The sequence below is a fragment of the Pseudonaja textilis genome, chromosome 1, assembly GCF_049901715.1.
Source record: "Pseudonaja textilis isolate UNSWEBS1 chromosome 1, rPseTex1.2, whole genome shotgun sequence".
In the NCBI taxonomy this organism is placed as follows: Eukaryota; Metazoa; Chordata; class Lepidosauria; order Squamata; family Elapidae; genus Pseudonaja; species Pseudonaja textilis.
Window position 1 is genome coordinate 243,326,328 of NC_141990.1, and position 288,358 is coordinate 243,614,685.

A 288,358-nucleotide genomic window follows, 5' to 3' on the forward strand; every position below is an offset into this window, starting at 1 on the left:
TTTGGTTATGCCTTTCCATTGTAGAACTTCAAGTAAGCAAGAAAATGTTCTAGGGGTATCATGTTAGAATATGCCCATTAGTGACAATGAACAATATCTATACTAAGAAGAGCAGAAGACACCAGGATCCTGCAGAGGAATTTCTGTTTGCTGTACCAAGTTATTTAACTGATAGTAGAGTCTACGAGGATCTTTGTCAGGAAAAAAACTGCCTTGTTCAGTATTCTAGTTGCTATAAAGAACATGTGGCAGAACAAGTCAACTTTTTAAAAACACACACTCTCTCTCTCTCTTGGAAAAAATCAATAAATAAAAAATAAAATAAAAAATACAGAACATTTATAATTCAGGGTTGAAATGAGGGGTCTTTGGGTTTTTCTAAGATTGGATAATGTAAGAAAACAACCAAACTGGATAACATCATCAATGCTATTAAGAAGTGGGATTTGCTCTCATTTTATATTCTAGTGGCTTGCCCTGTCAGTATTGGTGGGAGTGATCTTTGAGATTCTTTGGTTGGGCTGGTTACTATTAGCTTGTTTGGCAGTTCCTTGATTGGGGTCTTATTTACTTCTTGATTGTTGGTCTGATATTAATCTTGGTGTTAATCTATGCTCCTCACAGGGTGGTTGTTGGTAGGGAGGTGTTTTGGTGGTTTTATTCCCATTTAGGCTTGTTGATTGAATCTTTTGCACAGGAGGTAGATGTTAGGTTTATGTGTCTAAAGATAAAAGTTTCCACTGTCCAGTTGTGTCTGACTCTAAGAGGCGATGCTCATCTCCATGTCTTAGCTGAGGGAGCCAGCATTGTCCAAAGACATTTCCATGCACATGTGACCAGCATTATTTACGTGACGGCACACAGAAAGATGTTGCCTTTCCATCAAAACGGTACCTTGCATTTGCATGCTTTCAAACTGCTAGGTGGGCAAGGACCGGAGCAAGTAACGGGAGCTGATCCCATCGTGCAGGGCTCAGGTCTTGAACACAGGCTGTCAGCTTTCAGGCTGACAAGCTCAGCATCTTTAACTGCTGAGTCATCACACTCCTTTTTATGTCTCTATTGATGCCCAATTTGTCAGAGTGCCAGGTTATCAGGAATCCTCTAGCACTTTTGGACTTGACTTGGTCTAGGATGGTCAGTTTCCAGTTGACAAAAAAATGTCTATCCATATGTGTGGAAACAAAGTTCTCATGATGTCTGAGAGTTGGACTAGCTGACCTACAAGGTCCCTTCCAACTCTGTTAATCTTTCACTGGTGTTCATTGGTGTGTTCTACCAGTCTTCATGCATGTTTGTCTTATGTATTGGCTGTTGCAGTCTTTACTCTGTATGTTGCATGCTGTATGTTGTACAATGTAGATGACTCCTATTTTTTGATTCTGGACCTCTTTTGGTTTACTTAGGACAGGTGTATCAAACTCAATTTCATTGAGGGCTACATCAGGGATGTGTTTGACCTTAGAGGGCCTGGGTGGATGTGGCCAGCTTGACATCAATTTTTGACTGCGACAGCCTCCAACAGCCCTCTGCCAGTGAAAATGTGCATGGTTACCCCCAGCTCCATTTTCAACCATGATGGCCTCCTGCAGCCCTCCGCCTGCCCCCCCGGCTCCATTTTCACTGGCAGAGGGCTGAAGGAGTTGAAAGTTTGCTGGCTGTTCAAAACAGAGCTTGGGAGGGCTGTATGTGGCCGTCACAAACTCTATTTTCACTGGCAGAGGGACCACGGGCTGGTCCTTTACTGTTTCCAGGGCAGCGCTGTGGGCCAAATCTAAGCTCTGGCCCCTGGGCCTTGAGTTTGACATCCTTGACTTAGGATGTTTTGGAGAGCTTTAACTGGTTTGTGTGCTATGCTGATTCCATCTGGTTGTAATAATCTATTGGTGGCTTCTGAGATGTTTTTGATGTAGGGCAATGTCCTTTTATTCACTGTGCTACATTGGGTGGAGTGTGCAGGCACTTTTTGATGAAGTTGTGTGGATATCCATTTTGCTGGAAAATGTTGTTTCCTACCTAACAAAATGGAGGGCACTGAGCGCTTCAACCAGTGAATCACAAGATGCTGGCTCTTAACCAAGATGACGAATGTGCTGTGTGGTATTATTGTGTGGACACCAAGACAGAAAACCTTACTATAAAATGGGAAGAGCTCCAGATGAATTTTGATTGCATTCATCATGGGCTGGGGATGTGGCAAAGGTTGCAACCTAAGGCTATGCCTTCTAAATATGACTAGCATATTTAGCATAGTATATGGCTAGGTGAATGTAAGAAAGAACCTTATGATGGTTAAATGACTTCAGAAGATACAGTAAATTAGAGGGCGAAAAGAGATCACAATTGGAAGGGGAAAAGGGCATCTTTTAAAATAGGAGATTCTAATGTCACAATTACACAAGATAGCTTGAGTTTGCATGAACCAAGACTTATCCATAGTAACTTTGATTTATTTAACCATTTTCCCGCCTTCTCGGGACACACACACAAACATTAAGCTAAACCCACGATTATGCCTAGTTTGCATACAAATGGTTGCCTAGTCTGTAGTGAAGAGGGACTCTGGTTCCATTTCCTCAAATCACGACACCACCACCCCCCTCCCGATTTTAGAACGAGGCTTCCTTTCACATCCGGCTATCAAATGGTTAAACGAGCTAAGTTCGCTGCCGAAAATCCCTAAGGAGCCTCTTCCTGTCTGGGGGAAATGACATCGATTTCACCCGGGGAGGAGAAAACACGCTATGTGGAATCGCACAACCGCAGCCGTTGCAACAAATTCAAAAGTGGAGGAGTTGCCGCGCTTAAAATTCTTCCTCTTTTTTTTCCTTTCTTTCTTTCTTTCCTTCTTTTTCTTTCTTTCTTTCTTTCTCTTTTTCTTTCTTTCAACCACCACACCCTGAGCAAACAAACTAATACCAACAAACTCTCGCCCAGCCTACTTTCCCAGTTAAGACATCCTCGTTATGGTTTGCTCCTGAATGAGGCGTTTTTCCTTCCCCGTCGACCCAGAGGTTTATATCGGGTTTCACTGAAACCCAGCGGGCCTTTTCTTTCTCTTTCCTCCTCCTCCTCCTGGTTGCTACGATCGATTCGAGGCAAATTCCACCTCTCGCCAGCGCGCAACTCCAAGGAGCTCCAGAAAGTTTGCATCAGCCAGCCTTCCTCCCTCAGGGCGCTGAAATCCTCGCTCTCCGCCGCCTGTAAATCCTCCTCCGCGCCCTCCCCACCCCACCCCCACCCCCACCCCCACCCCACCCGACGGGAGCCGCAGCTGGAGCGATCCCGGCTCAGCCGTGTAGCTTCGGCTCCGCCCTCGCGATTGTGCCTCGGCATGTGAGCAAGATCCCATTTCAAGAGGCTCCTCCGCTTTGCGCCTGCGACTAAGGTGGCTCGCGAGGACACCTCTCCCTCTCTCTCTCTCTCCCCCCTCCATCTCTAACTTTTCTCCTCCCCATGTGATCTGATTCCTTCCCCCCCTTTTCCCCTCGCTCCCTCCCTCCCTCTCTCCTCTCCTGGACTTTCCTATGAGGTCACCAGCTGCTTCCTGGCTCCGCCCCTCTGCATCCCCTGGCTGTTGCGGGCCGTGGCTCCGCCTCCCCTGTAGAGAGTCCGCTCCTCGCGTTCATTTCATTCCTCTTCTCATTCCGAACATTCTTAGCATCGCTCGCGCTGCACAAGCCCATTCGAAAGCCCAGCCCGCCCTGCCGCCACCGGTTTTTGGGGGCAGTAACTAATCACTTGAAGGGCTTCAATAATCCCGCAAGCCAACAAGCTGTAGAGCCCAAGACGCACACACACCGTGATTTTTTAAGGGGCAAAAAAAAAAAAACCATCAAAAAAAACCCCAAACCAAGCAACAAGCAAAAAAAAAAAAAATACACACGAAGGCTATAGACATTTTAAAAGCAAGCCAAAAGTCCCCGGGGGAAGCTGGAAGAAGTTTTGAAATTGATTTGCACACAAAAAAACAAAAAAACAAAAAAGAAAGGCTGGTGGTGTTTGCAAAGGTGGGGAGTGGAGTGGAGGTAAGTTTTGTGCGTGTGCGTGGAAGGGGCGAGTGGAGGCTGGAGGGGGCAGCTTTACGGTTCGCTTTGCTTTGTGTGGCAGGGAACGGTGGATGGCGGTGTCTTGGGTGGGGGGGAAGAGGTCCTCCGTTATTTACTTGGGAGAATCGTGTCGGTTGCGCCCCCCCTCTTTTCACGCCCCCCTCCCTTCCCGCTTCTCAGTCTCCGCAGGTGAACAGAAGGGAGAGGAGTTGGGGGGAGCGGGAAGCGAAAAATCAGGCAAAGTAGCCTTGGGAGACAGGGGAGGGGGAGGTAAAGCTGTTTCCAACGGAGTTTAGCCTGATTTGGGTATTTAGCCAGAGCTGCAACAGGCGGCCGTGCCGTTCCTCTCTCGCCCTCTGCGCCTTATTGCTGTTTGCTGCTTTAATTTAGTTGCCTGAGTCACTGCTTTGCAGCCTGGCTGGCGCGCGCGCACTCTCTCTCTCTCTCTCTCTCAAACACACACACACACTCCCGCGCGCGCGCGCGCACACACACACAAATCTTTGGCATTTTTCACATTTTTCGTCGAGAAGAAATAACTTGGGAGCAGATCAGGCCTTGCATAGTAAAACGAACCTATCCCTTGAGTCCCTCGTCCCTGCGCTGAGCTTTTATAAAAAGTGGCTGGATCGGAGATTTAGCTGCCTGTTTATAGAGCCTTGAGGTTTTGTTTAGTTTGGGGGGTTTTTTTCCCCTTGTTTTTCCCTTTTCTTTTTTTAGTTTCTCCTCCGCCTGCCCCCTCCCCCTTTTATCCCTCCTTTTAAAGATGAAAGAAGGAATGTTCTCTTTCGTTGCTTCTTTGCTTTCTCCAGAACTGCTGCTGCTGCTGCTTAATTGCACATTCAAGTGGAAAAATTTTCCGGAGTCAGCAGAAACATTGTATCCCCAAAAGACAACAAAGTCACAGTTCCAACAAAAACGAGGAGAGTGTCCCTGGAAAACTTCCTTCGGTAGGAGCCCAATGTTTATTTATTTTCCTCTAACCTTTTACAGGAACCTTGTGCATCCCCTCCCTACACGTTAATAGTGCTGCTGGCCAAAAGAGACTCTTTTGTTCCACAATTCACACTGTTAAAGAAAGGAAGTCCACTTACATGAGGGGGGCGAGAGGAAAATTAAGTTTATCTAAATCCAAAACAAAAAAATAGAAAGTGAGGCATAGTTCGAGAGCCAAACTCTTGTTTTTTTATTCCAATGTATTGGGGGAGATGGACAAACAAGAAATTTATACAATTCTGGATTGATTTTCTCTCTTTTTTTTAAAGCACCCAACATTATCATTGTATTAAAATATTTTGAAACTATGAAAAATCAGTGTCACCTGTGCTTCTTAGGAGAATAGTTAAGAGATTAGAAGTGGCTACCTGTATATGGCGATATGTCTACATATCAAATAGCCTTCAATAAATGCCTCAAAGTTGATGGGCACCTACTTTTCTTTATTTCTAAATGTAAGTGGCTTTATGTTTTAATTTGAGGTGTAAAAATCTCTGTCTTGCTATATACTTCTTATTTTTAAAAAATAGCATGGTGCTTTTAACTGCTTATGTGACTTCTGGCATGATGTATCTCTATTCTGATTTAAAATAGTCAATGAATAAAAGTAGCTCAGCCAAAACTCTTTATCAAGAACACTAAACATTCTAATCTGTAAATTGGTCAAGTTAAAGAAACATCCTTGGTTGTAGTTTTGCAAGAGAAATCTAGATAAGTATCAGTATTGAAAGCAGTTAAGTTAAAAAAAATCACCTTTAGCTAAACTTACAATGCCTTTTATCTGGATGTAAAATTGTATTCAAGGGCAGAAGCTGACAAAAGGAAAAGAGCATTATGTATAGTGCACTGGGAACACAAATTGTAAATAGAAATCTGGTCTTATTTCGTACAAGATTTGAAGAAATGTGCTCCTAAATTTGGAACGGTTGTCCTGGGGTACATAGTGCATTGCCATCTCTATAAATAGTTGGGGAATACCACTGCAAGGACATTAGATTGTACTGACAGTGTTAAAAAGATTCCAGATAATTCAGAGGCTGTTTTACACTGCCTTACTTCTGTATCTCTGTACAGACAGCAGCAGCTCCTGCATATTTTTCAAATGGAATGCTGAGAATTCATATTTCTCTTCAAAAGGTCAGGAGTACAAACTTAAGGCCTAGCTGAGTTTTTGAAATGATTCCTGTGTTGGAGGGGTACTCTTTTAGTATTTTCACAGCTCTCCACAATGCATTTTAGATTTCTTCATATTTTAATTCATGTTTGTGCCATGGTGATTTGTTCATAAAGTTAGCCATAACTTTGGAGTTCTAGTTGCATTAAATATTTTCAACACTTGTAGATGCATTGTTTAGGAAAACAGTTTGAGCCTTTGATTCCATATTCCCCCCCCCCCTTTTGCTAAATGAAAGTAATGGAATGATAATATCTGAATGTATGTGATGTTAATAATTATTGATGTTCAGTTCTGCTGAAAACATTTAAAGTTATCAAAAGCAACTGCAGAGTCTGTTAGATGTATGATTAATATTGTATTTAGGTCCATTAAAGTTATCACAAGAGACTAGAGTGAAGTATTGGTTTTGAAAGAAAGTTTGGTAAACAGTGGAAAAAAACAGTTTTAGCACAACTAAGAACTTGGCCCTTAGTGAATTCCAGCTGGAAGATTTTTAGTGTTGGAAGAATGTGGCTCTTTATGTGTGTTGGTTGAAAAGCCACTTTAATAATTTGAAAGTAACTTTCCCCCCCTTTTGCTTAGATGGTGAATAGATTTTTGAAAGAGGTAGCCTTTTATGGTAGTTCTCCATTGCTAATGAAAGTTAAGATTAGAAACATGAACACAGTAAGCCCTAACATGTTTGTAAAAAGTAAAAAAAAAACATTGCTAGAGTTCAACAATTAAATTATATTAAAAAACTTTTTTTTAAATGGATATATCTAGAGGCATTAAAACAAGAAGGGGTGGAATTAGTATTCTAGTTGTTAACATGAAAGTGTTATGTAGATTTGCCCAAAGGTATACTAGAACTAAATTGCAAAAACTTCTAAGCAATGGAAAGTTGAAGGAAAAAAATATAAATGTTTTTGTGTATGTGTATAATATAGTAATTGGGTAGCCATTATCCTACTATAATTCTGTATGATCTGTGCTTTTTGTGAAAATCATTATTTTATTTTAAAATGTTTTGGGCTTTTTGTGAAACTTGGTATGCCACTTGTGCATTTAAGTAAGGAATGGGTATCTTATATGGGTATTTTTAAGTTTTTAACCTAGCAGGTTTTCTGGCACAGTTATGAATTTCACACTGTTTATCTGAAATGGCTTGATGCCTTGTTTCCTAAAGCTGCTTCATTAGTTTAGGATTTAAATATTTGTTGCATCAAAGCCCTCATATTAACATGGGATGTGTGTTTATTTATGCTGTTATGCAATTAATTTTTTGCTGATTTGATTTTTAGGATTTTTATATTTTGAGAATTGTAATCTAGACAGCAATTCAAAAGTAAGAATGTAGCTAAACATACAATGTGGATATAATTGTAAGCAAGGTTTATGCTATATGTTTTTTTCTCATTATGGTTCTGCATAGAGATAGAGAGATATTTGAACAGAAAGTCATTCATGCCTCCAAGGTTTACTGTAGTGGACTTTTTTTTCAATTACCTAGTAAATACAAGAGAAGAACTCTAATATGGGTGTATTTCAATTGGAAATATGTTTGTGCTATGAAAATTATAACACTTTATATGGAAGCTGTTGCTTTTTGTGGCTGCATATTGTCTTCACTGCATTTCTATAGGATCATGTAGAAATCAGAAATGTAGACAAGCGACAGTTAAACATTTTCTATAAAAGTCTTATGGTATTGATAAGTGTCCCTTTGTAAATCTAATTCTATGTAATAACCAATTGATTCCCAAATCTGTAAATATCCTTTCAGATATCAAAGACACATCAAGTTAACTGATCACTGGAATCTTTTTGACCAGAGGGTATGTGTGGGGAGGGGAGATGGGAAATATGCATGTTCAGAAGCAAATCTGCTACATTAGTTGTGGATTTCTCCTTGGAAGTTCTTGCTTGAAGATGAGAACAGATTTTAATACAATACATGCAGACATTTTTTAAATTTTTCCTCAACAAGGGCAAAGTGATCTCAAGCCGATGTTTTATGATGATAAGAATTAGAATCAGAAACAAATGAGCCTTTTTTATTTTTAAGCTTCATAGTCACTTTGTAATCCTTGCATGCCAACTTGCTTGACTAACATTCTTATATCACAACAGCCATATCGCAACTTGTAGTGTTGGCATGTATCATCATGATTGGCTCGACCCCCTGGATTTATGATTGGGCTGATAGGATCCTATCTCATAATGCTGCTTGGAGTGGAAAGACTTAATTGGGGATTTCTAAAGTAGATCATATTGTGGTACACTATTACAAAATCCTGATTAGTGGTTATAGGAGGATTTTTAGATGATGAGTCTGTGCTGGAAAATAATCTTCAGTGTTAAACAGACGCTTTCCTGGGAATGCTTACTCACAAATAACTGTCTCTAGGATCATAGACTATATCAGAGTCCTTTTTCATAAGAAGCAGTTCCATACCCCAAGGAAACTTATAAATTCTCAAGTGGAATTTTATAGATATTGAGTATTTTATTGAAAGAAATTATTTTAAGCAATTTGAAACTTAAAATAATTGAATGGAATTATGTGATTATGTCCTGTACAGTGTATGTTATTTTGTAACCTATGCTCCTAAGCTGTTGAAATGTAAATCTCGACAACACTTGGGTAACCAGAATACTTGAGAGGAAAAGTTTGCACCTCAGTTTGGTATTAATTGAAGGAGCGGGGGTATTAAGTTAAGAATGGAAACCTATAAGTCTCCTAGCTTTAATGTAAAGAGCAGGTTTTACAGGAAAGGTAGGGAGAAGAATTTGAAAAAAAAAAGAGAGAAAAGGGTATTGTGAAAATCACTGACTTCCCTTTACTTTCAAATAATAGAAATTATAATAGGATGGTTTTAAAATAGCCTAATTCTTTATTATAGTTAGTCAAATAAAATCTAAGTGTGCTAATAGTGTTTTTGTTTTCTTTTGTTTCAGCAAAAGATACAAAGCAGCCCAAAGTTTTGGCAAATTGACAATTATTTCTTTTACCAAGACCATTAAAAAATACTATTAGTCAAATGAGACTAATTTCATTTCCATTGATCTCTAATATCATTGTGTTGTATTATTTTATCAGTACATAAACTGAAAGCTACTATTAACAATGGGAAATGTTAAATTATGTGAGAACATATTGAACTTACATTCTCTGAAGCTAACTCTTTAGTGCATTTGCTGCATTGCTTTATCCACATAATTTCTGAATTATCATAATTCAATGTAGTACTAGCTTTTGGGAGGAGTTCAAGATGGAATTTTAAATTAATATAAAGGCATCCTAAGGAAAACCCAAAGTGTTAATATATCCAGTTCAATAAGAATTTCATGTTAAAAATTATCTTATTGGCAGATCAGATGATAGTAGAGACCCTTTAATTATTTTAACTCATTTTTGTGTGCTGTATGTTCTCTCTTACCATCCAAAGATACTAAATTGAATTTATTTGAAAATATATGAGATCCAGCTCATAATGTCAAATTAATACTATAAAGGACTGTTAATAAACTTTTTTGTCATGAAGGCTTTTGAGCAGTTGATTTGCTGTCCTAAAAGGATGCTTTTAAGAACATCATGAAAACAAAACAAAAAAAGAATGAAAAGAATCTTACAATCCTTCATTGTAAATCAAATGTGAAGCTATGACTTCTACAGAAGGCCAGTTGTAAATAACTTTTCTCTATTACTTCTTTCCAACTTACCTTTAGGACGTTGGTTAAGACAGTAATTTATATTTTCTCTTAATTGTTCTCAAAGTTCTTGCAGAACACAATAATTATTTCCAATTTGCTAAACTGATACAATTTGTTCACAGGATTTATCAGCATTATATAAGATCAGAGCATTAATTTCTTTTGCAGTTGCAAATGAAAGCTTCCCTTCCCCCTCAAAAAAAGTGTTTTGTTCTTTGCTACAGTGCTGCACACAGTGTTGTTGAAATGCATAGAAAACCCCATTGAAACAAAATGACTTCATTGGAGTTGGCACGGTAAGAGCAGGCAGAATCCACCTCGGCCATGCTGAAATAAAGGAAGCCAAGTGTTTTAAATAGCCACTCCCCTTAGCCAGAATGTTTTGAGAGAAGCTTATTGTCTCCCTCTGAGCTCTAGCAGTTTGCCTGCCTCTGTTAACTCTCCCAAACCAGACAGCTCGCTTTTGAAAGTTGACATCTGGTTTACTCTTTGTTCACCTGTTTTTTTTTAAAAGATGCAAATAGATGTGCATGCAATTGCCTTAGAGGCGTTTTTTGTTTCTTTTCTATGTGGGGTGGGGTGGGGGAAAATGCCACGGAGGGTTCTGTCAAATAATGTTTCCAGTAGAATGCTATACACCCTGTTGTTACATTAGTATCAGACCAAAAAGAAAAAAAAGTTTTGGCACCATATGGCTGTTTTATGTTTCAGATAAGTTATCAGTGAATTTAGCTGGTCAATAGTAGTTTTATGCATTTCATGTTTGGATTTCCAAGAAGCTTGGCTAATCTAGATGAAAATATTCCTTGAATGCTACAGGAAAAAAAACAGGGTTATCTTTTCATTGAAATTATTTATTTGCTGAAATATAATGTAGTAACAGGCAAATTACTCGACAGTATATATTTCAATTGTTGAGCTAAGTTTGCAGAGTTATGGAACCCTTGACCTTTTTCTTATAGCAAATTCTGCCTATGGCTTAGCAGGTAACTGAATTAATTCAATGCTTGGACAAATTTGGGCCCTGTGGAGTGACCTGGAGTTCTTTTGACTCTTTTGACTCTTTTGTTGTTGTTTCTTCTTCTTCTTTTGGAAAAAAAAACCTTTATTGAAAGTTAACATATTAAAATATATACAAATGTATCTCTAAAAGTAAAGTATGTTGATACATTTCACCATCGTTTTCTTGAAAGTACAAAATCTTAGCTGTATTTATACATTTCAAATGTCCATCCACTTCAACAGATTCTCATTGACCATACAAGTATACAAAATATATTTTTTCTCTTTTTAACCTATATCTTTCATATTTTGCTGTCTATCCATTGGTACCAATTATTCCAAATTGTATAGTATTCCAAGTCCTCTTTGTTGTTCAATTCCATGGTGAGTTTCCATTTCTGTGCATTCAAAAATTTTACGAATTATTACCCCATCTGACGGTGTGGTCCAAGCTTGTGCTAGTGCAATTCTTGCCACCGTAATAATATGTATCATCAAATAATTAATCTTTTTAGGGTATTTGCCCTTAATAATCCCCAGGAGAAACAATTCAGTGTTTCTTCTTAAGTCTTAGAACTGATCTGATCATATTTTTCAAAGATTACACCAGAGGAACTATTTTTGAAATTGCATGGATTACTTAGAAAAAGAAGTACTGTAGATTCTAGATATTAAATTCATTACTGATGAATACATTCCAAACTTGGGAATTGGATATAAAATCAATATGGCTCCTTTTCAGCCCAGCAAAACAATTTAAAAAATGTTGTCATCTGTAAGTTATTGGTAAAATACTGAAAGCATATTTTTAAACTGGCCCAGGACCCACCTCCATGCAAACAACCTAAACATATAGTGTCTATATGTTTCTGTTTAATAGATCAAAACAATAAATATAATTCATAACACATTCTGAGAATTCTTATGACATAAAAACTTTTATGGATTCAATGTTAGAATATAACTGCAATAATTGAAAACAGTGCAGTGACGTGACTAATACTAACTTTAGAAACATTGCATTGATTATATCATTAATTTGATTTGTTTCTAGATTTCTGAAGATTTGAGAGATTTTAGAATAGGCACAGAATGCAATGGGATTTTTTTCTTTGCCTATTCTGTGTGTTTGGTGTAGAAAATATTGGTTCCAACAACCTTCCATTTTTGTAATTGAATGATTTAATCCTCTGTTGCCTTCTGACCCTTCCAAACAATCATAGTTCCTAGGATGTCTTACTTGATGCATTTTTGTTTAAGATTATACCCTGTACTCTTTTGTCTCTTTTCCATCCAACTTCCCTATACTACTTTCTTGAGGGTATTTTTCTATTGTTTTCTTCAGGGGTGGGATTCAACTGGTGTTACTACCGGTTTGGTGACTACGTTCTGCACGCGTGTGTAAAAAATACCTTACGCTGTGCCACCTCTTTGAAAAGCTTTTTTCCTGCTTTTTCAACCTCAGCTGTGCCGCGCAAAGCAGCTGAGGTTGAAAAAGCAGGAAATAAAGGACAGGTCTGGGTGGGCAGGTACGTCAAACAGCAGCAAACAGAGAACCGGATCTGTGTCTGCTGCTCCTCAGAGCTACTGGTTCTATAGAACCGGGTAGAACCGGTAGCATCCCACCCCTGGTTTTCTTCTTTTTTAGGGATGACTATTGTTTTCATATTTCAATTTTCCATAGTTGTGAATGTGCCCCTTTCAACTTCTTTTCTAAGCTTTTTCTTTTTTAATAAGTCACCTGTTGCTACCATTCTTGTTTTCAGAAGTGGTTGCTGGTTTCTAATCCAAACATTCGTTCTTTATGCAAATTAGATTGTTTAGTATGAGCTTTTCCTTTCTCATTTTATGAGTTGCATGGCAACATTTTCCAAATACTTAGTTTTATCTAAATAGTCCATTTAAGCCAGTCAGCTTAATATCTCTGTCCTTTCTAAGATCTTAATATCTTAGTATCTCTGTACCTAAGAAAAAGATACAAAACTTCTGAATCATCTTTAGATTATTAATCCTAGAAAGACATTTTTAGAGAGATAGCATGATTGAGAAAGTTAATATGATGAATATAAATCTTCTATTCAGTGCGCTGACTTTTTAGAATCACCTTACCATTATTTTCTCTTACTTTGAAAATGATCAGAATAATAATTGTTATGCAGCATTCAAGTATTGTCATCTCTGTCTCAATCCGGATCTCTGTTATCAGCTGCAGAGGGCTTCAGAAAAGCCTTGCTGGCCACAGAAGAAGTTCCTGAAGGCCTCTGACAGCAAAAAGGAGGCCTGGGTTGACACGCGCAAGTGAGGTTAGTCAGTGGATGACATCCCCCGAAAATAACAGCTGGTGCCTTTTTTTGGTGGCAAAAAAAAAAATATAAGACAGGGTCTTATTTTCGGGGAAATACTATATATTCACTACAAATTGCAGATAAAATCCATATATTGATTGCAAATATAGAAAACAGTGCAATGCTTTTAGTTTCCATCTTTTTAAAATGTGCCATCTGGAAGAAAGCTTAACTGTGTGTGTGTGTGCATGTGTCCAACAATAATGGAGGAGGCATGGTGGTGACAGAAAAGGATTAGTGGGACACCTTGGCATAATTCATCTGAACCTTGAGGACGCATTGGCATTTCGAATGGGGAGGGATAAAAAAAAATTGGATAGCATTTCAGACCATACATGGCCTTAAAAAAAGCTGACATGAACTGGCCGTAGGTAAAAGAACAGGCCAGTTTTCTTGCTAGAAATAACATTATTGCTATAAGTTGTTGTGTACACACATGTGCACATACAAACTATATTGGTATATTAATGAAATTCTGACAGTGCCACAATCTTACAACATTGGATGATGCACAGAAGAATGTCAACATAAAAGTAATTTCCTAGTGATCATAGAAATAATTAAATAATAAATAAGAAGGAGCAAGGGATCAAACGTATCTTCAGGGGAACAAATTCCATAGTGTCAAGGCTACTCTAGAAATTCCTGTCTTCATGCCATGTTCTTGAACATAATCTGTGTGAAGTAATCCAATGCTATGCTATATAGATTTTTATAGAAGATATAAATCACTTTGAACTGGGCATTTATTCTTTTTTTTTTCATCATCTGTAGATAGAGGACGCAGAACATAAGTAGAGCTACATATCTTAGTAGGTGAAATAGAGCTTTCCGAAAATGTGCCATGAACTGGCAACCTCTTTCAGAAATGAGATGATTCGGTCAGAAATCTATTTAATAAATGGATGAATAATGTGAGGAATAGAGGAGAGGCTATGACAGGAAGTGAAACATGCAGTCAAGAGAGGAAAAATAAGTTATTGCCAGAATGGCATCCCGGACCTTGAGACAGCGTACTTCAGAGATAAAATTTGAAGCTGCAAAAGAGAGAGTGTAACAGTTGAAACACATTGTTGAAAAGACTCTCTTAGCCTGCAGTACTTGAGACAAGAAGAAGCACAGACTTTGATATCTTCTCTAATGGAAGACCATTAAAAGTCACAGAGAAGAAGAGTGATTTTAACTAATCCTAAATATCTACTCGACTGGCTATGGTGACTGCTGTAAGACTTCTCTTAAGAGAAGGAAGAAGATCCAGTATAGCTAGTTGTTGTGAAGCAGTCCCTCCTGCTCCCAAGAAAAGATGATGAGTGGGAAAAACTAGGGATACTCTGAAAGTTAGCTATCCAAGCCAGTAGATATGTGGGATAGAAGTCAACTTCTCTCGTAACAACCTGGACTGAAACAATTTTTCAGGGTCTCTCAGACCTCTGATTATACTAATATTTATTATACACGAGTAGTCTATTTTTAAATGAGAAATTAACATGCAGACAAGTTAAGATTGGAAGATTCTGATCCATTTTCTCACTGGGGACATGTTTTGTCTCTTTTTAAGGTGGGGTAGATTGCACCTGTTGGTGGTTTTGGAAATAGCTGCTAAACTTCTTGTCATTGTGACAACCAGCTGTCATAGCAGGGCAGGTGCTGAGGGGGTGACAAAGATTTCCAGGTGCAGAATGAATGTGGTGGGAGGATCATTGTACAAGAAATAATCCAGTTTACATGTTAAGTCATTGGAGTTCTTGTTCTGCAGGCTAGGAGATATACAAGATAAGATTGTTAAAATGGGGAAAAAATGTGACCTTGTGACCTTCTGTATAAGTCTATGAGAAATTGGAACTTTGTAAGTTGCTTTGATACATCATGGAAGATGATGCTAATGTTCTAAAGCATCTTTGATAGCCAAAAACTCTTCAGTAAAAATACCATAATTTGGTATTTTTCTCCTGGTCGGTAGGTCATCGGTATTTGGGGAAAAAAGATATAGGGGAACAAGCTGTCATCAAACTCTGGAGCAGATTATGGAAACTAATCAGCAGCATTCTGAACCACAAAAGACAGTGTGGATCTGACTAACGAACAGTAGTAAAATAAATGCTTATTTGAATAGAAGAAAACCTTTTGGGGTTTTGGAATCCTACCTGTAAAGGATCCTTTTCTTGATGAGAGAGCAGTACAGTTGGCTGGAAAGGGATTCTCAGTTTATGTCCAGGATGTGAGGGGTCTGTAAATATTTTCACAGCCCTCTTTTTGACTTGTGCAGTATACAGGTCCTCGATGAAAGGCAGGTTGGTAGCAATTGTTTTTTCTGCAGTCCTAATTATCCTCTGAAGTCTGTGTCTGTCTGTTTGGGTTGCAGAACCAAACCAGACAGTTATAGAGGTGCAGATGACAGACTCCAAAATTCCTCTGTAGAACTGTTATCAGCAGCTCCTTGGGCAGTTTGAGCTTTCTCAGTTGGCGCAGAAAGAACCTTCTTTGTTGTGCCTTTTTTATGATGTTTTTGATGTTAAGTGTCCATTTTAGGTCTTGAGATATGATAGAACCTAGAAATTTGAAGGTCTCTACTGTTGATATTGTGTTGTCTAATATTGTAAGAGGTGGTAGTATGGGAGGGTTTCTCCTAAAGTCTACCACCATTTCTACAGTTTTGAGTGTGTTCAGTTCCAGATTGTTCTGGTCACACCACGAGGTAAAGAAAGAAAAAAAAATAGAAAAAAGTTCCAGTTTCCTTTGCAATGAATAATTATGATTACAAAATTACCTATTGCTCTGTGACAAATTTTTTTTACAAAAAAAAAAAAATTCAAAATCACAAATCATGTGCATATTTTTCATGCAAATAGTGTAGAAGGGGTCAAATAAATTAATCCTGTATTTCATTTGATCGTTCTCATAGTATTAGTTAAGTTAAGCTTCATTATAACTAACAACTGAAAAATGTGTATGCGTGTGTATATATGTATGTATGCATGTATGTGTATACAGTGTGCTTATCATACCTTAAGGCTTTGTATTTTATGGTTGTCACACACTTGACTGGCTATTGTTTGACCTATTTGGCTTTCTCAAATGTAACTTTCAGTAGCGTCACAAAATTCCAGGTGGTTTTGTGCCAGGTTGCACATTTTGCAGCTCCCTTGGTCAGATTGATTAAAATTATTACACAAAAGTGATGAGAAATTCCTTAGGTCTTTTGAGATGTATGATATGCATTGAACAATGAAATAACAAATCTGCCAAGATGCCCATTATGCTCGTCAAGCTTTGAAAGGCAGGTATTTGGTGTCAGGGAGTTGCTGCTGAGGCAGTGACTGTGTGTCTTAAAGTCTGATACTGGACTTGATGTTTCTGTCCCACCTGTTGGTATAAGGGTTGGTATTCAAACAGATAAAAATTCAACTGGTTGTGTAAACAGCTAGCTCAAGACCTCCTCCATTATCTGTGAAGATAGCTGTTTGCTCTCTAGTGCACAGTAAGACTATGAGAAAAAGACTCATGTACTCAGAGGATATTGGTTCTAAACTGAAACTAATTAACTTGCTGCAATCCTTGTACTAGTACTCCATTAATCTTAATACATATTGCTAAACATACTTAATCATACTTGGAGGAGAATTGTTTTTGATTCAGGAAGTTGCCAAAGTTAACCCAGTGATATCCTTTCGGACTGTTAACAGGACATCTGGGCTGCAATCCAAGCAAGACGTTGGAATTGATCCAGTAACAGTGGAATTGTTAGAAATTCTGGAGATGTTATTTACTCTAGAGATCTGAATATATGCTGCCTTGTCATGTCTTTTGTGAATAATGTTAAGGCAAATGTACTGCCAAAGATGCATAGTGAACATAGTATTTCCTTCCAATCTTTACCTTTCCAGATAGAAACAAGATTAGCTAAATAAATTTATTACAGAGAATTAGAAAGTTACACATATAAACAAGTTCTTGTCCCATGGCACCTTCCTCATCCGCTAGTTAACTTGGTTAAAACTAGAGCCCCTTTGAGTCTGGTGAGGAGGCTGCTCATTTCCTGGCCTTGAAGGTCCTTGTCGCCTGCCTCTTGTTGACTCAAAAGCTCTTGCTGATTGTGAGAATCAGAAAACTCTGCCATACAATTTCAACTCTTATATTCTATGTGAAATATTGGTGTGCAGCTTTAACTTATGGGAAATTGTTCTTGAAATTTTGGAAAAAGTATCTGATAATGAAAAGAAACATATCTTGTGCAGGCAATCAAAAAATGTCATAATCACATGTTCACATTTTATAGTCAGTGAATGAAATATTTCGGACTTGGCCTGTTTTTCTAAAATATAAAATTGCAACTACTGGATGTATCTGATCATGACCTAGATGCAGTTTAATGCTACCAAATATCAGACTGAAAACTGTGTGAAAACATAATTTCATAACTGTGTGTAATTCCTAGAACCGTCTGGTACTACAGTGCTCATAGTTTCCATGCAATTTTCCAGCTGATGACCCATAGTATAATTGAGAAAAATGGGTATTGAAGATCAGTCCATCTGGAGAATATCCTATTCTAGAAAACATTTACAATATATCACTGAAACACAGTTTGGTCACTATAAAGTTGTAGACTGTAGAAGAAAGATGGTGTTTTAGAGTTGCCCGGTGATTTGTGCATTACAGCAGTTGGCAACACCTAAGTGATTCGACTCATCTTGAAAAAGCTAACTTGGCTAACTGGTTAGTACTTGAATAGGAGCTTACCAGGAGATTTCAGAGATGTTGATTAGATTGACAAGTAAATAAATTAAATATCCCAGAATGCTATGAAAGAGACCATTCCTTTCAGGACTAACTTTTATCCTCTTGTGCTTGAAAGTCTATCTCTAGAAATAGCTATACTAATGTCTGCTCTAGTCATTTTAAAATATGGAAAGAAAGATATTTGACAGATACGTAGACAGCATGGTCATTTACCCACCCATATAATAACTGTGTTTTATGTAGATGGGCTGTGGATTGTATTGTGAAAGCCAGTGCCTATAGCAATAATGTGAGAAATGTACTCTCTTGAAAGTAAAGGTTAGGGTTACTGCGGTGTTAAATTCTATGGAATCTGTCCATCTATGAAAAACTCTAGATTTATTGTGAACTAAGCACAGCTAAAACAATTGTTTTACTGCAGTGGTGAGATTCTTATACTATTTCAAAGTCTTGGCTTGTTGATGTGTTAATTTTCTACTTATGAATTGTTTTTCTATCAACACAATGGAAGGACTGGAATTACATGGGTCAAGATTCAATCTGTTATGAAAAAACTGTCTTTATTTCCTTCCTTCCTTTGTCCTTCCCTCCCGCTCTCTTTTTTCTATATAATAAAATAATGGAAATAAAGGTTAGACTGCAAAGTTGGAAGATAAATCTAGTACTTTCACATTCGTTTTTACCAAAATGCATTTTGTTTGATATGCAGATCAATCTTTGATCTGATGCAACAGCACTACACTTCTAAGAATAATGGAATCATTTCAGGTAAAATTTGTCCTCACTTTAACTGCCATTCCTCTTCATGCTTGGAAAATATACTTCAAAGCACGATATGATTTTTATTCAAAAGTAAACCATGTTTCAGTGATGCTTCTTCCTTAGTAAGTCACATAAGGAGATACCACAATGCTTAATTTAGAAAGGTTCATAAATTTGAACTGAAGTATTCTAGCTTATGTGGATTTGAATTAGCCAAGAGGTACATTCTGGAACTGTTGCAGGTTCTCTACTTAACATTTTATTTTATGGAGTTGAACATGTAGAACTTGCAGACCAGCCTTGTGTATTAAGAGTCAGTTTCAGAACGTACATCTCTTTAGCTTCAGGAAAAAATTATTTTCTCTTTAGAAGTTACGACTGTAACATTTATTAGTATGTATTGTGCAATTTATTGTAAACCTCTTGGATTCACTTTTAAATGAAAAGACACAAAAACATTTGTAATAAATAAATTCTATGTCTGCCAAACGTTAAAATGTTAAATATTTGAATATTTGACTGGGTAAAATGTTAAATATTTGAATATTTGACTGGGTAAGCAGAATTGTGCCTGAAAGCCAGGCTATCCATATTCAATTCAAAGGCTTGAGTGTGTATGTGTGTAAAAGATGTGTTTATATTTATGTTCTAAATAAAACATGTTTATATTTTATTTACATCATTCTACATTGGTTCTAAATAAAACATGTTTATATTTTATTTACATCATTCTACATTGGGCATAAGTCAAATCTGTTATTGCCTGTATCTTTTTGCAGTGTTATTGCATTTCCTTTTTCAGAAATGAGAAGTCAGCAGTCTATCAGCTCTTGTTGAAGCATTTGCTTGAGGACTTCAGTATTAAAATATTGTCTGGGCTAATACTGTTAATATATAAATACAAGTTAGACAGATCACATTTTGGCATATATATTAGAGCTGCGTGTATATGAGCATTTTTAGGCCTCAATGAGCCTCTAAACCTGACTGGTGGATTGTCATGACATGTTTTGAAATATTAAGTAAAATCTGGCATGTGAGATTTTTGAGAACCAAATGAAAACGTTTTGTTAAAATGTAGCAGGCGGCTTTTAATGTTTCTTCTGCACTGAAGAAAATACAGTATTGTAGGCTATTTATTGCTAGGTATGAAGTACAGGTTGAAGAGCCTTCTATTCAGCCAGCTAGGCCTGAGGTAAACTCTATTTCACAAAGGGAATTTTGATTATGGTCTCTAGCTTTATAACACTGTGCAGGCTTTTTCAAGAGGCAAGTGGGAAAAGCTACCAAAAAAAAAAAAAAAAAAGAGGGGTGGGGGGGAAGCAAGCTGGATTGGAGCCACTAACGTCATCTAAGTAAATCTGCTCTAGGACTGAAGCCATAAAATGACTGCCAGCTTCAAACTGCACTTTGGCCTTTTCTTGTCAATGGTTACATTTTTTTTCCAGCATGCTGTCCTTTTGTAGTTTCTGTTTAAATGTGCTTGCAGTATTGTGTTCAATCTAAAAGTCCCAAGGTATCCCCTTTTTCTACCTTCCCAGCCTCCCTGTGTAACCGGCCCTGCTAATGGCTTCTGCCTTTGTTCTTAGAAATTTTCAGATCAAGTGGGGGACAGCATTTTTCTTCCCAAATGTTGAAGAAATTGGAAATTTTATATCTGCACTTAGGGCCTTCCACGTCTTCAAGAGTCTTAACAGAATGTTAATGTGTGGATGTTGTTTTTTGGCAGATTTTTGCGAAGCATAGAATTGAGTGGTCCGAAATTTTGGTGTTGTCACTTGGTCTTTGATTAAATCAGAATGGTATAAATATTGCAGATTGACATTAGCAAAAGAAATTTTGATTAAAAACATGGCTGTAGAGTTTATTTTCCCATTTAATTTCTGGGAAGGGGAGGTTCCATAAACACATTTGATACCTGTTACTTGTTTTTTGTTTTGAATGCTGCATGCATGTAGCAAAAACAGCATTATGTTTCAATTGCAAAGTCTGAATGATTAATTGCCAGTCCTTCTTAGGTCTCTGTATAAATCTTCAGAATGGTTTTAGATAATACAGTAATCGGAACAGATATATTGAAAAAGAAGCTGAAATCAAATGTAAATTGAAATGATAGGGTTTTCCCCATCCCAGCCATAACAGAGATTTGTTCTGCTTTTAAACTATGAATTAAGCCTCATTTAGGCTTGATGTCAGGTTTTTGAATCTTGTGATTAGGAGCATATTAAAACCAGTATCTTGTTCATGAATCATTAGATGACTCAGTTCCTGAAACCACTACAAGCTTCTCAGTTTTTGGCTACAACCAAAAGCAGGAAATTCAGTGCTGAATAACTTCCTTTCCTAGTGCTGGCTACATCAGGGTCAGTGGTTAGTAGATGCTGCTTTTGTAAGCAATAGGAAGACGTTTGTCTTAGGAACAAAGGCCTTCAGAGCTCCGTTTGCTGAAGCAGTTTATGATCTGTGGTCTTGATTTTGAATGTCTGAAGACTGAAATCTGCAAAAGTGAATCAGAACTATTATCTGGATTTTTCAAGAATAAAATGTAGTTTATTTCAAAAAGAGAACACTTTTTAACTCTTACTTTTTCCCCAAAAAAGTTTTTATTTTTTAAGAAAAAGCTTGGTAGGAAACAGGCTAAAAGACACAAAAGCACAAAGAGTAAAGAAAAACTTTAGGGGGAAAATGTGATTTGTCTTCCTCCCTATTACCCTTCCTTAAATAGCAAGTCTCAGCCTAGCCTTGGTTGTGTTTGCCTTAAATATCACCAAGGCCAGGATGAAGTTTGCTCTCTAATTCAGCCTTGAGTGCTACTAAATCCATTTCTGTAGGTGAACAACAGCCTGTACGGTGACTTGGGTCCAGCAAATGCAATTTTGTCCTGGGCCTAATATTTTTTCCTCATACATTCTGTACAAAACAGATTTATTTTATTGTATTAAGAGCTTTTCTTTTCTTTTTATTCCCTGCAGTAGGTTTCCAAACCTGAAATTTTCTGAGCCAAAACAAATTTGACATTACAATTGTTTTCAGATTGATTGGAGACATTTAGATGCTGTACCTTGTGTAGTGGCCTGATAGTTGCCTGACTACCATGAAGTAGTTGTAAAGCAATGTACCTGGGATGGGGTTGTTGTTGGGATTTAAAAGCAACATTTGCTATTAATGATACCCTGAGGCCAGTAGACATGCAACTATGTATATTTGTATATATGCTGTTAATTGGCTTTTGCCATTCTAAGTTCCAAAATGAAAGCTTTCAAATTACAATAGATTTATAGCATAAATACAAATAGATTTATTGTGAGGTAAATGGGTAGGTTCCGTTGCCCTTTCCTTCTTTTTGAGATTAGAAAAAAAATGTACATCTTGGGTTCTTGTAATCCTCAGTGTAGTAAGAATTTGTGATATGTTTTGCTGTGTGGCTCTCATGTCGCTACTTCCCCTCAGGTTTAATTCATGGAGCAGCAGGCATTCAAATTTGGAAAAATAGTAGAGGAATTCCTTCTGCTTGAAGCATTTTTGAAAGACAGGCCATTTTGACTATGAGTGTGCAAGAGAGTTCTCATGTAGTATGTTGCATCTGCCCTTGCTGATCCTCGTACTTTACTGTCCTTAATGATACTATGATTATTAATGATCATGCATTCCATAAATTCCACGAACTTTCCTACATTCCATGTCATCATCATTCATGTTGTTTTTGGAAGTTCTTCCAGGAAAAGCTTTTAAGAGGTTATTGTGTTTTGTACCCACAAAGGGGGAAAAGTGAAATCACAACTCTGAAAAGAGCACTTTGAGAGGAATGCAAGGTCAAAGGAAGGACATCATAAATGGCAGTCAGCAGAAATTCCGTCTTCAGGCATAACATGACCAGGAAGTTATTTCCAAGGTCATTAACAAGAGGAGTCAGAAATAGAGGCAGCAAGCCAAGCTGAAAACAGTGGCTTGGTAAAACTGCTGTGGACATTATTTCAGCACCTGTCTATTCCCTTTTGAAGGCTTCTGTGCCTTGCTTGTAGGTCTCCATACTTTTCAAGGATGATCAGGTTAAATATCTCTCTGCCAAATGTAACTCCCAGATAGATTATCTGTTCCCCGATCACATGTTCCTTCTTTCTGCCTTTGGGACCAACCTTTGAAATGCCCATGTCATGTTTATCTCCTGTCTATCCTGATCAAGACTATTCTTTGGGCTCAGCAGTAAGGTCAGAGCATTAGGGCATGCCATCTGACCTTTCTCTTGGAATTTAAATGTGCTGCCACAAATTGTAACTGCTATCACCACATTTCAGGGACAACACACTTTGCAGTTGGGTTTTGGAAAAAAAAAAAACATTTGCCACCAACTCCATATGGCCTCCTTGAGTTGGTCCCTATGGAGCCATCCCATCAATCTTTCTCTGCCTGCATTAATATTTAATACAGAAGAATGACCAGAAGAGAATATCTCTGCTCCTGAGAGGGACCAATGGATTGCAAACTGATGGTTCAAATTAATTTTTCCTACTATAAAACTTTGGATGTGCTCTTTCTCTCTCTATACGTATTCATATGAAAGAATGGATTTAGAAAACTCTAAATACATTCCTGGGATTCAGTTGAAGCTAAATGTTACATGTTGAAATAATTCATTAACCAAATTATTCTAAAATTGATTAAATCAATAGATTAAAATATTTGGAGATTAGCTTAAAACTTATTACTTCAGGGCTTCATGTTGGGGGATTAGTTTGAAATAAATTATTTGCTAAGAATTGATTTACATAACCATGCTTTTCATCTGATTCAACTAGATAAGTATACCCTTCTGGACTTATCTTTCCCCCTCCCCTTAGGTAGCACTTGGCAAATAACAGAAGTTCAGCCTTTATTCCCCTCCCCCCCCCCAACACTCAGGCACCTTAATGTACTCAGTCACAATAACAATCACTGTATTTTTTTCTGTGACACAAGTTGAACACCGATGATAATGCCTGAAAAGATGTACCCAAATCAGGCAAAAGAACAGCTGAACATCTGGCAGATAGCATATGGAACATGACCCTATTGGAGGGTATGAGTTGGAGGTCAGCTACTATTGATTTATCTTTCAAATTAGAAACATTTAGATTCTGAAAGCCAGCCTTTATTATGTAAATAGGAACTCATCTGAAAATTTTGGGGGGTAAGCGGAATGAGAAACACCTAAGATACTTGATTGGATCACTTGGTGCCATGGTTGCATTCCTTCCATCTAAGTTGGAAGGAAGCAAGAACTATAGAGATTTCAGTAAGGTATCTTTAATGCTAATCTGGGATAAATATAAAATCTTAAAAGCTATAAGGGGACTTTCCCACCCATATTTATAGTGAGAGTCTATTTGAATAATTTGAAACTTTTTCACATGTTCTTGTCACCTGGGCTACCATTTATTAGATTAGCTGCTAACTGACTTGTGGTACATCTCTTATTGTTTATGTGAGTATTTTTCAAACTTGGCAAGTGTAAGATGTATGGGCTTCAACTCCCAGAATTCCCCAGTTAGCTGGTGTATGCGCCTTTCTCAGTCTCCTCACAGTCGCTTATGATTCCAACTAGAAAATTTAAGTAGGTATACTTAATATGTGGTAAAAGCAGAAATTAAATTTGGAGTCTTTTAAAATATCTTCCTAAAAAATTAATGCAGGGATTAAGATTTTGAGCTGCCTGAAATTGATCTGCAGATGAACAGCTGTTATTTTTGTATGTTTCATAATGTGGTAAGAGTGAAACCTTTTTGCATACTATAAAAGATTGCATAGTAGTATTTAATTTTATTTCTTATTTTATTTCCTTTCAGAAGATTCCAGAACTGTTTACCACAGAACTAAATAAAACGGACTTCAATACAACCAAAAATTCTTTTAAACAAAATACAAGATGCATTCTTTTTGATCTTAAATGGCAAGCCTTGTTTTGGCACAGCTCTAATTATATGTATAGTCAAATAATATACAAAGAACCCTGTATTTTAGAGTGCATAATAGACAATATTATCCCAAAGAAGATATTATAAATCTCAGAAATATACTGCTAATTGACCAACAATGTGTTTCATTCTTTACTGACAATGCAAAGTTCTGTACAATTTGACATGTTTGAAATTTGTGCCTCCCAGTGATACATGCAAGACTTAACTTAGTAGAAGCAGCAAATTTGATGTCAGTTCAAGAGGCGACTTTTCACTATAATGTGGATTTCAGGTGGGAATTCGAAGCCTAAGGCATCAAGTTGTTAATTGTCTATAAACCCAGTCATCAGTGGCTAGTGATTGATTCATTAATTAAAATCAATTTAAATAGATTTGTAAGCTTTCTATAGCTGCTTATCTTATTAACAGGACCAAAGCAGTGTGGCCTTCAAATAGGTTTAGAGAAAATACAGCTAGCTTGAAGAAATGTTTCCTCACATTTACATAAATAGAGAAACTTTCTTTTTTTGTATATATATTTTAAAACTTGCATTGAGTTTTCCTCAAACCACAGTCCTTTTAATCTTTGTATGAATGCTTGTCAGGAGCATTCTCCTATGAGCTGCTCCGAGCATCCAGTAGTGGGAGGTGCTTCAGTCTCTGCATTACTAGGCTGAGCTTCAATTGAGGAACGCTCCTCCTCCTTCCACGTGACTCCTCCGTAGTGTTCCCCAGTTTTAGCTCAGACTCATGCTAAACAGGCAGTGTTTTAGCTTGCTCCTTGGCCGAACCACCACTTTGATCTAAAGATTCCTATTCTGATTCTCTCTCAGGTTTGATTCAGGTTTTTTTTCTCTCCACTTAGCCTCTGCGCAATTGTCTTTTGGGTCCATTTATACATCTTGGGGAAGCGCTGTTGCGCCCCCAAGGAGGGCAGTGGGAGGCTCCATAGCGGCTTCCCCATAGCCAGAAATAGTGCCTCTGCCTCTTTAAAAGCTGCTGCATTCCCTTTTGCCTTTCCAGCAGCCCCATTCTAGCGATTTGCATTTTGTTGCTGAGAGTCGTATCGCTGTTTTCCCTCCCCCTCCCCGAACGCCGATTTTAGCTTATTTTGGATATTCTCTCCCTTCTCTCCCCGTCTCCATTCTTGGAGTTTCGGTTTCATTTTCCCCGAAGGGAAGAGGCCGCTAAGCATTACCAGAGCTATCTACAGCAGGCCCTTTTTTTCTCATAATTTACTGTACTGTGGGTGAATTTTGACTCGAAACAGAAGGATTCCCTTAGATCCTCTGAGTCTTTTAACCTCTTTTCTCTAGCAATTATACTCGAGGTTACCTTATTCTCACTGAATCTTGTTGGCTTAATCCCCACAGCTTCCTCAACGGCACAGCAGCAGGCACCTAGGCCTCGTCTGCCTGTGCAAGTAGGCTGCTGTAGGCCCCATTTTTATTTCTACGGGCCTCAGGCATATCGAAATTTGGCTAATTGGTTGACTTTCTCTCAATTTGTGTTGCAACTATTCTGTGGCTCCTGCAGCACTAGTGCAACAATTATACCACTTTTACTGTAGTACCTTTCTCAATCATAACTCAATATTAGTATTAACTTACAATAGTAATACTAATAATTTTAATAATATCAACAATAATTATAATAATACTAATAATATATTCTGAACAGTATAATATTGTAATTCGTTAAATTATTATCACTGAGATACGACTCCTATATATGGTTATATACATATAGCCATAAAAAAGGGGGGGGGACGTTAAGTATCTATCAGGGCAACCATCTTGACTCAGATTGGACCCCAACCACCTCATATTGTTTTCCTGGCATATTAATACAATATATAATCTATAAGAATGGCAGATGGTAACACCTCCAAAGGCCCTTCATTGAAGGCAAAAGCAAAAACCCATCACTTGCGCAAGCAGGCTAAGGAGACCTCCAAAGCCCCCAAAGAGATGCCTTAAGGCACCACAAGGCCCTACAAAAAGAATTTGACAAGCGCCCCAGGGAAGTCCTCCCAGTGCCTGAGGATTTACCATCCTCCAGTCCGTCTACCTCTGCTCAACCCCCCCCTCCTCTAGATATTCCCCTTTCACCCAGGTGCAGTTTGCCCTCTCAAGGACAACATGCTCCGACTCCCAGAACGCCATCCAGAAGGGTGCCAGAAGCTACCTTCACCCCAACAGCCGCTGGCCTTCGCCAAGAGGGTTCCCTCATTGAGGAGGTTCCGGAGAGAATAAGGACCTGGATGGAGTTGGCCATCCACCAAGGGATCGCAGATGGACTTCAGCAAATAACCAGGCCCAGTCATTATCCGGTGGCTCCTGACCTTGAGTCTCAATCACTAAGATCCCTTCCCAGGTCGGACAACCACCAGATATACTCGCAAAGGGAGACCCCTTTTCAAGCCTGAGAGGAGGAGGAGGACGAGGGAGAAATGGCCCAGTTCACGGTGGCAGATGAACTCGAAATGGGGTCTATACAGGACAGCGAGCCCCTATCAGAGACAGACCCCCTGGAAAGGGAAATGTTGGAGGACGAGGGGCTTATCCCGGACCAACCCGCCTTCACGGGTTTATTCAGACCACACCTATTCAAATCACTGTTATTCAAGGCCAAGAACATCTCAGGCCTAGGTACCCAGTCACCAGGCGACACCCCTGCACCGTCAACTGAAGGTAATCTTTAACCAGCCTGTAGTTGAGGCCGAGGTTATACCGGTCCCACCCATTTTCTCTGATTTAGTGCAAAAGCAGCTGGCCTCTACAGCGATACACCTGGCCCCCTCTGGTCACGATAAAAAATTCTTTAATTTAGACTCAGGATTTTCAAAGTTACTGAGTACCCCGGAGGTAGATGAGCCCATAGTGGGCCTAGTGTCCTCCCTAACTGCGACTGAGGCACTAGAGGCTCTAAAGCCTGAGGAAAAGCGGGCCGAGTTAGCCCTGCACAGGGCTCACCAGTCAGACGCATGGGCCATCAGATCGGCTACGGCCACATCTTTTTTCACAAGGGCATCCCTTCGTTGGCTTCGCCAACTGCAGCAACACATCCCCTCGACTAACATCAGGGCACACCAGGACATCGTGAAGATTACAGCTGCTGCCGAGTTTTCCGCTGATGCCACTTACCACTCAGTCAAGTTTTCCTCTTGGGCAATCACATCACATGTCTCTGCCCGCCGCTTACTCTGGCTGAGACACTGGCGGGCAGATTTTAAAAATAAAGCAAAACTGGCCTCTTCCACCCTTGTGGGAGACAAGCTGTTTGGCCCCTCCCTGGACCCCTTACTTATGGAGACCCGCAGCAAGAAAAAGTTTCTTCCTTCCCTTTTGCCTAAATCAGATTTCGGAACCCCCCCAGCCCTTTCGGAGAGGCTCCTTTCGACCTTCCTATCAGGCTCCCTTCTTCCCCAGGTATCAGAGGCCCCCTCCCTTCAGACCAGGTCAGACCCAGGATAGAGCTGATTCGGGAGACAGAAGTAGAAGGAGCAGCCAATACAAGAGGCCTTTTTGAGGGACTGGAAGCCAGCCTTTCTGATGTCCAAGATAGGTCGGGGGAGACCCTTCCCATTGGCGGTCGCCTTAAGTTGTTTGCGAGTCAATGGGAGGCTTCTACCTCTGACGCTTGGGTTAGAGACACCATTAGATTTGGTCTTGCCCTTGAGTTTCACACCACTCCCCCAAATTTCTTTATGTCGTGTCCCCCCTCCAGCGACCTGTTCAAGCGTAATCTAATGGATTCTGCTATCCAACACCTCCTAAACATAAAAGCCATCCAACCAGTTCCGTATGACCAAAGAGGGTGGGGGTTTTACTCTCATCTCTTCATTGTTCCAAAACACGGGGGAGGGAGGTTGGAGAGCAATTTTGGATTTAAAAAGGCTTAACCGTTTTCTAATTTATGGTAAATTCAAAATGCATACCCTACAATCTATATTGATGGACATCAGACATGGGGATGTGCTCACGTCCATTGATCCGACGGAGGCTTATTTACATATCGCTATTTGGCCTTCCCATTTTAAGTTTCTAAGGTTCTGTTACAACAATCACCACTTTGAATACGTGGCCCTCCCCTTTGGACTAGCCTCTGCCCCCAGAACTTTTACCAAGGTCCTCGCAGCATTAACTGCCCATCTCAGGAATATCCCCATTCGTCTTCAGTGTTACCTGGATGACATTTTAATCCTGTCCCCCTCTAATCCTCAAGCAGTGAGGGACACCCAAGCCACCTTAGCCTCTCTCCAGGAGCATGGTTTTCTCATAAATTGGAAAAAGAGTCAATTATCTCCATCGACTTGAATAACTCATTTGGGGGCAGTTATCGACACATTGGAAGGCAAAGTCTATCTGTCCTCAGACAGACTACTTAGCATCCAAAAATCCGTTCGGGAGATTAGGCGCTCTAGAAGGGTGTCCTTACTATCTAAACTATCTAAGTTTAGATCTATCTAAACTATTAGGAAAAATGATATCATGCATCTCTATTATTCCCTGGGCCCGTCTTCACTCTAGATCCCTCCAGTGGCTCCTGCTTCCGTACCAGAGATCCAGCAGAAGCAATTCCAAACGCATGGTCAGGGTACCTCTCAAGGTCCTCATGTCCCTACTTTGGTGGGCCAAACCGGTCATCAACAAGGGCTGCCTCTTCAAGGAGCCTCAAAGAATTACTATCACCGCAGAGGCCAGCTTATTCGGATGGGGCACCCATCTTCAGTCATTCACATCCTAAGGCAGATGGTCCGCAATAGAACAGTCGTGCAGCATAAACTGGCTGGAGCTTCACACTGTTTTCCTTGCCCTCTGCAGCTTCCTTCCCCAGGTGCGAGGTCAACACATCCTCATCCCAACAGACAATGTGACAGCCAAAGCTCACATAAACAAACAAGGGGGCACACAATCCATACAATTGATGAGAGAAGCTGAGCGCCTGTGTCGCTGGGCGGAGAACAATTTTCTTACTATCAAGGCAGAGCACATTTCCGGCCTGTCAAACACACAAGCAGATTGGCTAAGCAGGGCTACCATAGACCAGTCAGAGTGGCACCTCCACCCGTCGCTGTTCAAGGAAGCAGCAAGGATATTTGGTCAACCAGTGGTGGACCTATTTGCCTCCCCTCTCAATGCTCAGCTCCTGAGATTTTTCTCAAGATACCCATCCCACGGGGCGGAGAATTACAACGCGCTCCACTGCCCATGGCCAAGCGGGCTCCTGTATGCATTCCCCCCAGTACCACTGGTGCCCAGGGTTATCCAGAAACTGTTACAGGAGAAAGCGGAATTACTTCTAGTGGCACCTCACTGGCCCAGGTGGCCGTGGTTTGCGGACCTTCGCAGCCTCTCGGTAGCTCCTCCTTGGAGGATTCCACCAGACAAGATCTCACTATCTCAGGGGCCACTCCAACACCCGGACCCTCAATGGCTTCAATTGACCATCTGGAGGTTGAGCGGGGCAGATTGAAGAGCAAGAAGCTCTCCACCAAAGTCATTAGCACTATTCTAGCTGCCAGGCGACCCTCAACCATCCATATTTACAATGCCACATGGTCCATTTTCTGCAGATGGTGTAGTAAATCTGAAATAGACCCTACTTCACCTTCTGTAGCACAGATCTTGGAATTTCTGCAGGAGGGACTTGATAAGGGACTATCCCCTAATACGCTGAAGAGGCAGGTAGCAGCGCTAACATCAGTTATTTCCTGCCAAGGTTTCAGCTCCCTCTCTCGTCACCCTCGCATACGCTCCTTCCTTAGAGGGGCTACCAATCTATGTCCCCCAGCAGTGCACCATTACCCCACTTCTTTCTCTCACCAAAGAACCGTTTGAACCATTGAGGGAGTCAAGTCTCCAATTTTTGACATATACGGTAGTTTTCCTGGTAGCCATCAACTCCGCTCATCGCATATCGGAAATCGCAGCCTTGTCTGTCAGACAAGACCTCTGCGTTTTTCATACCGATCGGGTGGTTCTCCATCCCGATCCCTCATTTATGCCCAAAGTCAACTCGGCCTTCCATAGAGCACAGGAGCTCATCCTTCCAAACTTCTGTCCCAGGCCTTCACAGGAGAGGGAAAGACAATGGCACAAGCTCGATGTTAGGCGTCCTCTGCAAATATACATCAAGCGCACTCAATCATTCAGAAAATTGGAAGCTTTATTTGTTTCCTTCCAGCTCAAGACACAGGGTCATAAGGTATCTCCATCCACCATAGGCCGTTGGATAAGAGCAATGATAGCTAGATCATATCAGGCATAAGCCCTACAAGTGCCTAGAGCAGGCTTGTCCAACCCGCGGCCCACGGGCCGCATGCGGCCCAGGTCGCCTCGTAATGTGGCCCAGTGCCCACCCCAACCATCGTGCCACAGCCAGCGAGAAGGAGGAGGAGAGGCAGGCGCGAGGCGGGGTGAGGCGAGCGCCAGGCCAAGCAGCAAGAGAAAAGGTGGGTGCCGTCAGAGCGCCACCTCCTGCTGTTACCACCGCCGCTTCTGCCCCTGCCACCGCTGCTGCTTCTGCCCCCGCCGCTGCTGCTGCCCCCGCCGCCGCCGCTTCTGCCCCGCCGCTTCTGCCCCCGCCGCCACCCCTGCCGCTTCTGCCCTGCCACTGCTGCTACTTCTGCCCCCACCTCAGCTGCTGCCCCGCTGCCGCCGCTTCTTCTCTCCCGCCGCCACCCCGCTGCTTCTGCCCCCGCCGCCACCGCTTCTTCTCCCGCCACCGCTGCTGCTTCTGCCCCTGCCGCCGCTGCCCCCACGGTGGGGGAAGAAGTGGCGGCGGTGGCGGGGGAAGAAGCGGCGGCAGGGGCAGAAGCAGCAGCGGCGGCGGGGAGAAGCGGTGGCAGCGCGGGGGCAGAAGCCCTCCCCGCCGCTGCTTCTGCCCCCACCGCTGCTGCTGCTGCTTCTGCCTTCCAGTCCTGCCTCATCCAGCCGGGCTATTTGCAGGAGGAGAGGTAGGCGTGAGGCAGGCGAGCTTTCTCCCCGCAAAATTTGGCCGGAAAATAAACTGTGATAAAAAACCGTGATAAAAATAAATAATTTTTAATAAATAATTAATAATAAATAATAAAAACATCTCACTAACTTTATTTCCAAATAAATTTAATATGTTAACTATGTTTTCTATGGTTTTTTGGGATGATCGGGTATCGTTACTGTTATTTTATTTTATGTGCGGCCCAAATCAAATTTTCATCTTCTAATGTGGCCCAGGGAAGGTGAAAGGTTGGACACCCCTGGCCTAGAGGCATCACTGCTCACTCAACTAGGAGTGCGGTGACCTCAGCGGCTTGGGCCACTCAGACACCAATAACCGAAATCTGCCGGGCAGCGACCTGGGCCTCCCCATCACCCTTCATTAGGCACTACAAAATTGATGTGTTGGCCTCCGCAGAGGCCGCATTTGGAAGACGGGTCCTGCAATGGGTTCTTAGGGACCCTGAGGAGATTCCGAACCAGACGGAGTCCCTCCCGTAGGACAGGCCAAGCTTTGGTATATCCCACTACTGGATGCTCTGAGCAGCTCATAGGAGAAGGGGCGTTGGTACTTACCTGATACTCCCGTTCTCTTTGAGCTGCGAAGAGCATCCAGCCCCACCCCTTTTTTTTCCCATCTGGTGGGCTTTTGTTTCGGCCAATGAACCTTTCTAGATAGTAAGGATGAGAGCGCTTATTCCTCTCGTCTTCGCAAAACTGGGGAACGCTGGGGAGGAGTCCCGTGGAGGAGGAGGAGCATTCCACAAATTAAACCCAGCCTTTAAAATGCAGAGACTGAAGTACCTCACACTACTGGATGTTCTTTGCAGCTCAAAGAGAACGGGCGTATCAGGTAAGTACCAACGCCCCCTTTCTGCCCTTATCAGATATATAAATCTTAGAGGTGATTTTTAAAAACTTTAAAAAAAAGTTTAGATATCTTTGAATCATGAAACTTTTAATACTGTACTGCTTCTTCATTCATCACAGCCATGTGGTGTAGCAGTGAGATTAACTGTATTCAGAGGTAGATGAGGTGCCTCTATTTTAAATGCATCTGTTGTAAAAAAAAATTCTCTAAACATAGACCAGCAAACTAAGGATAAGGTTTCTATTACAGGTAGTCCTCGATTTACAACAATTCATTTAGTGACCATTCAAAATTACAATAAAAAGTGAGTTATGATAAAAAGTGAGTTATGACTGTTTTTCACACCTATGACCATTGCAGTATCCCCATGTTCACATTGTCATAAGTCAAGGACTATCTGTATTTGCTTTTCTACTGATATTATTATAGCGCCTTCACAGTGCCCTTTAGGATATAGTGAAGGGGGCCACAGCTCTAACTGTTTTTAACCTATGGTTCAGTTACAGTACAGAACTGGCATAAAACAGCAATTTTGACAAATATAAACCCTTTAATGTTGTTCCTTTCTGAAGAGATAAATTGTTATGCAGAGTGTTCAAGCAAAACTGAAAGCTGAGATCAGAAGAAAAGGCAACCTAGTTACAAGTAGTTTACACCAATCCAGTTCACCAGATTAATAATGGTAGATCAATCATAGGATTAATAATGACAAGACCAGTCCTCTGAGTTACTGAAATGATGGACAGCTAGTTTTGGACAGTTGAATGGTTCAAAATTTGGATGTTGTGTAGCTTACTGCTACAGGAACTGCACTCTGGATGAACCTGTAATGTTTAAATACAGTGATTATATAACTACCAAAAGGAAGGCAAGGATTCTTGAGAAGGAAGTAAAATAAGAGTAGTTTTGGTAACATCATTGATCTGTGCATGTGTGAAAACAGGCTCCCAAACTCACTATCATAAGAACTGTGAAGCCTCTTTAATATTTTACACCAAGGATGCATTCATTTTTGTTACCCAGGAGTGAATTCCAGTGTACAGAAAACCCGTTCTTTTAACAAAATCCTCAGAAATGATCATTAATTAAGCTTGGTTCTTTACTTTTTTGTACACTATTGAGGCTACAGGTAGTCCTTGACTTATAATCACAACTGGGACTGGAATTTCCATTGTAAGTTGTAGTTATAAGTGGAGTCAGACTCAATTTTATAATAACATGGTAGTTTTTAAGTGAATTACAGGGTCATAAAGTGAATCCAGATTCCCCCTAGGTGTTTTTGTCATTTTTCTTTTGCCCCCCCTGCCCCAAAAGGTGGTAAATCGGGATCCTGTGACTGCAGGATGCTGTAACCGGTCATATATGCAAGTGGTTGCCAAGCACTCAATTTGCAATCATGGGACCAGAAGGTGATAAAACAGTTGTGAGTACAGGTCATCAGTCAATTTTTCCAAGATTGTAACTTTGAACTGTAGTTAAAGAAATGGTTGCAAATTGAAGATTACTTGTGTTGTAAGTGGGTATGCATCATTTAATTTTGTTGTGCTGTTCATGTAGGAATCCTTGAAATGGTGCCGCCTGATGGAGACTTTGATGGCATACCATTTCAGAAATGGTGCCTGTCCTCTTCTCAATGTTTGGTTGGCTCTGACCCTGCTGTCCTGTAAAAGGTTTTAAAGAATAGGTAGTCCTCGACTTACAACTGTTCATTTAGTGACCGTTTGAAGTTACAGCAGCACAGAAAAAAAGTAATTTATGATCATTTTTCACATTTACAACTGTTGCAACATCCCCATAGTCACGGGATCAAAACTTGGATGATTTGCATCTGGTTCGTATTTATGGTGGTTGCTGTGTTCAGGGGTCATGGGATCCCCTTTTGTAACTTTCTGACAAGCAAGTGAGGAAGCCAGATTCACTTAACCACGGTGTTACTAACTTAACAACTACAGCGATTCACTTAACAACTGTGGCAAGAAAGGTTGTAAAATGGGGCAAAATCCACTTAGTAAATATCTCAGAAATGGGAATTTTGGGCTCAATTGTGGTCAAAAGTCGAGGACTACCTGAATTGCTTTCAAAAGTGCTGGAGACAATAGGAATAGGTTTCCATTGCAGTAGATTGAATAAGCAATACTGATACTGTTGACTTTTAGTTTTATTTGTTTTGTGGGGTGGGTTGTATACCAAATAAATTCGGTTGGATGGTCATAAATATTCTATAAATGAATAAATTAATAAATAGTACTAAAAATTCTTAATTTAACTTCTGCAGTTGTACTTCATGCACTACGGGAAAATTATCAGGAATTACTGTACTATCAAATGCATCTAGAGGACAATAGTCTAAAGACAATTGCTGTAACACTCACTGAACTGTTTATGAATAGTCATGATAGAATCATGAATTCTGTGTAGAACACTGAGAACACTGTCTTTCATGGTTCTGGGACCTTATTTTAGGCCAGTTTCAAATTCTTGTCCGGGCTGCTAGACTTGTTCCTCAGAAAGAACCGGACAGGCATTTCTTTCCTATCAGGCTTATAAAAAAGTATGTTAAGGGAGACATTCTACATGTATATCTGTACCACATCTTTTGAATGTTTAGCTTTCTTCTGGGGTAAGAATTGCATAATTTGGAAAGTCCCTGTGAGGCATTTGCATCACATAATATCAATGAGGTTAGAAGGAGGTATATGCACCGTGAGGCCACAGGGACACGATTGGCAGTCAAGATAAGTCTCTTACTGTTGTTTCTCTCAGGGTGGACGGAACAGAAATCTGAAAACTAATTAAATAAAATGGGACTTTATTCACAAAAGTCATTTCAGACGCTTACCTCTGCTGGAGATCATGTTCCTGAGTTGCCAGTATAGGATTGTTCATCCTTCTTGCCATATTCACAATGCAACTTATATTGAGACATAAAAAAACACAGCAGCAAAACAATTATGCAAAACAAAAAAGTGTAGGTGCTTTTTGCATTTCGTTATGCTCACTACTGAATTTGGATACCATGTTCATGAATTTATTGCATTGGTCTCTTCACTAAACAGAGTCCTTACATCCAACTAAAACTTCCAATGTTTTTATGTCAGATCTTTGTCCTGCACCATTCCATACAGTACAATTCAGACAGAAACAGTTTCAATGAAGATTACAAGGACCCAGATTGTTGGGGGCATATGCTGTCTCTGTAAGCTGCTTAGAGAGGACTGTAAAACACTGAAGCGGTGTATAAGTCTAAATGCTATTGTTACAAACAAAAAGATTCTAGAAGTAAATGAAAAGATGCCTAAACTAACAGCAATTCAGAATAGGCTAGTTATTTGGTACTATTTAAGTTGGGGAAGAACATTTGCTTACTTGGATCCTCCCCCTTTTTTATTTTTCTAATATCAAGGATTAATATGGGAGCATCTCTTTTTGGCCAAATTTCCTCTAGTAGGTAGATCATGGTCTCCAAGGAATGGAGCTTTGAGGACAGGAAGATTGCTCCTTGCAAATGTTGACTTCATGCTTCCCTTTGGGAGCTGAGCTGTATTATGAGACCACCCTAATCCTCAGGCTTTTAAAGACCACCCCCACCCCCATTTGATACAATGAATGCTTTCAGTTTGATCTTCTATATGCTCTTTCAGAAATAAGCATGCGTTTAGATTTCAGTCTTGGAATGAAGAGGAAAGAATTGCAGTCAACTTTAACTTAAAAACTTTCCCATTTTTTTTTAAATGAAGATAAAATATCAGTAAGAAAATCTATTTTGGGCACCTGAAGACTTTTTGCATTTCTTCCTCCATAATAGTTAATGCAAAATCTGTTTAGTTTCATCATTAAACAAATTACAATTCCTTTGTACTTTTATTAAGGTGCTTTTTGTGTGTCTATGGGGTAAAAAGGGAAAACACATGACAGAGAGAGAGAGAGAGAAAAATCCTTCTTCCCTGTTCATGGTTCAAGCCTCTGAAACAGTAAACTCACCTAAGGAATCATATTTAGGCAAGCAGAAGCAGGCATTGGTGTGAAACTAAAGCAAGTAGTAACTTCAGCAGGTGCATTTACAACATATAGAAATCTGAGACACTGATTACTTTTTAACATGGATTTTGAGAAAAAAACTGGAAGTTGGCTCTAAAATTTAGATATTCCTTTCTTTTTGCTTGTCTTCTTAATGTAAATTCAACTTCTTCCCATTTGTCTAATCTGTTAAATCTGCTTTACAAAGTCTTAAGCAGATGGTGAGTTGATTCACAGACCTCAGATGTTCTGATGGAACTTGTAATCAATATTGGAGACTAACAGGACTATTACGTGCTTTTGGAAATATTAAAAATTTCACTCACCCATACTGTGTAGTTAGCCAAAAGGCTGGACTGTTTCCCATCTTAATCCAAGTTAGTTAGGCTTAACAGGAAATGATTTCAACGGAAGACAGTGCCTCCCCCCAGCAGATAAAAAGGGCTTATTTTCCTCTATGAGAAATCATGGTCTAATTATATGCACAAAGCATCATGGAAAGTTGGTTCCGGGTCAAAAAGTGCATTTTGAAATATGCTTGAATTCTGCCATTCAACTTGAAAGATTCAAAACTTGCTGCTTCCTCCAGTAAATGATGTAGTCTGTCACGCTGTTCTTTAAGTGAGTTGCCCAAAAGTTATTTTCCTTCCTTCCTTCCTTCCTATGCAAGTTACTTTTTATTTTATTTCAGAGCTGCAGTTGGGTTTAGAAATACAAAAAAGACAAAAACACATTGCTAACTATTTGATTTGTTTAGAAAAATCCTATATATGACAATTTGAAACAAATTAATCAACATTAATGGTTGATGCAATTCTTTTCCTCAGTGGATCTTCCAATCTTATATTGGTTATCCCTGAGTAGGTTGATGTCTGGAAGGAATACCGGAAAAAAAGGCTATTGCTCCTTTTACATAGGCTCCATGATTCAAACATAATAATGATTGTTCAGACCCACATATAAGCCACGTTGTTCATGATGCATACACAGCTTCCTATTGAGTGACACCTAACTATTATAAAATACTGCTTGAAATTTGCCTAGATCAAATATATTTCAGGTATCAACTTTTTGAGAATATCTCCTCTAGCTTTAAATTGTAAATAAAATTCAGAGAGAGTTGGGGTTTGGATTTAAAAACTAATCTCCACTGCCAGAGTCTTTTTGAATGTGTTGAATATAGAAATAGCATGTTGCAAGGAACATTTTCTGGGATTAGGCTTATGGATGCAAATAAACAATTATGTGATTCTTTTTATGAAAATAACCCTGGGAAATAAATGTTTTCCCCCAACTGTCTCCTCCTGGAATGTAAACCACATCAAAGGAAAAAAAAACTAACCCTTTGAAGAAACTTTTGGAATTAAAACTTCACTCCCTGGGCATTTGTGGAGCAAGGACATGGCATTTTTGTTGCTGACCCATTCTGTGCTTTGAATCAGCCATCTCTGTCTTGTAATATGCCGGTCAGTTGCTCTCAATCAAAGCATTTCTTCAGCTACGCAAGGATTCCCTACTAGCAATGTTTTGATCAAATGATGGTAGTTGAGGGAAGTTTTCAGAATTTGCAGCATTGTTAGTTCTCTGCACATAGATGCACAGAATTATTGTCTGAAATCCTTTTGCAGACTAGCCCTGTAGAGCAGGGGTCCCCAGTCCCTGGTCCGTGGACTGTCCCTGGGCTGCACAAATAAGTAAAGTCCCATCTGTGGGATGTAGGCAGCACATAAAACAATGCTTCCTCCAGTCCGTGGAAAAATCTGTGTCTACAGAACCGGTCCCTGGTGCCCAAAAGGTCGGGGGTCACTGCTGTAGAGGATAGCCAGCAGTCAAAAAAGCTGTTTTCTTATAAGACCTCATCCTGCCAGGTGCTTTAAATGCTACATCCTCATTTGGAGAGGATTCTGCTTCTGAGATCCACATACCCTCTTGGTTGCAAGTTTCTAAAATCTTATCTACTATTTTAATATCTGGTGATCTTTCTGTATTAGGAGTTCTGAAGGAAGAATATACTCTCTCTGTTTAACAATGGCAATCTGTTCCTTAAATTGGAAGCAAAACTATCACTGAGCAAACATGTAACTGAGAGAGAGAGAGAGATTGTGAAGATCACTGGTTAATTACATCTCATTTAGAAAAAGTTTTCTTATCCTATGCCTGACCCATTTTCTCTTTTTTTGTGCTCTGTCGCAGGGCTTGCTTAAACAAGCTATCTTTTCCTGAGCTGCTTTTCTCCATAACTAAGCTCTTTCCTGGAAAGTGCTAACTGCAAGTTAACAAGCTCATCTCTGTGACCTGAATTAGTTGATTAGAGCCCTCCCCACAGCTGGTGTTGCTACCTGAAACTGACCAGATCTCAGTCAGTTTCACACTGAAGGCTTTTGTTATCAGGTGTGTGAAATTTGGTCATAAATGCATGCATTTTTTTTTAAAAAAGTACCATTGTATCTGTGAGTGGTTGTTGAATGAAATAGCTGTTAAACAAGGAGTGATTGTAGATGTGTTTTAAGGTGATTTACTGAAGTCCTAGGTGATACATTGCATCGGAATATTCAGGAACTCAGTGTAGTACTATACCATTTTCCTTCAGGAACCAGTTCACCTTGGCCTTTTACAAACTGCTGTGTTTCTTTCAATGGACCACGAAGAAAATGCAAAAATAAGGCACCTAACCTAGTCAGTGGTACATGCCTGTCCCCACTTTTAGCTCATCAGTTAAGGGGGGAAAAAAAGAATGGCCTGCACAAAGACTAGGCGAAACAATTCCTCCACTGCATTGAAAAAAACTTGGCCATAAGTGCCCAGGAAAACTGAGGAGCTGGGAGGAAGAACTAAGCAAGAATTCTTGCTGGTGGAAAACAGTTTGCTTCAAGCTCTAGCTTTATCACTGCAAATCTTTCTCAAGTACAGCCATGTTGGAAGTTAATCAGAAATAGTATAAAAAGATAGAGCGAGATAGGACAACAATCCTGAATTAACACAAAATGTTTGACTAGCTGTAAGTTCCTGGAGAGTGATTTCAGGATTGAGGTATAACTGTACAATGTTCCTGTACAAATGCCTTCCATTCAGAAGGCTGGAATCTTGTATGAACAACTGGGCAATATTGGGAGGTAAAGAAGACGGAGAGAGAAGCCATCAAGATAAAAAGGGTAGCTCCAAGATGTACAAAACTATACAATCTTTCCCTGAGTGAATTTGTTACTTTTCCAGACCCATCAATAAAGCGATTGTTTCCTGTGTACTGTAATGCAAAGGGAGTAGGGTCATATGCATATAAATGCAGGTAATCCTTAACAACAGTTTGTCTAGGGACTGTTCAAAGTTACGTTATTGAAAAAAGTGACTTATGACCATTTTTCATACTTATGGCAGCATCCTCATGGTCATGTGATTTACATTCAGAGGCTTGACAGCTGGTTCATATTGATGACGGTTGCAATGTCCTGGGGTCATGTGATCACCTTTTGCAATCTTCTGATCAGCAAAGTCAATGGGGAAGCCAGATTAATTTAACAACCATGTTATTAACTGCCATGATTCATTTAACAAGCATGGCAAGAACAGATGTAAAATGGGGGCAAAACTCACTTAACAAATTTCTCACTTCGGGACATATATTCTGGGCTCAATTGTGGTCATAAGTCAAGGACTATCTGTATACTAACAGTGTCATCTTGATTTCCTCCCCTCCAAAATCCGGTCCCCTTCAGTGTATCACCCAACTCTTCTCCATTAATTTATTGATCTATCAAATTTGTTGGCCACCTATCTTACCATGTACTTTTCTTTGCACTTAACTGTAGTTTTAGTTCCCTGAAAGTTTGAAGGTAGCTCCTTGGATTCCTTGCTCTGTGTCAAGCTAGAAGTGCTGGAGACACATTCTTTTTGCACCTTTAAAAATAGCATGTTTGTACGACAGCTGTAAGACTTGGTCACTCAACTTGAAATAGTAATCTTAAGCAGAGGTATTACCAAGCCCTCAAATGAAAGCAGTGGGACGAAACTATTATTATCTATGCATGACTTCCTTCTATGGCGTAAGAAATTTAGATTTAATTGTGCTAATCCATTTTGAATCCTATGGAGCAAATTCATTCTTACTCTAATTTTCATGGCATATTCTAAGATGAGGTGTTATTGTAATGAGCCGACTGAGTCTAATATTTTGCTCCCATTTTACAGAGGAAAAACTAAGGCTAAGAATGACTGATTTGCTTGTAGCTTCAGAAGTGAGTGAGGTCAGGACAATGTTAGCACTTGTAGAATGAAAAAGGTGACTGAGGAGAAATATAAACCTGGTAGGTTGAACTACAATTCCTATCATTCCAACGCAGTCTGGTCAGTGATTCTGTCTGAAGTGAGAATGATGGGACTTGTAGTTTAACTTATGTGAAGAAGCCTGCTCTAAATCTCCCAGTGTGTTAGAACCAGAGTCTTAGTTAAGATGTAGATTGGTCCTCTGACTTGCTACGTACCCACTGTCATTCAGACAACTTTGCAAGTATTAATTATCATGTACTACCCAATACTTGCAAATAGTGCTTAGGGTCGTGTCCCCCACCACCACCACACACACACCATGTTAGCTCCTTCAGTTGATGTTTACAAATCTAGTATAGTGACATTTCACAATTTCAATTAATGGACCTTTTTCCCCAGTTGAATTTATACAGTAGGATTCTGGCTAAAAGGGAAAGACATTGTTGATAAATGGCTTTTAAATGAAATCCTGCATAACCCCACCGTTATGACTTCAGGGAATATTTTCAATTCCATGTCCATCTGCGTGCACACATTACGACCTGTACTTTGTCTTAGGAGAGCAAAAACATGTTGCAAATGTTGTGAAACAGATCAAGATTTAGAAAATTATAGTGAGTGCAATTAGTTAGCTCCTCCTTTATATAAACACATTTTAAAGAAAAAGGGAGGGGGAATTGCCATAGCTACAGTTCAGTGTTTGTATAAAAGGCAATTGGGTTTTCTAGTAACATTTCCATGATGCTTTTATAGAAAGGTCAGTAGTATGTAATTATGGGGTGGACTAGTGGCAGGTGCTGGGTAGAAGCAATTGCCACCCTACAAGTTAAATGTAATAATTATGCTGAGCAGCTACTTTGAAAAGTGTATACATTACTTGGACAAAAAATTAATGCAGTGCTTGTCACAACATCTAATTTAGTAATATGCATTAAGAATAAACCAGTGTTTTTAATTTTGCACAGAGATGGATATGCTGAGGTTATTCAAAGAGTATATTCAAATATTCTTGTATTGCATTTATAAGTTTATGAATGTAACATTTTGTTCAGTTGGATTGGCTACTATTCCTTTTAAAGGAAAATAGGCCTCCTTTTTACCTGAGCTACCTGAACAATTTCCTTCTAGAATAAAGAAGCAGTTAAGAACAAAATAAAAGAAGCAGTTTTTAAATATTGAATCAGAAAGAGCTTTTATTTTCGGAAAAAGTGAAACTGATTTAAAAACAGCTGAGGACCTCCCGGGCCCTTATTAGATTTTACATAGGCGTATCATTTGATAGTATCGCAGAAGTTCATTTAAAAAAATAAAAGTCAGGAGGAGTGAATCTATTTTATTTTTTATGAAATTATTGTAATAAAGACCAGGATTTATTGTTTGCTGATTTGCAGGTAACAACCAAAATAAGTAACTTGAGAAATCTGTAGTTAAGAAAGTGGGAGAAAAAACTAAGTGCAAATTTTCCTAGGTTTCAACTTGGAGTTGTGAGTAAATACTCACAGGATTGTGTAAGAAAGATTAGGTGGAGACTGGTTTTTTTTACATCTTGGGATGAAGAAACTGCACTTGCGTAGCTAATGGCCTTCCAGGGCTCTGTTTTTGCTGATAGAGGCACAGCGGGCCAGTCCTTTGCTGTTTCCAGGGTAGTCCTGCGTGCCAGATCTCAGCACCCCATGGGCACTGAGGCCTACTGGCCTTGAGTTTGACACCTCTGCTCTATGGGTTCTGTGTTATATTTAAATTCATTTTAAAAAGCTGCTAGATTAATCTAGCTAATATATGAGAGAAAAATGGAGACAAATTAGTTACAAGGTTAATTATTGTGGGAAGTGGGAAGATTCAAAATTTGAAGAATCAATATGTCTTGATTTAATTAAAAGATATTGGCAAAGATGGAATATACACATAATTTAATGGTATATTAGCTATTAAAAACTTTTGAAATAGTTGAAGAAATGGGTAAAGGTAAAGATGAAGCAGCAGTTGAATTTCTTTTAAATACAAAAATCTTGTTTTCCATTCCTCTAATTCTCCTGTTGTGAACCAATTTCCAGAAGTAGTTTAAACAACATAAAACAAGGTTAAAAAGCAGCAATCCATTCAAAATGTAAGTAGTAAGAGCTTAGCAATTAATGAAAACTATTTTAAAAATAACACTTAAAAAAATCTCCTGATATGTACCAGCTTTGCTTTTCCTGCTCTTTAGAAGAGAAATCATTCCACAGAACTGGCGATAATGTAAAAGTTGTATTTAGTAACAAACTGATTTAAATTTATAGAATACGGCATAACAAAGTTGGGAGGGACCTTGAAGGACTTCTAAGCCAACCTTCTGCTCAAGCAGAAGACCCTATTCCAGACAAATGGAGGTCCAGTCTCTTCTTAAAAACTTCTACTGTTGGAGCCTTCACAAACTTCTGGAGGCTGGCTGTTCCACTGATGCACTTCAATATATACAAGAAGCAATGATTAAGAAAAATATGGGAGAAAGATAAAATTAGAAATATAATGAATATGGGAAACAAATAATATGATGTCTAGAATTCTTACTATTTTTATTCATATGAAGTGCAGCTTAAGTCCATCCTTATTTAAATATGGTCTTTTAGATGTGAAAGAGGCAAAATATACCACAGTAATAGATTCATGGAAGATAAATATTAGTAAAAAGTTAATGTATTAAAATAAGAATTGGATAAAGGAGTTGGATAAAGTAGCAGAAAAAAACATTTGTAAAATAATACCATTTTTTGGGGGGGGAGGGGGGGAGAAGAGGAAATTGTCCAGTGATTTATTTTTTTAAAAGACACAATCCTATCATTTCTAAAAATGAGCAGGATGGAAAAAGAGTCTGCTTTGTACTGTTTGTTATTCACTAGAATCCTGCCTTGTTCCATATTATCTGCAGTCAGCCAGCAATTGCAGCTTTATTTTGGAACTGGAGAGATCTCCATTGTACAGTAGAAGTAGCATAAAGCAGTCCTGCTTTTCTTCTTGCTTCCTTCTCAAGAAACAATTTCTTTTTGATGAAAGAAAAAAACTGGGGAGGAAATAAGCTTGCTATCTGGGAGTTTGCGTTATTGACAAAATACAACCAACCAATGCTCCAACCAATAGCTAATTAATAATTAGGTAATACTAATGGTAGTTACAATGAAATATTATAAACATTATTCTACATAAATATAAATTCCTGGGATTGGTATAGATTATAATATAACATGCTGCATTTATATTTAACTCTTAGTGCCTTCATACATCTATACATAGATAAGGTAGTCCTTGACTTAAGACCATAATTGAGCCCCAAATTTTTGTTCAGACATTTGTTCAGTGAGTTTTGCCCCATTTTAAGACCTTTCTTGCCTCAGTGGTTAAGTGAATCACTGCAGTTGGTAAGTTAGTAACCCAGTTGTTGAGTGAATCTGGCTTGCCCATTGACTTTGTTCGTCAGAAGGTTGCAAAAGGGGATCATATGACTTTGATACACTGCAACCATCATACATATGAATCAGCTGCCAAATGTCTGATTTTGATCACACGATCATGGGGATGCTGCAACGGTTGTAACTGTGAAAAATGGTCATAAGTCACTTTTCTTGGTGTCATTGCAACTTTGTACAGTCACTTATAAATTCAAGAACTATCTGAATATACTTCATAAATCTATACACAGATATAAGTGTACGTGTGTGTGTGTGTATGTATGTATGTATATATGTGTGTATATATATATATATATATATATATATATATATATATATATATATATATATATATATATATATATATATGTCCTATTTTATGTGTATGACATAGACAAAATGTAAAATTATTCTTCTATCAAGGGTATTTTCGCATGAACTGCTGTACCACAAACATGAAGTGGTATTTAAATGCCTTGGAAGATTTTTGCACTGAAGTACTCTTCATTTCATTTGAGAAGGAAAGCCATCTATTCACACAATCAAATTAATGCTAACAGACAATTAATTTGGAACTCCTTATGTCTTGGGAGTGAGTGTGGTGTTATCAGTTAAGACACCAGGCTAGAAATCAGGAAACTGTAAGTTCTGGTCCTGCATTAGGCACAAAGCCAAATTGGTAACCTTGTGCCAGTCATTCTTTCTCAGTCCTAGGAATGGTGCAATGGAAAGCCACTTTTGAAAAACCTTGCCAAGAAAGCTGCAGGGACTGTCCAAGTAATTACCAAGAGTCAAGGCTGACTTGAAGACATGTACGTACTACTCAGTGTTTCAACTTAAATTTAGTGTAAGCTGTCTTTTCTCCACCTTTGGAGAAAAGACAGTAGACAATATCCTTCTGTCTTAGAGAATTAAGTGTGTTAGTGAGTTAAGTGAATCTGGCTTCTCACTGATTGCTTGTTGGAAGGCTGCAAAAGGCGATGACATGACCCCAAGACATTGCAACTGTCATAAAGACATGCCGGTTGCTAAGCATTCAAATCTTGATCATATGACCATGAGGATGTTGCAATGGTTGGAAGTGTGAAAAATGGTTATAAATTACACTTTTTTTCAGTCTAACCATTGTAACTTCAAACAGTCATTAAACAAATTGTTGTAAGTCAAGGACTTCTTACATTAATTAAACAAGGTGTACCTATGTACCAAAGAAACTCTGGGTGGTGACGAAAATAAAGCCACAATCGATAAAAAAAAACCTATACAGAATATCAAGGCTTCTATACAGTATAAAACTATACAGAATATCAAGGCTCCCACCGATTACCCCATGATGGTTCCTATCATCCTTCTGGCCCCAGTGCTGTTTTATTGCTGACTATCAGCCTAAACTACCTTGAATGATTCTCTTTAAAGCTGAAGAAGCTTTTTGGACAAGAAGTGAAACTTCTTCAAAGAAAAACAAGAAAATCCAGTTGCCTCTTGAAAAAGCACCTTTGGGATAACCATGACCTGGATGACTGAGAATCTCCATAGACATTTAGTAATTCTGTTTAAAGTAACATAATTTCTATTAGGAGAAATAAAGATTCAAAGACAGAAATATAAAAGCCATCACACTGAGTATTTTAAAATTCTGTTGCTATTTACCCTTTAATAAACCTGAACCTATTCTGAGTGTCAATGATTATAAAGTCTTAGAATATATATTAGAGAAGTTTTTTTGTGAATAGAAGAACAGAACAGAAACAGAATAAAGGAGAACAGAACAGAACAGAACAGAATAGAATAGAATAGAATTCTTTATTGGCCAAGTGTGATTGAACACACAAGGAATTTGTCTCTGGTGCATAAGGTCTCAGTGTACATACAGTACATACATACAGCATATATACAAACATAAGCTCTCAGTGTACATACAAACAACAAAATGATAAATCATAATCTTAAATCATAAGATACATCAGAAATCATAAGATACAAAATGATAAATCAAAAGATACCAACAGGAGAACGTAATAGGAAAGACGAGAAGGATAATAGCAATACAGCCCTACTGCATAGCTAAATATCCAGCATCGGCAAATTATATGCACAATAAGACATTCCTTTATCTCAAGATTCTTGACAAATAAGAGAACAAGTTTCTGGATAATATGCTCCTTGTCCTCTGGTACAGGAGAAATAGATAAATAGTATAAGGACTGAATAGGGAAAATGAAGTTTTCTTTCAGAAATTAGAGAAAACAGGAACCATTGCGATAGTAGGTAATATATGTAGCTCAAAGTTGATTTGTTGGATTTTTGATGTTCTGTGAGCTTATTTGTTTTCCTGCAGATATTTCATTACCAGGCTAGGTACCTTTATCAGCCAACTGCACACACTCATGCCCTGTTGATGTTTCCTAGCATAGTAACAAAGCCTTTTATCAGAAACAATCAAGCTTAACGATCATCCAGAACCCAACAGTGGGAAACAATGTGCTCCCAATCTGGATTGAGATAAGTGTGCTAACTCTTTACGTCATCCTTCATATGAAAATGGTAGTTACTGTATCTATACTTGATAGACTGTTGTATCTGTATGGGCACCCCAGGAGATTAAAAACCTGGAAAATCAAGAGTCCTTTATTCATTGGGAGAGCATCCATGTCTAGAAGCAGCTGTTCATTTCAGATGGTTGCTGCAACATCCACCCATCCTATCAATAGTGACATAAACCAGGAAGTAGAATAAATAACCTTCTTTATTAAACTTGGGTATGTGTATATAATATTCAGAAACAACATATTGTATTCTCCAATCCTTTACACTTACTGAATAGCCAAACCTAACCCAATATAATAAAGGTACTGGACCAGCTACTCAAACATCTTTAGCGGAAGAGTACAGATATCCAAGTTCATCCAATCCAATGAAAGAAATGGAGGATTCAACTGATAGTTTGCTCCAAGGAAGCCCGTTAAAAACTTCTTAATGGCTGCAGGAGGAAGTTTTCTAAGGATCAAAGCACAGCCCAGGGAGTGATAAAATGTTGTGAGTTCCATAGGAGTTTGAATCAATTGGGTGGGAGGGCAGATATACCCATCCTGGCAAATCCTTTGTCTTTATGATGTATTGACACAGAGACAAGCAAAGGCTTTTCATGCACAGATGGCTTGACAAAACAAAACACATTTCACTCTCTGCGCAGGTGAACTGGCTTTTCCACAGAAAAGAAGTGTTTACATGGTTATATATTTTCTTATCTACTCATCTGGATTCTTTCTTCTGAAGAGAAATGAATAAGCTGACATGCTTTGATTTTGCCTGTAAGAGTGCTAGCTAATTAAAGTGCATTAAAGCCACACATTAAATAAACTGGTGTGAAAGTGAAAGAACAACTTGCCTGCGCTTTAAGGAGATATAAGTTATGATTAAATTTGGAAAATTTAAAACCTGATATTTTTTTCAGACTTTCATAGCCTCTAGCCAATATTCCTGCTCTAATAGATATGAAAGAAAATTCTGTAGGATCTATTGTATTTATTTTTGTTATACCATTTATTTGTTCCTCAGTTTCAGTGCTCTTTTTCTTATATCGGCAATAATAATTCTCTGTGTTGGCTTTCATGTGTATATTAGGGAGAAGGCAATCTTATAAGTCAAACCTACCTGATGACATACACCCACAATAACTTCACCTCTTTATTATTGGAAGCCACACATTTTTTTTCTGGAGAAGCAACTTGTTCTAAGATTTTATTGCTTAAGTTATGAAAGCCGTATTTGTGGATGAAAGATTCTGCCAGATGATTAAATAAAATCTGCTTTACACAATGTTCAAATTTATGAAATCCTCATTACACAAGTGGTCTCAGATTGCTCTGTATCATTCCTTTTCTGCACCAACTAATCCATACTTGCACATCTCTTCAGCCTTTGTAAGGTGGCAGGGAAGAAATAGAATTTGATCCGGTAGTGATAGCCATTTTACTAGAGGAAGGATACAATTAAATAGATCCCACAGGGAATTAAATAAATGTGTAAAGGGTGAAGGTGAGATAAACATCTGAAGATAAGAAGCATCTAGTAGCCTCTTTTGCTGATGCCTTTTACTGAGATACACCTACTGATTGCTTTCAGTCTCTTGTCCACCATAACCTTTATTGTAGGTAGCAGTGATAGAATGTGCCAAAAATTATTGCTGCACAAAATTCACATACTTCAGTTATGCTCCTTTCTTGTGATCTTTTGACTGATTATGAGTAGCTGGATTTTATATTTTCTGCATTTGCAAAAGGCAGGTCAGTGTATATTACATTAAAGATATAAAACATTACTCTCCTCCCCTTTGTTTATAGAGACATATTTGTAACAAATTTCTAGTGGAGTCTCCTTTTGAAACTTAATAGTAGAAGAAAAAACTCACAGAAAATATGACAAATTTTACATTCAAGTAGCCTCCATTTAGCCACAACTGCAACTGGCAACTTAGTGGTTAAGTGAAGTCATTGCTAAATGAAATCACAATGATGAATAGTTGTTAAATGAGGCAATCACTAGATGAAGACTGCTTGTATACAGCTTCAGTTTTTGATGGTCGTCTTTCTAATATAGGGGTCTTACCCTCTCTATTTCACGGTCGCAGTATAATTTTTCTTTTGCTGATTTGTCAATAACACAGTAAATGACTCAGGTATTGATTCTGATTTAATGTTGATTAAACCAGGTTTAGTAAAAACAGTTAACTAAAGTAAGGCTAGTTTACTTTTTTTCTTTTGTGAGGCTAAAAGGAGATGTTCTCAAGCGTAAGAGTTATGTTTTAGAAGCAATTACATTTTAGCAAAGATTTCTAAAGCTTTGTCCAAATTCTTCAGGGGGGAAAGGAGGGAAGGGCAAGCGTGGACTGTCCCTGGCTAATTCCCATCATGCAAATCCATGTTTAACTGAGCCTGTGAACAAATGTGTCTAATGTGCATTCAGAGTATTTATTTAACACTCAGTTTAGTGGACTTTGAATACAATAGACAGATTTTCTGTTTGGATTTCACAGAGGTTTTGTCCATAATTGAGGTTTTACTGGGGATGCTGTCATTTACACCAATCATATAATTATGCAAATGATGTAAATTGATGCAAATTGAAATGTAATGGACTTCCTTCCCCCTGCATTCACCTCTGTTAAATCGAGGTTTCATTATATGGAAAAATATGCTGTCTATATGAAATGTATGAATGAACTCATTCTGAGTAGATGCTGGAATTGATATTTAGTAGAAAATCACGCTGAGGCTATTGGGATCAGGATAGTTCCTTGTATAGAACATAGGTCAGAATGACAGGTTCCTTTGAATACTGTGTGGAAGTTCCAGATGGTCCAGCTCCAGAAGAATAGCATCTTCTGAAATGTTGGATCCAGGAATATATAGAGTAGGTCTCAAGTAAGATCTTTTTCCTTTCACTTGTCAAGTAGTGTTTCTATTGTGTGGGTCAGATAACAGATAATCAGAGTTGGAAGGAACCTTGTAGGTCATCTAGTTCAACCCCCTGCCCAAGCGGGAGACCCTACACTATTTCAGACAAATGGCAGTCCAATCTCTTCTTGAAAGTCTCAAGTGATGGCGCTCCCACAACTTCCGAGGGCAAGTTGTTCCATTGGTTGATTGTTCTCACTGTCAGAAAGTTTCTCCTTATTTCTAGGTTAAATCACTCCTTGTTCAGTTTCCATCCATTATTCCTTGTCTGGCCTAAAGGCACTTTAGAAAATAGCTTGACCCCTTCCTCCCTGTGGGAGCCCCTCAAATATTGGAAGACTACTATCATGTCTCCCTTGTCCTTCTCTTCACTAGACTAGCCATGCCCAGTTCCTGTAACCGTTCTTCATGTGTTTAGTCTCCAGTCCACTAATCATCCTGGTTGCTCTTCTCTGTATTTTTTCTAGAGTCTCAACATCTTTTTTATAATGTGGTGAACAAATCTGGATGCAGTACTGTAGGTGTGGTCTTACTAAGGCTTTATAGAGTGGTATTAGTACTTCCCTTGATCTTGATTGTATCCCTCTGGTCTTTTAAGGCAGCATCCGCCAACCTTTTGGGCACGAGGGACTGGTTCTGTGGAAAAAGGTTTTTCTGTGGACTGGAGGGGGCATGGTTTCACATGCTGTTCACAGATGGGGCTTTGCTTGTTTGCACCACTCGGTTTCTGGCATGCTGCGTCCTGATGCCGATCCATGGACTGGGTTGGGGACCCTTGTTTTAAGAGACAACCCCTCCTTGTCTGAAGATGAACTTTCAACTCTGTTCAAGGACACGGTGGCTTTTAGTTGTTTCTACTTAGCTGTAAAAGTTGACAGATACTCCAGTCTTGTTTTTTTATTCCTGATTTACAATTAGGACCTAAGATGTTTAAATCACAGCTTTGAAGAAATAGCTCATTCAGGTGAGCTGACCTCGATAGATTTTTGAAAAACCTAACCAGAGTGGAGCTATTAGCAAATATCAGACTGTAGCTTCGATTGGGAAATAAAAAGAAAAACTTGAAAAAAATCAATCGCTACCATGTTGTTGCCAAGAAAAGTATATCTGTGCAGCCACCAAGAGTTTTGTTCCACTCCAATGAGTCGAGAACTTTTTAGAAGGAGTGAGAGGCTTAAGAAATTTACATGGGGGAAAGTTTAAATGTTTCAAATTGAAAAGTTATGATGGAGTGGGCAAAGCAGGCCACTTTCTAGGCATACTAAATGATCATGAAAAATAAAAAAGAAAACATACCCTTAATCGGTCTAGATGGGGAAAATGAAGCTTAAAAGATGGTATGATTTTGTAACTGGATCTCAGGAGAATAAGTAAAATTACAGGTGAATTTCCATTTTAAGCAGTAGAACAAGATATCAGATCATGTGGCTTTTCTATAGCAGAGAAACTGCATGTTATAAGGCCAAGTCTGAATTGAATAAATATACTTTTGGTTTCTAATTATTCCTGAAACAGATAAAGCTAGGTTTATTTTATATGGATTCTTAAAAGCATATTCTGTTTGTATTTCCAGAAGAAAGATGACTGGACATAACATGTCCTGTTTTTGAGTAAATGTGCATAGGATTTCTCTCAGCAGGCCTTGTTAAAGATCCTTTTGTACATTCTTTATGCATACATGTTGAAATGGGACGGTCAAGCAACATAGGGATATGCTATTCTCAGGAATAGCAGATGGCTGTATCCTACATGATTTTTATCTGTGTTATATTTTAAGTATAGACATTCTTAATTAAGTTAGTTTTAGAAAAAACTGTTACTAAAATATGCATTTCATATTCACATTTTGTATGAGGGAGGCCCGGAGGGTGTGTGGGGGGGGGAATTGCAAACTATGTGATTTTATCTGGGACATAGAGCAGTCTAAATTCTTTAAGACTTTTCTTTGTCATAAAATTCATTTCTAAGACCCATGATGGTGAACCTGTGGCACGCGTGCCAGAAGTGGCATGCAGAGCCACTTCTGCCGGCATGTGAAAGGTCACCTGGAAGCACCCCACTGTGCATGTGCACATGCGCGCTGCCTCCTGATAGCTGATTGTCGGGTATTTGGCACAGGGTGCGAGGAGTGCGTGGAAGATGCACACCCATGCACAGGGATGCACAGCACACATGGGTCTTGCATGCATGCTCAGATGCATGGTGCGCGGGGATCATACGTGCATATGCAGAGATGCACATTGCACGTGGGGGGTTGCGTGGGCATGCACAGGGGACATAGGGGGGCCCATTACACATTGCCTTCTGGGTGCTAATTTTTGGCACGGGTGTCAAAAAAGGTTAGCCATCACTATCCTAGATCATGCATCATACTGTGTTCAAGAAAGAGCTCTTGGAAGATGTATTGATGCTGTTTGGTTGAATAATTCTGATAAGTGGATTTGTATTAATATATTTCCTACATTCCTGAAATATTGCCCCCCCCCCATGCCAAATTAAGAAACGAAAGGCTATGCTGTTGGTTTTGTGAATGATTTGCAGGCAAGCAAGCAATAGATGTGAATAAACAGCTTATCTTGCCAGATGGCATACAATATTCAATCCAAATAGGCACTTAAAAAATAACAACAGAGAAATCAGATTAGTGTTTGACTTTGTCTGCAGATGGTATACGGTGGGGGAACAGAATTGAGGATTATGTGACATAATTTTCACTCCAAGGTAACCTGTCTGATAAGGCCATGGACATTATGACAGTGAAGCTCCTTTAACACTTAGTGGATAGAGGAATTGTTTGTTCTGTTGTATGCCTTTTTCCATTTCTTTTTCCCAGAAAATAGACTTATATTTCCGGCTTGTAATAAAGAAGAAATTGTTACTTTGTGAGTAAATTAAACCTATGGTTTAATTGGCCAGCTACAGTTGGAAGACGCAGTCTGAGAAAAGAGATGCCTTTGAAAATGAAGAAGTTAGATTTCTTCCTTTATGAGAAAGGGGAAAAACGTGTTTCTGTTTTGCTTTGTTTGAAAAACAACTTAGGAAAGAATAGTCAATGGTGTAGCAAAGTTATTTTTTTTAGCTCATCTGGGCAACATTAACACAACTGCTTGGCAGTTTAGAAAATTATGTGTAAAAATTAGGCTACATGCAGAAATAAACTTCCATTCTGGACACATCAGTTTACCTCTATGCCATGCTGTAATTCCCCAGCTCAGAACTGCTGATAGGGCTCATCTGCAGAATTGTTTCATGCTGTTCCTTGGATTGGTAAGTTAAATGGCTTTATAAGTTGGGACCCGCAACTCCGGTCAATAAGTGAAGCAATTGCTAAGTGAAAAGACAACTGAGTTCAGCTTTCCTTTGCTTTACAGACCTGCTAAAATCGTAAATGCAAGGGACTGGTTGTAAAGTTACTTTTTCATCATCATTGTAACTGGGATAGTCGCTAAATGAGCGAAGACTAGCTATAATTCCAAAATGCATCACTAGTACCCTATTGGCATAGATTATTTAGCTTAGAAGTCCCCAACTTTTGGGACCTGGGGTTGCTGAATTAGACCATGGTTGCAGTAGTGCATATGGCTTACCCATGCAATAGTTCAAATGACCAGATGGTGGTAAACGATCTAGTGAATCAGGCTAGTTCTATGTATGTCATGTAGCTGTTGAGGATTTCTGTCAATCGTTGTCTTGCTTTTTGTCTTTTCTTCTGAATTTGGAAGCACATTTGGGAGCAAAGTTCTGGTCTGCAGCTATCCAGCAAGCCACACCCACCCAGTCACGTGACCAGCAAGCCACGCCCTCAAATTAGGCCACACCCACACAAATTTTGAATCCCGCCCCTGGGTGGGGGGCATTGAGGATGAATTTGTAGCACCAAGGGGGCGGTGGACTGAAAAAGTTTGGGAACCACTTGCTCTAGAGGTTGGTGCTTTGCTCAGCAGCATGTCAGCTTCTTTTAAAGAATGTTTAAAAATGTAAATACCCTTTCAAAAGTTTTAAAAGCAAACTTTTAAAAGAAGAAGGGACCCAAAGGAGTACCAAGGGTGATGTTTCAAGGTACAGTAGCTTGTATTTAGATAGCTAAATGTGGGAGGAGGTGTATGCTAAATAGTTTTTCATAAAAGAATAATCATTTATAATAGAAAGATGCAGATTGTTAAGGCAACTAGTTATTTTTAAATTCAGTCTCTATACTTCATTTTAAGAGCCGACACTGGATTGATTCACTGTTTTGATCCCCTTCCAGAATCCTGCACTTTTTACGGTCGTTCAGGGCTCCTACCACATGCGATGATTCTCCTTTGGTAACAAATCTGTAGGATTATTCATGCAGGAAGCAAAGGGCAGTTTATATGTCTAAATGGATGAGTAAGCTGAAGTTCTACATGGTTTTCTTCTCTTAACTCATATGGTCATGATACGGAATAGATGTTTAAATAATTCAAAGACGCAAATTAAGAGATATGTGGTTTTAGCAAGTGGATCTTGCTGCTTTTAGTGGCAATCACCGAACAAAAATCTTGCACGGTCACCCCGCTGGGGCAAGTGTTAACGCTGTGAAAGGAGGGAGAGCTGGGTTTACATGTCAGGACATTACATATCAGCTCCCCCAAGGTTATGGCTGAATCATGTTAAAAGTTGGAGACCTTTTTTCTTGATGTTTCGTGTTTGCTGTTTGTTTCTTTCAGGAAAGATAATCCATGCCATTTTTGGTGAAAAACTCTGAAAGAGTTATAGAAGCTGATTATTGTAGATTAATTATGTTGTTTTTGAAGTGCAATTTTAAAATAATGGTTTATAGAAAGATGGTTATGAAAATAATCAAATAGGCTAGATATGCTAGATGTGTGTTTTGGTTCCTTAGGTATAAAGAAAGAAGTATTTGTCTGATCTGATCTCCTCTTCTCCCCAGAGATATATTATATAGGCCAGGGGTCGCCAACCTTTTGGACCTCACCAAACTCATAATTTTAGATCCCAGGTACCACTAACTGGTTCTGTGGGTGGCCTAATTTGTGGGTGTGGCTTGGTCATGTGACTATCTGGGCATGGCTTGTATGTAAATATTATAAATATTTATATAAATATTGGATTTTTTATTTTAAAAAAGAGCAACTTTTACCCAAAACCAGGCAAAGCAGGCAGATTGAGTTGCTCACAGAATCATTCAGTGAGCTATCTATCTGCCATCGGCTAGCTCAGTCTCTCAAATTTGCTTGCTGTGATTCTGCACTGAATTTGCTTGTAAGCAAACCTTCAGTCCTAAGGGAGGTTCGACTGTGCTGAGCCGAAGATCTAAAGACTAGCTAGAAAACAAGAAATCCAACCATTTCCTGCTTCCTAGCTAATCAAAATCTCCCAGCACAGCAGAACAGATGATGGTTGGAAAAAGGAAAAATAGCAATTTAGCGGGCAGGTTTACCAGGTAAGGAGTGAGTGGGAGGGGAGGGTTTCTGAGGGCCGTGTGGGTGGTGCAGCCTTGTGTTTCTGTGCAACCTGGATTAATTGCTTTGTGGGAATGCTCTGGGGGTGAGATTTCTCTGCGGCCCACCAAAAAATTTTCACGGCCCACCAGTGGGCCGCAGCCCACCGGTTGGCAACCGCTGATATAGACTACTACTTCCATGCTATGGTTTCTCTAGGTGAGAATAAACCTTTTGGGGTTTGAATGATTTAAAATTCTCCCTTGTAAGGCTGCGATGGCCTGGAGTGAGTGTTGCTCTTGTCCTAACTGCTTGGATTGAGTCTGTCTAAAAGGTTATAACTGCATTTTTATTATTATTTTACCTAATTGGGATTAGTGCAGAGTTTGCCAGAGAATGCAATTGTTACAGCAACTGTATAGTAAAGGTGAAGGGATTGGCAACTTGTTCTGATCCCATGTGTGTTGTCTACTGCTGTTCATTACACAGCTGCTTGTATGCCTCTACAAGCCTGTTGTTTTGCAGCAGTTATTTTGCAAAAAAAATCTGCAAAAGTTGCTAGTACACAGGACTGTATTTATCTGTTCAGTCATCTGCATTAAGGCCGCTCACTAATAGCCTGAAAGAACCACTTCTTTTCTTCTGTATCAGAGTTTCCTTGTTAGTCTTCTGCAGGCTGTTCTTGCTGCAGGCTAATTACAAACATTTCACAAGTGTTCATATGATGAAGTTACAGCCTGCATAATTGCAATGTATATTTCCTTACCATTTGCATGGGTAATTTATGGACAGCCTCTTCTTTGGAGTGGCACTAATTAGCATCTAAAAACAAAATATATTAATTGGACATGTCTCCTGACCCAGAGATCACCTATCTATGTATACGGTACAAGTGTTTTGCCCATATTTACAGAGATAAATGGAGGCACTATGTTGTATTAACTGAGAATGAAAGTACAAAATAATGTAATCATAACTATTTCCTCAAAGGTATCTACAAGCAAAGCATTACATAGACCGAAATAAGAGTCATGAAAAGATCCATGATGCTAATTCTTTGAGGCTTTACCAACTTGGCTGTGCCTGATGGGTCTTGAGTCTACATTTCTCAAGAACTTTAGATCAGCATGGGCAGTAAGAAGTTCTGATACTTCAGGAGGGTGTCCAATTAGGGAAGTCCACATTATACATTTGAGATTTCTCATTATTTTTCATTACAGTTTTTTTCCTGTGAAAAAAAGGAAAATATAAAACAAAACCACTGACCGTTATAGAAACGGCAGCACTGTAAATTCAGTACAAACCATTTTCAAATGTAGAGTTATGAAATTGCTTTATGAAGAAGATGCATAACATTCAGTTGTAAATAATTGCCTAGGACTGGATTGCACAAGCTGTAAGCACAAAAGAAATTTTAGAAAGGAGTGTAATATTAGCTTGTGGGCAAGTGTGAAACTTGTTTTTCAAGTTAATCCTGCATAGCTTTGCCATACTGAAGACTGTGATCATTCCAGAAAAAGCCTAATTGATTGCAGCATGTGGACTTGCTTCACTAGTAAAACAGACTTTCTGTCCTAGGATTCTCATTAGATCAGATTTATTTTGCCAGCGCAATTAATAGTTACACTAGCTGCAGTTACTTTACAAATATCTGTAAACTTGTCTCATGGTAGCTATTGGCTTTTCTATAATTCCTTAATAATTATGCATGTGTGCAGCAGCAAATGTTTCAGAAATTTATGAAGTTATTTTTCTTATGCAAATAAGGCAATATTTTAATCTAGTTAATTTATTAGGCAAAGGGGAGCCTTTATAATCTACAATGGCATACCTAGTTAAAAAAAGGCTGAGGTTTTGCTGATTTTTCCCAGTTTGCATTCATGTGCAAGTAATTTATTTCTACTGTCTGTATAAGCATAGTCTAGTTAATATTTTGTAAGAGCTTTAATCTTTATGTTGCTAATGAAGATGGGCGAGTTTTCAGCAATGTGTCTCTTTGAAACTACTAAATAGCTGAACCGAAATAGGCAGGCAGCTGATGGTTCATGGATGAACAAGTGTCTTTGGTACTAATGTGTCAACATAACAAGTGCTCTTCCAGTAGTGATGAATATTTCCTCAACCTCCTGGAAGTCCAGTTAATTTCCAGCTATGTTCTCATTCATTGCTGAGGATTACGGGAAGTCATGTAATCACTACTTCCATTTTAGCTTGTATTTGCTAGGCTACAATTGCTGATGTATATACTAAATCATACACGTACACATGCACAAACATAAACATTGTAATAATTTGATCTAGGGCAGAGTTTGCATTTTTATCAGCAACTTGAGGCTGGTTGAATCATAGTTGTGCCAGAGTTGTCTAAATATATCACTCCCTTGGAGATCAAGACCACACAATGTGCTGTGGAACATAAGGGAGAAAGTTTCCTTATTCTCAGATTGATTTGGAAAGAATTCTTGACATCTGTCTGCCTAGTGATTGTGATACTTTCTTGCCCTGAATTTTGCTTCTTAATGAAAACAACATGGTGACTTTTAATTTTTGTCATCAGCCCAACCCTGTGACTGCTGGGATTGAATTGGTCAGTCTGCCTTTCTTTGGTCTTATTGTTGGATTGCATCTGGTTGAAATAATCTGGAACTATTTGAGATTTCAGGATAAAACAGGTTGGATTGCTTTTGATGAGTTATGCCAGGGAATGGTTGAGTAAATAGACCCCTGTTAACTTGGGAGACTTTTTGACAACATTTGATACTCGGTTGTGCTTTAGTGATTTAGTTTGAATGAACTCTTTTTATCACATCATGGTAAATGATGGTGCCAGGAGGACTGTTGCATAATCATGGCCAGCCTATATGCTTTCTGACTTTATTAAAGTTCTGGGAGAACTTATCTAGAACTTTGAAGTGAAATGTATCTGAAATGCTCAATCAATCATATTTCTACCTTTTTACTAAACTCTGATAAAAGACTCAGTATTTCCTTCATTAATATTGCATTACTCAGGGATGAGCAAGGTGGAATTAAATCCAGTTCTCTTGGTCTGCTGAAACTGTTGGGTGCATGCAGTTTAATTTGTATTGAGAATATCAAGTTATTAGTCCAACGTTGTCCTTGATTCTGTTGTATGTCTGTCTGTCTAAATTTCTGGGGGACTATGATGGAAGCAAGGTTTACACATGCACAGTGACATTTTGTGCCTTACTTGAATTGATGGCTGTTCAGTAGTTTTCAAGCTGTTCTATGTTTTGGCCAATATATTCATCACACAGTTCACTTTCAAGGTAAGCAGTATCATGCAAAATGCAGAAAAAGAGTAAGAAGTAGCAAACAAAAGAAACTGAAGAGATGAAATAAGAGAAAAGAAAAAGGTATCCATCTGAACCAATCTCTTTTGTACCAGCCTGGTTCATTATGCCTCTTATGTCTTTCTGTCTTTGATAACCTTTCTTGGCTCCATATTAGTGATATGACAACCTTCTATGTTGTTTCTTTATGAGGTGTTCATCAACTCCAACCAACCCAATTTTCTTGATCGTCTTCTTCCTCTTAATCTATTCACTTCCACTTCCTCTATTCATTTTAATATATTTGATCTGTGTCACCTCAAACTACTTAGACTCTGAGGAAAAAGAAATAATATACTTTCTGGATAATGTAAAGCCAAGGAATGATTGGAAAGAAGAATCTGCTTCTATAATCATATAAAGCATGTAGTGCTGACTTTCACTTGACATGATTTTGACTATTTTAGTCCAATGTTGTCTACTTTGACTGGCAATTATTCCTTCAGGATTAAAGTGAAGGTTTTTCTGGACTGCCTGCAATTTTTTTAATGAGAGAAAAGTTGACTCTTGAACTTAATGCATCTTCAAGTAGTTAGTACTACTTTATCTGCAAGTTTAGTAGTGTGTACAATTGGTAACAATTAGTTGTGCTTATCTGAATTGAAGAAAAGGTTACCTGTCTAATAAGTATTTTATTTGGGTGGGAAATGCAGGAGAAAGGTCACCTAACTTTAGCTGAGAACACAGGGTAATCAACAAAGCTATTGTGGAAACTGAGGAACTGTCTTAGACCGCACAGAAATGAAAGGAAGTGGTCTGAGGAACCGCACAGAAATGAAAGGAAGTGGTCTGAGGAACCGCACAGAAATGAAAGGAAGTGGTTGAAAGCTGGTGAGCATTAGGCTTCATTGGATGTGGAAGCAAACACATTAGCTGAGTGGCCTCTTCGAAATCCAAATCCTCAGGTGATGGAAAATCTCAGCAGACAGAAAAGCTCTCTATTGTAGATGCACAGCTCCTACAGATGGCAGGAAGCAAGAAGAGAATGAAGTTAGCACGCTGATTGAACAAAAGCTAGAAGTTCTCATCCACACTGTGATGAGAGTCCAGGATGGGTATGACTCCTCCCTCATAGAGCTGAGTCTGCCGCTATATAAAAAGCCAGCCCCTAGCTGGCTCCCAGCTTTTGACTCAGCTTGGTTTCTAGAGAGCTAGTACATCTGGAAGCATTGTAAAGAGTTTAAAGCATGTTAGTTTATTCTACAGCAACAGCGATCTCTTCAAACAACCTAAAAAAAGAAAAGAAATGCTTCTGCACAGGTCCCAGGGCTCCGGTGGGGCTGTGCTTCGAGGAGAGTGGGGATCTGCTCTCTGGCAGCATTGAGGATTCAGCTCTGCCCATCGGAGGAATTGTGATCACAGGGAGAATTTGGCTGAGCTTCCCACGCAGTTTCTCAGCCACTGCAAGCGGTGCCTTCACAGCATGTTTTTTTTTTTTGAGCCGTCCCACAGCTAATCTTCAGAGCTCCCTTTGCCACTTTGCAGCTGTTCTGCCTGTGAACATTTGATCGCTCGGGGCCTGGTAAGAGCCTAAGGAGCGAGTGAGTAGACCAGGCCATCTGAGGGCTAGTGCACGTGGCGGGTGGCCATTTTGAGTGGCAGTCAGCCATTTTGTTTTTTGTGGAGTGGCCATTTCCAGGGCCTCACAGCTAACACAGCTCACCTGGCACACTCAATAGGCAGCACTTCTACAGGGGAAGCTCCCAGCACCCCTTGTGTCTGTCCTGTTTTGAGGATGGAAAGTGGAAGGGCCCAGTGGGACCTCTCTGGTTTGGAAGAAGCCCAGGGTTCACAAGCCCCAGGGAGAAAAAGAAAAAGAGGCCATTCTGCAAAGAGAGAAGCTGCAGCAAGGATCAGGGTCAAGGCTCTGGCCCCCCAAAAGACTTCCAAATCCGAACTCAGGGCTGAGAAGAGAAGGCATGCTGCTTTGGAAAAACAGTGTGAAGACACTGGAGCAGATGAGGAACCAGATCCAGCAGTCTTCTCAGTCAGGGGAAGTACAGGTTTGCCCAGGGGTTATGGCTAGGGCAGGGGAGGCTGAATCTAGTTCTGCTAGCCATCTCTTAGCTTGGTCTTCAGAGAGGGTGGAGGAGGAAGTTTTACCCCAGGATTTAAGCAGGTCTGGGCCCAACTTCAGACAGGCTACCTGGGGCTCAGGTCCCTCTTATCCCCCGGTCAGGTAATTCAAGGAGGCACTAGGCCTAGGCCTGAAGCTACTTATACTGCTGCAGGCCTGTGTCCAGTGGATCCCACAGGGGGGCAGATCTGATGATATCAGAGATACGGTCTCCGTGGCCATCAGGCAGGGCCTAGCTGAGGGGTTTCAGCAATTCCTCTGCCCTTTAGGGGGCGGTCAGTCTATGGTTCCTGGCTACTCCCAAGGGGTCCCCCCAGCTCAGAGAGGGTTTCCCAGACATCATCAATTCAGTTACCCTTTTACCCAATCTGGTTGGGGCAAAGATGAGGACAGGGATTACACCAACCCCTCTGAACACAGTCGATCCTCCATGTCAGAGGAAGAGAAGGGGGAGATAAGGGATCCAAATTTATCGGAGGAAGAGGGGCCTAGATCTGATCAAACCCCCACAGCAATGGTTTTTAAACCTCTGTTCAAACTGCTTCTGCACAAGGCACTGGTCACAGCCCAATTAAGTCCTGAGGAGGTGGCCCCAGAACCCCAAGTGGCTTCATCTAGCCACAGTGACACTCTTTTCTCAAACTCAGTGGTCCGCACAGAGGACTTCCATCCTTTCTGTTATTCCTGGATTTGGTCAAGGAGCAGTGTGCCTCCCATGGGGCAGGGCCTCGGCCTTCATCACATGACAAGCATTTTTACAACGTGGTCCCTTGACCAATGCTCTCCTGGTTCCAGCTGTGGATGCCCCAGTGGATGCCTCGTTCTCAACATTAGGCACACCCACTGAGCCAAAAAAGCAGAGGACAAACGCGTATCCACCAAGCAGCAGCTTGGGCAGTCTGGGCCTCCACAGCAGCCTAGTTCTTTTATGAGGGCATCTCTGAGATGGCCGCGCCAGCTATAAAATTGGCTTCCTACCACCAATTTTAGGTCACACCAAGACCTAAATAAAATCATTGTGGTGGCAGAATTCATGGTCGACGCTACACTGAATTCAGCCAAATTTGCATCTAAGGTCATTGCCTCATCGGTCATGGCTAGGAGGCTCCTTTGGCTGTGTGAGATTGGCAGTCTGATTCCCACAGAAAATAGAAGCTGGCATCCATTCCATGTGCCAGAGAAAAGTTGTTTGGTGACGCCCTGGAGCCATACTTGGTGGAAATCAGGGCCAAGAGAAAGGTTCTCTCTTAGGCAAGGAAGAAGTCAGAGTACTGTCCCACCCCATGCTACTGACCTTCTTCCTTCTGCACCAAGTCCTCCACTCATTTTTCCCAGGGCCAGAGAACATTCCCTCCTCATCAGGAACAGCATCCTGAGGTGGCAGGTAGACAGCAGCAGACTTCTGGTAAATGGCCCTTTTGAGGAGGAGGAGGTTCTTCTTTCCGGCACTCAAAGTGAATGCTCTTTCTCACCATCCATCGGACTCCTTGTTTGCCTTGTTTGCCTGCAGATGGGAGGGGTCAACATTGGCACCCACTCAGGATGATAAGGTTGGGCCTCCAACTGGAGTTCCTCTCCCCATCCCCAAGGTTTTTTGTCTCCTGCCCGATATCAAGGGATGGACTCTGATGGAATTGGCCATTCAACACCTCTTGGACATCAGAGCCATTCAGCTGGTTCCGGTGGACCAACAAAGGCTAGGTTTCTACTCTCACCTTTTTGTGATCCCAAAGGCCTTGGCGGGAGGGAGTGGTGAGCCATTCTCGACCTCAGAGTTTTGAACAGATTCATCCCTTACAGATGTTTTAAGATGCAGACCTTGCATTCAATTTTAGAGACCGTTCAGGAGGGCGATCTCCTCTCTTTGATAGACCTTATGGAGACATACCTCCATACACCTATCTGACCTCATCACTGCCAGTTTCTTCATTTTTGTTACTAGAACAAGGATTTCCAGTAGTGGGCCCTTCCCTTCAGGATTTCAGCGGCCCCTAGAGTCTTCACCAAGATCTTGGCGGCATGGGCAGCTTCACTCTGAGCGATTCCAATGAGGGTCCAGTGTTATCTGGACGACATCCTTATCCAGTTGACATCGCTGCCATCCGCCTATCGTGATGTCCACATCACACTGCAGTCCCTGCAAGACCTGTATTAGGTCTTTTTCCATTGAGCTGTCTCGAGCGTCCAGGTTGGGAGGAGCTCCAGTCTCGGCTCTTACAGGCTGAGCTTGAAATTGAGGAACGCCCCTCACCGTCACGTGGTCCTCGGGCGCTCCCCAGTTTTTTGCTCAGCCTCGTGGCAAACAGGCTGTTTTTCCCTTGCTCCGGTCGTTCAGCATTCTAGGCCTCTCCTTCTCATCGCTTTCTACTGGATCACCGCAGGCAGCGCAGGACTTCAGGTTTGAACTCCCCAGGGAGTGTTTTTAACTTCCGAACTGTTTCCTTAAGGGGAGAAAACGAGCGCTTGAGCGCTGCCCCCCACCGCTCGTTTGCCGCTAATCGCTCCGCGCGAGGCCGCTTCTGCTTCTGCCTACCTCCTTGCTTTAGCCGCCGTTCCCCCGAACGCCATCTAGCCCAGGGTACGCTTCCTGGTTCTCCCAAAGGGTCAATTTCTCTATTTTTCCCTGGGAGTTTACCGCCGCTGGGGCTGCCTCCGTACTTGCGGCCTCCATCTTGGGCCCCCTGTGGCATCCGCCATCTTGGGTGTGCCCTGGAACGGCCGCCATCTTGTGAGTGGCCGCATGGCCGTCCGCCATTACTAGAGGCCCTTTTACAGGCCGCAGCCTTAACTGATCATTAGGCAGCCTGGGACTCCCACGTCTCAGCCTGTCTTTCATTCTACCGACAGGCCTCCTGCAGAAATAGGGCCCGTTGGCCCTGCAGCCCTTTTCCCAGCAGGCGAAGTAGCAGCTCTGCCCCCCACCCCTTCCCGGTCCGTCCGGCAGGGTAGCTGCCTGGCGTTCACCTTCTGGCTGATTGGTCTCTGGGCTAGGCCCTGGTTCGTACCAAACCTCTATTTTAAACAGAAAAAATTTTTTGACTAAAAGGGGTGTGTGGAACGTGCGCTGGGATTCCCGGCCTCCATGTAGGCCGCATCCAGACCTGGTTTCAGCTTACATTATTCCTTCTACCTGCGGCCCCAGGGTCATTGGTTTTTATCTGAGGCCTACCAGTAGGCCGCATTGTTTCCCTGACTCCTGGGCAGATCCTGGGACTGCTCAAATACTTGCAATCCTGCCTAGGTCCTTCCCGGTTCGCCCGGCAGGGACAGCTTGGCGTTTATTCTGGCTGATTGGCCCCCGGCTAGCCCTACTTCCCAACACGTTGCAGAACAATTCTGTTGCCTTGACAAAAAGGGGTGCAATACGAGCACTGGGAGTTCCAGCCTCTGCTTAGGCTGTACCCAGACCCGTTAACCGCCTCGCATTAACCAGAAAATTTTTTCCTTTTTCTCTCTCCTCTCCAGATGGCAGACGACAATACCTCTCGTGGCACTTCTCTGAAGGCCAAGGCTAAATCCCACCACCTGCGCAAACAGGCACAGGAACCATCCAAAGCTTCCCAAAGGGATGCCCTCAGGCGACACAGGGCCCTCGAAAGGGAAATTGACAGACGCTCTCATGAGTCAAGCTCTGTGCCCCGGGACCCTTCCGCCCATCAACCTCCACCCATCCTCCTCTCCCCTCCTCTCCTGCTCTGCTTCTTCCCCTCAGCCTGGACAGGCCCCTGAGGTCACCTTGCCCACCACTGCTGTAGAACTGCGCCCGGAGGAGTCTCACCCACCCCCATGGCGGAAATACCCGAAAACCTAATGCAGGCTATGGAACTGGCCATCCGGCAAAGGGTAGCGCAACAGATGCAGCAGTTGGCCGGTCTGGCTCCTCGGCCTGCGGCCCCGAGGCCCTAGGATCAGCGGCCTCGCTTGGTCAGGCAACTCCCCAAGGGGACTTAACCTTACCTTTGGAGATGGAGGGGATGGAGGCCCAAGAACCCGGGACCCTTCCCTCTTTGGGGACGAACAGGACCTTGACATGGGGTCCCTCATAGGCAGCGAACTCTTTGGGAACAGGCCCCCTAGAGGGGACATGTCGGAGGACGAGGGCCTCTCTCCAGGCCAGCCCGCGTTTTTAGGGCTCTTTAAACCGCACCTATTTAGGTCCCTCCTGTTCAAAGCCAGGACTACCTCGGGCCTGAACCCCCTCCCCACCAGCGGCGGCAGGGGTTCCTCCCGACTCTCTCTTCTCTCAGCCCGTGGTGGAAACTGAGGTGATCCCTGTCCCGCCCATATTCTCAGACATGGTCTCTAGGCAGCTGGCCTCCTCGGGGCCCCCTCCCCCAACGCCCAGGACAAGCGGTTTTTAACCTGGAACCGCAGTTCTCCACCCTGCTCGATCCCCTCCCCGTGGACGAGCCCGTGGTAGGCCTGGCTTCCCGCTCTACTCCCAGCGACTCACTCGATGCTCTCCAGCCCGAGGACAAGTGAGCTGAACTGGCCCTGTGCCGCGCTCACCTCTCTGACGCCTGGGCAGTCAGGGCCTCCACTGCCGCGTCTTTTTCACCAGGTCTTCCATCAAGTGGCTCCAGCAGCTCAAGCAGCATGTTCCCGCAGCCAATCTCAGGGCGCACCAGGACATTGCCAAGATCCTGGCCGCGGCCGAAGTTTTGCAGACGCCACCTTCCAGGCGGCAAAGTTCTCCACCAGGGCCATTTCGTCCCAGGTTACCGCCCGCCGTCTACTCTGGCTCCGCCACTGGCAAGCGGACGTTAAAAACAAGACTAAGCTAGCATCAGCCCCCATCTCTGGGGGAAGTTATTTGGACCGGTTCTCGACCCATTCCTGGCCGAGACCCGGAACAAGCGCAAGTACCTCCCTTCCCTCTCTAGGAGGTCTGACTTCAGAGGTTCCTCTCCCTCTCCTCGCCAGGGTTCTTCCCATTCCTCCTCCTTTTCCAGATACTACCGATCCTCTCCCTACAGATCTCCCTACCGAGCGGAGCCGGATGGGTCCAGAGGTAACTCTTCCAGGAAGCCCTCCCGGGATCCGGGAGAGGTTATGCTCCGTCGTTCCCGATAATGCAGTCGTCCCCAGGCGCTTGCCTTAAAAAAAAAAAAGGAGAGAGGAAGGAGTGCGAGAAGGCCAATCTCTACTCCGACCTCTAACCCCTGCCTGCAACAGGCTCCTACCCCAGGAGCACTCTTGTCCCCCTCACCCTGCCCTGGGCGACTGGTCGGCAACACATCTACCCCATCCAATGCTAGCTGGGGCCCCTCCTTGCGCTCCCGGTCCTCACACAGATCTCTAGCCTTCACTACTACTTTTATCCCCAGACAAGGCAGCCTCGGCCAGCTGGGCCCTTGAGTAAAGTCGTCCGCCTCGCCATTGGGCGGAACCGAACCTGGCTCCCCGGGGCAGGCCGCTGTTCCGGGAACTCGCTACGTCCAGGCAATTGGTTCCCCGGGCCTTCCTGATCCTAGCAGAGGGGCCCCTCCTCCCCTCCTTCTCTGTCCCAGAGTTCTCCCAGGGAATTCCCAACACGGGTCGACCTTCCCAGTCTCTTGAATCACGGTTCCAGTGCACATCTGTTGGCCTCCTTGGCGGGACTGCCTTCTGGACAGCTCCGCCTCCTCTTTAGGCCCCTTGTTGAGACATTCCAACCTCCAGGGGTTCCTCCTGTTGGGCATGCCTTCCAGCGGGTCTTCAGGGTCCCAGGAGAGATTCTATACCAGACGGGGCCCCACCCGCAGGACTAGCCAAGCTTTGGTATGTCCCAACCTGGACGCCGAGACAGCTCAATGGAAAAGGGCGTTGGTTCTTACCTGATACGCTTCTTTTCATGGAGCTGTCGAGAGCGTCCAGCCCCACCCGTAGGCCGTCTGGTGGGAAACCTGGCTGTTCGACCGAGCAATCTAACATATTTCTTTTTCCTGAGTGTGATGAGAACAGGACCTTCCTTCTCGTCTGCGCAAAAACCTGGGGAGCGCCCGAGGACCACGTGACGGTGAGGGGCGTTCCTCAATTTCAAGCTCAGCCTGTAAGAGCCGAGACTGGAGCTCCTCCCAACCTGGACGCTCTCGACAGCTCCATGAAAAGAAGCGTATCAGGTAAGAACCAACGCCCCTTCTATCTTTGGAACGTGGGGAGAGCCTCAATGACTTCATAGTTCAGATTCAAGGTCAGCACACAGTTGCCTTGGGACTCCTGTCCAAGATTCTAGAGAAAATGGATTTCCTGCATTGGCATCGTCCCGTGGGCCCATCTCCATGCCCAGGCTCTTCAATGGTTCCTGCTCCCTTTTCAACGAGCAGGAACCAGCCACTCTTCCTCCAGGGTTCAGGTTTCACCACAGATCCTTCGTTCCCTCAGGTGGTGGCAATCCCCTGCAGTCTAGAAAGGGCATCCATTAATGGAACCAGACAGAGTACTGCTCACCACAGATGCCAGCCTCCAGGGCTGGGGGGTCCTTCTAGCTGGCAAGATAGTCCAGGGGCTCTGGTCTCAGGTAGACAGGGCCTGCCCCATAAATTGGCTACAGCTCAGGGCCATCTTCCTAGCCCTGAAGTATTTCCAGAACAGGGTGGCAGGTTGTCACGTGCTGGTCATGAACTGACAATGTGGCCTCAAAGGGACATGCCAACAAACGGGAAGGACCAGGTCTAGGGCCTTGATGAGGGAAGCAGAATGCCTGGGGCAGTGGGCGGAGAATTACCTTCTTTCCATCAGGCCAGACCACATTTTGGAGGTCGACAACACCCTGACACCTCTTCACCTCTCCTCAAAACACTCAGGAAGCAGATTCTTCACCAGGTTTCTGTCCCAGGGAGCAGAGGGGACCAACACTTTTTGGAGCAAATGGCCTCCAGGTCTTCTCTATGCCTTTCCCCCTCTTCTGATCATTCCAGCAGTCATTTGGAAGATGGTGGAGGAAAAGGTGGAGCTACTACTCCTGGCGCTCCATTGGCCCAGGAGACCCTGGTTCGCCAACCTGGTGAATCTGTCTAGCCCAGCCATGGAGGATTCCGGCCAACAGGATCTCCCTCCATCAAGGAGCATTACTCTACCTGGACCCTCAATGGTTTCACTTAACCGTTTGGCACTTGAGCAGCAATCTCTGAGGGACTCTGACCTCCCAGACAGGATGATAGAGACTATCCAGGCTTCCTGTAAACCTTCCACTGCTCGCATCTACAATGCTACCTGGAAGGTCTTCTGTACTTGGTGTTCCAAGGCAGCCTGAGACCCCTCTTCTGCGTCATCGGTTGCAGATATGTTAACCTTTCTTCAAGATGGGCTAAATCAGGGGTTAGCACCTAACACACTTTGCTATCAGGTTTTGTCATCAGTGTTGTCCTAGGAAAATTACTTATCCTTATCCCACCATCCGTCAGTCCGCAGGTTTCTGAAGGGGGCTTCCAACTCCACCCTCTGGTGGTTCATAGGTACCCCACATGGTACCTCCCTAAAGTGTTACAGGCCCTTACAGAACACCTGTTTGAACCCCTTAATTCAGTGTATCTTCAATTTATGACCCTCAAGGTGGGTTTTTTAGTGGCCATTACTTCAGCCAGGAGAGTGTCAGGACCTGTGCATGTTCCATAAGAACAGGGTGGTTTTGGGCCTGGATCCTATGTTTCTTGGTTTCATCGGGCACAAGACATTGTGTTGTCAGATTTTTGCCCCAAGCCTCACCATGACTTAGAGCGCAAATGGCATATGTTGGATATAAGGCAAGCTATCCGTATCTACATCAAACGTACTGCAACCTTTCAGAAATCTGAAGCACTGTTCGTCCCTTTCCAGCCCTCATCCTTGGGGAGTAAGACTTTCTCATCTACCATTGGTATATGGATTAGAACATGTATCTCCAAAGCCTACCAGACTTTGTCCCTGACAATGCCCAAGAACATTACAGCCCACTCCACTAGAAGTGCTGTTATTTCTGCCACTTAGAATAATCAAGTGTCACTTGAAGAAATCAGGGCAGCTACCTGGGCGTTCCCATCGCCATTTATATGGCACTATCGTCTGGACTCGTTTGCCTCAGCTGAGGCAGCATTTGGACTACGGGTGCTACAGAAGGTGGTGCCACAGTCAGAGTGAGAGGACCAGATGGTGGCCCTCCTGTGGACATGCAGGCTTTGGTATGTCCCATCATGGACTCTTATCACTGCGTGGATGAGAATGGGTGTTGATATAAATACCTGAGAATGCCCTTTCTATCTATGCTGCAAGAGGCATCTGGTCCTGGGGCGGGTGGGGGGGAGGTTATTTCATTGTCATGTTTTATCTTCCACCTTAAGTCTGTCACACAACTTTGCCTAAAAGCTGTGGAGCCAGCTAGCTGGGGGCAGGCTTTTTATATAGTGGCAGACTCAGCTCTATGACCTCAGAGGGAGGAGTCTTACCCATCCTGGACTCTCTTGCAGCGTAGATAGAAAAGACATTCTCAGGTAATTATACCAATGCCCAATCCAAGCATGTTCACCTGGGGAAAAAGGTGGCAGATTAATTGAACTCCTATCAGCCATGGTCTTGCTAGAAATCAGGTTTGTATCCCAAGGATTTCTCCCAATTTCCCTCACCACTACCAACATACTATGTGCTATAGGCTGGCTAAAGGTACACATTTCCTCAATAGGAGCAGTTATCCATGTTTTATTGAAATTTAAAACCCTGGTATCTAATGGGTATTACTAAAGGACACACCTACTAAAGAATAAGTACATGGAGACATATATGGTGCTTAGCTCAGATTTCTTTTTATTTTCCAAATTTTTTGTTTTATTTATATAACACGTAAAAATTCAATTTCAATTAAATAGTGTGTTGTCTGGGTACAATTACTTTTAGGAAATCATAATCAAAATGTTTACAATAATATTCATCACAATGATATTAATTCTATAATAATGATAATATTTTACTTGTCTACTTTAACAAATCTCCTTTATGACATTAGTCCTTTTTGTATCCCCATATTTCTAACTTCTTTTTTTATTATCTAACTATTGATAAAATATGTCCCATGTCAAGAAATATTCAGTTCCTTCTTTTTCCTTAATTGTCAGCATTAATCTGTCCATTTCTGCACATTCTAATATTTTTTTAATCACACTCTCATTTGCTTTTCCATTACTGTGCAACCAGATTTCTGTTTTCTCTTTCTTATGCGTGTTCTTCTGTAGCAATGATTTGTAAATATATGTGTAAACAGGTTGAATTTACATTATAGATAGTCCTCGACTTATGGCTATAATTGAGCCTGGTATTTTGGTCACAAGTCATGCTAATGATTAACATGATTGACCTAATTTTATGAATTTTTTTTGCAGCAGTCATTAAGCAAACCCATTGTCCGCCATGGGCATTTATTTTTGCTGGCCATTGGGAGCAAATGCTGGTTTTGTTGACAAAATATATTGTAAAACATGTGACCACAGGACAATTATAAATGCAGGCTAGTTTCTGAGCACACAAAATGCAATCACATGACTGTGTGCGGGGGGGGGGGAGCAGCCATTGAAACTTTGAATCTAAGTCATAAGTATCTTTTTGGGGGTTCATCATAAACTAGTAACAATTACTAAGTGATTGGTCATACTGTCTGTAATTATATACATGGGTTGCCTTATTGTATAGGAAATTTTTAATTCTGTTAATATTAAATCTTTTGTCCTGATCCTGTTTTTTTTTCCTAATGTGGCCTATATATAAATGCGCATACTCATATACACATATTTTTTTCAGAAAGCAATTCTTTTTATTAGTTTATAATATAAAGTACAAAAATACAAAAGCCAATAATAGGGGAGGAAAAAGGGAAGAGAAAAGTGTAGAGAAGAAAGGAAAAAGACAGAAAAGGCATTGACTTCAGACTCCCTTTGGTGCAGTAAAATAATGTAACAAAGAACCTTAACTTTTTACTTCTACATTATAGTATAAATAGTACATATATTTGTTGAGAGGAAATATTTGGAGCCCAGGTGACAATCAGAGGAGGCTGATAGTGTAGAGGTTTTTTTTTTTTACAGTTTTGATAGAGCTTTCTTGCTCTAATGTTGCTTGGCAGGTCAAGAATCATGTTAAATCTTCCTTTTGTAACATTAAATTAGATTCTGGAAACTGGATATTTGTGAGTATAGTAAGAACTAAAAAAAAACACTTATCCTGTGTCAATCTGCCTTTCTGTTTCGGTATTTGCAGTAACAACTTACTTGCATATTTTTATAATTTTATATATGACTTTTCCTGAATTTTGCATTTTCTGTGATTATTCATAGTGCAGCTATCACTTACCAAGCAGGCAAGCAAGCAAGCAAGCAATAAACAAACAAACAAACAAACTTCCCCTTTGAAAAAAATATAGAAACATGACTGTCACTTGATTATTGTTGGAATATCACAACTGTGCACTGGCCACTGTACAGAGCAAAGCAAACAATGTTTTGGTTTACTCCAAAGAAAATAAAATATGTAGAGGGAACAAGAGGCTTTTCCAATTTACATTTTATTATGTATAAAATATTAATGCAATGTTGAACAGGTAATTTATATCCTGCCGGTTGCCATTTTGGAATGTATTCTGAAACGGTCAGCAACAATGAAAAAAAACCAACTGTGATTGATAATCACATTTAGACTACCTCAATTGTAGATCTGGGATTAATCTTGTTGAAAATTGAAGGTCAGCAGTAAAGTCTGTGTAGTGTGTGCTTCAAAGGGAGCATTCAAGTGCTGTCTACTGTTATTATCCTTAAGAGGAATTTCAAAGTCTCCAGCCTAGGGTACCAAATAGAGGGATTACATTTAGAAGAACAAAGACATATGACTAAAGCAGCAGCTTGTTTATGTTACACAAAACCTCTTTTAATTGGCTTTTGTTGTTGTTGTTGCATTTCTCTTCTGTGAACACTGCAGAAAATTGGGTTGTATGATTTCTCATACATTAGTGAAGATTTTTGTATCTTTATAAAGTCACCGGTACCTTAAAGGTGGTTGGTTCAGAGTAATTTAAAAAGGTAGATTTCACCCAGTTTATTTTTTAGGGTTTATTATGACAAAGGAGACAAGTGCTTATGCAGTCAAATCTCTACTGAGCCTTACTTTTTCTCTCAATGTGTAATTCAGGTATCATATTGGGGTCTTAGAGGAATGATAATTCTTTGCTCTTTATTCAGGAATCTATTTCCCGTTCCTTGTCTGCGTTTATGAAATAAATGTGAAATATGGGCACTGTCCTTCTTAATGGTACATCTGATGTCCTCTGATAGTCCTGTGAATGAGAATGAGAGATAAAGTGAGTTCTGTTCAGGAATACCTTCTGCAACTGGATCCTGTACCTGCAGCAAGTCAGAAGCAGATCTATATTTGTCTCTTGATCTCCTGAATTTGTCTCTAAGGAACCTAGAGTGTGCTATTTCCTCTCTGCACTGAGTTAACGTTGCACGTGGAATTTCTATTTCTAGCCCTCTCATTACACATCTTCATGTGTCTTTCAAGTGGAGGAAGAAATTGGGGAAGCAGGAAGAAGATTTGATTGGTTTTGAAGTGATGCTGGTCATATCCTTGTGTAAGTCTACAACTTGTGCTTAGCTTGGATGGCTGCACAGTTGCACAAAAGAATGATACTGATACTGACCGCAGCTCCTGAGTGTATAGACATTCGACTTATGACCAGAATGGAGGCCCCACATTTCTGTTGATCAGTGAGATATTTGTTAAGTGAGTTTTGCTCCATTTTACAACTTTCCTTGCCACAGTTGTTAAGTGAATCACTTCAGTTGATAAGTTAGTAACCTGGTTATTAAGTGAATCTGGCCTCACTTTGCTTGTCAAAAGGTTGCAAAAGGCATGATGATCCCTTAGACTCTGCAACCATCATAAATGTGAACCAGTTTACCAAACATCTGAATTTTGATCACATGATCAAGCGGATGCTGCAAAGGTTGTAATTATGAAAAACAGTTAAAAAATGAACTGTTATAAGCTGAGGATTACCTGTATCTTACCTATAAGAATAGTGAGTGAAGGATAAGATTGAAACAGTACACATTCTGCTAATCAAATAATGCTCATGCCAGTAGTGTGTAAAATATACAGTATTAAAAATGTATAAACTAGCACTGATGTTATCTAGTTTGGGTAATGAAATGTCTGTGAAATAACAACCTCAGAGACCACCAAGGATTCCCCCTCCTCAATATTGAATAGTGGATACAACTAAATATTTGGCATAGCAAGCTATATCATATTAACATTTGCTAAAATAAAAGACACAAGCCTTTTCAGATGATTAGGGAGCCAATTTGGTACAATGATGAAAGTGCTGGCCCAGAAAACAAGAGACCATGAGTTTTAGGTCCTCTTAGGCATGAAAACCAGCTGAGTGACTGTAGATCAGTTACTCAGCCCAGCCCAGCCTACTTCCCAGGGTTGCTTGGTAGGGAAAATAGGAGGCAGGTGTATTAGGTATCTTTAAAAAATCTAATAATATTACAATATCTTCTCCTGTGCAGCTGAATAGCAGTGTTGGAACTTTTGTTTTTGCAAAACACAGTCCTGTGCTGAAGAGAAACCTGAAAATATTCCATTAGAACAATATTTTGTTTAACGGCTTTATGCAGCATTTCGTTTCAGGCAAGCAAATTTGTCAAAACAAAGTTTGCTAAATGTTAAGGCAAATTTGCATACATATAAGAAATTCAAGTTTTCCAAGGTAATAAAAATAATGGTTTAATTTTTTATGAGTAGTGGAAATAATAACATATTTACTAGGCTCTTAAAAGATAAGGCATTTTATTTTCCTTTTGAAGGACAATCTTGTGGAGAGGAGTTTTCTGAAAAGCAGCATTCCATCCGTGTTTCATGAGACAAGAAAGAATTTCTGGAATTCACGTCTTCCACAAACTCTCAAATGAGCATATATAAATCATCCCCACCCTTTTGCTGGTGTTTTCCCCAACTTTCAGAGAATGCCCACTGATCACCTCCAAGCACCACCAAAAAGGTTTCAGAATAGTATCTATATAAATCATGTTATATACAGTATGTGTAACAACAAAGGTAGAAAGTATAGCACTTTTAATTAATATTATATAATGGAATTTTAAAAAGCTAACTGGGCCTTTACTTGTCATGTGCATGCAAAAAGAAAAATAAAGTTATGGGAGTATGTTTGCAGTATTTCCCCATGGCTAATATCTCAAGATAGTGCTAAATGGAGAATATCCAATTTATACTGAAATTTTCTTCATTTCTTTTCATTATTTTTTAAGATGTTCCATATAAACGTGCAAGTCATTCTAGGTGAAGCTTTAGTTATTCTGATCCTATTTGTGGAAAACAATTTGAAGCACAGGATGAAAGTTCTAATCAGGAAGCTTCAGAATTCTGAGTAAAATTCATGTAGGTTCTAATAGTTTGAGATGCATTTTTATCTTTCTCAAATCCATTCCCTCTGGCATTCTCAGCTTCTAGAATTCAAAACCATACTGGAAATTGCAACTACTAATATATCAGCAGCATCCCCATGGTCACATGATCAAAATTCAAATTCTTGGCAGATGGCCTATATTTATGATATCTGAAGTGTCCCTGAGATCATGTGATCACCTTTTTCAACCTTCTGACAAGCAAAGTCAATGGGGAAGCCAGATTCACTTAACAACCATGTTTCTAACTTAACAACAGCAGTGATTCACTTAACAATTATGGCAAGAAAGGTCATAAAATAGAACAAAATTCACTTAACTGTCTTGCTCAGCAAAAATAAATTTTGGACTTATGATTGTAAGTGGAGGATTACCTGTATTAAATTTCCCTTTAGTTAACCAGGGAGGAAAGACTCAAGTAAAATAAAGCAGGTTTATTATGGACTTAGACCAGTATATATAAAAGAAAGAAATACTGTACTTTGCAATGAGCATGGATACAAGTTGGAATCGTTAATAGAAGCCACCAAAAATAGTAGAAATATTTTCACGTCTCCTTGTATTATAGAAGATGCATTGCTTTCAGCTGTGTCTGCTTGGTTACCTTTTCTCAGGAATTAGGAAATTCTGGGATTTGGAAGGATTTTTGGCATAAATGTTATTGATTTTCTTAAAAGTGACAGGTAGCAATACTTCCCACCCCCAAAATCTTGTGAATACAATTTAACCCATTCAAAGATTAGATACAGTATAAAAAACTAAGTTGAACAGGCTAACTAACATAGCTGTAAAAAAGAATGAAAATAAAGTAACAAATAAAATAATATTATATGCATACTTTCTATAATACAAGAATTGTAGTTACACATTCATAGGCACAACACAACTAATCCATCTTTAAACAACAAATTGAACCTTGAAAACATAGAATTGCATTACCCAATATTTCCTTTTTATTGATAAAAGAGCCGCTGAGAATTGATATAAAGTATTTTGTAAAGTCCTTCAAGGAATGCATGTTCATCTTTTCTGCTGCAGCTCAGGCAGGACATAATCAGAACTCTAAATAAATAAGGAAGGGTTTGGCGTTGGGGTATACATGTGTGTATGATCCAAGCTCAAATTCACACCAATTAGAAAGAAAATCCTTGATCATGTAGAACCTTCCTTTTTTTCTTTTCTTTAAAGTTCCAGGTAAATTATTTTTACAATACCTAAAACATGAAGCACTGGCTTTTTTTGTATCTGAGGAAGATATATATTTCCACATTTAGAGCAAGTTTAGTTCCCATTGGCAAACGTTGGCTGTCTTAAACAATAATTTCACTTAGAAGTGAAAATCCTGCCCAGTTAATTTTATGAGAAAGCTAATCATTGGGCTAAATCATGTATAAAGTGATTAGCCAGCACTGATTATTTAGCACCTGCAAGTTTGGCAGCAAAGTAAGCACAAATTTTTCTTGCTTTTTTTTTTTTTAAACAAAGAAGGAATGATGGGTCTGCCTCTTACATCTCCCCCCCTCCCCCCAGATATGTTCCCTTAAGCCAATTATATTTGCTTAGTATCTTCTTCCCTTTCTTCCCCACTGCAGCTGTATTGCCAGACATCTTAAAAAGGGATTCTCACATAATATTCAGGGTGACAACCAACAAAAAAGAGGCAATAGTACAACTGGAGCTAAACTGTTGGGAATTGTCTCCTGTCACCAGTGTAAGTTCAGGACTAATGCTAATTTACTTCATGCATTATCTTGATGGTGGCTTCTCTGCCAAGAACAAAGATATATAAACAGGTGCCCATGTTGTTATTTGGTAAAATGCTTGCTTGAAGCAGCACCTGACAATGTTTAGGTTGGTTTTTAACTGCCGTTTGAAAAATGACTTGAAAATATTACCTCAATCAGTGGTATCCATGCTACCCATTTCTGTAAAGATGTTTTATTTTATTCCCTCTAAATATATTCTGCTCTAGTAAAACATCTTAGTTATTTTCCTGGCAATGTGTCTAGGATAGTTTTAAAAGGCGCTCTTTATATTTCTGTTGGACAAGCTGAAGTTGACTTTATAAGGACATGACTTTTATATCCTTATTTTCTGTGATGATACACTCAAATTAGTGCCTGTATAAACATGCAATGTGTGCTTGCTTTTTCCTCCATGTGTTCAGAATTTTAACATAAAATTGCATGAATTTTCTTTTTCTAACTTAACAGGAAGAGCTATTTTGAATTAGAATGTAATACCTGCATGTAAAGTTCCCTGCTTCAGTCTTCCATCATAAGAGTCTTGTTTGGAAACAGACTAGAACTTTTCTGTCACATTTAACCTCTCTGGTGATGAAATGAGTAAAAACACAACTTCTTAATTTGATAAACCGAAGAGTTACGCAGTCTAACAAATTTAGGATATGGTTTCTAAAGAACTGTTTCCTAAAATAAAAGATACATCACGTAATACTATCTCTATATTTGTATATTATTTTATGGTTGGTCTTATAGTCAGCCAGGTGTTTAGACTAATTTTGCATTTTTATCCATCTGTTGAGTTCTTCCAAGGATCTTGGATAGGCAGACATTGTATGATGCTGTTAAAGATGTTGAAGATTAAGCTATTCTAAATTAAGCTGTCTGACTGATGGTGTTATATTTTGTTACATTTATTAGTAGCAGTAGTAGTATTGTGATAATTATTACAATATCCCTTGTAAGTCTTCTGACTCCAGGTGGTATTTCAAACATCAGTTGTGTGTAGTTTAATAAAATCCAAATTAAAACTGAGCACAATCAGTATTATGATTTTTTATTATAATTGAAAGGACTTGCTGAAGGTTACACATGTTAGAGGCAACTTCACGAAAGGTGAATTCCCCAAAAGATGTGAATCACATATGGTCCTCTAGTTGTTGAGGCAGTATATACATTTTATTACTACTACTAATAATAATCTCCTGATCCCTCAACATTGATGCAGATGGACTTCGTAGTCAGTAACACTTGAAGAGCCATATGTTCTCCACTCCTGTTCTACTATTTCATACAGGCCTATAAGACATGTTACCACAACAGATTAGGCAACATGTTTTATGTACTTAAAACAAAAAGAGCACATAATGTATTATAATTTTTAAACTATACACTAAACAGCAAGATCAAAGACTTGTAATAGCTTTCAGAGAAGCTTATTAACTCATCTTAAAATATCAAAAACCTTTAGAAATACCCCAAGGTTTATATTTGTGTTACCTTCTCCCAAGAACTGTGATGAGCTTCAATTCCACAAAATTCCAGTTCTTATGCACCAAGGTCAGAACAATTTTTGGTGGTTCCACCTTAGTTTTGTTGCTGTTGTCCTTGTTGTACAGTAAAAGTGTGAGTGAATACCATTTTGTTTTGCTTTGATATGTAGAAATAAGGTTTCTGTTAAATAATAAAACCCAGAAGCTTGCAATGTTTTTCAAAGCTTCCAAAAATACTCTCAAATCCTGTGCCAAAGTTACTTCAGCCAAAATCCCCATTAAAAAAAAAGTTTAGCTGTTGCAGTTTGGATCAAGTCTACATGCCTATTCCATTAACAGGACAAGTGAATGTTCTATATAATGTAAAAAGGCAAGTGTGTATAACCTTCCTTAAATGTTTTATGTAGATGTTAAATAGCCTGGAGGAGTCTATAGGGCCGCCTTCCCACCTGGTGTTCTCCAGATGTCTTGAACTGTAATTTCCATAATCTCCGTGCAACAGAGCATGTCTAGTTCCCCGTGTAGATTATTCATTAAGTAACCAAAGAGGTCTTTAACTGATAACTGATTTAGTCTCCTTTCGGGCTCAGATTCAAGTGAGTAAAATTTCATGATGGATAGCTGGAAGGATTAATTAAGATTCACATGACACAAAATGACAACAAAGTGGTAATGTTACCCATCTGACAAGCTTTATGAGAGACTCCTTGTTTAAAGCAAGTATAATGTAATGAATACTTAATGGAATCTATAGTCAGTTTTCAGGGACAATTGCCTGTTTCAGATATATAAAGCCTTTTAAGTAGATAAAATAGACTTAATGAAGGCTCATCAATTATGACACTTGCTGCATATATGGATCAGCCACTATTTTGGATATCATGTCTCAGTTTTTCCAACATTGCCATGTATTTTGGATGTATAGAAGTGGGGAAATGGGGCATTTGTTTTACAGTTTCAATTTTCTTTTATGTGTGTACTTTCTCATAGACTGAATCATTTTTGAACTTCTGGGAATTGATGTGTGTGAGAGAGACAGACAGACAGACACTGACTTTGATGATTGGTTCTTGTTTTGAGATTGAATTCTTGATTTGGTTGAAGTGACTCTGCTTTTTCTTGTGCATCTTCAATCTGTCATCATGCAAACATTCATGATCAAGGAAACTTGATGTGAAAACGCTCTGGACGTTTAGGAACTGAGGTGCTGCTTCTGTATCTATATAAACTAACCTCTGGACATATTTATGTGGAATAATGCCATTTTATTTATTTATTTCATTGAGTTGAAATATATATGGACCCAATGATGTAAGATAAAAAGATGTTTGCTAACATTTCGGGGGGTGGGGGTGGGGGAAAGGATGTGAGTTTGAAAGATTGTTTCATGTAAAAATCATAATCTAAAGAACTCCTTTTTTCTTTAAAGTAGGAATATCCAATCTTGACAACTTTAAGACTTGTGAACTTCAACTCCCAGAATTCCTCAGCCAGCTCTGCTTTACAGCATGAAAGTAGTCAAGTTTGCAAGGCTGTCATAGCTGCTTCTAGGAGTATTTCTGATAACCTTCTTGTGAGACTGCCAGAAAAGCAATAGGAATATGGAAACTGCCAGAGATGGATTTCCTGATGCAGTCCATTTCAGCCCAGCATTTTTAATAATACAAAGAGTGTGGCTTTGTTTGCACTAATGTGTTTTGCAGAACATTTTTTAAACATGCTTTGTTATGATTCTCCTCGACTGTCCCATCCCTACAAAGATCCGCAAAATATCTATCTTCTACTATAACATACATGTAAGAAACTTGCAAAGGGATTTTGTAAGGTTGAATTACAGGTACAGGTCACTACGTTAGAATCAAGTCTGATTGTAAATTCGGGGTAAGATTCAGTGGGAACTGTGCTGGTTAGACAGTATATAGTTAGTTTGGGAATGAGAGCTATTGCCTTAAGGGAATGTTTCATGGGAAATGTAATTAATGTCTCTTGGGAAATGTAGTGCATGTGACATGGTCACATCTGTAATCTGATTGGTCATTAAATTGACCTCTGGTTGGGCTGAGGGAATTTTGGGGCATTCCTACCTGGACCCCAGCATCATGCTGGAGTCTTCCTTTGGTATATCACTTTTCACACTATGAAGACGACAATGCAAAGATTGCACATTAGATGAATCTCAGCATAACTGTGAGTTATACCTTGAGGGTGCCTGATATAATCCAGTAAAGAAACTTTGTATGGAAGCCTTTGTAGTGTTTAGCTCCTTATCCCAGGTATTTTGAAAAGATAAATATTGCCTGGGGCAAGATAGGAAATTTGTAATAAATGCAATTACACCAGTCTAGTGCTATAAATATAAATAAGTGTTAATGTTAGTGAAAGTTTTTCTGAAAGTTTTGATTACAAAGCTTGCATTGTCCTCCTCCCCAACTTTACAGTCACGAAATGAAGATTTCCTTTTTAGCTAACTTGCATATGTGAAGATGGATTATAATTTAGACATTACTCTAAATCAGGATTCATTAATTCCATCTGTTCGCATTCGTGTCAGAAACCCCAAGGCATTTCGATTTGTATCTTTTATTTATATTTATATTCCATTAATTCCATTTATACCTTACTATTGGCAGTGCTAAATAGAGTTAGAATTATCTAACATCTGGATAGTCACACATATCTGTACTGTAAACTGTAATTGAGATTTTCCAAGTTTTAACTTCAAATGCAGAAGCTGAAATATTGATAAATGGCAAATAAGAGTCAACACTTCCAACTTCATCCAGATCAGTGCCAGAAAATAAACCAGAACAGCATGCTAGTGTGTAAGAGTTCATTCCAATTATTAATACTGGGTTAGTCTGTTCTCATAGTTTTACAGTAATAAAACACTAATAGTCAACCTAAATTTTTACCTGTTTTAAAAGCTGTACCTAGCCTGCCTCTTCTTCCCAGTTTCAGTGGCTATAATTACTGGTGGGCATAACAGAAATTCTGAAATCATAATTACATAGCAAAAAAAGTATTTTCTGAACACAAAAACAATTTTGATTTTTCAGGTGATTGCATACCTGAAATGGTACTAGATCATGGGTGTCAAGCTTGAGTTCATTGAGGGCCACATCAAGGTTGTGTTTGATCTCTGGATGTGGCCAGGGTGGGCGTGGCCAACTCGATGTCACTTGTATCGGGAGCACCTGTGGTGTCCCAAACAATCTTCCAGCAAAAACGGGCTCCTGAGCTCCGTTTTCAGCTGCCACGGCCTCCTGCAACCCTTTGCCAGTGAAAATGGAGCTCAGGAGCCTGTTTTACCTGGCAGAAGCACTGCGGGCCAGTCCTTTGCTATTTCCAGGGTGAGCCCGCAGGCCAGATATAAGCCCCCAGGCGTTAAGTTTGACACCCCTGTACTAGATGGAAGAAATTTGTCTTTTCCTCAGCAAATCTAAGTTGCTTTCTGCATTTTAAGAAATAATTGTTTGTGTGAAAATATACACTACTTTTTCAGGTAACTAGTTTTAAGGTAGCAATAAAACAAATGGAAATGTGGTTGTTTTTTTAAGAAGAGGAAAAGCTTTGAATTAGAGCTGGAGGGGAAGAAGTTAAATCCTAAATCATTTATTGGAAAGTGGATTTTTGGAAATGTTTCATTTTTATATAACCAATAGCTATTTGAATAGGGGAGAAATGAACAAATGAGGTAGAAAACAATTGAAACTTTGAGGAAATTCCAATAGGGTAATAGAGATGAAGGTTTCATAACCTTTCCCCTTGTTAGTACTGACTGTAATTATTTGCAGAACTTGTGAGTTTAAGATGAACTTTGCATGCATAAGAAGGGGAGGCTGCTGAAAAAGAGATTGATTCCATGGTTCTTTTAGATTGAGGCTTAGTTTCAAAGATGCAAATTTCATAGGATATGTTTCACTTGAATTATAAAAATAATTTATGCTGACGCTTGCAGTTTAAAAACACTTGTCTATCCTTGTATGGGATAGAGAAGCCCAATAAAATTTCAGAGGCCCTTAAAAACCTGTTAAATCATGCCTGGGAAACTTCCTGATGCAGATCAGTCAGTTGTAACCATGCTGAGCCAACTGTAGAAGCCAAAATTCCATGAAAATATAAAAGAAGCTTTCTTGGAAGATGATGTAGAGATTAAACATTCACTGGGCCATGTTGGTTTCAAAACTGTCAAGAGAAGAAAAGCAAATTCAGATTGCAAAATCATGTTTTTATTACCAGCAGAATTCATCTATGTAAAATACAGTACACGTTTCCATTAAGAGTTCCCATATAATACAAAGCACTTTAATGAAAAAACAATCTCTGTTTTGAAAGAGCATGAGCACGATCATTTTGTAAAATTGGATGTTAAGCAAGGTTGCTTTTAATATGCAAAATATTCATGTACATATTTAAATTAACTCTGTCACTCATAATGGCTATCAGCTTAATTTGATGTTATTTCTAGAAGTTACTCTTCTTTACAGAAGGAGAATTTTAAAGCCTATTTTTAAGATGCCTGAATCATTCAAACTAGATATATATTATTCAAATAATAACTTGAAAGACTAATATATACTATATATTTTAATATATACTGATACATTTTTGTACTAAAATAAAAATAAAATTAGATGATAAAATATGTATATTACAACTTATCTATGGCATTTTAGTTCCCAGCCAGATATTTATCCTGTAAGAATAATGGGTTATTATAAGCTGCTTTGAAGTCCATATATAAGTCCTTTAGCATACTTGAATCCTGCTTTTCAGTGATGGAGATTCCATTTTAAATTATCATAGATAATATTCATCTTGTACAAAGATGTTCTTTCACAGCTATAGACAAATATAAATGAATATACACATGTGCAGTGTTTATGTACATATACTTGAAAGTTATTTCCACACATTGGATAGAAGAGTATCTTTATATCTATGACAGGTATATTTTATAAATAAATAAAACGTGGAAGGCAACTGTAGTCCAGTTTTGAGACTAAGAAGTGTAAATAAGGAAGAAATTAGTGACTAATTGACCCAATTCTTTACCTTAAAATAAACACACTCAATAAACTAGGCTTTTATTTAAACCAAGCTTTCCATATCATATCCAGTCATATAGAAAAGATGTTTGTTATTATATCTATTGCATAGAATACATGCTACCTTAGATAAAATAATACAAGCACAAAAGGAAACAGATAAGTTTAAGAGAACAAACAGATATTTCTCTGCATTATGAAAGATCCCTGATACTAAGATACTTGTGGGAAGTCTCACAAAAACATCCATACAAGGGTAGTTATGTGTAGTTCTAATACTGATATTTCTACCACAAATCTAGTTTTTGTTCCTATTTTTGATCAAGAATTGCTTCTTTCTCTGAAATCAGTAGATAAGTACTTTTTACTGCCAACTGATTTTACTATCCCCCCCTCAAAATAGCCTAAATGTATCCTACCTCCAATAGATTATATCCTGTTTTTATAATATTTTTATTAAAAGTTACAATTAAAAGATGAAAATCAATACACATTTTTAAAAATAGAAGAAAAAGAAAAAAATGGCCATTTTTTTTTGCCACTCACCCAAAGGGTGGCTTGTAACACAGTTTTCTCCAGCCCATTTCTTCACCAATTCTGTCCCGTTCTATGGCTGTGGGTCTGCGAGCTGCCTAATAATGGTAGAACTCTTTCTAAGCTACTCTTTCTACTCTTATCTTTGGGAATATGCTTTCCTTCTGCAGCAACTCCAACTCTTGCTGTTGGCCAATGTTCATGCTGCATGAGTTGAGCCAGACATTGCTGGACATTTGACTTGGGATTGGTCCTCTGTTCGGCACCAGCCGCTAGCAGCCATTAGACTGCCGTCACCAGCTATTCCCAGACTATCCCAACATTGTCAGGCATCACTCTCTGGTTGCCAGTGGCTACAATAGACCCTTTTCTCCTTTCTCCTCATTGTTATTGCAACTTGGTTTTACCTCTTGCCCACTTTTCTCCCTTTTTCTATGCTAGTTCATAACCAACAACCTTTCCTAAATCAAACATGCATTCCTAGTTCTCCAGTAACACTTCCTCTACTTCAGTCACCCTCTCTCAAGTTTAGCTTTCCCAGATTTGGAAACTTAAAATTTCTATTAGATAATTACCAACCATAGCTCTTGGTCAGAAATTCACTGAAACAAAAGTCCCCTTCCCAAAGACTTCATTATCTATTTATAGAATTGCTGAAAATAGAATGTATCCTTTTCAGAATGTATTACTTCAAGCCCATATTAATAGAGCTATATTTAGCATTAATTTCACTGTCACTGGATCAGCAGCTCCTTTGTCTGGTCAAGTTGCATGCGCAGAGTTCCACTTTCTCATCTATACATTTATAGGTGTGTTCTACTGTTTCATCTCAATGATACCTGCAAGTATTTAAAAAAATGAATACAAATTGCAGTTAGATGGACACTTTCTTTCAAAACAAATATTTTGAAATTTTCTTCTTCAAAAAATGTACTAGAAAAATGTATAATTTTTGCGTTGAGACAGATGGTTTTATTTGGAGAAGTGTGGAATTCAAGGGATAGCTGTATTCTGAACTATAATAATGTCAGGCTTAACATATAGTAGTATATGTATATTGCAACACTGTATTCTAGATTATGCAAAAATTGAATTCCTCTTCCACTCCCAATTATTTGGTTAATCTGAAGGAAATTCACATTTTCTTAGAATGGCTATTTTTTTTTCTTATTCTTCAGAAGCTGCAGGTCCCTTCTTATATTGTTCCTGTCTTCTTGTGAACCATTTACAAATTGTTCAATCAGTTGCTTCTTAATTTTAATTTCTTCCCTTTTCTAATGGTAGCTAAGCCTGTAGGCTCCTGTCAAAGGCATATCCAGTCAGCCGTATTTTCTTCCAATCTGTGAGCTGGCCGAAAAGTTTTATGCCAAATATAGTGGATTGCTTCTCATGCTGACAAGTGATGCTGACCATCATGATTTAATGCGAAACCATTAAGGAAAATAATCAGTGGATTTCCCAGCTACAATTACTTTCCCGTCCCGTGTCATGTTCAGATGGAAAAAAATAACTGGTAAACCAATTGCATTAAACTTTTTCTACAGTTTATCTCTCTTGAAAAAGTGTAAATGTTTGCATACAGCAAACCCGCATCAGACCTGGCAAGCAGCGCAGAAATATCTGGTCAGATATTACAGTATGGAGATACTTTGAGGAAGCCAGCTTTCCAGTCTGCTTTGCAACCCAAACCAAAATTGCCATTGAGGGTAGTGCCCAGCAATTGCAGTGGAGGAGGCATGCCCGCAGCAGCATTAGGTAGCCATTAGGGATTGGGTAGATCCCAACCCTTGTCCATATCACCAGCCACATTCTTGATGAAATATGTCTTCATGACAAAAATTGTATTGAGAGAAGAGGCAGAAAACTACTTGAAAACTGAAACACAACATTTTAGTTGTCTCAGCTGTGTTCTGGAGATGAGACAAAGGCAACATCATGAGAACACGGAATGTTAAAAAGATTACTGGCATTCCCCATGCTACATTTAGAGGTGGTGAGGATGAAGTCTTGGAGCAAAACAGATTTACACATATTACTCCAACTGGCTTAGAAACTATTTAAGGAAGAGATACTTTTAATGTTTGGAAGGAGCTGCATAAACTGTTGGATTACTGATGTTATAATGGTAAGTATGTTCAAACCTTCTCCCCTCTCATTCATAATGTTCAGAGAAACATAACTTGCCTTATCCAACATGGTTGTTATGTGCTTGCTGTAGAATGACCTGCACAGTTGGTTGCAGAAGTTGCATTTGTATCACAGCCATGTGGGCTAGTATTTGGAAAAAGCAACATCTGAGATAAATTGAGTTAGATGGATAGAAATTTAATCAAGAAACCTCTGGTTCTTAGTCTTCAGCTGATTTTTGCAACCCCTTGGTCCTTTCCTTTGCTGCTTGACTTATTTATTACAACACTTTGTGTTGTCTCTTTTCTCTGAGTCGCCAAGGTTTCACAATCCTACCGAATGCCAACAGAGTTATTTTTATAGTAAGCCGATACCTTAAAAACAGAGCTAAACTGCATAAGCAATGAGGAGATGAAACAAGACTGCCTACATAAATCTGAGTTGGTGACAAAGGGTGCTTATTGGCAAGTGATAACTGCAAGGGAAATGTAGGCTATAAAGTATGATATTGGTTTTGGTGAATGTCACTGTTGTGTGTAGAAAGCTTGATTCTTAAAAACAGCACTTACAAATCGTAGCACAACGAGATGGTTTCTCTCTAAGGCTGTTGCTCAAGTAAATCAATGTTCCTAATGGAGGTGTAATACTAGAATTTTCTCTGTGATTATCCATGGTTTGAATATCTACTTGCTTGAGGATACAAGATTGTGGGAGATTTTGCTAGTACTACACATGATGTATTTGTGCCTTTGTCACTTTGTTCTTGATGAGTTCTCGCAGAAGAAAATGCAGGGTAAAGTAAAAGAGAACAAGAGGCATAGAATTTAATAGCAGTGGATTTTGGGAGGCAATCTTTTTACTGCTGAAAGCATGAATTCACCCTCTCATCTCCTAGGAGCACATCATTAGCGGACTGTACCTTTGCAACTAATGAAGATTATGTTATTTCCTGATCAATGGAAATCTCTCTTTCTTTCTTTCTCTCTCTCTCTCTCACACACACAGCTAAGCAAGTAAAATCTAATTAAATTTGCTAGGTAATTACACTATAATAATGCCTAATCTTTTTATTGGCTTAGATCTCTAAATGCTTTTTTAAGAGTCTCTTTGCATATAAGATGACCTTACAAAAGACAGAATTCCAGATTACAAAAGCATTCAAGTGCTGCAGAGCCAGGATTGAAAACTACTGTATTGAAGCCATTTGCCATTCTTTCTCTCTGTATTTGTTTTGTTGTGTACCAGAAAACAAAATGAATGTAACAAGGATATTCTGATATCTCATAGGTGTTTGATGTTTCTGATTATTATTTTTAAGGGATTTATTTTTATACACTTAGGTGTATCAAATTGGTCCAATTGCTCATGTACCTTTCTCTCAGATCACTGAAGATATTTGTGAAAACATGCTTCCAATATTTGTTGGCCTACCACCAACTATTAATAGTATGACCTTACATTTCCAGGATCCTTGAAAAAGGCTTTAGGTTCATGGTGAAATGCCTGGGGCTTTTTTCTACTGCTTTTGACTTGGTAGTATCCTCAGGAAGAGCCCTACAGCTCTTTGAAGAATTACCAGGAGGCCCTCAACTTGTAGATCAGTAATTGCCTGCAGATTTCTAGAAAGGAAATAGCTTGCATGATGATGCAGCTTGTTTTGTTTTTGTCTGCAGTATCTAGACCTGCCTTCCCCAAGTGGTATTGTCCAGGACTTGAAGTCCCAGATTCCCTACCCAATCTGGAAATTCCTGGAGTTGCAATCCCAACCCTACTGGAAGGTAGCTATTATGAAATGGAGTCTTGAACATGGTCTGGGGCAGTATTTCTCAACCTTAGCAACTTTAAAATATTGGGAATTCAAGATGCTGGTTGTGGAATTCCAGGAGTTGAAGTCTAGAAGTTGAAGAACCTTAAATTTGCTAAGATTGTGAAACACTGATCTAGGGTACAGGGAATGTGGGCCAAAGAAAATATGTTAAAAGTTTTAATATAAATGTAAGAGCTCATACATGGCTTAGAATTAAATGCAAATTAAATGAGATTCAGTTAGTACAGAAAGCGAGACATTAAATATTCTCAGATAAAGCATTTCTGATCTAATATATTCATTTTATTCAATGGCCATATATCAATATAGGTAGTCCTTGATGTACATCTGTTCATTATTGATCGTTCAAAGTTACAATGGCACTGAAAAAAGTGACATGATCATTTTTCACACTTATGACCGTTGCAGCCTCCTCATGGTGACATGATCAAAATTCAGGAGCTTGACAACTGACTCATATTTATGATGGTTGCAGGGTCGTGTAATCCCCTTTCGCAACCTTCCAACAAGCAAAGTCAATGGGAAAGCCAGATTCACTTAACAACCATGTTGTCAGCCCCAGATCTGTCTTGAATCAGACTTGGGGCTGCCAAATTGACACATGTGACTAATTTAACAACTGCGGTGATTCACTTAACAAATGTGGCAAGAAAGGTCATAAAATGGGGCAAGACCCACTTAACAAATGTCTAACTCAAAAACATAAAATTCTAGGCTCAATTGTGGTCATAAGTCGAGGACTATCTGTAGTTCTACCTGCAATAGCTGCATGACTGTGAAAAAAAGACGCAGCTGCCTTACTGAGGCAAACAAATCTCTGTTTAAACACTTGTACATTCCAAAATACTATGTCCAAATCATTTTCAAAACATTGCATAGCTTTAATGCATATTTCTACTATGCCAGCGGTGAGCCACAAATTGTTAAACGTATGCACAGATTGTATAGTTGTCCTTAGCTTCAGAAGAGTGATACATTTAGTTTTCTTTGTATACCCCTAATCTCTGTTTTGAAGAGTAGGAATGAAAAGAAATGGGTTGAATCTATTCTGTTTTCTTTTAACTGTGTTTTTTTTTTTTAAATGAGGGTATGCAGAGGGTATATAGAGGTCTGACTTGTTATCCTATTGTTGTGGAAATAAATAACTTGCCCAAGGGCTGCTGTAGCAACCTGTTCTTGAAATATTGAATACAGCTGGCAGGTTCAAAGCATGGCTGACCCACTTGGTTGGCAGCCTGCCAGAAGGCTTATATAGCTATCAAGTGTAAGACTGAGCTTTTGCACCTCTTTGCACCTGCTGCTGGAAGGCTTTTCCCACCCATGTGCAAAGCGTAGATTGGGATTTGAGGACAGCTGCTTGCAGCAGAATCTAGTTTTCTTGTCTTGCTAGGGAGATATAGCCCAGGGCACAGTGTGTGGGTGAGTTCAAAGATCCTATCTACGGTATTCATTTTTGCAGCAATCAGATTTCAGCACTAAAACTGTAGGTCGTGCACAGGGAAGTACATGGTATGAAGAGGATCACTTGTCACTAGAACCTTCTTTTGTCAAATTACTTTGTGTTTCCTAACTCTTGGCAAAGTGGTAGATCTTTATCTGTGCCATGAAGGCCTTCATGGCCTAGAAATCTTAGAATTATTCTTTGCGTTTCTTAATTTCCTGTCCCTTGGCAATCTCTTCTCTCCTGCCATTTTTTGTAGTACCAGTAAAAATAACCCTGATTATATGGCAAAATCAGGTGAACGTATTTTTAATTTCTTTTTCCAGTCCTACCTTTTCTCATCTAGATTTGTGCATAGCTGCACCTGTTCAGAGTGGATAGTGGTAGGTCCAACTGGCAGTACGCTTTCCAAAAACATTTCCTGGTCAAGTGCCAAAAGTTGCCTTTTCCAATGTATGCTTCATGTATGCTTCATGCTGTTGTACACAGTTTTTCTCTGACTTCCCAAATCAGCTGGGATAAGGATATTATGTGGTTGTGATCACCTTTATGGCTCTTCTCTTGAACCCTTACATTTGCACAATGCCTAGTAATTAAGAAAACCATGTTGTACATCAGGGTTGTCAAATCTGCGGCCTGCGGGCTGGATGCATCACGTGCTGGCCATGCCCACCATGCCCGGTTTAGCAAAGGAGGAAAACGTCCTGATACGTCATGTGATGCTGCCAGTTTGACACCCCTGTTCTACATGCTTAGAAAAAGAAATGACGAAAGTCAAACATTTCAGGAATACCTTTGTATATTTATTGATCCAAAGTAGTATTTTCCTTTCAGCCTCCTTATGCAGTAACATCAGCAGAATAAAATGAGAGGGCCTGATGTGCGAGCCAAAACTGGTAATTTTGGGGTGCCTTATCTAAGGCTATATTTTGTGTTTCCAATACATCTTCCCTTTAGAATCTAAGACCCACAGGCAAAAGTACATTCTTAATAAATCCATTTGTTCATTTTGATCACAAAGTATTCATTATACAATTATAGGAGCAAGTGTTATGTTTTGGCCTCAGAGAAAAGGAGGCCCTTTGGGATTCTCCTTAATGCTTTGTCTAATTTTGTTTCATCTTTGTAATTTTTTTTCTGTTTTTTGAAATTTGTATTTTAATTTTTCGATCAAAATAAAATTTAAAAATGAAATAATGCAAACTTTATTCTTACAGCATAGTACAGGATCACCATGAAGTGTTGGAGGAAAAAGTAAATCTCCAAACTATATGTTTTCTTTAACCATATGTACTAACAAAGGAGAATATTTGAAGTTCAGGATTGAAAAGAGGGGGTCCTTGTTGCTTTCTGAGCTTGGTTGTTTTCTTGCAGATGTTTCATTAAACTAGGTAATCATTGCTACCTAGTTTGGGTAATGAAATGTCTGCAAGAAAGCAACCAAGCTCAGAGAACACCAAGGACCCTTAATCATATGTACTGAGATAAATCACTTCATCTCATTCTGCCATGTCTGTTACCAATTGAAATAGAGGGAATCTTTGTACAGCCCCATTTCTTTCCAATGAATGATAGGAAGAAATTTCCCTATTTTTTTTTTCTTTTTTAACTCCTTGAGAAAAAAGATGGTAAAAAGAAGTGAAGAAGAAGAGTGTAGGGTTTTCTTTACCAGCCCTTTAGAGCCTAAAAGTTATTCTTGAAATTTTAATACAGTCCTACAGTATCATGAATTTCAAAGTGCAGGAGTATGTTAGAGTCAATGGAAAATATTTCCTAAATGCAAATCAAATCTGGAATTTTGCAACATGATTCCTCCCCCAAATTGGCACTTTCCAGATGTTTTGGGCCTACAATTTCCCAAATTTCTATCTGGTTGGCCATGTTGGAAATTATTTAAACAAACAAGAAGTGGGGTGGGGAATTGAAAAGAGCCTTTTCCAGTTCTTTGGTGTAGTAAAGGAAACTTTTTTAAAAAATTCCACACAACAGAAATCTATTACATACAAAAACTATTGAAAGAATTCTATGAGGATTATACTGCATAAGGAAAACACTATGTAAAATGTACTATTTGATTCTTTATTATCATGTTTTAATTCTGTTGAGGAAGAAACCATAAACTGGAATGCAGCATTGTTGCTTAAATTGATTTAATCACATTGGCTAAAATTATCCTTGGAAGCAATTGAAAGAACTGTGGGAACAAGATTTCAATGTTTACAAATACCCCTTGAGAGTATCAGAACTACAATCAGTGTTAATGATGTTTGCCATTTTCATATATAAGCTTTTGTGTGTTCTGGACTCGTCTGCTTCTTTCAGAATTGTAACAAGAGCCCCATGTGTTTCAGCTGAATTAGCTCATATTACAGAAAAACAGAGGAGAGAGAAATAAATATGATAGTTATTCAATCCATGTCTTTATCTGTTATAGTTTTAGGTGAATTATGGAAGTAAACTGTTTTCCAGGTAGCTGGAACAAAGGAAAAAGTAAATGTTTCTTTTTTATAAATATAAAGTCTAGCTCTTAAGACGACCCTGCTTCAGTGTTTAGGCAAAACACAATTTTTAATTGCATAGTTTTCTTTTTCTCTGTCTAATGATGCAAAAAGGTTTGTAAAATAATTCTTTAAGCCATTTAATGAAAAGGCAACTATTTATTCTGATTTGTTTCTATGGACATTTCAAATAAAGGGTGTCTTGTGAAGCCATTTACCTGAAATCTGACATTATTTCTGAGGATAATGAACAGGACTGAAAAAAACATTTTTTATATTACTTTTTTTTTTACAAAGAACATAAAAGCTTAACAATAACTAATAAAAAGAAAAAAACAAAAGAGAGAAAAGGAAAAAGGAAAAGAAAGACAAAAATGCCGAAAGAAGAAAAAGAAATGGAAAGAATCTTCTGATTTCCTTTGCAGAAATTATACATAAGTATAATTACAAAGTTATATCTTGGTCTGTGGTTACAAAAGAAAGCCTATCTTTTTTATTATCTAATTCTTTTTCTAATCATGTTTTTTTTCCTTTTTCTGGAAACACCTTATAGATTTTAATAATAATCTTACTGCAGTTGTCGTATATAAATACAAAGTTCCATAATTTATTTTAGTTTATTATTGATTAATCCCCAAAGAAAAGCCTATGGCTTTTAATTTACTTCAGATTTTAAAATCTTCTGAATTTATATATTGGTATCCACTTTTAAAAAGCTTTTTTACAGAATACATCAAGGAACAAAAATGCATTTCTGACTTTTGGTTTTATCCAACCCCAGTGCAAAGTGCTCAAAATAAATAAATAAAAATAAATAAATAAATAAATAAGAGACCTGATGATAAAAATAGAAAATTTTACATTTAAATTAAACATTGTTCTAATTTATTAATATGGCTTATCATTAATTGTTGCCAAGGCTAATATTAATATTTTTAATAAATAAAAATCAGGGTTTGGGGGCTCTGTTAAAATCTTAATAAATCATATAATAACCTATATTCGGGTAGTGGTCACTCCTGGAGGAGGCTTTTCCTCAGGATCCTTCCAGCCGACTCCCAGGGACCATTTGGGTTTTACAGCTGGTTTTTTGCCAAGACTTAATTCTGCTAACAAGTCGGCTTTCCTTGTCTCCTCTAACAGCAGGGAATCTGGCCCTCCAGTCGCTCCCAGGTCTTCTTGGTTGCTGGCTGGATTAGACATTGTATTCAGACCCTCTCAGGAGAAAATTTATTAATTCTCCGGGTGGGCTGGTAAACTGAGATTCCGAGTAATGTCAGATGGTGCTCCATTCAAAATCCAAGAAAGAAATACTTAGACTCCATTAATTAGAGAAAAGATATCTTTTACTGGAAGTCAAGTGATAGAATTCTGAAGATAAAAGAATTCTGAATCTGAGAAAAAGAGCATGTAAATCACATATACAAAGTGATGGCAACGTTCCCACACCCAATAGTTCAATTGGCTCATCCAATTAAAAGTTGTGTATAGCATCATGTGGGCATCTCCAGGTGGTGATGAGGCCTCTGTCCGTTGACCTTGACATATTTTGATAAAGAGTTGCGGCTGCACATAGCATAGGATAGAAGCCTAAGCAAGAACCTCCCCTCCACCTTATACAGTTCTGTTCTGTAATACCTCCAGCTCGCTTCCCATAACAATGTCCCCCCTCCTCCCCCCGTTATTTATGACAGCCGAAAGATGCAAAGCAAAGGAAGAAAATCTTGAAGGCTGACAATAGCTTTTATTAATTGGAAATAATTTTCTCCATCAGGTTAAATATTGCTGAACATCTTTGCAAGTGTTTGCCAGGATGATATGTAAATACTCTGCAGACAAATCCTATGCGTTTGATACAAATGTAGCATCTGGTAATAAAACCAGGTCATAAAAGGCACTTATTTGTATATGTTGAAGCTATAATTAGTTAAATAAAGTATTTGTTCCAGTGAGAACATAGAGAAAATACAACTTTTAGTTATGCTTTTCTGGACTTGTCTCTCTGTACTTGAAATGTAAGGAAATGCAATGTCAGGACAACACAGCTTGCATAAATCTTTCAGCATTAAAAATAGAATTTTGCTTTTGTGAGAATGCCTCAGTTTTGGCAATGATTTAAAATGTTTTCAGTTATAGAGAACTTGAACACATTTTTCAGCAATATGATGGCCCTTGAAGTTCCTGTGTCCCACGTAATCAGTTTTTCAAGGAATTATTGCAGATAAAAAGGAGTAGAATAGAATAGAACAACTATAGAGCACTGCACACCAGAACAACTAGATGCAAGAACAGTTTTTTTCCTGAAAGCTGTCACTAATAATTTCCTCGATACTGTTCAACTATTTACAAAGTCTGCACTATTAATCTTCTCATCACTCCTTATCACCCATCCCCTCCCACTTGTGTCTGTATGACTGTAACTTTGTCGCTTGTATCCTTATGATTTATATTGACTGTTTCCTAGTATGATTTGATTGCTTATTGTACCCTATGACTATCATTAAGTGTTGTGCCTTATGATTCTTGACTCTTTGACAAATGTATCTTTTCTTTTATGTATACTGAGAGCATATGCACCAAGACAAATTCCTTGTGTGTCCAATCACACTTGGCCAATAAAGAATTCTATTTTGAGGGAAGGAGTTGAAACAGTTTATGCCCGGGATGTGAGGGGTCTACAAATATTTTCACAGCCCTCTTTTTGACTCGTGCAGTATAGAGATCCTTGATTAAAGGCAGGTTGGTAGTAATTGTTTTTTTCTGCAGTCCTAATTATCCTCTGAAGTCTGTGTCTGGCCTGTTGAGTTGCAGAACCAAACCAGACGGTTATAGAGATGCAAATGACAGACTCAGTAATTCCTCTGTAGAACTGGATCAGCAGCTCCTTGGGCAGTTTGAGCTTCCTGAGTTGGCACAGAAAGAACATTATTTGTTGTGCTTTTTTGATGACGTTTTTGATATTAGATGTCCATTTTAGGTCATATGATATAGTAGAACCTAGAAATTTGTAGGTCTCTATTGTTGATACGTTTGTTTCTAGTATTGTAAGAGGTGGTAGTATGGGAGGGTTTCTTCTAAAGTCTACCACCATTTCTACGGTTTTGAGTGTGTTCAGTTCCAGATTGTTCTGGTTACACCACGAAGCAAGTTGTATAACCTCCTGTCTGTATGCGGATTCGTCGTTGTCTCGAATGATGACACTGTTGTGTCATCAGCAAACTTCAGTATTTTAACAGATGGATTGTTTGAGATGCAGTCATTGGTATATAGGGAGAAGAGAAGAGGAGAAAGCACACAGCCTTGGGGGGGGGCCTGTGCTGATTGTACAGGTATCGGATGTGATTCTGCCTAGCTTCACCTGCTGCTTCCTGTCTGTTAGGAAGCTTATGATCCACTTACAAGTGTGTTCAGGTACCACTAGTTGGTTTAATTTACTTAGAAGAGTGTCTGGAATGATGGTATTGAATACTGAACTGAAGTCTACAAAGAGGACCCTTGCGTAGGTATTTGGAGATTCAAGGTGTTGTAGGATGTAATGCAGAGCCATATTAACAGCATCATCTGTTGATCTGTTTGCTCGGTATGCAAACTGCATGGGATCTAGCAGTGGATCTGTGATGGTTTTCAGGTGGGACAGCACAAGCCTTTCAAAGATTTTCATAACTACAGATGTAAGAGCAACTGGTCTGTAGTCATTCATTCCTTGATGGAGGGCTTCTTTGGCACTGGGATGATGGTAGAACGTTTGAAGCAGGAAGGAACATAGCACATCCCTAGTGATCTATTGAAGATTCGGGTGAAGATGGGGGCCAATTGGTCAGCACAGACTTTTAAGCAAGAAGGAGTTATCTTGTCTGGCCCTGGTGCTTTTCCTGGCTTTTATCTGTGAAATAGATCTTGCACTTCTTTTTCTGTGATCATCAGAGGTTGGGAACCCAATGGATTGGGGCCAGTTGTAGGAGGCTTGGCTGTTGTTGGGGTGTTTGAGATGGGGGTTGTGGAGATAGGTGGCTGTAGTTTCCTTTCAAATATGTTACCTCCCCAGATATACTGTAATGAAAACAACCCCCAAAGTGATCTGGATGACAAAATGTTTTTCTGTCCTTTCTGATTGCAAACAATGGGAACTGAGCTATTTTTACCAGCTAGTTTGACCTGCCTGGCTAACAATAGGTTACATATCGACTAAATCATAAGTTAATTATTAGCAAGCCAAGCCTCAACCATTTGCATGTAATTAAAGCATAGTGTATTAGTGATCCAATCCAGGGATTGAACTGAATGTAGAAGTGAGAGTCCAAATACTCAGAAAAGTCCAGTTTGCAACATGTACAAAAGAAATGATAGAGAATGGACTGGATCTGTTTGCAAAAGCGAAATGAATGTTTTGCAGTTCCAGAAGTAGCCTGCACATCTAGGAATCCAAATATTTCATGCACAATATTAGAAGGGGGGGGGAGAGTCAAGGCAAAGATAAAAGACTATAGAGGCAAAAGATAATAAGGAATTAGATGCTTTGAAAATACTTGGATTGTGCAGTAAATGAAAAACAAAATTGTTTTATGTTACTTGTTTTAAAGATTGTCAGGTTTCTGCTATGGGATCAGAAGCACTTTCCTGCAAATTAATTAGCTGGAGCTGTTTAGATCGGTGTTTGAAGGGAGTATTTTTTCCAGTTTTGGAAACTAAATTCAGTTAATATGCATGTAATTCATCTGCGTGCATTATGATCTTGCCTGTGTAAATTTGTATTAAAAATACTCAACCAAGTTACTCACGTGGTTCAAGTTACAATGTGCGCAAGCTATTTAGTTATACTTTTAAAAAACACTCTGAAATTTAACATAGAAATGTTTTAATATTGACTGTTCACTCACAAAAGTGTAATAGACATTTAAACATTGGATGATACAAAGGTTACTTTGCACAATACTAGTGATTCACACCAGATTAAAATGCAACTAGGCTCGTCATACATAAAGCTGAGTTTGAAGTGATTAATCAAGTTCTCTGGAAATAAACAGAAGCTATTTATTTGTTGCAAAAGAGGATGTTTGCGTCTGTAAAATATCAGCATTTGCCAAAATGAGGAATTTGTTTAAAATTTCTGTTCAGCTCACGAGAACTTAATTTGTATCCAGTAGACTTGCTGTGGCTAGCAGCTCTCTTTTCACCCAGGTAGGAGGGAGTGGTTACTGAGTTCTCACCCAGGAGGAAGAGGGCATGCTGTGCTTGCAACTTTGGCTTTGTTCTGCAGCCCTTCACAGCTTACCTCCTTAAAACAACGCTCCGCCTTCTTTCGTCTGCCCTTACCACAGAGGTTTTGGGACAGGCACGTGGAAGCTGCCATTTGACATTGGCAAATGGCAGGTGGGGGATTGAAATGCCAAGAGGACACAAAGGGCTTCATTGGAGCAAATCAATTTATCTCTGTTTCAGTGAGAATTATGTTTCTCCAGGGCACATCTCTTCATTGAGGCAAATCTAAATCACTCGCAGAGGGTTAATTCAGAATATGCAGCAATGTTAAACAAATGATTTGGTTTATTTCCCATGTTTTCCTATGCATTGTGTAAAAGAGAGGAGGAAAAAAAAACTTTACTACTTTTTCTTAGATCTTTCATCTGGATTTTATTTTTAAAAAAGAAGGATGTGAATGTTTGAGCAAATGTTTCTGGAAGTTATCTTTTATAGTAGTCTTAGTTTGTCAATGTATGATTTGTCCCTAATAAGAATCAGCAATGCATCAGCAGGTTGAGATAAATACATTCCTGGTGCTTCTGCACTGTATTCTTCAGGCTTACCACTGTGATGCCCTACTGGTACAGCAGATTTTTGCCTAGAGCACACCTTTGTATCAGCAGTACATTTTCCACAAATACAAGAGAAGCAATGAAATGTCCGTGAGTCGAGTAGACCTAGCAGGAGTTGTCGTATTAGATTATTTCATAATAAATTGATTGCACATCTGAAAAAAGAGCCATCTCTTCTTGTTCCATAGTTGATTCAGATAAAAAAAATCTGGTCTAGTCATTCCTTGTCTGTATTATATGATTTATTTTCAATGGCTTAGTCACTTTCTTGTTTCTTCAGTTGTGTGGTATTCTGGTTTTCCAAAATTCCTTCATTGTTTGAGATGAATTAAAATAAGAAATTTCCCATTTTAAAATAGAAATATTTCCTTTTTCTAACCAGGATTATTTCTGAACTTCTTGAACCCATTATAGTTATTCAGTGTAATCATATATTTTTAAATATTATGTGTATGGATTACAGTTCTTATTAATTTCAGAAATAATGGATAGTAGCCCCTGTTAGTAGCCCACTTGAAGAAGAGTAGACCTTGACTACTTTTCTTTAGTTCTCTACATTTCTAAGTACAACTTGTGCTTTTGTTCTATCGAATATTAAAACTAACCAAGAAAATTTCACCTGAAACTGTTCTTTCTTGTTTTTAGGTTAATTCTCTTAAGGCTTCCAGGCTAAGGCTTGGACCAACCAGCCACCACCATTGAGCCCAGCAGCTGGAGCGGCAGCGAGAGCCCTGCCGAGGACATTGAAAGAATGAGCGATTCTGCAGATAAACCTATTGACAATGACGCAGAAGGGGTCTGGAGCCCAGATATTGAGCAGAGCTTTCAGGAGGCCCTAGCTATATATCCCCCTTGTGGGAGGAGGAAAATCATATTGTCTGATGAAGGCAAAATGTATGGTAAGTCATTGCAAATACAGACAATTTTGAAAACAGCGCAGTAAACATTTCCTGAAGCTTTTTGTTGGGAGATGTGAGAGACTTCAAAAGTGTTGGGAGTTCATCGGAGTGTTCCTGAAATCAGAGGTCTTCTTGCCTGTTGTTTATATCAGAACCGAAACAACTCATTTGTGGTGGATCTACTGCAAAATCCCAGCCATTTTACTGCAGGAAAGTTGCTTATTCCACAAATAAATTATGGCAATAAGGACTGCGATCATTCTGGCTTGTTGCATTGTTCAGTTTCCCCTACTTCTTATTCCTCTGTAGTTAGGTGTAAAAACAAACCTATTGTTTTTTGTAGTGATAAATAGAAAGCTTGCAATAGTTCTGGAGCCTTCCACAAAAGTTTTTAACAAATTCCAAGAGCGTATCATGAATAGGGAAAGCAAGCAAGCAATATTTATACTTACTATATATGGAAAGCACTTTTCACAACTAAAATGCAAATCTTAGTTGTTGGCAATACATATCACAAAGATCAAAGGAGGTAGATAAAACCCCTTTTCTGCTATTAGTTTATGGTGGATTTGTCCAACTATCACAGTGAGTGACTTCAAAAATCTTCCCTTCCAGCTGGGGCTCCCATAAATTATCAGATGTGCTAACAGTATTCATAAATATATTTGAAGTTTTTCCCATCTAGGGCTAAGTTGTTAGTTTCAGTTTTTTCCAAGTTGCCCCAGCTAATCTCTATCTTTGAAGACTTAAGCTGTTTTTCTCCTCCCTTTCTCTCCCCCCTCTTTTCAAAGTTATTGCTGACTGTAGTTTTTCCATCCTGGCATCCTGGCAAGCAGATGGCAGGTTATAGCACCGGCCTTGTTTCTCTCCGTAAGCATGGCGTGTTTAGCAATTTTGTCTTTTGTGTGGTAGGCTCCTTTTCCCTGTGATCCGAAATCTTCACCTGATGCCTCTGTTTCTGACCATTTAGCGAAAAGCTCACTCTTCCACGATCTGCAAATCTCTCTCTCTCTCTCTCTCTCTCTCTCTCTCTCTCTCTCTCTCTCTCTCTTTTTTGCACAATGGGGTGTTTTGTGTTGAGATAGAGGCGTGCTTCCCCAGAAGAGGTTGAGTAGGAATCTGCCAAGCAAACTAAAGCAGATGGTACTGCAGCTGCCACCAGCTGTGAATCGCTCCCTTCTCCCCCAGGACCGGTTTGCATGATGTAATGGAAAAAAAGGGGGAACATTCTTTTCTGTGGGATTGGAGTCTCTCACAGCCTGCCAGTGTCACAGAGAGGCAGAAACAGACCTCAAGGCATTAGTTTGCAGCTGTCATGTGACTCTTGAAGCCATATGAAACATAATGTCTGGAAAATAGGCTGGTGATGAAGCATCTCAGCTGCTGTTGGCAGAAACTTTCTAGACTGCTCTTCCCCGGCTCGATTGGTTTTTGTCCCTTCCCCTCCCCTCCCCAATTTATTATCAAGCAGTAGAGATTTCCCACCTCCTCTGGCTTCCTTGGATACATTTCTCTCTCTCCCCCCCCCTCTCGTTTTGAGTATTTTGTACTGGGGATTTCTGATAATTAGGGAACATTATTTTCCATTTCCCAAAGAAGCCCAGAGATAAGTATGTACAAAAGTGTGCATGTATGATTAAAACAATGTTTGGTGCCTGGCTGTTGACTTTTAAAAATATTTCTTTTGTACAATAATTCTTTTGATGGATTAGTGATACATGCAGAATTATTTCCTTAGTTTTCTGAGCACAAGCATATGGAACATTTTCCCCCTGTCTACCATTTTTACTAGCATTTGGACCAGGAAGCAGTTGTTGAAAATAAACAATAAAAGAAAAACTCATTGAAATAAATAAAAAAAAAAGGTATGGAAGCCAGCTGCAGATGGCTGCTGTGTAATGGTGACTGTCCTTTTAATCTAGCGCTAGTATGATTTCTAAAAGGCATTCTTACTATCTGATACGTCATTTTATGATGTCTGAAATCTGTATCCAGGTTGTAGTGAATTTTGATTTATTTTTTTTAGGGCAGTCAAAATCTTCTAGGAAAATAAAAATAATTATTTTACTAGAAAGTGTGTCCTCTTTTTCATTGGATAAATTTCTTTAAAATTCAAGCTGTACAGTACTTGGAGAATTTGAGAATTTACAATTTTATAACAGAGGCTTACAGTTCTTTTATTTTTTAATTTAAATATAACCTTAATAATATTTTTTATTTATTCCAGATGTCAGATAGAATAATAGTAATAAACAAGATACTTTTGGACAACATGTTATGTTTGTTTATGGAAGAGAGATGACAGTATTTTCAGAAATGTAATTTTACTGTTGTAGATAAACTATTTAAAAAAATCTTCCCAGAAAATATTTTAATTGAAACAGTATTTGAGTGAGTTGCAGTCTGTAGCAAATTGTGAAGGATTGGGTAAGATTTTTCCCCTCCCTTTGCCTGTTAATGTGTGTTTATTTTGGAGAGCGAAGAAATCTAGAACACTTTAGTTGGTCCTGGTAGAGATGAGGATATTCCTATAAATATTTGAATGACAGTGCATAGAACTTCATTCTGGATTCTGTGCTGTTTAATTTATTTATAAATAACTTGGATGAGAAATTGTGAAACACAATTATCACAGTTGGCCACAATATAAAAATGAACCAATAATAAACAACAGTATCAATATTCAGAGGAATCTTGACATTAAGAAACTGGAGTGCACCCAGAGTAGGGATGATAAGAAACTTAGAAGAAATATGAATGCAGAATGGTTGGAGGCACTAAATGACCATGGAAATTCTCAATTATCTGGGTCATGGTTGTCCCAAAGATACTTTTTCCAAAAGGCAACTGGACTTTCTTGATTTTTCCTTTGAAAATGTTTCTTTCACTTCTCATCCAAGGAGCTTCTTGGATGAGAAGCAAAATGTTTCAAAGAAAAAAAAAACCCAAGAAAGTCCAGTTGCCTTTTGGAAAAAGCATCTTTGGGATTGGAGGCATTAAATAAGTTTAGCCTGGAGAAGTGGGATCATGGTGCAGGTAGTCTTTGGTTAATGACAATAATTTGGACCATTGTTTAGTGATGCAGTTATGAACTGCAATTCTCCAGTTCCAGTTGTTAAGCATATCTGTCATCATTTCTTAACTCCTGCCAGTTTTCCTTTTGACTTCGTTTATCTCCTCCAGAGAGCTGAAAATCTTCCCTACCAAAATCTAAGCAGGATATTCAGTTTGAGCGAGGAAACTGCACCCCAAATTTTTACATGGCATGTGAGCGGCCTTCCAGGGCCTCTATTTCCCCCACGAGGCACCCCACCTGCTTAGCTTGGATTTCCATCTGCAGAATCACTTATATGGTTGCAACTAGGAATTCTAGGATTGTAGTTGTTGAGCAGATGTTCACATGGCATCTGGCTTAATGATCACTTCGCTCAGTGACTTCCATTTGTGGTTGTAAGTTGAGGATTACCTATAATAGTAAATTTCCTTTTTATACAGCTTCAATAAAGTTGAGCCATTCTTTATAAATATAGTCTTGCCAGAACCTCTATGGAGGTTCTTGGTCAATCCAGGTCATGGTTGTCTCAAATGTGCTTTTTCAAAAGGCAACTGGACTGTTTTTTCCTTGAAAGAAGATGCTTTGCTTCTCATTCAAGAGACTTCATCATTTCTGACTGGATGGTGGACAGGGGGTGGGAGGTAGAAGAGAAGATGGAAGGATTAGTTCTATCTCCCCCCACCCCCATCCAGCATGGATGAGAAGCAAAACATCATCTTCCTTAAGGATAAAAACATAGCCCAATTGCCTTTTGAAAAAGCACTTTTGAGACTTGTTAGCTTTATTTCATCATGGGATCTGGACAACATGCAAACTTCTAGCAGCTTTTTTTGAAAATCAATCAAAAATCAATAAATTCACTGCTTCCCCTCCAAAGATGAACTGCTAAGTCCCTGTAAGACCTACAGGTCTTCTGTTACCACTAGCTCCAACACTGTTGCTGTTGTGCCAGTAGCCACTGAACCACTGATTGAGATGCATGGTATTCCTTTTCAGCCCTCAACTTGTATGTCATTTTCCTTCCGTACAAGTTTTGCAGGCCTGCTCTGTGGTATTGTTTCATTCGGAAAACCTAATTCAATAAGGAATGGAGGAGAGAAAACTTTTACAACATAAACAAGTTAGCTTTTAGAATTCATGGATTTTGAACCAATGCAATGCAGTTTGTCTGTGTGTGCTTTTGAGTCAATCTCGACAATTGCATGGACAAGATCCTGGCAGTTTTGTTAGCAGGATTTTTGGAAGTGATTTGTCATTTTTTTCTTCTTTTTTTTAATTTTTTTTATTAGTTTTTAAAAACAAACATAAACAAACAAACATAAAAACATCAAGCTATCTTCCATATATGTACATACAGTGTGCCGGTTGGTTTACAAATTGTTTTGTGCTTCCATTTCATAGTCTTCAATTACAGTTGCATTAAATATAATCTCATATTTTCAATCAAAAATTAAATACCTTAGTATCATTATTAATCAATCATTTGACTATACTTTAATTCATTCATGTTTTACAAGATAATCATAATTTACTTAGTTTATTTTATAACAGTTCATATTAGAAGTACATCTTTATATATTTATTATTTTCTAAAAGTCTACATATTTCATTACTGTATTTTATTATCTAACCATTGATAGAAAAGACCCCAAATTTTATAAAATTGTTTATCCTCTTGTTCTCTAATTTCAAATGTCAATCTACTCATTTCAGCACATTCCAATATTTTCTTAATGATTTCCTCCTGTGATGGTATTTTCTCATTTTTCCAGTTTTTAGCAAATACAATCCTAGCTGCTGTCAACACATTTACAATCAGGTATTTCAAGTCTTTACTATATATTTCAGGTAAAATTCCCAATAAAAATTTCTCTGGTTTCAAATCTATATGTTTTTTTGTCATTTTTTCCAACCACATATGGGTTTTAGTCCAGTATTTTTTAGCATCTGCACAAGTCCACCACATATGGTAATATGAGCCAGGTGTCTGATGACATTTCCAACATTTTTTGGATTTATTCTTGAACATTCTTGCTATTCTTGTCGGGGGGAAATGCCACCTGTAAAACTTCTTATACAAATTTTCTTTATATGCTGTTGACATTGTCATTTTATAATTTTGAGACCACAATTTTTGCCATTTATCTAAATCGATCCCATATCCAAAATTCTTCCCCCAAGCAATCATAGTTTCTTTAACTTGTTCTTCTTCTAATTCAATTTCTAATAAATATCCATACAGTTTTTTTAATCACCTTTTCATCAGTACCTGTCAAAATATTATCTAAATCAGTCAATTTATCATAGAACCTTCCATTTTAGAATCTTTATCATACCTTGAATGTATTTGCGCATATGAAAACCAATTCATCTTTATACCTTGTTCCTCTAGTTTTTGTATAGATTTGAGTTCATCCTTTTCGTTCAATATTTCACCATATCTGTTTGTTCCTTTTTGTATATTATAGGATAAGAAAATGCTTCAATAGTCGACAGCCAGACCAGAATTTTCAAATAACATTGTCTTTTAATCTTCTCCCATTTTAACCACAGAGACTCCCGTATATAATGTCTTCTAAAATACCCCTGTGTTTCACTTCCTTTATACCATAAAAAAGCATGCCACCTCAACAACAAATCATGTCCTTCTAATGTCAACAATCTAGTGTTTCTTAGTGTTATCCATTCCTTAACCCACATCAGATTTGTAGCTTGATAGTACAACTCCCAATTAGGCAAACCAAATCCTCCTCTAATTCTAGCATCTTGCAAAAGTTTTAACTTTATTCTCGCTTTCTTACCTTGCCATATATATTTCAACACAATTTTATTTAAATCTTCAAAGTAATCTTTTCCAAGCCTAATTGGAATTGTTTGAAACAAATATAAAATTCTGGGTAATATATTCATCTTGATTGTTGAAATTCTCCCTATTAGTGACAGTTTCCCATTTCACCAGATCTAGCGCTATCTGCTGTTTAAGTTTGACATAATTATTCTCTTTTAATGTACTACATCTTGCTGTCAAATATATCCCCAAGTACTTGATCTTATTCGTGACCTGAATTTTCAATAGGTCTGCCAGTTCTTCCTTTTGTCTTAATAGCATATTCTTTGTCAAGATCTTTGTCTTATCTTTATTTATTTTCAAACCAGCCACCTTTCCATATGTCTCTATCTTTTCTATCAATTTTGATGCTGTTTCTAAAGGGTCTTCTAAGATGAAAACCAGATCACCTGCAAATGCTTGCAGATTAAATTCTTCCTTTTTGATTTTCATTCCTTTTATATTCTTTTCATCTCTAATATTTCTGTTTAGCACTTCCAAAGTTAACACAAACAACAAAAGTGATACGGGCACCCTTGCCTTGTTCCTTTTCTTTTATTGATAGAGTCTGTCAGTTCTCCCTCTATCATTACCTTTGCCGTCTGCTTATAGTATATAGCTTCTATTGCTTGAATAAATTTTCTAGCAAAATCCATCTGTTCCAACATTAATAACATGAATCGCCAATTCACATTATCAAATGCCTTCTATGCATCTAGGAATATCAAAGCCATTTGTTTTTCAGGATGTGCCTCGTAGTATTCCAAGGTGTCCAAGATTACTCTCATATTGTTTTTAATTTGTCTCTTTGGCAGTAATCCATTTTGATCAGGATGGATAAAATTATTAAATATTTTTAAAGTCTTTCTGCCAATATTGAAGCAAAAATTTTACAATCTGCATTTAGTAGAGAAATGGGTCTATAGTTCTTAATTTGTAATAGGTCGGCCTCCTCTTTTGGAATAAGTGTAATATAGGCTTCTGACCATGATTTAGGTATCTTCTTCTTTAACATAACTTCATTCATAACTTCTAGCAATGGAAGATTCAACGATTCTTGTAATGTTTTATAAAATTCTGCCGGAAGTCCATCTGGGCCTGGTGCCTTTCCATTATTTTGCTTCTTGAGTGCTTCAGTTCACTCCATCAACGTTATATTGCTTTCTAACACTTTTTCAGTCTCTTTAGGTATCTGAGGTAAATTAACATTCTAAGTACTGTTTAATTCTTTCCTCATCAATATTCTCTTGTGTGTATAGTTTCCCATAATAGTCTCAAATGATTTCCTTCTTCTCTTTACTACCATAGCAAACTTGGCCTTGATCATCTATTAATTGCAATATTTTCCTTGATTCTTTCTCCTTTCTCAATTTGTATGCTAACCATCTACCTGGTTTGTTTGTGTCTTCAAAGTAGTTCTATTTAGCACCTCTAATTTTCTGTGCTAATTCTTCTTTTTCTATTTGACCCATTTTATGTTTAATTATATCTGTTTTTAGCTTGATGACCTTTTTCTGTGGTATTTTCTGTCGCTCTTTTTCAAGTCTTTTATGCTCATCCTCTAAGGCCTTAGAGGCTAGTCTTTTCATAGTATTCCTTTTCCTTGTATAGTCTATTATCAAGCCTCTAACATATGCCTTCATTGTATCCCATACATTCCGAATTGATGTATCTTCTTTTTTGTTTTCTCTAAAGAAAAAAGCCAATTCTTTCTCCATCCACTGTGTGAAGTCTTTTTCCTTTAAAATAGTATTATTTAACGTCCATCTAGATCTTCTTTTTTGTCCTTTCCATTTAATTGTCATTGGATTGTGATCTGCCCAAGTACTTGTTTCAATATTTATTTCTTGAATATTAGTTATTAATTCTGTTGACATCCATATCATTTCTATTCTGGACCATGATAAGTGTCTATTTGAATAGAAGGTGTATTGTTTAGTTTTAGCATTTCTTTCTCTCCATGTATCTTTTAAGTTTATTTCATTTACCATTTAAAAAAAAGATTTAGGGAGAGTCTTTGTTTTTCTTTATTGTTTTCTGTGCTGTATAGTCCAATTTATTGTCTACAATTCCATTAAAATCTCCCATCATAACTATATTAGCATAGTCCAGTTCAATTATTTTCATATGTAATTTTTTCTAAAATTCTTCTTGATTGTCATTCGGGGCATAGATTGCAATCAGGAGTGTTTTCATATTATTGTCCATTATTTCCACCATTAGTATTCTTCCATCATCATCGGTATAAATCAGTTTTGCAGGGGTGGTCTCTTTAATATATAAAACCACTCCTCTTTTCTTACATTGTGTCAAGGAAGTAAATATTTTCCCTAATTTTGGCTGTACCAATAATTGTTCATATTGTTTTTTAATATGTACTTCTTGTAGACAAATTATATCAAATTTTAATTTCTCTAATTTGTGAAAGGTTTTCCTTCTTTTAACGGTTGAGTTAAGTTCATCTATATTAATTGTAATCAATTTGTTCTCTTCCATGGTTATATTTTATAGTTAGGTTTAGCAGCTCTCGTAGATCTTAGTTCACATTGTTCTTTGGCTTCCACCTTTCCACCTACTGCACCTTCTTCTTTTTCAGTCCCCATTTGGCAATCCTCTTGGAATTCAAGTAGTGAGATCTCTTTTTCTGCCTCTTCCTCTTTCCCTCCAAAAAATTCTGTATAAAATAATTCTGCTTTCTCAATTGAGTCAATTCTATGTCTCTGTTCTTGCCATGTGAACATTAAACCTTTTGGAATCAGCCATCTATAATTCACCTCTTTTTTAAGTAGCATTTTAGTCAGGAATCGGTATTCTCTTCTCATCTCTCTCACTCTTCTGGGTATTTGTTTCAAGACCACAATCTCCTTATCTTTATATTTCAAAGTTTTCTCTTTTGCCACTTGCAATATTTGTGTTTTAATGGCTTTCTTTGTAAATCTAATGTGAACTTCTCTTGGTAAGCTATTTCTCATCGCATATCTTGTGAAAACTCGATAAACCTCATCTATTCCATCCATCATCTTCTCTTGAGTTATTTCCAAAGCTTCAGCCAGTATTTCTTATCATTATCTCAGCTAAGTTTTGTCCTTTTTCTTCCTCTACGTTTTGGAATCTAAGATAGAAGGGGCGTTGGTACTTACCTGATATGCCTGTTCTCTTTGAGCTGTGAAGAGCATCCAGTAGTGGGAGGTGCTTCAGTCTCTGCATCCATAGGCTGAGCTTTAATTGAGGAACGCTCCTCCTCCTCCACATGACTCCTCCATTCCTTCCCCAGTTTTTGCGAAGACGAAAGAAATAAGTGCTCTCATCCTCATGACCTAAAAAGTTCATTGGCCGAAGCAGGACCCCACCAGACGGAAAAAAAAGGATGGGGCTGGATGCTCTTTGCAGCTCAAAGAGAACAGGCGTATCAGGTAAGTACCAACGCCCCTTCTCCTATGAGCTGTTCAGAGCATCCAGCAGTGGGACATACCAAAGCTTGGCCTGTCCTACGGGAGGGACTCCGTCTGATCTGGAATCTCCTCCTGGTCCCTGTGGACCCGTTGCAGAACTCTTCTGCCGAAGGAGGCCTCTGCAGAGGCAAACACATCAATTTTATAATGTTTAATGAAGGGTGATGGGGAAGCCCAAGTCGCAGCCTGGCAGATTTCAGTTATTGGTGCCTGTGTGGCCCAAGCTGCCAAAGTTGCTACGCTCCTAGTTGAATGAGCTGTTACTTCCCTAGGCACCTGCAGAGATTGAGACTGATATGATTTAGCTATTGCAGCCCGTATCCAATGGCCTATTGTAGATGGTGATACCTTGTGACCCTGGGTATTGGGCTAAAAGGACACAAATAAGGCCTCCGATTTCCTGAAGGTCTCTGTATGCTTGATATAAATTCACAGTGCGCGCCTTACATCAAGCTTATGCCATTGTCTTTCCCTCGCCTGTGATGGTCTGGGGCAAAAATTTGGAAGAATGAGCTCTTGTGCTCTATGGAAAGCTGAATTGACCTTAGGCATAAATGTGGGATCAGAACGAAGGACCACTCGGTCGGCATGAAACACACAGAGATCTTGTCTGACAGACAAGGCTGCAATTTCCGATATACGACGAGTGGAGGTGATCGCTACAAGGAAAACAACTTTGTATGTCAGGAATTGGAGACTTGACTTTCTCAAAGGTTCAAAAGGCCCCTTAGTGAGAGCGACAAGGACCTTGTTAAGATCCCAGGTGGGGTAACAGTGCACTGCTGGAGGACGTAAATTGGTGGCTCCTCTAAGGAAGGACCTTATGCGTGGGTGGTGTGAGAGAGAACTGAAACCCTCGCAAGTGATAACTGATGTCAAGGCTGCTACCTGCCTTTTTAGTGTATTAGGTGACAGCCTCTTATCAAGTCCCTCCTGTAGGAACTCTAGAATCTGCGTGACAGATGGGGAGACAGGATCAACTTGAAACTTACTACACCATTTGCAGAAAATGGACCATGTGGCATTATAAATGCGAATTGTTGAGGGGCGTCTGGTGGCTAGTATAGTGTTGATAACTCTGCTGGAGAGCTTTTCGCTCTTCAAGCCACTCCGCTCAACCTCCAGACGGTCAATTGTAACCATTGAGGGTCCAGATGTTGAAGAAGCCCTGAGTTAATGAGATTCTGTCTGGCGGGATTCTCCAGGGTGGGGCTACCGAGAGGCTGCGGAGGTCTGTGAACCATGGCCGTCTGGGCCAATAAGGTGTCACTAGAAGTAGTTCCGCTCTCTCATCTAGTAACTTCTGGATGACCCTGGAAACCAGTGCCACTGGAGGGAATGCATACAGGAGCCCCGGGGGCCATCAGCAGTGGAGCGAGTTGTAATTCTCTGCCCCTTGGGATGGGTACCTGGAAAAGAATCTTGGGAGCTAAGTGTTGAGAGGGGAAGTAAATAGGTCCACCATCGGTTGACCAAATGTCCGTGCTGCTTCTTGAAACAGGGATGGGTGGAGGCGCCACTCTGACTGATCTATGGTGGCCCTGCTTAGCCAGTCTGCCTGTGTATTTGACAGGCCTGAAATGTGTTCTGCTTTGATGGAAAGTAGGTTGTTCCCTGCCCAGCAACACAGGCACTCCGCTTCCCTCATTAGCTGTTTCGATTGTGTGCCCCCTTGTTTGTTTATGTGAGCTTTGGCTGTCATATTGTCTGTCAGAATCAGTATGTGCTGACCGCGTACCTGGGGGAGGAAGTTGTGAAGGGCCAGGTGTACTGCGTGAAGTTCCAGCCAGTTTATGCTGCATGACTGTTCTATGTCAGACCATCTGCCTTGGGTTGTGAGCGACTGGACGTGAGCTCCCCATCCAAACAGACTGGCATCTGTGGTGATGGTGAGCCTTTGTGACTCCTTGAAGAGACAGCCTCTGTTGATGACCAGTTTGGACCACCAGAGGAAAGACATGAGGACCTTGGGTGGTACCCTGACTTTGTGTTTGGAGTTGCTTCGGCCAGATCTCTGGTACGGTAGCAGGAACCACTGGAGGGATCTAGTGTGAACGCAGGCCCAAGGGATAATAGAAATACATGATATCATTTTTCCCAACAATTTTGATACATCCAATAAGGACACCCTCTTAAGCCACCTGATCTCCTTAACTGATTTTTGAATGCTATTTAGTCTATCTGGTGACAGATAAACCTTGCCTTCCACTGATAGATATATAACGGCCCCTAAATGAATTATTCGAGTCGATGGTGTTAATTGACTCTTCTTCCAATTTATTAGGAATCCATGCTCTTGTAGGGATTTTAATGTGGTCTGAGTGTCTATAACTGCTTGATGGGCAGAAGGAGATAAAATCAAGATGTCTTCCAGATAACACTGGAGGCGAACAGGGATGTTCCTGAGATGGGCAGCTAGTGCTGCGAAGACCTTGGTGAAGGTCCTGGGGGCAGAGGCCAATCCAAATGGAAGGGCCACATATTCAAAATGGTGATTATTGTAGCAGAATCTCAGAAACTTATAATGGGAAGGCTGAATAGCGTTATGCAGGTACGCCTCCGTCAAGTCTATGGACGTGAGCACGTCCCCCTTTCTAATGCCCAGTAATATTGATTGGAGGGAATGCATTTTAAATTTGCGATATACCAGGAAACGGTTGAGACATTTCAAATCTAAGATCACTCTCCACCCCCCCGAATGTTTTGGTACAACTAAAAGATGTGAATAAAAGCCTTGCCCTCGTTGCTTGGTAGCTACTGGTTGGATGGCTTTTATGTCCAGAAGATGTTGGATAGCGGAATCCATGAGATTACGCTTAATTGGATCTCTGGAAGGAGGGCATGACATGAAGAAGTCTGGGGGAGTGGATTGAAACTCCAGAGCAAGGCCAAATCTAACCGTGTCTCTGACCCAAGAATCAGAGGTAGAGGAGTCCCATTGGTCCGCGAATAATTTAAGGCATCCGCCAATGGGAAATGGGTCCCTTGAGTTATCTTGGTCATTGGAAGGGCCTGTTTCCTGCTCCCCGAAAAGCACTTTTGTGTTGACCGCCCCTTCTACTCCTGTCCACTGAGTTGGACCTATCATGTTGTTGTCCTGATCTGAATGATGGGGGTCTCTGGTATCTGGGAGAGAAGGGTCCCTGATAAAAAGGTGGAAAGGATCCACTCTGAAAGGACTGGAGATTTCTGGGATCTGATCTTTGAACAAGGGAGCGAAGGAATTTCTTCTTGCTGCGGGTTTTAATTAGCAATGGATCTAGGGAAGGGCCAAACAGTTTGTCTCCCCCAATGGGGAGGAAGCCAGCTTGGATTTATGTTTAAAGTCTGCTTGCCAGTGTCTTAGCCATAGCAAGAAACGTGCTGTGACATGAGATGTGATGGCCCTCACTGAAAACTTGACTGCGTGGTATGTGGCATCAGCAGAGAATTCAGAAGCAGCAGTGTCTTGGTGTGCCCTAATGTTGGAAGCAGGGACGTGTTGCTTCAAAAGGCGAAGCCATCTAAGAGATGACCGCGTGAAGAAGGAGGCCATAGCTGATCTGATAGCCCATGCGTCAGATTGATGCGCTCTGCGCAGGGCTAGCTCGGCCCATTTTTCTCCGGCTTTAAAACCTCCAGCGCATCACTGGGAATAGAGGAGGATGCTAAACCCACTATAGGTTCGTCTACCTCGGGGGTACTGAGTAATTTAGAAAAATCGGGGTCCAGGTTGAAATATTTCCTATCGTAGCCAGTTGGCCCACTGCTTCTGCACCAAGTCGGAAAACATGGGTGGGACTGGGATGACCTCTGCCTCAACAACTGGTTGGTTGAAGATCAGGTCCTCTGGCCCCTCCTCTGAGGGGATAGATGTGTCAGATGGTGATTGCTTGCTTAGGCGTGTGATGTTCTTTGCCTTAAACAACAGGGATTTGAAGAGCTGTGGCCAGAATAAGCCCATAAAAATGGGCTGGTCAGGAATAAGCCCTTCATCCTCAGACATTTCCCCCTCTAAGGGATCTGCCTCTGACAGGGGCTCGCTATCCTGCATCAACCCCAATTCGGACTCATCTGCTTGCATGATCTGATCCAGTTCCTCCTCCTCCTCCTCCTCCTCCTCCTCCTCCTCCTCCTCCTCCTCCTCCTCCTCCTCCTCCTCCTCCTCCTCCTCCTCCTCCTCCTCCCGCCCTTGGAAGGGGGTCTCCCCCTGTAAATATACCTGGTTCTGGTGCTGGTCTGACCTGGGCAAGGACCTCAGTGATTGTGACTCTAGGTCAGGGACCACGGGGTAATGTCTGGGCATGGCTGCTTGTTGAAGCCCAGCCGCGATCCCCTGGCGAATAGCCATCTCCATCCAGGATCTCATCCTTTCCGGGACCTCCTCAATGAGAGTTTCACCCTGGTGGAGGCCAGCGGCTGTTGGAGTGAAAGTGGCCTCTGGAGCCCTTCTGGCCGGTGTCCCAGGAACTTGGATCTGTTGTCCTTGTGGGGGTAAGCTGTGCCTGGATGAGAGGGAGAGATCTAGGGGAGGAGGGGTGTGTGAAGTAGACGGACTGGAAGATGGGAAGCCCTGAGGCACAGTGTGTGCTTCCCTGGTATGCTTGTCAATCTCTTTTTGTAAGGCCTTATGGTGCCTTAAAGTGTCCCTTTCTGAGGCTTTAGAAGTCTCTTTAGCCTGTTTGCGTTTATGGTGAGTTTTGGCATTTGCCTTCAAGGAAGGGGTCTGAGAGGTGTTACCATCTGCCATTCTGATTAAATTTGTATTGCAGCAATTTGGATATAAGTAAGATAAGGCAGTTGGCACACCCAGGGTCCGATCTGAGCCCCCCCCTTTTTTACTGATTGTGTGTGTGTATATATGTATATGTATGTATGTATATGTGTGTGTGTGTGTGTGTGTGTGTGTGTGTGTGTATATATATACACACACACACACACATACAGAGAGAGAGAGAGAGAGAGAGAGAGAGAGAGAGAGTCGTATCTCAGTAATATTTTATAGAATTAAAATATTATACTGTAGAAAAGTTTTAACTGATAATAATGAGATAGTGATATATGTATAGAATAGGTGTATATATGACATAAATCAAAGGCTATTAAAAAAAAAGGATCTTGCAAACTGTAAAATAAATATGAATGTTTTTAATTTTCCTTCTTTCTTTTTCTTTCTTTTTCCTTTCTTTTCAATCTTTTATTTTCTTTCTTTTCTTCTTTCTTCTTTTTTTTCTTTCATTTATTTGTATATGTATTGTTGATTGTTTTTTAACTGTTAAAATTAATAAATTGTATTATTAAAAAAAATATTATACTGTCAAATAATGTATTAATATTGATTATTATTGTACTTGTAATATTGTTGTTAAAATTGTGTTATTGCTCCTAAGAGCAGAAATATATATATAAATTCCAATATTACTGAGAAGAAGAATATTCAAAAGAACCCAATCAGCCAAATTTGAATGCCTAAGGCCCAGGTAGTGGAGTATAAGGGCCTTCAGCAGCTTTCCTACACAGGCAGGCACAGGCCTGGGCGCTTGCTGCTGTGCCGCTGAGGATTGAGCTGTGAGGGTTAAGCCAACGATCTTTCAGTAAAGAGAATAACCTCGAGTGCAATATAGCCAAAATGAGGGTAAAAAAAAAAAAACTCCAAGAATCCAGAAGGGATCCTGCTGCCTTCAATCTAAATACCTCACACAGCTTGGATGGAGGATAAAAGGCGCGCAGCCACGAGGTGGCACTCAAAATGGTGTCCGCCAGCAAACTTTTCTTTGCGTGCTCCTCAGCAGCAGCTTCCTGCCAGAAATGAAGCCGAAGCTGTTAAGTAAAGAGGCGGCCAGAGAAAGGAGAGATTAACTCGTCTCTGCTTGAAAATTGGCGATCGGAAAGGGGGAAACAGCGATACAACTCGAAAACGAGCAAAAGGCAAGCCACTAGCAAAAGCGAACAAAATTAACGATGCGACAATCAAGAAAGGCAGAGGGAAAACTTTTTGGCTGTGGGGAGGTGGCACGAAGCTGCGACAGAGCCTCCCTCCGCCTTCTTTGGGGGCGCAACGGCGCTTCCCTTAAAATCAAACAGACCAGCTAATTACCAGGTTGTGAAGAGGCTAAAGATAAGGCTGGATAACAATCAAACCTGCTGTGAATGATCAATTGAATTCTTATTTTGGCCAAGGAGCAAATGAAAAGCACTGCCTGTCTTGCATGAGGCTGAGCAAAAACTGGGGAAGGCATGGAGGAGTCATGTGGAGGAGGAGGAGCGTTCCTCAATTAAAGCTCAGCCTATGGATGCAGAGACTGAAGCACCTCCCACTACTGGATGCTCTGAACAGCTCATAGGAGAATTCTGATCTATCCATCTCCCATCTCAACACACCACTTTTATCTTGTTCAACCACCGTTAATCTAGTATCAATATCTCCAATCTTCTTGTCTCTTTGTTTATGTTCTTCAATTTTTTGGAATCTCTCATCATACTTCAACATCATTTGTTGGATGTTCTCCACTTTTTCATTGGTTCTCTGTTCTTTGTTCAATGTTCTCTATTCTTTGTTCAATGTTCTCTGTTCTTTGTTCAATGTTCTCCATTTCAATATTCTCTGATCTTGCTTGAATATTTTGAATTCCTTGCATAATCATCTGCAGAGTCACTTTTTCTTTTTCTTTTTCTTGCTTTAACATTGTCTGTATTGAACATTGTCCGCCGGATGGTGGAGAGGAAGAAGTAGAAGTTGAAGAACCAGCAGCTGTATATTTCCTATTCATTTTAAGCAATTCAAAATCTCCAGGTTCTTCTAAACCTTAATCCAATTGTGAAGTAACCAATTATAGTTCAAATAAAAAATAGTAGAAAAAAGAAGCCCAATAATAATGATGAAAAAAAAAGAAAAAAAGGGGGGGAGGACAAAATTTCTTCAGGTTCTTGTATACCTTAATCCAATCAATAGTTAGATGAAGAAAAAGGCTTAAGAAAAAAAAGGGGGGGGGGCAAGGAAAAGGAAAAATTCTTCAGTTTCTTCAACACCTTAATCCAATTGAAAGGTCTCAAATAGAAGAGAGTGTATTAGAATAAACCAGAAAGGTAGATGAAAAAACAAAAATACTGGGAAAGGAACAAAAAGGCTTTTAAGGCTTTCCCTTTAAAATAAAAAGCACACATAGAGATTGCACTTTCAAAGAAAAAAAGAAAAACAAAGACAAGTTCCAACAAAGACAAAAACCCATATAGTTATTACAAGAAAAAAAAGATAAAATGAAATACAGTAAAACTGGTGAGGAGGGATAGCACAACTTAGAAAAAGTAAAAAGGGCACACTGCACTTTGTTTAATTATCCAAGGCTCTTGTTAAAGCTCTCTTCTCCAAAAACTTATCACCTTTTTTTCCCCCTAGGTTTCAACACCAGACTCCAGCTGTTGATAGAAACTCAGAAGAGCACCTGCAATAATACTCTCCCATGCTCTTCTCTCTATCTTATCAAATAGCAAGGTCCTTGAAAAAGAGTCTCAGTTCTTTCTTTCTCAGCTTTGTCTGGTCAAAGGGAAATAGAATATTTTCAAGCCTCTAGTTGGCAGTGTTACAAAGTTTCTTTACTCTCACTTTCCCCCTCCTTTTCCAAGCAAGATATAATAAGAATTAATAAAAAAAGAAAAAGATATTTTTTTAAAAAAGAAATAACTAAAGGGAGCCTCTAGCCTAAAATATTACAAAATCAAAAAAGAAGAAAAAAAATAGATGTAAACGAAAAAACCAGTACAGTTTCAAAATAAAGGATCGTGTATAGAAAATCCAGAAATGAGAAAAAAAAAAACATTACTTTGACATTCCTGTTTAAAATCACCACTTAATCACTTCTGTCAAAACTTTTACAGATTCTTTCTTTTCCTTAGGGTGTCCTTTCAGATCTTAGAATAAAAAAAAGTTCTCACCAAACCGGCACACTCTCTCTTTCTATTCTCTTCCGTTTCGGAGCTGTCCCAACTTTAGCAGCTTTAATGGCTGCCTCTTTGCTGCTGGCAAAAAGAGCTTCTCCTGGATCTACCAGGGACTTTGTGGTATCCCTGGGATCAACAGGATGCGCTCTTCACTTTCACCGTCTCTTCAGGACGGTTTAGATCCAATAGGACCGTCCAGGAGCAAAGATATCGGCAGCGATCTCAGACCTCCAAGATCTCATGCCGTATCGTCGGGACGCCGGCTCCGCCCTCCGTGATTAACTTCTTAAGGATGAGAGGAAGTGACAGAACTTTCAGTTTCCTGGTTGCTATTCTGGTACCTTATACCACTATACCAAACTTCCTCTCAATAGCTCTACATCTGCCCTAGGAAGGGGGGAAAATGCATAGAAAGTCCCATGTACAACTTTTTTTCTCTCATGCTAGATACACAGTTGGAAATGTGTCAGAGACAGATTTTGGTAGGTTGCAGTAATACCATGCTATATTTGAAGGATTGGCTAAGGATCTATTTTCCCATCCTTCATGAGTTGATACTCCGGCACTTTTCTTGGTCTGTTCATCATTAGCCAGTTGTAAAGCATTCTGCTCATTTGTAGTGTCAGAGGGTGGATCTATCATGAGGTCAAAATACTATGACAGGTTGAGCACTGTGTTCCAACTTTATTGTGTCATAAAACTGATTTACATATTGTAATATATACATAGGATTTTTGATTGGAGAAACGTGATTCAGATTTCAGCATAGGAGTGAAAAGATAAATGCATTATGATCTCCTAAAACTGCTCATGTAGATAATGTAAGGAAGCAATTTGTAGATTCTAGCAGTAATTTCCCTCAGATTTGTCTGTGGTTAATTCCAAATGAAATTAGAGATTGCTGACAGAGTATGCTTCCCTCACCTGCCTAAACTCATCTGGTGCTGGTATCTGAGGTTTTTCATATTTTCTTTAAAAGGTGTGGCTTAGACCTCTAGTTCTGAGACAAAATAGTAAATGGTGCATTTTTTTCATAGTGTTATCCTTTGGAGCTGTATATGCATAAAAACTGATCTTTAAATACTAGCAATTCACATGTAATGAATAAATACAATTCACTATTTAAGAAAAGAAGAATACTTGTAAATGGAACAATTAATAGAACCTTTATGAAGATTGTTAGATGTTGAAACTTTCCATTCACATTATATTTTGAAAAATATTTATTAAATGTTTTGTTTGAATGTAACCATTTAACTTTTCTTTGATATTATCTACAAAAGCTGGCAGTTTTTAAAATATATTATGCTTGTATAGTGAAGATGAAAGATATTGGCTAGTCTGCATTTGTGTTTAAATCAAACTGTTGGCCCACCTTTCTTGATAATGAATTTCTTCTTGGGATGTAATTATAAAGTTACCTTTTGCCAAAATACTTGCCTGTTCAAGTTTTTGCTTTGGTATAGGTTATATCTGACTACATTTGTAAGAGGACTACAAATGTTTTTGATGTTGTCTAAGTGCAGTTGTCCCTTATCTTTAGAAAAAAGCTAATCTAGTTTTAAAGTACAGAAAAGTAAAATGTTTGCATATTTTTGTCTTATTGTTTATTTGATCTGAAATTTGTACGTGTTGAGAAATTATGAGTTAGGGATGCACTGAGATTCATATCAAAACCATGTAAATATGCAGAATGCAGAGAGATTCAGCAGGAATCAAAAAGAAGCATGGGTAAAACAGTTGTACGTGTTCCGAACATAAATGTTAATGATAATTATTGTTTTGTCGAGAGAAAAGAAAGTAGCTGTGTTACGAATATATGCTTCTGCTCACTTTGTGGAACTGGGAGTATGCTCTGAGAAATATAAAAGATGAATGCCGTGGCTCTGAGGAGCTTAAGTGTGTGTACTAAAACTAGACGTGATTGATACAAGAATGTATGAATGTGGAAAGAATTTTGAATATAAAAGTAACCAGTAAAGTACAACAAAAGTATTTTGTGATGGTTTGCTCATATAGAGAGACTCAAGATCAGATTGCAAAGCAAATGTAGTTCTATTAGAAGTTTAGGCATTCCTGGGGAACAAAAGCTGACACAATTACATGGATATAAAGTTAGGTGTAATATCTTTGTGAAAATTTGAATGTATACTTGTTATTTATGGATAATTGTTTATAGATTCAATATAAGAAAATAATGAATATCACAAGTTTGGATACCTTTTTGGCCAATGCTTTGTAATCCTTGGGCAGAAGTAATAGCTTCCAAATGTTTCTTGTAGTCAGCCTAGCATCTATCTATTCTTGCCTCTTGGCATTCTTTTCTCACTCTTCCTCGCAGAATCCTTCAAGGTCAGAAAGATGCTTAGACCTCCTGAATATACTATATTTTTGAAATCTCCCCACAGAGTTTCAGTAATATTCAAGTCTAGAGACTGGAGGTTATTACAAAACTTTTTATCTTTTTTTCCTGTAAAGTATTCATGGGTGATTTGAAGATATGTTTTGGATCATTGTCTTGCTAAAATACCCAACCTATTTTCTGCTTCAGTTTCTTCACTGATGGTGCATGCATGTGAGCATGTAGGCCCTTTGTTGCATGGGTGCATAGGTCATCTCTCTAAGGTAGACAGACGAGGAAGACAAAATGATGCATGCTAACACTACTTTTATTAAGGTTATAGAAACAAAATCTTGCATTTCCTCCCTGTTCCTTTATTTTTATGAGAACTAGGGAAGGTCTTGTCTGAGTTGCTTTTTCTATTTTTACTTAAACCTAATGATTGCAAACAAAAGTTTCAATGAGTTGCTTTCACAGGTTACAATTCTTACCTGGACTCAGATTTCTTCTATCTGACCATTGCCTTGGTTTGCAGCTTTTCTTCCTGATCCTCAAGGTTGCTCTTCCCATTCCATAATGTGTTTTTAGTATGGACAATTTACGATAGCATGCCTGGAAGGGGACGCAGCTTTTAGATGGGAAATTCTTAAATGCAATGTGAATTTTTGTACCTGATTGTGGCTTATTGCCTACATGCCATTCTCAAAAAACAAAGTAGGAAAAAACATGGAGAAAATGGCTGCTATAAAATTTTCCAACTCCTTTATCAATAGTAACCATAGGGAGAATCAATTTAAAGCAATGTGTAGGAGTTATATACATATAGTTTTCAGTTAATGAACCAATCACTCATTCAATGACTGTTCAAAGGTATGAAGGTGCTAAATGAGTGGTACTTGCAATAGGTCCTTGGAGTTCTGACTGTCCTAACACCCCCATGGTCACATGATCACCATTTGCAACCTTTCCTGCCAGCTTGTCATAAGCAAAGTCAACGGAGAAGCTAGCAAGGAAGGTCACAAGTCATTCTTGCTCCTGCTGCTTTTTCTCTGAGAAGCCCACCCAATTCCACCTTGCATTCCATAAAGCATGCCTACCCACTCAGCCATGCTTGCGTGGCACCACAGTGGTCACCGTTGCACCCTTACACATTTGGCAGCAGCCATCCTTCACCTAATCACACTGATGCAGCATTTAACCAGCCTAACAGCCTGCTTGAGAGCTGCTCAGGACCTGTGACTTCCTCATTGACTGCTTGTTGGGAGGTGGCAGGAAGTCACAAGGAGGTCCTCAGATAATGCCCTGCAATTCTCATGGTATGACAGCCCCAGGGATTGCCAGAATATATTACATTCGCTCTCTCTCTCTCTCCCCCACAGATATAGATAGACAGATAGAGAGATAAAACACAGACAGAGAGATAGAAGCACATGATGGACTGCATACCACTCCTTTCCAATCCAGAAGTTCAGGAGATATTCTTATAATGGAGCAGTCACCAATTTGGCAAGTTGCTGCCTAACTCCTCTTTCCATAGAGATACATTGGGACAATTTTTCAGTAGCTCCCCCCTCCCACAATAGCCTTCTGATTGACCCAACCTGTTTTGAACTCCCATCTTTATTTTGCTGGCTTCTCTTCCACCACAAATGCAACACCGTTTTGTCCAGGTTTTAGAACATTATCAGCTTGACAGATAAATAGAACAAGTCAGAAGCCCCCCTTTCACACAATTTCTTTCCAACATTCCATTGGATTAGGAAAAAAAAAACAATTTAGGGAAAACATGCAGAAAGTGATTTGTAGAGTTCTTTCCACTCCTTAATAATATCTCCAATCTGAGTCACCTGACTAGGAGCGATTGGGGTTTGTGAATGGAGCAATTGGCAGTATTCCAAGCCATTGCCCATGCTTCTGCTATGGGGATTCATCAGAGACCTTTGCTCAAGATACATCATATCATTTTTGAACTTTTTCTTCTGCTAGTTTATCCCAGCTGGTCAAATTCAGTCTTCTTTGTTCAGTTTTAAGAGATTTTGCATTACACCGAGAAAACATCATTTTAACTTTATTCATATGCAGAATTCTCCCTACAATGTTTTATACCTGTCCTCTTTTGGATCCTATGTTTAAAGGAACTTTCTAATGCATTGTTGAATATATGGCGGTTTCCCTGCTGGGTTTAACTTAAAGGTGTTTCCTCTCTATTACTGCTGTTCTAACAATGTAAGTCATAAAGTTTGCACACTACAAAAGACAAATATATCTGAATGTAGAAGTACTATTGAGAGAGCTGAAATACCAGATGTGAGATATTGAGTTGCATCCAACTGTTACTGTGATCATTGCACAAAGATATAATCTTACAATTTCTGTTTCACAGCAACATACACAAAATATACTCCAGTGATGAGGCCTCTCTCATTATAGTTGGTGGATCAGTTACAATATGCAAATCGCCAGAACATTTTTTTAAAAAAACCTGTGGTTAAGGATGGGATTTTGTATATATATCTTAATACGTTATGTATACAATCTTTCTATTGGCTACATTTGACACAATTTCTTTCCTGTGTCTTATTCCCACCACAACCCTGTGAGGTTGGGCGGCAGATAGATTTATCCGTGGCTACCATTCACATTACTAGCTGCCTAAAGATTTGAACCCAACATATTATCTATTATATTCTTCTTGGAACTGCATTTCTCAAACCTTTTTCAGTATGAACCACTTCATGAACATTTGGAACCACTTCATAAACATCTTCCTCTTTTTCAGAAAATAAGATCTTGATTGCACTTGTGTTAACGTTTGCCATTTAGTTTTCTCCATTTTTGAAGATCTTTTGAAAATAAATTGTGAACCCCAAAATTTAACCTAAAACAAAGTATTTATTTATCATTTGAATTCATTTTTTTTAAAAAACCTTTACCTTAGTAACAACTCTTAGCACAAACATTATTGTCCAGAATATTTTTCAGTAAAAATCTCTGAGCACTAAAGAAATTTGGGATGACGGGAACTCTGAAATCCATTTCTGGAGAGTCATTGTCCAATTTCTATTCACACTTTTCTTTGGGGATCATTTATACAAAATAACAGGTCCACTTAGAACAGACAAGTGGACTTACAGTTGATAATAGCCCTCAAGACTGCTGTTACTTTCCTGAACTTATACTCATACTGCCACTCACAATAATCACTGTATCTTTGATGAGTCCATTTTCAACCACAGATTCATTTTTACAACCAGTTGAGTGGTGATGAGAAGTGGGGGGGAAGAAGAAACTCTGGTGGACTCATTTGCTGGACTTTCAGAGACACAGTTTAGAATCTTTGCCTTAGAGAATAGTAGCTGTAATCATCTGTTGTCCAAAAACTTGCATAAAAGCTTGATTGCTGTTTTAAATATTTGATAAATGTTTATCTAGCTCAAGGGTGTCAAACTCAAGACCTGGGGCCCAGATCCAGCCCACAGGGTGCTTAGATCTGGCCTGTGGGCCTGCCTTGAAAATAGTGAAGGACCAGCCCGCAGTGCCTCTGTCAATGAAAACAGAGCTCAGGAGGGCCATACGTGGGCCTCCAAGGCTCTGTTTTTGGCTGTGATGGCCTCCTGCAGCCCTCTGCCAGTGAAAACAGAGCTTGGAAGGGCCGTGTGCAGCCTTCCCGGGCTCCTGCAAAGGGCTGCAGGAGGCAGTTGCAGCCAAAAATGGAACCTCAATGAGTGACGTCAAGCTGGCCATGCTCCCCCAAGGTCAAACACAACTTGATGTGGTCCTCAATGAAATCGAGTTTGACACCCCTCATCTAGATGATTGTGGCAGCATTCTTTTTATTACACTATTTTTATGCTGTTTACATAATTTTATCTAGTTTTTCACAACATGCATTTTTCTGGTAAAATAGCATTATGAATTTTATTATTCTGGATAATATAAGTTATCTATTCAATTATTTTCATATGAATTAAGCTTAATATGTGCATGTCTAGGACTCACAATTTCACGTGCTTCTGTTACTGCCTTTCTCTGCACGTAGATTGAAGGATTTTTTTCAGCAGTCTGTTGGATCTTCCATGTAGATATATAGGTTGAGTCATACATAGCAGTCAGCCAGATTTTACCTTAGTTCATGTTGCATGGACCTGGCCATTGTGTTTTATCAACAATGAATGATAATTTACTAACAGAAGAGAAGTAGAACTTAGCATGTCGTATGGTTGATTCATCAATCTTTTGCTGGCCATGCATCATTGGCCATTCTGTGGATACTGGCAGATATCCAAAAAATGTGAAGAGCACCAGATGGTTGACTCCTGCCATAGAGGTTTTAAGGGAATCTCTTTGTTCATTTTAGCCACTTCAGCACTGCCTCTAATAACAGTAAATGGGCTGCATTGGAGTTTATTGTTTGAAAGTTGTGAAAGAATATAAATGAAGGTAATACTGTTCTTGGCTTAGCTGGAAACTATCCAACATTTAAAAGTCTGAAACACTTAAAACATGTGCTAGAAAGCTGTTGAATTTAAGATTAAAATAATTCAGGCATCATTTCTTTTCCTCACTGAGATGGATTTCTCTGATTAAACTTGCTATTTTGTTACAGCAAGTATGAAGGTTCAAAATTTGAACCTTCAAATATTACAGTTATGTGACTCTAGAAGAGAAGAAAACTAAGATCAAGATTTTGGGAACGTGTCTCCAGGAATATTTATCAACCCATAGTTGGCATTTACACAAATATATAAGTGATCTAGGCATGGGAAAGGTGAGGAAATTCCTGAATACTATTCATAGAATTTTTCTTGCAGTGCGAACAAGATATAGTACAGGTAGCTGTTGACTTATGATCACAGTTGAGCCCAAAATTGATATTGCTAAGTGAGACATTTGTTAAGTGAGTTTTGCCCCATTTAAGACCTTTCGTGCCACAGTTGTTAAGTGAATCACTGCAGTTGTTAAGTTAGTAACATGGTTGTTCAGTGAATCTGGCTTCCTTTGTCAGTGAATCTGACTTTGCTTGTCAGAAGGTCGCAAAAGATGATCCCAGGACACCACAACCATCATAAATATGAAGCAGTTGCCAATCATTTGAATTTTGATCATGTGACCATGATGCTGCAAAGGTTATAAGGGTGAAAAACAGGCATAAGTCACTTTTTCCAATACCGTTGAAACTTTGAACAGTCACTAAATGAACTGTTGTAAGTCTAGGAGTACCTATACATCTAAAATAGTTTTGGAACAGGATACTCAGAATACTCAGTTGAGGCATCATTTTCAATCCAGCTCTCTGTAGTTTGTTTGAGCTGGGAAGAACAAGAAGGTTCTTGTCATGCCCTTGGTAGAGTTTGACTCTTGAGGGAGAGGAGGAACAGTGACAGGGAGTGGAGGTGTGGCTCCGGAGGTTGTGGAGGAGCTGGGGAAGGGCAGAGGCCGGCTGAGCAGTCAGAGGAAGATCCAGGCCCATCCCCTGTGCATCCTAGGACATGCAGGGAAGAACGGAGAAGGCAACAACTTGGCCCAGATGCACCAAAATTGGAACAGCCCCTATCAAGCAGTCATTCTTTTGCCTTGTCGCCATCTAATTCACTACATGTTGTTATTTTATCAGCATTTCAGTGGTTGCCAGGGATATGTCTACGGGCACAAATCATCTATGTTCTTTCTCCACTTGCATTGGAGTTTGATTCCATTCATTTTTTATTTTTGGTCTGAATCAGGCTGTTTTGAAAAAGTGGAGAGGAGTGAACTTTTTGACAGCTTCCCAGTGGAATAGGTAGAACAATTTCATATTTTTTTAAAGTTTTGAAATTTCTTATAGGTAAGACAGCTTATTGAACATTTTTCATCAATATCTGATTGACAAATATTTACGGATTTTTTAAAATACTAGAAATATGCCATCCACTATAAGTTTTTTTTATTATAGAAATAGATGGATCAAAAATATTGGAAGCATTTGGTCCTGGATTCAATGCACACAGCTTGCCTGAGTTCTTATATATCCCATGTATTGAACTTCTATGATCTAGAAAGAGCTCAGCATGAAAACACTATTTATTAAGAAAAATTAGATGAGTCTTGCCTTCTAATTTGCTGCTAAGAGCCACTGACTTTCTGCTCCAAAAACTGAATCCTCAGTTCAAAAACATTTACGTTTTCATTTATGTGTCTTAGTGTGATGAATAAACAGTTGTTCATTAAAAAAAAACCATGTAAAGCAAGACCCCAATGTTAAAAAATAGCACTGTATATATGTGAAATTAATTTTCCCAGGATGCACAAAAGGCCATACATTTGTCTACTCTGTAGGAAAATTATATAAAAAGTACAAAACTTGTACCAGTGAGATAATTTGTCTTTTACATTAGTCTCTTGAGTTGTGTTGTATGTTGCTTTTAAAAAAAAGTCAAGTTATACAATTCAGGGTTTTTAATACACATCCTGTTTATATGCAAAGAAAACCTGTAACTCCACATCATCATGTGCAAAAAAAAATCAGTGGAGTTTGGAAACGTTTTCTGGTGTCCAGCAACCCACACATCCTTGGTCCCAAGTCCCATCTTTCCAAGATTTGCAACATCTTAGCAGTTACCTAAGTTTTTGAAAATGGCTCTGAATAGAAAAGATTGTCTTGGTACTGATTCCTTTAACCATAGGTTTGTGCCATCAGGCAAGAGTAAGCAAAATGTTACCTTCCATAATCCCTTGCCATTGAGTATGCTGGCTGAAGTTTAAGGGAGTGGTAATTTAAAACAATCAGAAAAAAAAATACCACATTGCCCCTCCCTGCCTTAAGGCTTGGATTAACAGTGTGGTTGAAAAATAAATTCATGAGTGAACTTTAAGTGATTTCTAATCCAGACTGTTTCACTGTGAATATCCTACCAAGTTCTTGTGAAAGAAGGATTGTGCAAAGAAAATGGAATGCTCTTTTCAATAAAAAGTTGTGTTTACATGAATTGGACCAAGAAAGAGGTCTGCCTTAATGTAGTCACTTTCCCCTCATGCCTCTAACACAGTATATTCAACTCATCAAGAGAACATAGCTGCTGGTTGTTGTAGATATTCTGCAAAAGGCAGAAAAAGTTAAATTTATTGTTTTTTGCCTGTGCCTATCATAATGGTAGAAGGACATTGAAGCACTTTAAGAAGAATGAGTATGGTGGAAGGTGCATTGGATTATCCAATGTATTGTCTACTGATTGGGCAGCTATCTCTAAAGTCCTAGCTTCCCTGAGAACACACACTAAAGATGGTCAGATGGCATGGCTGAGTGAATTGAAAATTTTGCATATTCAATCTGTGGACGAGTGTTTCAGCACTTTGGCTTCCCAAAAATACTAATTTTGAAACCAGTGATTTTTATATGGTTTCTTGCTGGGACAAACTGAGGTCCATCTTGTTCAAATTTCAGGTGTGTCTTCAAGCTCAACGTAGAGCTTTCCTCTGCATTTCCCAGAACCATATTTAATCCAACTGTATGGAAGTTTCACTTGAATTATCTGTTAATATGAAAGGTTTCAGTTAGAAAATTAGGGCTGGTGGGAAAACCACCGGAGGACAGGCAAATGTTATCTTGGATTGATCTTGCCACCCTCACTATTTATGCCTCTCTGCAGGATTGAACTGAGATCTCAGCTATTTCTGACTTTTGTCTTCAGCAATTGGCAATCAAGGCCCATTGAGTTACTTCTCTAGGTTTCAAATCTTTCTTTGTGCATTTACTTCATTGTTTCTTAATATATTCTACAAAGCCTTCATGACTACTCTATCAAGAGCTAGTCATCTGTGTATTTCTTAACTACTTGTTACTTTATTTGTTGATGGTTGATCCTAAAAGGCAGAAGCTACTCACCACTTTGATATTCCCAGAAATAATCATGTAAAAATATTTTTAAAAATACTAGGAAATAAAATGCTGCCTGAAATTGGATGTAAGACAGAAAGAGGGGGGGTTGTTCCAGTCCAATCTGCTCACACATTTAGTGAATATTCAAGAAGTGGTGGTGATAGTGTTGTTTATCTTCTTCGGGACCAATGTTTCACTGGTTGTGGCGCTTAAAATTATGCTTTCCTGTACTTTCTAATTTACAGGCGCACGCGCATGCGTGCACACACACACACACAATGTGTATTAGGCTTTATCAAATTCTACAAAACACCAAAACTCTTTTCTATGTTTGCTTGCATCATTCCTGGAAATATTTTCTATCAGGATAGTGAGGGTTCATATCTTATTTCATTGCATATGTGTGAGGTAAAGAAAACTATGAAAAGGAGATATGACTAGGTCATTAACCTAAGTTTCATGGTTTAGTAGGGATCTGAATCTACTCTTTTTGTGTGTAAATGCAATAATCTGACCATTAGTTCCATCTGGATCTAATAACATGTTTTATAGTTTCATGAGTCAATCCGTAGAATATAGATGGATTTCCTGTGTTTAGGTCCGTCCTCCATAAGAAACTTCCATAAGAAATACCCAAAATGTAACAATAAACTTGCTGTTTGTAGGGAGCAAATTTGTTTCAAAATGACTTGTTTCTCTGGAATTGGGTATTTTAAATTACTGTCTTAGCTGCGCATCTGTAGATGTAGAAGTAGCATTTTTAGTTTTAACATAAAATCAAGGAGTTGCTTAAGTAAACCTTAATGGTTATCTTGAGTTTTCTTGACTCATTGCATTTTTGTTCAGTGTTTATGATATTTTGATTAGTAATTGCTCCTGATGAGCCAAATCTGATTAAACTCCAAGGAAGTGCTCATGTATTACTTAAAGTATTTTTTAAGAGAAGCAGAGATTCAGGTATTTCAAATATGGAAAATGTGCAGTTTGCTTAAGATGTACAGTAACGACATTGCTCACTCTAAGATACAGAGTCCTGTCTGCCCTTAAAACCCTTTGTTCTCTTGGCTGAATGCGGTTAATTAGCAACTGTCTCCATAGCAACTGCCTCATAGTCCAAAAACATTGCCTAGTTTTTGCAGTTTAGCTTATCACACTGTTTACCTGAAGGGCTTTTCACTGCACTGGGTCTCATTTGAGTTGGCCGCATGCCTGTCCACAGAAGTGAATTGTCAAAGGCAGAGGAGGAAGAAAAAAAAAACAACTCCATGGCAGCAAGATGCTGTGTGGGGAACTTAAAAAAAGTTTCACAGAAACAAAAATTGGAGTTTTATTGTACGTTACATTAAGCCTTAAATTATTGGGGTCACTTAGATTGTGTTGCATTTTAGTCATCTCTTCCTGGGTGCTGACTATAGTCTGACCTATTGAAAGTTCCCTTGTTTTTAAGGACACAGAACAATTAGCAATCTTACAGCCCTGCTTTTCTTCAATTAGAACACCATTCACCGAACAATAATAACATTCCCACACAACATAACCAACTTTAAAAAAAACCTTATTTGAAGGACCTTACCATTTCAAAAGCTCTTTTCTTGAATGCCAAGGAAAGTTAATTGTCAGCTATTCTTTTAAAAATTGCATTCTTCATAAGCTTTTGTTTTAGAAGGTTGTACCTGAAACATACTGTATGTAGTAGTATATTTTTAATTAATTCACTGGCATCTACCACTTTTCCTTCTTTTTCCACAAGTATACAGCTGTGAAAGTCTGACTCACAGACGAACACAATACAGAAGCCTGATGATGGCAGATGAGATTCTGCCGAAACGTTGCTACAACTTTAAAAGCACAATTATAATGACGTGGGAAAATACTCGAACAAAGCTGAATACCATATATAGATATAATATATATATATATATATTTGTGTGTGTGTGTGTGTGTGTGTATTTGAACTAATGAATTATGTTCTTTCCTATTGGGATGAATAGTGGATCTGTATTTTACTTCTGTCTTGAAATATTTCCTTTTAAAAAACCTAATACCTTCTTTTGTGTGATGCTTGTATAACTCACGCTTACATACCTATATGACTTCCTTTTTTTTTAAAGATACTGTCTGTGTGTTAGAGGATGAAATTTGTTTTGTTCTTTCCTTATCATTATACAGTTACTGAATTGACATTTTGGCATTGTGCTAATTAAAGTTCAAACTACTTTTGTCACTTTCTTGTTATGTGACCCTGGTCCAATCACATAAGAGTTGTTTGAATTGGCTTCTGCAGCTAGGCAGATTGTGAAAGTTCTCTGTTCTAAAGAACAATAGAAATGTATTGCTCTGAGGCAATGTTTGTTTATTTAGAGTATTGATGTTGGACTAGAATTTCAGTTTCTCCACCTGGTAAAGCAGACTTGGCAAGTATCCTAGTCTTCCTAATTTAGAGCAAGGTTGATGCCTTTGGATAGGCTATAATTACTAAATAGGGCTGTAGTTTACTTCCCTAGGTTTTTTGTTAATCTGAATATCAATATATAGGTAATCCTTGATTTACAGTAGTTTGTTTAGTGACCATTCAAAGTTACTACAGCACTGAAAATGGCACTGACCTTTTTTCACACTTAAAACCATTGTGGCATTCTTCCATGGTAACATGATCAAAATTCAGATGCTTGGCAGCTGATTCATATTTATGACCTGGGCTCGTGTGATCACCTTTTGCAACCTTTTGTCAAGCAAAGTCAAATGAGAGGAAGCCAGATTCACCTAACAACAAGAAAGGTCATAAAACAGGGCAAAATTCTCTTAACATAAATTTTGGGTTCAATAGTGGTTGTAAGTCAAGGACTACCTGTAAAGTGTTTGTATATTGGCTAATCAGGGCAGACTAAGGATTTTGTCATCATGCTAGATGAGAGGCTGTTCTAAAGTTAAGCTATGTGAGGCAGAGAAAGACTTCAGTCTATGAAGGTAGTATGCTTCACTGTCAAGGTATAAATGATACATGAAGGATCTTCTCTGGTGTTTCCATTACCCTAAAATGGTCTTCTCCATCCATATAGAATCCTGTAAAAAAAAGCTTCTCTGAAGACTTGTACTACCCTGCCCAGCACTTTGTGTGGCTTCATATTCTATTTTTTTAAGTGGTTCAGAAAGAGGAGGAGTACCAGGGTATGTGTGTGGATTTTTTTTAAGATTTCAGATATTTACCTTGACCAGATAATTTCCTATGGAAGTTTGCAACTTCTTTGTAAGGATTGCAGTCTGATTACTGTATATGGTCTTCCTTCAGAGGCAGATTGATAGGAAGAACGTTGATGCGGGGGAGGGGGGCATTACTGAATTCAAACACAAGAATCATTTTTAGTCTATTTTGTGGCAGTGAGACTAGCTAAGAAAGCTCTCTTGTGCTCTACATTAATACAAATAACCAGCCTGTTCCCTTTTCTTTTATGAACCCATTTAAAAGATAGAGATTCTTTCTGATTCATCTTAAACTAAATTTGTTAGGGGCAACTAAGAAAAAAAAACAGTTTTATTAACTGGAACTTGTCTTTTAATATTAAATTGAAGTGTTGACCGTGTTGCTTAGTAATCAAAAAAAGCACACAGCTTATTCTTAGAAACATTTCAGAGACTGTCTCAGTACTAAATTTTCATTGCCTCACAGTTGTGCTGATGCATACAAGTGCATTTTGCATATATACAAAAACAAAACTTTGATCTAATTTTCTCTATAAACAGTTTCTGAAGTTGTATTTTTATGTAGTTTTGGAGAGATGAGATGTTTTTCTCTTGGATCTGGGGGAAACTTAACAACAATGATTATTTTAAAAGACTAAAATAAATTTAATCATCTCATGTTATGGAGTCCTGTGGCCACCTGCAGTTCATAAATATGTGGATTTTCCTATTTGCTTAAAAATATTTCAAGTTATTATTAATATTTTTATTTAATAGAAAATGAAGAAAGCATTTGACAGTGCGGAAACACATTTTAATATATTCTGCCCTATGAAGCCATTTTGTACTTATTATACTATCCTGTCCTCTGGCTTCTTTGAATAACAATTATTGTTTTAAAATATTACAAATAGTTTTTGTGTAATGAATACATATTAAGTCAGAGAAGAAAACAAGGAAATTAGTAGACTTTGGGCAAATGGATGACAGTCTTGTACAAAATTATAATAAAGAACTATCCTAGAATTTGCCGGTTTTATAAATAAAATACCAAACAAAAGAATATATTTATTGCACAGACACAAACCATAAATAAAATTTAAATTTGTCTTAAATTAATTCATCAAGTATCAGTTTAAAGTTAAATAACATTGTGAAATTCTAGCATTAAACATATATTTTATGTATCATATTGTTGCCATCCATGTATAGCCAAATTCACTACATGGTTTCTGAAATACTGCTAGAATGCATCTATGTGCCTTGTGTCTAGAACTGATGAAAGTGTGAATCCAACAATCTTTAAGGTATTGCCTCATCTCCCTGTTGTATTTTTTAATGTTAAAATTAATACACAAAAAAAATCAAAAAGCTTCTAAATGTTGTCAGTTTTCTAGTGCAACATAAGAAATATTTCAAAATGAACTTAATCCATAGTGTTATTAAATATAGTTGTTTGGAGTCGGATGACATCAAATCAAATCAATAAATAAATTGCCTGCAGGTCTAAAAAATAGTTATCCAGTGTGTCACCCACAACATTTCAATGTTGCCATCTGCATCAACAGAACAACCAGGCCCCTAGCAGTTAGAAAATTCGGCACCTGGATCTCACATCAGGTTTTCTTGCGTTACACAACTTTGGCAAAACTTAAGCAGGGAATGGGGTTATTTACAAGGAGAACACAGGTCTTCTCGTATCAAAGTACTGAACTATGAAATGCAACAAGTCTGTTTGAATATGGGAAATATAAACAGTCCCTAATATTTTCTAGTTCACTACATTTTCCATACTTTCCTGGCCAATAAATAACTGAAAACCTGTTTACAGGAGCTCCATCCACCTAAATTAATCCTGAAGCATTCCTGTTATTTTAAAGTTTTCTTATTAAAACAATCCCTTATTTCTTTATTGAAACAAGTATATCTAGAAAGGCAATCTTTGAAGGGACAGTTGATGTAGCTGGATGAAGTGTATTCTGAAATTTTGATATATGAATAAAAGTCTAATTAAGGAAGCTGAAGGAGAGTGAAATCACCCTTTGCCTCCCTTGGTCCTCAAAAGTAAAACTCTGGGTCTTCAGAATAATGAAGACTACTGTAATCTCAGTCACACCTTCATGCTAAACAAGTTAAAACATCAAGCCAATAAGAATGGAACTTTGTGAAACTGCACAGAAAAACAGAATGGGGTTAACTCCTGTTTCCCCCAGAAATGACTATTCAGGTGTGAGCAGAGACACTGAAATTGAAACACTATTCCAGCTGTAGTGAGTTTATATAATCACAGGATACAGTTAAAAGATGATACTGAAAACTCTTGAGAGGTTCTAGAAAATCCTTAGGATTCTAATCAGCCACCATTGCCTTAGGGACCTTGCCCAGGAAGTTAATATCAGCCACAGGTTTATAATTGTTTGGATCTTCTGGGTCCAGCAACAACTTTCTTCAATGAAAATGGAACTTATAAGTGCCTAAACTATTTAAACATCCACTTCCTATTTGACATAATAGGTTATAAGGGTTAGGATTGAGTAAATATAAGGTTGGTGAACTCTATTGAGCACCTCTTCTGTATCTATAAATGGAAAACTCATCTAAAAGAATCTGATTAATCTTAGGGCACCTCTACACATCAAATTACATTTTATCCTCAAAGTTTACAGCCAATTTATCAGTCTGCAATAGAGAACGATATGTGTTAAAGAATTTGTCACACAGCTTAATGTACTCCGCATTCTCTGAACATAGAAGTGAAGATCCAACATTGAATAATTGTCGCTCACAATTCTAGAAGTACTAAAATATATGTAGAATCTGAAAAGTGTTTTGATTCATGGATTTGATTCACGGTATTGATGGGAGTCTCTATTTCAGTTTGTCAATTTATTTTGATGGGATGATTTCTGTCAAAAGCTTTCTCAACCTCAAGTGCCCATACAAAACGTTGCACAGTCCTATTTTACAACAGAGGCAACAAATTCTTTCACCTAATGGAGTTTTATGTCAGTGGAATGGGGAGGGAGGGAATTTTCTGTATTTATCATTTCCTCACTCTTGTAGCTGCTTCAGAGATTTGGGTGCCTATTTGCAACAATGTAGGAAGCAGTGTGTTGAAGTGTGGGAGGCCAAAAGCGAGGGAATCATTGTATTTTCCTGGTAAATGGTTCTTTATATTCTTTTTATATCTTTTGACGTTTTCTTCTAGCTTTCAAAAATTCTTTGAATTTTTGGTAAGCATCAATATTCAAAGTATTATTGCATTTACTTTGACATAACATAAATTACTTTAATAAATTTTGTTTTGAAAATAGAAACTCCAAGGTATATTTTATGCATTAAACATGACTTTTTTGATATAAAAAAAACAACTTTGTATATTTGTACCATTTCCAGTTGCAAAGTGAACACTTAATTTAAAAATTAGATAAATTCAAAATCATTGTAATTTCTCTTGAATAAATATTACTTTGTAAGAAACTTTTTTTATTTCCAACAGTGACAGAATTTACAGTCTTGTGAATACCATGTTATAAGGAAGAATAGTAAAACAATTTAATCGTGTGACATTTGAATATATGGTATATTATTAAGAGAATCAGTCTTCACAACTGCTGTAAGGTTTTGATTGTAAAATATTTATCATTGGAAAAATAATATATAAATTCACCCACAGAAATCTAAGGAAAACCAAATACTACATCATGTTAGACTTCTTATCTGCTATCATTATTTAGCAGAATATCCCTTCTAATTTGTTATTTCTGTTTCTCTTCCATTCTTGGAAGTAGAGGGAGGAATATAAATAGAATAGGCATCAAATATAGAAATTAGAATATGCAACCATGCCATGTCACTTTGCACCTTTATATTTGGAAATAAGCTGAAATGCTGCAGTAATACTCTTAAAACTGTGTAGTGCTTCAGATCTGTAGAGGAAAAGAACTGTAGAGTTCATTAGGTGCAAACAAAGTTCCTGCCTGCCTCTTCTTAAATCAGGATTGCAGTCCCAGGTTTCCACTGTTTTCAGAAGATGGTTGCAAATCCTAGGAAAATACACAATTGCTTTAAGGAGTACAAAAAGTGCTATATTTGTGTATCCAAATCAAAAGCACTCTGTAGTTATTCTTTGCATAACAGAAATTCTTATAAATGGTGCATTTATAACAATTTTCAGCAAAAGCTGTGACACTAGAGAGATAAAGTTCTCTATTAAATGGTTAATCTCAGAAAGTGCAACTTTTTAAAAAAGATGATAATTACACCTGTCCTTGACATGTAGGTGGCCACACTCCAAAAGTAGGCAAGCTCTGAATAAAGAAATGGGTGGGGCCAAAGCAAAAATTAGTGTAATTTAAATTCAAACTTAAATAAATAAAATGTCATTAATGTGGTCTCTGTGAATCTGTTTAAGAGCCAGGTCTATATATTGAAAAGTTGAATAGCAGGGCCTTTCAAGGAATATATGTATATTACTCTGGAGCATCACCCGTAAACTAGTGTTTTATAAATTGTCTGTAGCAATTTAGTGTTTTGTCTTTTTTTTTTCCAACTGGCATTGTGACAGAGACCATCTTATTTTATGCTTTTTATGTGGTAAATGAAAGTAACCCTTTAAAGCAGTGGTCGCCAACCAATGGGCCGGGGACCACTGGTGGTCCATGAGAAAATTTTGGTGGTCTGCAGAGAAATCTCTCCCCCAAAGCAATTAATCCAGGCTGCATGGGAACACAAGCCTGCAACCCCCACATGGCACGACTACCCACTGGCCCCCACTCTTCGGCCGAGTGCAAACTTTACCTTGAGTAGAGCCATGTGAGCTGGAACTGGAAGGTAAGACCAACGGTGGGGGAGGGAAATCCACCCCAGGGTGGCTTGCTGACATTGGTGGGAAAATTGGTCCCGTATTCCAGAGCTGCAGTAGTCAAAGGACTGGCCCTTTGGTCATCCTGGAGCAGCTCATCCATGGCATGCCGGTGCACCCAGGTGGAGGAGCAGCTGCTCCGAGATGACCAAAGGGCCAGACAAACTTTCCCACCAACATCAGCAAGCCACCGTCAGCCAAAATTCATATTAGTGGTCTGCGGGATTTAAAATTATGAGTTTGGTGGTCCCTGAGGTCCAAAAGGTTGGCAACTCCTGCTTTAAAGTATAGTTGCTGATTTCATCCATATTTTAGAACACATTCTCACCAATTGCACTGCTAAGCACAAATCAGCTGTTTTTACTATGTAGTGACAGCCGTATTATTAATTTAGGAGCCAGCATTGGAAGGGAGGTTTCAAATCACACAGACTGGAAAGTTTAAAGCAGAGGTGTATCCATCCACAACATCTTTAAGACCTGTGGACTTCAACTCCCAGAATTCCCTAGGTAGCAATGTGATTTGAAACCTCCCTTCCAATGCTGGCTCCTAAATTAATGATACAGCTGTCACTACATAGTAAAAACAGCTGATTGGATACCCCTGGTTTTAAGGTTGACTGACATCCATCCATGTATAAGATTGTTTCAAATCAAAAAGGTATAAATACAGAGCAGTTAAATGTAAAAATATTTTAATGTATTTTCTGCCATTTAAAAAAAACCCACCACCAGTTGTTCTTAACAAAAAAATAAACTAATGACAAAATACTCCTTGTTTTAAAATGTTTTCAATGTTCAAAAAGTTCAATAAAGATTTCTTAGTTGACCTGACAGTGTATTTTATGAACTGCTAGTATAGTAGGCTATTATTTACTGAAATGTAAGTCTGGTCCCTTCCTATAGACAGCCTGCAGGTTTGGTTTTGTTCCATAGATTTGAAAAGCTCTGCCCTCATTTCCCTTGCAGGAAAACAGCTATTGCTAGACAACGCTTTCTAATTTCATGTTGCAATAATTGTTTAATGATCACAATGAGGCTTTGTCCCCAGGGATTTTTTTTCTGTCGCTGTTTCTTACCCACTCAGCATAGTTATTAACAGCCAACAATGCTGTCATTTGTTGCAGTGACATAATGTATACCTGTCATCTTAATGAAAATGTCACAGATAGAAAAAGGGCATTGGGTGGCAAAATGCAGTCATGCTTAGAATGCTAGAGCCTGGTGTATACACAATGACGCATACACAAGCAACAACAAATGAAACATTTCAGGCGCAGACTTCTAGAATGGGAATTGAAATTGCATCCCAATATTCATTGTTTATTTTGACCATTCTTGTGTGTGAGATACTTTAAATTACTCAAAAAAAGTTTAATGCTCATTTAATTAAACTGTCAAAAAAAAAGACTTTAATTATATATTTGCAACCTTATCTGGATTGAACTGAATTCACATTAGGATTTTGTTACTGCCTGTAGAAAGAGTATGTCTGTTTTTCTAGTAGGATTAATCAGGTCTGGGCACCAGTATATCAACTAGACATACTGTGCAGTGCAAATTCTAAATAAAGAATGCTTTCCTTATCTCAACTAGTATTTTTTAAAGTATTATTTATAAAGTGTGTGGTTTCAAATTGTAGCATTTTAGATCCTCATGTTGCCAGTCAGGCAAAAAGCAATCATGAAACTAGAAGCATTAAACATGAAAGCATTGCTGCAAGATTTTTCATCTTCAATTTAGTGGAACAATGGCGCATCAGTATCATAAATATGGCTCTTTATGACCCTATAGCTCGTGCGTCCTCTAAACCATGCTGTTATATTTCATTTGAATTGAAATGATATATCGAAAGTATATATTTCATTTATACTGAACTTGTGGTAAGGGCCCCTGGAAGTCTAGGTGACCTCATAGTAGCAGAAATAATCATTAATAAGCTGCCATGTCTTTTGCAGAATCAGTATTTTGCCCCTCTTTATTTTTATCCTGGGCTGTGTGCATCTGATTCTCCATGGTACAAGTAGTCCTTCAGTTACAACCACAGTTGAGCCCAACGTTTCTGTTGCTAAGTGAGACATTTGTTAAGTGAATTTTGCCCCATTTTAAGACCTTTCTTGCCTCAGTTGTTAAGTGAAATCACTGCAGTTGATAGGGGGTGACCCAGTAATTAAGAGAATCTGGCTTCCCTATTGATTTTGCTTGTTTGAAGGTTGCAAAAGGAGATCCACTTGACCTTGGGACACAGCAATGGTCCTAAATATGAATCAGTTGCTAAGCACCTGAATTTTGATCACATGATCAAGGGGCTGGAAATGTAATTGTGAAAAATGGTCATAAGTCAGTTTTTTTCAGTGCTGTGGTAACTGAACAATCACTAAGCAAACTGTTTGTAAGTCAAATACTAGCTATAGTACTGCTATCCTGCATTGATTTGTTCTCCCAAGCCAGCCTATAACAAAGATCCAGCATATGCTCCTAACACGGATAAAGTCTTGTTTTGTGGGGTTTTTTTTATTGTTAATAGTGCAGTGCTACAAAATAGTCTAATAAAATAAATATACAATCACCCACAGTCAGATGCCAGTAGCAAAATGCCCCCTCTTCTCCTTTCTGGGCAGAGAAATGTTGAGTGAGAAAGTAAACTTAGGTTATTGTATTATAGATACTCACATACAGCCTTTGTAATACTGATACAGCCACAGCAAAATATAGTGTTAAAGAGAGGAAAAATATTGGAAGCAACTTGGCAGTTATTAGGACTGGTTTGCATAGTAAGTTTCCCCCTGGGTACTTGGAATTCCAACACTGGAATTCATTTCAACTAATTGGACACACACTTATCCAGTGGTGGCTGGAACCAAAGATAATGCAATGACAGATTGTCGGACAACCCAGATTAGTTTGGGATTTGTAGACATGAATCAGGGGCATCTTCTGCTACTTGCATCTAAGACATTCATTTGTTTACCTGTAATACTTTTAGGGGAAGGGAAGGGTAAAAATGGTTTAGACCAGTGGTTAAATGATCTAACACACTTTGGTTTAGTAAACTGTTTTGGAGGAAAGTATCTATTAAATCTGAATTGACAATATTTCTGTCAATGTATCTCATCTACATAGTGATGCAGTTGACATAATCCTGTCATTTTGCAGTAAAACCTTGGTTTTTAGTATAGAGGTGGCTAACCTTTTTGGGCCCCTGTGCCAAAAATTGTGCATGCATTAGTGTGTGCATGCACTCACATGCCAGCACCCAGAATGCAATGCGCGCCCCCATGCCCCCTCCGCACAATCGCCCCCCTTACCTGCACTGCGCCTCACAGCTGGTTTGAGGCCTTTTTTTGGCCTCCCAGAGGCCCAATAATATGCCTGTTTCGTCAATTCCAGTATTACAGGAAGTGATGAAACAGGCCTATTTGTCCTGAAAAGCCTTGCAGAGGCTTTTTCTAAGCTTCTGGGAGGCAGAAAAAGGCCTGAAACCAGCAGAAAAATCAGCTATGAGGCACGTGCATGCACAGTGACATAAGTTTGCCTGTGGCTCGCATGCCAGCACAAATGGCTCTGCGTGCCACTTGTGGCATGCGTGCCATAGGTTCACCATCACTGGTTTAGTAGATATTAGTTGTTTCAGTCCTAAAATTATTCTGTTAGATTTATAAATTAGATCTTAATTCATTTTCTGTATAAGTGCAACAGCTTTAACAACATATCATAGTGACTCACTTTTGTAGCTGTTCATTCTTGAGTTTTTCTCTTCTTGTTTATGTGGAAGATTAATTCATTAATACTAACCACTACTTTCTACCAAAATTTGCATATCAATTTCTCCATCTGTATGTTCCATTTTTAATAATCATTTAATTAGATCATTCAATTACTTTTTCTAGTTTTTATCATTTATATATAACTCATAACATTTTCCCTGTGAAATAAGTACCTTGATGTTGATATATAGGTTTCCAGTTGAGTACTCTTAGTTGCATTTTATAATCTCTCTTAACATATTTGTGCAAAATTTCCATAATTTATACTTACTCATTTTGTCTTATACTTTAAAAAGTATACCAATCAACAAACATATACTAAACCTTTCTGACATGAAGAAATTGAAATGTTGATCATATTATAGTAAATGTTGAATTAGAAATTAATCATGACATATTTAGTGCCAAAAAGCGTATGAATTTAAATCCGGGAAAAAATTAAAACCCTGTCCATGCTATCTTATTTTTGGTATAAGTATATTTAAACATTTGTTTATTAACTTTTTATGCTGCTCATCTCCCCTATAAGGTGACTCTGGGTGGCTTAACATAAAATAAAATATATCTACTATTCTAGTGGAAGCCTAAAACTGTTGTGTGTTTTATATGAAAGTGCCAAGGGGGTAGATTGATTGACTGATTGATTGTGTGGCATCAAGTTGGTGTTGATTCTTAGCAAGCTCACAGATAGACTTTCTCAGGGCAAGACAGCAAAGGAAAGAAGAAACGAAGTTCTGAAAAGGAGACATCTTTTAGCTCAGGAAAATGAAAGAATAGTGTGGTCTGCTTCTCAAACCTAGAAGACAGGATTAAGGCCAATATTAAAAATAATTCAGCCCTATGTCCAAATTTTATTACCTGCTTGCCTGCTGTATTTTAGATGAAACCCCCAAATTTCACTGCTCGCTACTACATTGTATTATTATTGGCCACTGGCTGTTTCCTAGGGCCTTCCAAGTAAAACAGGCATTTATTTGATGGATTTTTAGACCAAAACATTATTTTTTTACTTTACCTTATTCTTTATAATTATTTTTAGCATATCCAGGTTCACCTATTAGTATCAAATTATGCATTTTTCTATCCATATGTTCCTTCATAGCACCAAAATCATGTTTTCAGATTGTGACATCATACAACCTTCATCTGGAATCTCAGGAATCCCCTCTTTAAAAAGGAAATTTTAAAAACAAAATACAGTTCTACCACAATATACCAAATAAAGCAAAATATGAGACAGGTTGTCTGTTAAAATGTATTGATTTTCATAGTTTTATGGCAAAGCTAGTAGAAGTTAATGCTAACTTTCAAAGTTTCTGGAACTAGGTCACAACATACCATATGATATCAAAATAAATTTTGTCCACTATAGCAGTACAAGAGAAGTATTTAAAAAATATTATGGGAACAATAAATCCAATGTAAGAAGTACTTAAACCAGTCATATAAGTCCTGCCTGAGAATATTTCTACTACCCTGTTTCTCCAACAATACGGCCTCCCCCAATAGAAAGTCCCAGCATGTTTTATAGGCATGAAATGAAATTAACCCCCTCCCCCCAAATTAAGGCCTATATTAAAACATGCAAAATGTGGGGGGGAATATTGGGGGGTCTTGCCGTTAGGAAGTACTTTTGCTGCACACCCGGATATGCCTGCGTTGACCCCGATACGAAGTGCCCCTCTAACACCGAGGTCAACATCCAAGCCATCGCTGCCCACCCGCCTGAAGATGCAAGTGGGGGGGGAATTAAGTCACCCCCGAAAAGACAGCCTAGCCATTTTTTCGGGGCTCCAAAAAAATAAGACCCGGCCTTATTTATTATATGAGAAACATGGTAATTATACATGTTTTTAGAAATTCTAACAAAGTTTGTGTTCCACCACTATTAAAGAAAAATAAACGACAGGATTTTATAATATGAGGAACTGCAGGTGTGTTATCTGCACAGCTTTCAGAGTATCTTCTAACAATGTATAGTATCTCTCTTAATTATTGTCTAACAATCTTTTCCATGAATAAATCATATGCCAACTTTTATTGTTTGAAATGAATAAAGAGAAAAACCCAGTATGGATTCTTTAAAGTAAACTTTGAATCACATCACCATATGGTTTTTGAAAGAAAAACTGCCACAAATATGGCTCCAAACAATCCTTGTTTGTTTAGAATTAATTGAGGGTTCTTTTGAACCTTGTTCACACCATCCTGAAAACATAGGTTTGGTTCTGAAAATTAAAAAAATCAATTTCATTTCAAACCTCAAAAGCCCCCATCATTGTCCCATGTTACAGAATCCAAACTGGGTCAGTCACCCAGATTGGATCCTGCAACGTTATACTGGGAAATGTATATTTGTGTTCATTGCAACATTTTCCTTATTTACAGAGTATCAAGAAATGGCCAGACCAGCCTGAAAGTAATTTATAAAGATGCTACTACTTTCTTTCTTTCATTTCTAGTATTCCTAAGCAGTACTTGTATCTTCACTATCTTGAATATAGAGAGGCAGAGGAGAGGCACTAGATCCACAAGAGGCAATGCAAAGTTCAGAAGGTTTTCAGAGGTCAAAGTGCTCAGTATATCAACTCTGGTAACCCCCCCCCCCCGCCACTTTGGAGTACTTCCAGTATTCATACTCTATGAGTATTCTGAGCAAAATAAAACAAGATTTAGCCCAAGATTGTTATGGTAAGACTTGCTAGTGCATGATGAGGTTTGCATGGAGAGAAGCACACTCAAAAGATATATAGTTTGCCATTATGTCACAGAGAGCATTTGAGTGGCCCTCAGTGCCAGAGCCCTTTAGGTTTCATGGTGCTTGTCAAAATACATGCTTAAAATGCTGTAAGCCACCCTGTGTTTTAAAGAACACAGGTAAACATGTAATTATTGAATGGACCTGTTTAATGTATGCCTTTTCGAAGTATATTTGTGAACTAAGAGCAAAAAGTGATTATATGCTGTGCAAACTGCATGCATATTATACCCCTGGTGGCATTTTGAGCAATCTATAGGATTTATTTGTAATGATGTTTACAGTGCATTGATAATACAACCAGATGCTTATGGCTTATGTTAATTTTTATTGACATGTACACACGTTTCAGAAGAGAACAAGAAAAAAAATGCTAACAATTACAAATCAAATACTTGGAGCCTAACTGTCTCTCCGCTTCCTTCAGTTTAAGCATTTCAAATTAACTCTTCAGTATTGAAGCAGTCCAGGTATGTTGGACTACAATTTCTCAGTCTAAATGACATCAGGTTGGGTGAAGGACAGTTTCAGATATTATACCAAATTTGTTCTTAAGCAGATGTTTAAGATTCCAATTTGTCATTATCAAAGGTGAATCAAAGATTAAGAAAAAAAAAATTCATTAAAGACTTCAAATGACGTTGCATTTGTTCCCTGCTACATCATTTTTTAAAATGGGATATTTTTGTTCCTGATGATTTGGAACTCGAGATTTAGTTGTATAATGTCTAGGGAGATGTACAAATAGTAAATACATTATTTTGAACTCACTCTCTTCTCTTCGTCTCAGGATAAAAAAAAAATAGAGACAGTAGCAATTCATACTGACTGCTACAGCAAGCCAAGTTGCAGAAAAATTGACAGAGAAAAATCATTCCCATTATTGGAAGCATTTGCTCATCTTTACCTCATGGTACCTTCTTTGAATTCAAGTACTAGTCTAGTGTATCCCTTTTTCATGGTCCTCAGGGCATGCCTAAATGAAAAGGAATGTGAAATGCATTATTGTCTTTCTCTTTAAAGAAAAAAGATCTTAATCTCCCACACATTCCTGACAAATGAAGCACTAAAAGGCAGGAGAGCATAAGATGAATTGCAATCACCATTAGCACCACTAAGATTTCCATAGAAAACTGTTTTAAAATAAAGCTGTGCTTCATCTATGTACACTAAGCCTAACCTTGCAAAGAAAAATATAGACTGATGCCCTTCACTCCAGTATTAAAAAGTTCACCTACAAAGAATTTTGTCAATCTGGTGCAAAAAAAAAAAAAAACCACTTTCTGCCTAATAGAACAAGAACATTCATGAAAAAAAGAGCAAACTGCCCAGGAGACAGATCACACCCTGAAAAAGATTTGTTTTTTTTTTTTAAAGTCCTTTTCTAACTGCTAGCACTTGCAAATTAGTAGCATATCAAATAAAGGAAGAATCATGAGTCTTCCACATATTTTGCACAGCAAAATAATTTTTTAAAAATTGCACTTGACGAACCAGCAAGTTTAAACATACCAACCTAGCAAAATGCATTCTGGATTGTGTTAATGTTGCGCAAAAGTTGAGGACTTAGCTTATCAAGTCAAACAGATAAGGTATGATGGTTTTGTGTTTCGCATTGTTTACTGGACACTGAATTTTCTACCAGCAAATAGATCACAACAGAGTATAATGATGAATTCCTAAAACTGAGCAGATTATTTCAAATTTTCAAAACAAACCAAACAAAACCCAAGTTGAAGGAGCCAACCAAATCAAAGTAAACCCAGCATAAGAAGCTTTGGAAGTAATGTATCACTGAAGGTTTGCTAAACTTAATGACATATGTGTGCTCTGTGCATGTTCTTTTCTCTAATTGAGTGTAGAACTTTTACAGTGCTTCCATAGCTGAAAACACAAAGCATCCTGAATGTCAACATTTACAAGACCAGGAGGATGCATTTGTGCAGAAACTCATACCTGTTTCTAAGCTCATCAAGCCCTTCAGACCTATCAAACCAATACATCAACAGCACTTGTACCTGATTCCTCAAGTAAACACGTGGCAGTAAAATTTCACTAATGGTTATCTATAGAGGAGCGTCTCCAGCAGTCTCCTAGATGACCATAGCCTCTCTGTGAAATCCAGATGGGCCCATTTCTGAGATGGACTCATCCCTACCATGAAATCCAGGTGAGCAGATTTCTGAGATAGACTCATCTCAGTTAATGCATGCCAAATCAGACCTCTCCTCCCTTAGAAGATTGGATTGAGGAGCCTTATTCCAAGCTGATCTGGTGTTAAGCAGCAGCAACAGCAGCAAGAGACCAGATTTGCTGAGGGTCCAAGTGACCATGCATTGGGGCTGATTCTTGAGGCCTGGAAGGCAAAATCTATGCCAAACATTGAAGCGGCCTTCTCCTTTTTTATCATATCTCCCTTGACCCACCATAACTGAGATGCTCTTGCCAGACCTATTCTCTCCCTCCCAGCAAACATCTCTCATTGTCTCATAATTCTTCTCGGCAGCAGCTCCTTTTCACAAGTGAATATTAAACTCTCACCAATCTCAGCGACAAGTGTCCTCCAAGTCACTTCTGTCAAGCATTCAGCAACTTCTTGGTTTCAAACAGGCTAGCCTCCCCTTCTCATAACAACTCACTAAGGTACCCGTTTTTGAGATAAGCTGTGGGAAGAAATTTAGAACTTCTTCCTCAGACTGTTTTTTGTAAGGAGAAGTTGTAAAAATAATCTTGGGTTCAATTATACAGTATTAGTTTCTGCCAGCAGATTAAGGTGTTTAGCAACAGACCTGATATAGAATACTTAAGTACCATGTTGGTATATCTTTGCTATTTTCCCCTTTCTCCCAAGTAAGGAAGGCAACACTTGGGTAACTCTAGTTTTCCTTTGTTGAATATAATGACATAAAGGGAAGGAGAGCTAATATTAGTCAATGAAATTTCTGATTTTTGTATCTTAAATAGTATTTTGTCTTGGATTATGAAGGTTTTGATGTAGTGTACAGGCTTGTTTGTGAGTGTATACATTATATACTTTTATCTCTTCTAAACCACTTTCATAAAAAGAAGCAGGCACCAATTCATGATCTGTGATTGTATTCTGCAACACATGATAAACACTTAGAATAATAAAAAAACCTGCAAATCTGTCAAGCTGAAAAGCTCTGTTTTTGCAAAGGATCTGGCGCATCAAAATTGTACATTGATTTACAACTGAAAGACGTGATAAAACCACCTTTAACAAATCAAACAACCACAGGGGATTTTCTACAAAATGCAAGCACAAAAACTCAATGTTGTGTCGAGTATGAGAGATCTTTGCCTGTCGCATCTTATTTTCCTGAAGATGGTTTGCACAACTGCTGAGAGGTGGCAAAATTTCATCTGTCTTGATAATTAGAATATGCTTTGCTAGTGGGCTGCAATTGATCCGATTAGCTAAGTATACATGCTGTACATTTAAGTCTTCTAATTAAATTTCCTTGAGTTACTTTCTCTCCATGGTGTATATACCTTCCCTGAGGGGGATCCTCATAGAAATCTTACATAGAAACATTGATTTCCAGTTTAAATGAATCACACAAACTTCAAAGTAAGACATGTTGAAAAGAGGCCAGAAGGCGAACATCTCTGTGTCTTGTGAATTATTAGACTTGCATCCACATTCAGTCTCTGGAAATCACTCAGCCAAAAATATTAAATATGACTGGCAGTTCACTGTTAGTTGTGTTATCATTGCATACCTATACACACAAACATGCCTTAAATATTACTCATTTAAATATGGTTTGACCACTTGCTACTGTATTTGAGTGTCTTTCATTTTTATTTTTATGGAAGATCTTGAATTAATCATATCTCTGAGTGACATTGTTTAAAACATGTTGGTTTATTCTAAGCTGTTGATAGCTGCTTTGTGTTTGAGGTCACTGCTGTTGAGCTTATACACTTTCTTTATTAATATTTCTATAAAGCAAAAAAAGGAAGCGTTCATAATTATATTGCTTGATAGGAAAAAAAAATCCAGTATTCTTGTATAGCTGTTGTGTATGTCAGGCAATTAGTAATTGCTAGGAAGCAACAATATACACTTCGCTGGCAAAGAGGCATGTAAATAATTCTCAACAATGCAAACCTATAAACCTATTCAGCTTTTGTTTTTTTGCTGGTTGCTTGATTTCTAGATTATTATTATTTTTTTACTATGCATTTACTTGAAAAAGTCTGTAGAGATTCTCAGTCATCCAGGTCATGGTTGTCCCAAAGGTAGTTTTTCAGGAGGCAACTGGACTTTCTTGTTTTTTTTCTTTTGAAGACATTTCACTTCTCATCTAAAAAGCTTCTTCAGCTCTGACAGGATAGTGGGGAATGGAAGGATTTATATTCCTTGCAGACAGCTGGTAATTTGCATCCTTTTTTGAATCACTTGGAGGTTTATCTGTGTCCTCAGGGTCACCTGAGTAGTGCTCCTGGTTCCTGTAGTCTGCATTTTTTTTCCTCTGGAAATCCATTTCTAGTCCACACCATTCAAAGGATGTACATCCCAAATTGTATAGCTAAAAGTCTGAAAGATTCTCAGTTATGGTTGTCCCAAAGATGTTTTTTCTTGTTTTTTTTTTTTTTTTTGAAGCTGAAGAAGCTTCTTGGATGAGAAGCAAAACATCTTCAAAAAAAAAAAAAAAAACCCAAGAAAGTCCAGTTGCCTCCTGAAAAACCACCTTTGGGACATTTACCTTATTTTTTGCACTATAAGACGCACTTCCCTCCCTCCAAAATGTGGGTGGAAATGTCTGTGAGTGTCATAGAACAAATGTTGCCAAAGCTCCCCCCGCCCTTTTCAGTGGCAATAGGCTGCAGCGATCCCTGCTGCCTAGAACAGGCTGAAAATGGGATATGCGGAGGCCAAAAATGGGGCGTGCAGAGGCAATGGACAATCCCTGCAGCCTGGAACAGCTGATCGGCAGTATTCTGGGAGGCGATCCAACCGCTATCCGAAATCAGGCTGTGCTGAAGCTGACCAGGCTGTTTGCTGCAAGGAGACAAATTGCTGGGAGGCAGAGACAAAAAAATTTTTCTTGTTTTCCTCCCCAAAAGCTAGGTGTATCTTATGCTCTAGAGCATCTTATAGTGCAAAAAAATATGGTACTTGAAATTTATACCCTGAAAAAATTATACTTACAGTATACATTTTATGGAATACTGAATGTGAACTATATTGGCAAAAGTGGATAGATAAGATCAAAAAGTTCAGTAGAATGAAAACAATTCTACATTGTCACTGGTGATCAGTAAGATGAGTCTGTTTGTTCCTGCGATCACCTGGAGTTGGACCGGACTCAATGGTATTTAACTATGTATGTGTCATGCAAATTGACTACATGTGTGATAGATTAAAAAAGAAGTTACCAAGAGGCTGCCAGGATGGTTAATGATCAATGTCAGAGAAGAGCAAGAAAAATGACAACGTGGCTTGGCAAGATGAAATCAAGCACGCAATCAAGAAGGAGGTGCATTTTAGGAATATCTTACAAAGAAATTGAGAAATACAGGAAAATATATTGTAATTAGCTTAAAACTATCATCCATATGGTGGGGGGAGGGAAGGCTTTTTGAAAAACAGGTGAAATACTGTAAGTTCTAGGAAGGGCAATCTTGTCCAACCAGTCTTCTAGTTTGACTACAAATATGTAGATAAGAGTGCTCTAAATGATAATTTATGTACATGAACTTTTCAAAAGTCTTTATCAAAGTTCTTCACTAACATCATTCAGAGAAACTTAAAGTTCAGTTACACTATTCTTTACAAAGTTGTACCACCTATAATCCTTTATTGATTTCCAGAGTCTCTTATTCTTTGTCTGTGCAAAACAACTGATTACTTTTTTGAACATTATTGTAATATTCCCAGTTGCAAGCCCCTCTCCATTGTTCTGTTTTGAAATAATCTTTATGTATCATGCAAAATGTTTTAAAAGTTAAAGTACTAGTCCTAAGTATATTTATTTTTATGTAGGACTTGCTGATGCCGTTTTTTTTTAAACTATATCTGAATTGGACTGTGCAAAGTGGAATTGTTCATTTGGCAGTTATAAAAAATAAAATATATTTGTATTTCATTAAATCGTTATATTAGAGCCTAACATAAGCCAATTTATCATTCTACAAAAGATCCATTTTATGACTGGACAGGCAGTTCTCAGTTTAATTATGCATTCTTCCTATGATGTGGTAGCTGGGAAAAACAGTTGTTCCAATTGTTCCTTGATCAGTACCATTGTTAGAACAGTAAACTCTTGTGATGCTGTTAAAGAGCTGTATGTTCACATTATTCTCTGTGCCTTTGTTTGATAGCTTCTTATACAGTAGATAATTGAGTCAATTAACTCTTTGGCTTAGGAATAGAATACTGTGTGCTTTTCTAGGATAAAAATTGGGTATGTCTACCCAAAGTAGGAGGCACAAGCCATTGATTTTTCTTAGTCAATGCGTGGGCTAGTTTCAAATTTGACATTTTGCCCTGTTGGTTTTCTTTTTATTGAACCTTAGTGCAAAAAACATGAGCCTGATAAACAGATAGTTTTAAAGGTTAAGAGAATCTGTATTATTGGATCCAAAGGAGGAAAGAAGGAAAATTATAACACCGATGTTATTCAGAGGTCCACTTCAGCTCAAAATGCAAATATAAAAATAGTTGAGGATGAAATGTTCTAAACATTTTTATCTCCAAAAATGTGGTAAGCCTTATTTAATAAGGGAAGTATTTTTTCCCAGTAAGGTTATCAGGGAATCAAAGTTTTAAACGTGATTTTTAACAAGGTTGAACTTGTGTTTCATTAATCTTTAAAAATCCAGAGGAAGTAGTAAAACATGGTGGGGTTTGGGTCTTAAGAAAGCTAAATAGTCTGATCTGTATATTGATGGGTGATCTCCAAAATAACCAAGACTCTTAAGAAATTTAAAAAAAAAGAAAGAGAAACCTTGGAAGAAAGTAACTGTAAAACACTTTGGCATATTTTCTTTCACATACTGAAGGAAAGTACCAGGACATGATCATGTAGTTTTTTGGAGCTAGCAGATAAAATACTTATTTAATTAGTGAAATGCCTGGCTGTCTTGCACTTTAACAAGCAGCAAGGCAGAAAACATTTTGAAAGTTACAGGAAGGCAAAGTTTTTCTCTCCCTCTTTCATTTTGTTCTCTGGCTCTCTTCTGGCTGCATTTCTTCCCTATTGGAACATCATATTTAAAGTTGATCACCATTATATAATTGCCATTGATCCATTTTTGGTGCTGAGTATGAATCAGCTGTTCTACATCCAAAACTGCTCTATGCAAATTTAAAACAGCTGTCCAGAAAAACGTGTGCATTCTCCAGACAACAGTAGTAAGCTAGATAGAACAGTGATCTAACTTAACTTAGAACATCTTCCCATGTCCCTCTGTATCTTCTTTGGATGGTCCCGAAGAAACATTTTGAAATGACCAACATTCTGATACATCAATGAATAATCACTCTTGAGGCAGTATCCATGCTATGTTTTGTGTTTACTGGCTGAAATGCTAATAATTTTAGTCATTTCTCAGCACCTGACACATGACTGATTCTGGCAAAGGTTAAAATTATCAGGTCCAAATTGCTGAGGGGAATATTTGTTTAACTAAAGAAACACTATGTTTTGCCATGACTGCACAAGCTTTAAGCTTGGAATTAAGCCTTATTTGCATGTCCATTAAAAACACGTTTTTTTTAAAAAAAGGGTGGATTTTCAGCTTTCTTTACAACTGAAGAGTTACAACTTCTTGAATTTCATGACTTTTTAAAACAGCATTTTTGACAAATGTAAGACCTAGAGCTCTGCCTATGAATGTAAAGCATTGTCCCTTTAATGCAAATTTGTGGCGTCATGTGATTTATCATGGCGTTTTTCCACTTTGCGGAGCTGGGGTGGATGTGGTCTACGTGTGATGCATCTGGCCCATGGGTTGCCAGTTTGACCTGCTGCTTTAAAGGATGGACATAGGTCTACTAGTTGCTCTCACTTGGATGATGATCAGTAATGTCCATCATACTTATGGGGAAGTTTCCCCAAAATTTTAAACCTTACATTGAAGGCAGTTGGGCTGCAGCAGGGTAGGTAAATTAGCATGAATTGCCATTTAAGTCCAACCCAGTCAGAAGTGCCTTTTCAGTATTGTATCCTGTACAATTCAAGATCCAACCCATTGTTTTCCCTTTAAAAAAGAGAAACATATTGATATTATCTACTGAGAATAGTTCATTATGCACTTGAGAAGACAGGCTCTAATTAATGCAGCTTTTGAGTTACACTGGGGTACACCTGAAGTCTTCACTTGTGAATCACTTTAGTGCTCAAAAATGCTTTAATTTGTTCATTTGTTTTTCCTAGTTTTGTCATTTTGTGTTTTCTATTTGGAAAAATGGATGTTTCCAAAAGCAGTTGGGGGGGGGAACCTCATTCTATTACGCATCATATTCTAAATTTGCAACAAATAAGTAAATTTTATTTTCCTATACCTAATCAGATCTTGCTAAACCTTTGAAATGAAATACAAAATAAAATGACACGTTAATGAAATCATAGATAAATTGATGTATTCCCACCTTGTAGGAAGTAAACTGTGCTAGTGGGATTATTTCTGAATAGTGCTGTTCAGAATTTGCATTGGTTATCATTTATCAGAGTGTGATGCTCATTTTCTTGGGGTCAACTTTTAACTTAAAGCAAAATTAATCACTTGATTTCATAGCCTTGGGAGCTACAGTTGTGAAGTCCTTCAGTGTTTAACAGGACTATGTGGATAGATACATGGGCTTGCTTATAAAGTTTTACTGGTAAAGAAAGAAAACTTCCCTTTTGCTCAATTACATTCCCTGTAAAAAAAGTATTTAAGTTATTATGCTGTGGGTTCCTAGTAGGACTCTTTTTTTTTTCTTTAAAGCAGACAAGTCTTTCTGGTTCTTGCACTAATCATTAATAACTGTTCTGTTGTCACACCTCAAAAACATTCCTATTGACACTTCAATCATTTTTAAAGCTCTTGAATTGTCAACGTGTATACAACTAACCTTTTGCACTCTATTAAAATTTAAGAACTGCTTGATTCTCAGCGAATACCCAAGCAAGTAGATCATGAAAGCGTTATTTTGTGCCAAGGGCATGATGCAGTGCACCCGTTCCCTTTTAACAAATAATAAGTTTGACTTTTCATTTACACATTCTGCCAATTGCTAACAAGTTTCCATCTTGTTCAAACACTGAATTGATCCAAAGAAATTGAAAATATTGATTTAACCCTCTTCCTGATTTGTGCTGAGGGCACCTGCTAGTGCAGGCTTAGCACATTACAATTGGCCGTAATTCCTCAGGGGACCACTAATAACTACCCCATTTGTCTTTTCATCTTCTGAAATTATGCTAGCAGTTGTCCAAGTCAATTGTGATTCATTTGATACTGCACTCCTCCAAGACATATTGCAACCAAATAGACTTGCTCACTAGTAATATATCCGATGACATAGTTAGTTCTAGTTAATTGACAGAATGATTCAGGCTTTTATAGATGGCATTAATTGGTCCCCAGCGTCCATGCTATAATTGACCAGACGGTGTAGACTACATTAGACTCTATCCAGTCGGAATAGTGGTGAGAGGAAGTAAATGGGGTACCAATGTGAAAATGATTATATTTTAAATGAAACATTTACAAATTATCTAAACAGCTGCATGAGTAGGGTTTAAATCATGGAACACATAAAAATGTCCACACACAGTTTTTTTTTTTTCCTGAGTTAACTTTAGTTGCAAGTGGCATTTTGTTATAGGGAAAAGGAGGAAGGTGTGTTGGATATGTTTGCCATCATTAGTTATTTGTAAAAATATTAAAGATGGGATACAAGTAAATACAATAAATAAAAATAAAATAAATATTAAGATGCTTTAATGTAATATGGTGAAGATGGCGTAATGTGTAAGAGAAAGTCTGAAGGATAGTTCTAGAAATTTTGATGTATCTATCACTACAAAGATGTAATTCATACCAATTCTTATTAATGCTTAAAAACTACAATAACACTATCCACCAATTTTATTTTATCAATTTTAACATATTTATTTTAATAGCCTTTAAAACTGTAGCAGACATGTTACTATAGCACCAACAATGTTAGTGTTTGCCTTAAAAGACGCAGAGCTTCATTAAAATCATGTTTAATATGCTTGCCTTTTCACTTCATCATTGTAGGAACTTGACATGCAAAGTTAAGGAAGTAAAATTTGCGGAGGGACTACAGATAGGTTTAGGCAGATATTTTATAAAGAAATCTGATATTTCTCAATGCTTAGCTTGATAGTAAAACCAGAGGTAGGATTTCAATGGACTCTTTTCAGATTGTCAAAGATTATTGATAACAAATGTTTGTGACTAAGTCAGATTTGTAATGTTCTATTACATCTAGTTTGAATTGAGTGAAAAACTGCAGGCTTAAAAGGGATTGATTAATAGATTGAAAATAGTGTAACTGCCTCTATTATTGTATTAAAGCATTTATTTGCTGATGCTTATTGAAATGGTGGGTGGAAAAATACTTCCACATTACGCTTCTTTCTTTATACTCCTTTATAAACTGCAAGGAAGATAACATCAAAAGTTAAAAATCTTTGCAATTTCAGCAGCAGAACAAGGAGGCCAGAAAGTATCTCCCTATGATACTCTAAAGGAACTTGATTCTCATCCAAATAAATCCTGCCAAATAACTGCAATCAAGGAGCCATCAGGGATGTTGTGGTATTCAATATATTAGACTGAGTGCCATATATATGACACTGTTCAGACTGGAGCAATGAGCTCTTTGCTCCCAAGGAGCATATTTCCTCCTTTAAGGCTTTGATGGTTGATTTGGAGGAATAGAAAGAAACAATGAATGGTAGCAAAGGCCTTTGAGGTGAGGTAGCAGCATCCCACTACAATTAGGATGCCTCATTAAGTCATTAAGAATGAAGCTGTCAGGCTACAAGATCAAGCTAAGAAAGAGAGAGAGGAGCTCTTGGAAAGGACTCAATTTTTGCAGAGTTAAAACTTATAGTCCCAGAAGAGGGACGTTTCCTAGCAGTCAAATATACAGATACATTATTAAAAAGTACAGACAAAAGAAAGATGTAATACATATGATGAGTAGCCTCCCTGATGAAAATGCTATGTTCAACGCGTGCCATCTAGGTAATTTGGTAGGTTATGCTGCTTTTTAAGATCAACTATCACCAGGAAAGAAACCAGCAGTCAAGAAATATGCTAGAGACTAGCACCTGGTACAGTAGCAATGAAGGCTTTTGAGATCAGATGTCAGGATGAGACTACTCTTCAAAGATTAAAATTAGGATAGAAAGAATACTGATGTTTTTGAATGTTGGTGTTGAAAATGACTCCTGGGATGGATCATAAAACAAATCAATATTTTCATTTTCATGTGAAGCACAAGTGACTAAATTGTCTCATTTTGGACACATTAAATGAAGGCCTACTTGTCTGGAGAAGTCCAAAATGCTGAGAATGGGAAAGGAAAGAGTGACTATGACAAGGAAATGGATTCCACCATAATAGTCTGTGTACTATTGGAAGGCCTGAAGGGCCAGATTAGGACAGTTCATTCTGGAGAAGGTCTAACTATGTGGTTGCCATTGATGGCACATAAAAAAGGAGGATGAGGAAATCGCACAAAAACTTGAGACAAAACTGCAGAATTTAATAAAGACATTTGTGCATGAACTGGCTTTTTCAGAAGGACGTTTGGACAAATGACACAAATCAAAGGGTAGATATTTTTTGCTTACCAACCATTCAGTGACCTATCAAAGTTGCAACATCACTGAAAAGGAAACTTAAGATCAATCATCAAAGGTTTGGCCATTATAGCATTCCCATAATCATATGATCACCATCTGGGTGCTTGGCAATCGGTATGAATGTACAACAGTTGCAGCTTATCATGTCATGCGATCACCGTTTGCAATCTTCCCTGCTGGTTTTCCACAAAGAAAGTCAATGGGAAAGCCAGCAGGAAAGGTAATAAGTTGCTCTAATAGGTCCCTTGCCCATCAGCAGCATGCTGTCCATCCTTCATTCATGCTACACTTAGAGGAACCCTCCTTCACCTGAGAGCATGGCTGTGCTGTGCTTGCACCGTGATTTGTGGGCAGCGCACATACCCTTCCCTACTTTGCAGTGATGACTGCTGGCATGTGCTTGCACTCTGCCTTATTTATCTTTTAGTCTGCTTGCAAGCCACCTGGAACTTGCTTAATGAACAGACAGAATTTATGCTAATATGTTTATAATAGAGATATTGCAAGGGTGGTGAAAAACCTGGTAAGATTTTGGCTAATTGCTTATAGTAGAAGAAAAATAGGGCAATGATTCCTAATATAAAACATGGAAGAGATGAAATATATACAACTTCAAAAGATATAAATTGTCAATTTTTAGAATTCTATTCAGAATCGAGCAAACCAAGGAATATATTGAATGAGGATAAAGGTCTACTACACTTATATGGTGTACAATAGCAACTTTTATTTTCTCCAGTATTGGAGGTAAAGACAAAACAAATAATTTTACAAAATACCAGAATAAAATATCAGGATTGGATAGATTTCATATAGAGGGATATAAAACATTTGTAGATTTTTTTGTGCCAAAAACTTAGTCAATTGTACAATGAGATACTTGTTAAAGAAATACTGTCAGAGGCATTTGAACAGGTTTATATTGCAATTATACCCAAATTAGATAAAGATCATATTTAATGTGTTAATTGTCATCCAGTCTCTCTGACTGATGTTGATACACAGATTTTAACAGCAGTGCTAGCAAATAGATTACAGCATGTGATACTGTTTGTTATTAAGAATGATTAAGCAGGATTTAAAAACTTGGGCAAGCAACAGTCAATATTAGGTTAGTTGTAGATTTAATAGACTGTAATAAAAATAAAGACAAATTTGTAATTTTATTGCTAGATGCTGAAAAAGCTTTTGACGAAATATATAGACAGGAAATGTTTGCTATAATAAACAGGCTTGGATTTGCTTTGAAATTTATAAAATAGATCAAGATATGATATGAGGCACCCACATTTAAAGTAAAGGTTAATGGTATGTTTTCTGCTACTTTCCCATTATTTAGAGGAACTAGACAAGGATGTCCACTTTCACCTTTCCTTTTTGATATTTGTGTGGAAGTCTTTGGATTGTGTTATTAAACAACGTAGGGAGATTAATGGAGCAATACATAATTCAGTTGAACATTAACTGGTATTATTTGCAGATGTCATTCTTCCATTTATTTGTAAAGCTCACATTTCTGTTGCAATGTTGATGCAAATCATAGATGCCTTTAGTAAAATAGCAAGATATTCTATTAATTAGGCCAAATCAGAGTTGATGCCAATAAATGTCGTACCTTATGATTCTCGACTCTTGACGAATGTATCTTTTCTTTTATGTATACTGAGACTATTTACACCAAGACAAATTCCTTGTGTATCCAATCACACTTGACCAATAAACTATTCTATTCTATTCTGTTCTATTCTATGTGAAAATGTGGTTACCCATCCACATAAGGAATATCAATTCCATATATGTACTGAATCCATTGATATATGCATACCAAATATTTTGATATTTGCATACCGAAAGCTATAACTCAATAACTTGTAATATAAATAAAATATATAAAGTGGCTTCTTCAGATATTGATAAATGGGAGTAATTAAATTTCATCCTTTGGGCAAAATGAATGCTTTCAAAATAAACATTATTCCCAGATTAGTTTCTATTCTGAGAGGAATTCCTGTTCAAATAGCTAGAATATATTTACAGTAAATCAGTTGTTTGTTTAGATAATTTCCATAGGGTTCTTCAATTCCAAGAATATCTTTACAATTATCAATTAATGGGGAGGATTCATTTTCTGAATCTGAGCCTGTATCTTCAAACTTACCTATTGTTAAGTATTAAATATTATAAACCAATAATCTGGTATTAATTTTCTGATTCAGGTAATTTTCGATTATACATATATAGCATCTTTGGTTGGATGGATTGTATTAGGATCTAAATACAATATAATTCTAGTATCTCTGGAAACACTTCTGTCAGTTAGAAAGCTATGGGATGTAAACTTCTCATAAAAAAAATTCAATCCTTTTCCCATATCAAAAAGATCAGGAAAAGATGGTGATATAGAAAAAATGGATGAAAGAGGGGATATTGACTTTGGATCAATTGATAGATAAGGGAGATAAGTTTTAATATATGCTGTGTTGAGAGATAAATATAGTCTGTCACTGTGTCAAACTGGTGTCACAGGCCACATCCAACCCACTTCGCAAAGGCAAAAAAGTGATACGTCACAATACATTCATGTGATGTGATCAAGTTTGACATCCATAGTCAATCAGTTGTAACCCAATGGCAGTATTTCCAGTTACCACATTTGTTAACAACATTGTTTGGACCAGCAGCCTTTTCACCTTCTGAGTCACTAGAACAATTATAAACTTTTAAAAAATTGCTATTGTTCATTTTTTATATATATTTCTTAGGAATAAATCAATTTGATAAGCAAATTGTGAGTTAAATAAAGAATAAGAGATTCCTATATTGCCTAAACCATGGGGTATTCAAATTTAGTATTTTTTAAGACTTGCGGAGTTCCTGGGAATTCTTTGGAGACCCCTGGCCTAGGTGATAGGAGACTGTCTTAATTTCTGTAGCAAGAATGTCAATGATTTTTAAACTCTTGATTTATACAACAAAAATACTATTTAGAATTTGCTGGACACCATTTTTTGAATAGAAAAGGATTGTGTAGGACAGTATAGTGTTGGAAATATATTAAGGACCATGCTGTTTTAAAACATATTTTTATAATAGCCAATATTTACTCATGTCCACTTCTCCCTTACACTATTTTTTTCTTTCCTTTTTTCCACATATGCAACATTAAAACAATAACTTGTTTAGTGTTGGCTATCAAAAGAGTACTTTTGAGGAATTCTTTGCCTTTAACTGAAAATTAATTTTTGCTGTTTCATTGTTATTGATAGAAGGTAGATGTTCATAATAAGTTGTTTCTTAATTGTTTCTATATTCAATTCAAGCGGTCCCTCTTGGTGTAGTGGTCAAAGCACCAGGCTAGAAATGAGTAAACTGTTTCCACATTAGGCATGAGACCAACTTGATAGCCAGTCACTTGTCCCCACCCCCAAAAAGGCAGTAAGAAATCACTTCCAAAAATCTTGCCAAGTAATCTGAAAGGATTAATCCAGGCAGTCATCAGGAGTCAACACTGACTCCTGCCCCCAAAAATCAATGTTTCAATTTTAATTGTTGATTTCATACTTTATTATAAAATAATTTCACTACAATGGGTCATACTTGAGCCAAACAAGGTTTGCACTCAATTAAATATACCAACTAAAACCTGCTTTTGGGTCCTTTGGGCTGAAGAGTGGTAGATTCAGTTGGTTCAGGCCATATCACAAATGGTTTTATTTTGGTTCAAAGCAATCTGTCTTGACAAAGGTGTAATTTAAAATCTTCTCTTTGTGTTTTCCAGAATGGCTTGTTTTCAATAAAAGATGTAGGGCAGAATACAATGTTATGAAGAAAGAAGGCTTGGCACTTGAAAGCAGTTGTCCCTTACTGTCTCTTCCAATTGTTCCTTAATAAGACAAAAGATGTGACACAATGGCATTACATGATTTCCTTACATCTGACAACAGTTATTTAGGAGAAGGATTGCTGAGATATAGTGATACTGGCCTGATTTGGGGATAATGTTGTATTTGTCAGATGGATCAATTTTTAGTGTGTCCATACCTTTTTCCTTCCCTCTGTGCTACTTTTTGTGTGATTTCTAGCATGATTACAAACCTTCATTACTTTAAATTCCTCTGTTCCTCAAAAACAACAGAGAAAAACAATTAACAATAAGCCAAAATCAGTGTATTATGTCCAAACTGAAGTAGTTGACGCAATTGATAAAGTTCAGATTCAAATTATTATTTTTTATTTTATGCAATTGGTGTGGCTACCAGTATTCTGGTTAAAATTGTGGATAGATATAGCATGTATTTCAACTTCTAATTCCAACTTGTGAAAGTATTAATTATTTATGCTCTGGAGATATTTCTTTTATTTGATTCTGGGTTATTTTTCTGTTTCCCATTAAAAACTAGGATGTTCTCAACCTTTTCCATAAGTAGACATGACTGAGGACCAGCTAATAATATTGTATGCAAAGTAGTGCAAATGTGTTCTCAACAAGCACTTCACCCTTTCTTTGGATGAAACCATTAAGAGATAATGAAGCTATGGTGTCTAAGAATTCTGAAACTTCATATATATTCTCTTACAGAGCTGGGGGGAAAAAAGCAAGCTTTTAATTCATCTTTTTCATTTTAACCTCTGTGGCTTAACATTAGAGCAGATTAGCAAGCAGATATATCTGTGTCATCATCAACTTGATTTTTCTCTGGAAAATAAACTACTGGTTTTGTTATTTATAAATATGAATATGGCTTGAAATTTGAAGACTTTATTCAATTGCCTTTTTTAAAAATAGAAAGTCCTGGAAATAAGCTTATAATATATTCTAATACTTTAATCAGTCTGCAATTAAAAAAAGCTTATGCAATAAGAAAAACAATTTTGAAAGAGAATTTTGTTTTCTCTTAAAATTTATTTTTATGGTTTTTAAAATGACGTAAAAGGATAAAAGCAAAACACAAACATAATGATAAAAATGCATATATTATAAAAGACATGAAAACACACATAGAGGATGCTTTTAATAAAATTGAAAAATGCAATAAAGAAAAATAATATATATCATTTTAACAGTAAATGATTACAATTCTATATATTGCTATCTACCGTGTTTCTCATATAATAAGGCCAGGTCTTTTTTTTTTTTTTTTGAGCCCCCCCAAAATGGCTAGGCCGTCTTTTCGGGGGTGACTTACTTCCCCCCCCCCCTTGCATCTTTGGGTGGGCAGGTGGCGACGGCTTGGATGTTGACCTCGGTGTTGGTGAGGCACTTAGTATCAGGGTCAACACAGGCAGCACCATATCCGAGTGTGCAACAAAAGTACTTCCTAACGGCAAGCCCCTCCCACCATTCCCCCCCATTTTGCATGTTTTAATATAGGCCTTAATTTGGGGGAGGGGCTTAATTTCATTTCATGCCTGTAAAACTTGCTGAGGCTTCCTATTGGGGGAGGCCGTATTGTTGGAGAAACAGGGTAATGCAATTGTTATTCAAGTATGAGTGGAAAAAATGTTTTATAAATATGATATGAATGTTTTAAAGAATCAGATCTTGCTATATTGCCTAGACCAGGGATGGCTAACCTTTTCAGCACCGAGTGCACATGCATCCCCCACATATGCGCCTCCATCCCGTGCGTGCACATATCCCTGCGCAAGCTCCCTGTGCGCATCCCCATGCATTACCCCACCCACCATGCACGTGCTCTCCCCCCCCACATGTACGGCAGAGACTTGAAGACCAGCTGGCTGGTGGGAAGCTCAAGCACACGCACAGTGGAGCTGAGCTGGGCTCGCATGCCCACAGAGAGGGCTCTGCATGCCACCTCTTGCACGCATGCCATAGATTTGCCATCACGGGCCTAGACAATGGGAAGAGTGTCTTAATTATTGTATCATCAGTGTCAGTGGATCTCAAATTAAAACTTGTACAATAAAAAATAATATTTAGAAAGTTTAGTTCTCCATTTCATGAATATAGAAAAGGATGGTCAAAAACAGCATTTTGCTGGAGATGAAATAACAACAGTGCTTCTTTAAAGCATGAGCTATGTCAGTGGCTATGGGATTCAAGCTGAGCTTGATTGCAGAGCCCAAAGCAATAAAATGACTGGTTGAGGACAATTCTTGTGTCTGAGAAGGCAAGCTAGTTCAGCAACAGAGCACATGGTTTGCAAGTTAGAATTCCAGGATTTGAGAAAAACAACTACTCCAAAAAATAGAATGGATCATACTTGATAAAAAAAAACATCCACTAAAGAGGCTTAAAACAAAATGGATCAATGACATTGGAAAGTATTGTGGGCCCAGTTGGAAAGAAAACTCAGGACCATATTGGTTGAAAATTTGCGGAAGAGGCCTTCCTCCTGCAGTGGGTAGACAATAGCTAAAATGATGATGATGATGAACAACTCCAGCCTGCACTATTGATACAGTAGTAACTTCCATTGGTTCAATAAATACTTTGCAAAATGGAACTACAGGTAAAACTCTAAAAATTAGAATATCATGCAAAAATTCATTTATTTCAGTAATGCAACTAAAAAGGTGAACCTAATATATGACATAGACTCATTGCATGCAAAGCAAGATAGTTCAAGCCATGATTTGTCGTAATTGTGATTATTATGGCTTATAGCTCATGAAAACTCCAAATCCACAATCTCAGAAATTAGAATTATTACATGCAATCAATAAAACAAGGATTGTATATAGAACAACAGCAGCCTGTGGCACTGCTGAGGTGTTATGGAAGACCAGGATGCTTCAATAGAGGCCTTCAGCTCTTCTGCATTGTTCGGTCTCATGTCTCTCATCTTTCTCTTGGCAATGCCCCATAGATTCTCTATGGCGTTCAGATCAGGCGAGTTTGCTGGCCAATCAAGCACAGTAATCCCAGTCATTGAACCAGGTTTTGGTGCTTTTGGCAGTGTGGGCAGGAAAATGAAGTCAGCATCCCCATAAAGCTCATCTGCGGAAGGAAGCATGAAGTGCTCCAAAACCTCCTGGTAGACGGCTGCATTGACCCTGGACAATGAAGCACAGTGGACCAACACCAGCAGAAGACATGGCTCACCAAATCAACACACACTGTGGAAACTTCACACTGGATGTCAAGCATCTTGCAGTGTGTGCCTCTCCATTCTTCCTCTAGACTCTGGGTCCTTGGTTTCCAAATGAGATACAAAAGTTGCTCTCATCAGAAAAGAGGACTTTGGACCACTGAGCAACAGACCAGTTCTGTTTTTCTTTAGCCCAGGTAAGACGCTTCTGATGTTGTTTGTTGTTCAGGAGCGGCTTGACAAGAGGAATACGACATTTGAAGCCCATGTCTTGGATCCATCTGTGTGTGGTGGCTCTTGATGCACCAACTCCAGCCTCACTCCGCTCCTTGTGAAAGTCCCCAACACTTTTGAATGGCCTTTTTCTGACAATCCTCTCCAGGCTGCAGTCATCCCTGCTGCTTGTGCACCTTTTTCTTCCACACTTTCCCCTTCCACGTAACTTTCTCTTAATGTGCTTTGATACAGCACTTTGGGAACATCCAACTTCTTTTGCAATTACCTTTTGAGGCTTTCCCTCCTTATGGAGGGTGTCAGTGATGGTTTTCTGCACAACTGTCAAGTCAGCAGTCTTTCCCATGATTGTGATTCCTACTGAACCAGACTGAGAGACCATTTAAAGGCTCAGGAACCCTTTGCAGGTGTTATGGCTTAATTAGCTGATTAGAGTGGGACACTTTGAGCCTAGAATATTGAACCTTTTCACAATATTCTAATTTTCTGAGATTGTGGATTTGGGGTTTTCATGAGCTGTAAGCCATAATCATCTCAATTATGACATATCTCAGCTTGAACTATCTTGCTTTGCATGTAATGAGTCTATCTCATATATTAGGTTCACCTTTTAAGTTGCATTACTGAAATAAATGAACTTTTACATGATATTCTAATTTTTTGAGTTTCACCTGTATATACTAGCTCTGTTTAAGGCAGCTCCCAATGTGATTTGGTTAAAAACATTTTCATGGTAACTTCCATCATAAATATATATTCTTATTCATCAAAAAGTTGACAATAATTTAGGGTTTATCATCTTGTCTTCATACACTTAACTGCTTAGACTGATTTAGAGAGAAGCTTCACTTTTGAGCTTACAGAGTAAGCCATCCATCTCCTTTTTGTGAAAAGATAAAATGGGCAAAATATTATTTCAGTTTTGACTGCATTGTTTCTGTTGATAAACTTGTTTGAGTTAAATTTAAAACACATGAGCAAGGTTGCATGTTGCAACAGTTACTCAGTCTGTGAAGTAAAGACTTTTAAGAGTTGTGTCTTGGAACATTATAGAAACAACAACAAAACTTAATAAAAGTAAAGGTGAGAAGAACTATACAACTGGATTGACAAATGCATGTGTAAATTTCTGCCTGAAAGTTTACATTTAATTTCAAGTTAGCTCATACAGTAGCTATCACAGACATGATTGCTATGGGCATTCCATTGTCTATTCCTAACAAGCTTTCCTCATGATCATCAAAGTGTTTTTCTAAATGTTTGAAATGGAATTCTTTGGTCATCTTGAAATATCAGTTTTGAAGATTTGAAGCTAAAGCTAAGTCTTTGAGAGTGATGTTAAAGAGAATGTGAGTGGAAGAGAGATACACCATATATCAAGTAACATTACTCTTGACTGCTCATTCAGTGAATTGTGTTATGCCTTTAAAACACCTCTTGAGAGAACACAAGAGTTATTGGATTACTTTTTTTCCCCATGGTTGCTTATAAATTTCCATCCATTGTTTCTTATTCTACCTTCATAAAGTGCCTCCTTGCCTCCAAATACAAAAATAAGAACTTGCATGCCAAGCTAGTATAAGTTAGTATTATATCACATTATGTTGAGGTATAAACCACTGTGATGTACTTTTTATACATTTGTGGTTTATGTAAATCTGACAATCTGGAGAGAAAGTTAGCAAGAATGCCCTGGCTATAGATCTGATGTCACATTGCTTGTTAGTATTAATGTGAGAAGGGTAATAAAAAAACAGGCCATCAGAAGAGCCAACATACTGATTTCACGAGCATCAGTTTACAAAAACATAAAGTGGTCCTAAGAGACAGTCTAAGAAACTATTTTCCATTTGGTCATGAAGCGTCGAAGAGAAAAAGCAATACTCTTTTTTCTACCTTTTTCTGTTTTTTTTTAAAATAAAGTTTTATTTGGGTTTTCACACATAAAAAATACAAATAAAACATCTTTTTTGAAAATATCATGGTCCTGGGTTGAACTTCTTTATACAGACACAAAACTCAACTTCATGCTCCTTTTTGTGTTCTCTTCCATATCTTATACTATTCTACATTTTCTATATAGTTTTTCCCCTCTTTTAATTTCCTCAATTTTATTTTGATTATCTCATCTCAATTCAAATAATTATATTTATACTTTTGTCTGTTCTGTTTCAATTTCATATTATCTTTTCTCATTAAACAGATTTTCTCCTGTAGTTACTAATTGGAGTATGACACCTTTATATCTTTTAATTACATCCATTCAACTCTTATTTAAACTTCAATATATACCTTAAGGTTATGACCTTCAATATAATACATAATACATAACTTCCAATCGAATTCTGCTTGGTACATTCTTATAATACACAGTATATTCTTTTTTAAAAAAAGTTTATAAATATATGTAATTATAAACCCTCATTCCATTCCAATTCATTCAATCATTAAATCTTAACATCTTTAACACTTCTTTTCAATTAAATATCATTTCCTTAAAGACACATATAATCTCCATAATTAATTTTCCCCTTATTTCTCTTCACATATGTTTTGTAAATCATTAAATATTCATTTTGTTACATTTATTTATTGACAGGCATTCCACTGAATTACGATAGCTATTTTATCAAACATTTTAATCATACATTGTTTCATATTTTCTAAAATTATTTCTGTTTCTAATATAACAATACTATCTTATGTACCTTTGCAGAATCCCTTTTTCCATTACATTTTCACCCATTATCTCTAAATAGGCCCTGTTTCTCTATATTTTGTTTCTGTCCTTTATAACTTCTTTTCCTTTCTTTCTTCCCTCTCATCTTCTCCTTCCCCTTTTTACTCCCTTGTCTCTCTACTTCTAATTCTCTCTTCTGCATTTCCCTCTTCTGTTGCTTTCTGATTTTATACTTATTTTTCACTCTATTTTGGGGGGAGTTGTTTTTCCCAATCTTAAACTTTCCATTCTCTTTCCCCCCTTTCCTTTTTTTCTCCTGCCTAAGATTACTTATTCATTAAAGATGGCTTCTTCTTTGTCACAATCTTGTTCTGCGGGCATTTCTTGTTGTTTCTCATAATTCCAAATCTCCATTTCTAAAAACTGAAATACGAAGCCAACAGAACCTCTCCCTTCTTGTGCATCTTCATTGTACTTTTTAAGTTCCATTTTCAGTTCTTCTAAAAGTGGAGCCATTTTAAACAGTTTTAAACAACCACACGATTGATTTTAGTCATTCAAATACAATAACCAAAAATCCAGAAATCATCAAGTAATCCAAATATTCCTGAGTTATTTCTTCTTATTTCTTTTTCCACTTTCTCTTCCTGGGGTTTTTGCTGCGATATTTCAGTTAAAATGTATCTTTTGGAAGTCTTGTTGAGATTTTGCTGTAAGTTCTTTTTAATTCCAGGCAGTCTCCTCCCTTCCAGATCCTGCCCTTTTATTATTTTTCTCTCCTTTCCTGTTTTCAAAAACTTTTGATTATGCAAAAATCTTTATTATCCTTTTGATTTTTTATTTTCAGCATTAAATGCCTATTAATGTCAAAGTGGATTTTTTTCCCAATTTCTTGGAGAAAAAAAAAAACCAAATCTTTTCCCTTTTCTCTCTCCTTCGCAGCTTAAAAATCTTCTTAGGGAACAATATTATTGTTTTTTTTTAAATAGTTTCAATTCCAGAGTACCTTATTTGCTGCTTTTGCTGTTTGACCCAGTCAACCAAAACTTTCTCTTCTTATCTTCCTCCCGCACATTCTTTTCCGGTCGAGTTCTTTGTGGTGGCCATTCCAGGGGTCGCCAACCTTTTGGACATCAGGGACCACCAAACTCATACTTTTTGATCCCAGGGACCACTAATCAGTTCTGTGGGCATGGCCTAATTTGTGGGTGTGGCTTGGTGGTTATGTGACTGGGCATGGCTTGTATGTAAATATTATAAATATTCATATAAATATTGAATTTTTTATAAAAAGAGCAACTTTTACCCAAAACCAGGCAAAGCAGGCAGGCAGATTGAGTTGCTCACAGAACCACAGATTCATTCAGAGAACTATCTATCTGCCATTGGCTGCTCAGTCTGTCACATAAAATTTGCTTGCAAGCAAACTCATAAAATTAACTCACAACACACCATTTATGTAAATATTGAATTTTTTTAATAAAAAAGAGCAATTTTTACCCAAAATCAGGCAAAGCAGGCAGATTGAGTTGCTCACAGAATCATTCAGTGATCGATCTATCTGCCATTGGCTAGCCAAGTCTCTCAAATTTGCTTGCTTTGAGTCTGCACTGAATTTGCTTGCAAGCAAAACTTCAGTCCTAAGGGAGGTTCGGCAGAGCCAAAGATCTAAAGATTAGCTAGAAAGCAAGAAATCCAACCATTTCCTGCTTCCTAGCTAATCTAAAACTCCTGGCACAGCAGAACAGATGATGGTTGGAAAAAGGAAAAATAGCAATTTTAGCAGGCAAGTTTGCCGGGTAAGGAGTGAGTGGGTGGGGATCATTCCTGCGGGCCATGTGGACGGCACAGCCTTGTGTTTCGGCACAGCCTGGATTAATTGCTTTTGGGGGGGGGTGCTCTGGGGGTGAGATTTCTCTATGGCCCACCAAAATTTTCTCAAGGCCCACCAGTGGGCTGCGGCCCACCGGTTGGCAACCACTGCTCCAGTCAACCATATTTATCCCATTTTCCTTATTTAAATAATGGAATAAATATCAAAGTTATCTTGTTCTCTACAGTAATGCTTCTGAATTTTTATGCCCTATTTTTTTAAAAAATGGTATTGTCATGCACATTTCTCCAAATCCTTTGTATAGAGCAAAAGCACCCAAATGTCTTCTAAACCAGGGGTTTTAAACACACGGCCCACGGACTGATAAATGTAACATCCCTTAAGAAGGAACACTTTATATCTTAATTGTATGGGCAGAGGAAGATGTGCTGGTAGGTGTTTCAATTGATAAATAAGTCTCATTGGAAGCTAAAGGCCCAGCAGGCATATTGGATAGCAGCATTAGTGTAAATAATGTCTGATATTATTAATTCAGCTTGGAGCAGTCGGTAAGGCATCAGGCTAAAAACAGAGAAAATGTTACACCTTGGGCCCGTCACTCTCCCTCAACCCTACGAAGGTGGCAATACAGGGACTAGTACAGGCAATCTCAAAATTGGACACAATTGAAGAAAAAAATAGGTTATATAAATCTTTTCATGTAAAAATGGTGTGATTTTTTCCCCCTTAGCATAATTTCTGTAGGTTTATCCTTGTGCAAAATGATATGCTAATTGTAATTCTTAAGCAAAGAGTTAATCTAAAAGAATATATGCTCATCTGTTTGTATTTTATTTTACTATTTTATTGAATTTATTCTTCAAGAAGATATTGAGTTCTTGGCTATGTGACAAAAGGACTTATATAGGTATATACAGTACATATTTCACTTTCTTCAGGAGGGAAAACCCGTCTACTGTCACCATTTCAAAATACTACATTCACAGCATTTTCTTTAAGCTATGGTGCAACTGAAATAAATTTGTTAATTTTCTAGATTATCATTTGTATGATAATTACTTAATCCTTTTAATGCATAATTATGAAAGATAATAAATAGTTAAGCAAACTTTCCAAATATCTTGGTTTCCAGATGTGTTGAACTCCCGTGCCACTTTTTTTTGGCCAATATCACTATAGGAATTGGAATACAGCACATCTGTAGAGGAAGAGAGTAGGGAAGTATGATTTGGATAAGAAAAATTTTATAGCTGAAAATGATAGGGTAATCATAATTCTTCATAAAGAAAGGCCTCTGTTTTTTCCTTGGTGAATAATTAGAACTGAAGCCACCTACTATGAAATCGTGTTTTGCTAATTTTTACCTATTATAATGCAAATACTTATTTTAATCCCCTTAACTCATCCATCATGCATGACAGACAAGACTCAAGTCTATTGTATCCATTTTTAAGGCTTTTCTGTCCAAAATGTGGGTTTTTCCCCCCTAATTCTTGAAAGGAGAGAACGTGCTTAAAACAAATTGATGTTCTATGTAAAACAAACCTCTCAAAAAGTAAAATACAGCTCATTAAAAGATTCATACTTTAGTAGTTATTAGAGTAGTAAAAATGGTAGCTGTGATTTTTCTAAAATCAAATATTGGCCACATATACACACAACAGACACAGAGAGCATTGTCTAGGCACAGATGGATACCAAATTGTTGTTTGCAGATTCTTAGTATTGTTGAGAATATTTTTCTTTCAAGAAATCACTAAATAGATATTCCTTTAAAGGTATTCCTTAATACCTTAAAAGAAATAGATATTCCTTTGCACTAATTTCTAAATAAAATAACATATAGTTATATTCCATAGTTAGGTGTACGTTGGATGGATTTGATTAATTTAAATTTAAAAACAAATACTATTATAACTATTGAAAATCTAAATCAGTGAATATAAAAGCTGAGATGCCCCTGAACCACAATTCTATATCTTATTCCTAAGAGTGGAGATATTAAATTAAAATATAGGTTTGCAGAAGTATAATTCAAAACCCTCCTCCCCAAAAAAGGATGCTCCCTATGATTACAATTAGGATTAAATGCCTCTAACCCTAGGTTGGATTGCAAACAAAGTTTATCAAATGATAAAATCATGATGAATGGTATTGTTGGTCAAACACCCATGAATTTGGGAATCAACGAGTTCTAAATCTGTTCTGTGATAAGTATCTTTATTTATATTTTTTTCAAGCAATTTTGTCTTGAGGGGTAGAGCACAAAGAGTGTCAAACCCAAGGGTTACAATGGCTGGGACTCCTAGTTTCAGAAACTGTTCTATTAATGTGTCTTTTATTCCAAATACTCTATGGTTTTCAAAAAGGACAGTGAGATACATATCATTTGCATCAGCTCACACGTATCCTTTTAAATAACTTTTCATATAGTAACACATACATTTTCATGACTTATGTGCACAGTAAATGAAGACATTCTGGTATATTAAAAAAGAAACCTGACTATAGTTATTACTTGATGGGAAAAACACGCTGGCATTTCATGCCTTTTTTATGAGTGCCATCAGAATGAAAAACTTGACTGTAATTTATTAAACATATATTTGACTATCAGACCAGTAGTGGTGAAAGAAATCTGCTTCCTTCCAGTTCAACTAAAGAATGCAAATTAAAATTAAAATAAAACACCACCACCCTTCTTCAAAGACCAATAGTATGGCAGAAGGATATCGCTAATTTAACTGTGCAAGAGTGACCCTCAATATTTCTCCAGGTATGCTAAATCTCTTGTAGCTGCTAAATCCGATTTGCAGTTGAATGAAGCATCAGCTGTGGCTGGACAAGCCCATTTGCCTTTTGTAGGCAGGGCTTAGAAGATGATAGATATGTTTTAGCACTTTTGGGATTATTGTGATTAAGAGGGAAACCACTTTGAACGATAGGGGAAAGGGTGTAAAAATACACAGCCCACAGCTGGTAAGCAGCATGGGTTTGCTATGAGGGGAGGTCAGGACTAGCTGATCCTGCTGGTTTTAGGGTTGATTGACAGATAAGAAAACTTGATATAATGAAGCAAAGGATTGCCTGCTTTGGTAGCTCAGGGAAACAGTTACCATAATTCAGTAAACATGATAAAGGCTGTTTAAGGATTAAGTCTGGCAATTAAAATTATAGCTGCACAATTTTTTTAAAAGCCTGTAAAAGTCTTCTAGGAGGCAAATGAAATGATCAATCTAGTCCTTTTTGAACCTTCAAGGGAATGGTTTGGTGATTGCTTTCCTAGATAATGGAGGTATTTATTTAAAGGTAGAGCTATAGAAAAAAAATGGATCTATCAAAATTAATTTTATCGAGCATGAAAATTGCTTGGCTCCAGGAAATGCAGGGTCTGTTTTGTTTCTATTTCTATTTTTTGTACACGTTCATTTATACAGGAGAAAACCCTTCAGGAAAAAGCTTTTTTTTTAAAAAATAAAATTAAACACCTGCCTCAGAAAAACAGTGTTGTTTTGTATCTACTTTCTTTCTCTTATTACTATTGTTGCTAGTTGAAACTCTAGTTTACAATATATATAAACAACCATTTGCAAATGTGCATGAAATTTTTGAATATCCAATTCCTTTTTCTTCTTCCTCTTCCTCTTTTTTTTTTTAAGAGTGGGGTTTCAAAATGTGAGTTTAGCATACCGCACAGGAAAGAAGACAAGCTTGCCAAGTCCTGCTGAGCGTTTTTTCAAGCCTGTGAAAAGAATGAATTATTCAACAGTAAGCATGCTTACAGCTGGCCATTTGGGAGCTTTGATGTGAGAATCAGGCAGTTGCATGAATGCCCTTATTGTCATGTTATGTGTACACAGTGTGTGAATTATTGAAAATAGTGAGGCCTGAGCCTCATCTGGTAGAGATTACAGTGCAGGCATGCTGGGTGAAGGTCTGTAATTGAAAATCCCCAGATGCTGTTTATTTGGCCCGTGTCACATGACCTTCTGCCGTAAGCTTGTCTGAACAAAACACAGCCTGTGCTGAGAAGGGCTGCCCAATCTCACAGGCTTTTAGTCCCTGCTTTTCCATAAGGCTCAGAAAGGGGACGACTTTCAAAACTCACTGTAGGGATGGCTTAACACCTGCCTGTGCTGTACTATTTTTGAAGGCGTAAAATAGATTTTGCTCATGGCTTTTAAATAGCAAGTCTCTTACCTAGCAGAGGAAACTGTTTGAACTATTATTGACCTGCCTGCAGTGATTTCTTTTTTCCTAATTTGGATTTAAAATGTCTCCCCCATTATGGCAACTCAGTATACACACATAAATGCTTGAGGGAGATTTTTTCTCCCCCTTCTTCTTCTCTAATTCTCCCACGAGCTGCTCAGAGTATCCAGTAGTGGGAGGTGCTTCAGTCTCTGCTTATCTAGGCTGGGCTTAATTTGCGGAATGCTCCTCCTCCTCCATGGGACTCCTCCCCAGCGTTCCCCAGTTTTGGCTCAGACTTGTGAGAGATAGGCAGTGCTTCTCATTAACCCTTGGCCGAAACAGGAGAATTCTCTTTTAAGGTTTGCAGATAGTCAATTGTTATTTTCTTACCGACGTTGCCCTTGCCATCTGGCCATTGGAGATCGCACTACCAGGAAGCGCTCCTAAGCGCAGTGAGGCTTCGATTTCATTTCACACACACCCCAACCGCTGGCCCTACCTTTGCCATTACGATCGCCGAGCCGCTTTATCATTTAAACGGCGAGGCTTTTTTTCTCTTCCTCTCTTCTGAGTCGTATTGCAGTTTCTCCTTTCCCCCAAGAACGCCGTTTAGGGGTGGAGGTGTAATCGCCTCGTTATTTCACCCCTCCGGTTTAGCCCTAAGGGGAGGCTGTTGGAGCTTATCTCTTTTTCTTGGCGGGAGATGGCTGCTGGCGCGCACACCACAAATAACGTCCGGTCACCTTTTTTTTTTTTTTTTACTGTCAAGGGACTGCGTGGCCGCGTTGAGTACTAATTCAATAGACTGTGTGAGGTAATCCTTATTCCAGATTGAAGGGGCTTTTCACACAAAATACCCCGAGGAATCATTACAACCTCGTTTTTCAACATAGTCGAGGCTTTTGTTAATTCGTGTTGTTGGCTCAACCCTCACAGTTCTCCCTATCCAGTGGCACAACAGCGAGCACCTAGGCCAGCGTCCGCCTGTGCAGGGAAGCTGTTGAAGGCCTGTGAGTGATTATTTGGCCTGCTAGGAGTTCTCAGTTTGGCTGATTAGGACATCCAAATTTGATATATACTTGCACACCCATAAGCTCTGATAATATTAATCACATCAATATAATAAAACTGGCCATTTCATAACAATAATAGATTAATTGTTGAGATATGACTCAATTTTGAAGCAGATATCCATATTTTTTAAAAAAGAAAAAGAACAAAAAAGAACAAAAAATGGGGGATTTGATTTCAGGGCACCCTGTCCATTCTTGGCCAGGTCCCTGGGCGCACCAACCGCCTACACAATATAGTATTAAATAATGAGCGTACTGGTCCTTCCATAATCACAATGGCAGGGGGTAGTGGTTCATACTCCTCAACTTCAAGGGACAAGTACAAATCTCAACACAATCCTAAGCAAAAAAAAAAGGGGGGACTTCTAAGGCATCAGAAAAGGATCTTTCCTCCCTCCTACCCTCCTAGATCTCTCCCTCTCATCCAGGCACAGCATGGCTCCCCTGAGTCAACAGGCCCAGTCAGCTCAATCATGCGAAGAATACCTGAAGCGATGTTCACACCAACAGCTGCCAGTCTTTGACAGGAACAATCTCTTCCAGAGGATGTGCCGAGAGAATGAAGACCTGGATGGAGATGGTTATCCGTCAGGGAATCGCAGCAGGCCTACAACATGTGGTTCTGACCAGGGATCATCCCGCACCCACTGAGTATGATTCGCCATCATTGGCCAGGTCGGAGCTACACAATACCCAGATACAGTTTCAAGGGGGTATGCTCCTACAGGAGCTGCAGGAGGAGGAGGCGGAAGAGGTGGAACACATTGAACACATGGACCAGAGTGAATCAGAATCAATGCATGATACTGACCCAGCCATGTTGGAAACAGACCCCTTAGAAAGTGGGATGTCTGAGGATGAGGGCCTCGTTCCCGACCAACCTATATTTACAGGCTTGTTCTGGCCACAACTTTTCAAATCTCTGTTGGTCAAGGCCAAAAATTCTGTGCGACTGGACAAACCGGCCCCTTCTACCACTCCAATTCCATCAGACGAGAGACCAGAGGATCTCATTTTCACCCAACCTGTAGTTGAGGCAGACGTGATTCCAGTCCCTCACATGTTTGCAGACCTGGTACAGGAACAGTGGGCTTCTGCAGCAGTGTACCCGGCCCCCACTGGTTACGACAGGAAATTCTTTAATTTGGCCCCAGATATCTTAAAATTGTTGAATACTCCTGAGGTAGATGAACCCATTGTGGGATTAGCGTCCTCGTCCTCCATTCCCAGTGAGGCGCTGGAGGCATTAAAGCCGGAGGACAGCTAGCCCTACGCAGGGCCCATCAGTCTGATGCATGGGCCATCAGAGTGGCCATGGCTGCTTCCTTCTTTACCTGTTCTTCTCTCAGATGGCTCCAGCTATTACGGGAGCATAATCCCCAATTCCAACACTAGAGCACACCAAGACATTGCAAGGCTTATAGCAGCTGCCGAATTCTCAGCTGGCACAAACTTTCAGGCAGTTAAGTTTTCAGCCAGAGCCATCACTTCACATGTCACAGTGCATCTGCTCCCGTACCAGCAATCCGGCTAAAGCAACTCCAAATACAAGGTCAAAGTTCCATCACAGGTCCTCATATCTCTTCTCTGGTGGACCAGACCAGCCATAACAAAGGTTGCCTATTCAAAGAGCCCAACAGACTTACCATCACCACCAATGCCAGCTTGATTGGATGGGGAGCTCACTTTCAATCTCTCACAGCCCAAGGCCGCTGGTCCTCCATAGAATGATCGTGCAGCCTAAACTGGCTGGAGCTTTGAGCAGTACACCTGGCTCTCCGCAGCTTCCTTCCACAGGCACGCAACCAACACATATTAATATTGACCGACAATGTAACCACAAAAGCTCACATAAACAAACAGGGAGGAATTCAGTCGAAACACCTCATGCGAGAAGTGGAGCATTTGTGTCATTGGGCAGAGAGCAACCTGATTTCCATCAGAGCAGAATACATTTCAGGACTGTCAAAAACACAGTCCTAGATTGGCTAAGCAGGGCCACGATAGAACCATCAGAGTGGCACCTCCATCCAACCCTCTTTCAAGAGGCGGTCAGGACATTTGGGCAGCCAGTAGTAGACTTGTTTGCTTCCCCCCTCAATGCTCAGATCCCAAGATTTCTTTCCAGATACCTCTCGCATGGAGTGGAGAATTTCAATGCACCACTTCCACTGATCCCAAGGTCATCCAGAAGCTGCTCGATGAGAGGGCGGAACTGCTTCTGGTAGCTCCCTACTGGCCCAGATGGTTGTGGTTTGCAGACCTCCGCAGTCTATCTGTATGACCACCATGGAGAATTCTGCCAGACAGGGTCTTGTTAACACAAGGACCCCTTCAACATCTGGACCCTCAATGATTGCACCTGACCATCTGGAGGTTGAGCGGAGTTGTCTGACGAGCAAAAAGTTTTCCAACAGAGTTATCAACACCATCCAAGCTGCCAGGCGCCCCTCAACAACTCGCATGTACAATGCCACATGGTCCAGTTTCTACAAATGGTGTACCAAGTCTCAAATTGACCCCATTTCTCCATCTGTGGCGCAGATCCTAGAGTTCTTACAAGAGGGGCTTGACAAGGGATTATCACCTAATACGTTGAAAAGACAAGTGGCGGCCTTGGCGTCAGTCATCACTTATGAAGGTCTCCTATCCCTTTCCCATCATCCACGCATACAGTGTTTCCTTTGAGGAGCCACAAACTTACGTCCGCCAACAGTTCACCGTTATCCCACTTGGGGCCTTAACAAGGTCTTTCGTGCACTCACTAAGTGCCCTTTCGAGCCTTTGCAATCATCAAGTCTCCAATTTCTGATGTATAAAGTAGTTTTTCTTGTAGCGATCGCTTCCGCTCGTCGTATTTCAGAACTGGCAGCCTTGTTGATCAGACAAGATCTTTGTGTCTTCCATTCCGACAGGGTCGTCCCTCATCCTGATCCTACGTTCATACCCAAAGGTAATTCAGCCTTTCACAGGAAACAAGACCTGATACATCCTAATTTTTGTCCCAGGCCATCCCAAGGGCTGGAACGACAATGGCATCGGCTGGACATGAGGCAAGCGTTACGAATATATATTCACTGCACAGCCTCTTTTAGAAAAACGGAGGCTTTATTTGTGTCTTTTCAGCCCAACAATGAGGGATGCAAGGTCTCATCCTCCACAATAGGCCATTGGCTATGGGCCGCAATAGTGAAAATGTATCAGACTCAAACACTTCAGGTGTCCAGGGGCATAACAGCTCATTCAACAAGGAGTGCCGCAACATTGGCAGCATGGGCCATGCAGACACCAATCACTGACATCTGTCATGCCACAACCTGGGCCTCTCCATCGCCTTTCATTAGGCATTATAAAATAGATGTATTTGCATCATCCAAGGCCTCCTTTGGCAGACGGGCTCTGCAACGGGTCCACAGGGACCAGGAGGGGATCCCAAGACAGACGGAGTCCCTCCCGTAGGACAGGCCAAGCTTTGGTATGTCCCACTACTGGATGCTCTGAGCAGCTCGTGAGGGAAAGGACGTTGGTGCTTACCTGACATGCTCATTCTCCTTGAGCTGCGAAGAGCATCCAGCCCCACCCTCTTCCATCTGGTGGGATCCTGTTTCAGCTAACGAATTTTTACAGTATTAAGGGAGAGGGTGTTTGTTTCTCTCATCTTTGCCAAAACTGGGGAATGCTGGGGAGGAATCCTGTGGAGGAGGAGGAGCATTCCGCAAATTAAGCCCAGCCTAGATAAGCAGAGACTGAAGTACCTCCCACTATTAGATGCTCTTCCCAGCTCAAGGAGAACGGGCGTGTCAGGTAAGCACCAACGCCCTTTCTATACAGCTCAGCCCTTTTTGACTGAGATGCTGAAATTTTTGAATGCTGTACTCTAATCTTAATGGTTATCTTAAAATAACTTTTCAAATGATGCTACTGAGAAGCATCTCTTAAACATCACCAAACACTACTGGGACAGGCATGAAAAATCAGCAAAACAACAACAGCTGGCGTTCAGATTCGAAGAATAAAATTATGTTGCTCCCAAAGCATTTCAAAAGAATTCTAATAAAATCTATAACATTTAAAAATTAAAATTGTGAGGGATAAACGCTTATTCAGAAGGGCAATAACAGTAGCTTGATTTAATTTGAAAATAAGATTCAAAAATATCAACTTCATGAACAGAAAGCAACTGTGAAAAGAACAACACTAATTATGAATAAGATGCCCCAAATATACCGTATGCTCCCAAAACATGAATTGGAATCTTCCATGATGCTGGAACATACGAAAATAGGAATTCTTGTCTTTCATAATTTTTAGAAGAGGGAAAGGGTCCTGAGAGGAAGAAATTTAAGAAACATTGGATTGGGCACAGCTGGGGAGTTGGACTTCTTTGTAGAGATAATTGCCTCTACAGGTAGTGCTCAACTTACGATCATGATTGGGACCAGACTCTCAGTTGCTAAGCAAGGCAGTTGTTAAGTAAGTTTGCTTCCATTGTTATAACTTTTTCTGCCAGGGTTGTTAAGTAAATCACTGAGTTCATTAAGTGAATCCTGTTTTCTCCCATTAATTTGGCTTGTGGGAAGCAGGCTGGGAAGGCAGCAAATGATCACATGACCAGTGGTGGGATTCAAAAAAATTTACTACTGGTTCTGTGTGTGTGGCTTGGTGGGTGTGGCAGGGGAAGGATACTGTAAAATCTCTAGTCAGAGGTGGTATTTGCTGGTTCTCCAAATTACTCAAAATTTTCGCTACTGGTTCTCCAGGACTCGTCAGAACCTGCTGAATATATTTGCAACCATTGCAAATACATGCCTGTTGCCAAGTGCCTGAATTTTGATACATGGTCATGGGGTTGCTATGACAGTTGTAAGCGTGAATACTGATTGGTACTCACTTTGTTGTTGTTGGAATGGTTGCTAAATGAATACTGTAAGTTGAGGACTTCCTGTATATAATAAAACACCCTTCTGATGGAAAGGCAAAGAAGTTAAACCAGTGTTGTGGCCTGGGAATTTGCCGTTTGCCTCCTTGTTAACTTTATTTACTGTGGATAATTGACTTTGCAGTAAAATGTAAGGCTTGCATTTCCTTATAATTTTGATCAGAGTCAAGTGTTTTCAGATTTCTCTTGATTTAATCTCTACCCCTTTGCAGTTATAGAATATATAACTTGTTTAGTGCTGAGGGTTATCCTAGAGCAGGTGGTCAGAGCCAAGCCAAAAATAAGATTTAATATTAATTGTAAGCTAGGTTTAAATGAGAGAGCCAGTTTGCTGTAGTGATTAAAGTACAAGGCTAGAAACCAGGAGGCCCTGAGCTCTAGCCCCACATTGGACCCAAAGCCAGCTGGGTGACCTTGGGCCAGTCACTTTCTCAGCCCTAGGAAGGAGGCAATGGCTAACCTAAAATCCTGTTTTTAAAAAAAACTTGCAGGGAATGGCTCAGGTAATCGTGAGGAGTTGACCCAGACTCAAAGGCATGAAAATAAATAAAGTGTTATATATCTTTTGTATTTTTCAATAATCACATTGGTGAGTGACAGAACTTTGCTCCACTTTGTAACAGCTTTTTGTCTGCCATTGTTCTTTCTTTGTAATTTGGCAGTCCTCAGTTTCCAATGGCAATTGGGACCAGAGTTGCTAGTGCTAAGTGAGGCAGGCTGTCATGTGACCAGGCCTCTTCGCAATGGCAGTTCTGGTAAGCCCAGTTGCCATGGTTAAACAAGGACCACACAAGTTGTTAAGTGAGGACCTCATGCGTTTGCAACTTCTCTGTTGACTTTGCTTGTGGGGAAACTGGAAGTGAATGTAAAAAATTGTGATCAGGCGACTGCTACTCGCTCAATGCTATAATCATGAACTGGGCACGAATGGCTTGGATTGTAATCACATGACTACAGGGGCAGTGCAACAGTCGGAACTCTGAGAACTAGTCATAACTATTACTCATTCAATCCTATTGTAAGTGTAAATGGCTGCTGAACGACTGATCATTAAACAAAAGCTTATCTGTATATAGTTTAAAATTAAAATAATTTCCCATATGCCAGTACTTTTTTAGCTGAAGTACAAATTTTGGACAAAACCAAGGGGAAAAAAAATCCAATGATACCTAGGTATTTGCTTGTTGGATTCTCCCATCTATAAAATAGCAAAAAGAGTTTAAAAATGCAAAAAAATTTTTTTTTGCTCATATCTTTATTTTCAAAAATATCCCTGAACCATCTTTTCATTGCATCTATTTTAAGTTAGGTTCTGATGTGTATATTATTCTTGATGAATTGTTACTTTTAGTCTTCATTGTAAATTCATATTCATTTCAGGTAGGAATGAACTGATAGCCAGATACATCAAACTTAGGACGGGAAAGACACGGACCAGGAAACAGGTAAGACAATCCACTAGGATAAAAGATGTGTGCCAATGAATGAGTGAATGCAGCAGATGCAGAATGGTGTTTACAATATCTTAATAATAACTATTATTAACTGTTGTACATTATGATTCTTGACTCTTGACAAATGTATCTTTTCTTTTATGTACACTGAGAGCATTTGCACCAAGACGAATTCCTTGTGTGTCCAATCACACTTGGCCAATAAATTTTTTTATTCTATTCTATCTTAGGTTTGCTTTGAAAAATAGTGCTGTTTGTACCACTCACCATTTCCATATAAATTGCTTAGGCACCCAGTACACTTGCAGGATTAAAACTCCTATAGACCTGTAAAACAGTCTGGAACTATTAATCTATTAATATCAGAACAAATACTTTGCTGAGTTGGCAGGATGGATCTATGTTTTCTTAAACTCCTGGCTTGTTCCCAGCCTTTATTGTTCACATCTCAAAAGAATTAGCACTTATAAAAACTTTCTGCAGAGCCACATAACTTAGTTCTTCCTTTTGACACAGTGCATTAGCTAGAACTTGTTTAAGACCTACATAAATATTTGGACTTTAAACAAATGGATCCACTGATAACAGTATTGAGAAACTTCAAGGCAAAGAATCACATTTAAAAAGTAAGATACATTTATTGATTGGAATCAAGAGTTCACATGATATTTAAGAGAAAAAGAAAGAGAATGCTTCAAAATTAACAAAACTTCATGAATAACCAGTAAAATCCTTGTTTTCTTTGTTCAATGTAAGGCTTTTAAGTAGACTAGACCAAATTCTTTGTCCTAAACATTTCAAATAAAAAGAGCCACAAGGTCTTGTCTAAGGACAAAATAAGAAAACAAGGAAGTTTACCCCATGATTGGCAAGTAGCCACTCAAATTTACAAAAAGGATCCTCTAAGATCTATTGAAGAACTTTATTGATATGTTAAGCATTTTCTGCAGGAATAGAAATATGTTTAAGCAGATTTTGAAGGAAGGACTGAGCAAACTGTGACAAAATTGAAATACTGCTTAAAGTTAGAAAAAGTAAATGATTTTGTTTTTTTAATTTAATTTATTCCTGACTCTATAAGCTTGTAATTAAAATTTTACAATGTAACAATTATTGTAAAAAAGAAAACATATATTGAATAAAAAGAATAAAATGGACCAATCCCATATTATTAAAAAATCAAAATATACCAAAATCCAAAGAAGCTCAACCACCATCCTTTATCCAAGGTTTATGGAAACAACCAGGTTTTTATCAATTTGCAAAAAAAAAAAAAAAAACCAGTCAGGTGGGAACAGTCCAGATTTTCATAAAGAAAATTATATCTGGCTGACAAAGAAAATCTAATTAATCACAGCTCTGTTATGGCATTACAAATAGAGCATTTATCTCCTTCACTTGAGTGCCAAAGATGACCCATGTTTCCAGTAACTTCTAGAGGAAATCCTTTGGATGGATCCTGCATTCCAGATGAATTCAAAATCTGTGCAGTCAGGATTTGAACTCATCAAATCAGAGTTGGAATGGGGCTTTTAAGCTATTGAGTCCAACCTCCAACCTAGTGTAGGAATCCAAATTAGAGCATCCTGGACAGATGGCTGTCTAAACTCTCGTTGAATACATTCAGTGAAGAGGAGTCTACCATCTGTCTGGGTAATTGGATCATATGGAAGAAAATACCCATACGGTTCTATAGACAAAGGCCTTTTTGATGCAGATGACCTTGCTGTAGCATAAGTGCCTTCTCTGGCTATGTATCTCCAGCCTTTGGAAGGGAGAAGGGTGGTGAGAATTTATCTCCATTGTTCATGTGATGACAAAATGTTGTAACTAATAACATTTGAATAGGACACCTGTGATGTAGGAGTTTTCTTTTTAAGTATCTATTTTCTGTAATATTGCTACAGTGTGTGATCACTTCAAGCCTGTATAATTATCAGACATATTCATATTTTTATACTAAAGTAAATTGATGCAAAGTAAATGGATGCAAAGTCTAGGTAGAAAATAACATTGCAGGACAATGCTTCATGTTCATTGTTCAATTGCTTGTAAATGTTTCATTACTCAACTAGAAACACACTCATCTGTGTGAGTGAGTGTGGGGTTTGCTACCTGTTTACATGCTACTGCTTGTCCTGCCAGTTGCGATGTGGATGTAGTTTTCTTCCTGGATGTTCATTGATTAGAGTATTGTTTTTTTGCCCAATTGTTTATCAAAAACAACCAACAGACAACTACAAGCACATGGCATTGCTATAACACACAAACCAACTAAAGTCCTTCAAAACATCTTAAGCAAACTGAAAGTAGTCCAAGAAAAAAAAAAGGGTATTATCTACAATATACAACAGCCACTATGTAGATAGAGCAGAGTGCATCCATGAACACCAACTAGCTGTCAGAAGACAGGGTGAAATCTCATTAATCTTACATGAACAGAGTCAAGTACAGTTTCAACTGGGAAGCTAGAGTATTAGGATTCTTGACCAATATAAACTAAAAAATGCTAAGGGGTTCCTAGAAGCTTGGCATTCAGAAAAATCAGCCTCAGAAGGGAACAAAAAACTTAAAACATGTCCCTTCCAGCAGCCTCCAGCAGCCAACATGCAAATAAACAGGGGTCAGCACCAGACAACAATTAGGCAGAAAACAATATTCAAGGAACCACCAAGGAAGAAAGTCTACCTCCACCAACACTAGTAGTGTAAGCTATTGTATATAAACAAGTAATAAACTCCACACTCACTCAAACAAGTGGTGTTTCCTAGTTGGGTAATGGTCTGCAAGCAAATAACCAAACTCCCAGAGCACCGAGGACTCGATGATTACATTCTCATTTCAGATTTTACCTCTCAGTCCCATTGGGAGTACGCATGGCCATCTGATAAATTTGCTTCCTATGTGGGTCTTCTCCAGATTTAAATTGAGGCTTTCATTCTAAGAATTGAAGATGCACTTGACCCTACCTCTTTTTTGCGGGGGGTTGTTCCATGTGCAAAATAATGAAAGGGCTGTGTGTCTTCTGTCTTTGGAACAAAACGGCATTGAACGTTTATTTACAGAGAAAATTAAATATGCAGAAATCCAGAATGTACGTCTTGGTTGAACTGCAAAGAGGTTTACACACATATATATTTATGGTACTGTAAAACTAATGCCAGTTCACCCCCCCAAAAAAAAAAAAAAAGAAGAGGAGGAGGAGGAGGAGGGAAATGGCCTAATGTCACTGATTCATAGTCATCTGCATTAAATACTTTTTTCTGGCATCTTTTTTTCCCACGGAGAGAAATTAAATTGCAGTCACTCTTTAAAACTGAGCTCCAAATTACAATTAAAAGTAGATTACTGTATCCTCTAAAATTACTTTATGGCGGGATTTTAAATCCCATGAAATTCTTTTGTCTATTCAAAGATAATATTGCAAAAATACTTCATTTATTTGCAATATTTCTCACACATCTTTCCCTGAAGAATTATAAGAAGGGATCCATTTATTTTGTTGAGTTCAGTTCTAACATCTAGCTAAGCACATGCAGAAAAACTAATGATTGGCCTAATGTGATTCCTAGTTTAACAAATCAATAGCTTTGAAATGAATTTCCTAATTATAACTTTTGACTACCAATCTCAATTGGTGAACTCAGGTTACAGGGTGTTTTTTTTTTTTTTGTCTCCAAAATGTACCTAAATTTTAGAGTGCTGCTAGGAAGAAAATAAAATTAATCAGTTGTGGATTGCCTATACCTAAAATTGTACTTTGAAAGGATTTTGTTGCATAATTATACTTTTCAAAACTCAGACACGTACTCTGTAAATCTCAGGGCAAGACATAAAGTAATGGATTAAAATTACAAAAAGGTTGATTCAAGCTTAACGTTAGAACAGCATTAAGAGGTAAACACCAACAGTGCCACCATTACACAGAAAAATTCTGAGTATTTTCTTCCCACATGAGCATAGAGGCTAGAAAATCTTGAACTTTGGATGATTTAATTTGGAATCCAGCGCGGAGGAGGGGGCTGGTCTTCATGACCTAAATTGCTCCTTTTGGTTCTAAAGTTTTAGATTCTGAATGTCTGAATTAGGATATTTCTGAATCAAAGGTAAAGGCACAGATACCAAGGTCAGTTTTAGAGTGAAAATTTTTAAAGTTGAGTAGGGTTATTGATCCACCTAGTTTTAGAATTCTTCCTGAATACAAGGTGTATCCAAAATCAGGCTCATAGGTTTGTTACATTATGTTTTATTAACTTTTTATTTATTTATTTTCCAAAGAAAATGTTTCTGTAATTAGGAAGTTTGAAGGCCATGCATCAAAGAGTAAGGCATTGTTTAGAAGAAAATAACAACCTATTTGAACGTTAAGTAATTTCTATAATAAATTGTTTATGGACCCTGCAATTTGTTACAACCTGTAGATTGGCAGCAGTTGGTTAGGAATTTAAACCTGAAATTGTTTTTCTACAGCTGTCTGAAAATACTGGACAGTGAATTTCAAACCAGTGTTTGAGAGCTTTTATCTCTTGATTATGTCCTAATTTCAGAAAAACATTAGGACTTCTATAGAGTAGTTGAAATCAAGATACTTCTGAGATTATTGTAGGAATTATAATTCTTTTCTTTTGTTTTGGAATAGAATTGGGCCTTCTGGTTACACTTAACTTGCATCTGAAAATCAGTTCATCCAGATTCTAGAGGTTTAGTATACACCCACAATGGTTGCCATTGTTTTTCCTAACTATTCAAATGCATAGCAATACTACTGAATGTTTTAAGTTAGATTTACAGCAGGAAAAAAAAACCTGAACAATGAGAAATAGCCATAGAGCATGGTGTGCTCAAAGTGTATATGTATCAAAATCTGCAGGGGGGGGGGGGCAGTACAGCATTACAATCAAACACCTACACATCATGTGTTGATGCCTCATGCACATCCAAAAGGGACAGGGCTTGGATTGTGACACTTCTCCCACTAACTTGCCAATTTTAAGCCCTGCCCACCTCAGTGAATGCCCATAATATGTGTTATTGTGCTCTATGATTATATTGTGCAAAAGCTTAGCTGGAGTATGATTGAACATTTAGAGTAGGATTGGACAACCATGCTCAAACTCCAATTTATTGAAATATAAGCATTATTTTTTACCCTAAATGTCTGATAAGGTTGTTATGATAAAAAAATAAATAATGGGATTTCCTCAAGATCCTGAAATAAAGGCAAAATGTCACTGTCACTCCACATTAAACTCTCTTTGCCCATTTCACTGAAAATATAAGACATCAGTACAATGTTTAAATTCTTGAATATGATCTCTCTCCCTCTCTCTTTCTCTCTATATATACATACACACACACACACTAATGACTTTCCCTTAAATGAGTAATCTCTGAAATTAAGTTTTTGCGATTTTCTTTTGCCTAAACCATTTCTTTCCTATAAAAAACCATTTTATAAAATGGTTTTAAGGAAGGGGAGGTTGGATATAAAATGTTTCTTAATTATGCTCATAGACCTGCTTAGAGTACAGAATGTCTCCAGTTTTTATCCCTTACAACAGATTTCTGACCATGAAATTTGTGTACACTGAATCAGATGCCTCTACAGATTGAAAAGAATATCACTGGTACACAGGCCAACTAGATCAACTTATTTATTAGGCTCAAGAGGCCCAGAGCTTAGGGCCAACATTTTTTTATAATTTTTGTAAAATAAGTAAGAATAAAAATTAAGTACGGTAGAAGTTTATTATTTTCATCCCTTGCTTTTCAGTTTTGAAAATGTATGCAATAAATAGAATACAAATACAAATGAATACAAATAAAGTGTAGATAAAAATTAAAACCTGTCATATATTAATTGCCACTGCATTAATTTATTTCAATTCTCATCACAGGATCATTTTAACGCTACACTTTTGATGGTAGTAATGACAAAACCCAACATAATAATAGTTGACACATACTTAGTGGACAATAAGAAATGCAGGAAATCTGAACCTCAAACAGTGATCTTATTTGTAACCTATAGGTGCAGAGTAAATGCTAAAATTTAGTAGCCTTGATGATGTATCACCATAATTAATGGTCAGCTAATTAGTATTACAAAATAATACATAGACTACTTCCTTTTGCTTATAAATGAACAGGCCTTAATGTTTGCATAATGTAATACTTTATGTGTCCTGAAGACAGCCAGGTAGATTTGTAAGGTGGCTGAGAGAGAGAGAGAGAGAGAGATTAAAATGAGACAATTGGGTAATTTTTCTGCCCTTTCAGGACTTAATGGGAGTTTAATTCTTACTGCATAATTTTATTGTTAAATACGGTAGTTGCATTCTGAATATAATTCTACTTGGATCTTTTCTACTTTGTAGCTAGTAACATTGTAGTGCCCTTCATAATACCATAATGTAGATCAGACCGGGAAAATTGCAGTGAAGGAATTCAAATAATCCTCATGTATCTGTATTAAAATCATTGGATTAAAAAAATATTCATAGTAAAACCAGCCTTGCAGTATAGTGATTCTTTTTTAATTTCTCGTTATGACAATGCCTGTCTGAGCTTTTTTTAAAAATAGCATTATCTCCCAAAATAAAACTTTTTTCTTCAATATAATGTGAAATAATGACATTAAGTTGGGTTAGATACAAGTTGGCTAGAATGACTACCATGCTGGTAATATATGCAAATTAAAACAAAAAGTGTCATAGCAACAACTACAATAAGAATATATGTAAATATTTGTTTATAAAAATATTTAATTGAAGTGCTGTTCAGCCATTTAAGTGTTTATGATATTTACTGAGTTGAATTTAGAGCTATTTGTTTTGGGAGAAGATACAAATCTTGATTACGTGTGTGTGTGTGTGTTTGTGTGTCTAATATATATCTAGTAATTTCATATAATTAAATTTTAATTTGTTTACTTTTGAAGGACATAGTCTAAAAGTATTTTTTCCTTTAAATCACTGCAGTGATGATCAGCATTGGTACAATGTTCGTGCTATGAAATATGGTGCATGGCTGGGAAATATGATCTCTTAATAGGAAAGGTTACTGATAATGCAAAATACTTTCCCCAAAGAAACTTTCTGGGTTTTTTTTCTTTCTTTCCCTCTTTTTTTCCAGGCATAAATTTGATTTCTTGTGTTCTTTTTTTTTTAATTCTCTTCTCACCCTTTCCCCTTTGTTCTCCCTTTTTTCCCCCCTTAAAATTCCAAACAATGTAGGTGTCTAGTCACATACAGGTCTTAGCCAGGAAGAAAGTTCGAGAAATTCAAGCTGCCATTAAGGTACGTTTGGCTTGCCCAGTTGTAGGGGGCTTTTCATCTCCATGGTTACAGGCTTTTCCTTTGTTTCCCTCCCTTCCCCTACCCTGCAGGTGTCTAGTCACATTCAGGTTCTTGCCAGAAGGAAATCTCGTGATTTTCATTCCAAGCTGAAGGTATGCGCTTTTCTGCTTTGGGGCTTGTGGTTGCTATGCGTTTCACTTCCTATGTTCCCTGGTGATTGGAGGAATGCCTGGGGCTGTGATTCTTGTAACCTAGTTTCCTTGCATGTGGTAGCTGTTGACATTTCTTTGTGTTTAATCTCCTTCCCTCCCTCTGATTTCTGCAGTAGCATCTATATTAAACTATTTTAACACCTTGGAATGCTATTCACTGTTTGCATGCCAACTTTATAGGGAAATGTGTCCTTGTTTTGTTTTTTTTGCTTTTAAAATCTCATTAGGAGATAAAGAGTTTGTAATAAGGGGGTGGGGAGCAAAGCACTGGTTAAATAAAAGAAGACCTTTTTATGTGCTCATGCACATGTTGTAAAAGCTGAGATTTAAATCAGTATACCAGTTTTTCTGTATTGTTTTTAAAGATACATTTTCAGATGACTGGCTAACTTAGCACTTTGCCTCCAGTGATGTTATTCTTATCTGCAACATCCAGAGTTTACCTTTGACAAATCGTTATAGCCTCCACACTTTTTATATTGGCCAAATGAAACGACCTCATTGGCTTCTTCTCTAGAAAAGTTAGGAATCTGCTTAATCTGCACTCTCTGAAGATGTGGAAATTTTTGTCAGATCTGATAAACGTGAGCTTTGCAGAGGAAATCCTGGATTCTCCTCTTATAGACTTAAGGTCCACAGAGCACAAGTAAGACTGGCTTTTGAGTACACAGAACAAAGATTGGGCTGCACAATTTCAGCTGGGTAGTTTAGCAAAGAATATATATCCCAGAGAAGCTTTGCATCACTTCACTTAAAATTAACGAAAGAGGGATTATCTTTTTTCCCCTCTTTCTAATTTCGAAGAGCAAACAAAAACAGCAGCCAATGCTTCGTTTTGTGCATGTAAGAAATACAAATGTTGCATTGTACGCTCCTGAATTTTTTTTTTTTTTTTAATGGGAAAGGTATGGGGGGGTGGAATGACAGGTTAAGTGGAGTTTTTGTCTTTTGTTTCTATCTTATTTTGTAATCATTTAAAAAAAAATTCAACCAAAAGAAACACATTTCAGCCTATGAATCCTGTGTACCAGTCTTCTCAAACCTGATGTGCTCCAACTACGATACACTACAAATTATATAATCCCGGTTGGAATAGGAATTATGAAAATTGTACTCCAAAAATTCTGGAACAGACCAGATTTGGGCAAGGCTTCATTGCCTGAAATATTAAATACAATCAGTGGCATTTGCCCCAGTCCTGGAACAGGAAAATGTCAACCACAGACTCGTTTTATAAGTGATCTGTTTGTCAGGAGCTTCTGGTTTAACTCTGCTGCGGGCAGCATGCTGGCAGGCTTGTATGGCTGTTGGTGGCTGGCTTTTGAGCTTCAGTGGCTGACTAGTTGGGGTTGGTGAACAGCTAAGTCAACTTAAACATATTGCTTGTTAACCCAGGGTGCAAAGATGGAGAAGGCTATAGCGTTTCAGACTAAAACTATCCAATCTAATGGCTAAAAGAAGGCATTTTAGCTCATGTTTGGAACATTAAAGCAGTGTATTGACTTTTAAGCACACACTGAAATTAATACTGGGCACCTGCAGTCTCCTTTGTGAACAATAAATTCAGTGATTGTGTTATATCTAGCAAATTTCCTATTCCTAAACTTTTGTATTTACATTATCATGGTTCTGTTTTATGGAGAAAGCATTTTTTTTCACCCACCACCTAAAGTAGTAAAGTTTTCCTTTTAGAAAATGTGTTTATTATTTCTTACTTATGCACTTCCTTTTGTTAATGATGATGGTAGTGGTGGTAGTGGCGAAGATGCCCTTTTTTGCACAGAAAATATCATTTATACTTACAAGCCCTCTTTCCCAGCAGGTACTTGACTTGTTGCCTCTCTATTGTTTAAAGTTTAGGAATCCTTAGTCCTGAGTGCACTAAGTCTAAAGAATCTTTTAAAAGAATCCTTTGCTGCATTTTCAGAATTTTTGCCATTGTCACAATTTTAGGACATGAATCAGTGCAAAGAGATAGGCCACCATGGTAAAATAAGCATTGAGTGACAAGGGTAGTATCTCCATCTGTACAAAATTCATTTTTACATGATATAAATGACAGAAAAATTGTTCCTCTTATTAAGGAAGAGGTGGAGGACTAAATTGCATGGGACCCAGCCTTCAAGACTGGATCTATGTGGGGTTAGGGTTGGATATGTGTTTGTACATTAAGCCTACGGAAACTATAAAATTGCGAATGTCTTGTACTTATTTAAATACAGGGTTACCTGAATTCTCCAGAGTAAACTTGCTTAGAGAAAATCTGGATGCTGCATCAAAATAAATGTAATATTGTGATTCTATTAAATCCATTAAATGGCAACGAAGTTATGATAAGCCTTTTTTAGAGTTGATATTTGCTATTTGCTAAAAAATTATTTTGCTAAGTGCAAGATAGTAGGCAACCTATTCTCTATCTATGTGCTTCAGGGAGAATATAAAAATATATTATTTTGGCATCATGTGAATCCTCTAAGAAATAATGTCCTTTTATATTGTTAATTTGGGACTATATCCACTAAATTAAAAGACGAAAGGAATGGATTTTTTAAAAAAATTATTAACATCATATGAAAGACTTTCTTTCACCTTAACTTTCTAAACATGAAGGAGGATTTGGACAGAGAATAAAAATGGGCAATAGGAGATATTCTTTTAGATGTTATACCATGCACATTTAAAGATAAATGCAAACTCTGCTCTGCTCTGTAGCAGATTCTAATGAGTGCAGTGCCATTTTCAGTTCTGTCTATCTATTGAGGATGATTTACTGAGGGGTAGTTTCTGAAAAAGCCCTCTGTTTAATCTGAAGACTGTAAATAATCACAGATCAACTACCTCAGTGTGGAACATTTCCCATAACATAACTTGTGTAGAAGTGTTTCTCAATGTTCTGCACGCTACTAGTATTCCATGAACAACTTTCATTGAAAGTAAATATTTATATTTTATATTTAGCACTGCTAAATATAATTAACTTAGCACACCTGAATGCTGCATTGTTAAACAGCTGTTGCCTGCTCGTATAGCTGGGGAAACCTTAAGTGAGATGATTTGATGCATCTCTTCAAAAGTAAGGTAGTCCTCGATTTACAACCGTTCATTTGATGACTGTTCAAAGTTACAATGGCACTGAAAAGTGACTTTTGACCATTTTTCACACAAGCTTTGTAGCATCCCCATGATCATATGATCAAAATTCTGATGCTTGGAAACTGACTCCTACTTAAGACCGTTGCTGTGTCCTAAGCTCATCTGAGATCAGTACTAAGGTCAATACTATATATGAACCTTTTGACAAGCAAAATCAATGGAGGAGCCAGTTTCCCTTAACAACCATGCTACTAGCTTATCAACTGCAGTGATTCACTTAACAACTGTGGCAAGAAATGTTGTAAAATGAGGCAAAACTCACTTAACAAATATCTCACTTAAAAACAAAAATTGGGGGCTCAATCGTGGTCATTAAGTCGACGACTACCTGGATAGTAGAGAAACTCTGGCCCCTTGCTGCAATTCCATTGGAATGCACTACTGAATCAGCTCAAGCAGTGCATCCAAGCTTGTTCACTGCGGTGGAAATATCCTTTGCCCTTGCAGATAATTCCATGTTCCAAATGCTGCAAAGTTTCTCCAGGTCTACTTTCAGGTTACTTGGAGGAAGATTTTTCATTGCTCATAGCTTCATCAGGTTGAAATACCCGGTGAAGGAAGACAACAGATTTTTTTTTTCCTTTTTCTTTTAAAATCATATCGAGATGAATAAATATCAAGAACACCAGAAAATTATAAAACACATTGAAAAACTATTAATAGGAATAAAAAAAATTAAGCATTAAAAGAAGGGGCTGGACACCCATAGCATTTCTATACTGTAGTATGAATAACTGCATTCCGTCATTAGAAAGCAAAATCTATGTTTCTGAATTATGAGTATTTCATAAGAATTCAACTGTCAATATTTAAAAATACAGGTCTATCTCTGACTTTCACACATTTAGTAGATGAACTGAACAACCTGCAGCCTGCAATTTTTTTTTATAGCAGCTCTCTTTATATGTGACTGATTAGTTATTCGATACGTAGTGAATATATACTAGAAGGAGAGCACGGAAAGGGCCTGAGTACAAATTGCTGAGTATTTGGAACATAACACTGTTCTTTGCATTTTTGTCAATACTGTAGAAAACAAATATCCAGATCCAGGATTTTTACCTCTATTATACAAATATCCCTAATATGGGCTAAAGCTTTTTGAACTCACTTGATAATAATTTCAGCGATCAGTTCAGAAATGTGGGTTGCTCCTTTTTATCTACCTACTGTAGGAAATGCTGCCACTCCTCATTTTGCACTGGTCTACAGTAACATTTAACTAATATTTTTGCTTCATTTTCAGTATCCATTTAGGAATTCATTAAACAAAATAAAAACAATGCCTAATGTTCACACGTATGCAATGATTTGATATCCCATTAGTGGACATTCCATACTGTTTGCATGTAAAAAGAAAATACTGTTGTCGGGTTTCTAAAGATAGTTCTATGTAGCTTCTCTTTATTGAAAAAAATAATAAAAGCCTTGAAAAATTCTCTTTGATGTGAATGGAGTCCTCTGCATTTTGAAATACAATAAGATGGATTAATTGCTCCTCATTAAGCAGCAAGTTGGAACAGCTTTTGAATGTGCTTTCTTTTTTTCAGCACTGGCTATTGCTGGTTGAAATAGCCAGCTTTTATTTCTTCCACTGTCTTCTCTGATAATAAGAAAATTGGATGTCATGGCTACAATTATTCTACCATGTTTTGTTTAGAACAATTGCATACTTCCATAGCATTTGTTTATTTATTTTTTCTTCTTCTTCTTCTTCTTCTTCTTCTTCTTCTTCTTCTTCTTCTTCTTCTTCTTCTTCTTCTTCTTCTTCTTCTTCTTCTTCTTCTTCTTCTTCTTCTTCTTCTTCTTCTTCTTCTTCTTCTTCTTCTTCTTCTCCTTCTCCTTCTCCTTCTCCTTCTCCTTCTCCTCCTCCTCCTCCTCCTCCTCCTCCTCCTCTCAATATTATATATGAACAGGAATAAGATTTCTGAAATTTCTTATTAAGAAACTATGCTTATATTTCCTGCTTCACATTTTTAATAAATTTAAATAAACCCATTTTTAATAAATTTCAGTTTTTTTATCATTTTAAAATTCTTACATTTATGTATGTATCCATATATATTATTATATTATAATATTATACACACACACACCAATATATGCTTTGACATTTTAAATTAAATATCCTTTTTATCTTATTGAAATACAAATTTAATTTCCTAAAAGAAGATTGGACTGATTAATTTTTTTAAGGAAGAACAACAGTTTTACATGAAAAAAATGAGTTTCTTCTTATATAACTTTCAGTAAATATATCCATGGTTTTAAAAATGGAATCTTCTGATCATATTTTATTTTTTCTGGTAGCTTTTTCAAAAGCAGTGGAAACCCTGGAATCTGATTCATTAAAATTATTTGATTATATTATGCATGAATACATTGCATAAAGCAGCATCCTCCAACTTGGTTCTCTCCTGTTATGTTGAACTACAATTCTCACCCCACATAGCATATCAAATTCTCAGGCTGGGGATTATGGTGTTTGGTTTCTCAAAAAGTTTTTACTCCTGCTCCCAAACACCTTTAGAAGTATTCAGTCCCTCTGTTAATTGAATGTTTCTAATCCCAATTTCTTACAAACTTCTGCTTTTTATTCTCCATTTTCTTTTATTACAATGTATTGTGTAATGGAGGATTATGATTTCATCACCATTTAATGTAAAAAAACTGATGGTGAATAGTGCTATTTGTAATAAAAAGTAAAAAAGAAAAAACCCACATTTACAGGTGGTCCTCAACTTATAACCACAATTGAGCCCAAAATTTATGTTGGTAAGTGAAAAATTTGTTAAGTGAATTTGTCCCATTGTATGACTTTTCCTGCCCCATTTGTTAAATGACTGCATCACTGCAGTTGTTAAATTAGTAGCATGGTTGTTAAATGAATCTGGGTTCTCCATTGACTTTGCTTGTCTGAAGGTTGCAAAATGACTCCTGAACACAGCAACCATCATAAATATGAGTCACTTATCAAGCAGCTGAATGTAAATCACATAACCATTGGGATGTTGCAATGGTCGTAAGTGTGAAAAATGGTCACAAGTCACTGTTTTCAGTGCCATTGTAACTTCGAACCATCACTAAATGAACTGTTGTAAGTTGAGGATTAATTGTATTCAGGTTCCCAGTTTCACAGGAGGATCTATACATGTGCAGCTATATAGATAGTCCTTGGCTTACAATAGTTTGTTTAGTGAAAGTTCGAGGACTTATGACTGGTTTTTACATTTATGACTCTGGAAGACTCCCTATGATCCCATGTGATCAAAATTCAGGCGCTTGGCAACTGACTCATATTTTATAATGGTTGTGGTATCCCAGGGTCATGTGATCACTTTTTGCAACCTTCTGATAAAGCAAAGACAATGGGGAAGCCAAATTCACTTAACAATTGTGTTACTAATAACAGAACTGGAAGACACCTTGGAAGACTTTTAGTCCAATCCCTTGCTCAGGCAGAAAGCCATAACATTTCAGACAAATGATTGTCCAGTCTCTTCTGGAAAACTTCCAGTGTTGCAGCATTCACAACTTCTGTAGGCAAGTCGTCCCACTGATTTATTGTTGTAACTGTCAGGAAATTTCTCTTTAGTTCTAGTTTCTCCTGCCTTCAGTTGCTTTGGAGAATAAGCTTGACCCCAGGGGTGGGATTCTACCAGTTCAGACTGGTTTGGGTGAACCGGATGTTAAATTTGCATCTGGTTCGCCAAACCAGTATTTGAACCAACTGGCTGGCCACGTGCCTCTCCCCTCCCAGGAATCTCCACGTGGCCCATTTTCGATTCAAGTAAGTGTAGGGTCTGCATGGAGGCTCTGGGAGGGGGAAAAAACCCTCCAGAGCCCTGGGAGGCTGTTTTCACCCTCCTAGAGGCCTGAGGGAAGCCCCCAGACCCTTGGGAAGGCAAAAAATGCCCCTCCTTGATGTTCTGGTAGGCCACGCCCACCATGGCCATGCCCACCCAGCAACTGGGCAGTGAAGCGGTTGCTGGGACTTTTGAATCCCACCCCTGCTTGACCCTCTCTTCTTTGTGGAAGACCCTTAGATAGTGGAACATTGCCATCATGTCACCCCTAGTCCTTCTTTTCATTAAAAACACTAAATAACTGTAGTGATTTATTTAACAGTTGTGGCAACTCTTAGCAACTGTCTCATGTAGCAACAGAAATTTTGGGCTCAATTGTGGCCATAGATCCAGAACTATCTGTACATGAAAAAAAACTACCTCAATTCCAGTCCACTACAAGCATATTATGAATCAGAGCAGCTGTTTTGATTCTTTTTTTTACCAGTATTCACATTGTGTGTGAATCTGAACTCAAGTAAAGAACTGTAGATACATTGCAGCAATCTGAGTGGGCAGGCAATCATAACCATCAACCATTTATCTATCTATCTATCTATCTATCTATCTATCTATCTATCTATCTATCTATCTATCTATCTATCTATCTATCTATCTATCATCTATCTATCTGGACTCCTGCTTTAATAAGGTCGGGCTTCATACATTTGATCAAATGTAATCCTTTCCCTCCCTGAAAAATGGGATGGGATTGACGGAGACCAGAATAGTGTAGGAGAGTATGGTACTGCATTTGGTTTCACTGAAGGTATATTTTCTTTGGGAAATATGATATAAAACATTTGTCCGTGTTTACTATTTTAGGAAGCATCATGATTACCTTGGTCAAAGCAATTGTTTTAATAGAGCTTAAATATTTATGGATTTTTTTTAAAAAAAAAAAAGCAAAAAAAATCTTTTCATGGCTGTCCAAGGAAATGCTATTTTGCTCCAAGGTTTTAAGGATGATTAATTAATAATTTAATGATTTAATAGTTTAAATTCATAATTCATGTCAAATTTCTATTCAAATTTGCACTAGCAACTTCATAATTTTAGCTTATTCTAATTAAGCTGTTTCATAGGAACTGCTGCATAATTGACAGCGAAAACATATGCACATTTTTCTTAAGAAGTCAAGGTCTTGATTACTTGTGTTCATTAAAGATCCCAGTGCACTCAGAGGTGGAGAACAAGGGTGTTAAGTCATGTATCTTGGCTAAATTCCAGTTTAGGTAATTACTGCTAATCTCCTTGCCTAAATTCCCCATCCAGTTTTAATTGGATGTAGACTTCTTCACTAGTTGCTCAAACGTCATATAGCATTTTAATGAGTGATTTAATCAGTTCTTAGGAGTTACGCCAGAACTGCAGATTAAGGCAGAAGGCCACATCTTCCCTCTTCCTTACTTTCAAAGCAGGGAGGTCTGTTTGGTCCTGCAGATATCCCCAAATAGGTAAAAATTATCCATCAGGAGAAAGGGTGGCGATCTTATTGCTTCCAAAACAAACAAGAACATTATTCTGCTAGAGATAACTTTATGCCAGAAACCAAGCAGGCAAGCCAACTCCCACAGGCATTGCAATAAATATTACTTGGTAGTATATATCCTTTTTAAAAGATACAAAATCTATTACTTTGCTCTCACATACTCATAAAGATACAGTAATTCTAGAATCTGAATCAGTTTAGTAAGCCTGGAAATGAAACACTGCAAATTATGTTTGCTTTGTTACTTGATACCTAGTACACATAGACCCTGTTATAGCTTAATATTATGGCTTAATATTTACTCTGAGCCCACCTATTACATCTCGGGATTATGTGCAGATAATAAGATTATAGGTTAGTCAGTACCCCAGACAACTGTGATTTATGGTAAGCCAAGGTTAGAAATATAAGCTTACTGTTTCAGATGAACCCAACCATTACACTCTTCAAATATGAAAAGGAATCTGCATATTTGACCTTGTTTCCCCAATTAATATTTGTTATGAATCTCTTTGACTGGCTCAACAGGGTACAATATGAAAATAATAGAAATTGGTATAGTGGTTAAGTGCTGGCCTAGGAGCTTTCCCTCAGGCATGAAAGCCACACTCACAGCCCAACCCACCTGGTAAAGTGGTTGTTGGGGAGAAAAGCAGGAGGAAGGTATTAGGTATTTGTGCTGCTTTATGTTACATATATAAACATGGCATAACAATAATAACAACAACAACAAAACCCCATTACGTCTTTGGAGGCTTAATTGCTGAAATGAATGTCCATAGCTCAAATCTGGCGCTCAAAATTTTGTATAGATAGGCTATGGTTGTGATGGGTTCTACAATAAATGTACAGAAAATAGAATATTTTTCACATTTAAAATTATAATAAAAGATCCAAAAGCTTAGGTAACATAATCAGTCGAAGAGTTGGTCAGTCTTTTGAATAGGTACTTTTCTGGTTCTTCTGCAGGCGCGCTGTTCTCAGTAACTGCCCTCTGTCTGCAAGAGCAGCTTACAGATGGGTCCACAAGTGTTAGGGCCATTTCTGGAACATTAATGTCTGATCAGATTTCAGTCTCATATTCTGTGCAGGATGGACGGAAGAACACTACTATAAGCAGCTGCTCTCCTGCCATCAATCCCCACCCCCCACCCCAATCAGCTAGCTTAAAATAGGCAACATCTTATTTTTGAGACAGGAGCTTCCACCACCAATGTCTCAAGTCTAATGAAGGCCTCGGTGTTGCCAAAAGAAGATGTTTGGTTTTATTAAAGTTACCAACATGACTATTCTTAAATTCTTTTTCCCCTCTTTCAATGATTCAGCTTCTTGGTGAAAATTTAATATTCCTGTAAATACCGAATAAACTGCAACCCCCTTCTATTTTTTAATTTGCTGTAGCCTATTTTGCTAAGAAACTGCACTTACATAGAAACATTTTAACAAACTTTTTGTTGTTACATCCAGGTAACAAGCATGGTAAGTATTGTCAGTAAAACAAATATATACTTTAGCTATGCTTGGCAGAGATAGATATATATATGTATGTATACATAAGTGCATGTGTGCGCACATATATATGTATACATATATATATATATTCTTTTTTTAGTAGCTTTAACTATACTATTAGCCTGTGCTGCTTCTAAAGGAGCTGTTCAAATTAAAAAGCTGCTCACTTCTCATTACTTTGTATGAGCTTTCAAGGGAATACTTGTGTGAATCTGTATTCCATATTGGATGGCATGCATTCCTAGCCAGCATGCTTGCAACTTGCTTGTAATCATAGGTTTGCCTCTTAGTGCTTCTGTCCCTTCATTATTCAGACTTATATCCAAAGTCGATCAATTCCTAAACCATGATTTATCCCATGGTGTTAAACTTTTGAAATAAAATGTAAATTATCTACTTCCACTAAAATCAATTTTTCTGCTACTTATACAGCAGTAGTAATAAATGATCTCTGAGAAAAAAAATGTAACTTCTAATTGTCAATAAATCGGTGCCTGGCTAGTATTTCTTTGGAATATTGCCCATTTCAGTCCATCCATACACAGCTTGTAACTCCAAAGATGCTGTTGCTCAATGGGAAAACCTCACACAGGTGAAATCTATGTGTGAATGGCACAAATGCTTGGTTGCTATCAATCAAATGCATCTCTCTGCAGTTGGCTTTCCCAACATCATATGAGTCCCCAAACTTTTATATGTAGGTTCTTGGCAGCAATATATCCAAGCATGCACATTTTCTTTTCTTTCTTCAAAATGTATGTATTTATTTAGTAGAGGTTTAAAATCACAGTTAAAAATAGAAAATCAAAATGAAAAGGGACTCGTAAGTAGTAACAAGACTTATATATCACTTCATAGTGCTTTACAGCCCTCTCTAAGCGGTTCACAGAGTCAGCATATTGCCCGCAACAATTTTGAGTCCTCATTTTATCCATCTCAGAAGGATGGAAGGCTGAGTCAACTTTGAGTCTGGTAGGATTTGAACTGCCAAATTGCAGGCAGCCGACAGTCAGCAGAAGTAGCCTGCAGTACTGCACTGTAACCACTGCACCACCGAGGGTCATAGTATAAGACTAAATAAAAAAGCTGAACTAAGATTAATCCTTCATGTTTAACCCTTTAGAAGTTTTCTAAAATAATAATATTCAATAATAATCACTTTAATTTCAATGAGTCAGAATGAATTAATAGAAATTTCTGTCTAATTCAAGAATTCTGTCCTTATTTAATAAATCAAACAAAGATGTAGATATTAAAAGTCTTGAGAGAAATCCAAACGTCAAATGCAGTGTTAGTCCATATTTAGAACTATAATTCATAAATGGTTCTTAGTTTTTAACCTTGATGCATAATCATATAGCTTCATATGTTACCCTTCAGACATGCTGATTGCAAGGTGGGCTTGTATATAATACAGTATAGGGACCAGCCACACTGGCATTATTCCAGCCCTGCACAGAACTTGCATTCGTTTAGCGATGACATTCCCTTTGAAAATAGCTATTCTGTCTTCCTGACATGCAAGGAAAATGTTAAACTAGCAATTCTTCCTGTGCAACAGCTATAGACATAATGCTTAGATGTTGTTAAGCCAGAATCCAATTCTCTTGTTCCAAAGCTGAAACTTGAGCTAGTTAAGTTCTATGACTCAAGAGTGGCCAACCCAAGCTTAGTTTATGGGAACATAGGTGATTGCCTTAGTATGATTAACAAGGCAAATCTTATACCTTAAAACATTAGGAAGTAAGAGACAACAACTGGCTGTGTTCATAAATTCATTATTGGACAAAGTGAAAACAAACCAGGATCAGTTTTCAGGATGAGCAAAATAATTGTGGCTTCATTAGCTAATTTCTAGCTTGTTTCTTCTCTTTTTAGCTATTCTTTTCTTGCACTCTCTGGATTGATTAGAAGATTAGGCAAGGAACAAACCCAAAGTAAGACGGAATCCCATAAATGATGTATCCCTCCCTGCACATTGTGCTCAAGATAGAATTGCAGTTAGTAAGCCAGTAACAAACTCTTACTTAAGTATATAATTTGTTATCCTAAAATAAATCGTGCTTTATTCACTCAGATTTCTTATCCAAAAGTAAACCAACTTCATTATAATTTACTACAGTGTGCTAATTTCTCAGGTCCTGATTCTTGCTCTAGTTGCCCACAATTACAGTGTAGTTCTGAGGGAATCTAGGCATATCATTCTATTGCAAGACATCCTTCATTGCTAGAACCAGTTCAGTCTAGTGAAGGCACCAGGCTAGAAAACCGGAGTGCCAAGTCCCTCCATAGCACTGAAAGCCATCTGGGTAGCCTCCCCACCTCTCTCTCTCACACACACAGAGACCAATTTACCTTACGGGGTTGTTGTTATTGTGGAGAAAATAAGAGGAAGGTGTGTTGGATATATTTGCCACTTCAAGTTATTTGTATGAATAATAAAGGCGGGATAAAAATAAGTAAAATAAATACTTTTCATTGAATGATATTTGGAATAAAATGTTTCCAAGTGTCTGGATATATATTCTATGATTCCTCCTCTATAGATCAACCTTTAAGGTAGAGTGTTTAAACCTCGTTCCTTAGGAAAATATTCAGTGCATATGTATATTCTTTAAAAAAGCAGACAGGGTCTATAGGCACTAACTATGGCTGGATTCATTGAATTCTCTGGTACATTTTCAACCACTTCAGATAAGACTTGCTCTAACTCTTGCAAACTTGCATTGTAGCTTTGTCCTATTTCTCCTTGTTGTACACACAGCAGCTGCTAAAATGGCTTTTAGGCTTCCTGAAAATAATGAAGTTAGATGAGGTTTAACGTGCAAAGGGTTTACGTTTATTTTACAGTCTACAGATGTACATATTTAAACCAAGTCTTTATTCCAAACTACAAATGGGACTTTGTTGCTACTTCAGTGTTCCATTTTCGGCAAAGCACAGCACAGCACAGCACAGCAGCTCTTTCTTACTTTGTTGTGGCATCATCCCAGTTTTCAATTCTCATTCAGTTGGCTTCCTGCTGTTTTTCAGTAGAGAATCTTTTTTAGAATTAAACATAGTAATATTGAGCAAAGAACTTTGCTCCGATGCAATTGGAATGTATTTTATCCCCCCTCTCAAGCTACATTTTTTCTGCATGGTATGCTCTGTATTTTTCACATTTCCTGTGCCGTTTAATTTTAGCACATATGCTTTCTAACTGTGCTTGCTCAGTGTGCTTTGTTGGGTCCGGACTATTAATGATTGCCTGTAATTGTCATGTTAAAGGATCAGACTGCAAAGGACAAAGCACTCCAGCACATGGCAGCCATGTCCTCCGCTCAAATAGTGTCTGCAACAGCGATTCACAATAAGTTGGGTTTGCCAGGAATTCCCCGTCCGACGTTCCCTGGAACACCTGGAGTAAGTTAATTGGCTAAAATAAAAATATATTTCCCCAAATGTGATTGGCAGGATATGCTTAAATCAGTTAACTCATCCATAAAAGGTTCTTCACCTTTTCCGTTATAAATCTTTTGGATTAAAAATGTGCTTTAATGAAAACAACTTTTATACGTTAAATCTCTGTATTTAATTTTGCTCTTTCCATTTGCCCCAATCTAGTTTTGGCCTGGGATGCTACAAACAGGACAGCCCGGATCTTCTCAGGAGTAAGTTGGAAATCAAGAAACAGGCATCTCCGGTTTTGTATGTTTGTTACATATGTGATAGTATGGAATATTTGCCCAGTTGCACTTTCAGGTAGCAGTTGCCTCATTTAATGACAGTTTGCACTTACAACAGTGATGCAAAAGTAATTTAGTGTTCAATTCTTATATTTGCAATCTTTGCTAATCTGTAAAGGAAAACTAAAGTAAGATCATAATTACAGTCACAGATTTATTTAATGACTATTTCACTTAACGATCAAGTGCCAACTTAGGTCTCTAAAGAAGAACTACCTATGATTTGAAATGATGCTTACTAGTTCAACAGAATTTAGTGTCTTTCTCTATAAATGAAGAAAGTAATAACACAACTGGTATACAATATTTGCATGATCAAACTTTTCTGAAAAAGTACTAATTCCTGAAATTTAGAAGACTCCCAAACATTTCTATCCTACAGATGTCCCTTGCAGTTACAATCACTTGTTCAATGACCATTCAAAGTTATGATGGCACTGAGCAAAGCAAATTTATGGCTGACCTTTGAAGTTGTGCTGACTCAGTGACCCCATGGTCAGGTGATCTGTGATCTGGGCTTTTGGAAACCAGCTCACATTTACAGTGTTGCAATATTTCACAGTTACGTGATTGCCATTTGCAATCTTCCTTTCTGGTAATATTTTAATTGTACACCACCCAGTGTCACTCTGTGAGTGAGAAGGGCGGTCTCCAAATTTGATAAATAAATAATGAAATCAGTGAAGAAACTGATAGGAATTTGCAAGGCATTCTGATAAGTCATTCCTGTTCCTGATGCAATTACATAATGTTGCTCATTAGGACTAGACCATTTAGCGAAAGAAATTCCATTCCCAATTATTGTTATTAAGCAAGCTCTACCTGTGTTGTCATTAATTATAATCAGAGTTTTGAGATTTCAGCTATTTTAATTACATAGTGCTATTGGATGTGAAATTCAGGCTTTCGATAAATGGATTTGGTTCCTTACTTCTATACATTTAGTTAAGGAACACAGTCAAAGCATACACATTAGCCTAAGCAATAGTAGGATAGCAACTTCAGGAATAGCTGTTGTTCATAAGGTGATAGGAGCTTGGGGGAAAAGAGGGAACAAACATCTCAGACCCGGTTTTTCACTGCAACAAAAATCAGGCCAAACAATATCGTGGGTTAAGAACAACCACTCTCTGTTCTCAGTCACGTTATAGCTTTAATTTTTCTTGTTAGTTCTGCTTATGCAAGCTGTAGAACGCTTGTTATAGCTGATAATGTTGTTTCCATGTAAAGCCATGCCCTACTTTATTTTACCTAGAACAAATGACACCAATCTGAAAATTAAAAAAACAACAATTATAACATTAAGTGGGAAGAGCATTATTTTTAATTTAGAAGGCAATAACTTAAATAATAACTAGTAGAAGAAAGAAAGATAATATTTTTGGACTGGTTTGCAGTTTTGAGAGGTACCTCAGGCAGACTTATAAAATGGCTACTATGAGGGGTATATCCAGTTAGAAAAGAATAATTGATGGACATGTACATATGTTCCCACTTTTTTCACCCAAGATACACCTGACATTTGTGTTTTCTGGGCATGTAGGACATTCATCCAAACCAATGAATCGTAGATTAAATTTTTTTAGCAAGACTATAGAGTTTGTGTTGGTCTTAAAGCGTTTTTTTTTTAATAAAGATGATACACAAGAGCTATTCCTACCATTTTTTTACGGGATGAGGAGGGATGTCAGGTGTGACAAAGAAGGATCAAATTGTCTTCCTGGCTTCAGAACTTTACAAGTTACCCCTAAGACAGCAACTGCTTCTTGTTTCTCTTTCGTCCTACCATAGTTCATTCTAGGCTGTACATTCAACAAATATCAGGTCACAGATTTAGGCTTGGTGTCTTCTTCTGCTCAGCAGGCATGTCACCAATCCAATTTCCACCTCTCTGTTAAATGCATATACTGTTTATATTTAAGGTGGTGTCCAGCTTGGTTCTGTCAAATTCCACATGTTAATGAAGGTAATTTTTTTCCTTTTAGTATTTAGTGTCAAGGGAAATACATGTGGAAAGATTTATGGCATATCCTTTGACATCTCTTGTGCAGCATGTCAAGGGTCACATTCAAAAATAGGCAAAGGGCAGCTGTTTAAACTTAATAAGTAAATAAGGGGTGGGGTTGGTTTCAGAGTTTGAGAGTAAAATCTCTGGGCCTTTTCATTCACGATTTCACTTCTTACAGTCACTATAACTTTAAAAATGCAGCAAGAAAGGACAGAATTTTGACTCCATCCATTTTATTGAGGTATACACGTGAAACTTGAAAAATTAGAATATTGTGCAAAAGTTCATTTATTTCAGTAATGCAACTTAAAAGGTGAACCTAATATATGAGATAGACTCATTACATGCAAAGCAAGATAGTTCAAGCCGTGATTTGTCATAATTGAGATGATTATGGCTTACAGCTCATGAAAACCCCAAATCCACAATCTCAGAAAATTAGCATATTGTGAACAGGTTCAATATTCTAGGTTCAAAGTGTCCCACTCTAATCAGCTAATTAAGCCATAACACCTGCAGAGGGTCCCTGAGCCTTTAAATGGTCTCTCAGTCTGGTTCGGTAGGAATCAGAATCATGGCAAAGACTGCTGACCTGGCAGTTGTGCAGAAAACCATCATTGAGAGAAAGCCTCAAAAGGTAATTGCAAAAGAAGTTGGATGTTCCCAAAGTGTTGTATCAAAGCACATTAATAGAAAGTTATGTGGAAGGGAAAAGTGTGGAAGAAAAAGGTGCACAAGCAACAGGGATGACCACAGCCTGGAGAGGATTATCAGGAAAAGGCATTCAAAAGTGTTGGGGACTTTCACAAGGAGTGGACTGAGGCCGGGGTCAGTGCATCAAGAGCCAGCACACACAGACGGATCCTGGACATGGGCTTCAAATATCTTATTCCTCTTGTCAAGCCGCTTCTGAACAACAAACAACGTCAGAAGTGTCTTACCTGGTCTAAAGACAAACAGAACTGGTCTGTTGCTCAGTGGTCCAAAGTCCTCTTTTCTGATGAGAGCAACTTTTGCATCTCATTTGGAAACCAAGGACCCAGTGTCTGGAGGAATGGAGAGGCACACACTGCAAGATGCTTGAAGTCCAGTGTGAAGTTTCCACAGTGTGTGTTGATTTGGGGAGCCATGTCATCTGCTGGTGTTGGTCCACTATGCTTCATTAAGTCCAGTATCAATGCAGCCGTCTACCAGGAGATTTTGGAGCACTTCATGCTTCCTTCCACAGATAAGTTTTATGGGGATGCTGACTTCATTTTCCAGCAGGACTTGGCACCTGCCCACACTGCCAAAAGCAGCAAAACCTGGTTCAATGACTGTGGGATTACTGTGCTTGATTGGCCAGCAAACTCGCCTGACCTGAACCCCATAGAGAATCTATGGGGCATTGCCAAAAGAAAGATGAGACTTGAGACCGAACAATGGAGAAGAACTGTAGGCCGCCATTGAAGCATCCTGGTCTTCCATAACACCTCAGCAGTGCCACAGGCTGATATTGTTCTATGTACAATCCTTGTTTTATTGATTGCATGTAATATTCTAATTTTCTGAGATGTGGATTTGGGGTTTTCATGAGCTGTAAGCCATAATCATCTCAATTATGACACATCACAGCTTGAACGGTCTTGCTTTGCATGTGATGAGTCTATCTCATATATTAGTTTCACCTTTTAAGTTGCATTACTGAAATAAATGAACTTTTGCATGATATTCTAATTTTTCGAGTTTTACCTGTAAGAGCTTCAAAAAGTTGATGATGGACATATTTCAGTTTAGCTGCTTTGTACATATAACATAATTTTATATGACTCAATAGGTGGCTGTGAGTACCTTGGCTGAAAAGTAGGTACATTTTAAAAGAAAGCAAATAAAAAGGTTGAAAGCTATTTAAAAAGAAATATAACCCAGAAGTCCACTCCCAGCCTAGCTGCATATGAGAATTTATTGAATGCCCAGGAAATCACCTAATCAATTACTAAAAAAGACATGAGTCTTTCTGCTTTATGCTTTGAGTAATTTGACTTTGTGCATGTGTTGACCAATGAATCATAGTAGTGAGCTTGCCACCATAATTAAAGCAACTAGAGCAGTTGGGGGGCGGGGGAGGAACCTCTCTTTAGTAGGCCCCATGGGAGGTAGTTTGCGAATGCTTTGGCAAGTCACTTTGTAGCCCAGAGGCAATGCAATTCCTTCTCAAGACAAGAAGGTAGGACAGTGCATTGGGAGATATTGTGCATTGCTCTAAGCCTCTATTACTTAACTGTAGCTGAAAGAGACTTCTGTACATGCATAGAGGAGAAGCCTCTTCACTCCCTTACTGGGAGTTGCTACTGTCATAGCAAAGCACTCCTGTGAAGGTTTGCATGGCCCTTGCTTGTTGTGCAAGAAAGAAGGAATGCTGCCACCTTAAATCTCCCAGAGTTTAAACTGGGTCCATGTGTTACCCATAAAAAGGCAGGATCAATGGCAGATCTGTGATGCAGATGATAATCATGATTCCCAGTAAAGATCTGTTTGTGGCTAGCTTGCAGCTGAGTTCAACCTTATACCAAATGCTCCTTGACAGAATCCCTCCCCCACACCCCTTTTTAGACAGTAATTTAGTAAATGCAATTATTAAGGTTTTATTTTTAATACAAAAGAATATTTACAATAAATAATTGCACTGGACTGGATTGCAATGAGAAGAAATATACTTATTTTTTTAGTAATAATAATTCTAAGTAATGCTGTGTGATTTCATTGTCCATTGATTTGTTTCAGCATAAAGCCATTCGTTCAGCAGGCCTATCCTATACAGCCCACAGTCACAACTCCCATTTCAGGTAACATTAATTTGTTTGTGGTGGGGGTGGATGGAACTCAGCCCATAGTTAGAGCTCTGGTTGTTAAACATGTATCAAAATATGCACAGGAGTTTTGCAGCCTTGTTATTCAGCTAACAATAATGAATCTATATGTATGTGAACTTGTGTACATAATTATTTGCATATTCATCAGTAGTTACAGAATATGCATGGAGCTTGGTTAACAACTGCTCCCACTTCTGAGCACAGCAGTAGTTTGATGTGTTTTCCAGAATTCTGCACGATGGAAGCATTAATGAAGCAGAAATTCAGCTAGAATAATTCAAGCAGGCCTTGCTGGCAAAACAACAACAACAGTGAAATCAAAATGCAGTGTCAAGTTGACCGTGTAAACAGTTGCTATTTTTATTTTTTTATTTTTTATTTCATGCATTTATTTCATTCAATTCTTCTTCCCAAATGAACTTTCAGAAACCGTTCAAAAGAACCCAGTAATTATAAAACAAACTCTCATACACCATGATTGGAGTACCAGCATGAAAAATGCAGCTCAGGTCAAAGACAGTGGAAAGGCAGCCTAGTCTTGGGACAGTTGTCATCTTGCAAATGTCTGAGTGAACAAATTGACCTTTAAAAGACAGCATGAAATCAGTTCCCTCAGAAAAAACAACCTACTTACCATTAGCTCTTGACCATTTACAGATTTTTCCTCCTGAATTCCTTAACAGATAATCAGAGTTGGAAGGGATCACCTAGACCAATCCCCCACACCATTTTTGACAAATGGCAGTTCAATCTCTTCTTGAAGGTCTCAAGTGATGGCGCTCCCACAACTTCCAAGGGCAAACTGTTCCATTGGTTGATTGTTCTCACTGTCAGAAAGTTTCTCTTTATTTCCAGGTTGAATCTCTCCTTGTTCAGTTTAGAACAACAATGAATTGTTAATTTCGTAAAGGATGGTTCTTTGTTTTTTTAGGATTTGAACCCACGTCTGCTCCAGCACCCTCTGTTCCAGCTTGGCAAGGTCGATCTATTGGAACAACTAAACTCAGACTCGTAGAATTTTCTGCTTTTCTAGAGCAACAAAGAGATCCAGACTCTGTAAGTGCATCTCCAAAGTATTTGTTCATTCGTTCATTCACACACTCACTCACTCACTCACTCACTCACTCACTCACTCATTCACAAGTAGTCCTTGATTTACAACCAAAATTGAGTCCAAATTTTCAGTGCTAAGCAAGACAGTTGTTACGTGAATTTTGCCCCATTTTACGATCTTTCTTGCCACAGTTGTTAAGTGAATTACTGCAGTTGTTAGCAACACAGTTGATAAGTAAATCTGGCTTTTGAACCTTTTTTAACTAACACTTAATGTGCAAATTACTGCTTAGTAAAATAAGTAATTCCTGGCAGCATAACTTTTGTTCTAGTTCTATAAATAGTGTCCTACTTATTACAGTTTTTGCTGGCTTAACTTAGCCCAATTCAACCCCCAACCACTCAAACATCCCTATGAGATTTAGCAATATTCAGCCAAAAGTAAAATTTAAGAATATATATTAACACTCCCCCAAGTGTAATTTATTTCAGGGTCATTTATTAAGTATGGTAAATGGTAAAATTATACATTATGCTTTCACCCTTCATCTTAATTTAATTTAAAATTTTAAAACAATTAGTTCAACATATCTGTTAGATATTTTTTTTAAACTGTGCAGAGGAGAATATAATAAATACCAAAAACTGAACAATTTGGAATCAAACATAAAATTTGGGGGAGGGGTTGTAGTATTTAAAGTCATTTCTGTCATTCATTCAAAACCAATTTTTTTTCACTCAGTACATTCTGGCCAATCTTGTCTTTTCAGTTTACTTGCTGCTTAGTTCAGTTTTTTTTAAATCTCTGTCTTAACCTCCTAAAATCTGTATACCTGCCTTTTCACTCCACCTAAATTATTTATAAGAAAACCAAATGTTTCTGCTTTTTATCAATTTTCATAATTCTTTTTACAAATACTGTAAATAAATGAATGTGTTCACATGGATTTTTATTTATTTATTTACACTTATATGCCACCTATCTCACCAAAGACGACTCTGTATTTCAAACTATACTTTGAACTTTGGTTTATCAAATAAATAACAAGGGCTGCATTCATATAGAGAGCAATGCTTCCCAAATGTGTGTAAATTAGGTGAAAATGGTGTGAGGGTTTTTTTTGGGTGGGGGTAACTACACCCAAACCACAACAAAAATCAATCGCAATACAGACATTTAAATAAGAACTTTCTAATAAGTGATTTTGGGTAATGAAGAAATATATTTGGGAAGCACTGACTTGGAGTGTAAATCATACTTTATGTGGCTGGGTTTACATTATCTTGCTAATGTGATTGGTTTGATTTGATCATCCCCTTCTTTCCTCTTTATATCATTTTCTGCCTGCTGGGATCTCTCAGGATCCTGCTGTTAGTCTCCTGTTATTCTTGATTATTATGTCTTGACTAACCTCATCAATACATCTCTGTTGGGATGATCACAGTGTAGATCTAACAACCTCTGTTCATCTCCTGCTGATATTCACTTAGGTTTTGTGAATATCACTTTGTGATGTCACCTTCTCACATCACAATCAACATAACATATTAACAAATCTTTTCTCCTGAGTCATCTTGTTGTTGATTGTTATTCAGATTTTTCTTATCAAGAGATTTATGTATTTGACACCCACCCTCCCATCAAAAATCTATCAATTGTTTTTTTTGCTTTCAAATCATCCATTGTTAATTGGTATTCCCTATACCTAAAAAACAAACAAATAACCCCATATCATGCTGTAGTCATATTGTGCTTTGATTATCAACATTTGTTCTCTCTGGCTCTATTTCCCCATACTTCTATTTCTATCATTCTCTTCTGCCAGCTTTCTTTTTCTCTCTCACTTCTCAAACATTTTGGATCACTAGGTTGGATATGGGCCTCCAAAACCTTAGGTAGAACCTCTCAGTACTTATCCAAAATTTACCAATGAATTGAAAATTTGAAAGTAACAGAAAGTTTAAAAAATAAATGCATTCGAATCATTATATTAACAACATGAAAAATTAAAGTTAAATGATTTTATGTATATTTTATTTATTAAATTTGTTTTTTTTAATCCCACTTTTATTACTTTTATAAGTCGTTCTAGGCAGGGAATATACTATAATACTTCTTTCTCCACCTATTTTTCCATACAATACCAACCCTTTGAGATATGTTGGACTGAGAGTGATTGGCCCAATGTCATCTAATCAGCTTTTATGCCTAAGATGGAACTGGAACTCACAGTCTCCTGGTTTCTAGGCCAACACATAGTCCACAGTATGCCACTGTAAGGCTCACTGCCTGAAAAGGTTGTCATCAAATGATCAACAGAAGGTGTGTGGGGGCAAAAATATTCTTCAAACATAGATAATGCTGAAGTGCATAGCAGGCAGGTCAGGCAAGCTCAAGCTGCTTGATAATTTTGGAAGGGAAGGAAACAGAAAAAAATAGGTTGTGGTATTTTTCCATAATCCAAAGGGGAATCAATATATTGGTCCAATAACGGTCACTGTTTATGTTAGAAAGTAGCAATACTGAAGACAGGGCTGGGGTCTCTTTAAAAGAGCAGAATATAGAAACACCAAATCAGCCCTTAGTAAGGTGTGATATGTTGTGATCAGATCCTACATTTCTGCAATAAAAGTCATGTTATAATTTACACTGCTTTTGGAAGTTTTTTGTATCATTTCCTATAACCTTATGGGCCTTGGGGCTTTTCTCCATTCCTCTGGTGAGGGGCCCAATGATTCCTATAGTGTGTGGTAATAAAAGAGACATTTTTTGCATCTATCTCCAATTGCTTTGGTTCTTTATTTAAGTGTGCATTTTTCTCACAACAGATAACTAGTATTTCATGTGAAAAGTTGAAAGCTACATTCTACATCATGCAAATGATGAAATGAAGAAAAAGATCTTACAAGGTTTTTTTGTCAAATCTTGGAAAAAACAACATCAGCATGAGCAGACAATATTGCATGAGTGAAGTAATAGCCAGACTGGTTCTCTGTATGGATTTTAAAAAATTGGAAAATAAGTTAGATTTTTATACTATAGAATTTTTGTACTATAAGATATACAAGAAACTATAGCAATATTAAAAAATCTCACTTAATGACATTATATTATTATATTAAATAAAATATAATTATTATATTTATATAATTCCTTTTTTTAAATTGGCTTCTCTCTGGAGTGTCACAAAAGATTAAAAATCAATCTATTTAATTTATTTTCCCACAGAGAAAACATGTTCAACTGAACATTTTATAAAGTTTCACCCCTCCCCACAGATATTCCATGAATTTTTGATCTTAATTTTATTCAAAAGCCTGTGAACTACAATAGCCTACAGAGATATTTTGAGCTTTTGTACGTATATAACTGTTTTTTCTGAGGTAGTCAGTATATGTGCAAGGAGATATTATCAAGAATGTTTTTAGAATAATAGAGATCAGAGATGTAGCACAATAACCTTGCCTAAGAGGAATCTTTACAACAATCTATGAATAAAAAGGCACATTAAAGCTGCACCAAAAGGCACATTAAAGAATTCCTATAGGTCCGTGATGGCGAACGTATGGCACACGTGCCACAGGTAGCATGCAAAGCCATTTGTGTGGGCACATGAGCCCCAGGCAGACTTACCTTACTGCACATGAGTGCATCTCCCAGCTGATTTTTGGGCTTTTTTCAGCCTCCCAGAGGCTCGAGGGAAGCCTCTGCACCTTTGGAGGCTGAAAAATGGCCCCTTTTTGTCACTTCCAGTATTTCCAGAAATATGGGGGAAAGGCCCAAAAATCAGCTGGGAGGCACGTGTATGTGCAATGCAGGTAATTGGGGGGATTGCGCACACATGCACAGGGGCCGTGGGGGGACTGTGCGCATTGCCTTCTGGGTGCTGGTATGTGTGAGAGAGAGCACAAGCGTGTGTGCAATTTTTGGGCACAGGAGCCCAAAAAAGGTTAGCCACAACTGCTATAGGTAGTCTTCAAGTTGTGAAGGTCGCTTTTACGAAGGTTTTGCCAGAAACTGTCACTTACTTCCAGGTTTTGCCAAAAATATGCCGATAATGAATTATTGGTTTGCTTAACAACATAGTGTTCACTTTACATCCCTTGCATTCATTTTAACAACCACCACAAAAATGTTACAACAATTGTCTGCAATGGGCATTATGACTGTATGTCAAAGACTACCTGAAATGAGGAGGTTCTTCTTCATGGAAGAGCCACACAGACAAACAGAAAGCCAATCCAGTATAATGCTGACCTTTGCTGTGCATTTAAATGCTGACTGGATTTGGGAACTGATTTGTCATAATTCTCCCACCCTGACAATACTGGGATGCTTTGCAAATCTAATGTGGATTTGTTTTCACAACAAAGCTGTTGGTTGAAGTTTTGTTCTGTAATGGTAAAAATACATAGAATAAGAAGTCTTTCTATAAATATTTTACAATTGGTATCCCACCACCTCTTATTTTAGTTGTTGTTTAATTGAATCAGGAGAAAGCTAGAGTCTATTGGATACGCTGTTTTAAAATACTTCTTAGGATAATCTGATAACTAATTAGTTCTGTTGCCTTGAATGAATTGTTTATTTCACTACATATCAATAAAACTGGCATGTATTGTCGTATTCTCTCATCCTGTTTTAGAAGATCAGTTCAATTCATTATTTGGAATTTGATTGAAATCTCCCCCTTTAATCAAATTTCTAAATCCTAATGAATTTACTTTTTGCAGGAATCTTGGCATAAATTCTGATTGATTGGTTTTAGGTTAAAAATGAACGATGAAATATTGTTGTACATGATCACCTACTGCAATACATAATGAGCTTTCTTAGGGTTTCTTGGATAGTGAGGAAACAAAATAAAATCAAAATGTTATTTACTTATATATACCATGTGCATAAAACTATTCTGGCTATAATCTAGGAAGGTTCCCTAAAATAACTTTGGAGTGATATTATTGTTGGAATAATCATTAAAATACCGATGGGGAAAATGTTGGAACAGCCTTCTTACATTACACTTGGACATAGGTTTTCTTGGTGGAAACAATGGAATTGGTTAATTTAGGCCACAGTGATAATGAATCTTACATTTCTATTGTCCTCTGTAGTATGTTCTGAAACAGAATAGATAATCTTGTTTATAACTATAACAAAAACGCTTGTAATATTTATGTCTTTCTACTCTTAATGGGTTTGGATTGTGGTAGTTCTTCAAAAACAAAACAATGCCATTTCTTAATTGTATATTAGTAAGTAAACAAATGCACCCCTATATAACAATTATTTGTCTTGCTTCCTTTGAATTTCTAAATGGGTTATATAGGCTTTTATCCTAGTATTATTTCACAACAGCCACTTTTCTGCATTCTTCAAATATAAGAATGTTTAGTAAGAAGCTGCCATCTTGAGGCTATATGGGATGCTTTAGACTATGCATTCATGAAAGTACATTGTCAACCTCTTTCGACTTTCTTTGCTCCCTAGTGAAACAATTTAACCTTCTTTTAAACAATGGCTACAAGAGTAAAACAGCTTAGGTTGTCATATTGAAAACAGCAAACACCAGGGTGGGCAAAGTTTCTCTTTAGAAACAGATGTTATTTTTTGTGGAATATTTGAGATTGAAAGAATTGTGACTGAATGACATATATTCATAATCTTTTCAGACTCAAATATTTTTGCACTAGAAACTCTGTTATAAGGGGTTTGTAACTGGAGCTTTTCCACTAACAAACACCATTCATGCTTCAGCCATCCAAGGCACACCATATTATCTCATTGGAAAATGTTAAATTCATAGTTTATGTGTCAAAAGTAAGAGTGAGTGAAGTCCTTCTGTGCTTTGACAATTTTGAACAAAAGCAAAATTAGGTTTCGAATAGAAAGGATAGAAAAAAGGAGGAAATTCAATTGGGCTTTCTTTCCCAATTCCTCATCATCACTTTAAATAATCATTTTGATGTAACCTTCTATTATTGAACATCAACTTGGAAGGAAAATAGCAAGGAGTAATTTAGCTGGTCTACTCCCTTTTTCAAATATCTTAGCTTATATCTGCTTGTTAACATATGCAGATCCTCTAGGCTCTTCTCAACCATGTCAGTGATTTCTGAAGCATATGAGCAGTTCTGTTTATTGTTCATTAGAAACATGTCATAAGTAAAGCAATAAGGCATTCAGTATGTAGCATTTACAGTAATGTAAAAAGAAAATAATCATTCATATAATCTCAAAATAAAACTAAGAATATTTTCAGATGATGCCATACCATCTGTCGCTTTAAAAACATATTGGTTTTTTTTCTGCTGCTACAGCAGCATCTGATATTTTCAGAAAGATCTGCAAACAACTGTAGTAGCTTTATAATTGTCTTTAACTTAAATTGCATTGCCTTCTATAACAAATCCTTTTAGTTTCTGAATTATGTTTTTCTAAACTGATTTTCCTGGACTTAAAAAGAGAAGTAACCAGCCTAAGAAGTGGTATGTGTGAATTCCTCTGATCTAAAACCTGCTTTGGAGTCTGCTAGCATACATGTTCCAAGCCAAACATGTTGTAGCATGGCAATTATTTTCTGTTGTTTTGTTGCTCTGCTGCTGCTTACTTAAACCCAGATGGGACAGTTTTATTTACTTACATTGATAAATAAAGTTTCTGGGGAAACTATTGCTATTGTGCGCCTAAGAAATCTAAAGGAAAAGCTGTGCCAAAATGGCAGAATCAAAGTATGCTTGTATTTTTCTTTATCAAAAGGCATACATCTAACAGTTAAAATAAATCTATACCAGTCCAAGTTTACTCCTGAATTATCTTTGCGGTTTTACAAAATCAAGTTTTAATGCATGTAGAACCCTAAACATTTTAAAAAGAGGACATAGATATGAACAGGCAGAAGTTCAAAATGGACACAGCCATGTCCTTCATAGTATGCAGCCTTGCAAGTTCCCTTAGTTTAGATTAGCTCTACTATCAAGGTAAAAATAAAAAGTAGAAATTAAAATATTTTAGAGACACTATTCATATGGATTAATGGTTCAATAGTGTTTTCTATTAAGTATAGGCACATAGGATTATACTCCAAATCTTGCACTGCGCTAAAGTATTCAAGATTATAATAGCCCCCAAAGGTTTTTTTTGCATATTAATTTTGCATTTGCATACAGTATATGTGCAATGGTTGTAACACAGCTGTGGGATTTTCTTCTCTTAAAGGAGTTATTTAGAAATGGTAGAACTACTTCTGATGGCGTTTAGAATAAAAATCTTTCTGGTTTGTGTTTGGAGCATATATTGTTACCAACAATATCTTCTTCTGGTCTAAAGTGATTTCTGTAAATAACAGGTGAATGTGTGTATAGTAGGAGACTACAATTCAGTTCCTAACATAGGAAAAGATTATAAAAGCAGTAAAAAGCATTTTTTTTAAAAAGAGGAGAACACTCCCATCTACATTTAATAGAATGGCAATAGAATTGAAGTTGAAAGATGTTTGGAGGGAATTAAATCCTCTCAAAAAACAATTTACATTATTTTCCAATCCCTGCAAATCATGGTCCAGAATAGACATGATATGGATGGACTCGGGATTAATGGAAAACACAGAGGAAATGGAGATTATGCCAAATACCCGGGCTGATCATAATTCAATTAAAATTAAATGGAGAGGAAAGAGGAAGGTGGACTTTTAATAAAAATTTATTAAGGGATAAAGTATATATTCGGAAGATAGAAAAAGAATTAAAAAATATTCCTCGAAATTAATTTGAAAGAGCAGATAACAGTGCAAAATTTATGGGATACAACAAAGGGTTTAACAATTGCCTATGCTGCAAAAAGAAAAAAAGAAACAACAGAAAGAAAGGCAGGAGAAATTGGAAAACTTGGAAGCCACCATGCAGAAAGACCCTAGCAATGAAGACCTCAAAAGAGAAATGGATCTGGTGAAACATGAAATAAACTTGAATGTACAGGAGGAAATGGCCAGGAAAATTAAATTAGTGAAGCAAAACTATTTTGAGAATGTAAACAAACCAGGGAGATGGTTGGCACACAAGCTAAAGAAGGAACAGGAAAAAAGAACAATAGTAGCATTAAGAGATGAAAATGGGAGCTTACGATCCCAGATAGACAAAAAGAAAGTGATTGCCCAAAAGTGTTTTGCTAATTTGTATACCCATGGAGAAATCCCAGAGGAGGACATCATCCAATACCTCAAAAAAAAAGAACTTACCTAAAATATTGGATGTCGAAAAAGATTTCTTAAACAATAAAATAGCTATTAAAAAAAATAAAGATGCAGTTGGGAAACAAAAAATGAGTAAAACCCCAGGGCCAGATGGGATACCATCAGAGTTTTATAAAGAATTCCAGGAAATATTGGAGGAATTAATGCTGGACTTGTATAATGATGCATTAGAACGAGCCAAAATACCGAAGACATGGACAGAGGCATATGTAACACTTATACATAAGAAAGAGACGGACCCCCAGCAAATAAGAAATTACAGACCGATCTCGCTCCTAAACATGGACTATAAGATCTTAGCTATGATAATGTCCGAAAGACTGAAAAAAATACTAAGGAAAATTATTCATTCTGACCAGAATGGTTTTCTCCCAAATAGGCAGATGAAGACCAACACAAGACTTGGATTATGATCAGCCCGGGAATATTATGAGATGCATCCAAATAAACCAATGGCACTTATGTTCTTGGATGCCTAGAAAGCGTTTAACAACTTAAATTGGCATTTTCTCATCAAACAATTGACTAGTATGCAATTTGGTGAAAATTTTTTGGGACTTATTAAAACTATTTATGAAGTGCAAATGGCAAGAGTGATAGTGAATGGAGAAACCACGGATGGTTTAAAAATAAGCAAAGCAGTGAGGCAAGGATGTCCACTAGCCCCATTGTTGTATATATTATCTGAAGAAGTATTGTTGTCACAGATAAGACAAAATTGAGGTATTAAAGAATTAACTGTTAAAATAGAGGAGTATAAACGCCAAGACTTTGCCGATGATATGGTATTCATAATGGAAGACCCAAAAGAAACAAGTTCTACACTAATGAGAGATATAGAAGAATTTGGAAAGGGCTTAAACTTAATAAAAGAAAAAACTAAATTAATAACCAAAAACTGCACCAAGAAACAAAATGAAGAACTAGCAAATAAATTAGGTATGCAGATAGTAAAAAAAGTAAAATATCTTGGAATTTGGCTCATGGCAAAATGTTCATCAATAAAAGAAGACAACTATGATAAATTAATACTTCAAATTCAAAAGGATTTAGATAATTGGGCTAAGATACAACTGTCATTGCTGGGACAGATAGCAACTGTAAAAATGAACGTGTTACCAAAGTTATTATTTTTGTTCCAAACGGTGCCAGTCAAGCTAGGAAGGAACTTTTTTTTTTAATAAACAAACTTTATTGAATATACAACTAAAATAAATGAACAAACACATACACAACATAGAAAAAATAGAGAAAACAAAAAAACGAATAAAAAGCAATTCCATTATCGACAGTTTGTGGTTCCTTATTATCATTATTGGTGTCATATTTACAATTAAGTCTTAATGCGAGTATATAGTTACTACCTCCTTTACAGATTAATAATATTTACTATTATATTATCTATCTTTGTTCTATCCAATCATACCAACATTCCCATTTTTTGTAATATTCTGATGATTCTTTATCCTTAAGTGCTAGGGTCAATTTATCCATTTCTGCACAGGTTACTATTTTCTGAATAGTCATTTCCTCTATTGAAATGTCAGCTTATTTCCAACACTGTGCAAAGGTTAATCTAGCTGCAGTAAGCATGTGCAATATTATATATTTGGCTTTTGGGGGGAGTAGTCTATTGAATATCCCTAATAGGAAGAATTCTGGTTTTAATTCAATCTGCTCCGCCGTTATTTCCTCCAACCATTTTTTGATTCTCTGCCAGTATCTTTGGGCTTCTGTGCAGGACCACCACATATGAAAGAATGTTCTGTGTTTCTTTTTACATTTCCAGCAATTCGGATTCATGTTAGGAGACATCTTCGCTAATCTCGAAGGAGAGAGATGCCATCTATAAAACATTTTATGGGCATTTTCTTTATATGTTGCCGATTTTGTGATTTTATTATTCCTGATCCAAACCTTTTCCCATTCTATTAAGGTGATACTACGTCCTATATTTCTACTCCAAGCTATTATATTGCCTTTGACTACTTCCTCCTCTAGTTCTATCTCTAATAGGTAGTTGTAAAATTTGGTTATTTTTTTTTTAATCTGAACCTAGTAAGATTTTATCTGATTGTTGTAGCTTACTATAAATTCCAAAAACTTTCTTGTCCTGTCTATATCTATTTTCCATTTGGAGGTAAGCCCACTAGTCAATTTGTAGCCCTTGTTCTTGGAGATCTTGCCATGATTTTAAAGTTCCTTGTGCATCCAGTAGGTCTTTGTATTTTATCATCTTGTTAAGATCCACATTGTTCGGATGTATCATCCTCCATCATTGAGATCCAAATCGGGATCTTTAGATAGTGTTTTTTCTTTATTTTATTCCAATTAGCCAATAAAGACTCTCTAATTACATGTCTGTGGAAGTAACTTTGTTTGGTTTTCCTCATGTCCCATAAATCGCATGCCACCCCCCCTGTAAATCATGGCCTTCTAGAAATAATATTATTTTATTTGATAGATTTACCCATTCTTTCAGCCATAGAAAGGAGGCTGCGCTGTGGTATATGGGAGTGCCATACTCCACCCCTGCTCTTCATATCTTGCATTGCTTTTAAATTTATCCTTGGTTTTTTCCCTCCCACAAAGTAGTTTTTATGTATTTTTATTAGTATTGTCTGGAACAAATAAATATATTTAGGGAGAATGGTCATTTTAATAGTGGCAATCGTGCCTAATAGGGAGAGTTGCAATTTAACCCATAACTCTAGGTCTTTTTTAACATGTTGTAGTAGTTTGTTATAGTTATTTTCCATTAGTGTCTTACAATGAGCCGTCAGCCATATTCCTAAGTCTTTAATTTTTTTTTACCACCTGTAATCCCATTGCCTTTTCCAATTCTAATTTCTGTTTTTCTGTTAAGTTTTTGGTTATCAATTTCATTTTTTCCCTGTTAATTTTAAGTCCTGCGACTTTCCCAAATTGATCTAACTCTTTCAACAGTTCTTGACCTACTTCAATTGGGCCCTCTATGAAAAAGACCATATCATCTGCAAATGACTGCAATTTATATTCTTCTTTCTTAATTTTTAACTCCTTTATTCCTGGGTTCTGTCTAATTCATGTAAGCAGTGTTTCCAAAGATAGAACGAAGAGCAGGGGAGATAATGGACATCCCTGCTTAACTCCTTTCTCTATTTTTATTGAGTGCTTATATTCTCCATTAATTATAATATTTGCCTTTTGTGAGGTGTAAATTGTGGTCACGATGTTTTCAAATGTAGTGCCTAGTTTCATATTGTAGATTTGTTGGATTAGGAATTGCCAATTTAAATTGTCGAAGGCCTTCTGCACATCCAAGAATATGAGGGCTATTTGTTTTTCTGGATGGGCTTCGTAGTATTCCAAAACATTTAACACTATTCTTAAATTGTTCCTAATTTGTCTATTGGGGAGAAATCAGTTTTGGTCTTTATGGATATATTCATTCAAGATTCTTTTTAGTCTATTTGCTATAATTGTAGCAAATATTTTATAATCAATATTTAACAAAGAAATTGGTCTATAGTTTTGTATCAGTCGAGGATCTGAATCTTCATTCGGAATCAGCGAAATCAATGTCTCCCTCCATGAATCCGGTATTTTAGCTGCAAGTAAAACCTCATTATATACTTCCACCATGATGGGTCCTATTTGTTCTCCTATTGCCTTGTAGAATTCCCCTGGAATCCCATCAGGTCCTGCAGTTTTGTTGTTCTTTTGATTTTCTATTGCTGTTTTCAGTTCAGACCACGTGATATCTTTAATTAGCATTTCTTTCATCTCATCCCTAATTACTTTGTCTTTTGTTACACCCAAATAATTTCTTATCATATCCTCCTTTACCTCCTCCTTTTTATAAAGGTCTTCAAAATATTTATATGCAATTTCTTTTTTCTGTTCTATTCCCTGTTGGGCATCCCCATTTCCATCTATCAATTGATAAATTAATCTTTTCTGTTTTTCTTTTTTGAGTTTGTAGGACAGCCATCTTCCTGGTTTATTAGCCTGTTCAAAGAATATGTCTAGCTATATTTAACTTTGTAATCATTCCTTCCTGTTCACTTAAGTTCAATTTGTGTTTAGTTACTATCATCTGGTTTTGCAATCTACAATCCTTTGGAGTACTTTGTAGTTGGGTTTCTAGTTCTTTAATTCTTTGTTTTAATTTATTTTGTTGGGCGTAGTTTTCTTTATTCCTCCTGGCAGTATATGATATCGTTGTGCCCCTTATTACTGCCTTCATTGTATCCCAAATATCCTGCTTCATAGTTGCCTCATTATTATTTTCTTTTAAAAAGTAATCTAATTCCTCCTTGAGTCTATTCATAAACTTTTTTCTTTAATTAGCTGTGTATTTAGCGTCCACCTTTTCCTTGGCTTTTTCCTACCTTTCCACACTATCTGAATCGGATTATGATCTGCCCACTCATTAGGTAAAATTTCAATTTCTTTTAACTCATTTGCTATTTCACCATTCATCCACGCCATATCAATTCATGTCCACGATTGGTGTGGATTGGAGTAAAATGTAAATTGCTTTTTCTCTGGGTTTAATTTTCTCCACATATCTATCAAATTTAATTTCCTCACATGTTTTCGGTAACTTTCTCTTTTTCCTCTTCTTCCTCCCACTACTGTGGTCTTTTTGATGGTCCACAATGGCATTGAAGTCCCCTAAGATACAAATATTCCTTTTTTCTAATCCCACTATTTTTTCATGTAATTATTTAAAAAATTCTTTTTGGTTTTCATTAGGGGCATAAATAGAATAGAATTGGGGTTGAGTTAATCCAGATTCGTAAAACCAGATTTCTTCCATAGGAATCTGTCCAAATTAGGTCTGCTTTCATATCCTCTTTCACATATACTGCTATCCCTTTCTTTTTCCCAAAGTCTGCTGGTGATGTATATAGTTTCCCTAGCTTGGGGCATTCTAAATATTTTTCATCTAACTTCCTTATATGGGTTTCTTGTAATCATATTATATCTACATTTTGTTTAATTAGTTTAGTTAGTATTCTCTTCCTTTTTATCCTAGAATTCAGGCCGTTTATGTTAATTGATAATATTTTCTTTTCCTCATCCATTATCTAGTTGATTCTTGCTCTTTGTCTTGTAGTTACTCCTCTTTCTCTTTGTGGCTAGTAACGTGTCCTCAGTTCTCTCTCTAGTTGTGTATTTTTTTGAATTCCTGGGACTCCTATCTCTATTCTTTTGGTAATCTTGGTCATCTTGCGAATTTGATTCTAGTTCATCTTTACTACTCAGTTCTGGAAGAACTTTTTTGAGGACCTAAAAGAAATACCAAAATTTATCTGGCAGAAGAAAAAAGTTAGGATAAAATATAAACTACTGCAAGACAGTAGAAGCAAGGGAGGATTTGACCTCCCAGACTTCGAATTATATTATCAGGTGGCAATAACTACATGGATCAAAAATTGGATTAATTTGACAGATAAAAAAATATTAACGATTGAGGGTTACGACTTACAGCTTGGCTGGCATGCATTTCTTTGGGATGGGAAAAGCAAATATCATACCTATTTCCAAAGACACTGGTGAGAGATACTGTATTATTTACATGGGAGAAACTAAAAAAGAACCATTATGTGAAAGTATCATTATGGTTATCGACAATGGAAGCACTAACATATCCCAACACTCTAGATTTCAACAGTGATAAAATATAAAGATATTTTAAATGAAAAGGAGAAATTAAAAACACAAAACCAATTAAAATCTCAGGGAATTGAAATAGGATGGTGGCCTTATTTGCAGGTCCAAATACGTTACAAAAAAGACAAGTAACAATTTGGTTTTTATATAACTCCGCAAGAATTAGATAAAATATTACAAGGGGTGGAAAAAAATGATTAGCAAAATATATAATTACTTATTGGATTTTAAAATAAAAAAGGAAACTGTTAAAGAAAATATGATAACCTGGGCCCAAAATGTGGGCCATAGCATTGATTTGGAACAGTGGGAATGTATTTGGCAGGTAAATTCCAAGCTAATATTGTTGGTCTCCTACAAAGAGAACATATATAAAATGTTTTAACGCTGGTACCTCCCTCCAATGAAAATAGCTAAAAAAATAGCTAAAATGTTACCAAATATGATAGCTAAACGTTGGAGATGTAACCATAAGTGGGGAACATATTTCCACATTTGGTGGACGTGCCTCCATGCACGGAGATACTGGCATAAAATTAAACCATGGTTAGAGGAACTAACGAAACAGAGAATTAAATTTAAACCAGAAATCTTGTTAGGCATGTTAAAGTCTAATATGAATTAAAAAACCCACCAATATTTAATGCTCCATATTATAACGGCCGCCAGAATCTCTTTTGCCCAAAATTGGAAACAGGCCATGACCCCCCCAGAAACTGCAATAATCAACAAGGTATACGAATGCACAAAGATGGACAGATTGACGAAGTTATTGAAAGATAAGGAAGAAGGAGAATACTATAAGTTATGCGATGTCTGGTACGAATGGATACGCAAAGCCGTCAAATGATAATGTATGAAATACCATAAAGCAATAGGTTGATATGTAAATAAATGTAAATACAAATGTATATATGTATAAAATGCCTAGAATGACAAAGAAGCAAATACAGAGATGGATAACACGTTAATAGAAGACACTTACACAGTAAACACTATTATAATGTTGCAAAATGTGGACATTTGTTTTTAATTGTCGAAACGTTGAATAAATAAATTTATTTTTAAAAAATGAAGTGGTAGAACTACTAAGTAGAAACTGAACCAATGAATTCTGTGTTTTGAAGTATCAGACTACATGACACTTGTTAAATGATTATGACCAAGTGTGGAATATTCATTACTAATCTACAACTGATAATTACTATAAATTCATACAGTTGTCTTCAGCAGATATCAGAAGATCTGTAGGACCAAAGACAGCCTTCTCATTAATTAATTGATTAATTTGTGTGTGTATGAGGGGGAGGGAGGAGAGAATGAGAATTATGGAGTCCAGATAACATGCTAAACCAAGGGTCTTCAAAGTTGGCAAGTTTAAGACTTGTGGACTTCAACTCCCAGAATTTCTGAGCTAACTTGACGAGAGGAGGAATTCTGGGAATTGAAGTCCACAAGTTTTAAAGCTGTCAAGACCCCTGTGCTAAACCAATGTAAATTATATGGTTTCACATAGTTTGTAATTCAAACTACTTGGTAATATAGCCACCTTGTTTTTGATAGAAGAAAGGTGGTGGGAACTAAATGCAAAAAATAAATAAGATTTCTCCCACAGACTGAAAAGATTCTCAGATAATATGTGAATCAATCTCTTCCTTCTTTGAAACACTGTGTAAATATTTTTGTTAGCCTCTATCTTACCCATGGGGGACTCTATATAAGCCAAAACAAAAATGTTAAACTAAATTCCTAGTGATTTTTTAGAACTGATAAACAGTATGCACGCAACTACATAATCCTGTATTGGTTCAACATTCAACCAGTCTGAAGTTCTTGAAATGTGCTTAATGTAGCATCTTAATCCAGAATTCTAAAGAGACCATAGAAAGAAGCCTGAGAAATAATCCAGCTAGCATGCCTATGGATATTTCAATATAAGTGTTTGGAATATGAAGCCTAAATTTGGAATTGAGTTATTTTTTACCAAAAAGGTACAGCATGGTACACATTATAAGCCTTTTACATATATCGTTTTGAAGTGAGCTTTAAAGAGCTTAGTAAGCTTATTATTTCTGCAGTTATCCCATATTTGTGCAGACACTGTATGGTAATTATTTAGAGTTACAGAGTAGGATGATAATTACTGTAATTCTTGTGTAACTGATCGGTATGCAAGTTAAGCCTCCCCTTTCAAAAACTTTTGCTCATAAGCATTCATTCATTCATGCATTTGTTCATTCGTGCATTAGCGTCTCCCATTCATTTGTTTACTTTTCTGACCTATATACTTTGTCCTTTAAAACAGAAATATCCTTTCTCTAGCTCTCTAATCTAAAAGAAAAGTTTTCTACTTGTGCTTGGCAATTGTGTGATTTCGGCTGTTAGGGAAGGAAGAATTTTTTTTGGAGGGGGAAATTCAAATGGTGAAAAAAAGGGGAACTAGTTCATAATTGTGTAACTTGAATTTAAATGTCATAAAATGCTATTCTTGATTCTGAAATAAAAAACTGACTATAGATGCACATTAATAAATTGGTTTTATTCATTGTTTACGCTTTATACTGCATGAGTTTACATAGTGTATACCGCATGGATCAGAAAGAGAGCTGAGAAAATGTCAACAGACCCATCACATCCTGAACATAAACTGTTTCAACTCCTCTCCTCATGAGGATGCCACTATAGAGCATGCCAAAACAACTAGATGCAAAGACAGTTTTTTCCCTTGTGCCATGACTCTGTTGAACACCTAATTACCACAGCACTATCTCCTGTCTAAGGTTATTTACCCATATAAAGACTATTATCCTTCTCATCTTTTCTACTACCTTTTCCATTGGCATCTTGTGATTGTATACTTAGTTGTTTGAATGTACCCTGAGAGCTTATGCACTGGATAAATTCCTTGTGTGTCCAATCAGGCTTGGCCAATAAAGTATTCTATTCTGTTCTGTTTATTAAATGAGGGTTATTAAAGTAGTAAAGTTTCTTAGGAATATGAGAACTATACTGTATCAAAGTAAAGGTTATCTAGCTCAGATTGATTTCTGTTATGTTGCATATGTAATACTATATTGGCTATTTCCTTTCAAACAGAAAGATCTAACTTTTACAAATAGATTATAAATATAAATATATTTTTCCTTTGTAGTATAACAAACACCTCTTTGTGCACATTGGACATGCCAACCACTCTTATAGCGATCCATTGCTGGAGTCAGTGGACATTCGTCAGATTTATGACAAATTCCCTGAAAAGAAGGGAGGCTTGAAGGAACTGTTCGGAAAAGGACCCCAGAATGCCTTCTTCCTAGTAAAATTTTGGGTGAGTAAGATATTAAGCAAATGTTGCCTGAATTTTATGCATGTGCATCTTTAGTTTTGTGTTTTCTGAACGCTAAAATAATCTTGGCTGGCATACAGTAGGTAGATAGAAGCACTTTTCTGTCTGTCAAGGAATAATTCAGTCTTACCCAGAGACATGACAATAGATTCCAAAAGATATAGAAGGCTCTTCACTTGGATTGCCTACTCATGGTGTCTTAAGAGCTCTAGCTGAAGTGGTTTCTAAAAAGAACAGACATATGGAAGAGAAGTCCACTACTATATTTTAGTCATGATTGGAAGAAATGTCTGTTCCTAAGAAGCAATAGTTATAAAGGGGCTGTTATCTTTGGGCTCTGTTTGGGAAATTTTTGGAGGAAGCTGAGTGGCTGGAATGGAATATTAGTTTAGAAGGATTTCTGCTATAATAAAGAGGCGGTGTTGTATAATGTTAGGGCATTAAGGTCTTGAATTAGGAGTGGAGATTCACATTTAGTATCAGCCATGATGCTCACTACATTTGGAAAAGCCACTATTTCTTAGTGCAGCCTTCATCTCAAAATATTGTGATCAGGAGGAAAAATGGTGGAAAAAGTACTAGAGATGTCACATTATGTTCCTGAAATCATTTATAACAATAATCCAATAATTATACTATTTGTTGCTATCAAGTATCAAATTATCCAATGCTACAGATCATCTATTCGATTTAACACATTTTAAACTTTTGACCCAAAATATATATTTATCAATATTTTAAATATATACCAAAATTTTACCAAGGTAACTTAAGATGCAAGTCAGTTCTACAGTGTTTGACATCCTATTCCAAAACTGAAATGGCATATACTACTTTTTGTCTTTGTTTCAGAATTGTAGTATGAGCAATTTTCAGTTTCATAATCCTAAACAGTCCTGGAAATAATGGACAATTTGAAACTATTTCTAGCATATTATTTTGGCAATATATTTTTAGAAGAATATGCTCTATGTACCCACATTTTGTATGCAAATCCAGTTTAATGCAACCACATTGGATCAGTGGAATAGTCAACTGCTAAGCAGGTCCTAATTTGGAAAAATTCATCATTGTAAAGATTGTTCTCCCACCAGAGAAGATCTATAACTTTAGAGTTTTGCCCCCTTGTACTTTTTCAAACCATTTTCTTAGCCACCTTTAAAATTTACTTCTCCTACAGTCTTGTTCCTAAGAATTTTTGTCTTGTTCCCCATATAAGTTGTAATTTACTGAAATGGACTATCTATGAAATGTATTTCTTTGGTAATATGCTTCAGTGATGTAAGATGTCTATGTCAGCTTTTCATTATATTTTAGAAATGTGAAACTCGCTTTGGAAGATGAATGTTTTATCAGAAGGTGTTAACAGAGTGCAGCTACATTTCAGGGAAGAAACACTGTAGCCAAGAGGTTAGATTAAAAAAAGTAATTAAGCTAAGGAAAGTATTTGACACATCACACTAGCTGCTCAAACCTTGGATTAACCTATTTAGCTAAGTACAGCCAGGCACAGATTGGCATCCCTACTATTAATGCATAATTAGGCAATTATCAGAAAATTGAAAATGGAATAAAACAGCAGAATAACACAGCTATTCAATTACTCAAATAGGGATGGCCAGAAGGGAACAATCCACAAGATTTGACAGTTGGCATGGTGTAGGAGTGCATGCAGAAAGTTGGGTGTGTATTTAAAGGCGATCCAACCTTGATGGCCTTTACACATGGAGCTACGATTTCCAGAATGTCCATGTACACTTCTGAAAGTCACCAAATTCCTTTTTCTATTCTCTTTTTTAAAGCAACACAAATAGTATAACTATAATTGGCCAGACCAGAGTCAGAAATGTAAGGGGTACAAATTGTTGAAGGACCTTCATTCCTCATACTCATTTCTGGGGAAACAAAACTAATGTAACCGCACTTTAACCAACAGAGTAAATTATGGCTTGAACTTAAAACTCATTGGCTTGAAAACACTAGTTTGGAAGAGATACAATTTGCGTCTACTAATCAGTGTAGGTGCAATGAAAAAAAAATGATGCCATTTTTTTTACTGTTTTAGATGACAGTGGTAATTTTTTAAAGCTTTCTAAATAGCTATGCTGACTGGGGATAGAAAATGATGTAAGATATGAAGGCCAACAATAAGGTTGGAGAAGATGGTCCTATTGTATCCAATGCATATGGATCTAGGCATATATAATTCTGATGAACTGTTATTTATCATGAAAAACATTCATCTGGTTTGTTGCCTCCAGTCTGGACAGCTGATAATCCCTAGTTTAATCTATGATATGAGGTAAATAGTTAAAAAGAAAGTAGAACACATTTTTTCAACAACAACAAAAACCCAAGGTAGGGAAAATATGCAGAGCATGGCTTCTGCAACTCTTTCTCATGCCAGCAGTAGCCATATGCACCCTTTATATTTTCTTCTGTGTAACAAAGCAATATGTGTTTCTGTTTGCTATTCATGTTGTTCCTATGTCTATATGTGTGCACTAGGAAGGGAAGACTAAATACCTTTATCCTGGATCCCATGACCAGGAGAGAGTCTTAGAATGAAGTTAGTGACAGTGTCCCAAGCCACTACCCAACTGCCTTGGCCTTGGAGACAATTTTCCAGAAGGTTTCATCATTATCACTATATCTATAGGATGCAGACTTTACAGTAACAGATTTTTCAGCAGACTTTACAGTAACAGATTTTTCAGAGGAATCACTATTTACTGCTACAATTAATGTCTGGAATAGAATAACAGAATTGGAAGGGAACTTGGAGGTCTTCTAGTCCAACCCCCTGCTTAGACAGGAAACCCTATACTCTTTCAGACAGATGGTTATCCAATCTTTTCTTTAAAACTTCCAGTGTTTTTATGAAGGACATTCTCAAATGGTGTATTGTGAGAACAGCAAAGCCACAGTCTAGGAGATTTATTTGGTGTGCATTTATTTAGCCATCTTTTAAATTTGTAGAAGAGTTCTTCTCTCAGTTCTGCTACCATTACATATCTGATGGGAATATAAGAAAATGGGGGAAGGGTTAAATAGCTTTTTTTTTCTGGCTAACCAAAAGAGGTCAAGCTAACAATCTTTCCATTGCAGTAGAAGAGAATATATGTAGCTCAGAACTGAACTGTGGAATAATTGGTACTCCCTGAGCTTCATTGTTTGCTTGCAGACATTTCATTACCCAACTATCATCAGTATAACATCATCAGTGTTAAGAAGTGTGGAGCTTACTCCCTGTTTTTATATAGCTTGTCCTGCCAATGTTGGTGGGGATGTTGCTTTCTCCTTTGTAGTTCTTTGATTAGGCTGTTGTTTACTGTTTCATTGTTTGTCTGATGTTAATCCCTGCTTATCTGGATGTAGGCTGCTCGAGAGGATGGGTCTGGATCTATTTCTTCTTAGCTTTTCCCCCCTGTAAATGATTTGTAAATCTTATTTATCTCTCCGTCTATACATGACTGATTTGTCTAATGCCCAGCTTCCAGGAATTCTCTAGTATTTTGTATTTAGTTTGGTCTGTAATGCTTACATGCTCCCAGTTGAAATTATGGTTGCCCATTGTTGTGAGACTAAGAAGTTTTCATTGTGCCACCTGACTGCTAATTAGTGTTCATGGATGTAGTCTGCTAGTCTTCTGTCTGTCCATTCTAGATAGTAGTGGTGACATAATATAAGTGTCCTGTTGTAGATGATTCATGTTTTGGGCTAGTGGGTCTTTTCCTTTCCTTAAGATACTTCAGAGGGCTTTAGTTGTTTTATGTGGTATAATAATGGCATGTGGTTGTTAATAGCCTGTTGGTTGTTTCTGAGATATTTTTATGTATTTTAGTATCATCCTTTTCATAACTTATGCTGGTTGAGCTGATATGAGTTGAGTGGTCTGTGGGTATCTATTTTGTTCAAAGATATTGTATAGGCGGTCTGTTTCCTTTTTGTGGTGTTCTGGGTTTGCTGCATTGTATTTATATTTATTTGAATAAAAGTCTTACCCAGATCTTCTTGTAGGAGGTTGGATTCTTACTTTGGTGATGGAGCAATTGGATAGTGTGGGTTGGTTTATTTATTTATTTTTATAGTCTTACATTTCTAATTTGCCATCATTTCTTCTAATGATAAGGATATCCCAGAAGGGAAGCATGTTGTTGTTTTCTTCTTCCCTTATACCTTTTATTCCTTGAAACAAAGTAATAAAAGGGTTTGAAATAAACTAAATGTTTGGGAACTTGGCATTCGGATAAATCAGCCATCAATAGGTGTTGAAACATGAAGAAAACTTACACACTATTCAAAAGAGAAAAATAAAAAAGCTAAGAAGGAACCAAAAAGACCAGAATATATCCTCTCTAGCGGGCCGCATCTGGATAAACAGAGATTAACATCAGGCAAACAATCAAGTGGAAAGTAATATCCTAGTAGTCAAAAGAACCACCAAGGAGAAAACCACACCCTACCAAAAGTAGCAGAGTAAGCTAGTGTCTATAAACAGGGAGTAAAGCCATACTCACCCACATTGATGATATTACTTAGTTAGGTAATGAAACATTTGCAAGCAAAGAACCAAGCTCAGAGAGCGCCAAGGATTCCACAGTCTTTTCTATACTCTACCATTGAGAGGCAAATGTTTTTAATCCAGCGAATATTGTCTACTATTAAAATATGTATTATTCAGGCTTTGAATATTTGTTCTAATTTGATTGGGTGCCAGTTATATCTTTTTATCAATACATTTTAATAGTGTGTTTAATTTTATTCTGTGTCATTGTAATTCTGTTTTGTCTTTATTATGGTTATATATGAGACAAAATAATAATTGGCACCACCTAGTAAGAACACTATTAGTGGAAATGAGAGATTGGGATATTTTTAAAGAAAAGAATATATGCTTTGAACTGGGCAACACAAAACAAGACATAAGCCTTGATCAGTTTTATATAATCACTAGTAACCAGCATAGAGAGCTCTCCCATTCATGTTTACAAAGGAATAAACACCACTCAACACAATATATCTCATTCCCGAGTAAATATACTCAGAATTATGCTATTACAGTGTTAAATTGCGGTGGCATTGCTTCAGAATAATGCAAACGTACATGGCAGAGAATGCCTGGAAACAGAGGCTCCATGAAGAACTATTGATTAATATCAATAAGTATTTTAATGAATACCTACTTTTCAGGAATCTGCATTGCAAAAAAGTATCCTAGAAAATAACACATGCTGTAATTAGTGGTTTTCTTTTCTTTTTTTTCTTTTCTTTTAAAGATGCTTTGAAGTCCAAAGCATTTTTGAAATTCAAATGTAGAACAGACATAAAGGAATCTGCACAATAAAGGGGCATTAAATCATGTCCAAAAATCTCTCCCATTTTATAGATGTAAATATATGCCATAATTAGTGGTAAAGTAACATGAGTTGGATGGTTAACTTTATTCCTTTTTTCTTATCATGTAAAATAGATGTGACCTGAAAAAAAATATAATGCTGTTTCTTTGTCATCCATTGTTAACAGTAATGAATTCAGTATAGTTTGTGTTCAGAAAGAGCTCCGCCACATGGTCTCCTCCCACGTCCCTCGTGTGTCTGCTGCCCTCTTTGGAGGCATGTCAATTCTTTGTCACCATTCACAAAAAAGCCATTGTAATGTTTCCTCTCCTAGGATGTCATTTTTATTGCATAACCAAGTAAGGCTTGGCAAATCAACTGCTTTAGAGAGATGAGGTTAGGCGGGGGAATGTGGCCTGGTCATTTTGACCTAGTTTTGCAACCTCTTTGGAGGTGAAAAGGAAAGCTCTGCTGCTTGCCCTTTCCAGTCACCCGAGAGAAGGCCGTTCTTACCTTCAGGACCTGAATACCAAATTCTTGATACAAGTGTGTTCATTTCTGGTAAATGAATTAGAGAGCAGTTGGAAAGTACTGTTGCTTGGCTTGGGCAGCAAAAAGCTGAGCCGTGTGGCAGCAAACAGAGCCAAAGTTCCAGATGCTGCACTTAAAAAAAGAGAGAAAGAGACAGAGAGAAGAAAAGAAATTGGAATGAATCTCTGCCCTTTGATCACTGTTCACTAGAAGGAGAGGAAGCATAATGTGCTCCTGTGAATGACAACTCATTGCAGCTCATGCTAATGTAGGAAGTCTCAGTGCCATTTAGCAAATGGCCCTCCATGTTCAATCTTAACTACTGCATATTTTGTCGGTTAATTATGCTGCTCCCTCAGGAAATGCAGGCTAGGATTCCCTACCCCGCCCACCCCATTATTTTGTTCATGGCAAAATAATTTTGTGTCTCTTTTTTGCAAATGCTGTTCGGGGTGGGGGGGGGGGTCCTAAAGCAAATTGTTGAAGTAGGCTGTTATGAAACATATGCAGGCAAATGCCTTCTTTTCCCAGATTTTAGTCTCCCCACCCCCTTAGAGCAATCTCGTTTTCAGCCAGCTCTCTTTCAATGCCTGCTTTGGGCCTTCAGCAGGAGCTGTTTGCATGCATCATGTCAAGCAGCTGATAGGCTTGGTATGTAAAATTTCCAGCACTCGGTACTGACAAGCTGCATTATATTGATGGATGAGTACATTATATGTATCAACAGGCGCAGAGAACAAGTGTCTGGGAAATGGCCAGTACTATTTTCCAGGATGTTGCTGAAATATTTGCATTAAAAGGAAATCCCAAACTGAAAATCTCATGTTGTGATTTTAGACTATAATTTGCTGCTACTCTTGCCTTTAAAATATGACGAAAGCAGGAAATAATCCAGTTCTTTGTTTCCAGTTAGATCTAAACATACAGTTCAAATCTTGGATTAGATTTGGATGTTAGATGTTTCTTCTTCCACCTTCCACTTTTTAATTTGAACAACATGCTTTTGCAAATGTATTCACCAACATAGAAGAAATAGGAAAAAAAAATACCATCCAAAACTTAAATGTTCATTTCATGAAGTACGCTGATGAAAAGTTCTTTTGTATAAGCTTCAGTATTTGTACTCATACAAAATCGGTACTTAACATGCTCAATCAAGGAGTTGAGCTAATTGAGTGGACAGAATTTCTACTGGTCCCAAAGAAATTAATCCCCTGAGTCATATAGAACTTCAGACCTTCACTTGGGCCTAGAAATCACGCAATGGTGCTCCCACAGCAAGTTGTATTACAGGGCAACAATGAGACTGCCTAGTAGACATATGGAGCATTGCACTATGCACCAACTGAAACCCTAACCCTAATAACGGAAGGCCTAACCCCACTTTCCCCTCACAACAATTAACTGGAACCTTGGAGGATCAGCAAATCCATTATAAAATGATGCCTGCAATTTCACTGACTCTTAGCTGTTTCAAAAAATACTGTGATCAACAATATTCCAGCAAGACAAGAGTAATCATCTTCCATCATCCATACCTTACTGCCAATGATCCATGAGGGGGACCATTGTAATTTTAGTCTTATGCTTAGGCCTGAATCCTGCCTGTCTTCAATCTAGAAAATATTTTTCCCATCCATTGTCTTTTTCCAAAAGGAAAGCAAAGGGAGAGCCCTCTCGAAGAATGGGCCTCCTGTTAATATTTGTATACATGATTTAGTTTTATGATCTTTGCCTCAGCAGCAAAGGCAGCGATACCCAACCTGTGCTGCTTGGTGGTCCAGTGGGGGAGAGAGGGGAACTGGGCTGCTCAAGCAGTGGACCATGAGCGTATTCAACTTGCACAACCAGCAGGCCGGCATGGCGGCCCAACACCTACACAAGTTGAGTTGCATGTGCAGGCCTGTGCACATGCTCTGGCCAACCACTCATGTGGCCCAATTTCGAATAGGCCATGGCCCAGTAGTAAACTGCGGCCCATGGATTGAGGGGCCCTGCTCTAAGATACGCATGTCAGAATGTTGAAAACAGGAGAAAACAATAATTTACCTCAGGAGAGTTGCTACTTAAGACAATGACTTAAGGCCAATAATATTCTGATGATAAAAGCAGATCTGCCACTGTGACCAAAATGACTACTCCTGATAGAAAGATGATTCATACACCACAGAATAATTAGATTTAATACAATGTTTTTAAAAATCAGCAGGATGAGTTTGCCTTACAAAATAACTGTCCTTATGTTCTGGTATAACAATTAGTCAACTGTGACAGCAGATTGATGGCAGATTGATTTCACTGTCTTTTAAGAAGAGTCCCTAGCAAATTATTTGAGACTCTACCATATTAAAATTATACTAGTGGTAGAACTAAAAATAAATAAATAAAATAATGGTGGGGTCATGTAGAAGTAGGAAACAAAGATTATATTACAGAAGTTTTTCATACTTATTTCAATTTAATGTCTGCAGAAATGTTCTTAATAAAAATTGGGTTCATCTGTAAAGCTTTTTCGTGTGCTTTACAAGACACATGTTCTTGCAGGTTTAAACTAGGGATACTTCTTCAGATCTGAGTGTCTGGTCTTTGAATAACCAGTCCCATGAAGATTTGCAAAAAGATGTATTGCTAAGGAAATCTTATTTAATGATACTTCTCTTCCATTAGACGCAGATTCTTTCTTTTTGGAGTTAACTAACTAGTAACAGGAATACATGCAAAGCCACCCCAAATCTTCAAACTCCAACCTATGGGCACTGTACTCATGATTATTAAAATAATGTAGGAGCATTAACATTAATGGGGATGGCACCACAGCACAGTGGTTAAGACACTGAGATTGTTGGCTGAAAAGTTGACAACTCAGATTCGAGACTCCAGCGTCACTCCCTGTTCTCACCCCAACTCCTGCCAACCTAGCAGTTTGAAAGCATGTAAATGCAACTAGATAAATAGGTACTACTTTGGTAGGATAACAGCACTCTGTGATCTCACGCTGGCCACGGGATCACAGATATGTCTTTGGATAGTGTTGGCTCAATGATCTAGAAATGAAGATGAGTACACTGCCTAAAATCAGCTATGTTTAGCATAACCAGGGACTCCTCAGGGACCCCTTCGTTTATAAACATAAATACTAATTTCATACAAATAGGTCCAGACCAATCTTATACATTTTCCTTTGCTTCACTTGTCCCTTTTACTATAATTGGAAAAAGGATGTAATTATTGCAATAAATGTACCTTTTCCTGCACTCATGCTGATTTTATAATAGAGGCAGTGCTTCAACACAAAGCAGTTCATCATCTGCCTTCTTCATAATTCCTCTAGATCTCATATTCTTAAGAAGTCAAGATAAAAGGTGGCCAGAGGGCCGTGCTTTATTTTAATGCGGTCCGATTGCTTCCTTTCCCATGAAAGAAGGATATACACCACTTGCCAGAGAAGAGAAGAAGTCAGTAGAAATGGGACAGTAGCGGGGTGAGGAAAGGTGGAGAACTTGTCTGAGGGAGAAGGAAAGTCCTCAGTTAACAACATTTAAGTGGAAACCCCATCACTAAGCCATGTAGTTGTAAAGTATGGTGTCACATGACCACACCAACTTAAAACAGCAGCTTCTGCAGGTCTGGTTACAACCATTAAGCAAATGCTCTGTGGTTGTTAAGTGCGAAGTCATGTGATCACTATTTGTGACCTCCTGCTGGCTTCCCCATTGACTTTGCTTGTTGGAAGCTGGCAATAAAGTCACAAATGGTGATCATATGACTGCAGGATGCTGCAACCAAAGTAATTACAAGTTGATTGCCAAGTGCCCAAATCACAATCATGTAATTGCAGTGACGCTGCAACAGCCACAACTTTAAAGATCAGTGTCCTAGCATCAGTGACTTAATGAATTAACCAAAGACAACCTTCTTTGGGCTGGGAGGATGTGTGTGCATGTGTGTTGCAGAATATAACTGGGAGTCTTGTTTGTTAACAAAATTCAGGAGAAAGTTAGAAAGGAAAATATCTGAGTGCTGAGTCTAAAAAGGAACTGACTTTCTGAGATGAATAAATCATTTTTGTTTGAGAATGTGAGGTGGAAAAGGGAATTGAGGTGAGGAATAATCCTGAATTATAATAAATGCTCAAGATAAATATCTAATTGCTTGCAGCCAGTTTCTTTGGTTTTTAGCCTCTGGAGTTTGCTGTTCTCTGGGATTAGCTGCATCCATCGCAAATGCAGCTAATCATCCATTTTATGGTCAAATTTCAGTTACTTTCTCCAAACAGTGCTGCAAAATGTTTGGAAAGTTCTGTTTTATTATAAGGCCATTCCATCTTTGCTGTGTTTTACAAATGTGGTGTTGGGTGGGAGGATTTGAATAGGAGATTTTTTCTGCAAATTTTCACATACTTTCTCCAAGTATATGCTAGTGTGTCTTATTATGCTTTGTGTAATTATTTACATTCTGCAACAGGTTATCCATTTTTCTCTTTCCTATGAGCTGCTAAGAAATTTTCAAAGGTTGTGGTTGCAATTTTCAATGGCTGTGTTGAAGAATATTGGGCAATCTTCCTTACTCTTCAATGACATATATAGTATATGTACAGGGATGGGTTCTGACCAGTATAGCTACCCGTTCTGTTGCTCTGCATTGCATGCGCATTGCGTGAGTCGCACACGTGCAATTTATGACCTGTTGAGCTGCCCGGACAGCTGAGCAGCGCTGCGTGCAAGTGCACAGCAGTTGAAAAAGCACTTTTTTCTTGCTTTTTCAACTGCAGCTGTGTCACGCAAAGCAGCTTCGGTTGAAAACGCAGGAAATAAAAGTCAGGTAAGAGCCCAAGCAGGCGGGTGGGCCAAAACAGCGGCAGACATAGAACCGGTTCTATGTATGCTCTCTGTTTGCTGCATTTCATAGCAACCAGTTCTACAGAAGTGGACAGAACTGGTAGAATCCCACCCCTGTATATGTATATATACATATACAGCATATACAGTAGCTATATTTTCATACCTATGAATTCATATTAGTAATCACTGAGCTGTTTTTACAAGTTGCTGTGCTGAAATGAATTATAAGAAATTGGATTCCCAGTGATATATATTGTACCTATGCCACCTGAGTTCGGGAGGTTGTCCTTATTTGTGGTGATTATATAAACAGGATATGATTCATTATTGGCATGTGGAATTATTGAATGTTCTCTTTACATCTTATTTCCAAGCAAATAAAGGGCTAGCTGTATATATTTCTAGCTCTTTTCACTTTTCTAGCTCTTTTCACAGAGGATGACTTATTTATATGTATCCAGTTCAAGTTGGGGAAAAAAGAGATATTCTTCCCATTGAACAGCTATATCCTCTTAATTCTTTGAGTTAGAAACTAGATAGTTAAAATAGTCAAAAGCTTTTATGGCCCAGGAATTTTGAATCCAAACCTTAGATGAAATAACCCTGCCTCTCAAAATTGCAGTGGAAAGTCACTTGGCAACAAATGTATACCTGCAGGGAGAATCAAGTTGACATATTTCTTTGTGTATAACTGGGCTGTTTTTGGTTCCAGGAAGGCCTAATAAAGATAGAATGCTAATTGCTTCTTATATAAATGCTGTTTTCCTTACAGGCGGATTTAAATTGCAACATCCAAGATGATACAGGAGCATTCTATGGTGTAACTAGTCAATATGAAAGTTCGGAAAACATGACAATCACCTGTTCCACCAAAGTCTGCTCATTTGGAAAGCAAGTGGTGGAAAAAGTAGAGGTAGGGATTATTGTTGCCACTTTTCTTTTCTTTTTTAAATGACTTTTTTCAAATTGTGCATCTGAATCAATGCAACTCCAGTTGCACTAATATAAAATCGTTGTGGTGTATATTTTCTTCATGTATCTTTTTGGAAAAAAAGTGACTAGGGAAGTGGAATATGTTCCCTGCTATTCAACTTGAACTAATTTGCTAGGAGAATTTTCTTTAATGAGTGCCCTTTAAAATCCTTAAAGCAGTCTGGCTGTTTGGCAGCTGTAGTATTTTGTATTGCAGCTTGCTCATTATGAAATCTCTTTGTATCTCATGCATCCCTGTAACAGCCTTTTTCACTGTTTTTGGAGAAGTCTAACATTCTGTTTTAGCCTACACATTTCCTCTGCTGAATCATAACCTACTACTTAGCAATAGCACTTATATACTAAATTCTTGGAACTATGAATGATCTGTTTTATAGATTTGAGAATTCACCACATACTGAATAGGGAATATTTCAAAATCTTCCTTAATGTTCTCAACTGATAAAATATGGATGATGATATAGGTATCTGCAACAAAAGCCCTCTGTCAAGTACTTTTTCCATTACTTGGTATATATAGGCAGACAAACACACCATAACAATGATGCTTGTTGTTAAAAATGTATCTGTAGCATTTAAAACTTGAACTATTAAATTAAATTGGCTTCTGAGAATATCAAGCGGGCATTAGAGTGTTGCGCTGTTCTTATTTTGGCCTACTGCAATTATCAAAGCACTGCTTAAGACAATGGGTTACACAATGTAGTATTTTCCAGCATATCTTTTATGACAAAGTAACATTTCAACTCCATTGTATGCTTAATTCAGTAGACTTATATATTTAATTAAGAGTCACAGTTGACAATAATATGAAAAACTTCAACTTATACAAATGGAATTTCCCTTGTTGTCCTGATTTCTTATATTTTCTCCTCATACACACTCCTAGCCTCTAGATTTCTTCATAAGATCTTCCCCTTCTATATTAGACAATTGAAGATTTGCATTGGGTTTCAGAGGGAGAGGAAGTGAATTCCATTGGTTGGTGCAGTCTAAATATTCTTAATTTGTCATACTGTTACAGTATTTAATTTATTATATCTAAGCACTTACTTAATTTAATGGGAAAATCAAATGATTTCTAAATAATTATTTGCAATACTTAGCTCAATTTTCAACTTTCTTTTTGTTTTTCTTCTTAGACGGAATATGCACGATTCGAGAATGGTCGGTTTGTGTTTAGAATAAATCGCTCCCCAATGTGTGAATATATGATCAACTTCATCCACAAACTCAAGCATTTACCAGAGAAATATATGATGAACAGTGTGTTGGAAAACTTTACAATTTTGTTGGTAATAATTTTCTTCCCTTTGCTCACTGTTCTCTGAAGTGTGTTGGGAGGGGGTAGATGTTTCTTATGATTTGTTTTAATGAATGAGAAATGCCATGTCCTTCAGCTGAGTGGTATGTCATTTCAAAGGAGAGCTCTGATTTTTAATCTTTTCTGATAGGACAATATTTGAAACATTATGTGGTGAGGATTCAGGGTTTTTTAAAACTTTTTTTAGGCATCAGAAACTGAATTCCATACAACCCTAACCTAGGATTTTTAAACATGATCTGTTGAACAAGCCATTGTGCCTACCTCAAATATGAAATCAAGGCACATGGAATGGTTGCACAGTGCACTAAATGAAACGAAAAGCAAATTGCATTACAGCTTAATATTTTGTGTGAATTTAGACTGATTTGTTCCTTTATGGTAGAAATTTGGCTGTGTTTCTACTTAGCTTTCACCTGTGAAGGCTAATGGGAAGGAGATACTGACATTCGTCTGAGCTTTTTATACACTTTCAGATCTAATGTGTGACTATTAATTATGTTAGAATGGAGTTTACATATTTTGTTTGGACTGGGTACCCAATGTGTTGGGTATCTCATAGTATTCTGAGTGATGAAGTGGGATTCAGGAAAGAAGCTGGCACCTCTTTAGTACAAAGTGCAAGGAAGGTAATGTTTCCTTATGGCATTTGGCAGTTTACTCATTTCAAGCAAATGTTTGGTCTTAGCTATCAATTTTCAACGGGCTGTGTTTCAGAAGCTCCTGAAATTCTTGAGAACTTAGGAAGATTGGATACCAGGACAACTGATATAATTCTGTCCATGTAACTTACTGTACCTCTGCTTTGCCTCTCTTCTCCAATATGCCTAACTCTACCTGCTTTATGAGCATTTTAGAAATGCAGAGAAGCTCTAAAAGCTCAAGCCGTTTGCCAAGCCTGCGGTAGAAGAGTTTCAGAGTAGCTGTGTGTATTCTCTCGGGGCTTTAAAGCAAGATACATAGAATGGAACTGCTCACTAACAATTCCAAAATTCTAAGTTTGAGTAGTTTTGGTTCCATTTAAAACATGGTTGGAATTTCAGATTTCCAAATGTTAGGATGGAACAGGTTACTAAAAAGTTAGCTGGTTCTACAATTGCACTATTATATTCTCTTTCATTTTAAGAGGCATAACAGCATAGCATTTAAAGATGCTGAGCTTGTCAGCTGGAAAGCTGGGTTTGAGACCCTAATGCCACATAATGGGATGAGCTCCCATTACTTGCTGCAGCTTCTATAAACCTAGCTGTTTAAAAGCATGAAAAAAAGAGTAGATAAACAGGTAGCATTTTGGTGGGAAGGCAACATCATTCCATGTGCCACAGCATATAGCAAGGGTCTTCAAACTTGGCAACTTTAAGGCTTCAACTCCCAGAAATCTTGAGCTAACATACTGGAGAAGGAATTCTGGGAGTTGAAGCCCACAAGTCTTAAAGCTGTCAAGTTTGAAGATCCCGGCATATAGTCATGCTGGTCACATGACCACTAAGAAACTGAGATAAGTACTGCCTCCCTAGAACCAGACACAACCAAAAGAGGAAACCTTTAACCTCTGTATTCTCTTTTTAAAAAGTAGAAAATATCTGTGAACTATTTTTTTAATCTTTATGAAACCTTCCATTCTATTATCCCCCATGCTATTCCCAAAAGTGTCCCAGAACTTCTGGAGCAAATTTTGGAGGAAGGTTACAGAAGGAGAAGAAACTAATTATGTTCTCACTTCTTTGTGTCTGTCCATGGATGCTTCAGCTTTTTTTTTTTTTAATTAACTAAGAGACAAGGTTTAACAATTATTATTTTCCTTAAGAAAATTCCTAAAATATTCCTTCAGAGTTTGACTTTGAACCAATCCACCCTTCCTTGTTCTCATGTGCAAAATATTGCCAGAAAGGTGGAACTGAAAAATCTAACTTAAAAACTGCTTGTTTAATAGACTGGGTGAGTTTAGAAATGTGTATTGGTGCCTGCTTTTGAAATGACATCCTTTATTTTTGTGTCTCAGTGGCAAATATACAGGTTTCTAACATGTCATCTTTCTTTCTTTTTTCTTCATGTAAAAAAACCAAACAGGTTGTAACAAACAGGGACACACAAGAAACGCTCCTTTGCATGGCTTGTGTCTTTGAAGTTTCAAACAGCGAACATGGTGCACAGCATCACATCTACAGGCTTGTAAAGGACTGAACAGTTATTTATAGACACCTTTTCAATATGACTCCTTATGAAAATACAGACTGTCAACCTCAACACTAAGTGGCAGTTTTCTTTGGCTGAGCTGTCCCCAACATTTTTCTAAACCTCATTGGAGTGTGTTGATAAATATTGTAGCTGTGAAATTCTGGTACAGTTGTACAAATCCTTTCTTAAAACAAAGTGTTCCTTTAAATTTATAAAGCCACCCTTTTGGAGGGAGACTATATTTAAGAATTTGTGGAAGTTTTAATTTGTTGTGTTAGAAAAATGTAAGACAGAGCAATTGCCATGGAAAAGCTTAACAACAGTTATAAGACTTTATGAGGTGTTTTGTCTAAATTAATAAAATCATGTTTCTAAGGTGCAAGAATGAAATGAATTTTGACTAAGCATAAATTAGCACACAAATTCTTTTTTAAAAAAAGTATCTTCATAACTGATTACTGTGGAAAATACAGACGAATGTAAATCACTAAATTATTTTATACTGCAATTCAATTTCTGTTTTAAGCCAAATGACAAACTTAGCCTTAAGAAATGCCTGATGGGAATGGACAGGTCCTTAAAGTAGGCAAAATATATTTTTTTCTTTCCCTCTATATTAAACTAATGTTCTAATTCACTGAAACTTTCAAGCAGGTATTGCAAAGCGAGAAGACTTCCTTTCTTTTACTAATTTTATCTAGTGCATTAAAAATATAAAATATTTGTACTAATAAGGACATTTGATTATTTAATTAAAAGATGGCTCATTTTGCAATAACTAGACAAATACTGAAAGATTAGACTTACAGTGTATGTAATCCTGTGTGCGTGATTATATATTATATGAAATGGTTTTGTTTTGTTTTTCTTAACAACTCAAGAAATTGCAACACCCAAATTACCAATTATATGGGAGAGGGATTTGAAAGTGCTATTTTTAAAATTACGTTGTCAGATAAAAGCCACAATTACTGTAATTGGAAAAAAAACAATAGAAGATCTAAAACAAAAGGTTCATCTGTTTTAATGTTTTTAGAATCCTAAAAATATCTGACATTGGCAAAAGACTGATTTGTTTCCTTAAGCTAGTCTTGCTCTATGTGATCCATTAGGCGAAATATGTAAAATATCAGCTATTTGTGGAAGCCACATTAAGGATTTAATATATTTCAGAACTGTTTACACTGACTCAGATCACTGTTTTACTTAGCTCAGGTTTGTCAGTAGGGATTGAGAGTTATTTTCTTGGATTGTACACTGGCTGGAGAATTCTGGGAGTTGAAGTCCAGATATTTTAAAGTTGCCAAAATCGAGAAACACTGCTCTAGGATATCAAGCAATTTAAAAAAACACAAATAAATAAATAAATAAAAATAAGAGACAAGGCTGGGCCTTCAGTATATAATGCCAGCACATGACTATAACCCTTCACAAATAAGTAGTTTCTTTGAAAATTTGAAATCAATCTGTTAAGCACTTGGCTGCCCAGAATGCATATCTGGTCAGCTAGAGGTGGCTTGGTAGACTCTGTCTTAAAATTGCCATGATGAATATAGCTTTCCCCAGCTTTATGCCTCTCCAGATGGTTGGACTATAATTCTTTGAATATCCAACCTGCACTGATGGTTGAGTTTGTGACCAACTTTTCTTGAGTAGACTTCTCAAAATATCTGACTCGATCCTTCTTTTTGTTGATCATTATCATTATTTTTCTTTTCCTGTCCACAATTCTGTTTGTCAGGAAAAGGAACACACCAAAGCTCATGCCAAAGGTTTGAACAGATTATTGGCATAGAGGTTTCTACACAAATCCTACTCTTAATCTCTTCATTTTGGCTCCTGTACTATAATTTCCATAACCTGATATTACTTAGGCACACAATCTGATTGTACCTATGTGGGGTTGTTTTTCCTTCAGTAGCATATTATGCACAAAGTTTAGGTTTTTATACAAGAGCAAGGCTGAAATGTGGCTTAATCAAGACATGCAATTTAGAAAGGCTACATGCTCACAAGATGGTTTGATGCATACTTTAAACACCTATTCTGATTCTAAGCCATCCCCTTATGTGCCATAATTCAACTTGGTGGTTTGACATGCTGGCACATGAAAATATTAGCCACAAATAACAAGTCTTTGTTTCTTCACTTGTGGAAGGAGATTTACTTGAGAAGTTTCTAGAAGCGTAGCAGTAGGTAGACGTTAGAATGCAATTTCCATCCTCACATACTTGCACTCCAACATCTGAGACAAGGACATAAGTTATCATTTTTCCTTCGTGATGTCAATTTGCACATTTTGTCACTACATCCCCTGCCCCTTTTTGTGGGTGTTTTTGCACCTGGCAGTTCTGCTTCATAGCTCCCATTCTAAATAAGTTTCTTTGGTTGGGGACTTTTTCAGGCATTTAGAATGAAAATTTAGCCTCCAGGTATCCAAAGCTGAAAGTTCTGGAAAGACATACAGACACTTTCCTCCTTCATATTGATTTTACATTCATCACAGAATGACAATAGTTGCTGCTCTTAGAGTCACAATTCCCTACAGTTTTGAAATTTTGGAGTCGCTCTTAGAGTAAATGCTATATATAACATTTTAGGCATTGTGTTAATAAACTTTCACAATTAAAAACATTTCCATTAAAGACACAGAGGATGTATCAAGGTACAATTCATCTGTAAGGTTCTGTTTTACTTCATTGTTAAGGGAAGATTATGGTGCTTAACATCTGGAAGGCTGCATAACGCTGTGGTCTTCTGTCCAAGATTGCATTCACCTGTCTAGTGGATTGATGCAGCACAGAGTTCCTCAAACATCTTCTAACATTTGCAATCACAAAAGTAAGAGGGTAGGCCAGCAGTAGAATGGAAGGCCAAGAAGAACATAGGAATGCTTGGTAAACTGAGCCTCTTTTGATAGATGTTAAAGCAGATGAACCTCTTGGGCTATAATCAATTGGATGTAAATCCTGTTGAACTAAATAGGAGTTCTGAGTAGATATGCACACAGGATTGTGCTGTCAGTCATTTTGTCTGAGAGTACTAGAACTGAACATTTATGGTTAGGTCTCTTCACCAGTTTTTAACACTAGCAAAGTATCTTAAATAGAAGCACTGCATTTTATCTAGCAGAAGGAGCCCTTTATTTGAAGCACTTGGTGTTACAGGTCTAAAATTTTCTTTTTAACTGTTGAGTATTATAAGGCTTTGGGTTTTGGATTTATTTATTTTAGGGGTGGGGGAAAAAGTTTTAAAACATTAAGATCGCTTTTCACACGTGAAACAAGATCAGTTTGCAAAATAGCACAGTTTTTTCTTCTTCTTCTGATAATGCAGCCTGCAACAAAATGTATGTAATGACTATACAGTCTGAAGCATCCTGATGTTTCTTGATGTTCGTTTTTGTAAAAATGTATGGGGAACTGTTTGCCTTGTCAGTCACTTATTTGTGGATGTAAACAATTCATCCCCTGAGCATGTTTCTTCCTCAAGCCTTAAGTCTGTCAAAGGTTTTGTGTGGAATGTCTGGTCCCCCAAACGCTGCCTGGTAACTGTGAGCTCTTTTGTAAGCTGGAAGCATCTCTCTTGTTACTGTTATTTGTGGTAGGAACTTCTTAATTCCAAGCTGCCAAAGCATTACAATATGCAGTGCCTTAGTGCTATACTAGGAGTACCTTCTAGCCTATCATGCCAATCATACGTAGTCCATTAATTTGGTTTATTTATGTATTTTAAAAAAATATAATAATCTCCTAGAGGGACACCCTTTTGCTCAAAGAAGCCTTCCTAGACAAGTCAGTCCCCATTACCACATAGTTGGAATCTTTATACCAAAATGAAACAAAACAGCTCTAGAATTTTCTGCAGAAAGTGAATTGTATAAATAATGCTGCCTTTTCCAATTCTCATGACCAAATACTTAGTTTGTGACTCTGCACTCTTGCATGCAAGTGCCTTTGGTTTTGAAGTTCCAGCTTAGAAAAGTGCTGCCATAATAATGACAAATTGTAGAGACCAAAAATATTTAGAGATCACCATAATGCCTTTGGTTTATTGGACACAGTCAAAACGAACAGGCCTCCGTTCTCAAAGAGTATCTTTTTATAGTAGCATGCTTTTTTCAAGTCACAAGAGTGCATAATGCTGGAAACTAATCTCCCTCTTGTTGTTTCTGAGGCTTTGATAACTAGCATTAAAAAGGGGGGGAAAGTCAGTATTTCACCTTTGCCATGTCTTTCTCCATCCAGTTTGACATTTCTCCATAATTAGCAGAAAATTAAGCAAAGGACAGATGTGATTTTATTAATGTACTAACTAATTCCGTGAAGATGGCTGTCTTCTCAATCTTACCTGTAAATTTGCACTTATTTTGTTCACAAACCTGAGCAATCAGATGTCTAAAATTGAAAAGCATGGATGAAAATGTTTCTGGCATTTAACCCATGTTTTTGGGCACCATTTTTAAAAAAAGAAATGAATAAGAAATATTGTTGGAAAATCCTCTAGACTGGTATCATTCAGTCTATTAACTGTCACACTACTAGACAGGCAGTTTCTTTAATTAAAGGGTGCCATTTAACACAATTTGTGAATTTGAAGACTAATGCTTATTTCAAGAGACATTGACAACGTTGATACTGATTTACTCATTCAAGAAGGTATGTGTGCATATGTATATACATGCATACACACACTCACATAAGAAAACTGATAGTAAAACCAAAAGTTGGCAGAGGGAATTGTAGCTATTCTGGTTTTAATAGTTTTTCTTTTAATTAAAATTATTGTGCAGCACAAAGTGGTAACATTTGTGATTGTTCCCCCCTCTCTTTCATTTGCATTCATTTTGGTTTTCTTGTTCTTCAAAGATTTAAATCTCCCTCATTCTCTTCTTGCATTTAATCCACTAAGGATTGCTTGGCCTCAAAATAAACTATATATATTTACAACTATTAAATATATCTGCTGAGACAGATATAAGTAAGGAAGTGGGCGGAGTATATTTTATTGCAAAGGAATCATTTTTATTTATTGTCTTATGTATAAATTGAGAAAAAAAAGAGAAATGGTACAAGTTGTTTGCAGTTGAAACATAGCTTTTACAAATGTAATTTTATACTTACTTGAATTCTAGAATGGCTTATTTAGGTACTGTACCACTATGTTTTGTAATTTGCAAGTTTGATATCTATTTTCTCACTTACTACTAGAATCCATTCAGTTTGGCAACTCCCTTGAACTCAATCTTCCTGTTTTTATCACCTTCAAGTAACAGACACAATTAAATGGAACAAAAGCAACCAAGAATGTGAAGGTGATTTATAGAATTTCAAAAGCTGCAAAGTGGTAAATTTTAGTCTTGGTTCACTTCTTAGGGTATGCTTCATTTTCTTTAGTTTAGACATCATGCCAAACCAGGAAGGAAATTTAATGATGTTTTGGACATAGTTCACACAACAACTGATTAAATCTTTGTTTGCTTAATGATGATTGTCAAATAAAGCCATATTTGGCTCGGTTCATGTTACACATTAAAGCATAACACACAGTTTATAAAACATATTGGCTTGGATCCCTCATTCTACTAAATAAAAATAAATCATATTGTAGTGTATGAACCAGTTTTTAAGTAATACCAAATTTTAGGAAATCTAATCACAATTTTCCAAGTACACAGAATCAGAATCATAGAGTGGAGTGTTATGCGAATCAATGTTTTATTTGTTCTATACTTGATATAACATCTACATTGATGGCCTTTTAGTAAAAATGTTCCTTACTCAGCCTGCAGAAGCTGTGCATCATAGAGTACACTTTCAACTCTCTGAACAATCATATACAATTATCAAATAGAGTAACTCAGAATCATGATTTACCTACTATATTTTATATCTCAAACCATTAATTAAGCTACCTAGAGTTGGCAATATATACGTGAATATGAGGCAGCCATTATTAAACATCAGAATTAAACATGTTAAAATAAAAATATGTGAAATCTCAGAATCCCACAAATCTCACCAGCTGTTATTTGAGAAGGCCAAAACAATGTAAACAATTGCTTGGAGCAAAAGAGAAGATTGACAGTAATTTCATGTTATTTCATTATTTTCCCCTCACGGAAGTTTTTCTGTTCCCCAAAGGCTGCCTAAAAAAGTTGCTATTCAGTAATTTGGATTCTAGGTTACAAGAAATGAAAACCATGGTTTGGCATGTTTTCTAAACCGACCTTGTCTTTGACAGTGTAGGAAAATCAGTTACAAATCAATAAACTTTAACACAACACTAACAATCAACACATCATGTAACCTATGTAGTTCTGCTGCAGGAGCCGTCAACATATGGGTTGCAGCACTTTGTTTGCAGTTCCCCATGGCTGGGCCTGAAATGTGGATCCAGTGTTTGAGATAGTGGGCTTATGGGTGAAGACTTGCACCCATGTCATCCATTAAAAATCCTCTAATCCCTCTGCCAAATGAGCTCATTCTTCCCATGTTGGTGGAGAGGCCAGAAGAGACTATATGGGTTTCTGCCTAATACTGAAAAGCAAAGTTGAAAGGTGGGGCCTCCCCCACTCTGCCCATACTTTTTACAGCCCCAGACATGATGCAGATACCAAGGACATCCACACAGGCTAAAAACTGGGCCATCCCTGTTCTGTAGGATAAATATACGTGGCATCCATGTTCTGTAGGACAGATACAAGTGATTAATATATGCTAATCCAGGGAACAACACTCCGCCTTCTGCAGTGTGTAGTGATTTAATTGCCTGCAATGCTCATACCCAATTCTCATGTAAGTGGGGATTGACGCACCCGAGGAGGCATTAAAGCATCACTCCCTGCCCACCTCCAAACGGGATGTCCATAACAACACAAATTGGTTCCCATTTTTGTCTCTACTCAGGTTAATTATTATTAATATCATTACTATTACTATTATTTTGGCTACTACATGGTAATCCTGTTTGGTTTTCTTTCTCCCAGCCATTCCCATGAATAGAAAGACTGAATAATTGAAAGTACAGTGTAAATTTGGCTTTGTTGATCTCCAGTTGAGTTAGATGACTATGGCTGTGAGAATTCCCCAAAAAGTTCTGCTGTATCTATTTCAAAATGCACTCTCTTCACAAAGGACACACCTCTTGTTACCTCCTTACCCGATTGTTTTCTTTTTGTTTCTCGTTTTGTTTTCTTTCTTTTACAAGAGCCTCTCAATCAAGGCTCCTAACTGCAAAAGAAAAGCCTACAATATGTGCCTGAAAAAGACAAAATAATTTTATAACAGTTTTTAAAACCTGAATAGCCTTTAATTTTTTAACATCAGTACATTTTATGTAAAAAAAAGAGGTTTTCTTTCTGTTTCCTTTTTTGTTTTTATTTGACACATGCATTTGTTCACATTTGTAAATGACTTAATGGAATTCTCACTTTGTTTATTTGTGTAATGTGTATAAACTGGGTTTGTGACTTAAGCATATTCATATATGGTCAGTGGTTATTTTAATATTGTACTGCTGCTGGTTACTTTGGGAATAAGGGTGTCAGTCTGCCTTGGATGACAAAGTACCTCTTGCTTTAAGCATTGAGGGAAAGCTCTATTTTAAAAGAAAAATGAACCTTGGCAAATTGTATCTTAACATATTTTGAAGTTTTCAAAACAACTTTCAATCAAACCTTTTGGCAGTACAGTATTCTTGTATTTGTCGTCTGTGTGTAGGTACTGGTACCTTCTTTGTTTTTAAAACGTTTTAAGTGTTGGCTTTAAAGTGAATTTATCTTTAGTATGATAGTAATATGAAAATTATAGGGTTTGTGTGCAGAGAATTTTTTTATAAAAGTGCTTTGTAAAAAAAAAATGTATTCTAGCTTTCGCGGTACATATGTGTGATACCTTTAATATCCATGACAGTTAAGTGCAATTATTTCATCACTCTAAAAATGCTATTTTTGTGTCGGTTACTGCAGGTGTTCATGTCTTTGCAAAGTGACACATTTTGATGCCTTCTTGATAAAGTGGTAGATTTTTTTGTAGCTTTCTAGAAAATTTGTATTCCTACAGTATTGATTGGAAATAAAGGAAATAAAATCATTGTCAATTTTGTTTTAATTTGTTTCAATGTTGTCAGTTAGGCCCTGAGGGAGGGAATCTTTACACATCTGGTGTCCCTGATGGATGTGCAGGCAGAATTTGACTGGTAGGCCCTGAGATCTGACCCTGACACTTTTATCTTCTCAAAAGATAAGTACTTTCAAAGAGCTGAATGTTAAACACATAATAAAGAATCTTTCTATTACACATTAAAGCCTTACGAACAACATCTTCTAAGAGTCAATTTTTGGTAAAGAAGTTTAGAAGAACGTTAATCCCATTCACATACTTTCTTCCATGGTGATAAAGAGCCAGGCATACCAACTATATCTTACCTACAGCATATCCGTTGAGCATATCTGTTGTGCTATTGTTGTTATCATTTTGTTGCTTGTATTGCCTTATATAGAGCCAGGATAGAGGTGAAGGGGTTGTGTAGAGTAGGGTTCCCCAACCCCCCGGGCCATGGGCCACTAACAGGCCTTGAGCCTTTCATGACTGGGATGTGGAAGTGCCCCCACTTATGCAAGCAGCATGCAAGTGGATGTGCATGCGCACCGTTTGCATGAGTGACGTGCATGCCTGCTGCTCACAGAACCATTCTTTCCTACCCCCTGCTGGTCTGCTAAGCCAGAAGAGTTGGGGAACTCTGATGTAGAAGAGAGCAGAAATGAAAATCAAATGGTGTTTCATAGAACTTGCAGAAGTTCTATGAAGACCATTAACAAATCACGAGCTCCACCTGGGAAAACAAAATAAGTGTGCAAAATAATTTTACACTTTGCCTTTCTTTCATATAAGAGGAGAAAGGGAAACACTGTCTGCTTTTCAATGTGTTGTTATTATAAAGTTTGTTTCTAGTATTTTTGGGGAGCTTGTTTCCCAACCTGGCCTAACTTGAAGAATTGAGAGCTGGCTTATCTGAAGTGTATCACTGAAACGATTCCATGTGCATAAAGACTTCTCTTAGCAAAGGATCACATGGAGATACTTTGCATAGAGACAGGCAGCTCAAAATACACAATGTCAAGCATAGAACTAGTTAGTTGGTTTTGTTCTTGTTCACGTCTCTGGAAATGGTTGGGAACAATGAACAGGACCACCACAAAGGAAATTTATTTCTGAGAAAACATTTTGGAACTCATTTAAAAGAGTTCCTATAATCGACCAATTCTTAATGAACATATTGACACATCTGCCTATTTTTCTTGCAAGTATGGAGGTGTTTCACTAAGCTGTCTTCTGGGTATTTTATTTAGGATTGGACTGCTTGAATACTTTAAGATGATTTCATCTTCCGTTCAATCTTTATGGCCATCCACTTTCAGCAATAGGCTTTTTTAAAATATTTGGATCGACTTTGCTGTTCAATAAATATTAGGGCCCCATCAGTTCCTAAAGGGATTTTTTCAGTAGAAGCAATTTTCAGGTTTCCAGACGCCATCTTCTATGGGAACTCTTCCAAATTTGCAGATGAAACAACAGTGGTGGGACTTATTTCCAGGGGGATGAGTCTGTCTACCAAGATGAGGTTGACCGGTTGCTTTCGTTGTGTGGAGACAATAACTTGGTCCTCAACACTTGACCAAGGAGCTTATAGCAGATTATAGAAGGAACAGATCAGACTCCAGCCCTTGCTTATCAGTAGAGTCCGAGTGGAGCAAGTGGACAGTTTTAAGTTTCTGGGTGTTTCCCTAAAAGAGGACCTGACCTGGGGTGCCCACATTGCAGCCCTGGTCAAAAGGGCCCAGCAGAGATTACCTGCTGAGACTTCTCAGAAAAGAACAACTGAATGAAAAACTGCTGGTGACCTTCTACCGCTGCACCATAGAGAGCATTTTAACATACTGCACCTCTTTATGATTTGCCAATTGCACAGATAGGAAAGCACTCCAGAGGGTTAATGTCATTGCCCAAAAGATCATTGGTTGCCCTCTCCCCTCTTTGGAAGAGCTGTATAGCTCCTGCTGCCTTAAGAAAGTCCAAAACATTTTCAAAGATCCATCTCATCCTGGGAACCCTTTTTTGGAACTATTACCATCTGGCAGACAGTACAGAATAATAAAAACAAAGACAAATAGGCTGAAAAACAGCTTCTATCCCAGGGCAGTAGCTCTTGAATTCTGCTGTATAGTGCAATGTTGGTGTAGTGTTGGGAGTTTCCAGTTCAATGTGTGAAGGATGTGTGTTTATGTTTATTTTCATGGTCATAGTCATGATGTGCACTGAAGATGGTGTTTGATTTCATTGTACAAGGCGCAGTGACAATAAAGTAATCTAAACTAAACTAAACTAAATGCACCAATTCTCCAGAGCAGATTTTAAAAGGCTTTCAGGAAAAAGCTTGCTGTATCTCTTTTATCACTAACAACATCCTGTGATCAGAATTCTGTGCAGGATTTCGAAGTACAATCTGGCACAGAAGATCAAGTCCATAAACCTCAAAATACAGGGTCTGGAAGTCCCTCACATGCTGCAAATAAGGATGTATGCTAGAGATGATGATGATGATGATGATGCCGCCGCCATGATATAACATTCAGGAAATAAAAGCAAAGTAATTGTATTAAGCATAACATGGGAATTCTTTCAAATAAAATGTCACATTTTACAGGATATGTAAAAAAGTAGCTTCTACTATTCCCTGACTGATGGAAAAAGATCTGAGACAAGGCCATGCTAGAAAAGCTGAATGCATCACTTTGTGAGTTATACAGGGTATGTTCACACAACCTATTAAACAACTCTGTATAGTTTATTTGACTGTATGTACCATTCCCAAACTCTGTTCTTAACATCAGTTTCACCATGGCCTTCAGCTGTTTTCTGGCTGTATCTTTCATGCAATCATAATGGAGCAGTTTCCATTTCAGTTTAATATTTGACCAGCATTAGAAGACCAATGTTTGCAAATTCTGGTAAACAACACCTGTTCCACACTTTGTATGTATGTTTAACCATAGGAAAGCTATGCCAGGTATGGATAACAATGCATTACAAATACCTGATTTAAAGTATCACAGGTACAGAGCTACAGGAAAAATGGGCAGGCAGGCTTATAGCTTAAATTACAGAAAACTGGAAATACAAGCATACCTAAACTCTTAAATAAGCTAAAATAATTTCAAACATAATTTTGCCAGAAGAAGAACCCCCTCGAAAATGGGAAAAGCATCCAAATATGTGACTTTTCCCTAACTCCTATGCTGCTCACTCTTCAAGCTGCGATAAGATAAAGCATCTCTTGGAGGTGTAGAAAAGAGCCTATTAATGAGGTGAGGTTATCATGGACAGAGAGCATCAAAGGTTGGTTTTTAAAAAACATATATTAAGGAAAGACACATCCCATATATACAGAGACCTTTAAAAATCTTTCTGCTTTATAATTGAATTTATTTTCATTCAAATATAAACTAAACTCAAGAAATTAATTTAGACTATTGGGACATCCCCGGGCCATAGCTATAGGATTTATGTCTAAGTAACATATCTATTAGAGTCATCTTGTTATAATGGTTAAGGCATCAGGCTAGAACTTGGGTGATTGTGTATTCTAGTCCTGCCTTAGGCATAAAGCCAGGTGGGTGACCTTGGGCCAGTCACACTCTCAGCCCTAGGAAGGAAGCAATGGAAAATTACTTCTGAAGAACTTCACCAAGAAAACTGCAGAGTCTTGACAGTCTCCAAGAATTGGACATGACTGAACAGAAGAATAAAATAATGAGATTGCACTGCAAAATATTTTGGCATGACAATATTTCTCTCTTGCTGTGTATCTCAGTTTCAACTTATTTTCATGTGGGAAAGGGCCATTGTAAAAAAAATGTAATGCTAAAAATAACCACAACCCTTTCTTATTGCTCTCTGCTGTTTTTCTTATAATTTCCAGAATCCTTTCTACTGTTTCCCTTATAATTTCTCTCCTGTGCCAATTGCATATTTTTCCTGCACAGGAGCCATGCAAGAGCCCTGCCAGACCAACATTTTACTTCTCACAGAAGTCAACCAGATGTTTCAGACGTTCAGAAATTGGAGGAGGAGATAACTCCCTCTTTCTGCCATTGTTTTCCTGAGTAAATTATGCATCATCAAACTTCTGAGCTTTTTTTCCCCTCTCTCCCCACTTTTTTATTTTATTTTGCTATGAGGTTATTATTATACAGGTGAAACTCAAAAAATTAGAATATCGTGTAAAAGTTCATTTATGTCAGTAATGCAACTTAAAAGGTGAACCTAATATATGAGATAGACTCATTACATGCAAAGCAAGATAGTTCAAGCTGAGATATGTCATAATTGAGATGATTATGGCTTACAGCTCATGAAAACCCCAAATCCACAATCTCAGAAAATTAGAATATTGTGAAAAGGTTCAATATTCTAGGCTCAAAGTGTCCCACTCTAATTAGCTAATTAAGCCACAACACCTGCAAAGGGTTCCTGAGCCTTTAAATGGTCTCTCAGTCTGGTTAAGTAGGAATCACAATCATGGGAAAGACTGCTGACCTGACAGTTGTGCAGAAAACCATCATTGACACCCTCCATAAGGAGAGAAAGCCTTAAAAGCCTTAAAATTGCAAAAGAAGCTGGATGTTCCCAAAGTGCTGTATCAAAGCACATTAATAGAAAGTTATGTGGAAGGGAAAAGTGTGGAAGAAAAAGGTGCACAAGCAGCAGGGATGATCACAGCCTGGAGAGGATTGTCAGGAAAAGGTCATTCAAAAGTGTTGGGGACTTTCACAAGGAGCAACTGAGGCTGGAATTGGTGCATCAAGGGCCACCACACACAGACGGATCCAAGACATGGGCTTCAAATGTCGTATTCCTCCTGTCAAGCCACTCCTGAACAACAAACAACATCAGAAACATCTTACCTGGGCTAAAGAAAAACAGAACTGGTCTGTTGCTCAGTGGTCCAAAGTCCTCTTTTCTGATGAGAGCAAATTTTGTGTCTCATTTGGAAACCAAGAACCCAGAGTCTGGAGGAATGGAGAGGCACACACTGCAAGATGCTTGAAGTCCAGTGTGAAGTTTCCACAGTGTGTGTTGATTTGGGGAGCCATGTCATCTGCTGGTGTTGGTCCACTGTGCTTCATTAAGTCCAGGGTCAACGCAGCTGTCTACCAGGAGATTTTAGAGCACTCCATGCTTCCTTCCGCGGATGAGCTTTATGGGGATGCTGACTTCATTTTCCAGCAGGACTTGGTACCTGCCCACACTGCCAAAAGCACCAAAACCTGGTTCAGTGACCGTGGGATTACTGTGCTTGATTGGCCAGCAAACGTGCCTGATCTGAACACCATAGAGAATCTATGGGGCATTGCCAAGAGAAAGATGAAAGGCATGAGACCAAACAATGCAGAAGAGCTGAAGGCCTCTATTGAAGCATCCTGGTCTTCCATAACACCTCAGCAGTGCCACAGGCTGATAGCTTCCATGCCACACTGCATTGAGCCAGTACTTGCCACAAAAGGGGCCCAAATCAAGTACTGAGTATGTATGCATGCTTATACTTTTCAGAGGTCCGATATTGTTCTACGTACAATCCTTGTTTTATTGATTGCATGTAATATTCTAATTTTCTGAGATTGTGGATTTGGGGTTTTTATGAGCTGTAAGCCATAATCATCTCAATTATGACAAATCGCGGCTTGAACTATTTTGCTTTGCATGTAATGAGTCTATCTCATATATTAGTTTCACCTTTTAAGTTGCATTACTGAAATAAATTAACTTTTGCACAATATTCTAGTATTTCGAGTTTCACCTGTATGTATTGTATAGCTTGGTAACAATTGGATGACCCCATTCTTTTTCTTGAGATGTTGCATAGAGTTTCGACAAGTCTGTTTCAGTAGGATAACTTACATTCCATGAGAAACAATTGTGGTTCAAAGTAGTAAAGAACACTGGAAAATTTCAGAAATGCTGGCCTTTTCATATCTAACTATATAGTTCAGAGAAGATGGCTTGGCTTTGTTCTAAAGTATTTCTATATTTTTTGTGTGTAATTCGCATTGTCAGGATGATGATAATTTGAAGAACTGTGTATTTAGAGGAATGTTGGAAGAATAATTACACTGACCTATATGTGTTTTGCATGTTTGTTTTTGTTTTGCTTTTCTATTCAGTGTTTTTTGTGTTTGCTTTGTTTTCTTCTCCAGTTCATTTTGGTTCATCCTGGTAAGAGATTCCAAGGGGAGACATCACAATGGACAGATCCAAGGCTTTTGTACCTAAGCTTTAAGTACTATGTTTATTGTTTTCTTGGAGGACCTGATATTTGTTAGAGACTCTGTCGCTTCTCTTAATTACCCAGATACTGTGAATACCAACTGACTTTAGAGTATACTTGAACCTTTACCTGGCCTTGGGAGCTGGCAATAGCAATCTAGAAGTTCTGATGGAGGGCGTTCAGTTATTGCAAAGTCTCTTCCCTGGGACATTGCTACCACTCTTTAATTGGCCCTTTATGATTTGCTAATTGCCTGTGATCAAATGATTAATGTAACCAGTCAGGTATTTGAACTCTGGAATTAGTGGCTTAACCATCTCAATACTTTTGCAGCAGGTATAGTGTCACAAAAACTAATTAACTTCTTTTCATGCAGGGATGCACAATCAGAGGCCCTGGAGCTGTGTAATGCTCTGAAAACTTCAGGCAGTGCCTCTCAAACCATCAGTATATCTGTGCAAGAAATACGACATTGGGTCAACTTTGGATGCTCATAATGGACAGGTGTCTGTTAGAATCTTTCCATTCTTGACATGGCTGAGCAATGAATACCTAAAGAACCCTGGTGCCTTTGGAGAACCTAGCCCACAGATGAGTAACTATTAAATTTAGTTAGCAAAGCAGAAAAATCATGTACAGAATGTGTATCAATTCATAATATCACACACTAAGATCCCACTGAAGAAAATGGCTGAGAAAGCAGAGGTGAAGGCAGAGTTTTTGACAACCCAGGTACCACAAACGTGTCTTCCTTGTGTGACAGCAGTAAAGCCTGTCATAAATCCACACTGCCTTTCCTGGCTTGCCAGCATGTGCTTAATATAAACCTTGTCTTAGGTAAGAGGGAAATAGGCTTTCATGGCAAAAGGAGCTTTTCATGACAAAAATGCAGTTTATTTTACAGCAGGTGTCTCTCCTTTAGTCCTGTATCATGCGAGTGAACTATATTGGAAACTGGTGGAGAACAGAAGATAGGATACTGAGGTAAATTATGTTTTACAGATATCACATAAGAAATAGTTTCTGTCTGCAAAAGGTCATTTGCTACAATTCTGGCTTCAAACAAACATGCAGGAAAATCCCCTTTCCTTTATTGTGTACTATAAATTCAGCGTCCGTATTTTCTTGAAACAAATAAAGGGCAAACCTGAAAAGAGAGCTCATCTGAAATAGGTTCATTGGGGTTAAGAAATTGTCATGTTTATAACACCGCTTGACTAAGGAAAATTCAGGAGCAAAGCCCCCAAAAAGCTTTGAATAAACCCCTGTACTAATAATATCTAAAATCAAACCGTACAGAGTCACTTGATAGTGAAGTAGGTGGCATGTCATAAATAAATAAAAATTGTTAAAAGGGCAATTCAATTTCAGTATTTTTCACAGGTACATGAAATCCTATGCACGAAGTGGCACCATTTGTAATAGTAAAAGTTAAGTCAGAAATGAACTTTTGAAAAACAAAATCTAAAGGATGAAGTTCTGAAATAAAGAAGTCTTTTGTAATAAAGGACGCATAGCTATACATTTACCTATTTCTAGCCTAACATTTGGTTCATTTTTTATTTGGTGTGTTTGAAAAGCTCTGTATTGTATGGTAGCTCTTAGCTCTTCAAAGAGCTTAAGTATTTAGGGACAGTCTTAATTTTACTGCCTTTTTTTTCATGCCTCTTTTAAAATGGCACTTTGCCTCCCTCTGGAAAGTCATGTAATTAAATGATAAATGAATCCTCCATGTGAAAGACAGTGACTTCCTTTACATAGAACTCTTTATTTTCACAACCTAGATTGTGATGGAAACTAAAGCTGGAAGCAACTTCACTATTTATATTTGATTAAGCATTGCCTTTTAATCTTTTTTACACTCCATCACAATGCAAGACAGCAGGAGCAATCTTGTTCTACTTCTACTATTTTTTAATGACAATTGTGTGGCTGTAAGGAGATCTTAGGGCATTTTTGGTTTCATTTTTGTTAAAAATGCACTATTTAAAAATGCTTGAACTATTTATAAAAATGCCTTTACAAATATATAATCAGATATCTGTATAGGAAGTTTTGGAAACAAAAAGGAACAGGCAAGATTAAAACGTATTAAACAAAAGCTGTGCTTGAAATGAGATATTTTTTTCCCTGTCATTAGAAAGCAAAATCAAAGTGGTTTCCAACAACAAACCAGTCCATCCCTAGTAATCATCCCCAGCATATAAACATAAATGGCACTATTATAACTGATGCCCACGAAGGAAGAAAATTATTGATTCATGAGCTGATTAATAATTAACAGAACTATAACATGAATCCAAGAATATTTCCCAATTATCAGATGCTTATTTCAGCAAAAAAATTCACTCCTTATTATAGAGCAGTTTATGGTAAGATATATCCCAATTTACTGAAATCATGGACTGTGCTGATTGCAGAAGTTAACAGCACCAAATCCTATCGGGCAAGGAGGCAGGATGGAATCCCATGTAGCTTGAAGACTTGGAAAGCGTAACCTACGCACTCAAAGGAACTGGTCAAAACAGCTCTGTTTCACCCTGCAATTTGTTTTTATACAACAGGCCAAGTTGTTGGCAGGAAGTGTATTTTCAACCCAGGCAGGCCTGGGAGGCAGCTGCTCTCGGAAGAGCCACACTTGGAATGCCTTACAGGGATAACAATGAAGGGCCTCCTTTTCTCGCAGCTGAATTCCACTTTTCAAGAGCAACAGATTGCAAAGCATCTAGCACGGGACTCTGATGTGGCAAAATGTGCGGGGCTGCACCAAGCTGGGCTACATGTGGCAATATGGCCAAACAGATTGCGTAGCATTAGCACTACTGACAAAGGGGCATTCATTTTAGGGAACAACAGGGTCAGGGAAGAGTTTGACGGAACGTCATTGGCCAGGCCTGGCTTAGCATATGTAGATTAGAGTGACATATGGCAGCTAGTGACTCTCCTGTCACCGATATGAAAGCTTTTGTTTTGATAGAGTGCTTCATGGCCATCCAGTATATATATATATATATTTCTTTCCTCTTTCATGGGTGACCAAACCGAACAAGTGCAAAGTTCGCAATCCATGCTTTGGTTTGGATTGCAGGAAATTAGTGTTTTTGTTTCATTTTTCTCAGGCAATCTGTTCATCACTGCTGAAATTCTGCTTACTGTACCAACCTTTATGGGAAAGTAAATAGAGCTTCAACCATATGTATGGCTTTCAAAAATATGCAGGTGCCACATTCGTTAGTAAATTATCCTCTCGGAATTGATCACTTACTAATTTCTCTTTAATTCATAGAATTTTAAATCAATGTTTCATTGGTGTGTTCCTATGTAAAAAAAAAAAACACTTAATGCTGCTAGAGTGGCAAGTATTTCACATAAAAGACAGATTTTGTACACAGAGGTGACAATAATGGTATCCTAAATGTCTCTTATTTGCCCCAGATAGACGATTAACAAACAGATTAGTTAATCTGAAAACATGGCATATTAAAATGCATAAAATGTGAACTGTATTCATTTTTAAAAGAACAATATTCTTCATCTTGGCAGTGAATATCTAAAGGGCTAATAAATCTCTTTATAAATCTCTTTAGAAGCATTGCTGACCATAGTAGCAATCGTCAATAGAAAAACACAGACTCTAGCTTTACCTCTTACTAACCTTTTCCAGAATGTTTCCATTTAAATAATTGCTAGATCCCTGTGTGTCAACAAAAGTTAGTGAAGTTCTCTTTAGTTACTTGTTAAGATCATAAACATTGTGGTGCACCTGACAATATATTCCTTTTTTCCTGAAAGATCATCTGTAAACAGGAAAGGATAATTTTTAACTTCAGCCTTGCATCTCCTTTGGGAACATTCACAAAAGCACCTATTGTTAAAGACAAGTTATATTGTAATTCATAAAGGAAAACGTATTGTATGTATCTCCCCCCCACCTTTGATCAAAGTAAGAGGCAAAACAGAAGTGGCTCTGATCAAGAATATAACTTTGTGCTGTTAACAGAATATGATTTCAAAATGAACTCGATGATATACAGGACATCACACAGCCCTGTTTGTTCAAGTTTTTTTTCCCCTCCAGTCCACTATGGAGGGTTTAACAGTTTCACAGCTCCATCACATGCACTGCTAAAAGAAGGCATTAATAATTAAAATGCCTGAACTAGGACTTTGGATGTCCCTAGTGAAGGTAGACCTTGCTAAACAGTGGTAATGGGAAACCAGAATTTTTGTTCCTAAGTGATATTGTAGGAAGTTAGCACCCACCCCTCCCCTAGAAAATTGAAATAGCCTAGGGAATATTAAAAAGGCAGAATATTTCCTCTAAAAAGAGTAGAAACTCAGAAGCAGAAACTCACCCCAGAAGCAGAATCTCACCCTCACCTTTGTTAATGGATGGGCCATTAAGGCCTGGGCCAGAATACTTTACATAAGAAAGATCTCCAGGTAAAGCTATAACAATTGCCAAAAGCCCTTTAAAGGGCATAATCACCCAGCAAGGCTAGACCAAGCCTGGAACTCAGGACAGCCTACAGAGTTGCCCCTGGGAGTCTGACAACCAATCAGAATACAAGCTCCAATTCAAATCCCAACAGAAGGTATAAAACCCAGGCACTCTCAGCACCTCAGTCCTTTTTTCTTGATCTCTTCTCACCTTGAAGCATGTGATCACCCTTCTCTAAAGCTCCAGGCCATGTGGTCCTGTCCACCATTAAACCTTCCAAGCAGCCTCCATGTTTCCAGTGTCTTTTTCCCCACTCAGAACTGAACCCAGAAGGATATTTCTTTCAACAATATAAAGTGTGATGTCACATGACTGCATTGTTGAGGAATGCCAATGCTGCCCTCCCCATCGCTGCCATTAAACAAGGATCATGGGTTGTTAATCCAGTCTCAGGTGTCTTCCAAGCTCCCCACCTGGCAGGTAAGGGGATGCTGCTGAGAGAGATAGAGTGCAAGTGACTTGCAGGATTAACTTGTGACCTTCCTTGCCAGCTTGACTTTGCTTTTGGGAAGCCAACAGGGAAGGTTGCAAGTGGTGATCAGGTAACTAGGGAATGTTGCAATCGTAAGTGCAAACCAGTTGCCCAGTGCCCAGATCATGTGTGATCTGGATGGCCAGAATTTTGAGGACTGGTCACAAGTACCAGTCATTAAGCACTATTGTAACTTTGGTCACTGAACAAATGGCCATTTAACAAGGACTACCTGTAAGAATTTCATCTTGCTATGATTCTCCTTAAATCCAACCACTCTTTTTTCCAGGTCTCCGTTTTGTCTATCTTTTACAAAGGAAAGTTCAAACAGGGACATTGTAATTAGCACTGCTTCTAATGCTCGAAAGCAATTTACAGGTATTACTGCTGTGCATCCTTCAGAAATAGTTAGGGAAGAAAAATGCTTTGGACTTAGCACAGTTCTGTGTGTTTTCAGCCATGGGCCATCCTGATCTGGGGTGTGTATAATCCTTGTAGACTTGTGTTGGCAGATGTACACTGTGCCCTTTTTAAATATATTATGCTGGAGGGTGGGGGGAGCAGTTTGAGAGCCAAGAAATAGTGGGGGGGGGGGGCTCTCAGAATCTTGCCCATGAGGTCAACATCAGTTAAGGCGAAGACTTGTTGTCAACAATAGCTCTGATTATCTGATGTTGAGCACAATCACCATCCTCCGTCTCCTTAGGAGATTCAGGATGCATCTAACTGGCTGTAATTCCAGAGACCCTGTTGATACAAACTGATGAGGTTGTAAAACTTCCCAGAGTGCATCTTTTCATTACGGTTATGAGTGATTAAAACGGGGCAGGCCAATAGGCCGTGTGAGACATCTGTTGCAAACAGCTGGTTTTCGTGTCCTTAAAGGGCAACAAATAATTATTAGCTATTTACACAAGTGAGTAGTCTGAGAAGCAAAAGACCATGATTAATATCATTGCTAGTTGAAAAACATTATGGATTGTATTAGAATTGCAACTGTATAATGAAGTGCAGGCTCACTGTGATTCAGCATACAGTAATTGTCTCCATATGTATTATTAAAGCTGTTGGGATAAGATAGAGCATAAAGCCTGAGCAATGAGCTGCTAGTGCCTTGAATGAATGACTTGCCATGGAAATGGAGCCACCTAGTGGCTTGTCAAGGTTACCTGACTTCAATTTACTGCTAATTTCCATTGCTCAGGTCTTCTTCAGGAGGATGCAAAATTAGTCATTGAACTCTCTGAAATCAGGAAATGGAGCTGGAATTACTGAAACAAGGTGTGCAACAAATGAGCTGTTTGAACTAATTCTCAAGAACCTATTCCGTTTTTTGTTTTTTTTTAAAAAAAATTACAATAAAGAGAAAGTTGGCATTAGAGGACAATATGCCTCAACATGCTATTAACAAATTCCTGGGAAATCTTTGGCTTTGTCACAGACTGGCAATTTCTTCCAGAACTCAAGATGATCAGAAGTTTGTGAAAAATAAACATACAACCACTCCGGATTTTTAAACCTTGTCTGGTTATCAATTGCATTTGGCAATAGCTGCTTAAACGCTTATCTGCAAAATAAATACATATTTAAAGATAATGTTCTAGGTTGTCCTGTCTGAAGCCCAAGTTTGTATAAAGAAGCATAGCTTCCAAAATGCTCAGCTAACCTGAAAATAATGACTTTTTGGCTACTAAAGTAGAATCAACCAGGCCTGGTCTCTATTAAGTTTAATCCCTTTCTCATAATGGTTTGTTTGGTGCTCATTAGTTCTATTGCTTGTTAGTTCATGTTGATGTCACCATCTTCATTCAAACCTTGTGCGATCTCAGCTTCTAAGAGTAACCTTGCCCATCTGTTGTGGCAGCCCAAAAAAAGAGAGAACTGAATCAAACGAAAACTAACACTTTCATCGGCAATAAAGCAATTTATTGTGGCATCAAATTCAGGGGGTGGGCATATTTGTGTATGTGTGTGTACATGTGAATGGATGGATAGATCGATAAGATAGAGATCTCAACTAACTGCCATGGCTACAAATATTGTAGGGGAAGAATCTTCTTCAGACACAGGTATATAACATAATTCTTATTTGGAAATTAAATCAAATAGGAACATCATATATTGTAAAGGTTATGTTTACATATGTGTCAGTCTATGACCATAATAATGATTTATGTTTACATAATATGCTTATTCATGGTTAACTATAATGCATTCAATTAGTCCAGTTTCTGGAGTTAACACATTGAGCCATACAATATTTTTCTGATTGTTTTGCCTATCCAGTAAGAATACATAACTCTAACTATGCAGTTGACTAGTTTGTGGTTCAATATTCCTGATATAGGATCATGTGAACCCAGCCTCTATCACTGTTGTAGGTTAAAAAATACCCTTGAAGTGCTTATTCAAAGCAGCAATAACCATGTTAACACTTTATGCAACAAGCAACTAATGACTGAGTTCTAAAATATTTTCCAGCTCACACACAAACCCAAGCATAAAGTTAATCCTCAGGGGGCCACACTATATTCTTTGGTCTTACAACCAAACCAAAGAAATGGATGGTTATCATTAGGTTGTTGCTCATAAAAACTTATCTATGAGAGCCCTTTTATTTATTAAAAATAATTTTAATAATCAAAGTACATAAAGTCCAAAGTCTACAACTGGATAATTAAAAAGAAAAAGAAATTCACGGGTTCAGTCCTTTGAGATTGTTGTCCTCAGACTCAGGTCAAAAATGCAAGGGAGGAAGCAGATAAATCAAAAATTGTGGGCTATTATTACAGTTTTGAATTCCTCTCCTTAGGTTCATTAGGCAGATGATTCAGGGCAAACTGAACCAGTTAATCAGCGTGTATTATAGAGATAATTACAGATAGCTTCCTAAAACAGGTAAGCAGTCATACACAAGCAATATTTCTGAAACATAACAGTCTGGGAATAACTCAACCCTTACCTTGGGTAAAACATGTAAACTGAGTTTGCAGAACATGGTAGGTCATGTTTGTTCACCTGTGATTTCTTTGATAAAGACATGGATTCCTCATAAACATCTATCATCATTTATGGATGGATGGATTCCAGACCACAATGGTTAGAACACACATCATGTTAGGCCAAAATATAGTTGCTGTATTTTGACTTATCATGCTGGGTGATCTCCACCACATGTCCCAAGCTAGTTAGCCATGACATTTATATGAATAAAATTGGAAGTTAAGCATACTAGCAAGGGCTAAGTCAACCGAACCCAAACAGCCCAAGAATATCTAATGGCGGAAAGTGGTTAGGCCCTCAAAATGCATAATGCATCTTCAGATGATGACAACTTTGTGTTTTTCTCATGGTTACATTGAAGACTAATGCATTCAAGTTACAGGAAAAAACACTGTCAAAGAAAAGGAAGCAAGGAATAGGCACAAAGCTAAAAGAAAGAATGTTATTCATGCATGTGGGGGAGAAATAGTTTCTACTGCAGATGGGATGAAATAGAAATGCCAGAAGGCCTGGTGCTGGATGTTGTTTATTACCACAAAATTGCTGAGTGGCATCAGTTCTATTGTTTGCATGTTATTCCCTTGTTCCCAAGGCAATGGGACAAGCTGTGGAAGCTACAGCAGGGGTTCTTATGAAACATTAAATCGATGGCCTGCATCTGCTGAAACCCTTGAAAACCACAGTGAGGTCAGATTCCAGACTGCAAACTCAAGAGGAGTCATGTGGCAAAGCTGTGCATTCAACACAAGTTTGGCTTATTAATGATATTGGCTGATCAACGTTTGAAGGGACTTCAGTTGGAGCAGGTTCCAATTAAATGAAAATCCAGTGATTTCTACTCCTACTTCATTAAAAAAAAGAACTTCTAAAAGTGTTTTTGTGATATGGCATTTAAAAGATGATGCTGATGACTTCTTCATACAAATTACTTTTGATGTTGAAAGTCATGAATCTACTTCAATGCAACAATAAAATTAAAATGTTTCAGGGAAATGGGGTAGAGGAATGTAACTTCCAGAAGATAGAAAGCTGTTGACAAAAGACTAAGTTTTTAAATTACTGTTTAAACCTATTTTCCTATTTAGATGGCTATTTAAACCTATTTTCCAAAGCACCAGAAGTCAAGGCAGGAAACAATGGATGGACACTAATCAAGGAGAGAAGCAACCTAGTATTAAGCTGAAATTTCCTAATAGTGAGAACAATTAACCAGGAATTGGAGAAACGAAACATCTTCAAAGAAAAACCAGAAAGTCCAGTTGCCTTTTTAAAATGCACCTTTGGGACAACCATGGCCTGGATGACTGAAACTCTCATAGACACTTCAAGGAGGTTGGGCTTTGTTCATAACCGGTTCTGTGAAGCAGTTATGTCAATGACTTAACAGTCATTGTTAGTGTTATTCCTAGCCATATGTTCTGCTTGGTTTCACGGTCTGCTTGTTTTGCACAGCCCTCACTGCAATTCTTATGGTGAAGCTGTTAATCTGTGATACAGTAAGGAATGAAAATTTTCAGCCAGCTTGTCTAAGAAGCTGGTGCTGATTTAGACTGAGGGACATTGAGATGCCCTGCTGTATCTAAAGCAGAACTAGAAGTGGGGTTTCCCCACTTCTATTCCACCAGCTTAATCACTACATCATTCTGTCTCTCTCCCATGTCAAATGGCTTGCCCTATTTTTTTTCCAAAGTTGATACAAGGCTGGCTTGTGCACTTTGGAGCCAAAGACTGAGCTATATGCAATTCAAGCATCCCAACATTATAACTGGAATTATTAATATCCTTTCTACAGTTATTTTCCCTGCAAGACAGTGTGGGTAGACTAATACCCCACTCAGAAAAAAACTGAACATTTAAATGATCACATGAGTCTAAATAATATTTTGACAAGAATCTTAAAAGTTGTTGTACGGAGCTTCTCAGTCATCTAGGTCAGAAGCACCTTTAAGACTTAAAACGTGTCCTGTACTTGGTCTCAGGACATTAAGGTCTGTAGCTGAGGCATGATGTGAATCCACTTAGTGACAATAGAGATCAAGTAATTTTGATTCTTTAAGCATGAACTCAGCAAACTGTAACTTAAATAATTGTCTGGTGTGATCTGCAAAAGCCAATCAAAATTGTAGGTATACATGTGATTTTACTACTGAGGCCTACCCTCACTCTACAAAAATGCATAGTGTACTATCAGAGTAAATAATCCTCTTTTTACTTTTTAAATAAACTTAGAACGAAGAACAGCTTATACAGAGAAGGTCTAGCAACTATGGAAAAGCAGCAGAAAAAAAAAACCTAAGGGAAGGTTCTTGTCTAGTTGATTGGCAGATAAATTCTATGGCAGTTGGTGGTTTCTGCAGTGCAATGACTATTGAGCTCTGATGAAACTGTTGCAGATTCAAAATCTGCATATAGAATAATCATTGGGTAATTACTAGGTAAGTCAAGCCATTTGGGAAGAACATGTTTTCCTGTGGTGGGGGATAAGGTAAAAAGTGCTTAAAAACAACATTGTTGGCTGGTTATAATTGCAGCCCCAAAGCTTCCAATTCTCTCTGCCAGCAAGAGGAACAATCTTGCATTTTTGTATTGCATCTCTCTCTCTCTCTTCCCCCCACCCCCATCTCTAACTGCCTATCATATCTCTAGCGACTGTCTATTTCTGTCAATCTGTCATGTATTTGTCTATCATCTCTCTCATCTATATATGTGTTTTATTTTATCTATTACCACATATCTCTCCCATTATCTATCATCTATCTATAAATCTCTCTCTCTCTCTCTCTCTCTCTCTCTAAATATATATCATCTATCATCTATCTTATAGTTTCTGTAATGATCCATATACTTATTTCCCATCTTGCTGCTTTTGTATTTCCCATACCAAGTGAAGGAAGGACCCTTCTCAACAGAGCAGAAATAACCAGCAAATATAGAAATGCTCAAGTTAGAAGATGCTGTCAGTCAAGGGGTGGAAGAAATAAAGAGACTTGATTAAATGAAAAAAGGATTTGACTAGCAATTGACCAGCATTGAATGACTGCTCTTGAATAGGAGAAGCAAGATGTACATGTAGCTGTACCATTCACCCAACTGCTCAGTAGTCACCCTAATCATACTAAGATAGTGTTGAGGAATTCCAAACATAGTGATGTGTAATACTTTTACATCATATTGTCATTATCTTGATGAGGCAAACTTTGTAGCTGCCATAGCACAGTTTGATTTGTATTAGATTTAAGATCTAATCGGTCAATATGAAGTTTACTGAAGTTTTGCTGTCACGGACAAGTCACTAATCAAGTTATGTTTGGTTGCAAGTTGGCTCTACAATGCATGAAAAGGAATCCTATGGTATTGTTTACTTTCAGTGACATATTATTTTCAGTGTCCTTGTATCTTTATGGAAATTTAATTCAAAATTGACCAGAGGATCTGCCATGATCCTGCTAAATATTCTCAGCAAACTATTTACTCCAACGTGCTTTTATCCAAACTGTAGAATATTTCATTTTCTAAAGGCTTAAGCATAATGAAATGTGAAATATTTTGCAGGAGAAGCAAAACATAGCTGAACCTTGATGAAAGCCTCTTTTATTTTTCAGTGCTGATGGCAGCAGGAAAAAAAATATATTTCTAACCATTTCTGAATCTGCACAACATTGATGAACAGATCTCTTTCAGGTCATTAACCTACTTGACACAGAGCAATAAGTCAGGAACTTAAACCTTTGAGGCCAGGTTTGCATGTATACTATGGACAAGATAAAATATTAGTACCTCCTCTGACTTACATACTACAGTTTTGGCAGAATTAGAGATGGCTAAACCATGCCATCATCTAACCTTATAATTAATTTTGAGCTTATGTGACTGAAGATGTTCACAATCTGCTAGAAAATTGTGGTTTACATATGTGCTCCTCCTCTTCCAGCTAATGATACTCTCTAGGACAAGGCTTATAGTACTGTCCCAAAGTGGTCAACTTCTTATAGAGAAATAAGATAGTTTTGGTGGTCCTGAAAGAGGCAGGACTGAAACCAAGACAAAACAACAACTCCAATATTTATTGCTAGTCTTTGGCCAATTACTATATTCAATTTTGCCTTTCCCATTTCTGAGTACTTTATTCATTTCAGTCTGTATGTTTGGGGTTTAGCTTAGGACAGAATCCACACATCCTGGAGATTGAGAAGTTCCCTAATAGGCTCCAGCACAAGTCTGAAAGCTTGGAAGAACAAACTTCTGGTGACAGTGACTGACTCAGATTAGATCCTGCAGAATCCAGAATCTCTTGGTGATGCTGGAAGATGCTGGAAGATGACTTTTATAATTTCAGTTCTGACCCAATCTTCTTGGAATGGACATGAAGGGATAGAACAATGTTTCTCAACCCTGGAACTTTGCCAAGTTTGAGAATGAAAATATATATATATATATATATATATATATATATATATATATATGTAGATCTTTGGTTGTTCGGGTTTCTCCGCGTAAGATTTGAAGTATCTAGGCAACGTTTCGATGAAGTCTAACCCCCAACCAATCAGAACACAGCCAAACCCCTACCAATGAGAACACACCCCACCCAATCAGAACACAGCCAAGCCCCACCCAATCAAGTTCCACCCCTACTGGCAGTTAAAACAAATAGAGGAAGCAGCTGCAATCTCCATTACTCTGAGAAGCACAGAGCTGGAAAATACGACAGAAGCCTGAAGATGATGAATGAGACTTCATCTGGCCAAAAAGAAAAACTGAACAACTTCCTACATACCTCAAATCTACATACCATGGAAACAGGCCAACAATCAACTTCCTTCCTAGAAACAAAGATCCAATGGCTCCCTAGGACACACCAACCAGAAGAAAACACATCTACATACATGCCTCAACCACCACCCAGCACAGATCAATTCGAGAACACTCATCTCCAGAAAACAATATATATATATATATATATATATATATATATATATAGCCAATATATATATTAACCTAATAAAATAAATAAAATAAATAAATAAATAAATAAATAAATAGGCACTACAGATTAGCCACTCCAAAAACACAACATCAAAACAGCATTCTGCACAAACAGAAAAATATCCACCATCCTAAGAAACCCCAAAGACAAAATCGAATTAGAAAACCAAGGAGTATACGAAATCCCCTGCACTGCCTGCCCTACCACATACATTGGACAAACCAACAGAAGAATAAGTGCATGCATTGAAGAACATAAGAACTCAATCAAAAAGAAGAAGCGACCTCTTCCCTGGTCCAACACCTCAAAGCACAGGACATGAAATTGATTTTAAAAATACCAGAACTATCACCAAAACCGAACACTTCAACAGCAGAATAATCAGAGAAGCCATAGAGATAGAAAAACGCCCACACAGCATGAACAAACGAGATGACACCTCCCGCCTTCCAGCCATTTGGAAACCCGCCCTCATGAACAGACGAGTACCTAACATGAAGAAGGACACCGGACCCACACCCATGAGAGCCACACAAGATGCCACCACCACACTTCCATGTAGAAAACAGACTCCCACCCATTCAGAAAATGAGAAAGCGACCATGGACCAGAAGCTGCACTGCAGCTGCATCACTACCCACTTCAAACCCCTCTGAGCCATACATGAAGCAAACCGACACCCACTATGAAGATGCAGCAGGACCACGAACTAGAAGCCAAACAGCAAGATCACAACCCCCAGCTCAAATCCCCCAGCAACTAAGACTAACCTGAGCACAACCAAGCCCCCACCTGAACAGAACACGCCTCCAACCAATCAGAACACGGCTAACCCCCCAACCAATCAGAACACAGCCAAACCCCCTACCAATGAGAACACACCCCCACCCAATCAGAACACAGCCAAGCCCCCACCCAATCAAGTCCCACCCCACTGGCAGTTAAAAGGAGGAAGCAGCTGCAATCTCCATTACTCTGAGAAGCACAGAGCCGGAGACAGAAGCCTGAAGATGATGAATGAGACTTCATCGAAACGTTGCCTAGATACTTCAAATCTACACAATACAGAAGCCTGATGATGGCAGATGAAATTCTGCCGAAACGTTGCTACAACTTTAAAAGCACAACTACAATGATGTGGGAAAATACCCGAACAAAGCTGAATGCCATACATGTAAGTACCCGTGAAAACTTAAGAAAACATATATATGGTGTGTGTGTGTTTGTTTGTGTGTGTGTGTGTGTGTTTATGTTCCAGCCATTGCATTGTTGTATGCTTTATAATCTTGAAGTTGTTAGGTTAGAGGACAATGTACGAAAGTGGATTAAAAAATCCATTTCAAAATAAAGCAAATATGCATGCAGGCATGCCACTAAGACCTAACTTTTGCCAAATGAAAAAAGGAGATTAGTAGCTTTCCCATTAACAGATCACTTGGTTTTTATTTATTCTGTTTGGCTTATCTTCAGCAAGCCAAAATCATGATCCTTGTATGAGATCTGATGTTGACTTATAAACTTGCTATTTGAATAGAATAGAATAGAATAATAGAATAGAATAGAATAGAATAGAATAGAATAGAATAGAATACCTTTATTGTCATTGCATTCTACAAATACAATGAAATTTGAAAGCTCCTCTAGCACAGTGCCCCAAACACCACATCACAATCACACTACAGAGTATTTAAAAATTAAAATAATTAAAATAATAATAATTAAAAACCTAGTCTAAAACCTATATAAAACCTATAGTAAGTTAGATAGTTTAAAAATGCCACTATATACATAGGGCTAAATCACATATGCACTGTTTGGTTCAAGACAATTATTGCCTTGGAAAAGAAACTGTTTCTCAGTCTATTAGTCCTCATTTTAAAACACTTATAATGCCTCCCTGATGGTAACAGTTCAAAATATGAATGTCCAGGATGAGAATGATCAGTGGAGATTTTTAGTGCTCTAGTGAGGAGTTTGGTCTTTGCAATCTCTTCCAAAGAAGAAAGAGAACAACCAATGATTTTTTGTGCTGTGTTTATAACTCTCTGGAGCATCTTCTTATCCACTGCAGAGCATCCAGCATACCACACTGTTACACAGTATGCCAAAATGCTCTCGATGGTAGAATGGTAAAAAGTAACCAGCAACTTCTCACCCAGACCACTCTTTTTCAGCAGCCTCAGAAAGTGCAGGTGCTGTTGGGCCTTCTTTGCATTGGCCATAGTGTGGACTGACCAAGTAAGGTTGCCAGAAATATGAGTTCCTAGAAATTTAATACTATGAACTCTTTCCACAGTCTCCATTGATATATAGTGGGAGAGGCTCTGCTTTCTTATTCATGTGAGAAACTCTTGGCCTTTTCTTTTTTTTACCAGCTTTCTCTGAGTTAACACATTCCTAATAAATCCTTGGTGCTCCCTGACATCTGTTTTATTGAAAATGTTTCATTACCTTGATTAAGGCATTGTTTTCTGCTTGATTGTTTGTCTAGTCTTAATCCTTGCTTATCTGGGTTTTGGTTGCTGGAGAGAAGGTGCTCTGGTCTTTTGTTTCCTCCTTAGCTTTTTAATTTTGAATGATATGTCAATATTATACTATAAAACCAATCATCCTCTTTTGGCAGCATTAAGGTGGAGAGTTGGGGTAAGTAACCATTAGCTCAGTTCTCTAGTAAAGCAGATGTACATGATCAGCTCTTGAGGGTATAAATAAACTAATGATTTTTAAAAAATTTGGTTGCTTTCAAGAGTTCTTCAGTAATAGTCATTAACATTTGTATTAAAATATAAAACTCCAATGTAGTTGTAGCTTTAATGCTTTAGAAGACCATTAAGGCTTGTTGTTTGCATTTAAAGGGTCTTTGAATAAAAACTACAATGAAATCTAAGAACAGATGGAAGTCCTTAAGCTGCACTTGTGGAAACATCATCAGACTATGGTTTCTCTTAGGACTCTTTATATTATTAGCTGTGATCTGGAAGCAAGGCACAAAGAGTTGCAAATGCTCTAGAATGACAGCATCCATGGTAAGTATTTGGGGAAGGAGGAAGAGTTTTGGATCCAATTCTGCACAGTGGAGCAACTTAAAAAATGAAATAATATAGTCTCATTTTTGGGTGGTGCGATGGCTTAGCAGTTAAGATATGGCTTGTCAGGGCTGTTGGCCTGAGTTCGAGACCCGAGCAGTCTAGCAGTTTGAAAGCATGCGAATGCTAGTAGATAATAGGTATCGCTTCCAAGGGAAAGGTAACTGCATTCCATATTTTAACACTGGCCACATGGTGATAGAAGTGTCTCCCAGACAACACAGGCTGCCTTAGTTGAGAGTTGGAGATGAACACTGCCTCCTTGAGTTAGTCATGAAACCTTTAAACCTTTTAAATTTTCTTACGATGTTTGTATTTTGTTTTGGTTGATTTGTATTCTTTAGGGTGCCTGACTTTTCAGGGTGTGTTTTGTGTGTGTGTGTGTGTAGAGTATGTGACACATATATGACATGGTAATACAATTAGAGTAGCATTGGAATTAATTGTGCTTTTTTTCTTCCGATCAATTGTGTCCGATTCTCGGAGATTGCCTAAACAAGTCCCTGCAGTTTTCTTGGCAAGATTCTCAGAAGTTGGTCCAGTACCTTCCTCCTGGGCCTGAAAGAAAGTGACTGGCTCAAGTTCATCCAACTGGCTTTGTGACTAAGGCAGGACTATAACTCATGGTCTCCAGGTTTCTAACCCCAAACTGTAACCACTACACCAAACTAGATCTCATGTATTAAATATGTATTATTATTAAGTATTTCAGTATCAAATGTAGGTTTAGGACAACTCTGCAGAATGTCTGTGGTTCGACAATTGATGCATAGACTCATTTGACTGTAAACAGTAACATTAGGCAAACATTGGCTTGGATGGAAACTTTCAACTAAATAGAAGTTTAGAATATAAAAATCGGGATGGAAGGAAGTCCCTGCAGATTTTAAACTGCTAGTCATTTGACTCTCCATTTCAAGCCCACTGACACAGTGCTGTCAAAATTTATTTCCGTGGCTATGTGGCCAGCATGACACCATGGAATGTTACCTTCCCACTGAAGTGGTACCTATTTATCTACTAGCATTTGCTTGCTTTTGAACTGCTAGGTTGGCAGGAGCTGGGGCATGGATGGGAACTCACCCCATTGCAGGTCTCAAACCTGGGCTTTCCAGGTGACAAGCCCAGCTTCTTAACCACTAAGCCATTATGCTGCCCCAGTATAGAAATGGGGTGGACAATTTCTTCCAAGGCAAGAAAATATTCACCATGAGATGTGAAAAACTCTTCAGGAGACGACAGGAGAACCACTACTGAAAAATCTCCATGGGAGAGATACTCTTCCTGATGTTTGCCTTTAGGATTTCATTAATGCTGAGAAGCCAAAGAGGCTGCAGACCTGGAAAAAGAGAGCTATGCAATAAAAGACACTCCTTGGCCAGATGATAACTTAAAAAGGTCAAGAACACCATATTCCACCCTTGAGACGTTCTCTAATGTAAAATCTTTTCTGCTGTGAAATCATGTCTGAAGCAGTTTTTCTTTCATCAAATAAAATGGGAACCTGAAGAGAAAAAAAAATACAGGATCATTTTTCTCCCTGGTGCTAGTATTGAGAAGCTATCACTATAATATATATAGTTCAGCTTCCCTTAAGTTCCCAGACCACAAAATACAAATATCATAATATAACACGTTCCCCGCCCCCCCAAAAAATTTTTGGAATTACTCTCATTAATCTCTAGGAGGGCTTTACCCCCATTTTTTACTGAATTTATACAGTGTAGTAGTTTTCAGTTATATTGACCACCAGGAGGCACTGTGCAACCATTTTGATAGGACTTCTCAGCTGAGGATAGCCAGGTGTTATTCTACCTCTTTTAGAAAGATATTTGATTATATTGATTCTTCAAGTTTCAAATAAGGATTCCCATCTGTTTGCTGGAAAAGATACAACAATCAAACTAGCATCTGTAAACCATAAAGTCTGAGCCAGTTTGATCTAACAGTTAAATGCTGGACTAGGAGTACGGAGATATGAGTGATTCATCCAAAGCTGTTCTGACCAAGGCTTCCTGAGACAGTAACGATCACACACTGTTCCCCAAAACTTTTTGTTTTATTTTCACAGCTATGAATTATACGCATTCACAGCCCGTAATGAGTCCCAAAAAGTTTATGAATAGTCCAACAAAAGTCTGTCACAGTCTTTTGGGGATAAGGCTGATAAGCACCCACCTTTATCTCCCTTGAAATGCTGCCAACAACTAAATTGCCAATTAGCTGTACAAGGCCAAATGGAGCATAAAGTCGACACAGAGCTTCAGATATTAAACTGACCAGAATAAACAAAGTTGCTTCCTGCAAAGGCTCATGTCCCTTTGCTCCTCCTTTATATCTTATGGGAGGGGCCAATCACCTCCAAGCCTTACTCCCAAGTTGCCCCTTTTGTCTTAACTGTTCTTGTCTTCTGGCAGCTCTGCACAAAGTGCGCACTGGGAATAGGCTCCCCCTGTTCCTCTGCCTCGCTGATGTCAGATTCTGGAGGTTCCAGAGTCAACACATAAGTCTCAGACGACCCTGTCCCCATCTCTGTGTCAGATGCAGATCCCTCATCTGAGCCCTCCCCACACTCCAGAACTGGCCCACGTTCCTCCCCACTGTCCGACTCTGCTGCCAGCTTCACAGGCCACCGGCGGACCACAATCAAAGCCAAATGAATGACTTTGGACTAATCTTTGTCTTTAAACCTTAAGGAGAAGACAAAGGCAAACCAAAAACAGTACCAAGAAACCACACGGCCAGGAGTCAAGTTTCATTTGAAAATACACAGAGCTACACACACAATCCCATCGCCTTCAGTGGATTGCCTTGAGCATTGTTCAGAAGCATTCTCCCGATTTCTAGATTTTGTACATGTTTATTAATTGATTTCAGAAAAGCATTTCAGTGACTAAACTATTTTAAGATGAAACAATATCCTAGATCAAAGCAGCAGCAAACTGTATTTATGTCATGCCAGGAAAGCTATATAGTTGTGTCTCTGTAAGTCACAGGGGGCTGAGTTTGTCTTCAAGGTGACTTTTGAAAGATATGTTAGCAATCAAAGACAGGAATAAGACTGAAGTGAGAAATAAAGGGGGAATAAGAATAATAAAATTAGGAAATAAAATGTATAAAACAGAAGTCAAAGATGATGTAATAATGAAACAAGTGGAGCATAATAAGGGAATTAGTAGTAAGAAATGAAGTAGAAAAATAATAATTGCAATTATAAATCAGTAAAGGAGAAAGCAAAGCGGACCCTACTTACTTCCCTGTTCTGGCTCACAAATGTTTAACAGGAGAAAAAAGTCAAATAATAACCTCTGCCAATTGTTCTTAACCGGGGTGGGATTCAAATTTTTTAACAACCAGTTCTGTGGGCGTGGCTTGGTGGTCATGTGACTGGGTGGACATGGTTTGGGGGTCATGTTTTTGGCTGGGCGTGGCCAACTCAATATCACTCACATCGAGGCACGCATCTCCTCGCCTGGCCTCTCATGACTGTGGGGATGCTGCAACAGTCGTAAGTGTGAAAAATGGTCATAAGTCACTTTTTTCAGTGCCACTGTAACTTTGAATGGTCACTCCACCACACAAGCAAAGTACCAGCAAAGGTGGGGGAAAAACTCCAGAGACGTTCCTGAGACAGGAAGTCTAGTCCTGCCAAGAATGTAATAAGGGTTAACGGAGAGGCAGTTTCTGTAAGCAACACCAGAATGTTTCCTTCCTCCCTTCCTTACAGGATTAGGCCAGTAATTTCTTCTAACAACCAGTTCTCCGAACTGCTTCGAATGTTAACAACCGGTTCTAGCAAATAGGTGCAAACTGGTAGAATCCTATCCCTGTTCTTAACCTTTTCTTCACTATGGACCCCCTTTAAATACCTTTTGTGGTCATGGACCATTGTCACAGATCCCCAAGACTTAACTCAAGATTTAAATCATAACTTTTCTTCAAGCCTTCACGGAGCTTGAGATGACATGGTAGCCCTCCCCAGGGGTTTGCAGACTGCAGATTGATTATGACTGACCCAGAGATGGTATTTAGCCAGTTCTGACACATTCTGGAGAACCGGTAGCGGAATTTATGAGTAATTTGGAGAACCAGTAAATACCACCTCTGGTTGGCTCTGCCCCCATCTGTTCGCTGCCTCCTGAGTCCCAGCTGATCAGAGTCCCAGCTAATCAGCTGGGTGGTCTTTTGTTGGCCTGCACAGGAGAATGGAGCTGGAAAGCAGGTTGGTGGGGTGGGGAGGGAATGGTGATTTTACAGTATCCTTACCCTGGAGTGGGGGGGAAATGGAGATTTTGCAGTATATTTTTCCCTTGCCCACCAAGGCACACCAGACACACCAAGCCATGCCCACAGAACCGGTAGTAAAAAAAAATTGAATACCACCACTGGATTGACCTCTACTATTCCAGGATACAGAGACTGACATACTAAGTTAAAGGTGTTGATAACACTCAGTCAACCCTGAATAGAGATAATGGTAGCTGGAAAAAAATATATGCTTTTTTAAATTTAAGGTTACAGGAAGAAGAAACGTAATAATTCCAGAGAATCCTTTTTGGAAGAAACCAGAGAATCTAAACCTCAGTGTACTGGAAAGCGCTTGGGGTCCTTTACCCATTAAATATCAATATCTTGCTGGATCCCCTTCCTCTAAAATGAGTAAGTATAGGCTCTTTTTCTATAACGTGGTTATTAAATTTATCAATTCTTTTCATATATGCATTTCTGGAATGGTGGTTTGCCCATGCATATTTTTTATTTATTTATTTTATTACATTCATATTATATTTATATTGTATTATTTATATTATATCTCACTGTCCTGGGACTTTCACAAATTTACAATTTCTTAGTACTCCAAATAACTCCCAAGAGTTGGTGGGTTGTACTGTATAGTTTGGTCAACCTAACCCTAACTCTAACCCTTACCGGTCATTGGTGGCTTGTTGGCTAGAACATTTGTTAAGAGAAATAAAGAACTTTGTAGAGCAAGGGTGTCAAACTCAATTTCATTGAGGTCCACATCAGGGTTGTGTTTGACCTCAGGGGAGTGTGGGGGCAGGGCCGGGGCAGGCGTGACTGGGGTGGGCATGGCCAGCTTGACTTCACTCCTGTCTGTGGTGGCCCAGGCAGGGCGGGGGATCCATTGTCTCCAGTGGAGGAAGGAGAAACCCTCTCAGGCCATGTGCAGGATCCCTGGATGGTGGTGTAAGCTGTCCACTGCCCTAGGCAATGGAGGGCAAGCAAGTTTGCTTTGCTAGCACTGCCAGCAAAAACAGAGCTCAGGAGGGCCTCTCCATTTTCGGCTGGGACTGCCTCCTGCAACACTCTGCCAATATAAATGCAGCTTGGAAGCACCATGCATGCTCCTCCTGAGCTCCATTTTCAGCTGCAACAGCCTCCTGCAGCACTCTACCAAGGAAAATGGCCGCCACCAGGTTGGAGATCAGTACCCAGTTTGTCTGGGCCAGGCCGAGGCACTGCGGGCCGATCCTTTGTGTTTTCCAGAGCAGCCCCACAGGCCCAATTTAAGCACCCCATGGGCCAGATCTGACCCCTGGGCCTTGAGTTTGACACCCCTGCTCTAGAGCCATGCATGCCAGAGGTGATGGCACACGAGCTGTCACCCAAGTTCAGCACCAACACTCATGCATGCATGCCTCCCGTCGGCCAGCTGGCTTTCAGGTCTCTGCTGCACATGCATGTGGGTGAGGTGCGTGGGGATCGCACATGCATGCACAGGGGGCAGCGTGCAATATGGGGGGTCATGTGCTCATGCACCACCGCATGGGGCACACGCACAGGGACGTGCATTGCATTTTGGGCATTCAAGCATGCATGCAAGCTTTGGGCACTTGGTCCAGAAAAGATTAGCCATGACTGCTCTAGAGGCCTGCCTTGCCTTGACTACCTGGGACATAATTCATGGCTCATTTAAGGAAGAACACTTTCATGATACAAGGTATTTTTACATTTTCCCAGGTTTTGATGGCTCTGTGAGATTTCACGATTCTTGCCTAGCCATTTTTTCAGGGGTCAAAAAAAAAAAAGGCCCAGCCTTATTTTCTGAGAAACACGGTAGATAGATAGATCGATAGATAGATAGATAGATAGATAGATAGATGATAGATGATAGATAGATGATAGATAGATAGATAGATAGATAGATAGATAGATAGATAGATAGATAGATAGATAGATAGATAGATAGATAGATAGATAGATAGATAGACAGATGATAGATAGATAGATAGATAGATAGATGATAGATAGATAGATAGATAGATGATAGATAGATAGATAGATAGATAGATAGATAGATAGATAGATAGATAGATGATAGATAGATAGATGATAGATAAAAATAGATAGATAGATGATAGATGATAGATAGATAGATAGATAGATAGATAGATAGATAGATAGATGATAGATGGATAGATGATAGATAGATAGATAGAAAGATAGATGATAGATGATAGATAGATAGATAGATAGATAGATAGATAGATAGATAGATAGATAGATAGATAGATAGATAGATAGATAGATAGATGATAGACAGACAGACAGAATGATAGTCTATTCTTGTATCTCATTCACAATTTGAGAAGGGAATCTATTCTTGTACTAACGAATAACCTACCTAACAGAGCTTCCTAAAGAAACTATAAGAAGTGCTTGGCACAAAGAATATGCTCTATCATTGCTATAGATGCTTGTTTTATCTCTTTTTCCCCCCAGGGTTCATGAGCATTGGAATCTCATCGATCTACAAAGACAAGCCTTTGTTGTCTACAAATGAACAGCCTTTATTGGGGACTGTTGAGTCCATTTTCAGTCACTGCTCTCCAGAAGAACTGAAGAAGATCGTCCTAGTGATATACCTTGCCAATGATAATTCTGAGCTAAATGTTGAAATTGCCGAAGAAATCAAAGCAAAGTTTAGCGAACATATCAATGAAAAAAGATTACTTGTTATCCAAAGCTCTACAGCAAGTTATCCTCCATTATGGAATTTGAAGGAAGGACAGCAGGACGACCCCAAAAACATTGTCTACACAGCCAAACAAAATGTGGACTATGCTTATTTAGTTAATTTCTGCACCAATCTGTCCCAATATTATTTGATGTTAGAAGATGATATTGTTTGTGCGTCCAATTTTGTATCCATCATACAAAGTTACTTACATGAAACAGATGGACACTGGTCCACAATAGCATTTTCCACCCTGGGCTCCATTGGGAAGCTCTATCATAATGCTGATCTTACTAAGTTAGCCCGATTCCTCTTGATGTTCTACCGCAACATGCCTGTAAACTACCTCTTTGAACTGTTTCATAAGTCACAGGGTCAAGAATTTCTCATAAACTTCCGGCCTTCCCTTTTCCAACACATAGGGAGAGTTTCTTCATTTCACAAATTTGAAACTGCAATCAACGATCCTGAGTTTGAAGAAGATTTGGGAGACTCGGGAGACTTCCTTAGCGCTTCATGTTTCACAAATATTCCCATCGTTTTAAATTACCCGCCGGAAAATGTGTGCCCTCCTGGAAAAGGTGTCTTTTGGGGCAAGGAGGTGGCAGCAGATAGCTTTTTCACCATTGTTTTTGGGAATCCAATTATTGCCCAGAAGATTCGGATTTACACAGGCTCAGCTGAATATGCGAAGGACATCCTCTATGATGGTCATGTTGAAGAAGGAAGACTCAAAGTTTATTCGGAAGAGGGGCAAACATGCCTGATTTTCAAAAAAATAGGAACATTTAAGAATGGCCATTTTGAGTTGGAAGATAAGCGAAGAAACAATGACATAGAGTGCCTTCGAATTCAAGTCACAGCACCACAAACGCAATGGCTGAGAATAAGGAAAATTAATATTTGGCTGAAGAAGTAATGAAATGCATGTTCATTGCATGAAATGCAAGCTAGTTGCCTTCATTGTAACTGTAAGTTTTAACTCTTGATTAACTCTGAAGAGCAGTTCCATTTCTCCTTAATTAAAATAAAACATGGAAGGCAACAAAGAATAAAAGGAAAAGAAAAGCAACATTGCAGTGTGATCATAGTTTTTCACAAAGACGACGTCTTTGAATTCCACCCACCCTAAAAATATCTCATTTCTGATTATGGCAGAGCATTTAAATATTCCTAAATGGGCCAGGCTCAGCTTTTCCAGAAGACACGATGGTGCCATTGTGGCTGTAGACCTTTTCTTGAGTGTCTTAAGGTTGCTTGCCTCACTAAAGTGTGTTTTAATAAAATGGTCAGCTAGTATACCACAAAAAAAAAGGAGTTGTGGTGGCGCAGCGGTTAGAATGCAGGACTGCAGGCTACTTCTGCTGGCTGATGGCTTCCAGCAGTTTGGCAGTTCAATTCTCACCAACTCCAGGTTGACTCAGCCTTCCATCCTTCTGAGGTCGTTAAAATGAGGATCCAGATTGTTGGGGGCGTCTGCTGATTCTGTAAACCACTTAGGACTGTAAAACACTGTGAAGTGGTATATAAATCTAAGTGCTATTACTATTTCTAATAATTTCTCCTGAGCTTTGCAGCAGGGCATCTGAGGAAGAAGGAAGGGAGGATGTGTGCTTAAACTGTTAAGTTGGTGGCTTCAGCCAAGCAGTTGAAAGCCTTTGTTTCATATTGAAAAGGACAAAGCTTCAATCATACAGTCCTGGTCATCACTTTGAGTTTTTCTAGGCTCTTCCCTCCGAAGATGCCTCTCCTATCCCATCTTACTTTACAAAATAAAAATGACAGTGATGCCCTGGTGGTGTAAAGGTAGTGTAAAGATCACAAATGGTGATTGTGTGACTGCAGGATATTTTGACTGCCATAAATGCATGCCAGTTGCAAGCACCTGAATCCGAACCATGTGATTATGGGAATGCTGTGATGGCCCTCAGTTTGAGGATTGATCCTAAATCCATTTTCAGCACGGTTATAAGTTTGAATGGTCACTGAATTAGGCAGTCATTAACCAAGGGCTGCCTTAATTAGTTTGGGGGTTTTATTGGCTATGTCCACTATGGCATATATATGATGATGGCAGATGAGATTCTGCTGAAACGTCGCTACAACTTTAAAAGCACAACTACTATGACGTGGGAAAATACCCTAACAAAGCCGAATGCCATACATGTAAGTACCCGCGAAAACTTAAGAAAACACACACACACACACACACACACACACACATATATATGGCTTGTTTTAACTTCTTTTGGTTTTTTAAACTTTCTAATCCAACCCAAAACCCTGGCATTTCCTATAGATCAAGTAGTTAACAGGGTTCAGCCTTGCTTAGTTTCTAAGCTTTGCCAAGGTCAGTCAGGTGCTGCCACCTGCTGAGATATTAAGTGAGGGTCTTGTTATAAGCAATCAGTAGGGGAAAAAATCCATATGCACAGAAAATAAAAGATGTGCCTTGGGAGTAAAGATCGATTTTGATATTTATCTCCTAGACATAAATGACATACCGCTTTGGTGAAGCATTATTTATTTATTTTATTTATCTAAGAAAATTTGAATGGTCACCCACTCACTCTCAGTGTCTGACAAAATTTTTAAAAAAACCAATATAGAAACAATAAAAAACAATACCCCTCCCTCTCCTGGTAGCTACACATATTAATCAAACAAACCACTCAATGGGCTCCATCCCACACTGGGTTCCCCAGGCCCATTGACAAAACCAGATCTTCAGAGCCTTGTGAAAGAATGACAAAGTGGAGGCCAATCTAATCTCCGCAGGGATGATGTTCCAAAAGGGAGGGAGTCCTTCCTGCTCTGGTGGGTCAGATAGGTGTGACCAGGAAATGGCAATCCTTCAGACAACCTGGTCCCCAAACTATGTCCCAAGCCCAGAATCCGATCAGCAGCCAGTGCACTTCCAGCAGGAGAGATGACACCTGTGCACATCGACATCTACATAAACCCATACGGGCTGCTGCATTTTGAACCAACTGGAGATTCTGAATACTTTTCAAGAGCAGCCCCGTGTAGAGCATGTTATAATACTGAAGGACTTAAGAATTGCCTTGCTTCAACAACTGGACAGTCTTGTGATCCCAACTTTAAGATGTGTGAATTAGTCAATTCTGGAGCAGAACTGTCAGATGTCTAGTATGCAGGAGAAGGTCTTCTACAGTATGGTTCCAAAGCTATGGATTGCTCTCCCATGGGAGTTGCATTTGACCTTCCAGTATTTAGTGAAGGGAAAAACGCATCTATTATCTCCTGTGTTCCTAGGCTGTTTTGTTGTTGTAATCATGGGATCATGTCCTGCTTTACTGGCCATGCTTACCATAAATTACTATAATAAAACAACCTCTCAGCCCATTTGCAGGATAGTCAGAAGAAATTTAAGTACAGCTTCTTTGGGCAAATAAAGATGCTGTTGCAAGGAAATTTTGTATTTGCACACTGTGCATTGTTAACAGCAAAGTAGACTAAGCAGAATTATAAACCTTTGTAATCAACTGTATGTACATTATACTTCATTTAACATACAGTATATTCTTTATGATGTCTGCATCTGTGACCCATCCTAAAGTTTGATCTGACATATCTTTGACCAAAGTTTAACTGGCAATTCTTCTTTTTTCGGTGCACAATAGAATAAGAATTAATTTTAGGGTGCTGTGAGGTGTCCCATAAGAAAATGGATATTGTAGATTTCCTGGCAGGCTGAGTTGAAACTCATTAAGCAGCCACAATCAAATTTAAGTACTCCCTCCAAGTAATTCACTGTAGGAAAATTAAGACACCCATTCACAAGAATCCCAGCAATTGCTCCATATCAAATGTGAGTTCTTTTCTAATAATCAGGGTGTACCTTTCTTGCATCTTTTTCTCCCATCCACTCAACAAGAGTTAGAATTAGAAATTCTTTTCTTTTGGGTGCGATAGAATTTCCATATATCTCTTGTGTTGATAAGGGCCTAATCAAGAACTAACCTGCCTACACATGTCTCTGGGACTGCATCTATTTTCCTTTTTAATGGAATGAATGGGAAAGCTACAGAAAACACAACACTGAGAAAAGTTGGAAAGAGGAAAGGGAAATGTGTTTCCTTTCCCTTCACTCTGTGTGATGAACTCCAACAGGTTTTTGGAGTTGATAATTTGCCCGTGGTAATTTGCTCCAGTGGTTTGCTATTCTTCCGTTTGAAACCATGCCATATTCCAGGCCTAGGTCTTAACATGGCACTTCCCTGAAGCCAAATGAAACAATTCTTTGAGTGGGCTGATGGAAGATGAGCAGAAAACCACACTCACTTAGCCTCAACAACATTGAGAAGCTTTAAACAAAACGTTCTTTCCTCTCTTTATTACAGTTCACTAGATGGCAGCAAATCTACATCAAAGAACTTCTTTAGGGTAACCTATTTTTCTGCTACCTCAATACAGTAGCTTCATTCCGGGATGGTACCTCCCCCCCGCCCCCCCGCCCCCAAAAAAACCCCACACTTCAAAGCAGCCTAAAATATTTAACTTTTAATATTTTATGAGAAGAGCACAAACTTACTGGAGGTAGGAAATCCACCAGGCCCCATGATATGTAGGATTTTATATGTGATAACCAGCATTTGAATTGTATTGGGAAGCCAAAAGAAACAGATATTACAATGAGTATACCAGTTCTTGCTTCTGAGTGGTTCCATGTACAGCATTCTACAGATGAGGTGACTAGTTGAAAGGAAGGCTGACCCTTCAGACTCTTTATCACTGATTTGTTAATTTAAGAGATTTAGAATTTTTGTTCCAAAACTCTTGCAAGTAACCAACATTCATTTTAACAATACTTCAGTTGTTGATTTACAATCATCCAACATACTTTTAATCCAATAATAATTATGTGTTTCTGAAGCCACTAGTGTGTCTGGACAATTTTGTGAACTCAAAAAATACTTTAGTTGGACTTCATGCCAATCCCCAATGTTGAACTATCCAAATTGCTCTTACAACCAATTTAAGTGGTTTTAAGACTTGATCAGAAATAAGATAAAATCTTACAAAATCCTAATGCCCTTATTAGCTCACACATATCTAAGAGTCTTTGCCTACAATTTTCAAGTTTAAGTCTATAGAGAGTATAAAAGAGAAAATTATATGCTTTGCCAGCAGCAAAAAGACACACATCTGAAAAAATAAATAATCAACTTCCAAATATGTCTTACAGTCTTAGTGCTGGAAACAAAATGAGATCATGACTCAAGAGAGAACCAAATACCAAGGGGATTATGTAATAACTATTTGTGCTCATAGAGATTTTTGAACTTGATCCATCAAATTAAAAAAAAATCAAAATATAAGCCCCAAAAGTAAAACTGAAAAACTAAAAATCAGTCATCCCATTATATTATTATAATTTGATAAAGAAAATCAAGGGGTTGTCTTTCCTCTAGAACTATTACCTGTTTCAAAAATCTATAAGGGCTTGAGATATCTTAGGGGACACCTCTATGTAGTAAAAATATTCTCTATAATTCAGGATTATTATCAACATTTTTTTCATTAACATAACCAAGATGTTGTTATTATATAAATCATTCATTAAAAGAGCTAAAACAGAAAAACCAGTCAGAATCCAGAGATTTCCAATTTTCATGGATAACAGCATCTATTATTCCTGAAGGATGCAGTTACATAAACTGCCTGTTCATGTATCAGATCTATACAAATACAAAATAGTTTCTTAAATCATATAATTATTATATTATATATTGAACCATTCTGGAATGGGATGGGGGTCTCTGCCTAAAAAGGGGGTTGGATAGATAGATAGAATTCTTTACTAGCCAAGTTTGATTGGACACATAAGGAATTTGTCTTGGTGCAAATGCTCTCAGTGTACATAAAAGAAAAGATACATTTTTTAAGAGTCAAGAATCATAAGGTACAACACTTAATGATAGTCATAGGGTACAATAAGCAATCAAATCATACTGGGAAACAATAAAAATCATAAGGATGCAAGCAACAAGGTTACAGTCATACAGTCATAAGTGGAAGGGGATGGGTGAAAGGAAGGATGGGATGAGTAATAGTAACAGCAATGCAGACTTAGTAAATAGGTCGACAGTGTTGAGGGAATTATTTGTTTAGCAGAGTGATGGCATTCCCACTTCTTGAAAGTGGGATTCTTAGCTGTTTCAGTTAAAAGGCCAATAGCTTATTCAGTCATCCTCCTTGCTACCAATACCTTTGTTTAATATGACATGATGGATATTCCATAATAGGGTGGTGGGATTCAATCTGTGTAGCAACTGGTTCGGTGAGCATGAGCCTGCAGCATTTGAAAACCACCCAATTTCAGCTCTAAAACTTACTTTCTGCTGCAGCTCCAGTGAGAAAAACAGCTGAGGCGTGGCAATCCGCTGTGCCACTCAAATCAGCTGGGCTGAAAACCTTGGAAATAAAGGACAGGCTAGGGCAGAGGTGGGTAGGCAGAGCCAACTAATTGCTGAAAATACCAGTTCGCCTGAACCGGTCTGAACCGGCTGAATCCCACCCCCTGATAATAAGTGCATTTGGAGGCTCAGGTTTAGCAGACAGGAAAGCTTTGTGTAAATCCTGTGTTTATTGTTTTACATATATGTTGAAAAATAATGTTATCTTCTTGTTTAGTTCTTTAGAATTCTACTATGGATTTTATACAATAATATGACCACAAATATATGCATTAACTACATGCCTAGTAGCCATCAGATTTCCACATCTAACGACAACAAATCATTATGCAAAATCTTGATTGTTCCATTTTATTTAAAAAAAAGGTTCTTTAAAAATGAGGTAGGAACATTATCATGAAAAAAAAGAAAGAGGTTTGTTTATAGTAATTGATTCAGCTATTGGATTATGACCAAATATTGCAACTGGAATTGTGTTATATTTATGCAATTGTTCAATTAAAGTTAAAAAATGCTATGATCTGACAAAGATTGTAAAGCTTTTTCAAAATCTCCAGCCATAATTATCCAATTCATACTGTACGTCCTCAACTAAAAAGACATTCAAAACCCCTACACAATAATCTAAAACTCCTGGATTATCTTTAGAGGGATCATCAATAATCAACATAAGCAATACAATTATTAGAATATTTAATTGTCTATATTTTTAAAAAGCATCTCTAGATCATTTATTTCTTGCATCACTATGAATCCTAAAACAGTTAATTGCAGTTACTACACTATATCTGCACTAGATTTTGATTTTTCACGGATGTAGAGTTCACAAAGCCATCTTCTAAAATGTTCTTTTTGATATAGATAATATTGGTTACTTTCTAAAATTCCAAATTTTAAATTATCCAGATTAGTATCTGTGTTCTTTTAAAAGAAACAACCAGCAAAGGCTACTCACTCCATAAGACAATTTATGAGATTTAATAGGTCAAAGTAATTTTTAAAAATAAATCATTAAGTCAAAGATAAAGGTAAAAACTGTAAAATGAATGTAGATTGTGCCTAACTTAAAAAAATAATCTTAAAGGTAAATTGTAAATATCTACCCATTTGATTTGATTAATGAAAGATAGAAATATATCATCCAGAGTTTTGTTTTATTTTTTCTTTCTTCCTTCTTTCTTTCTTTTCTTCCTCCCTCCCTCCTTTCTTTTTTTCCTTTCTCTTTCTTTTCTTCCTCCTTTCTTTCTTTCTTTCTTTCTTTCTTTCTTTCTTTCTTTCTTTCTTTCTTTCTTTCTTTCTTTCTTTCTTTCTTTTCTTTCTTTCTTTCTTTTCTCCCTCCCTCCCTCCTTTCTTTCTTTCTTTCTTTCTTTCTTTCTTTCTTTCTTTCTTTCTTTCTTTCTTTCTTTCTTTCTTTCTTTCTTTTCCTCTTCCCCTCCCCTCCCCTTCAGTGTTAACATTTAGTGACTGCCTGGACTAGTTCCTGCAGTTTTCCTTGCAATACATTTTAAATGGCTTCACATTGCCATCTTCTTAGGCCTCAGAAGAACCAACTGGCCCAAAGTCATCCAGCTGGACTAAAACATATGGTCCCAGTTTCTAGCCTTTCTACTTAATTACCACCAGATTGGCTCTCCTGTATAGTATGTACAGCGGTATAAATATTAAAAGATTCACAATAACTGTAAAATAACAATACATTTGCCATTAACAGTGAACATTTAAAATGTCAAACATAAACAGTACAACAGTCTTTGGACCAAATGCTGCTCTGCTAAGACGAAAGACCTTTACAATCTGAAGGGCAAATATGTACACCAGGACATTGGTTTGTGGGGAGCAGAGGATGAAAACATTTGCTAGACCAATACTCAAATACAGCTCATCAGTCTGGAACCCACATTATGTATCTGATTTTTTTTCCCCAAACCCCAAAAACTTTAACCTTAGACTGTCTACTGTTGACCTCACCCCTTTCCTAAGAGGTCTGTAGAGGGCGTGCATAAGCGCACCAATGTGCCTGTCATCCCTGTTCTATTGTTTCTTTTATTTTTCTTATATGTATCCATGTATTCATAACTATGTTTTTACTTATACCTATTATCTTGTAAGCAATTGACAAATAAAAATAAATAAAAATAAAATAAAAAAATAAAAATGATCACCTCAAAAACAAAAATAAAATCAACCCCCTCCATCCCTTGGAGGGTGCAATGAATCCAAACGAGAGGGGGGCAAAATTGTTTTGAGAGAAAGAACAGTCGGAAGAGACAGAAACAGCTTCCTGTGACTAAATCCCCATGTTTTGCAGTTCGCTGTGTCTCTATGACACAGGCGCATGTTTCTCTTTTCCCAAAAAAGGTAGTTTCATTCAGGTCTGCAGCAAAATGACAGGTCAACAACCATCCCAAGATGAACACTTTGTTTTGTTTTGTTACACTATCCCTGCACGTCATGGGAAACCATTTGCTCTCCTCTCCCCTCAGGGCAAACTTTCAAAGCCAAGAAAGCCACTCCTACATCCTCTGATTTCTGTGAAGAATCTGTTTGTACCAAAGATGTACCTCCTTTGCTTTGAAAACTCATCCTTTAATGCAGGAACAGAAACACTCGATTAAAAGTAAGTACGCCTTGCTGACGGCCACAAGCACTGGAAGCCAAACATTCAGCAATTTACAAAATTATCTTCCTTCCAAAGAGATTTGCATCCCTTATGAAAAAGGAAGAAAAAGTTAGGTAATTCTAACTGGAGCTGGAACTGATGAATGGCTTGATAGGACATAGATACAGGATGTACAGCCATTCATTTAGTGACCGTTTGAGGTTACAATACCCCTAAAAAGTGACTTATGACCATTTTTTTACACTTACGACCATTGTAACATCACGTGGTCAAAATTCAAATGCTTGGCAACTGGCTCATATGTGTGATGATTGCAGTATCCGGGGGTCATCAGTGATCCCCTTTTGTGAACTTCTGATAAGCCAAATCAATGGAGAAGCCAGATTCACTTAACAACTGTGCTATTAATTTAACAACTGCAGGGATTCACCTAACTATGACAAGAAAAGTTGTAAAACGGAGCAAAACTCCCTTAAAAACTGTCTTGCTTAATAGCAGAAATTTTGGGCTCAATTGTGGTCATAATTGGAGGATTACCTATATTTGTGTTCCTTCTCTTCCCTTCTCCAAAGGATCCAACCTCTTTTTTTGAGATAGTCCAAGCTTCCTGTTGACAAGTTCAAGCATGTATCATGAAGGTTTGAATCTATAAACAATACCATGATGTTCTTCACAGGCTCTATGTATGAAGGCTTTGGCACCCTACACCTGTTAGTGTCCTAATATGTGTAGTGTCCCTACACATGTTCCTTTTGAACTCTATCATAGAGCTAAATGAGTGTCTTCTGGAATATCAGTAGTAAGGTGACCAACTGTCCTCCTTTAGGGAAGACAGTCCTCCTTTTGTAAGTTCTGTCCTCTCTTGAAAAGTGTCCTGCTACATGTCCTCCTTTTTGATATTAGAAGACTAATCTGTAAATCTCTATATTTGATCGATGCCGATCCGATCCGTTGTGTATGATGTGACGTATTTGCATTTGACGTGGCGATTCGTCAAGGCTCGGTACAGTGCGGCAAGACACGGTTATGAGACGCATGTGCTCTACCCAGGAGAATTGTTTTGAGAGAGTGTACCGTGTGCAAGAGTGCACCGCACTCAAGTGGCTTTGTTTTTTTTCTTGAATTTGTTTGTGTCCTCCTTCTCATTATAAAAAAGTTGGTCACCTTATCAGTAGGGCATTGATTGAGTTTGGCCAGAGTCTTGAAAGCAGCAAACATCTTAGAATTAACTCCTGGGATCCTTGGATAATTTGTTCTTAATCAGCTGGGATTTTTTTTCTCAGTTTCTAAAAACTACCTTCAACAAATTTCTTCCCTTTCCCAAACAATTATTATTAGAAAAATAATGCTTAAAAAAATTCAGGAGTAGATGTCTGTATGGAAAAATGTATGGGTTGATCTTCCTTGGGCTCATGATTCTGTTACTCCTTAATGCTTACCTTCTATCTGCTCATCTTCACACACTAGCTACTCTAATTCTACACAGAATAACTAAGTAAAATCCACATGATGTTTCTAGTTCTCTAGCTAATTCAAAATGAACTTTTTTTTGTTTCAGAATACTTCAGAAAAAAACCACAAAATCCTAACACCCATAGGTGAAAAGGTTGCATACAAAGCTATCCTGGAACATTCTCTTTCTCTAAAAAGGTTGATGGGTTGTGAGACAAAGTCTATTAAGAGCATGCATGCTGGGTGGTAAACGTACTTGCAAATGTGCATACACCCCTTCACACAGCTACTTTGCAATCATGGAATGAAGTTTTGTGGACATCCATGTCTTCAAGTTATCTCCTGGTCAGTTTTTCCACTCAGGAATGGAGAGTATTAAATAGTACTTTCCATCATGAGAGCCTGCTTTGCACTCCCCCTCCCCCCAACTCATCCATTGCAATCATCTAGATCAGGGATCTCCACCTTGGCAACTTTGAAGACTTGTGGACTTCCACTCCCAGGGTTGTGGACTCTGTGATTTCTGGGAGTGGAAGTCCACAAGTCTTAAAGTTGCCAAGGTTGGAGACCCCTGATCTAGATAGAACTTGAAACATACATCTAAAATATGAAGAGTCTCATGCAGTTTTCTTCATGCAAGTCATAAAACTATTTTGGGAGTGTAATGGTGATGGGAATGAAAACAACAGAAATGGCACTGGACGAACTGACCAAGGTGATAACAAAATTATGGACACTCCAGGTTGACTACAACATAGCCCTTCAAGAATACAATCTGTAGGATGCACTGTTTTCTCGATCAAAAGAGACCTTTTCCCGGGGACTTATTTACAGACCCTTTGTCCCAATAGATCCTCTCCATAAGCATGAGAGTAGATTACACACATCAATCATTCCCTGATAAATCTGGTCAAGTAATGTAGGTCATTTTTAAGAAATGTGGCAGATGCTCCAACATCCAGGAAACTTCTTGCTCTGTCCAAAATGTTTGGAAGAGTTTCATCAAAACAAAACTCACTTAGAGGACACCAAGTCTAAAATAAGAGGTAGGAAAAAAAATGGAAACAAGAGAAACAAGAGCTTAAGAATTCAAAGAATACACACAGTGGATTGTTTCTTATAGAAGCTGAATCTGTGAAAATGAAAATAAAGCTATATAACATATTTTACAAATTGATTTAATAAGCAACTAGATGGGGTGTCTTATGATCCACTCAATCAGAAACTACATAGTATCATCACTGAAATGGATATGGTTTGACTGATAACTTTGTTATGCAAATGACACAAATTGCTTCATTTTGTATCATTTCCATGATGGTATCATTATGCAAAGTCTGTAAAACTGTAGCAAAAATTTGGTCTGTTGTGTGCAGAGTACATTCTACCAAGCTTGAATAGCACATAACTTTGGCTTCAGCAGTTTCTTTTTGTTAATCTCAACGCACCATTTTCTTGATTTGTGTTATTATCAAAGCCTGATAATATCTTTCTGCTATCTGTGTTTCTGATACAGCATATGGGTGTGAGATGGAAGGGAGGGCCAAAAAAGGCAAAATGATGATTGCAGCAGCACAACTGAACTCTGCCCTTTTTATATGCACTCCAGTGTCGGGCTTTGATATCCAGCTCGGGTTAATTTCACCCTGAACTTATAAAAGAAGAACTTTCATTATATTTATCTTAATATTTCAGCTGGGAGGCACTGCTAGCTTTATTAGAGTCACAGAAACCAAAATATTCAGCACTTTGACAGAAGCAGACTGAACTATGAAGCTTCTTGCTTCAGTTTTAAAAACTCTTTCTAGCTTTCAAATGGGAATTGTACATTTTCATTTATCTTACTTTTCATAGATCCCTTTTGGCCAGCATTTAAAAAAAAAAAAACCAGCTTTTGCACTCTTTTCTCAAATCCTTTATGATTGGACGAATGCCACTTCACTATCCAATTATCTTCCTGGTATTCTGACCAAGAAAATCATTTTTTACTTCTGCTGTTTAGAGGCAATGCTGGTGGAGATCCTACTGCTACATGGTTTAAGAAGAGAGAAAAAGCTTGCAGAAGGAATAGCATTTGATCTGGAGAGAACAGCTGGGAGATTTTGCCTTGGATCAAGTTCTTAAATTAAAGTAAGGGGGAAAAAACCACCTCAAACGCTTGCACAACTGCCCCTAAAGGCAGCTCCTTGCCAACTTCCCATGATTAGAGCATCTAAAAGTGTGGGCGGCATCGTCCCCCCCCTCCCCCCCCCATGTCCATTTTAACTCGTTCAAACTTTTTGAAGAATATGCCACTATACATGTTGTTCTAGGTTTTGATTGGGAGCCGCCTCGAGTTGGCTGAAAGATGGGTGACCATATAAAGAAATATTCTTTGGCTTACAGCAGTTCATTTAGTGACTGTTCAAAGCTACAATGGCATTGAAAAAAGTGACTTATGATCATTTTTCACACTTACAACCATTGCAACATCCCAACGATCATGTGATTAAAATTCAGGTGCTTGGCAACTGACTCATATTTATGATGGCTGCTGTGATGACCTGGAGTGTACCACAAATATAACAAAAACCAAAACGTAAATAAAGGTCCTTTAATGCCTTCAGCTTGGCTTCACTGTTCAATTGTTCACAGTTGGAGGTTAAACTACAGTATTTTCAAAATAACATTCCAAACAAAAGAAATACAGTTCAAAATCAGAGAGCAGATAACAAAGCAAAAACCAAAAACAAACCGCACTGAACAAAGTTCCACGACAGACCAGGATAATTAATAACAAACTTCAAGAAGATAACCAGGTACAGTCCATTGGAAGAACGCCAACCAAGATAAACCTCATCCAGAAAAACCACTCTTTGTCTTCAGCATTTGCTAGCATGCAGGTCCAAACTCTTATGCAGATCTCACACCTGCAACCCATGAAGAGGATCATGGCCCTCTCCTCCTGAGTAGACCATGTTTTTCCCTGATCCTTTCCTCCCTGCGTGTCCTAGGATGGATAGGGGATGGGCCTGGGTCCTCCTCTGACTGCTCAGCCGGCCTCTGCCCTTCCCCAGCCTCCTCCACAATCTCTAGAGCCACACTTTCACTCCCTGTTGGCTGTTCCTCCTCTCCCTCAGAGTCAGTCTCCACCAGGGGCATGACAGCTGCAGTGTTTCAAGGTCATGTAATGAATTAGCTTTTGTAACCTTCCAACAAGTAGAATGAATGGGAAAGCCAGATTTACTTCATAATTGTGCTACTAACTTAACAATTGCAGCGATTCACTTGACAAATACAGCAAGAAAGGTCATAAAATGCTTAGCAAAAGAAATTTGGGGATCAATTGTGGTCATAAGTCGAAGACTATCTGTAAATCATTTGCCTGTCCTAATAAAAAAAACTCTTAGGGGACGAAAGAAGTAATGGATCTAGAACTGTTATCCACACCAGCCGGAATCTATGAACCAAGTGCACAATTGCTGCAATCCCCTTCACCCCCCATGGCTCCAGGCCCTGATTGAGCAGCATGTAGCTAAATCACCATAAGAAGTTGCTCATCATTAAAAGCTCAATTTCCTTTTAACTTCTTGCCAGAAGGCTTTCTAAAACAAGTATCTTAGGCTAATAACGCTGTAACAGTTTTTGTGCATCTGTTAATCCAAAGAGGTGAGCTCCTCCATGTGGAAGAAGCCTTGAAGGCTGTGCCATTTTGCTCACAGGTGTTTGAGCTCAGTGTGAACATATGGCAGGGGGCCCAAACAATTGTTCATTTTAAATCCATAGTCATTAAGAGGGTAATTACTTAAAGGTTCAATGAAGTCTTTGTTTCACATCTGGACCATGAAAAACTAATGGTTCCCAACTGTTGTCTTTATCTGCTACTTCCAATAGCCCAGATACTTCCTGGACTTGTTTAGATTAGAGGATAAGTGATAGGAAATATCTGAAAGGTTGTCCTACAGTAGATGGCTAAGGTTTGTAGTCTTCTTCCTCAGAAAGACTGGGTTGAATAGTCTAATAGTTGCTTTCTTTTAAAATCTTTATTTTAAGACTAGTTTGACCATGAAACCATTACATTTTAATAGTGCCTGATAAGTAGATCCACCACTGAATATGATGTTTTTGTTTGTTTGTTTAGGGAGCCGGCATGAGGTGGAACTAGAGCAGTGGTGGCTAAACTTTTTGGGCTCCTGTGCCAAAAACTGTGCGCGCTCCAGTGTGCACGCACTCGCATGCCAGCACCCAGAATGCAATGCGTGCCCCCCACTCCCCCTGTGCATGCGCACACAATCCCCAGCCCCACCCCCTTACCTGCACTGTGCATCACAGCTGATTTTTCGGCTGGTTTGAAGGTTTTTTTCAGCCTCCCAGAAGCCTGGAAAAAGCCTCTGCAAGGCTTCTCAGGCTGAATTATAGGCGCTGTGCTGTCCAGGCAGTATATAGTTAATTGGAAATTGGGATAGTTAGTTAAGAATTGAGAGCTGTCCCCTTAAGGAAATGCATCATGGTAAATGTAGTTAAGGCATCATGGGAAACGTAGTCCATGTCATGTAGAGTTTAATCTGTCTGTCTTTCTGTTCAGCCAGTAATTAAAAGACAGAACGGGCCCATTTCGTCACTTCCGGTATTTCAGCAAAACGAGCATATAATTCGGCCTGAAAAGCCTCTGGGAGCCCAAGAAAGGCCTCAAACCAACCCCAAAAAATCAGCTGTGAGACACACACATGTGCAGTGAGGTAAGTTTGCCTGTGGCTTGTGTGCCGACACAAATGGCTCTGCGTGCCATAGGTTCTCCATCATGGAACTAGAGGGTTAGTAGTGGAATGTGCAGGAGAGGAGGACAGAATAAATGTTGAGAAGAACTAGATTTGATTAGGATGGAGGAGAACTGAAGAGTCACGAGAAGTGGAAGTACACAAAGTTGGAGAACCATAAAGGAATCGGAAAGTGCAGTGGCATTCAGTATCATTGGTTCTTTAGGATTATCTGCATGGTTGCAGGTTGGTTGATTGATTCATTGATTGGCTGTGTGCTATGAAATTGTTGTTGACTCTTAGGGGCCACATAGAGAGATGATCTTCTTCCTCCTTCTTTACCTGCTAGTTCCAATAGCCCAGATACTTCCTTCCAGCCTTAAAATAGCAATAGTGTTTAGACTTATATACCACTTTATCTTGCTTTACAGCCCTCTCAAAGCGGCTTACAGAGTTAGCCTATTGCCCCCAACAATTTGGATCCTCATTTTACCCACCTTGGAAGAATGGAAGGCTGAGTCAACCTTGAGCCTGGTGGGATTTGATCTGCCAAATTGCAGTAGGAGTAGCTTGAAATACTGCACTCTAACCACTGCAGCATCGAAGCTCTATTAAAATATAAAATCTAGAACCTAGTCTACAACCTAGTCCTTCAGATCCTCCAAAGATCATTCATTGCCACTATAACTGAGTTCATCCACTTTGCTGCTGATTGAGCTCCACTTCCTCCCATCTTTCTCAGCATTATGGATTACTCCAGGCATCCAGATCTTCATATATCGTGGCCAAAACATGACAATTTGAGCCTGCTCATTTTTGCCTTGAGTGAGAACTCTGTATTGATTTGTTCTATTATTCATGTTTCTTGGCTCTCCGTGGTATTCTCAGGAGTCTCCTCTAACACCAGCATTGAAGTAGGATAATACTCCTTCTATCTGACTTTTCCAATATCCAATTATCATTTCTGCAGGGAAAGCCATCACCAGGATCCATGTGTAGGCATAAAAGTCTTTGGAGTATTTCGTGACTGCTGTTCTTTTACTGTTGATGGTGAATCCTAAGTGTCAGAACCAGTACTTCAATATTTCATTGTTAATTTTGGTGGCCTTGCCAGTTTGTGTGAGTTAATTTCTTATATTTAATTCATTCTTTCACTGCCATTACAAGTTGTTTTCATTTAGGGACTGTCCATTTGCAGATATTGCAGTGATGAAAAAGTAACTTTATGGCTGTTCCTCCCATTTACAATCTTTGCAAGTTTGCAAAGCAAAGCAAAGGTTAAGTAAGTACATAAGCATAGTTATGGTTTTACTTAATGGCCACTTTGTTTAGCAACCAAGTTACTATTCCGGTTGTGGTTGTTGAATTAGGGCTACTGGCTG

General features: G+C 38.0%; 2 protein-coding genes across 9 annotated transcripts; both read left to right on the forward strand.

Moving 5' to 3' along the window:
* The first annotated feature begins 3,576 nt into the window (after positions 1–3,576).
* TEAD1 (TEA domain transcription factor 1) lies at positions 3,577–235,103 on the forward strand. Of its 8 annotated transcripts, XM_087921147.1 has the most exons (14): positions 3,636–4,028; positions 4,862–4,999; positions 97,168–97,421; positions 174,684–174,748; positions 181,993–182,055; positions 182,145–182,207; positions 195,540–195,674; positions 195,876–195,922; positions 200,769–200,830; positions 201,789–201,913; positions 218,975–219,148; positions 230,650–230,790; positions 232,013–232,165; positions 234,265–235,103. In XM_087921147.1, exons 3-14 carry the CDS (start codon positions 97,274–97,276, stop codon positions 234,376–234,378), a joined length of 1,290 nt encoding a protein of 429 aa, XP_087777273.1. In that variant the 5' UTR covers positions 3,636–4,028; positions 4,862–4,999; positions 97,168–97,273; the 3' UTR covers positions 234,379–235,103. The 8 variants fall into 8 exon arrangements, with proteins under 8 accessions (XP_026561498.1, XP_087777273.1, XP_087777276.1 ...); XM_026705713.2 differs by lacking the exon at positions 182,145–182,207 and having other exon boundaries at positions 3,577–4,028; XM_087921150.1 differs by lacking the exon at positions 195,540–195,674.
* A 34,197-nt stretch (positions 235,104–269,300) lies between these two features.
* Positions 269,301–272,647, forward strand: LOC113438795 (alpha-1,3-mannosyl-glycoprotein 4-beta-N-acetylglucosaminyltransferase C-like). Its single transcript, XM_026704341.2, has 2 exons — positions 269,301–269,408; positions 271,494–272,647. The coding sequence occupies exons 1-2, from the start codon at positions 269,405–269,407 to the stop codon at positions 272,645–272,647; spliced, it is 1,158 nt and encodes a 385-aa protein (XP_026560126.2). The 5' UTR covers positions 269,301–269,404.
* Positions 272,648–288,358: the final 15,711 nt, after the last annotated feature.

What these genes read in the sequence shown, in the direction of transcription:
- TEAD1 (XM_087921147.1), top strand. Translation starts at nt 97,274, where the DNA reads ATGAGCGATTCTGCAGATAAACCTATTGACAATGACGCAGAAGGGGTC. An exon ending in AACAAAGAGATCCAGACTCT is followed by an intron (nt 201,914 to 218,974) that starts GTAAGTGCATCT and finishes TTTCCTTTGTAG; the next exon opens with TATAACAAACACCTCTTTGT. An exon ending in TCTTCCTAGTAAAATTTTGG is followed by an intron (nt 219,149 to 230,649) that starts GTGAGTAAGATA and finishes TTTTCCTTACAG; the next exon opens with GCGGATTTAAATTGCAACAT.